Here is a 288,358-nt window from a genome sequence, read left to right as displayed (position 1 = left end):
AACATATAAATGTGAATAAATCTTTTGTGTCTCGTACCATTGCTCGTTACCGTGATACTGGTAGCGTAGCCCGACGTCAAGGAAGTGGACGGAAGCAAACAGCAACATCAGCAGAAATGGATTGAAAAGTAAATAAGCGACTTGATCAAAACCCGCGTCGCAGTTACCGAAAAATGGCTCGCGAGCTGAACATATCGCAATATTCCATTCCAGAACTCAAGCGTCGGTCATCGTGATGATGTGGAGTATTTAGGAAAGCAAGATTGGCACTAAAAATTAACAAAGTGTCGATAACCTTAAGCAAGCGTTTCACCGGGAATGGGCCAAAATACCGCAGAGCAACATTCGGGCAGCGTGTGTCGGTTTCATTGGCCGTTTTAAGGCCATAATTCGTGCCAAATGTTACCAATTCGCACAAATATAAACTTATTATAAAATTTTATGTTATTCTCGACAATTTTGTTTCATTCAATAAAATTTAAAAAAATGTAAAAATTATGGCGTTTGACTTTATTGCAGTTTTTTTTTTTTATCTCACACTGTATATGTTTTATCCGATTTCAGGTTTTTTTTGTGCACCAAATGGTTAACATCATCCCAAAGGGACCGATTTTTTTCACTTCCAACGGAATTCAACCTAAAACCAAGTGCTTTAAATTTTGGTGAATATCGGTTCTGATATAGCTATAGCTCCAATATATATGTTTCATCCGTCACGTGCGTAATATGCACTCCACAACAATGATATTTGATACCGGGCATCAGATACTGCTCGAACATACACCTGCCAAATTTTATAGAGATCGGTTCAGATTTGTATACCCTACACCACAAGGTGGTCAGGGTATTATGTCTTTGTGCATTTGTTTGTAACAGGCAAAAGGAAACGAGATAGACCCATAGTTTCTTTTGATGATCTGCATAGAATCACATTCTGAGTCGATTTATGCATGTCCGTCCGTCTGTCCGTCCGTCCGTCTGTCCGTCCGTCCGTCTGTCCATGTATTTTTGTAAACAAAGTACAGGTCGCATTTATTGCCCGATGCAATTTTCCACAGATCATTTGTTTGGCCCAAGGACGAACCCTATTGAAATTGGAGATAATCGGTCAAAATTTAGATATAGCTCCCATATATATCTTCGTCCGATTTGCCTTTTATTGTGCACCAAACGTGTAATATCAGCCCGAATTGTATAAAATTTTGCAAATACAACCAAATTAGGCCTGAAAATAAGTATGCCAAATTTGGTCGGTTCAGATATAGCTATAGCTCCCATATATATTCTTCATCCGATTTGTTATTTTTGTCCTCCGCAGCCGTAATATGCACTCTGCAACAATAATATTTGGGGAAATATATCAAATACATCTCAGAAATACACTTGCTAAATTTTATCGAAATCGGTTCAGATTTGGATAAAGCTCACACATATAACTTCGTCCGATTTACCTTTCATTGTGCACCAAAAGTCTAATATTTGCCCAAATTGGATGAAATTTGGCACTTACGACCGAATTGAGTCTAGAAGCTAGTATGTTTAATTTGGTGAATATCGGTTCAGATATAGCTATAGCTCCCATATATACTGTTCATTAGATTTGTCATATTTGTTACCCATAGCCGTAATATGCACTCCGTTATAACGATATTCAGGGAAATATATCAAATACAGCTCAGAAATATCTTTGCCAAATTTTATCGAGATCGATTCAGGTTTAGATATAGCTCTCACATATATCTTTATCGGATTTCAAATTAATTTTGCACCAAATGGGTAATACAAGTCCGAATTTAAAAGATACAAATGCTTCGGCATATTTAGTCCTATGAACTTTAAATTATAATTGTAATCATAAAATTTATGATTTAATTCTCCCATAAAAACTTTTAATTGTTATGCGCAGCTCTACTAAATTAGCAAAGTGGTGTAGGGTATCATAAAGTCGGGCCCGCCCGACTTTAAGACTTTCTTTACTGGTTATATTATATATTATTTATATATTGCCCAAAGATTTTTTCATACTCAGAGATTTTTTCATAATCAACCGAATTTTACCATTAGGTGGAACTTGGTCCGGTATATCTATTGTTCCAATAAATATTTTTTTTTAATATAATCCTTATCAAAGTCATATAATGAGCTATACAGTGTGAGATGAAAAACTGCAACCATCTTCAGGCTGCTGTCATTTCCAAGCCACTCGTCCGACAGCTGTTAAAATTATTCCAGTGACAGCTCATTATATTGTTTACAAGCGTACAAAAGCATTTTGCTGAGAATTTTCCAGAAAAAATGTTATTCGGGATGAAATTCATGCGTGATAGTGCGATTTATTTATATTTGGCTGACTTAGGAACCTTCCTCATTAAGGGTCAACAGTTTGAATTATAATAAAACAAGTCAAATTTAAATAAACGCACAGTAGTTGAGGATATACATCTGTTGAAAAACCCGACGGATTTAAGCTGCCTTAAAATTAGCTTAAACTGACAGTGAACCAAATTGAATATTACAGGATATTGTGAATGCATGTTTTGTACGCAGGACAATACGGAAAGCTCAAATTAATATCCTTACTGACAAACCGTACTTCCGATGATTTATTGGCGGCCTATATTTCAAGTCGATACAACGAAATATAACTGCATTTGTTAATATTCCGTTGGTATTTTGTAACATTTTTGTGATATATGGACGTATCAAATTACATTTCATGAAGTAATTTCAACAGCAACGTCAACAAGGAATGGAACCAACTTTACAATACGTGTAACGTTGTCTCGTGTCAAAATGTTGTCGAAATGTTTGCCAGAGCCACAACAACAACAATACCAACAAAATTAAGGGAATTAAACATATTTTATGATCGTGTTTCATATTTCAACAGCCCGCAATAAAGGAAGATGATAACCGACACTGGCGTCCAAACAGCGAAACCTTTACTGCCAACTAAATGACCCAAACTACCATCAACGCCAGGCCAAATCCGCTTCGGACAAGTGGGCGGACATTGAAGTGCAGCCAAGAATGAAGGCATCTCCCCCGGAGTTTTGTGTTGCAGCATCGACAAAACTTACAACAAAATGTGTGTTATTGAATCGCGAAACGACCTACCGCATGTTGAGCGAGTACGCAATCCGATGAGCGGCCAGCAGCACAATCTATTCCATCTGCAAGCAACCAACTGCCTGACGACGCGTCGTAGTCCAAACAGATGCAAAAGAAACGGATCATGCTTGTATAATCTCTACTGTGCCTCCTAAATGTATCGGCATCCTGAGTAGAGGCAGAGGACAACGCACATTGTACGTCAAAGATACACAAATTTTAATTGTTAACATTAATTGATTTAAAACTCACCGAATACATGGTAAAGGACCATCCATCTATGAATGTATGTCTGTTGTGTTGTGGACCCACAAGCATCAGTTGTAAGCTGTGAGCGTTGTTAACCTATGAGAACTCCAAATCGAGTGATGGACCATCGTTGGCGTACGACGGATATATTTATGTGTGTATGTCTGTAAGTTGGTACAACTGCTAAATAGATGAACATGATTAGTTGTGTTACCAAGTTATGTTTTCTTTAATTGATTGGCGTTTCTTTGCAACATGTTCGATTAGAAGTTCGTAATTCTAAACCAACTTCAAATAAATCGGACAGTTTTGGGTAAAGAATTTCTGATGTGTATATGATTTAAAGGAAATTGAGAAATTTGGTCATAGACGAGGTTTTCGGAAATTGTTATTGTAGTTTATGTAGACATTACTAATAGGGCATATAAACTACTAAAAAGAGCCCACTACTTCGTCAACGAAAACTCCACCTAAAAATTTTAAATTCGTTCCTACAGTTCGAGTTAGGCTTTTTAAACTCTCCACAATAGTATGGAGGATTCTATGTTGATTTAGCGATGTCCGTATGAGGAAATCGCTCTAGCTTTCAAAAGAAATGAAGTAGGTTGATAATTACAGATGTGTTTTAGGTCTGCAGGACTTTTGGCATTGAAAATAGGCTATATAGGTCCACATGTTGGTATAGTTCCCACATAACTATACCTCCAGATATTCGGACTTTTGATGATTTGTGTCAAACCTTTCACCGGAAATGTTTAAAATTTGGAATTTGAAGTTATTGGTGGGTACTACATTCTATGACAGGTCCCATATAACGGTATCTCCCTATATATACGATATTTTGATAAATTTAGCATCATTTTTCATCAGAATTTTTTCAAGTTTCATATTTGAATATCGTAATGCCCTATGACAAAATAGCAAATGTAGGTCCCCTATATTTGGAATCTTTATGATTATAGCAGAAATTTCAACGACAATTTTGAGAAAATTTACAAATTCATTGCAAATTCATTCATTCCTATTCAAAGTTCCACTCGGCAGAACCTACTGTTTTTTCACTTGTAATTTTTTCAGTCTGACAAAAATTTTTAATCACAACTTCAATCCCATCCAATTTTCTTTCAAAAATTATTTTAACGTTTCCATATGTAAACCCTAGAAACCAACAGTGATCTCAATGTCAAATTTCAAATCTACCCCTTTACCCAATAACAAAATTTGGAACATTTCGTACGCATATCCAAAACAATCTACATCTCTTTATCCCAGACACCAGCAGTAATACAAATTATTATAATTTGAATTTCCGAAACCGCATCAATTCCACATATCAACAGAGACCTCAACATCAAATTTGAGGATTCAAAAACTATGCTTTCATCGAATACAAAATTTAGTACCATTTAGTACTTTTCGTACAAATATAATAAGCATTTCCAAACTCCCGTCAAATTTCAAAAACAGTAATCTAAATATCAAATTTCTGCATTTATCTGTATCCCTTCACCCAATGCCAAATGTAACACACACACATTTCCGAAACCACCTCCATACCTCAGTCCTACAATGCAATTGTAATCTTATTTCCAAATTTAAGGATTCCAGCTCCATCCGGTCCTCCAAATTCAAATTATAAAAACTTAAGTACCGTTTAGTACTTTTCGTATACATGAGTACACACTTCCAAAACTACCTCCTTGCATCGACTCTTCTCCTCAAACATATTTCCCATTCTAAATTTTAAGTTTATAGCTCCGTTTGGTTCCGTTCACATGGTTCCATTGGTACCATTTTAGGACTTTTCGCATCTATCAACAACTCCATCAGTGACGTCATTTACAAATTCAAGAGTTATAGCTCTACTGATTCCTCAAATACAAAGGGTACCATATATGGTAATGTTAATATCAGACTTATGTCAGCACCGAACAGGGAAAATATTGGACTAATGCTTCTGGCATATCCTGCACAGGAGAGGCCTCCCTATAGTGCTTCCAGTCTCTACAGCAGCCTTTCAATGTACGCGTTTACGTTACTTTACTGGCTGTAATTTGCAGATTCAGACTCTCAGGGGTTATTATATTCCCCAGCAGGAAATTTATAAAATGGGACTGCACTACCCATGTACAGTGTGAGACAAAAAAACTGCAACAAAGTCAAACGCCATAATTTTTACATATTTATTTTTTTATTTATTTATTTATTTTTTTTTTTTTTTTTTGAATGAAAGCAAAAATGTCGGAAATAGCATCAAATTTTAGAATAAGTTTAGATTTGTTCCAATTGGTCACCTTTGGCACGAATTATGGCTTTCAAACGGCCAATGAAACCGTCACACGCTGCCCGAATGTTGCTCTGCTGTACTTGAGTTGATCGACCCTTTGGTATTTTTAGTGATTCCGGAGATTTTGGTGGCCATTGTGCGCTGGAAATGAAGCGAGAAATCTCATTTTGTAACCATTCTTGGGTGGCGCATGCTGAGTGCCAAATGTTTGAGTGCCCAAAGCTTTAATACACCCTCCAAAATATTTTCACGATAATATTCGGCATTTATTCTGATGCCATGGTTGATTAATACGAGCTGAGAGCGACCATTGGCCGTTATGGCGGTCAACACCGTCACCATGGCCGGCTCTTGAGTTCTGGTGGCCAAACGAAGGTGCACATTTTCAGCTGACCTCTTTGGCAAGTAAACACGATCACTTTGTTTGTTTACAAACTGCTGGACAACGAATGTCTTATCATCGGGGAAAACCAAATTCGGCAGTTCACCACATTCAGCCAAGCGAAGCAACTCTTTAGCTCTTTTGAGCCTATTTTCTTTCTGTTGCGGGTTAAGTTCTTGTACTTTTTGGAATTTCAATGGCTTTACCCCGAGCTCATTTTTCAATATTTGCCGAATGGATTATTGCTATATGTTCAGCTGACGAGCCATTTTGCGGCCACTGCGACGCGGGTTTCGATCAAGTTGCTTCTTTACTTTTCGAACCATTTCTGCTGATGTTGCTGTTTTATTCCGTCCACATTATCACGGTAACGAGCGATGGTGCGAGACACAAAAGATTTATTCACATTTAAATCCTGGAGTGCTCTAACGATCTAACGACCAAAAGAGACCTCAACATGAAATTTAAGGATTTCAGCCCTATCCTTTCACCCAATACCAATTTTAGTACAATCCAGTACTTTTCGTACAATTATAGTAGACATATGCGAAATAACCTCCATATGTATAGGCTACACATTAATACCAAATTTTAAATTTCAAGCACGATCTGTTCGCCCAATACCAAGATGTACCAAATATAGTACTATTTAGAACTTTTCGTGAGCAATACCAAATTTAATACATTCTAGTACCATTCATACAATTATAGTTCACATTTCAGATATCGCCCCAATTCCACATAACCAATAGAGACCACAATATCAAATTTGTGGATTACAGAACTATTCTGCCACCCGATACCAATTTAAGTACCATTTAGTACGTTTCGTACAAATTAGTTTAGGTAGAAACTCATGTACTGAGTTTTCCAGATACCATCCAAATAAGAAAAAAATTAAATCTGATAAGGGGAGCAAAATCCACCGAAATATATAGTATGCAGGGTATATTAAGTTTGTCATTCCGTTTGTACAACGTCGAAATATACATTTTAGACACCACAAAGTATCACTCTAGCTTCCGAACGAATTGAAGTAGATTGAAAAAATTTTACTCAAATGTATGTTATATCTGCAGGACTTTTAGTATTGAAAATTGGCTATGTAGGACCAGGTTTTGGTATAGCCCCCATATATCAGTACCTCCCGATATTCAGTATTTTGATGATTTTTGCGACAATATTCATCGGAATTCTTTCAAATTTGGTATTTGAAGTTCGAAATGGATACTACAGCCTAAAACAGAAAATTGTCTGTGCAGGTCCACGTCTTCGTCTAACCCCCATATAACGGTACCTCCGGATATTCGGTTCTTTGTTGATTTTAGCGACATTATTCAACGGAACTATTTAAAATTTGTTATTTGAAGTTCGGAATGGATACTACAGCCTATGGCAGAAAATTTTCTGTGCAGGTTCACGTCTTCATATAGCCCCCATATAACCTCCGGATATTCGGTATTTTGATGATTTTAGCTACATTGTTTACCGATTTTAAGTTTCGCATTTGAATATTGTAATAGATTATGACAAAAGCTGCCTATGGAGGTCAATGTCGCCGTACAGACCCTAATGTAACAGTTACATTCGGTAATTTTTTTTTTAGATTTTAACAGAATTTTAACGGATTTTATTGTTTTTGAGAATTACCAAATTCATTCCAAATGGTGGAGAGTATTTAAAGTTCGGCCCGACCGAAGTTACAACTTTTTTACTATTTTTATCATGGCAATCACCCAAGTAAATCGCAACCCTTTCTTGTAATACAGGATTCATAAATTCGAAGAAGCAAAACACATGTGTTCAATGAATTCATGCGTGTTCATACTTTTGACATTGTTAGGTCTATTAGATATAAATTAACCCCTCACATATCTAAACTATTGGAAGGGCGATAACTTGCTGGCGTGCTGATATTTCTTGAGATGAAACAATAGTTGGGTTTTTCCTTATTCAACTTTCTCTCAATACATTCCCCTGCAAAGACTCTTTACCATGACCAAGAACTTAAAACAAATGATTTTTACGCCTGTCAATTTAAATATCCTTTGGCCAACGGATATTGTTTGGTGCTTTCAATCTGTTTTTCATTGTTAGAAGTTTGTCCAAGAAAAGGAGAAAAAAACAAACTTGGACTTTTAAAGATTGTTTGCAAAACTTTTTGACATTTTGGTTTTAACGCTTCAGCAAATTTTCGTTTGCAAGATTTCACCCCTTATGTGGTTGTTTTTGGTTTTCTGCACCAACTGTAAGAATAAAAGGGGGAAGAAACATTGGCATCTTGTTCTTACATTGATCCTTTCGTCATTGCGTTTTTAGTATTGATAAAGGATTACCAAGTATTTGTCTCGTATTAAGTTTGTTTTTTTTTCGACATTTACAACATACCTCTAACAAAGGTATGTTCATCCATTCAGTCCTTATTTATTTATGGACATTTGAGATGGATTGCTTCCATTTTACACAAAGGTGCAAACCATTTATTACGGCCCAGCAAAATAGACAGCTAAGACCAAACCAAAAAAAAAAGGTTATTTTCTGTGTATCCTTTAAGCTCCACATCGATTTTGATGGCACTTTGATACTTAGCATAGCAACGTACTTTTTGTTTGTCCATATTCAAATGGGACATTGTTTTATCCTTTTGTTTGATAAATTGCCATCTAATCAATGTTGAAATGTTTGCCAATTCATCACTTTATGGCAGAATCAAAATGAAATATTGGCAGGACGGAATGTAGGGAAATTAGTTTTAAATAAACTGCTGGAATGTGGAAGGACATTGTAGCCATGTAAACTTTGTTCGAAATTAAGATTTTGTATGATTTCCGATAATTTTGTATGATTTCTATTTGAAGAGATATACTCTTAGAAATTCCAAAACAAAAGAAGCCTTCAAATGCCCCCAAATCGAAAACCGAATTTAATGTTTATATGCAGGGTCGATGATTTCCAATTCCGTTGGCAAACATTGTCATAATCCTAAAATTTCCTAAAGTCGGATGTTACCATTCTATGGGGATTATTACAAGATGAAACCTGATTTAAATATTGCAATTCCGAGTTAATGTTGCATGAAATCAGGTTGTACTGATAAATGGAAAAATCTCTATTATTTATACAAATTTAATGCACTTAATAAAAAATTAAAGTAATAGTGTAAGCCTTAAATTGGGTAAATATATAATTTCATTTTCTTGGGATTTCAGAGTCTTCGGATGATCCAGCCCAGGAAAAATTTGATAGTCATATGTGCCACTTTCCGCTCTACCAGTAATAACAATTACATACCCTCTGCACTACAACTGCATATCATCTTATTTACCAGGAAGCTATGAATAATGGCTTCTTCCTCAGAAAACTGCAGGGAAAATGACTTACTTTATCATAATAAGTTCAACTTCAACATAACTTCAAAATCTAAGGACGATAATTCAAATTTTCGGGTTTACAAAGGCTGTGTGCATGGTTCAGCTTCTCCATCAGGCAAAGAAAATAACAACAAGTAAAAAAGCTGTTAGTTCGTCCAGGCCGATCTTTCAATACCCTCCATCATTTGGAACGAGGTTGGCAATTTTCAAAAAAATAGAATCCGTTAAAAATTCTGTTAAAATCTTAAAAATACCAAATGTAGCCGTCAGATTAGGGTCTGAACGAAGACATGCACCTGCATAGGCAACTTTTGTCATAAGCCATTACAATATTCAAATGCGAAACTTGAAAAAAAAAATCGGTGAATAATGTAGCTAAAATCATCAATGTAGGGAGGTACTATTATATGGGGGCTATTCCAAAATGTGAACCTGCACAGACAATTTTCTGCCTCAGGCTGCGAAAACCATTATGTACATCCTGCAGACATAATATACATTTGATTAAAATTTTATCAATCACTTCAATTCATTCGGAAGCTGGAGTGATTGCCACAGACGGATGGACATCGCTAAATGGACATAGAATTCTATGCTGCTCAAAAAAATACAGGGTGATATAAAAAACTGCAACAAAGTCAAACGCCATATTTTTAATTTTTTTTTTCAATTTTTTTGAATGAAAGCAAAAAATATCGGTAATAGCATACAATTTTAAAATAAGTTTAGATTTGTTCGAATTGGTCACCTCCGGCACGAATTATGGTCTTCAAACGACCAATAAAACCGTCACACGCTGGCCGAATGTTGCTTTGCGGTATTTTGGCCCATTCCCGGTGAAGCGCTTGCTTGAGGTGATCGACACGTTTATTTTTAGTGTCAACCTTACTTTACAAAATACTCCAGGCACAATAGTCTAACGTATTGGTATCTGGAGATTTTGGTGGCCATGGTGAGTGCGGTGGAAGTGAAGCGAGGAACCTCATTTTGTAACCATTCTTGGGTGGCGCGTGCGATCGTGGTGATTCCTGTTGGAATGTCTAAGGTCTGCGGCCAAAATGTTTGCATGCCCAAGGCTTTAATACACCTTCCAGAATATTATTGCTAAAATACTCGGCATTTATTTGGATGCCAAGCAACTCGGCATTTATTTTGATTACGAGCAAAGAGCGACCATCGGCTTCCATCACCATTTTCAGCTGACCTCTTTGGCAAGTAAAAACGATCATAATATTTGTTTACACACTGCTGGAGAACGAATGTTTTCTCATCGAAGAAAACCAAATTCGGCAGTTCACCACTTTCGGCCAAGCGAAGCAACTCTTTAACTCTTTTGAGTATATTTTCTTTCTGTCTCGGTGTAAGTTCTTGCACTTTTTGGAATTTCAATGGCTTTACCCCGAGCTCATTTTCAATATTTGCCGAATGGTATATTGCGATATGTTCAGCTCACGAGCCATTTTTCGGGCACTGCGACGCGGGTTTCGATCAAGTCGCTCCTTTACTTTTCGAACCATTTCTGCTGATGTTGCTGTTTTCTTCCGCCCAATTCCTTGACGTCGGGCTACGCTACCAGTATCGCGGTAACGAGCGATGGTACGAGACACAAAAGATTTATTCACATTTAAATTTTGGAGTGCTCTAACGATAGCCACTTGTGGTTTTCCAGTCAAATATAAAGAAATCACACTATCACGCTTGAAGTCCATCACGAATAACTTTTTTTCTGGAAAATTCTCACAAAAATGCTTTTGTACGCTTGTAAGCAAAATAATGAGCTGTCATTAGAATAATTTTAATATTTGTCGGACGAGTGGTTTAGAAATGACTGCAGTCTGAAGTTGGTTTCAGTTTTTTCAACTCACCCTGTACATGGCGAGGGATTTGGAAATATGTACTAAAAAGTACAAAAAATTCTAAACTGTATTAACTTGGATAGGTGGACAAGGGCTAGAGCTGGACATAGACCAACTAACGGATTTTTTTTGTTATTTTATACCCTTCACCATACTATGGAGGGTATATTAATTTTGACATTCCGTTTGTAACTCCTCGAAATACTCATGTCAGACCCAACAAAGTATATATATCCTTGATCAGCGTAAAATTCTAAGCCGATTTAGCCATGTCCGTCTGTCTCTGTGTTTGTCTGTCTGTCTGTTGTAATCACGCTATCTTTCGAACAAATTGAGATTGAAGGCTAAATTTTTGCGGACGTGTATATTTTGCCAGTAGGCAGGTTAAGTTCGTAAATGGGCCATGTAGATCCAAGTTATCATATAGCCCCCATATAACGGTACCTCCCGATATTCGGTATTTTGATGATTTTAGCGACATTATTTAACGGAATTGTTTGAAATTTGGCACTTGAAGTTCGAAATGGATACTACCGCCTAAGACAGAAAATTATCTGCGAAGGTCCACGTCTTCGTATAGCCCCCATATAACGGTACCCCCCAATATTCGGTATTTTGATGATTTTAGCGACATTATTTACCGGAATCGTTTCAAATTTGGTATTTGAAGTTCGTAATGGATGCTACATCCTAAGTCAAACAATAAGCCATGTAGGTCCACGTCTTCATATAGCCCCCATATAACAGTACCCCCCGATATTCGGTATTTTGATAATTTTAGCGACATTATTTAACGGAACCGTTCCAAATTTGGTATTTGAAGTTTGGAATAGATACTGCAGCATAAAACAGAAAATGGTCCACGTCTTCGTATAGCCCCCATATATCGTACCTTTTGGAATTATGTGAACAGATGGAGGTAAAACTTAAAATTTGGTATGAGAACCAATTCCTGCGAATAGGGATAATATAGGTAGGTGGTTTTTAAAATGTGTATTACAATAGGGTAGGGTTAGAGAAGTCACTCTATCACGCTTGAATTCCATCACGAATAACTTTTTTTCTGGAAAATTCTCACCAAAATGCTTTCGTAAGCTTGTAAACAATATAATAAGCTGTCGTTGGAATAACTTTAACAGCTGTCGGACGAGTGGCTTAGAAATGACAGCAGTCTGAAGTTGCTGTAAAGGTAAATGTTGCAACAATCCTAATTTCCATTCCAATGTAAGCAAAACTTTTTAGAAGACAGATCGATTCGGATTTAACAAACCCCCAATGTAAAGTTACATTTTGTTATGGGAAACACCACTTCTGAATATCCACATTGCTGATATGGTTATCATATAGCCGGTAATGTTCGATTTTTTCATTTCATTAATAGGTATTCGGTCATGTAATTGTAACATCAGACATGCATTTTCAAGTAACCTTCTCCAATGGGTAATAGCATTCTCCAGACCATATAACAAGAATTTTCGTTAAAATATTATTTTTTTTTGTCCCACATTTATGTATACCAATATCTATAGGCTATAAAAAGATTTCATATTTATCATTTCAGTTGTAAATCATTTTCAATTCTGCACATTTTCCTTTTTTTTTTTTGGTATAGCTCTATAGCTAAATTGTGAATTAAGTGAATTTGTTCACACCTTTTTAAAGTACATTGTTGAGCCCCCAAATGTTCACATGCACGCACCTCAGACCGTTTGCTTTTTTTCCTTCGCTTGCAGTCGTTTATATCATCACTTAAGTCGCAGCGGTTGGTATGCATTTTGTTACATTTGTTGGGGAAAATTTATGTTTGTAAAATATTTTGTCGCATTAAATAACAAACAAAACGCCAATGACACAGAGAACGAAAAAATAATAACAACAATTCCTAAAGAAAAGATGTGTAAATAACCAAAAACACACGGGGTCCTGGTCGCATTCAAACTGCATGTTGGAAAGATAATTTCAATTTCAGCAACGCTTCGCCGAGTTGTACGACGGTGGAACCTGGTTGCGAGCTTAATTTATAATTGAGTCTCCATAAACAAATGTTGGGCATTGATCATTTGTGTACATCCTGTCGTCAGATTCATTTAAAGTGGAAGAACAGTTTGATCTTCCGTGATCGCACAACGACACAGGACGATGGACCGACCATCCTGAACACTTGCACGCGGATGATGGTCACAAGCAGCAGAAGAAGATGAAGAAAAAACTGATTACATTTCACGCAGTGCCACAAAAATAAGCACTGTCCCTTTCTGGGGAGTATGTGTTAAGTTTATCTCATGGTACTTCTTCATTTCATTTCACATTGCGGCTATGGACACAGCCTGAGGCGCCAATGTCTTCAGCGCCACAGGGGATTTTTGATTTTTTTTTTTGCAAAGTTTTCTTTCAATGTTTTTTTTTTTTTCTGGCACAATGTTAAAATAAACTGTTGACTGCAGATGTATTGTATGGCGACCATGTGCCTCTTTGAAATTGCATCTGCAATAAAAGCTGGAAAAAAAGTGGAATTTTTTGTTCGGGCAAAAATTCGGGGCTTAGTGTGTTTTAAGATCTCTTTGAGGTTTATATTTCAAAAAAGCAAATAATAATTATGTCACAAATGCTTTATAATCTGATAGATGGGAAAATTAAGATTATGTGTAAAAGGAAATATAAAAGGGCTCGATTGGATTTAACATACTATTAAGTTCGCTAAGATCTGTTTGGAACTTAATTTAAGTCCACGTCAACAAAACTAGTATTAAGAAAATAACATTACCCCAGCACCCACCTCTGTATCATCTCACATGTTCTATTGAATGTCCATACAGAATAGCGATAAATAGAATAATTTCCATCTAAGGTAACAATTATTAACGTAACTTAACGAACCGAAAACAACATAATTGTTACAGTGGCAACAACATTTTGGCCACAACAGGGAGAAGAACATCACGACTCGATTGAGATTCAAAACAAACATGCTTGAGTTCGCACGCATGTGCAGTAATTTGCATAAATTAAAAAAAAATAAATATGTACGGACCAACATGTATGTACATACATGTTACAACCACAACTACGACTGCTGCATATCACAGTTGAGGTAGACGTCCGAAGTTATACTCATGCTAAAACTGCAGATGAGTACAACAAAAAATGCAATGATTGCAATTAACTTTTTGTTTTTTGCTGCAGATTTCATTGAAATAGATAAAATGAACATGAGTAGGTATTTAGACCTTGGTCCACATGATATCAGCGTTAAAATGTGCCTAATTCAAATAACAGTTTTAAACCATATGTATCTTTGCAGGAAAACCCTTGAGTCTGACTAGGGCATCCGATGAAAATGTTTCCCATTATGTAAGAAACATCCCTGCATAGAGCTGGCAATATAGGTTTCGGTATATGGGGACTATATGGGGAGGGGGGTTTATATGGGGACTATATAACTGTGCCTCGGGATATACCGTATTTAGAATCCGGTCTAGTCAAATTTGGAAATTCGGTTCAGATATAGCAATAGCTACCATATATATGTTTTATCCGATTAGGAGTTTAAAGTCCTTCACAAGGGTAATATGCATTCCACAACAATGATCTTTTGTACCAGATATCAAATACAGCTCTGAAATAAGTGTATCAAATTTTGTCAAAATCGATTCAGATTTGGATATATTTCCCATATATATCCTCAACAGATTTCAAAGGCCAATATCAGCCCAAATGGACTGAATTTCGGCATATTCGACCGAATCAGAGTAGAAAACAAGTACATTAAATTTGATGAAAACCGGTTAAGATATAGCTAAAGCTCCGTTGCATCTGATTTGGTGTTTAAGTCCTTCACATTCACGTAATGTGCATTCGACAACAATGATATTTGGTACCAGTTATCAGATACAGTCCAGATTTACTTCTAACAAATTTTATCAAGATCGGTTCAGATTTGGATATAGGTCCCATATATATCTTCAACCGATTTCGGGTTAATTGTGCACCAAATGGTCAATATCAGTCCAAAAGGCCTGAATTTTGTTACATTCGACCAAATTCAAATTTATTGTGCAAATAATGACTAATATCAGCCCAAATGGAGTGCATTTCGGGACGTAAGTTTTCATTTTGTGCAATTCGGCTCCGATATACATTTTTTAATATAATCCTTCTCCCAGTAATATCATGCACTCTATAGCAAACTATGACAGTTCTAAAGCCTAATGTTAGTATGATCTACTTGAAATAAATTATTTTGTTAGGGAGCTCTACTAATTATGCATAGAGGCGCAGAGTATCATATAGTCGGCACTTCCCGACTTCTGACTTTTTTATACCCTGCACCATACTATGGAGGGTATATTAACTATGTCATTCCGTTTGTAACTCCTCGAAATACTCATGTCAGACCCAACAAAGTATATATATTCTTGATCAGCGTAAAATTCTAAGTCGATTTAGCGATGTCCGTCTGTCTGTCTGTCTGTCCGTCTGTTGTAATCACGCTATCTTTCGAGTGAATTGAGATAGATGGCTAAAATTTTGCACACATGTTTATTTTTCCAGTAGGCAGGTTAAGTTCGTAAATGGGCCATGTAGGTCCCCATATAACGGTACCTCCCTATATTCGGTATTTTGATGATTTTAGCGAAATTATTCACCGGAATTGTTTAAAATTTGGTATTTGAAGTTCGTAATGGATACTACACCCTAAGATAGAAAATTGTCTGTGCAAGTCCATGTCTTCGTATAGCCCCTTATAACGGTACCTCCCGATATTCGGTATTTTGATGATTTTAGCGACATTATTCACGGGAATTGTTTCAAATTTGTTACTTGAAGTTCAAAATGGATACTACATCCTAAGACAGAAAATTGTCTGTGCAGGTCCACGTCTTCGTATAGCCCCCATATAACGGTACCTCCCAAAATTCGGTATTTTGATGATTTTAGCGACATTATTCACGGGAATTGCTTCAAATTTGGTATTTGACGTTCGTTATGGGAACTACAGTCTGTGACACAAAATTGTCTGGGCATGTCCACGTCTTCGTATAGCCCCCATATAAAGATAACCCCTATATTCGGTATTTTGATGATTTTAGGTACAATACCCACCGAAATGGTTTGAGATGTGGATTTGAAGTTCGTAATGGATGCTACAGCCTTTGACAGAAAATTGTCTATGCTGGTCCAGGTCTTCGCACAGCTCCAATTCAACGGCACCTCCTTATATACGATATTTTGATGATTTTAGCTACATTATCCACGTTTATTTCAAGTTTCGAATTTGAATATGGTAATGGCTTATGACAAACAATGCCTATGTATGTCCCATCGTATAGATCCCAATAAAACGGCTATATTCGCTATTTTTAAAATTTTAAGAGCATTTTTTAAGGATTTTATTTTTTCAATATTTCCAAATTCGTTGCAAATGGTGGAGGGTATTAAAAATTCGGCCCGGCTGAACTTACTTTTTTTTTGTTTTTTATTTTTTATTTTTTTTTTTTTTGGAAATTTGCATTGTTCATACTCATATTCAAAGTTCTGCCGGTTATGCTTTTTCATTTGTTTTTGATAATACTGCTAATAGCTCAAGATTTGACTACAGGGTGTTATTGTTCTAATATTTCAAGCAAACTTAGATCATGTTTTTAAGATGTAGAGGTCAACTCCTTTCCATTCTCTAACACCCACAAGCTATATGAGGTATGTTGATAGAATTTTTCCCAAATGTGTTTTGTATCCGTTTTCAGCGGATTTTCTTAAAACCTGACATTTAAAGTTTGAAATGTATTCTCTCTTCTTTGTCCTACTGCCGTCATATAACCGTACCTCCCTATCATCGGTATTTTGACGAATTAAGCCACATTTTCAAACGGAATTGTTAAAAACTCAGTATTTAGAGCCCATATTGGATCTACTTCCTGTGCCCGAGAGCTATGTATATAGGTTTTCTGTAGCACCCATATGACGGTACATCCCAATATTCAGTATTTTAATGGTTTTCGCCACATTTATTCACTTGAAACTCGCAATTAATAACAAAATTTGTGGCAGAAATTTGTAAATGTGGGTTCACGTTTTTGTATAGCCGGTACCACCCACGTTATGATATTTTGAAGACTAACCGACCTTTTACTGATTTCGCTGGCATTTGTACTCTCGCTATTTTGAAACCTTTAGAAACAATTTCTAACAGAATCACCACTTCACAACGGATTATTCGCATGATTTGCATTTGTTCCTACTTGATTTAACACCACTTGCTCGCAGTTCTTATTTTCATATTAACTTGATTGAAATTAGTGTAAATATTAATATAACTAACCGAAATGTAAAATATTAAGATTAATATATTTACTTGCGACATGACCGTCGCATTACTGCATTGTAAATAATTCCTAAAATGTATGCTTTCGCACATATATATATTCTTGTGGCCACCCGAGAATACTCCAACAACCTGTTCCCCATATATATCATCTCCATTCATAAACGATCAAATGATTGAATACGCGTGAACATCAGTTCAGCCACAAAAATACCACAATGTAACCCGATGCAAATTGAATAATTACACTAATACTTCATAAATAATTAATATTTTATACGAGAAAAAGTGCATCGCGTAGGCCATCATTTTTTGTGTCTGTGTTGGCCGACAGACCTTCTGCATTTGCTGCCAACAGCAACAACAAACATTGTGCAAATGTGGCTCAATTACCAATTGTTGTTCTTTGTTGGCCGCAAGCAACACTTGTTTACGGCAAAAGAAATATCAGCAGTTTTTATACAACAACAACAACTACAAAGCGCACAACAAAGTATTGAAAATATGAATCAAGTGCTTGTTGCTGGTTATGGTTGGGCATCATCAGCAAAATCTCCCAAACACTGGTCACTGGTTGCATACGAACGAGTGTGGTAACATACGTTTCCCATATGACCAAAATCGAAGTAATGAAAACCCAACAATGTATGTATGCATGTGTATAAGGCTTTTGTTTGGCAGTTGCACATGCGCAGACATTTTTCGCATGGGCATACACTGTGAATTGGAAGAGAGTCCATAAGTGTTGCATATTTGCAAAGAAGGCGCTAATATCACCCTCAGGCAATGATACGCGCACTCACTTTTTTTTTTTTTTTTTGGGGGGGGGGGCTTACAATGTTCTCCACTTTCATGCTCAAATAAAAGAGTATTTACTTTAAAATCATACTCATCATCGTCACCATTTACCACGTCGCCACATATGTGTTCGAAAATATTCGCAGTTAAACTAAAAGGGTGTAGCAGCATTTGAATATTGACTTTTATACCCTCTGTCATACATAGTATGGAGGACATATTAAGTTTGTTATTCCGTTTGAGACACATCGAAAGATAAATGTTAGATCCTAGAAAGTATATATATTTTTGATCGGCATAAAATTCTGTGTCGATTTAGCGATATCCGTCCATCTGTAGAAATAACTCTAGCTTCCGAACGAAATTAAGTAGCAAGACTTTTAGCATTGAAAATGAGCTATACAGAGTGAGATGAAAAAATTGCAGCTTCAGACTGCTGTCATTTCTAAGCCACCCGTCCGAAAGCTAATAAAATTATTCCAGTGACAGCTCATTATATTGTTTAAAAGCAAAAGCATTTTGGTGAGAATTTTCCAGAAAAAAGGTTATTCGTGATGGAACTCAAGTGTGATTTCTTTATATTTGGCTGGAAAACCACAAGTGGCTATCGTTAGAGCACTCCAGTATTTAAATGAATAAATTTTTGTGTACGAGACGTACCGTGCTCGTTACCGTGATACTGGTAGCGTAGCCCGACGTCAAGAAAGGGGACGGAAGAAAACAGCAACAAATGTTTCGAAAAGTAAAGAAGCGACTTGATCGCAACCCGCGTCGCAGTGGCCGAAAAATGAACATATCGCAATATTCCATTCGGCAAATATTGAAAAATGTGCTCAGGATAAAGCCATTGAATTTCCAAAAAGTGCAAGTGCACTCAAAAGAGGTAAGGAGCTGGTTCGCTTGGCCGAAATTGGTGAACTGCCGAATTTGGTTTTCTCCGATGAGAAAATATATTTATACCCTCCACCGTAGTATGGAGGGTATATTAAGTTTCTCATTCTATTTGTAACACCTCGCAATATACATTTTAGGCCCCACAATGTATATATATTCCTGATCAGCATAAAATTCTATGTCGATTAAGCAATGTCCGTCCGTCTGTGGAAATCACTCTACCTTCCGAACGAAATGAAGTAAGTTGATAAAAATTAACTCAAATGTGTACTATGTCCGCAGGACTTCTAGTAATGAAAATGGTCCATGTAGGTCTACGTCTTTGTATAGCCCCCATATAACTGTACCTCCCGATATGCGGTATTTTGATGATTTTAGCGACATTATTTACCGGAATTGTTTCAAAATTGGTATTTGAAATTCGTAATGGATACTACAGCCTAAGACAGAAAATGGGCCATGTGAGTTCACGTCTTCGTATAGCCCCCATACAACGGTACCCCCCGATATTCAGTATTTTGGCGACATTATTTACCCATATATATCTTTCATCCGATTTGATCTTGAAGTCCCTCACATTCCTACTATGCACTCCACAACCGTGATATTTGGTACCAGGTATTAGATGGAGCACAGAAATAGCTGTTTTAAATTTTATCGAAATCGGTTCAGATTTGGATATAGCTCCCATATATATCTTCATCCGATTTCGGGTTAATTGACCACCAAATGGCCAATATCAGCCCAAATGGCCCGAATTTTGGCATATGTGACCGGTTCAGATTTGGATATAGCTCCCATATATATCTTCATCCGATTTCGGGTTAATTGTGCACCAAATGGCCGATATAAGTCCAGATGGACTGAATTTTAGTACATCGGACCAAATTCAGCCTAGAAGCAAGTATATCAAATTTAGTGAAAATCGGTTCAGATTTAGATATAGCAACCATATATATGTTTCATCTGATTTAGTGTTTTAGACCTTTACATTCGTAATATTCACTCCACAACCGTGATATTTGGTACCAGGTATTAGATGGAGCACATGAATAGCTGTTTTAAATTTTATCGAAATCGGTTCAGATTTGGACATAGCTCCCATATATATCTTCATCCGATTTCGGGTTAAATGTGCACTAAATGGTCAATATCAGCCCAAATCACCTGAATTTTCGTACATAAGACCGAATTCAGTCTAGAAGCTAATACGTCAAATTTGGAGAAACCCGGTTCACAGATAGTTATAGTTCGTAAAATGCACGATAGAATTAGACAGATTTTGATTTTGTACCAAATATCTCATAGAGCTCTGAAATGCCCTGTATAAACCTTTTTACGAGAGCTCTACTAAATATGCATAGTGGTGTAGGGTATCATATAGTCGGCCCCGCCCGACTTTTGAGCTTTCCTTACTGGTTTACCTTGTTTTAGTGCATATCTGTTTTATACCTTCCCCTGCGCAAGTGTCATTTAAAATATCTTTCACTCCCATTGTGTATAATATTACACAAAACTATCGCCTGTAAGCATATCCATTTTATTTAACAGATGCAACAACATAAGTGAATATTATTACAACAATATTCAGTCGGTATGTTTTTTTTGGTTTGTCACAACGTTTTCTTGGGTGGCTTTGAGTCATCGTTTTCTATGTTCATTGCACAGCCACTGCGAAGGCATGCAAATTTGTTGGCAGTATCTGTCGCTGATCTGCTAGTTGGAGTTTTTCTTCTCGCTCAGACTCTGGCAAACGACTTTAGTCTAGGCATCATAATCATCGCGATGCCGTCGTAGTTGTACAACGACGTATAACACATGTACATATGCAAATTAGTTGCATGCAGCCTTGTAATCCATCGTCCGCTTAATTGAGTTGTCATCCGAATACATACGCTTTTAAATATTTTTGCAGAGGTTATGTGAAAAAGAACACAGCAATACTAAGTTTTTTGGTTATTGTGGTCTGGGTGTGTGTGTAAGTAGCGATTAATTTCAATTCATTCATGCGGAAGAAACTAAATCCACAAGAATTGCGAAAAATAGAACAAAAATATGGGAAACATTTATGATTGTAAGATTGTCCATTGCCCGCGGGCTTTTTGAGAGTTTAAAAACGCGAACAAAAAACTGGAGCTAAAATATCATTGTGTTAACAAGTGTCAAGATAATCTCAAGAAATTAATTGTAGGTATGCCGAGTTAGCATTATATTTTAGTTAAAGAAACAAAGTATTATAATAGGCGGTGATTTAAAGGAATAGAGCATTGCAAGTTAGAAATATATCAGTGAAAATTGAAATTTAGAAATTGAAAAAACAAGTAAAAACCAGTAAGGAAAGCTCAAAAGTCGGGCGGGGCCGACTATATGATACCCTACACCACTATGCATATTTAGTAGAGCTCTCGTAAAAAGGTTTATACAGGACATTTCAGAGCTCTATGAGATATTTGGTACAAAATCAAAATCTATCTAATTCTATCGTGCATTTTACGAACTATAGCTATCTCTGAACCGGGTTTCTCCAAATTTGACGTATTAGCTTCTAGACTGAATTCGGTCTTATGTACGAAAATTCAGGTGATTTGGGCTGATATTGACCATTTAGTGCACAATTAACACGAAATCGGATGAAGATATATATGGGAGGCATATCCAAATTGGAACAGATTTTAATAAAATTAACTATTTTTGGGCTTTATCTGATATCTGGTACCAAATATCATTCCTGTGGAGTGCATATTACGAATGTGAGGGACTTAAAGACCAAATCGGATGAAAGATATATATGGGAGCTATAGCTATATCTGAAGCGATTGTTACTAAAATTGGTGTACTTGCTTCTAAGCTGGTTTCGGTCGGATTTGCCAAAATTGATGCTATTACGGCCATTTGGTGGTCAATCACCCGAAATCGGATGAAGATATATATGGGAGCTATATCCAAATCTGAACCGATTTCGATAAAATTTAAAACAGCTATTCCTGTGCTCCATCTAATACCTGGTACCAAATATCACAGTTGTGGAGTGAATATTACGAATGTAAGGGACTAAAACACTAAATCGGATGAAACATATATATGGTTGCTATATCTATATCGGAACCGATTTTCACTAAATTTGATATACTTGCTTCTAGGCTGAATTTGGTCCGATGTACTAAAATTCAGTCCATTTGGACTTATATCGGCCATTTGGTGCACAATTAACCCGAAATCGGATGAAGATATATATGGGAGCTATATCCAAATCTGAACCGATTTCGATAAAATTACAAACAGCTATTTCTGGACTGTATCTTATATCTGGTACCAAATATCAGTCTTGTGGAGTGCATATTACGAATGTGAGAGGCTTAAACACCAAATCGGATGAAAGATATATACAGGAGCTATAGCTATATCTGAACCGATTTTCTCCAAATTTGTTGTATTTGCTTTAAGGCTAATCTCGGTCACATGTGCCAAAATTCGGGCCATTTGGGCTGATATTGGCCATTTGGTGGTCAATTAACCCGAAATCGGATGAAGATATATATGGGAGCTATATCCAAATCTGAACCGATTTCGATAAAATTTAAAACAGCTATTTCTGTGCTCCATCAAATACCTGGTACCAAATATCACGGTTGTGGAGTGCATTTTAGGAATGTGAGGGACTTAAAGATCAAATCGGATGAAAGATATATATGGGAGCTATAGCTATATCTGAACCGATTTTCTCCAAATTTGATATACTTGCTTCTAGGCCGAACTCGGTTGGGTGTGCCAAAATTCACGTAATTTGGACTGATAGTGGACATTTGGTGCACATTTAACCCGTAATCGGATGAAGATATATATGGGAGCTATATCTAAAATTGATCCGATTCTCACCAATTTCAATAGGGTTCGTCCTTGGGCCAAACAAATGTTGTTTGCAAAATTTCATCTCAATCGGATAATAAATGCGACCTGCATTTTGTTCACAAGAATACATGGACAGACGGACGGACGGACGGACGGACGGACGGACGGACGGACGGACGGACGGACGGACAGACGGACGGACATGCATAAATCGACTCAGAAAGAGATTCTATGAAGGTTCTCAAAAGTAACTATGGGTCTATCTCGTTTCCTTCTCCATGTTACAAACAAATGCACAAAGACATAATACCCTTACCACTATGTGGTGTAGGGTATAACCAGTAAGGAAAGTTCAAAAGTCGGGCGGGGCCGACTATATGATACCCTACACCACTATGCATATTTAGTAGAGCTCTCGTAAAAAGGTTTATACAGGGCATTTCAGAGCTGTATGAGATATTTGGTACAAAATCAAAATCTATCTAATTCTTTCGTGCATTTTACGAACTATAGCTATCTCTGAACCGGGTTTCTCCAAATTTGACGTATTAGCTTCTAGACTGAATTCGGTCTTATGTACGATAATTCATGCCATTTGGGCTGATATAGGCCATTTGATGCACAATTAACACGAAATCGGATGAGGATATATATGGGAGCTATAGCTATATCTGAACCGATTTTTACTAAAATTGGTGTACTTGCTTCTAAGCAGGTTTCAGTCGGATTTGCCAAAATTGATACTATTACGGCCATTTGGTGGTCAATCACCCGAAATCGGATGAAGATATATATGGGAGCTATATCCAAATCTGAACCGATTTCGGTAAAATTTAAAACAGCTATTCCTGTGCTCCATCTAATACCTGGTACCGAATATCACGGTTGTGGAGTGAATATTACAAATGTAAGGGACTAAAACACTAAATCGGATGAAACATATATATGGTTGCTATATCTATATCTGAACCGATTTTCACTAAATTTGATATACTTGCTTCTAGGCTGAATTTGGTCCGATGTACTAAAATTCAGTCCATTTGGACTTATATCGGCCATTTGGTGCACAATTAACCCGAAATCGGATGGAAATATATATGGGAGCTATATCCAAATCTGAACCGATTTCGATAAAATTACAAACAGCTATTTCTGGGCTGTATCTTTTATCTGGTACCAAATATAATTCTTGTGGAGTGCATATTACGAATGTGAGAGGCTTAAACAGCAAATCGGATAAAACATATATATGGGAGCTAAAGCTGTTTCTGAACCGATTTTCTCCAAATTTGTTGTATTTGCTTTAAGGCTAATCTCGGTCACATGTGCCAAAATTCGGGCCATTTGGGGTGATATTGGCCATTTGGTGGCCAATTAACCCGAAATCGGATGAAGATGGAACGGATGGAAGCTATATCCAAATCTGAACCGATTTCGATAAAATTTAAAACAGCTATTTCTGTGCTCCATCTAATACCTGGTACCAAATATCACGGTTGTGGAGTGCATAGTAGGAATGTGAGGGACTTAAAGATCAAATCGGATGAAAGATATATATGGGAGCTATAGCTATATCTGAACCGATTTTCTCCAAATTTGATATACTTGCTTCTAGGCCGAACTCGGTTGGACTGATAGTGGACGTTTGGTGCACATTTAACCCGAAATCGGATGAAGATATATATGGGAGCTATATCTAAATTTGATCCGATTCTCACCAATTTCAATAGGGTTCGTCCTTGGGCCAAAAAAATATTGTTTGGAAAATTTCATCTCAATCTGATAATAAAAGCGACCTGCATTTTGTTCACAAGAATACTTGGACAGACGGTCGGACAGACGGACTGACATGCATAAATCGACTCAGAAAGTGATTCTATGAAGGTTCTCAAAAGTAACTATGGGTCTATCTCGTTTCCTTCTCCATGTTACAAACAAATGCACAAAGACATAATACCCTTACCACTATGTGGTGTAGGGTATAAATACCGAATATCGAGAGGTACCGTTATATGGGGGCTATACGAAGAGGTGAACCTGCACAGATGATTTTCTGTCTTAGGCAGTAGTATCCATTGCGAACTTTAAATACCAAATTTGAAACAATTTCGGTGAATAAATTCGCTAAAATCATCAAAATACCGAATATCGGGAGGTACCGTTATATTGGGGCTATACGAAGACGTGGACCTGCAGAGACAATTTTCTGTCTGAGCCTGTAGTATCCATCACCAACCTCAAATACCAAATTTGAAACTATTCCGGTAAATAATGTCGCTAAAATCATCAAAATACCGAATATCGGGAGGTACCGTTATATTGGGGCAATACGAAAAGGTGAACCTATATAGATATAACATACATTTCGTTCGGAAGCTAGAGTGATTTCCACAGACAGAATTTAGAATGCTAATCAATAATATATATACTTTGTGGGGTCTAAAATGTGTATTTCGAGGTGTTACAAACGGAATGACAAACTTAATATACCCTCCATACCATGGTGGAGGGTATAAAAAGTTAGCAAAGACATGTGTTACCACTACAATATGTTGGAAGTGCCCTTAGTCCAACAAGTTTTTTTCTTTTGTGTTTTGAAACAAAGCATTTGAGTTTTAAAAATACATGGAACCAAGTTGCTGGTCAATGATCGGTTTTAATGTTTATTGTATTAGCCGTAAATTTCGAAATTTCATGTAGATAATGACAATTATAATTACTTTGGAAGGAATTTAATACATATTCTACCAATTGTACTGACATGAGCAGGTCGTAATGGAACTTGATCGAATACCGTGCCTTGATATTCTTATTTTCTACAGCTTTCATTGATTCTAACTACATACCTCCCCAATAAATTCCCTTCATAGATACAGACTTAAAATTTTCTCTTTTTTCCCAAATAAATTCCAAAATTTATTGCTTGTCATTTGCTGTATAACAAAAAAATAAATAAAAACAAAAATGCTATCAATTTAGAAGTGGCAATAAATAAAAAGCATTGATTTATTACCGAAAATCAATGCCACATTTCGGTTTGTCTCAAAGGATTACCCAAAACGTCCGGCAAAAGTTTGCTGTGGCTAAGAAGAACTACAAATAAATAGTTTTCGTTTGCAAAAGGGATAAACATGCAAAGGATAATGTGTACACAGTCAACACTCACACATCCGCACACATAGTATCTGTTACGAAATATTTCCATATAAATATTTAATGAGGCCAAATTAGAAGTGGCATTGTTACCGGAGGATTACAAATATTAAAATATTCGAAATGAATAATTTACTATTTACCAGACTAATGAAGAAATACTTGTAATAAATGTATTGTAATCCAATACAATAAATTAGTCAACATACTTAGGCAAGAATGTCTGCGTGTGTGTGTGAATGTTCGTAATGTGTGCATGGAGTATGAAGTATATCTTTTCTTGGGTCTCATTTACCTACACAAGTTGGTTTTGGCATAGCAAGAGATGGACATTTGCAAAATATAGTTTTGCATCATTAACTGTAGCGCTGGTTCTATGACGCAAGGATTCCTGATATTTCAGGGTACGATATGCGTACGGATGTGTACGATAACGAATATTTCAAGAAAAATGACAATTATGTATAATATTGCAGGTATATGAGTCAATATATAAACCTGTGAAACAAAAATTACGTAAAAAGTCGGTGAATTTACAATTCCTTTTACTCGAACTTTTCGTATGATTAATATTGTCCTGAAATAGATTCATCAATAAGTCCAAAATTCCCCCCTCGCCATGACTACATAAGGTCAAGGAATTTTGGAAACATTTGCCTGTTTTGATTCCAATATTCGCATAGTGAACCCGTCCGATTTTTTAGGTTCTTCACAGTGATACATTTACTAAATAAAAAAGCCGAACTTTGTATACCCTCCACCATTTGGAAAGAATTTTGCATAAATAAATAAATAAAATAAAATCCATAAAAATTCTGTTAAAATCTTAAAAATACCGAATGTAGCCGCTATAATAGGTAAATGACGTGGACATGTATAGGCAACTTTTGTCATAAGCCATTACAAGATCCAAATGCGAAACTTGAAAAAAAGTTTGGTGAATATTGTCGCTAAAATCATCAAAATAACGAATATCGGGAGGTGCCGTTATATGGGGGCTATACGAAGCGTGGACCTTCTGTCATAGGCTGTAGTACCCAATACGAACTTCAAATACCAAATTTGAAACATTTCCGGTGAATACTGTCGCTAAAATCATCAAAATGCCGAATATCGGGAGGTACCGTTATATGGGGGCTATACGAAGACATGGACCTGCACAGATAATCTCCAGTTATAGGTTGTAGTATCCATTTCGAACTTCAGATACCAAATTTGAAACAATTCCGGTGAATAATGTCGCTAAAATCATCACAATACCGAATATCGGGAGGTGCCGTTCTATGGAGGCTATACGAAGGCGTGAACCTGCACGAACAATTTTCTGTCATATTACGAACTTCAAATACCAAATTTGAAACATTGCCGATGTATAATGTCGCTAAAATCATCAAAATACCGAATATCGGGAGGCCTACAGGGTGAGATGAAAAAAACTGCAACCAACTTCAGACTGCTGTCATTTCTAAGCCATTCGTCCGACAGCTGTTAAACTTATTCCAGCGACAATTCATTATATTGTTTAAAAGCGTACAAAAGCATTTTGGTGTGAATTTTCCAGAAAAACGTTATTCGTGATGGAATCCAAGCGTGATAGTATGATTTCTTTATATTTGGTTGGAAAACCCCAAGTGGCTATCGTTCGAGCACTCCAGCATTTAAATGTGAATAAACCTTTTGTGTCTCGTACCACCGCTCGATAACGTGATACTGGTAGCGTAGCCCGACGTCAAGGACGGATGAGAACAGCTACATCAGCAGAAATGGTTCAAAAAGTAAAGAAGCGATTCGATCGAAACCCGCGTCGCAGTGGCCGAAACATGGCTCGTGAGCTGAACATATCGCAATATTTTATTCGGTAAATATTAAAAAATGAGCTCTCGGTAAATTCCAAAAAGTGCAAGAACTTACACCGCAACAGAAAGAAAGTAGACTAAAAAGAGCTAAAGAGTTGCTTCGCTTGGCCGAAAGTGGTGAACTGCCGAATTTGGTTTTCTCCGATGAGAAAACATTCGTTGTCCAGCAGTTTGTAAACAAACAAAATAATCGTGTTTACTTGCCAGAACTCAAACGCCGGCCATAGTGAAGGTGTGGACCGCCATAACAGTCGATGGTCGCTCTCCGCTCGTATTAATCGATAATCGATTAATCGGCATCAGAATAAATGGCGAATATTATCAGTTTATTAGTTTTGGTCACGCAAACATTTTGGTCGCAGACCTTGGACATTCCAACAGGACTCAGCACATCGCACTCAGCACGTGCCACCCAAGAATGGTTATAAAATGAGGTTCCTCGCTTAATTTCCAGCGCACAATGGCCACCAAAATCTCCAGATTCCAATCCGTTGGACTATTGTGTCTGGACTATTTTGGAAAACAAGGTTGGTACTAAAAAATACCAAAGTGTCGATCACCTCAAACAAGCGCTTCGCCGAGAATAGGCTAAAATACCGCACAGCAACATTCGTGCAGCGTGTGACTGTTTTATTGTTCCGATTGAAGGCCATAATTCCTGCCAAAGGTGACCAATTCGAACAAATCTAAACCTATTCCAAAATATGATGCTATTTCCGACATTTTTTGCTTTCATTCAATAAAATTAAAAAAATGTAAAAATATGGCGTTTGAATTTGGTGCAGTTTTTTAATTCTCACCCTGTATATCTGATGAAAAAGTTGAAATATATCACCTTCATTTTGTGAAACTTATCAATTTTAAATAATAATGCATTACTAGATGATAAAACTGAAAATATTGTCTTAGTCCTTACTCATAAAGAGTAAAAGTTTTAAAATACAATTATAAACAAGTACAAAAACATTAAGTTCGGCCGGGCCGAACATTGAATACCCTCCACCTTAGGGTAATGGAAACATTAGAACCCACAAATACCAATTTTCAGACATATTGGTGGGAAAATGTGGCAAAAATCATCAAAATACCGAATATCTTGAGGTACCGCTATATAGGGCTATACAAAAACGTGGACCTATACATACTGTTAGCGGGAGAATCAAATTCTAGAACTTGTTTGTTCGTTTGTCAGTTTAATTCTAATTTTATTGAACAAAATGTATTACTTAAGTGCTAGTACACAACAGAAATCTTAGGGGGGTTTAATCTTATGCATCTACTTAAGGCTACAAACACTTGACATTTCTAATTCTATGCATAGGCCTAATGCAACACACAATTGCTGTGATCTATATTTACTCCCCAGCTGAGCGCATGTTTATGGGAGAATATTCTTTATTATCAATGCGTCTCCAGCAGCATGAAGTGTTATCATCCCTTATGCTCTTATCTTTCATGCACACACATTTACAAGTACTCTAGAATGTTGGGTTAAAAATACATAAACATTTTATAGCCTAAATCACTTAACGATCTAATTTATTGCAGCAGTCTTTCATGTTCATAGTTTTATGAACATTTTCCCGGGCGGCAAATAATTTATTTAGACATCCTGGCCTCGGGGAAATTGAATTTCGGTTATGCGTTTTAATTTTTTCTGTCTTCTTATAAATAAAATAATTAGAATTATTATTACTATAATTACTAAAATAAAAGCTACGTGTGATGAGATGTGATGGAACTTCAAGCCTCGCAATTCCACATTTTCTTTCTTTAACTTGTCCACGAATTTCTTTAGCTCGTCAATTTCTTGATGATGATTGATAAGTATATTTCCAAGGGGTTTGATTGATTCTTTTTCGTCCGGACTTACATCCTTCAAAAGAAACGAATGGAATTCTGTGCTTATCTCGTTATGAACTCTATGCACAGCTACCAACGTTACTTTACCGATCCTCGCTGTACAGTCTGCATCCAGCGTGAGAATTCCTTGCTTTGGAAGTTCCATAATCGTCTGTTGTTTGTGAGAGCATTGCAAATGAGCTGTTGCACTTGAAAAGGTTTTAAAAAGCCAATTGCCATTTCGTTTCAATGGCATCCAATAAGGCATTCGTTCCACTTCGTCATAGGCGCAGTTTAGTTTTATGTGCGGTCTCAGAGGAGATAATTCACAATTATTTGTAGTTGCATCTCTCCATGGAAAATTCTCTTCGCACATTATCTCCTTACCCAACGTCTCTTTGCACTCATTAAGCATAGGCTGTGTTAAGAAATGAAAAGAATCCAGCTCAAAATTATATACAATGTACGGGGAATTCACCCGGGCTATCAATATCGTATTTCCTTCTTCAAATGGTATCGGAATTACTTTGTAAAACTGGGATGACTGCCGATTGAACAGCGGTATTTTTATATTAATTACCAGTTGGGACCCCACAAACGATCCGTGGCACGTCATCAAATGTAAGATCTCTTTTAATTCCATTCCCGTACGCTTTCCTGGCAGTACATATTTTTCAGGCAGAGCATCTCGTATTTTTACTATCTCTGCTTGTAATTGTTTGGGTGTTATCAGGACGGGATGAAACTTACCGCTGTTTACATCAATTAATGCATCAACAACTTCTTTTTGGACTTCGTCACATTCTTCCAAAAGCTCATGAATTTGTTTTGCTATTATAAAGAATCGTATGGATTCTCTATACACGAAGTAATTCTCATTCATTGTAGCACTTATGTTCTCAATTTTGCCTTTGATATCCGAAAAGTGCGAATTCACTTCCTCTGTGGTTTTCCTTAAAAGATTTACTGTAGCGTCGACTACAGATGTCTGTTGTTTTGCTAACTTCTTCAAATCCTTTTGGTTGGCTAATAGATTTTTCATATTGCTCTCCATAGCTACTCGATCGTCATCGTCCATTACCCCAAATGCCCAGTGTTGAAACGAACCTACAAATTTCAACGGAGCTCCTCTTTTTTGACGATTGTCTTCTCTGAGGAATAATCGATTGTTGGTCTTTATCTTATTAATCTTGAGTTCCATATTGTTAATCGTGGACCAACACTGCTCCTCAAAAGTTTGAAGTCGTGGGCATAAGCTTTTTGATGTTTTCAGCAATTCGGAAGCCAGGTCTAATGTTTCTAAATATGGTTTCAGCTCAAAGTACACAACCATATTCCATGATGAGGAAACCATGTGAATTTGAGACATGGGATCCAAATATACCGCAGCCGAACTATTCAGTTCATGTACAGATGATGCCTTGGTAGATATTAGTAAAAATAAGTTCAGCATCATTGCCCACGTTATTGGTTGTTTCCTTATTTTTCGCTCACATCTTGTCATATTAGTATGTGTAATTTCCGCCTGTTTTTCCTGTCTGGGCAATTCTTCAGATTCCTCGTCCATATGCTCCAATGGACATAATTTGTTAATTGGCCTCTTTATCACGCCGTCTTGTGTTTTAACTGTCACAATCCTTACAACTCCGTCCTTCCCTGGATGGACTTCTACCACCTTGGCCAGTGGCCATCGCGCCGCGTGCGTTTCTTCGTTTTTCAATATCACCACATTGCCTATTTCCACATTATTATTTTGTTTCTTCCATTTCATTCGGTTTTGTAATGTGGTTAGATACTCCTCTTTCCATCTGCTCCAAAAATGACTTTTAATTCGTTGTAGCAGTTTCCATCTATTAAGACATCCTAAGTTACCTTCATCGATAGTCGCCGGTGATTCTAACATCGGACGCCCAATTAAGAAATGTCCAGGTGTTAAAGTGTCAATATATTCTGTACCGCTTCCAAGTTCATGTAGCGGCCTCGAATTTAATACTGCTTCAATCTGAGATAGCACCGTACTCAACTCCTCGTAAGTCAATTTCGTATCACCAATTATTCTTTTTAGGTGATATTTCATGGACTTCACTGCTGCTTCCCAAATTCCTCCAACGTGAGGAGCTGCCGGCGGAATGAAATGCCAACTTATTTTTTCATTTTCCAAAATGGGAGCTAACTTCGTGTTGTTTTTAACGGCATCCAAAAAGTCTCTGTCAAGCTGCCTTGCTGCCCCTACGAAGTTCGTTCCGTTGTCTGAATATAAGTCGGTTGATTTTCCTCTTCTCGCGAAAAATCGCCTTAGCGCCGCCAGAAATGCTTCCGTTGTAAGTCCGCTGACAGCTTCCAAATGAACCGCCTTAGTTACCATGCATACGAACACCGCTACGTAACCCTTCATAGCCTTCACTCCTCTTGTTTTGGAGCACCGTATTTGTAGCGGACCCGCATAATCAATGCCACAGTGTTGAAAGGGTTGATTTATACTGACACGGTAAGCTGGTAAATTTCCCATCAATTGATTTCGCACTTCACCTCTAAAGCGCGTACATCTTGGACAACACCTAATGCAAAGTTTTATCCTATTTTTAGCTCCAATAATCCAATATTTTCGTCTTAGTATATTTTCCATAAGTCGATTTCCTCCATGCATCGTTTGAATATGACAATTTCGAATGATATTTCCCGCTAATCTTGACTTTTGAATAATTATTGGATGCTTTTGGTTATAGTTCAGCTCTGACAAAGCAAGTCTTCCACCAACCCGCATTATGCCATTTCGATCCAACTGTGGATGTAGTGAAGCTATTTTACTTTGATGATCCACCGTTCCCAATGTCTTCAATTTCCTTAGTTCCACTGGCCATTCTCTTTCTTGATGTAGTTTTATTATCTCCATCTCTGCTTCTTCCAACTCTTTTGCCGTCAAATGCTCATTTACTGCTCGCTTCTTTTTTAGCCCTTTTATAAAACGCAGTAGATAAGCCATTACACGTATCTGTTTCTTAAATGACGAATACTTCATCATACTTTCATATAAGTGGTTTTCAGTCGAAAACTTTACTGTTGTTGCTACTGTTTGATTTATGTTGCTTTTTGGCCAATCTTGTTCATCTTTTTTCAGCCATTCGGGGCCTTCCCACCACAATGTATTGTTTGTCAAAGTCTCCGGTGGGACACCCCTTGAACCCATATCTGCTGGATTCTCCTTTGACTTGACGTAGCCCCATTTCGCTTCGGGTATTCTCTCCAAAATATCCATCACCCTTGTTTTTATGAACTTATCCTTGTTTTTGGAGTTGTGAATCCATGCCAAGGAAATCATGGAATCACTCCAAGCAAAAGTTGGTGTTGCTGACTTCAATACTCCTTTGATCTTCTGTAGTAGTTTAGCCAATAGATGTGTTGCACAAAGTTCCAGCTTTGGAAGCGTCTTCCTATTTTTTACTGGATTTACCTTACTTTTTGCAGCCACTATGGTCACCTGCGAATTTACCTTAAGGTATACGACTGCTGCATAAGCCTTCTCGGAAGCATCTGCAAACCCATGTAACTGTGCAGTTTTGTCTTCCAATATTCCAAACCATCTTGGAATCCTTAAATTTTCTAAAGCAGGCAGACTGTATGTAAACTGCCGCCAATCTCCACTCAATTTCTCCTCCAATGGCACCTCCCATTCTATTTGTTGTATCCATAACTGCTGTATAAATAGTTTTGCTGTTACCGTGACTGGCGTCAGCCAACCTAATGGATCGAATATTTGTGCCAGTCTTGACAATGCTATTCGTTTTGTCAACTTGTCTTCTTTTTTAATTTGCATACTAAATGTAAAGCAATCGATCTGTGGATTCCATTGTAATCCCAATGTTTTCAAGCATTCATCTTCTTCTATTCTCAGCACTTCATTTTCTTCATTCAATTTCACCGCACTCAATACTTCAGGAGAGTTTGATATCCATTTTCTTAAATGAAACCCATAATCCTCCAGTTGCAGCGTTATCTTCTTCTGCACCTCCCTGCATTCTTGTTTTGTATTCGCTCCTGTTAAAAGGTCGTCCATGTAGAAATCTTCTTTGATCCTCTGAGCGATTTCTTGATTCTGGCACCTATTTCCAATTTCTATGAGCGATCTTACAGCCAGAAATGGTGCTGATGCAGTGCCATATGTTACCGTAGTAAGTTTATATTGTTGGATAGGCTCCGACGGATTACTCCTCCACAACACATGTTGGTATTCCTGGTCTTCTTTTTCAACTTTAATCTGACGAAACATTTTCTCCACATCAGCTGAGATGACAAACTTCCACGATCTCCACTTTGTTACAATGTCAAATATATCTTTTTGAAGCCTTGGTCCCACGTGAAGTATGTCATTCAGCGACTTCCCATTTGAAGTTGTCGATGAAGCATCAAATACCACTCTAACTTTTGTGGTTAGACTTGTTTCACGTACCACTGCTTGGTGCGGCATATAATACAAAGCCTTCTTACTTGGATCCACCTTTACCATTTGGCCCATGGATATGAGCTCGTTCATTGTTTTCTCGTACTCTGACTTTAATTCCGCATTATTTTCTAATCTTTTTTCCAAGTTTATAAACCTCGCCATGGCTCTTTTATATGAATCTCCCAAATCTTTTTCTTCAATTAACGGTAAACGCACGACAAATCTTCCTGAATTGTCTCGGCGTGTTGTGTCTTCATATAACTTAAGGCAGTATTCGTCTTCTTCGGTCGTTTTTTCATCTTCTATTTCCTCTATTTCCCAGAACCTCTCAATTGTTGTTGTTGCTGCCGATTTCTTTATGTTCAATCCAGGATTTACTACTACTGTTCCAGATAAAATCCAACCCAACTTCGTATTTTGTCCCACAATTTGCTCATCGTGGCGAACTCCTTCTTCCAATATTTGTGAGTAAAGATCGGCTCCAATGACTAAATCGATTCTTTCCGGGCTGTTGAAATTTGGATCTGCCAAATTTACATTTCTCCATTTATCCACGTCATATTGAAACCTTCTGTCGGGATGTGCTGATGCAAGTGCTGGAAGGACTAGTGCTTCTGCCTTAATCATTATGTTGCTCAAAAATCTGGGTCGTAGTTCCAGTGCAACTTTAGATTTCGCCACGCCAACTAGGGTCTCTCCTAGACCTTGTAACCTCACTTCTGTCTTCTTCCTTGGTAGCTGCAACAGTTGAGCCGCGTCCTCTGATATGGATGTAATTTGTGATCCTTGGTCTATCAGCGCTTTGACTGTTACAAATTCTCCATGCAGTGATTTTATACGAACTTGGGCTGTTGCTAGCAGAACATTTGTTGTTGTATTGGTGGTCATTGCTTTCGTATGTCCTCTTCGCTCTAAATGCATCACTGTGATGTGATTCATTCCACACTTCTGGCATTTAATTTCATTGTAACATTTTTTATCCTTGTTGTGGCTTAAGCATCTGAGGCAGACCTGTGCTGATCTTGCCCAATTGTATCTTTCATTCGAAGATAACGCCGAAAATTTTCTGCACCATGCGATATCATGTCCGCTCATTTTACAGAACTTACATTGTTTTAATTCCGCTACCACTGCTGATTTTTCTTGGAGTTTGTACAGTCCTATGTTATTGTGTTTTCTGCCTACTGAAGCTTCCAAGGCTTGAAACTGCTGCTCCAGGAAGTCCATCACATCCTCAAGTTTTTGGATGTCCTTGGATTTCTTTACATTCTGCTCATAAAGAATAAGCCCATCCTTATCCAGTTTCCGTATAATTATTCGGGCTAAAATGGGATCCGCTTGCTCTAGGGGAATATCCATTGCTTTCAACGCCTGAATACTTTCATTTACATTGTCCAGCAAATTTCTTATGCTTATTGCTGACAGGCTGTTGATGTTTTGATGGTCCAATATTCTATCTACCAATTTAGTGAATAAAATTCTCCTGTTGCCATATCTTTTTTCCAGTAATTCCCATGCTGCTTCATAATTTGCCTCGGTCACTTGAAGATGTTGCACCAAGCGAAATGCCTCTCCTTTTAGATTTGTCTTGAGGTAGTACAGTTTTTGAACTTTTGATAATTTGGAGTTTTCATCAATCATCTTTTTAAATAAATCGTGAAATGAACTCCACTCTTCCACATGACCACTAAAGGATGGTATTTGAACTCTTTTTAGTTCTACTTCCAGTGACTCCTCTTTAAGACCATCTATCCTTCTTATCATATCCTGCATTTTGCTCTCAAACTTTTCTTCAATTTCTTCAAATTCGAGATCTACCTCTTCCATTCCATGCACCGTTGAGAGCTCGAGATGCAATTTCCTAATTTCATCCATATGCTTCTCCCACGATGACTTCATGTACTCCAAAGCATATTTTGATAGTCCAGCTAAATCGCTTTCAACGGCATCGGCGAGTTTGTTTACTTTTTTCCTGAATTGGTAGATGATTGCGCTTACTTTTATATTCGCCTGATTGCCCATTGGTGATGATTCTATATGGGTTTGTCTTTCTTCCTCATTTTCTCTTTTATTCTTCTCGAACATCAACATAAATTGTTGCATTTGTTGTTGCATCTGTTGTTGCATTTCCTCTTGGAAGGCCTTTAACTGTTGATCGAGCATTAGCCCATGCACTTCGGGCTCTGCTTCTTTTATTACCCTTTGCGGTTCTCGCTCGACCTCTTCTTCCAAACTCGCTAGGAGTTCCTTTGCTTTTCCATAGTTCAAGTTGATGAGATCCCAAACATTTTCTTTGAAATAGGGATCAGTGTTTTCGCCATGCACTCTCAGCATTTCGTGGTTCGTAGTGGCTTCCTTCATTTTGCTTTCCAGGGATCGTAGTGTGTCACCCATGGCTGCTTTCCGAACCATGCCTGCTTGCAGTTTTTCCTTAATCCCAATTACTTCTTTAAGGAGTAGGCTTTGGAGCTTATACAAGTTATGTCTCGACGCCATTTTTCCTTGTTTTGTGAAGCAAGTAAAATTTGTAGTTTTAGCTTCTTTTCTTTTAATGCCCCTGTGGCTTTTTTCAAAATTATTCTGTTTTTATTTCTTTGCTTTTGTTGCCCCTATGGCTTTTTTTGATTTTTTCTTTGCCCCTATGGCTTTTTTTGTTTTTTCTTTGCCCCTATGGCTTTTTTTTTGTTTTTTATTTGCCCCTATGGCTTTTTTTTGTTTTGCCCCTATGGCTTTTTTTTTGTTTTTTATTTGCCCCTATGGCTTTTTTTTTCTGTTTTTTTTTTTACAAAAATATAATTCTCTTTTTTTTTTTGAAATATATTTTTGTGGCCGCTGGTTTTTTTTTTTTTTTTTTTTTTTTTTTTTTTTTTTTTTTTTTTTTTTTTTTTTTTTTGTCGAAGGACCAATGTTAGCGGGAGAATCAAATTCTAGAACTTGTTTGTTCGTTTGTCAGTTTAATTCTAATTTTATTGAACAAAATGTATTACTTAAGTGCTAGTACACAACAGAAATCTTAGGGGGGTTTAATCTTATGCATCTACTTAAGGCTACAAACACTTGACATTTCTAATTCTATGCATAGGCCTAATGCAACACACAATTGCTGTGATCTATATTTACTCCCCAGCTGAGCGCATGTTTATGGGAGAATATTCTTTATTATCAATGCGTCTCCAGCAGCATGAAGTGTTATCATCCCTTATGCTCTTATCTTTCATGCACACACATTTACAAGTACTCTAGAATGTTGGGTTAAAAATACATAAACATTTTATAGCCTAAATCACTTAACGATCTAATTTATTGCAGCAGTCTTTCATGTTCATAGTTTTATGAACACATACAATGTTTTGTTTTTATGCTGATAATGAATATATATGCTTTATGGAGTCTACGACGAATATTTAGGGATGTTACAATGTGGAGGGTATAAAAATATATGAAATACGTCGGTGATTTTTCAAAATTGGCAAATATGGATATTTCGATCAAAATAAGATGAAATGTATCAGTCCACTCTTTCTGGTTACCGATGTTTCTACCTTTACACACAACGGAATATTTTTATATCAAACTAAACCGGTTTCCTTTAAAGTTTGTACTCTTTTCACCTATGGTCAACCTTTACAATATCCCGGTATCTCCAAGACTTACACCCTATCATTTTGTATCGTAAATTTCAGCTCTATCATTGCAGTAGTCCCAACCATGCAAACTATTTTCTGAACCTTTGTACATATTTACTTAATCATTTACATCTCACATTTTAGTTTCTCTCCTCAAAAAGGACATGGAAAACGTTGATGCGACAAGATTTTCCATTCAAATTTCGCTTAAAAACCGATTTTTATTATAAACTTTACCACATGGGCTGATGATATCATATTTCAAACCTCCCTGCCCTCACTAACATTACTATCCCAATGATTGGTAATTGGTTGGACGAAAGAAGGTGGTTGCTTGTGTCTAGCCCTTTTGTCTTAGCTTAGTTTCAATATTTCATAGCATTAATATTTTAAAACTAAATGCCCTCCACCTATATGTCGTTGTAACGATGTGACAGACCTATTTCATAAAAATTGACATCACCACATAATTCTTTACCAATGGTAGACAACCACACGAATACACAAATCCTTTGGCATTGCCCATAAAATTGCCCTTAAAATGACAGGGTTGACAGGTAACTGAAAGTGGGTGTCCTTTCGTGTGGCCCATTAAAAAATATGGTTGCATGGTTATGGAGATGGGACAGTATTGATGATATTCGTACGTACATACATAAAAAAGGGTGACGCAGTTAAATGTGATGAAAAATTAAAAATTAATAAAAAGCAGCATTTGAAATGTAATTATTTCAGGGGATGTACAAATATGGATCAATGAGCATTTCTGATTGAAGAGTATTCGAAACAAAAAAAAACTATTCTTGATAAAAACTCATGTATCATCACTAAGCTTCATAAAGTAACCTCATGACATTTTTGTGTTGGTCTTTCTTCTTTTCTTTGTTGTTCCTTCGTTGAACCTATAGTCCGTTAATATTGAAGTAAAATATTGAAGTTTATGCTTGGCATGGGTGACAATCCTTAACATAAGCAAAACACGCAATCCCATCCCATTTAAAATATGTACGTATGCCATCATATCCCGCACACCATACATCGGATGACAACCAGTCAGCAGAGCAGAAGAATGGACAGTTTGTCGGTCTGCATTGGCAGGGGAAACACAGGGATACCAATGTAGTCCACAGCTATCTGGTGGTCATTACGACAAAATATTCCTCGGCTCATTCTTTTCAATATCGATATTGAAGTTATTAATTATTGTTTACATTATTGAATTGGGTCGTTGGATCTGCGGCTTGAGTTTGTCCTCAACGACAGCGCGTGTGTGTGTGCGGATATTTAATAACTTACAATTTGACATTTTGTTGAAGTTTTCATAATTTATCACATTTTAAATACACTGAACGAATTTAGGGAGTGATTCTGTAATAATTTACTTTACCTAAGAATTTGATGATGGTGGAGACTGGTTTTAAAGAAAACAAGTAAGCAAAGGCTATAGCCGTGCGGGGCCGACCATGTGATACCCAAATCCGTTTTGGATGATTTCGCTTTTGAAATTATGTCACGGATATTAGCCTTAGCATTTTCACCAGGGACATTTGCCCAACATTTACGCACTCCGTCGTGCTTTTAATTGTTATGGTCCATTTTAAAGCTAAATATAGTCCAATGGTCATCCAAAATGCTAGAATTCTTCCCTGTCCTTAACTCTCTTCTCAGGTGTGTCGATTGACTTCAATTGTGTGATCAGGAATTTTTTTCTGTTTTTGGTTAATTTGAACCTCTAAATATTTTGTCAGAATTTACCTTTTCGTCTATTAGTGATTTTGCGGGATTAAAAATATTTGAGGTTAAATGGAAAATTTGACTTTTATTTAACATAAATGTTATGGTCTATTTCACTCACGAAATATTACCCGATGACCATCAAAATTGGAAGGCTTCTGCCCAGCCCAAAGCTCTAGCCCCATGCTAACTTCTGCTTCGATTGGTATATAATTGCGACCTGTACAGCAACTGCAAAATCAGGATTTTTTTCAGATTTTGGTCCATTTCAACCCCTTAATATTATGCGATCATCTCCAAAAGCAATTCTAAATTTCCTGAATATGGGACATTATTTTGAGACCCATAGAGTGATTACAAATTAAAAACGGACGGACATACATAGCTAGATCGACTCATCTCGGCGAGATAGGAAGATCCATATATATACTTTCCTATGTGGGAATCCAATATTTCGAGGTGTTACTTAATTTGTGGCCCAATTAAACTTATAATACCCCCAACACATAGTGTTGTAGGGTATAAATATCCTGGAGAAGGAAAAATGTACTAAAAATTGAATATTTAATTAAGGTAGATATGTGAAATTTGGAAAGAGAGTCACTGACGGGGTGCAGGATAGAAGTACCAAAAGGTTATTGGAAGATCGAACATTAAGCTTCCGAAAAGTTCTAATAGATCCAAAATTAGTATGGCAACCAAGATTGGAAAGTAAGATCGATATACGAAGGTCGTTTTGGAAATGTGAACTAAGTGTTCGAACTGTACTAAAAAAAATTAATTCCGAACAGTTTTGTTTAGGGTGAATAAATGAAGCTGGAATTTTGAAAATTCGTATTGGGGTCACTGTTGATATGTGATAAATAGGTAATTTTGGTAGCACAATTGTAGGAAAGTACTAAATTGTACTATATTTGGTACAATTTAGTATTGGGTGAAGAGATAATTATAGAAATCTGAAATTTGATGTAAGAGTTGCTGTTCATTTGTATCCTGGGCATATGAAGGTGGTCTCGAAAACGTGTACTATACTTGTGTTCTCTAAATTTAGTAAATGCTACTTAACGTGGTAATGAGTGAAGGGATTGTTCCAGCCGCAATTTTATATTCAGGTCTCTGTTGTTAACGGTGTTTGAGATTTGACGGTGGTTTGGAAATGTGCTACGTCTTTAGAATAAGTTTAGATTTGTTCGAATTGGTCACCTTTGGCACGAATTATGGCCTTCAAACGGCCAATGAAGCCGTCACACGCTGCCCGAATGTTGCTCTGCGGTATTTTGGCCCAATCCCGGCATAGCGCTTGCTTGAGGTGATCGACACTTTGGTATTTTTTTTTAGTACCAACCTTGCTTTCCAAAATACTCCAGACACAATAGTCCAACGGATTAGTATCCGGAGATTTTGATGGCCATTGTGCGCTGGAAATGGAGCAAATAACCTCATTTTGTAAACATTCTTGGGTGGCGCGTGCTGAGTGAGATGGTGCTGAGTCCTGTTGGAATGTCCAAGGTCTGCGGACAAAATGTTTGCGTGTCCAAGGCTTTAATAACCCTCCAGAATATTTTCGCGATAATATTTGGCATTTATTATTATGACACGATTAATATGAGCAGAGAGCGACCATCGGATGTTATGGCGGCCCACACCATCACCATGGCCGGCGCTTGAATTCCGGTGCCCAACCAAAGGTGCACATTTTCAGCTGACCTCTTTGGCAAGTAAACACGATCATTTTGTTTGTTTACAAACTGCAGGACAACAAATGTGTTCTCATCGGAGAAAACCAAATTCGGCGTTTCACCACTTTCGGCCAAGGGAAGCAACTCTTTAGCTCTTTTGAGTCTATTTTCTTCCTGTTGCGGTGCAAGTTCTTGCACTTTTTGGAATTTCAATGGCTTTACCCCGAGCTCATTTTTATTTTTTTCCAAATGGACTATTGCAATATATTCAGCTCACGAGCCATTTTTCGGCCACTGCGACGCGGGATCCGATCGAATCGAATTTACTTTTCGAACCATTTCTGCTGATGTTGCTGTTTTCTTCCGTCCACTTCCTTGATGTCGGGCTACGATACCAGTACACGGTAACGAGCGATGGTACGAGACACAAAAAATCTATTCCCATTTAAATGCTGGGGTGCTCTAACGATAGCCACTTGTGGTTTTCCAGCCAAATATAAAGAAATCACACTATCACCTTGAATTACATCACGAATAACTTTTTTCCGGAAAATTCTTAAATTGGAAAATGCTTTTGTACGCTTGTAAACAATATAATGAGTTGTTACCGGAATAATTTTAACAGCTGTCGGACGAGAGGCTTAGAAATGACAGCTGTCTGATGTTGGTTGCAGTTTTTTCATGTCACCTTATAATTGTAAATAGTATGTACTAAATTTTTTATTGGGTGAAGGAATGGAGCTAAAATTCGGAAATTTGATATTGATGTAATTGTTGGTATCTGTGTTCGTGATTTAGAGTTTGATTTGGAAAAGCGTCCTATATTTGTACGAAAAGTACTAAATAGTATCAAATTTGGTATTGGGTGAAGGGATAGAGCTGGAGTCCCGAAAATTGATATGCAGGTCTCTGTTGGTATTTTGGATTGGGATATGGAGGTGGTTCCGATGTGTGTAATGTAGTACTAAATTTGGCACTGTGTGAAGAAATAGAGGCTAAATAGTGAATGTTAATATCTGTATATGAGATTTGACTGTGGTTTGAAAATGCGTTCTATATTTGTACGAAAAGTACCAAATGGTACTAAATTCGGTATTGGCTAAAAGGATAGGGCAGCAATCTTCAAATTTGATATTGAGGTCTGTGTTGGTTTATGGAATTAAGATTTGGAGGTGTTTTCTAATGTGTGCTATAATTGTTCGGAATGTACTAAATAGTACTAAATTTGGCATTGGGTGAAGAAATAGAGCTGAAATACTGAAATTTGATATGGATGTTCTTGTCGATGTCTGTATTTGAGGTTTGGCGGTGGTTCAGAAATGTGTTCTATATTTGTACGAAAAGTACTAAATAGTATCAAATTTGGTATTGGGTTAAGGAATAGATCTGGAATCCCCAAAATTTACTATTAAAGTCTCTGTTGGTATCTTGGATTGGAATATGGAGGTGGTTCCGAAGTGTGTACTGTAGTACTAACTTTGGCATTGTGTGAAGAAATAGAGATTAAATCCTGAAAGTTGATATCAGTGTTTGAGATTTGGCTGTGGTTTGAAAATGCGTCCTATAATTGTACAAAAAGTACTAAATGGTACTAAATTCGGTATTGGCAAAAAGGTTAGGGCAGAAATCTTCAAATTTTATATTAAGGTCTGTGTTGGTATCTGGAATTAAGGTTTGGAGGTGTTTTCAAATGTGTACCATAATTGTTCAAAATGTACTAAATATTACTAAATTTGGCATTGGGTGAAGAAATAGAGCTGAAATCCTGTAATTTGATATGGATGTCATTGTCGGTGTCTGTTTGGCGGTGTTTTAGAAATGTGCCCGATATTTCTACGAAAAATACTAAATGGTACCAAATTTAGTATTTGGTGAAAGAATAGAGCTGATATGCTGAAATTTAATATCGAAGTCTCTGCTGATATCTGGAAATGAGATTTTGAGACGGTTTTGGAAATGCGTCCTATATTTGTACAGAAAGTACTAAGTGGTTGGGTATTTGGTGAAGGGATAGGGCTGGAATACCGAAATTTGATATTGAGCCCTCTGGTGTTGTGATCTTGTGGTGCGTACCAAATGTTACTTAATTTGGTATTGGGTGTAGGGATAATTCTGAAATTTGATATCTGTTAGTTTTTACGTTACATATGGAGACGTTAAAATAGTTTTGAACAGAAAAAAATTATGTTGCTCCATTGCGCAATGATTTTACTAATATTCTCCTCGGATGTCGTCATAGAAAATCAGCAGCATCCAATAAAGTGCAGTTGTTGGTCAGCCTACAGCATAGATTGTTCTCACAATGAGATTTCCGAAGAATTTTAAAATGGTATTACAATATTTCCCACCTCTTAATATATTTTAAAACTTCCCCGAGACAAATTAATTTCCATGGAGAATAAATCTGATTCCCTCAAGAATGAATGGTTGCTTTGTACAGTTTAGCGGCATCCATAATAAGAGGAATCTCTCGGTACAAAACAACATCACATCAATCACAAACAACTTGTGAATCAATTCTTTATTTCACAACATTTTATATAAAAATTCCCACACTTTGAATCCGAAAAACGTATAAAAACGACTTCTAACCCGCAATTGAAACACAATTTCGCATACAGCAAACAACAACAACAACAAATGAACAAAAAAAATTATTTCTCATAACTGACAATAATGAGGCCCCAAGAAGTAATAATTTATCAATGAATCCTTGAGATTAGCCAGCAGCAAAGTCATTGAAGCATGCAAATGGCCACATTCACAGCGGCTATGGCCAGTATGAGCTCAAACATTTATTGCAAAATAACGCATCGGACATTATCAGACAAATTAAAATATCCTCAAAAGCGTACCCCATAATAAAAGAGGGATTGATTGGTATTGGCCGTGTTCGTTACTTGGCATGGCCGATGTTAACAGAGAATACCCCCACAAACTGCGACAGCGAACGTACATTCATCCAATTTCAATTGGCAGTCAGGCAGTTTAGTCAGTTATTGAACCAACCCTGCCATATGGCCATCAGAGAACAGCCAATATATGAATATTTGCTGCAAAACTCACATAAGCCGGCTAAGCGTTCTTAGAAATTCGTGACGGTGATCACCGCTCAAAAGAAAGTCAAAAAGTCAATGCCTAATATTTGAGCGATACTCCGCTTTACGCTGGTGTAACGAAATCGGTTATGCCCCAAAAAAAAGTGTCTATAATTTTAGGATTCTGTATTCACTGACGCTGTCAGATTGTGGCAATGTCAAATGAAGTTGCTATCGAATACTCAGCAGCTGGCTTTGTTCATCAAATCCACACGCTGATCCCTGAGTAGAAATAAAAAACGAGAAGTTACCAACAAAAAAACCAATTGAAGCGTTAAAGCCGTAGATCAATCCTTGGTTAAGTGAGCAACTCCCTTTTATTAATTGTAATTACTTAAATGAATGGCTTCTGGTCTTTTGAGCATTTGCGTACGATGAGAATTTTTACTTGATTTATACAAAGTCGTGTGTGTGTGCTTTTTTTCTGCACTCCACCATACCTAGTATGGAGGGTATATTGAGTATGTCGTTCCGTTGGTAACTGATCGAAATAATATTTTAAGGTCACATAAAGTATATAGAAATTCTTTATCAGGGTAAGATTCTACGATGATGGCGTGTTTTAAGGCTGGGTTTTTGGAAATTCGTAGTTAAAGGATACGAAAAGTTCTAACATGAGCTAAAAATTAAAAACTTAGTATTTTACAGACAGAATGAGCTAGAATTCTGAAATTTGAAATAAGAGTCACTGATGGAGTGCAGGATAGATGTACTAAAGGGTCTTTGAAATCTCGAACTGAAAGCTTACAAAAAGTTCTAAGATTGTATATGTGAACGGATAGAGCTGAAAGAATCAAGGTTGGAAAGCAAGTTTGATAGAGGATTTTGGAAATGCGTAATAAGTGTGCCAACTGTACTAAATGGTAAGTTTGGTTTAGGGGGAACGAATGAAGATGGTATTTTGAAATTTTCTATTGGGTCCCTACAGGGTGAGATAAAAAACTGCAACAAAGTCAAACATCATAATTTTTATATATATTTTTTAAATTTATTAAATGAAAGCAAAAAATTCGGAAATATCATCAAATTTTAGAATAAGTTTAGATTTGTTAGAATTGGTCACCTTTGGCACGAATTACGGCCTTCAAACGGCCAATGAAACCGTCACAAGCTACCCGAATGTTGTTCTACGGTATTTAGGCCCATTCCTGGCGAAGCGCTTGCTTGAGGTGATTGACACTTTGGTATTTCTTAATGCCAAACATGCTTTCGAAAATACTACAGACACAATAGTCCAACGGATTGGTATCCGGAGATGTTGGTTTGTTTACAAACTACTGGACAACTAATGTTTTCTCACCGGAGAAAACCAAATTCGGCAGTTCACCACTTTCGGCTAAGCGAAGCAACTCTTTAGCTCTTTTGAGTCTATTTATACCCTACAACTCTATGTGTTGGGGGTATTATAAGTTTTATTGGCCCAAAAGTTATGTAACACATCAAAATATTGGTTTTCCACATAGGAAAGTATGTATGGATCTTCCTATCTCGCCGAGCTGAGTCGATCTAGCTATACATAGCTGTCCATGTTAATTTGTAATCACTCTACAGGTCGCAATTATGGACCGATCTTCACGAAATTAAGAATGGAGGTGGGGCTAGGGCCAATCAAAGCGGAAATTTGCATGGGGCTAGAGCTTAGGGCTGGGCAGAAGTCTTCCAATTTTGATGGTCATCGGGTAATATTTAGTGGGTCAAATAGACCACTACATTTGTGTTCAATAAAAGTCAAACTTCCATTAAACCGCGAATATTTTTAATCCCGGCGAAATCACAAATAGACGAACAGGTCAATTCTGACCGTTACGTATATCGGATATATATGTGTATATAGCGAAATATATACAATGTATATATAGAAAGGATCTTAGCTAGAATGCTTATCCCTAAAGAATGGCTTTACACATAAATTTTGTCAACTCGGAATGCCTCTTGGCATAAAATAATAGAATCTAAAAAAATTGCATAAAAAGATGTCAATAATGATGTTAACATAGATTTTGTATTACTTTGTGATATTTTTCATATTTTTTATCGCATGCGATTTTTTCAATTTAACTTATAATATTGAAGTGTATATTTTGTAATATTTTTTCAGTTTACAACACAGGTTGGGGTTACTATATACAGATTGCAATTATCGTCCGAACCTTACGAAAATTGTCACAAGGGTAGGATTAAGCTCAGAAGGGCTAGGCCTATTGTTTTAAAAGATGTCCGCAATATATTCAGGGGTTAAAATGGACCAACAAGCTGTTATATAAATGAGCTGTCACAAGAATAATTTTAACAGCTGTCAGACGAGTGGCTTAGAAATGACAGCAATCTGAAGTAGCAGTTTTTTCATCTCACTGTATTGGTCCTATGTTTGTGATAAATATCGTCCTTATGGGTAGTGTAATATGTGACCGAAAATTTACTAATTTAATGGTAACTCCGTATATTCAATAGTTTTAAGATTTTAACAGAATTTTTAACGGATTTTTGTATTTACTTTTTTTATACTTCCAAATTCGCTACAAATGTTTTTTTTTTTTTTGTAATATATTTTGCACTTGAATAAAAGGGATTATTCCTTTCTCGTTTTCGGGTGAGAGTAAAGTCCGGAGCGTAGAATCTACTCTTGTCGAGTACTTTTTAGTACACGATCCAGATCTCCGAAAAGCTCGCTCGAATTCGAATTCGAGCACATTGTGAAACTCGTTAAAATCTAGGACTCTTAAAGGTTTAGTTTCTGGTTCCCAGGTATTGGTGTAGCTTGTAGGGTACTTACCGTTTTCCTATTAATATATATCACCGTTTGTATAAAAATAAAAGGGATGCATTCAGGCATATTTTCTTATTAAATCACTTCCTCTAGTGAAGGGTATCAGAAATTCAGCTAAAACTGAACTTTACACATTTTACTTGTTTTACCTTGGACACTTGTTCTTTGGTGTTATTATTCGGGAGTATTAGGATGGCCAGGCAATAATTTTACGCCGTAGATTAAATTTTTATATTGATAGCAAAATCGCATTTTATGAGCAATTTTCGTTCTTCGAACTTTAACAATTATAATAAATGTGGATGATAGTTACCATAATTAAACACCATGTCTATAGTCCAATATATAACCCTTTACAGTGTTTGTATTATATTCTGAGTGTTTAAGACCACCCTATACAAATTGAATTTGTTCAAGGAATATGAAAAACCAAACGGTTTCTTGGTCAGTTCTTCTTGGACAATAAAATAGGAAGAAATAAAACATAACCCATACAACACGCAAGCCCCAGCTAATATGAGCTCAGTACACAAATTGGTCATCAATGATGTCCCACCACCAACACCACCACTAACATCATCCGTGCAATAGCCGACAAGATGTACCAGAAGTTTAACATTAAATCACTTCCACATCCATATGTTAGTTATGTCAGTTCCTGGGATAGCGCTAACGTCAGCCATCCACGGAACTCAAAGCCAAAGAGCCGAGTTGGAGTAGCAGTAGCAGAAGTTGGAGAAATGAAAAATTTTCTCAGGCTTTGAATCGGAGGCCGAATGGGATGTTATGACCAGACTATTGGGATTTGTGAGGAAGACAAAAAAAAAAAAACGCTGAAAACATAACAACAACAATAACAACATTTGTAAGCTATATCATTAAGTGGCAGTTACAAACGTTGTCGACGTCTTCAATACAAGTTCTACGCCATATCTTCGCTTTTGTTTTTGCATACGATTGGGCGGCCTAATGAAGGTGGATGGATATGCAGCCAGTGTGTGACCGACCGATCGACCACATGAAAGTTAAGATTATTATGACGTCTTATGGATTTTGTGCTGCCGCTTAGTTTTCTTTTTTTTTCCTCTTTTATGTTAAAGATGGCCAAAAAGGAAACAAGAAGTCATTGAAGTAGTCAAATTTGAGTTACCACAAAATCTTATGAAATAACATGCAGACAAAAATAATAAAAACACTAACCAATTGTCTAATGAATATTCTTCGTTTTCACTTTAAACATCGATCACACACTAGGATTGGGGAAAGATAAATTACTTTAAATTGTTTTTGTTGCTTGCAGAAAAACGGGTATTCTGAAAAGTTTGGTTAGAGAACTCGAAAATTGATTTGAAGAGAGCCCTAGTAGTCCACCTAAAGGAAGCCTCAAAAATGTATTTTATAGATTACTCAAAAAGCGTAGTTTTAGACGAGCTAAAAGACGTCTTCTTATAGAGGAGAGGGCTTCTGAGAAGTTTGCTTTCTTCTCAAAATTCGTGCTCTACAGACGAGCTGAAGGTCGTCCTTTTCAATGTTCTGAGGGACGTAATTTCCGACGAATACCAAAGTTCTTTTTGACGAACTGAAAAATAAAACAAGTAAGCAAAGGCTATAGTCGTGCAGGGCCGACCATGTGATACCCTACAACACTACAATATGTTCGAAGTTTCCTTATATCCAAATCCATTTTTGAAGGTTTCGTTTTGAAATGATGTCAATGACATATAATACCCTCAAAGCGTAGTGTTGAGGAGTGTAAAAATTTAGAAAATTTTCAATTCAAAATTGTAAGTCAAATTGAAAAAATCGCATGCAATAAAAAATATGACATAAATTAAAAAAAATGAAACAAAAGATATTCTCTCATTTATTGGTATGTTTTTCTGTAATTTTCTTAGATTTTATCCTTTTCTGGCCAGAGACCATTCAGAATTAAGGGGAATTGTGAAAATCGACCCAGCGGTTCTTAACTTATGAGCAGAATAAATAAGATCTCTTTCTTTTACATATATTGTTCCTATTTTGTTATATATCCGATTTCTTGGCTAACAGCATCGTTTTAATGGTCAGGAGTGACCTTTTAATGTAGTTGTGATTTGGCAGGGGTTAAAAATATTCGCGGTTTAATGGAAATTTCCTATTTACTTACATAAAAGTTAGGGTCTATTTTACCCGCTAAATATTGTCAGATGGCCGCGATTGGTAGGCTTCTTCCCAGGTCTAACCTCTAACTCCATGTAAATTCCCGCGTCGTTTGGTTCATAATTGTGGCTTATAGAGCAACTGCAAAATCAGGAAATTTTTCAGTTTTTGGTCCATTTCTATTCTGACCTTAACCCCACCTCCATTTTCAATTTCGTGAGGATCGGTTCATAATTGCGACCTGCAGCTTGATTACAAATTAACATGGGCAGACGGACGGACGGACATACATAGCTAGATCGACTCATCTCGGCGGGATAGGAAGATCCATATATACTTTCCTATGTGGGAAATCAATATTTCGAGGTGTTATATAATTTTTGGCCCAATCAAACTTATAATACCCCCAACACATAGTGTTGTAGGGTATAAAAATCGTTCTGTTCGACAATCCTATGGACGTCCTTTTCGACAGTTTAAAGGACGACATGTAATCCTTTTCAACGAGTGTAAGGGCACCCTGTTAGATAAGCTAAACGTCGTCCTTTTCGACAAGTTCAAGGGCTAAAGGATTTAAAGTACATCTTTATAGATGATCCCAGGGGGCCCTTTTGGATTAACTGCCATACTTTTTCGAGGACCAGAGGGGCTTAAGTTCTTACTTTTATAGCTGAAGACCTTCCTATTCGATGAACTAGGGTACTTTTTTATACCCTCCACCATACATGGAATGGAGGGTATATTAAGTTCGCCAACACCAACAAAGTATATATATTCTTGATCGGGGTAAAATTCTGAGACTATTTAGCCCTTCCCGTCCGTCCGTCTGATGTAATCACGCTACAGTCAAAATGAATTAAGATAGGAAGCTAACATTTTGCACAAATCTGTCTTTTGTCTGCAGGCAGGTCAAGTTCGAAGATGGGCTGTATCGGTCCACGATATCGTATAGCCCCCATATAACGGTACCCCCGATATTTGGTATTTTGATTATTTTGGACACATTTTTCAATTAAATTGTCTGAAATTCTACACAAGGAGTTCTTTGTGAGCACTTTACCCCCTGAAAGAGAATTGTCTATAGGTCCAAGATATCGATAGCGGTCATTTGAAAATTTTCAAGTTTTTTCCAAACGGTTGAGGGTATAAAAAGTTCGACCCGTCCGAACTCAGCTGATAATTACCTTTAATCCCTTTCGAAGGGCTCCCTTTTAAACGAAAGCAGTCTCTAAAGTCGACGTAAAGAGTATTCGATCTTATTCGATTAAAATGCATAGGACAAGCTGAAGGAAGAATTTTTAGGCGAGCTGAGGTGCATGCTTTTAGGAGAGCTAAAGGACCTTCATGTAGTCAAGTTCAAAAGCGTCATTTATAAGAGTTAATGGAGGAAAAGAGCGCTCTTTCTTGCGAGTTAAAGGTGTTGGTTCTAGGTGAAATAAAGCGCGTCCTTTTATATGACCTAAAGTCAGTCATTCTTTAGACGAGGTGAATCAAACATCTCTCTATAGTGGAGTTTACGACAGTGTATCCCTATTTCTCATGTATAGACAAGCTGAAGGTAGTCTCCCTCCTCATAGACGAGTTGAAGGCAATCTCTCTCCCTCTCTCTCTCTCTCTCTCTCTCTCTCTCTCTCTCTGTAAACACGCTGATGGCGATTTATATTAATAGTCAAGGTGAAGGCATCTTTCATATTATTCATATAAACCATTTAAGGGGAGTCTCTGTAGCTAGGACACACTTTTAATTTCCCCAATTTTCTTACTCTCTGATGTCACTTTTATGTAATTTTATTAAATATTGTTATTTAATACCCATCCAAATGTATGCTATTTTGTCAATAGGAAAAAATGAAAATATGGCTAATAGATTTAGATGAATCGTATTGCTATTACATTGTGAAATAAAGTACATATTAGAATGAAAGAAGAAAACAAAATATAATAAAATGTGTCCATCGCACTTGCATCTGAATCGGATGTCGATAGATTTCGAAAACATCCTGCTTTAGCTTACAATGTCGGTATATTTCGGACCCATCCAACATTCGCTTACATTGTCGGTAGATTTCGGACTCGTCTGACGGCCTAAGCCATCGCTGTGTAAATGTAAGTAGAAATTGTATACAGGCTTTGGATGAGTCACACTTACATTGTCAGTGGTCTCAGTTGGAAGATGTATGTGCAAAAATCGGCTGGGTTGTCTAGAGTGGATATGAAGTCAGTCTTTCTAACTCTCTCATTATAGACTAGCTGAAGGCAGATGAGTTAACGGCAGTCTTTTTCTCCCCATAGAAGAACTGAAACCAGCTTCTCTTTCTGAAGGCAGTTACTCTCTAGAGTGTGAAGGTATATTTTATAGGAGGAGTTGAAGGGGGTCTATATAGCACGGCCGAACAGGGAGTTGCAATTTAATCTTAATGGACGAGCTGAGACTAATTTTGTAGGGAGCAAAAAATGGCTCAAAATTATGAGAATACTATAAAATCTAGGACAAAATGTTTTTATAGACAACCAGAGATGTGGCTCCTGTTCAACAATTTGATGAAAATTTTTGTAGAAAGCAAAAATAGTTAATTTTCCAAATTATTATATCCCCATCGTTACCTTTAACGAATATTAAGTACATATTCGTATATTTCGGAATAACCACACTAAAATTGTTCAAAGCCTTGGTTGTAGCTACTGTAAGGATGCTACTGTTTTGGTCTTCTTTACAAAAACATGATGTTTTTTTCTCAGTTTCATGGTTTTCTTGTCTTCATCTTATTTGAATTGAAAAGTTTTTTTTTTCCTTTCTGTTTAATTTGATGACCGTAATTTACGCTTTTGGTTTTGTCTTCAGCTTTTTTTTTCTTACCACTTTGCATTAGGCAAAGCCTCAACACAGCAACTTCATTTTGGGAATATTGAAAATTTGATGAGGCACACTAGCGGCTCTGTGCCGTCTTGGCTGTTAGTAAGATTATGGGAGGGAATTTGATTCGAGTTTTGCATGCAACCAACTGAGTAAGTAGCCAAGAAAAAAAGGAGAAGACGCCAAAAGTCAATCAATTCTAACCACATTAGCCCAAAAGCATATCCCGTGATTGAGAACCGATGTTGGTGGTGGTGTTATATTCAATATGTAGATTTTGTAAATTATATTGTTTGTCATACACCAACCGAACTAAATAAGGCCCTGCGGCTAGCCAAGAAGGGATACAAAATGATGGCAAATTTACGCAGTAAGTATTAACAATTTACATATGAATTAAATTTGCTATAAATTTGTTAATCTTGTGTGAGCGGTATTGATTAAATTGTGAGGAAGGAAATTTGAGGTTACCGAGAGACATCCTTCAATTAGTGGTATAAAATTGACTTAATGAGTATGAAAATAAATTTTTGCATAAATACAATTTTTTTTTTATTTTCTGGAGTTTAGCTAAGCTGTGGCATCACCTAAATCAAAGGAATCCAAGAATTGTTGAATTTAATATATTAGTTAAAAAACAATAAACTTTTCTAGATTTGCTAGAGTATATTTAAACTGTGGATTATTTTGTAGGTCTAGTTTTTGAAATGGGGGAAAGAACTCTAACTATTTCTAGAAAAATATATATTTTTACCTCAAATTTGTTTTATCATCCCGAATGATTTATCTCAGATCATCTGTATAGTTTTTCTGTTTGGACTCTCTTCAACTCTTCTAGAAAAAACCTCTTTAACTCGTCTCTAAGGTCTCTTCGGCTACTCTATCTAAGACATCTTCAGATCGTCTGTAGACTACTTCTAGCTCCTACACGGCCTTTAGTCCGTTTTTTAAGACAGCCTTCAGCACGTCTATTAAGACAGAAGATCTCTTGAAAATCTTCTGCCCATAAAAGACCTCTTGAAGATCTTGCATCCATAAAAAAACCCTTTGAAGGTCTTATATCCATAAAAGACCTCTGGAAGGTCTTCTATCCATAAAAAACCGCTCTAAGGTCTTCTATCCATAAAAAAACCTCTGGAAGGTCTTCTATCCATAAAAGACCCTTTAAAGACTTTCTAAACATAGAAGACCTTTTAAAGATCTTCTTTTTACAGAAGACCTCTTAAAAATCTCCTATACATAGAATAACTCATTGAAGGCCTCCTACACAAAACAGACCTATAAAGGTCTCCTATCAATAAAATACCTCTTAAAGGCCTTCTATCCATTAAAGACCTCTTGGAGGTTCCATATCCATAGGAGGCCTTTTAAAGGTCTTATACCCATAGAAGACTTTTTGAAGTTCTTATATCCATAAAAAACCTCATGGAACTCTGCTATCCATAGAAAACCTTTTAACTTCTTCATAAACGTAATTTTCTATAGAAGCCCCTCGATCTCTATCCATAAAAGAGCTCTCGAAGATCTTCTATTCAAAAAGACCAATTGAAGGTCCTTTAATCCTTGAAGACCTCTTGAAGAAGACGGCTTGATGATTTCTAACCATAGAAGGCCTCTTGACAGATGTTCTCTCAATAGAAGACCTCCTAAAGGTCTTCTAATTATACAAGACCTCTTGAAGATTTTGTTTCCACAAAAGTCCTCTTAATGGTCTTCTATCCATAAAATACCTCTTAAAGGCCTCCTGTCCATAGTAGATCTCTGGGAGGCATCCCACCCATTAATGACCTCTTTGAGGTGTAATATCCATCGGAGGCTTCTTGAAGGTCTTGTAGGAGACTTTTTGAAGGTTTTAGATCCATAAAAGATCTCCTGGAGCTCTGTTATCCATAGAAGACCCGTTAAAAGTCCATGCCTAGACTGCATCTTAAACGTAATTTTCTATAGAAGCCCCTTAATGTGGTCTATCCATAAAAGAGCTCTAGAAAGTCTTCTATAAAGACCTATTGAAGGTTCTCTAATCCTTCAAGACATCTTGAAGGTCTCACATCGATAAGAGACCTCTTGATGTTTTTCCAACCATAGGAGGCCTCTTGACAGATGTTTTCTCCATTGAAGGCTTCCTGAAGGTCTTCTAATAATTGACGGCCAATTGATAGAAGACCGTATGACGGTCCGTTTTTGGAAGACTTCTTGAACATATTCCGTCTATAGAAGAATCTTTCAAAGTATTCTATCTATCGATGTATAGAACTTTGAAATAGAGGTCTTCTATGGATTGAGGGACTATCCCGCCCGCCTGTAAAGACAATCTTCAGATAGTCGGTAAGGTGGCCTTTTCTCTATAGGAAAGATTTCTTTCAGTTCGTTTATTCAGCTCGTCTATTGAGACCATCTCTTGCTTGTCCCTAAACTTTACCTACAGCTCATTTTTAGAGCGCCTTTCTATCCCACTCCATTATTTCCAAATTTGTCCTTGAAAACAACATCTTTCATTGAACACATTCAAAGTGTTTTGAGTACCAAACCAAAAAATAAAACAAAATACCGTTAACATCCGTTCAGACAAAATCTAAATCCCTACAATTTGCATAAATTTAGGACAAAACATTAGCAAAAAAAATGTTTATTCATTAAATTTTTTCTGGCTTATTTTTAGGCCAGACTTTTATTGACCATCATTAAAATCATTAAATCTTTAAGGAAGGTAAGCCACACATTTAGAAATGTTTCTTTTGAACAGCCTCGGCAGTCAATCAGTCAGTCATGAACATCCAGAGGCACACAATTGGCATTAGACACTAAACACACTCTCTGGCGTTTGGCTCGGCCACTTTATAAGGTCAAGGCTTCTGATGTCCAAAAAACAGCAAAAAAAAAAAAAAACGAAAAAATCCGAATACCAGTAGAAGATCTAACGCTTCATGGCGGCAGCAGCAGAAGAAATTGCATATCAAATTAGCTCCCAAAAAACAACACGAAGGGATCGTGCATAATTTGGCACAAATTTAGGCAAATTATTATCAACACATTGAGACAAGATACCAATTTGAAATAAAAAAGTTTGGACTAAAGTTAAGTTAAACGACAATGTCTAGACTTAAATTAGTGACATTGTGGTTAATTTTATACAACAGTTGTTTTTATCTGATAAAAATTATTGAATTTAAACCCCAGCAATAATCGAACACAAGAAATAAAAAAATTTTGTTTTAGTTTTTTTTTAGAATTAAATTTTTTTAAAAAGTATAAAATGCCTAAAGATCAGCCTTATAATATCGAATTTAAACAAATCAGTCTGAAGATTTGGCTAAAATCACCAAAGGTCGAATATCGGAAAGTACCGTTATATGGGGAATGTAGTAAAGCAGGTAAAGTTCAATCAGTTTGAAGTTTTAACACCCTCTGTCCTGTATTTTCAAGATAAGGCATTTTAAATTCCAAATTTGAAAAATATAATCCAAATTGATCCATTATTGCAAGATGATTATTGCTTATTAATACTACCGTAAAGTGTGTCAAGATATAACAATATTCTGGCAATTATTAGGAACAAACCCATTGAGTAGGTATTACATGATGATGATATATTACATACAAAGTGAGATAAAAACAAGTAAAAAAGCCTCCACCATTTGGAACGAATTTGGCAATTCTCAAAAACAATGGAATCCGTCAAAATTCTGTTAAAATCTTAAAAATACCGAATGTAGCTGTTATAATAGGGTCTATATGACGACATGGACATGCATAGGTAACTTTTATCATAAGACATTAAAATATTCAAATGCGAAACTTAAAAAAATCGGTGAATAATGTAGCTAAAATCATCAAAATACCGAATATAGGGAGTTACAGCTTTATGGAGGCTACACGAAGACGTAGACTTGCACAGAAAATTTTCCGTTTTAGACTGTAGTATCCATTACGAACTTCAAATACCGCATTTGAAACAATTCCGATCAATAATGTCGCTAAAATCAGCAAAATACCGAATATCGACAGGAACCGTTATATGGGGGCTATACGCAGAGGTAGACCTGCACAGGCAATACCAATTTTGAAACAATTCCGATCAATAATGTCACTAAAATCAGGAAAATACCGAATATCGGGAGTTACCGTTATTTGGAAACAATTTGCTGTCTTAGGCTATAGTATTTATTTCGAACTTCAAATACCAAATTTGAAATAATTCCGGTGAATAACATCGCTAATATCATCAAAATACCTAATATCGGGGGGTACAGTTATGTAGGGGCTATACGAAGACGTGGACCTGCATACACAATTTGCTGTCTTAAGCTGTAGTATCCATTTCGAACTTCAAATACCACTTTTAAAACAATTCCGATGAATATTGTCGCTAAAATCATCAAAATACCGAATATCGGGAGGTGCCGTTATATGGGGGCTATACCAAAACGTGGACCTTCATGACCCATTTTTAAAAGTCCTACAGACAAAATATACATTTGAGTAAAGCTGTATCAATCCACTTCAATTCATTCGAAAGCTAGCGTGATTTCAACAGACGGACAGACGAACAGACGGACGGAAATCGAATTTTATGCTGATCAAGATTATATATACAGGGTTGCCCATATTCGACGGACCCATGACTCTTTGGGCCCAGACCGAACCAAGCCCAACTGCTGAGAACGGCGTTTTTGGGATGTTCTTGGGGACCTCTCAACACTGGCTCGTACGGCAGCGATATTCTCGGCCGATCGCCTTGGTCGACTTTTATATGACCTCTTCGGATTAGAAAGAGCCTTACCAGTCGAAAATTTTTCGTATAAACGCTTAGAAGGCGCACTTCTCACATTTTTTAATGTTTTAAAAGCACGTTGAGTTTTCACAATTGACTTCTTCTGTTGAATGTAAATTTCAACTATTTCGCGTGGCGTGTATTGGTTCATGGTAAAAATCTGCTTGGACTGACGCTTCAAACGCGGTATGTCATTAAGCGATGTGACATCTCTGTCAAAAGTTATGGCGTTGCCAGATGGGTCCATCGAATATGGACAACCCTGTACTTTGTGGGGTCTAAAATGTAAATTTCGAAGTGTTACAAATGGAATGACAAACTTAATATACCCTCCATGCTATGGTCGAGGGTATAACAAGTCAAATGTCATAATGAAGCGAGGAACCTCATTTTGTAACCATTCTTGGGTGGCGCGTGTTGAGTGCGATGGTGCTGAGTCCTGTTGAAATGTCCGAGGTCTGCGGGCAAAATGTTTGAGTGCACAAGGCTTTAATACACCCTCCAGAATATTTTCGCGATAATATTCGGAATTTATTCTGACGCCACGGTCGATAAATAGAGCGGAGAGCGACCATCGGCTGTTATGGCGACCCGCACTATCACCATGGCCGGGGTTGGAGTTCTGGTGGCCAACCGAAGATACACATTTTCAGATGACCTCTTTGGCAAGTAAACACGATCATTTTGTTTGTTTACAAACTGGTGGACAACGAATGTTTTCTCATCGGAGAAAACCAAATTCTGCAGTTCATCACTTTCGGCCAAGCGAAGCAACTCTTTAGCTCTTTTAAGTCTATTTTCTTTCTGTTGCAGTGTAAAATCTTGCACTTTCTTGAATTTCAATGGCTTTACCCCGAGTTCATTTTTCAATATTTGCCGGATAGAATATTGCGATACATTCAGCTCACGAGCCATTTTTCGGCCACTGCGACGCGGGTTTCGATCAAGTCGCTTCCTTACTTTTCGAGCCATTTCTGCTGATGTTGCTGTTTTCTTCCGTCCACTTCCTTGACGTCGGGCTACGCTACCAGTATCACGGTAACGAGCGATGATACAAGACACAAAAGATTTATACACATTTAAATGCTGGAGTGCTCTAACGATAGCCACTTGTGGTTTTCCAGCCAAATATATAGAAATCACACTATCACGCTTGAATGAAATCATGAATAACTTTTTTCTGGAAAATTCTCACCAAAATGCTTCGTAACAATATCGGACGAGTGGCTGAGAAAGGACAGCAGTCTGAAGTTGGTTGCAGTTTTTTCATCTCACCCTGTAGATTTATTTTTCAGTGAAACTCAATAAAGAGGATTTTTGTCTTTGAAGTTTTCCTTTTATTGGAGATTGTTGTTTAAACTCGCCTAAAGTGCGGCTTCAACCCTAAAATGTGATTTTTATATATGTTCATTCCTGGCTATTATGTAAGATGTAGACTTGTTTGTTGTATTTTGAAATCAATTGTGGAATTTCATAGCAAATAATTTTTCAGAACATTTTTATTCATATTTTGGAAAATGACCAAAAAGAATCATTTGGTTATTTGCTTCGTAGTTAAAAAATAATGAACCAAAAAATCCTCTTAATTTTATCTGCAATGTGGCCGAATACACTATATACCTAGGATTCACGTATCCCAAGGAATCTTAATCCGAAATTCTCAAAACAAAATGTGGCATACAATTAATTTGCCCCCTCTATTAGGTTAAATCGCAATGGAAATTTTAAAAACGCCGTTACAAATGCCTTTAATTTTTAGCTTTACTTAAACATTTATTTTTAGCTGTACTTTCATAATCCACAGGGTGTTTTCTGTAATTTTACGAAAAATTGAGTTTTGTCGCACAGTGTAATAAAACAATCTATTTCATGCTTTATAAATATTTTTGATAGAATACAACTCTTTTATAGCGTTCCTTTTTTAGTCGAAGTTAAAATACTATGATAGAAATAAGATCCGTTTGCATAAATGGTCATATCAAATTATGCCTTCTATCTCATATTTGTTTCATTGCAATGCCTAGCCCACTAAAATTCTTCAAGCGTATATCTTTTGTTGTTGTACTTTGCATCCAAACGACACCTGTACAATTGAAAGCACTGACATCTAGCGCCGGGTTATGGGAACTGTATTAAAAATACAGATAAATTTGTTACGGTTTATGCCTTCGTATAAATAACAATTTGCTGAATAGTCTATCCACAGACCACTGCAGTATCTTTTCAGATAAATCAGCAGATTTTAGATTTGTGAACTTATATTTACGTACACTATTGGCCGCTGGGCGGCGAATGTAGCAGACACGACACAAACCTTGTTAAATTAACAGCCAGTTCCACGATATCGAAAGAACACGTTCGCACAACTTTTACACGACAAACAGCTGATTTCCGTTCCACTAAAATCCATCAGAACGAAAATTTGCACGAAAATCAAAGCGAACGAAAACGTAAGCATTTCAGTGTAATTTTGCGTTCCACTATCTTTTTTCTTTCGTACGCATGCGAACACAAATGTCAAAATCAGTCACTTGTGTGTTTGCTATCGTATAATAACAATTAAGGAAAATTGTTTTAACATAAACATTGCTTGTTTGAAAATGGAAACAAAAATGTAAGTAAAAATAATAAATGCAATTTAATATGTGAACAACAAATATATATTTTTTTATTTTCTCAATTCCAGCACAAAAAAATCATCAACTACACAGCTGCGGGCACTAGTATATGGAGGAGAATCCTGTGTTCGCCAGAGGAGTGCCAATTTTTGGAAGCAGCAGAAGAAGTTTTAAATCGGGGCGGATTTGGGTAGTTCTGCAACCGGGCACCCACTTCACTTCCATCATATCCAAAAGAGCCCGAAAACTTCCTTCGACACACGAAAATTGGCCACAAACCTTGAAAAAATTATTATTATTATTTTTTGTTATTTCAAAAATGTAAAAATACAATCATACTTACTGGTTGTTAGGTACTTCAAATAAATTCGAAGCATCTCTTAAATGCCTCCGTGGCACATTTTGAACCTCCTCCACATCATCCATAAAAAATAGGGCTACGGAAATATTCTTTTTTTATTTTCTAAGAGCACAAATAGTTTGAACACAATCACTAGAATTTTTATTTTGTTTGTTTATTTACAATTTGTTTGTTTACAACTGAAATGTCAGTTGAGACAGAGCCACTGCTGCTTTTTCGCGTTTAAATTAGACATTTGGCGCTTTTTTGCCTTATTTCGCGATTAATTTTTCCAAACAAATATTTAGCAGCACTGAATCACGTAAGGCTATGCGAAAGAAAGAACGAAAGTTAGTGGAACGCATTCTTATACGAAAGTGAGTGAGTAGCCTTCGTTCGCACAAATTTTCTTTCGAGATCGTGGAACAGGCTGTAAATTCTGTTTTCAAACATATCGTCCAAAAATTTACGTGCGAGCGGAAATTTCAATTGTCGTTTTGCGGTGGATTGGTTTATAAAATATATAAATACAATTGTTTAGCACACATACGAACCGATATTGATATCGATAACTGCGTGGTGTTGAATGAATGAATTGAATGATGTGAATGTAATGTGAAAATATTCAAACACCATTTTCAAATATAAATCAGAAAATAACAATCGAAATTCAGAAAGTGCTCGTGAAATTCAAATTATTTAATTTTATTTAAAAAAATGTAAATTGAGACTCAGAAATTTCATTTGAAAATAAAATTTCAAATTCAGATAATGTCAATTGAAATTCAGAGTTTCTATTAAGAATTCAGAACACATTAATTGAAACCTAAAATTTTTATTTGAAATTTACAAATTGCATTTGAAATTCAGGATATTGTGATTGAAATTCAGAATTTCCATTTGATATTCTAAAGTAATATCAAAATTTCAATTTTTTTTTAATTTAGTATCTTAATTTTAAACTTAATTATCCCATTCAATATGGTCGGACAATAAGGTTATTTTGACAACAATTTGACAATAAACATAGTATTTTTTAAACCCTTGTATTTGACTTTTTTCAATTTTTTAATCACAATCATGTATTTTGCAGCAAACGGTATTTCAGCATGACCGTCCGTCTGTGGAAATCACACTAGTGAAGTTGGTTAATAAAAAAAAATTACTTAGACGTGTGTTTGTTCTGCAGGACTTTTGGTCATGAAAATGGGCTTTATAGGTCCAAATTTTGGTATAGCTCCCGTATAATGGTGCCTCCCTATATTTAATATTTTGATGATTGTAGCTACTTTATTTACCGGAATTGTATCAAATTTCGTATTTGAGGTTCATTATTGGTACTACACTCTGTGACAATTTGTTATACGGACCCACGTCTTCGTATAGCCCCCATATGAAAGTACCCAATAAATTTTGAGATATTATTCACTGGAATTGTTTCAAATTTAAAATTTCCACGTCGTAATAGCTACCAAAGCCGGTGCCATAAAAAAAAAATCAGATAGTAGGTCCCTCCCTATATTCAGTATTTGATAATTTTAGTGACATTATTTACCGCAAATTTTTATGTTTCGTATTTGAATATTGTAATGGCCTATGACAGAACTTGCCTTTGCAATTTCAACGTATTTTTTTTAATTTCCAAATTCTTTCAAAATGGTGGAGGATATTCATATTTCGTCTAAGCCGAACTTACTTCTTTTACTTTTTCCTAATATTTTGACCAATTTTTCTCGGTCGTTTTTCAAATTAATGTGTGAAACCAATATAAATTAAGTCAGCCTTGGTGCGTAGGCGTGTAGTAATGCTGGGTTTTTGGAAATTCATCCTTAAATGTACGAAAAGTACTAAGAATTGAAATGTATTGGGCAAACGGAATGATCTAGAATTCTGAAATTTGGAATGAGAGTCACTGAGGCAGTACAGGATAAATGAACCAAAGGGTTTTTGGACATTTGAACTTTAAGGCTACGAAAAATTCTTAAATGATATTTAACTTCAAAAATGGTACCCATTGGTATTATGTGAACGGATAGAGTTAACAACTTGAATTTTGCTATGAGAATCAAAGTTGTCAAGAAAGTTTAATGCATGAAATTGGTTTTGGAAATGTGTACTATTAGTGCACGAAAAGTACTATATTTGGGTAAGTAAATAGTGCTTGAAATCTGAAATTTTGTATTAGGGTCGCTGTTAATGTATAGCCTGGACATATGGAGGTGGTTTCGGAAAAAGTACTGAAAGGTACTATATTTGGTATTAGGATTGAGATAACATTCTGAAATTGGGTATTTGGGTTTGAGATTTGGCGGTGGTTTGGAAATGTATCCTATATTTGCTCGAAGAGTACTAAATTTGGTATTGCGTGAAGGGTTAGAACTGAAATCCTGAAATTTAATATTTAGGTCTCTGTTAGTATCTAGTATTGAGATATGAATGTTGTTTTGGAAATGTTTGCTTTAATTTCACGTAAAGTACTAAAATGTACCATATTTGGTACAATTTGGTATTGGGTGAGTAAATAGTGCTTGAAATCTGAAATTTGGTATTAGGGTCGCTGTTCGTGTATAGCCTGGACACATGGAGGTGGTTTCGGAAATGTGTGCTATAACTGTACGAAAAGTATTGAAAGGTACTTAATTTGGTATTGGGATAGAGATAAAATTCTGAAATTTGGTGATGGTTTGATAATTGCTCGAAGAGTAATAAATGGTACTTAATTTCGCATGGGGTTGAAGGGTTAAAACTAAAATCCTGAAATTTAATATTTAGGTCTCTATTAGAATCTGGGATTGAGATATGTTGTTTTGGAAATGTGTACTTTAATTGCACGAAAATTAGTAAATAGTACTATATTTGGTACAATTCGGTATTGGATGATGGTGTTTCAAATCTGAAATATTGTATTAGGGTCGCTGTTTATGTGTAGTCCGACATAAGGTGGTGGTTAGGAAAATGTATGCTATAATTGTGCGAAAAGTACTGAATAGTACTATACATATTTGATATTGGATGAAGGGATAGATATACAATTCTGAAATTTTATATTAAGATTAGTGATGGTATCTTGTGTTTGAAATTTGGCGATGCTTTCGAAATGCGTCTACTTGGAAATGTGTACTATTAAGTGGTACTGGAACTAAATATCCTCAAATTTGATATTTAGTTCTCTCTTGATATTTGGGATTGAGATATGGAAGTGGCTTTGGACATGTGTAAGATAATATGACGAATAGAACTTAAAATTTATTTAAATTTAGTATTGGGGGAAGGGATAAAGCTTTAATCCTGAAATTTGATGTAGATGTCATTGTTAGTGTCTGTCTTTGAGAGCGGTTTTATAATTGTACTAAATGTTACTAAATATGGTATTGGGTGAAGAATAGAGCTGAAATAAGTGTCCATAGTGCAATGGTTATACTGATATCCTCCTTTGACATTTTACTGATATCCTCCTTTGAAGACTTTTTTGGTGTAAAAGGAAAACATTTTCTTATTTGAACAATGTAAAAAACATTGGGAGTCGGAACATTTTTTAATTAGTTTACTAATGTTTCCACCTTCCCAACATATTTAATAACTTCCCTGAGGACAGATTACCATTACCACAAAGAAAAAGTCTTATTCCCTAAACAATGAATGTTGATTTGTAAAGTTTTTAGGGCATCCATAATAAAAAGGATAGCAATGTACAAAAAATCACAAATCAATTTTTTATATCAAAATGTTTTACATAAAAGTTCTCTCACTTTGAAAAGACATATAAAAACGACTTCTAACCGGCACTTGAAACCTAATTATGCATAAAATAACAAAAACAGTAGTATTTCGATAATAAAATGCAAAGATTTGCAATCATTATATCTTTGTAAAACACTTCACGGCTAATCTTTAGACCAAACAAAAAATTTAAACCAAAATGATAATAGCTAAAAAATCACCCTTTATGAGATCTCAAATTATTATATTATTGTATTTTTCCTAAACTTCTTCAGAATATTTTTTTTCTTAAATTTCTCACCATTTTCCCCATATTTCTTCCAATGTGCGCTTCATTACAATATTCCACCAACCCTTTGTGACGAAACACTCACCGTTTAGTCATACCAAATGAACAGCGACGGCAACACTATTCCCACAACAACAACAAATCAACAAACTCAGATAAAAATTCCCTGTTCCCGATCAAAGCTCTCTAAGTCAATAAAAGAAGAAACAGCAGCAGCAGCAACACCGCCAACAACAACACAACAAACCAGTCTTATTTGCCACAACAGACTTTATTCGTAGCCGCTCCAAACAAAAAGAGCAGCAACAGCATTTGTGGTTTAGATCAAAGCTCAATTTAGTCTGCTCCAAGCATTCTGTGAGATTGCATTCGAAATGTGGCGGAGTTTAAAGCGAAGTGCATTTTTTGAGTGAGGCAGCAACAAACAACGTTACAACGGCCATAAACAAAAGTGGGAAGTGAAAAACGAAATGCAGATACATTTTATTTGAATAAATAAAAAACCAATACATTTTTCTCTTATGAAACAAACAAAATACAAAACGTGGAATTAAAGTGCTCGGTCTTAACAAAAACAACAATTCAGTTAAATCGCCTGTTAAAAGCGTCATTAATTTTGTAAAAATAAAACAAAAGAATTTTCAAACACAATTTTGCGATAACAATCTTTGCAAACAACAACGTTTTTGTTTGTTTGTGTATACGGAAGCGCAAAAATCTATTCACCGTTCAGACCTGGAGTTTGTGGTATCCGAAAAACGTCCAACCACACAAAAAACGCATCGTTCGCTTCGTGGTACTGCGGGCCAACAAAAACAGAAAACCAAAAAATCTATAGAAAAAAATAACAAAATTTAAACCTAAACCTCAGCTCTCAATTTGAAACCGGTTTCAATTTTGTTGTCATCGTGATCTTTGTGTTGAGTAAGCGATATTTTGCTGCTGGGTCGGTGTGGGAATTTTCTGTTGAAGTTCTCCCCACTCTGTGGAGAGTGAAGTGGTGGCGGAGAAAGAGAGGTGGAAGTGCAGTGCAGTGATTCTTTTTGCTTTTTTGTTTATGTTTTCTCATACCTACTCTCAAATCACGCCAGCAAACTCGAAGTGTAACAATAAAGTTGGAAATCAAAACAAAGTAAACAAATGAGACAAAAAAGCGCAGGCAGAGAGAGTGTGAACCCATGAGGATCAGTGTAACAAAAGCATCCAAGATAACATCATCATCATCATCGTCATGAACAATAGTCGGAGCAGCAACAATAGTTAAAATGAAGCGGTTAAATGCACACGATTGCAATATGGCAACATCTATTGAGAAAGGTAAGTGTGTTGAAATGCAACTCTGGTATGAAATTGAAACAATTCAAAAAAAAGTGGTAAAATGTACAGTTGTACACGTTTGTGATGCATTCATTCGTTGGTGTTTCAAGTTGTACTCGAACTTATACATTACCAAAAATAATGTTGCGAATTGATGTAGTGTTCTGTTTGATAAATCAATGTATTTTATACCATTAACCATACATAGTAGGGGGCATTCCTAAAGATGTATTCATTCAAACAAAAATTTAAATGCCGACAACATGTTTTAATTGTTACATGAATTTATACCAATATGGAATGTTTTAGAAATACACGCTTCTACCCGTCAATAACCTCAAACACCAAACTATGATAATTTTCCAGAAAATGGGGTTTATTCTAAAACAAAAATGTACATTACGCACAGCCTGTAAAATACATTGCGATAAACTTTACTAGTAATGAAAGGTGGATTTCACAGGGTGAGATGAAAAAACTGCAACCAATATAAGACTGCTGTCATTTGTAAGTCACTCGTCCGACAGCTGTTAAAATTATTCCAGTGACAGCTTACTATATTGTTTACAAGCGTACAAAAGCATTTTGGCGAGAACTTTCCAGAAAAAAAGTTATTCGGGATGGAATTCAAGCGTGATAGTGTGATTTATTTATATTTGGCTGGAAAATCACAAGTGGCTATCGTTAGAGCACTCCAGCATTTAAATGTGAATAAATCTTTTGTGTATCGTACCATCCGAAAAATGGCTCGTGAGCTGAACATATCGCAATATTCCATTCGGCAAATATTAAAAAATGAGCTCGGGGTAAATGTCAAAAAGTGCAATTACCTACACCACAACAGAAAGAGCTAAAGAGTTGCTTCGCTTGGCCGAATGTGGTGACCTGCCGAATTTTGTGTTCTCCGATGAGAAAACAGTCGTTGTAAACAACTGCAGTTTGTAAACAAACAAAATGATCGTGTTTACTTGCTAAAGAAGTCAGCTGAAAATGTGCACCTTCGGTTGGCCACCAGAACTCAAGCGCCGACCATGGTGATGGGGCCGCCATAACAGCCGTATTAATCGATGGTAGCATCAGAATAAATGCCGAATATTATCGCGAAAATATTCTGGAGGGTGTATTAAAGCCTTGGGCGCGCAAACATTTTGGCTACAGATCTTGGAAATTCCAGCAAGTCTCATCACCATCGCACTCAGCACGCGCCACCCAAGAATGGTTACAAAATGAGGTTCCTCGTTTCATTACCAGCGCACAATGGCCACCAAAATCTCCGGATACCAATCCGGACTATTCTGTCTGGAGTATTTTGAAAAGCAAGGTTGGTAAGCGCTTTGCCGGGAATGGGCCAAAATACTGCAGAGGAACATTCGGATAGCGTGTGACGATTTCATTGGCCGGTTGAAGGCCATAATTTGTGCCAAAGGTGACCAATTCGAACAAATCTAAACTTATTCAAAGATTTGATTATATTTCAGACATTTTTTCTTTCATTCAATAAAATTTAAAAAAAATATTAAAATGAATTTGTTGCAGTTTTTATACCCTCCACCATACTATGGAGGGTATATTAACTTTGTCATTCCGTTTGTAACTCCTCGAAATACTCATGTCAGACCCAACAAAGTATATATATTCTTCATCAGCATAAAATTCTATGTCCGTCTATGTCCGTCCGTTTGTCTGCCTGTCTGTCTGTCCGCCTGTCTGTTCTAATCACGCTATCTTTCGAACGAATTGAGATAGAAGGCTAACATTTTGCACACATGTTCATTTTTCCAGTAGTCAGGTTAAGTTCGTAAATGGGCCATGTAGATCCACGTTTTCATATAGCCCCCATATAACGGTACCTCCCCATATTCGGTATTTTGATGATATTAGCGACATTATTCAGCGACATTATTATTTCAAATTTGGTATTTGAGATTCGTAATGGATGCTACAGCATATGACAGAAAATTGTCTGTCCAGATCCACGTCTTCGTATAGCCCCCAATAACGGTACCTCCCAAAATTCGGTATTTTGATGATTTTAGCGCCATTATTCACCGGAATTGCTTCAAATTACGTATTTAGAGTTCGTGCAGATCCAGGTCTTCGTATAGGCCCCATATATCAGTACCTCCCTATATTCGGTATTTTGGCGTATTTTTTAGGTAAAATACCCAACGAAATTGTTTGAGAGATCGTATTTGACGTTAGTAATGGATGCTATAGCCTGTGACAGAAAATTGTCTATGCTGCTCCAGGTCTTCGCACAGCTCCGACATAATGGTACCTCCCTATATACGATATTTTACATTATTCACCGCTTATTTCAAGTTTCGAATTTGTATGTAGGTCCACGTCATAAAGACCCCAATATAACGCCAATATTCGGTATTTTTAAAATTTAACAGAATTTTTTAAGGATTTCATTTTTTTTTAATTTCCAAATTCGTTTCAAATGGTAAAGGGTATTCAAAGTTTGTCCCGGCCGAACTTACTGCTTTTTAACTTGTTTTTATCTCATTCTGTACATTCTTGATCAGTTTATAATTCTATAGGAATGCCCGTCCGTCTGCGGAAATCACTCAATCTTCCAAAGTTGGTTAATAATAAAAGTACGCAGATGTAATTTAGGTCCGTAGAATTTTTGGCATTGGGCTGTAGGTCCAGGTGTTGGTATAGGCCGCATGTACTGTACCGCCAGATTTAGAATGTTTTTGTTGTTTTAGGCTCAATTATAACCAGAATCTGCTGTAAACTGGCAGTTTGTCTTCCAGTATGTAGGAAACATTCTCACACAAAACTGTCTTTCTAGGTTCCCATATAACTGTACCTCTAGGTATTCGAAATTTTATTGATTTGTCTCACAGTTTTTGCTGGACTTGAAGTTCGAAATTGTTACTACTTCCGGTGACAGAAAATGTCCTTGTACAGATCCACGTCTTCGTATAGCCCCCATACAAAGGGGGCTAATTTTAGAACTATTTCAAACTTGACTTCAACTCCCGAAAAGAAAAAAAGTTATTAAAATAGGGAGTATAAGCCGATGGATCTACACTTTTAGGTGTTTTGCAAAAATGTTTCCTAACCTCTAAAAATTAGAAATAACAAATAAAAAACATTCAGCCCGTAAAGCGCGGTTAATACTTAAAAAAATATCGAATATCTGACACTATCGATATTTGGGAGCAAAAACGAAATTTTCTTCTTGTGCCCATTAAGTGTTCTATTTGAGGAAAAATAAATGTTAGCTGTAGTGTTTAATGCTTTGCCTTTCCAGAAAGAAATGTGTTGAAGGTTCATTTAGATTTGTTGCTTGTCGCCACAACTTCGTTTTAAATAACTAAAAATATTAACCATGACTTTTGCATTGCAACTGTGCAATGGAAAAATGTGGGAAAATAATTCTATTTCCGGAAAATCCACAATGTCATTTTCACTTTCATGCCAGGTAGATTGTTTGTTTGTCTGTCCTTAACAAATAAAGATAACTACATTGCAAGCCCACAAAAATAGAAATCGATTAACTTTGTTTGTCATCATCGTCTTACCTGGTTTTCAACATTTGCTTATTTCATTTCCTTTTTTGTATTGGAAATTTCATGAATTGTCCTGCCAAGAAAAACATAATTCCAATAAGAGAAATAATTTAGGAAATGTTTGAATCCGTGGGGTATTGATGTTTTTACTCTCTGATATTCGGACAGAAAATCTGACTATCCCAAATAAAATATCTACTTCTATTGTAAAAGAAAATAATTCAATCCAAGGGCGTACAAAGAAATGCATTTTGGTACTTTTTCGGACAAAAATTATCTTTTCTATTTAAAATATACAAAAAATAGGAGAAAAATCAATAAATGGTATTGGTAATCTGGTAAACACCTAAAACCGCTATGAAAAACTATATCAAATAAATAAAATAAGTAAGATCTATTTTATATTTTTAAGAAGAGTTTATCTGGCTATAAAGAACCTGATCGGATACTTCAAAATATTGAAAATTAGTAGTTACCCTTGTCTGGATGCAAGATCAAAAAGTGGACATACATTGATTTTTTTCGAGAAATTAAAATACTCCATGAGAAATCGAAATGCGAAATTACACCTGACTTGTATGGAACTTGGAACCATTATCCTCAAAATACCCACAATCATGCGGTTTTGTTGTATGGGGGATATACCAAAGAGTAATATTTGTTGAGAAACGGAAATATCGAATTACCCAGCAAGTGCCCCCTACTTCGTCAGTGAAAAGTCCACCTTAAAATTTTTGATTACTTCCAACAGTTTTAGCACAAATTGTTCATTTAAAAAAAATAATAATAATCCAAACTTTATATATCGGACTAATTTTTTTAAACTTTCTAGGTTTTATTTGTTACAATACTTTTTGCACCAAAAAGTCTTCTTAAATTTTGAAGTTTATCGAAGAGTGTATTACCCTTGCGCAATGGTTTCACATCCAACAACAGTGACCTCAAATTTCAGGATTCAAACTCTATCCATTCAGTCAACGGCGAATTTTGTACCATTTAGTACTGTTCGAAAAAAACATAGTATACACTCCACCTCCTTCTACAAAACCACCAGTGACCTCGATACCGAATTTCGACACATGTTGTGTCATTTTGCAGTTTTTGTAGGTTCGTAGTACACCTTTTCAAAACCAACTCCTCTTAACCACAGACACCAACAGTGACATACATATCAAATTTCAGGATTCCAGTTCTATTCTTCACCCAGCACCTAATATAGTAGCATTTAGTTATTTTCGTACAGTTAATTTACGCATTTCCAAAATCATATCCATATCTCAATCCTAAATACCAACAAAGACCTCAAAATCAAATTTTGAGATTCTAGCTCTATCCATTCACCCAATACCAAATTTAGGACCACATAGTACTTTACGTACAATTGTAGTTCGCATATCCAAAACCACCTTCCTATCTTAACCCTAGTCACCAACAAAGTGACACCTACATCAAATTTCAAGATTTCAGCGACATTCCTTCACCCAATACCAAATTTAGTACTTTTCGTACAATTATAGAACTAATTTCCAAAAAACAACTCCATATCTCAATTCCAGATACCAAGAGAACCTCAGTATCAAATTTGATAATTCGAGTCTTATACTTTCCCCCAATACCAAATTTAGCAGAATTTAGTTGTTTTCGTACAGTTAAAGTTCGCATTTACAAAATAATCTTCATGTATCAACCTCAGAAGCCAACATTAACCTTAAAAAACTTTAATTTCTCCATTACCAAATCTAGGACCACCTAGTACTTTTCGAACATTTATAGTATACATTTCCAAAACCACCTCCATATCTTAACCACATGCACCAATAAAGTGACACCTATATCAAATTTCGGGATTTCAGTTTTATTCCTTCACCCAATACCAAATTTAGAACTATTTAGTACTTTTCGTACAATTAAAACCACCTCCATATCGCAATCTCAGATACCAGCAGAACCTCAGCATCAAATTTGAGAATTCAAGCCCTATGCTTTCACCCAATACCAAATTTAGTAGAATTTTGTTCTTTTCGCACAGTTAAAGAACGCATTTTCAAAATCTTCATATCACAAACTTAGATTCCAACATTGACCTCAATATCAAATTTCAGGATTTTTACTCTATTCCTTCTCCCAATACCCAATTCAGTACTACTTAGTACTTTCATTGCAATTATTGTACACATTTCCGAAACCACCTTCATATCTCAATTCCAGATACCAACAGAGATCTCAATATCAAATCTCGGGACTCCAGCTTTATCCCTTCGAAACTATATCTACACCAGATTTAATAGGGTTCGTCTTTGGGACAATCAAATAAACTGTGCAAAAATCCTCTTAATTAAATCTGAGTCCACGTCCTTTCCGGACATACACAAATTGACTTGATTCTATGGTATAAAACGAAAGGAATGTTTCCTCCAATTAATGATGTACTGCAATAAATAGCTCCTATTTTGATTTCACTCGTTAAAGTTGTTCAATTTGCGATCTTATTAAATTGATCCCATATTGAATAGTTATTTGGAGAAAAAACTATTTTTTGTCACGGCTTGAGGGTTAGATGTCAATTTTAACATTTCTCGACATTAGAGATTTCCATAAATAAATTGAAGTGCTTCATTGATGGGTTGTTGACTTTTAATTTGAAAAAATTACTTCTTAACAACTTTCGAACCCTCCATGTCTTTTAAATTTTTATTTGCTTTTGGTGGTTCATTGTAACAATATCCTCATCACCAAACATTTTTTTAACTTCGGTTTTTTTTATACCCTCCACCATAGTTGGAGGGTATATTAAGTTTGTCATTCCGTATGTAGCACCTCGAAATATACATTTTAGACTCCACAAAGTATATTATATTCTTGATCAGCATAAAATTCTATGACATAAAATTCTATGTCGATTTAGCAATGTCCGTCCGTCTGTGGAAATCACTCTAGCTTCCGAACGAATTGAAGTAGATTTATAACATTTTACTCAAATGAATATTATGTTTGCAGGACGTTTGGTAATGGAAATTAGCCACGTAGGTCCATGTTTTGGTATGGCCCTCATATAACGGTACCTCCCAATATTCGATATTTTGATAATTTTAGCGAAAATATTCACCGCAATTGTTTCAAATTTGGTATTTGAAGTTCGTATTGGATACTACAGCATAAGACAGAAAATGGACCATATAGGTCAACGTTTTCGTATAGCCGCCATATAACGGTACACCCCACCCCCCATATTCCGTATTTTGATGATTTTAGCGACATTATTTACAGGAAATGTTTCAAATTTTGCATTTGAAGTTCGTAATAAATACTATAGCCTATGGCAGAAAGTTGTCTGTGCAGGTCCACGTTTTATAACCCCCATGTTACCTCCCTATATTCGGTATTTTGAAGATTTTAGCTACATTTAAAACAGATTTTTTTTCAAGTTTCGCATTTAAATATTGTAATAGCTTATGAAAAAAGTTGCCTATACCTAATATACGGCTACTTTCGGTATTTTTAAGATTTTAACAGAATTTTTAACGGATTTTTTTTTTTTGAAAATTGAACAGTGTTGGCTTGTTTGTTCGGGATACCGTAGTATTTTGTTGTTGCAAAATGGTCAGGCTTTATCCCTTTATTGTTGTTTTTATAAAACAACGTTTTTTTATTAGTGGAGAACGATGGTAATGTTTACCAGAGGGTAAGGCAGGGAATACCTAGGTTTCGGAAAGAGCCACAATCCTCAACAGTTCCCTTGTTTTTTGTCTGGGATATTCTCCCCAGAAGTTATTTTAAAAATAACTTCTATGAAAAAAACATTTTTTTACCCAAGTGACGAGATCGTAATCTCAATAGAATTAAATAAAACTAAAATACTTTTGGAAAGTCTTCTAAATCTTACAACCGCACTTATAAACATTTACATCTTTCTCCACTTGTTATGCTTTCGTTCAACCCGAACGAAGTAGCATAACCATGTAAGTTGGTTTTGTCTGTTACAACAAAAACCCCTTCGTCGACCGTGCCTTTTCTATTAATAGAACAGTGTTGGCTTGTTTGTTCGGGATACCGTAGTATTTTGTTGTTGCAAAATGGTCAGGCTTTATCCCTTTATTGTTGTCTTTATAAAAATTGTCAAATTTGTACCAAATAGTGGACGGTGTTCAAGTTCGACCCGGCCGAACTTACAAATTTTTTACTTGTTTTTTTTTTTTTTTTTTGTAAGTTTAGTTTTTGCTTTCTCTTTTATGACAACAGTTACCTATGCAGGTCCATGTCGTCGTATAGACCCTAATATAACAGCTACATTCGGTATCTATAAGATTTTAATGTTTTTTATTGTATTTGAGAATTGCCAAATTCGTTCCAAATGGTGGAGGGTATTCAAAGTTCGGCACGGCCGAACTTACAGCTTTTTTACTTGTTTTTAATTAACGAAGTATTGAAAGCTATTTTTACAAGTGGATAATTAATAAAAATTGTAACCCTCAAATCACTGTAAACAAAATCAACGTTTTTTATGGAAATCACGACACACATACTCACATGTTTGAAGCTGTTGAGTTCAGATGTGATGTTATGTTGTAATGATTGCTTCCGGGAGTTAGATCGTGAAATTTCAAGTCAAATATTGTCTAAGGGTTAACTGGCAGTTGATGTTCAAGATTGTGCCACTGGCTGCGTACATGTACTTCATTAAACAATTGAACGTTATCAAAGCAAAAATACCATCAAACATAAAACCAAACATAAAAACAATTACAATAAACCGTTTTCATCAAATTTTACTGGCAAAAACTATGTTAAAGCAATAAAACTGTTGACCACCTTGTAGCATTCTGTAGCATTCATTCATGGTAAGTGTTTGCCAGTTTTATTCCTCTCATTCACCAATGGCCATAAAAAATCTAGAACTTGGTTTACTGCTACCGCTTCTGCCGGTGGCTACCATTTCTTTTTCTTCTTCGTCGTCAATGAAACAATCATCCGAAGCGTCAAATCCATATTTACTTGTTGCACGCAAGCGCATTGCAAACGACAATAACTTCCTTTCTATCTTCGTTCGTTCTCCAAATTGTTTACCATTTGAACATCCGCTTAGCGCTGGAAATTTTCTTTGGAGCAGAAAAGAGAAAGAAAAATCAAATAAAATTCAATGTAATCTAATAAACGTAACCACATTTCCCCTTTTGCAACGCGCAACAACATTCATTTTATTTCGGAGGACATTGTTGCATGCTTTAACCTGTTTCATGGTAAGGTCCGAAGAGAATGCGATAAAAAATGTACACACTGAAACGGAATCAAAAAAGGAAACATTGATTTATGATTTTTTATATGACAACTGTCAAATAAGTGTCAGAATACTCATTTCCGCAGGGGGTGTGTGAGAAAATGAATCATTTTTTATTACAAGTCTATATATAGAGGTATAGAAATAATAAAAATCCACCATATCTGAAACATAAAAATTCATATGGAATGGGTATAACATGTACCATGGGAATAAATAGAGGACTACTGAAAAAAGTGTTAAATTCGGCCGACCCGAATTTTGATACCCTACAAGTCTTTTTGGCGGCCATAAGTTTGAATTGGCCATAAAGTTTTAAAAATCGTAAAAGGGGTGAGATGAAAAAACTGCAACCAACTTCAGACTGCTGTCATTTTTAAGCCACTCGTCCGACAGCTGTTAAAATTATTCCAGTGACAGCTCTTTATATTGTTTACAAGCGTACGAAAGCATTTTGGTGAACATTTTCCAGAAAAAAAGTTATTTGTGACAGAATTCAAGCGTGATATTGTGATTTCTTAATTTTTGGCTGGGAAACCACAAGTGGCTATCGTTCGAGCACTCCAGCATTTAAATGTGAATAAATCTTTCGTGTCTCGTACCATCGCTCGTTACCGTGATACTGGTAGCGAAGTGGACGGAAGAAAACAGCAACATCAGCAGAAATGGTTCGAAAAGTAAATAAGCGACTTTATCTAAACCCGCGTTGCAGTGGCCGAAAAATGGCTCATGAGCTGAACATATCGCAATATTCCATTCACAATATTGAAAAATTAGCTCGGGGTAAGGCCATTGAAATTGGAAAACGTGCAAGAACTTACAGCGCAACAGAAAGAAAATAGACTCAAAAGAGCTAAAGAGTTGCTTCGCTTGGCCGAAAGTGGTGAACTGCCGAATTTGATTTTCTCCGATGAGAAAACGTTCGTTGTCCAGCAGTTTATAAACAAACAAAATGATCGTGTTTACATGTCAAAGAGGTCAGATGAAAGTGTGCACCTTCGGTTGGCCACCAGAACTTAAGCGCCGGCTATGGTGATGGTGTGGGCCGCCATAACAGCCGATGGTCGCTCTCCGCTCGTATTAATCGACCGTGGCATCAGAAAGAATGCCAAATATTATCGCGAAAATATTCTGGAGGGTGTATTAAAGCCTTGGGCACGCAAACTTTTTGGCCGCAGACCTTGGACATTCCAATAGAATTCAGCACCATCGCACTCAGCACGCGCCACACAAGAATGGTTACAAAATTAGGTTCTTTGCTCCATTTCCAGCGCACAATGGCCACCAAAATCTTCGGATACCAATCCGTTGGACTACTGTGTCTGAAGTATTTTGGAAATCAAGGTTGGCACTGAAAATATACCAAAGTGTCGAGCACCTCAAGCAAGCGTTTCGTCGGGGATGGGCTAAAATACCACAGAGCAACATTCGGGCAGCGTGTGACGGTTTCATTGGCCGTTAGAAGACCATAATTCGCTCCAAAGGTGACAAATTCTCACAAATCTAAACTTATTCTAAGATTAGATGCTATTTCCGACATTTTTGCTTTCATTCAATAAAAGTTAGAAAAAGTAAAAATTATGGCGTTTGACTTTGTTGCAATTTTATACCCTCCACCTTAGTATGGACGGTATATTAAGTTTGTCATTCCGTTTGTAACACCTCGAAACATACATTTTAGACCCCACAAAGTATATGTATTCTTGATCAGCATAAAATTATATGTCGATTTATCAATGTCCGTCCGTCTGTGGAAATCACTCTAGCTTCCGAACGAAATAAAGTAGGTTGATAAAATTTTACACAAATTTGTATTATGTCTGCAGGACTTTTGGTATTGAAAATGGGCTATGTAGATCCTCGTCTTCGTATAGCCCCCATAACGATTTTAGCGACATTATTTACCCCGATATTCGGTATTTTGAAGATTTTAGCGACATTATTTACCGGAATTGTTTCAATTTTAGTATTTGAAGTTCGTGATGGATACTACAACCTAGGACAGAAAATGAGCCATGTAGGTCCACGTCTTCGTATAGCCGCCATATAGTAGTACCCCCCGATAGTCGGTATTTTGATGATTTCAGCGACATTATTTACCGGAATTGTTTCAAATTTCGCATTTGAAGTTCGTAATAGATACTACAGCCTATGACAGAAAATTGTCTGTACAGGTCCACGTCTTCGCATAGCACCCATATAAAGGAACCCACAATATTCGGTATTTTGATGATTTTAGCGACATTATTTACCGGAATTGTTTCAAATTTTATATTTGAAGTTCGTAATGGATACTACAGCCTATGACAGAAAATTGTCTGCGCAGGTCCACGTTTTATAACTCCCATAGTACCTCCTTATATTCGGTATTTTTATGATTTTAGCTACATTATAAACAGATTTTTTTCAAGTTTCGCATTTGAATATTGTAATCCACGTCGTCGTATAGACCTTAATATACGGCTGCATTCGGTATTTTTAAGATTTTAACAGAATTTTTAACGGATTTTATTTCTTTGAAAATTGTTAAATTTGTACCAAATGGTGGAGGGCATTCAAAGTTCGGCCCGGCAGAACTTACAGCTTTTTCATTTGTTTTTACAGTTGAAATATAGGTTTTTCCTCTTTGGTGACATATAGTAAAATTTTATGAATATTATTTTTGTCTTCGAATTCATCCTTCTAAAATCATGCCGTTGGATATTTTTACACAAACTCCCACAAAGTACGGCTTTAACACTAAAATGTATTTTTAATGAATATGAAGATTTCGACCCTTGAAGTCTTCCAGGATCTTTTTTTGTAGGATATTTAGACTTGGTAAGATCCCGTTTGAATGGAGTTCAAATCATATTTATATAAAAGGAAAGGACAAAAAATATACCTTTTTTTATCTGTAATACAGCCTAAAATCAACGGATTGCAAGGAATCTTAATCCGAAAAGGACAACAAATGTGGAAGAGGGAGGAATTTACGCCCTCTATTTATATAAACTTTCGAAACGCCGATATACGTGTCTTTTTTTGTGTAAGCTTTACATTCGTACTAGATTTATCTGTAATTATTATACACCGTATTATCCTAGACACAATGCTTAATATTTATCCACATTTTCAAAGCTCTTCAAGAAATATCTACTCTATGGGGTCTCCGAATATGTCCAGGTTTTGCGAACAGAATTACATATATAATACAGTCTCCTTGTAATGGTTATTTACGGGTTGTGTTCTTTATTATAGACATAATGGAGATTACCACATATGTTATTAATATTATTATTAATATTGTTTCTAATTATACCCTACAACACTATGTGTTGGGGGTATTATAAGTTTGATTGGGCCAAGAATTATGTAACACCTCGAAATATTGATTTCCCACATAGGAGAGTATATATGGGGCTTCCTAGCTCGCCGAGCTGAGTCGATCTAGCTATGTATGTCCGTCCGTCCGTCTGTCCTTGTTAATTTGTAATCACTCTACAGGTCGCAATTATTGACCAATCAAAGCGGAAGTTAGCATGAGGCTAGAGCTTAGGGCTGGGCAGAAGCCTTCCAATTTTGATGGTCATCGGGTAATATTTAGTGGTTGAAATAGAACACAGAATTTGTGATAAATAAAAGTCAAATTTTCCATTTAACCGCGAATATTTTTAATCCCGGCGAAATCACAAATAGACGAACAGGTCGATTCTGACAGTTACGTAGATGCCGATAGTAAATATATCGGTTATATATAGCGAAATATGTACAATGTGTATATACAAAGGAAGGGGATGTTAGTTAGAATGCTTATATCTCAAGAAATTCTGGACCAATTTTGACAAATTTTGTCAATTCAGAATGCCCTCTTAACATAAAAGTATAAAATCTAAAAAATCGCCGAAAAATATGCCAATAATGATGTTAATATAGATTTTGCAGTATTTTGTGACATATTTTTTATCGCATGCGATTTTTTCATTTTGACTTATAATATTCACCTTACAATATAGGTTGGGGATATTATATAAGTATTGCAAATATCGTCCGATCATCACGAAAATTTTAACAAGAGTAGGGTTGGGCTCAGAAGTGCTAGGCCTATTATTTTCTAAGATGTCCGCAATATATAAGGGGGTTGAAATGGACCAACAACTAAAATTTTTCTTGATTTTGCAGCCGTTATAAAGGTCACAAATAGAAACCAAAGGAAGCGAAATCTCGCATAAAGTTAGAGTTAAGGACAGCGGGTACAATGGACCGCTAATTTTGTGTGAAAAAAATACCAGCATTACTTACAGGCGATATCCGAAATACACAAAAGGCGAACTTCTGGCTTTTTTATGTTGATTTCGTTGACGAATATTGCCAAATATCGTAGACAAGCAAATCATATAGATGAGTCTAAATTTGGAGATACAGAGGGGCTTCTTGCTTTTGGAGGTGATTGCAAAATATTTAGGGGTTCAAATTAACCAAAAACAGAAATGTTTTTCCGATCACACAATTGAAGCCAATCAACACGCCTGTGAAGAGAGTTAAGGCCAGGGAAGAATTCTAGCATTTTGGATGACCATTGGATAATATTTAGATGTAAAATGTACTACAACAACTAACAGCCCGACGGAGTGCGTAAGTATTGGGCAAATGTCCCTAGTCAAAATCCTAATTTCAAAAGCGAAATCTTCCAATATGGATTTGGACATAAGGGCGCTTCTAACATATTGTCGTGTTGTAGAGTATAACATAGTCGGCCCTGCAAGACTATAGCCTTTGCTTACTTGTTAATATTGTTTCTGATTTATTTTTATTTTAACTTTTATTTAATTTTATTTAATTAGTCCATAGCAACATTTCTTTGAGCACTGTCGGCTTTCATATGTCTTTATCATTGCAAAACTATTTTTGTTTATTTAACTTAAAAATTATCACACCATGGTACTTCTAAGTAAAGAAGAAAAAAAATACGTCGAACTATTTCAACGTATGGGTTATTGAACAAATAGGAAAAGGTGTGAGTTCAATAAAATAGATGACTTTAAACCGTAAACACAATAAAAGGACAATAGATAGTAGATCTGTAAAATTCAGCACATAGCGGTCGTTGTTGACTTTTACTTCAAAAAGCCGGGGTTTAACATTTATGACTTTATAACACCAACAGCCAACCATCCAGCCAGGCAAACAAACAAACCAAGAAATTCCCTCAGATTAAGATAGTGAGTGGTGGCATGGGTTCACTTTAGGCTTGGTGAATCAAAAGAGAGAGAATGAACCCATTTTTGTTTCGCTAAAGAAGGGAGAGTATGAGAGAGAGTGTGCTGAACAACAATGTGACCAAACAATTTCAAAGGGAAACAAAATTCCCAATTAGAGTTAAAATGCGGCATAACAGTTAAAAGAGGGTTCATCATACAATGAACCCCCAACATACTAGAGTGCGCGCACACACACTCACTCACACAGATAAAGAAAAACGTAAACAAACCACACACGCACACACACTCATACAAAGAGACTGACAACTGGCCGGTAGACAACAATGGAAAAGTATCTGAAAGATACTTCACTGACGATGAACACGAACCGCACCACTATACGACCATCATCGGTGTATTGTTTAGTTTGAACTGTTTAGTTATTGACGAGAACTTGAGCCGGTTGGTTGTCAAGCCATTTAACGAATGAAGTAGAAGCCGTTGCTACACAACCCAAAATAAAAATAAAAGAATTATTTTCTTTTGAGTTGAAAAATTATTTACATATTTTGTTGTTATTGTGAGTGCGCTGTTGTGTTTTGTTTTTTTTTGTTTTGTAAACAAAGAAAAGATAAATTAAATGTCGAATTGTGCAAAATTGCAATTTTGTTGCGTAAAGAGGCAAATATTCTGCGGAATAATCCAGGTGTAACAATAATAAGTGAAAAACGTGTTGCGAAGTAACCGCGTTAATGGTGAAATAAAAAAAAAAAGTGGTGGTTAAATTGAATTCTGGAACCACTGAAAACCCAAGATTGAAATTAATGTTTGTCTCGCTATTGGGGTTGATGGTTAGATCAAGGTGATAAAGCAAAAACAAAAACCAACGTGGTCTAACTGTTCCGAGACAAAAATTAAGGTAAATTTCAAAATACTGCCCTAATTGTCATTTGTTGGAAATTTGGATATTATTCGGCCAACCATGTGACTGACACTTTGGATAATTCAACAATTGAAATGCGTGTTGTTTTCGAAACCCCACAACAACAGCTAAATGAAGTAAACAAATAAAACCACATTAATTGAAGTAGAGTTTGTGGTCGAAATTAAAACCCCATTTAATTACTTCTTTAGAATTCTGATGTGCGAGCGATGTGAACCAAAATCTGTGTAAAAAATGTTAAGAATAATTAAGAGAAATTTAACAACGATGTAAAGTGAGGCTTTTTAAAAGTGTAATAAAAGTGAGATTTAATTACAAACAAAACAAAAAAAAGAAGATGAATATAAATTAAAATGTACCAAATGTTATGACAAACCTTTACAGTTGGAAACAAAATTTTGAAAAATAAATTAACAAAAAATAAATACTTATGTAAAATATGAGTATTTTTTAAACGAAATATAAATTTCGAGGAAAAAAAATAAAAAAAAACAAATCCAACTAAAAATTTAAAAAATAAAACTACTTCAAAAATTACATGGATTTTAAATATGATTAATTCTTAAAACACTAAAATCGAAAATATTATTAAAAATGAATAATAAAAAGAATAAAATGCAAAAGTCGATTCAGCACTGTTGGAATTAAAAATTAATTAAAAAAATTATATACCACTCAATATCTGTTAGGCATGGATTGCTAGACCATATCATACTCTCTAGTAGGATTCGCCGTAAATCTATTTGGGTTTGGGATTCGCCGTAAATCTATTTTACCACAGTCGATGCCTGTGAAACTTCCGTTGCTCCGAATGACCATAAATTACATCATATCTATTTTCCGAAACGAGCTTGAGACACAGACCACGATATCGACTACAGATGTAAATTTTGTCACATATTTCTAGGAAAAATCGGTAAAGAAAGGTCTAAAGTCGGACGGACCGACTATATGACAACCTACACCACAATGCTTATTTAGTAGGGCTACTCGTTACAAATAAACGTTTTTATTAGGAATTTACGAGAAGTTGATCATACCAACTATGAACCTTAGCTGAATACGTCATGGTTTTAGAGTAATGACAATTTGGGAACTATATCAAACTCCGAATCGATTTTCAACAAATTTGACGGAGGCTTTTGTAGATCTAGTATCAAATAACATTGATGTATAGTGCATGATATGTATTCGATAAGAATTATATTAAACAAGTAAAAAAGCAGTGAGTTCAGCCGGGCAGACATTTGAATACCCTCCACAATTTGAAACGAATTAGGACATTTAAAAAAAAATTAAATAAATAAAATCCGTTAAAAATTGGGGACCATACGAAGACGTGAACCTGCATAGGCAACCTTCATCGTAAGCCATTACAATATTTAAATACGAAAATTGAAAAAAAATCCGGTTAATAATGTAGCTAAAATCATCATAATACCAAAGTACCGTTATATCGGGACTATACGAAGACCTGGATCTGCATAGACAATTTTCTATCCCAAACTCTGGTACCTGTTGGGAACTTCGAATACGAAATTTCAAACAATTTCGTTGAATATTGTACCTAAAATCGCCAAAATACCGAATATAGGGAGATACTGATGTATGGGGGATATACGATATCGTGGACCTATATAGGGAATTCTCTTACAGGGGATAAGGTACTCACAAAGAACTCTTTGTGTAGAATTTCAGGCAATTCCATTGAAAATACCGAATATCGGGCGTATTTGGCATTTTAATGATTGGATTTGATGATCTGGTGTATTTCGCATGTGAGGGACTTAAAACGCCAAATCAGATGAAACATATGTATTGGAGCTATAGCTATATCTGAACCGATTATCACCAAATTTGTAGGACTTATTTCTAGAATGAATTCAGTCAGAATTGCCAAGATTCAGTTAATTTGGGCCGATATTAGACATTTGGGCTGATATTAGACATATGATATTGGACTGATATTAGACATTTGATATATGGGACCTATATCCAAATCTGAACCAATATTGACAAAATTTTAGGCCCTTATTGCTGAGCAATATCTGATATCTTGTACCAAAGATCATTGTTGTGGAGCGCATACTACGTACGTAAGGGACTTAAGACCCCAAATCGGATGAAAAATATATATGGAAGTTATAGCTATATCTGACAAAATTTGAAGTACTTTTTTCTAGGATGAATTCAGTCGGAATTGCCACAATTCACTCCGTTTGGGCTGATATTAAACATTTGGTGTACTAAAACCCTGATATTGGATAAAGATATATATGGGAGCTATTTCCACCAAATTTCATGTACTTGCTTCTAGACTAAATTTGATCGAATGTACCAAAATTCAGGACTTTCGGACTGATATTGGCTATTTGGTGCACAATTAACCCGAAATCGGTTGAAGATATATATGGGAGCTATATCTAAATTTGAATCGATTATCACCAATTTCAATAGGGTTTGTTCTTGGGCCAAGCAAAAATTGTTTGGAAAATCGGATAAACAATGCGACCTGCATTTTGTTCACAGGTACAGACGGATGGACTGACGGACTGACATGCATAAATTGAAAGTGATTATATGAAGATCCTCAAAAGTAACTATGGGTCTATCTCGATTACTTCTCCATGTTCCAAACAAATGCACAAATATATCATATCATTACCACTATGTGGTGTAGGATATAAAAATCGATTATACATTTATATTTTTATAACCTCACCAAACTATTGTACTATAGTAAACTCATAGTTCGAATTTCTAAAAACATGACCTTATCTTACTCCTTCACACCATCATTGACTGATATGCAAAATATCAAAATTCTAGTTTCACCTGTAAGCTAATTCGGTAGGCCAGCCACTCGATCACTCAAAGATTTTTTTTAAATGCATATTGTTGTTGCAAAATAGTCAGGTTTAGTCCCATTATTGTTGTTTTAATAAAAAACAACATTTGTTTATTAATGGAGAACGATGGTAATGTTTACCAGGGGGTAAGGCATGGAATACCTTGGTTTCGGAAAGAGCCACCAATCCTCATCAGTTTCCTTGTTTTTGTTTGGGATATTCTCCCCAGGAGTTTTTTTTTAAATAACTCATACGACAAACAACTTTTTTACACAAGGGACATAAAACATTACATAAAACTAAAATTCTTATGGAAAATTTTCTAAACCTTACAACCGCACTTATAAACATTTTCATCTCCCTCCACTTCGAAATTAATGCACTTTTCACTTAAATGACTGTAAATCATGAATCTGCGAAAACATACAAAATTTTTGTTTGGAATTTTCCAAGTTTTTCACTACGATTTTTCAATTTTTACGTTACGTTCGAAAAGCCATTACGGAACAATTACTTCCCAGCAAAAAAAACACAACTTTTGACGTTTTAATTTTCCGACTATTCTGCAGACTTTCTTCGAGATTTTCGTTCGGTGAACCCTTCCCATTGCAATTACAAACAACTGAAAAAAAATTGATTCAAATCAGTCCTGCCGTTCTCAAAAAATGAGTTACTGTACCATTTTTATAAATACAGGGTGGGATGAAAAAACTGCAACCAACTTCAGACTGCTGTCATTTCTAAGTCACTCGGACGACAGCTGTTAAATTTATTCCAGTGACGGCTCAGTATATTGCTAAAGAGTTGTTCGCCAAAATACCGCAGAGCAACATTCGGGCAGCGTGTGACGGTTTCATTGGCACTAAAAAATACCAAAGTGTCGATCACCTCAAGCAAGCGCTTCGCCGGGAATTGGCCAAAATACCGCAGAGCAACATTCGGGCAGCGTGTGACGGTTTCATTGGCCGATTGAAGGCCATAATTCGTGCCAAAGGTGACCAATTCGAACAAATCTAAAATTATTCTAAAATTTGATGCTATTTCCGACATTTTTTGCTTTCATTCAAAAAAATGTAAAAGTTAGGGGTTTGACTTTGTTGCAGTTTTTTTTATCTCACCCTGTAGAGGTTTGAAAAGCTAGTCGTGGTCAGTTCCTCCGCACCCAAATAAACATTTAAGGTTGAAGAGATAGCCAAAAATATCTCATATACTATTTTTCAAAGCGATATACTCATTATTTTGGCTAAAGTGGGCGTAAAAGTGGACATGGTCAATTTTTTCCTCCGTAAGCTGGGGTAAAATTTAATTAAATGAAAAATTATTTGAATTTGTCGACATTTTATTTTTATATATGTAGATTTATGGTAGAAGACCTTTGGTAGTCTTCTATTGACATAAAGGTTGCGTCAGCTAAATCTAATTAAAATATCTTCAAAATGTCTTTTGAGGATGGATATTAGGTCCTGCCATATGTTGTTTTCCGACACGCAGAGTCGACTGCTATAAATATACAATTTCTATTAATGCTTACCTTGTAAAAATGATTTACAATTTTCACTTCCCTTTATCGATTTTAGTGGTTTAAGGGTTAATTTATAATTTCATTCCAGGAATGTAATATACACCACATGCAATAAAGCAAAAATTGTCATACACTTTTTTTGCCATTAATATGTATTTATCAATTTGTTATCATTTTGAATTGTGACAAAGATATTTCGCAAATTTTAATTTAAACGAAAGCAGAAACCCAACAAAAAATTAAAAAAAAACACACGGGTTTTTACCAATTCTGTGTCATTTTCGAAAGAAAGCCAACTCTGCAACAACGTCAACGGAACCAGCACCGAACAACAGCCCGAACCGTTATCAGTTCAAATAGTACTTGTGTAGCACAGAGAAGAGACAAATATACACAAACGTACATGAACATTTAAACAGCAATCATCAAGGTAAATATACTTAAACTTAAAGATATGACCAGCAAAGTTATGGGCAAACCTAACGACAGACAGACAGACCGACGGACGGATGGACGGAGGTACACACAGACAGTTATGTCCACAATAATCACAAATGAAATGGAGTCAAACTATAAATATAGAATGTTACCCAGCAAACATTTATTAAATGAAATATGATATCTAGCCAAAGAGAGCGTTTAGGTCTGAAGACTTCATCTTCATTGAATATTTTACTTCCTTTCTATTTTCAATTTATTGTACTCACATAATTAATGGAAAGCATTGAAAACTTCAAATAATTCTAATAAACCATTGGTCCATCTTTTTATTAAACAATCAATTTGGAATTCGGGCATTTATTGAAACGAAGTTAATCAATTTTTATAAAAAATAAAACTAAAACAATTTTTTATATTTTATACATAGTGCACAATCTATGATAATTTATGTTGCTCAATATTCATTAATTCTTTTAATTGCATGGTATTATTTCCGATGTATACCGTCAATTCTTTAATAATTTTCTAAATATTATCTTTACCTCATCGTCTGCCTTTGATGGCAAACGAAAAACGTTTTGAAACGTTTTATGAAAACTACATTCATATCATAGTGCACAATCTATGATAATTTATGTTGCTCAATATTCATTAATTCTTTTAATTGCATGGTATTATTTCCGATGTATACCGTCAATTCTTTAATAATTTTCTAAATATTATCTTTACCTCATCGTCTGCCTTTGATGGCAAACGAAAAACGTTTTGAAACGTTTTATGAAAACTACATTCATACCTCATTGATGCATTATGACTGTGGCTGATTGTTGTTGTTGCTGCTGCCGCTGCTGCCGTTAAATATTGAAATCACATTACCAACAACAATATTCTGAAACAACACAAAAACAGCCCAACAAATGAAAAATAAATATTATAAATAACGCTTAGCTAGGTACATCAGCAAGCGTCATGAACTCGCTCTCCAAAGATCGTGAAACACTTGTCTATTGTCTAAACAATTTCATTTGATGATTGCACGACCGACCCTGAGGAGGAGTTTTTCCTGTCTGGTTATTTGAGCAAACAAAAAATACACTACACTACGAGAGAATACTTTCTATCGAACAGCGATGAACAATTATAATGGGTTCTGGAATGGAACAGTGGTACATAGGTGGGAGAATTATAGTTTTTATAGATACAAGACTTTTCTATATGGAAAACCATCTAATGTATACGAATAATGTTCCGCATATAAATAAGTAAAAATGGATTTAAGTTCGGCTGGGGCGAAGTTTTGATATCCCTCACCCCGAGAAAATATGAAAAATATGTTCAAGGCATTTTTCGAACGCTCGCAAACCTTAATAATTACATGTCTTGAAAACCCTCAAAATTCCGAATATCTGGTGATACCGTATTATAGCGAAACATAGACCTGTGTCAAACAAACACTTTGTAAAACGATTGTAAATTTTGCATTGAGAAGTCGAAATAGCTAATTGTGAACATTTTGCATTAATGAGAACTCCAATTGTAGCCAGTCCAGTGGGAAAATGTGGTCGTGGACAAGTTTCGACATTTTTTGTTCAAATAATTAGTTTTTAACGGGAATTGTTAGTGAAAATCAAATAACTAAATCATACCTGAAGTAGGGCGTAGCTGTTATATTGAGATATAGGACAACGGACAATGGCCATACGCATCATATAACGGTACCTCGCGATATTCGGTATTTTCAGGATTTTAACGACCTTATTCACGGGAATCGTTTCAAATTTCGCATTGGAAGATCTTAATGGGTACTGCAACCTATGGCAAAACATTTCGTATGCAGGTCCACGTCTTCGAATAGCCCCCATATAACGGTACCTCCCGATGTTCGGTATTTTTATGATTTTAGCCAAGTTATTTATCGGAATTATGTCAAATTTCGTATTTGAAGTTCGTAATGGGTACTACAGCCCATGACAAAATTTTTGTATACAGGTCCACGTCTTCGTATAGCCCCCATATAATGGTACCTCCCGATAGTCGGTATTTTCATGAATTCAGCAACATTATCCAGCGTAGTCGCTTCAAATTTCGTATTGGAAGATCTTAGTGGGAACTACAACCTATGGCAAAAAAATGTGTATGCATGTCCACGTCATCGTATAGCCCCCATATTACGGTACCTCTTGATATTCGGTATTTTCATGATTTTAGCGACATTATTTACCGGAATCGTTTCAAATTTCGTTTTGGAAGATCTTAATGGGTACTACAATCTATGGCGAAAAATTTCGTACGGTTTCAACGGTTTCAAATTGAGTGGTTGTTTTCGTTTTTTTTGACATTTTTCAATTTCGGCCCTGCCGATCTTAGCTTCCTTTTTACTTGTTATATTTTAACAGGTCTTCCAATGCATCGACGTACACAGAAATGCATTTCGAAATTAGTAAATAATTAGATTTTTTTATGTTAAGTAAGCAAAGCATATAGGGGACCACCCTCTCTCTCTGTACGTCCCTATCCCCTACACTGAATGTCTGTTTAAATTAGTAAGAGCTACCAACCGTTACCAATACGTATCCTCACACAGGAAGTAACTTCGAGGCTCTTCCAATTAAATCCAACATCGTGTCTCCTTTATTGGGCGGTTTATTGCTCAGAGTCGAACTCTAGAGAGTATGAGAAATCTTGGGCTACACTCTCCAACTCGTGGCCTCTCTGATGTGAAATTGAGGGTTCTAACAGATCTTCTACTGCAAGAATGCGTTTTACAAGTACGGGTTGCCCATATTCGACGGACCTTTGGGCCTATTCCAATCGACGAGGCTTGTCCGCAGGCAACATTCTTTGCGTCAATTGAATTTTTTACGGGAACAAATGCAAATCAATGCGAATAATCCGTTGTAAAGTGGACCGAGCCATGCCCAACTGCTGAGAACGGCGTTTCTCAACACTGGCTCGTACGGCAGCGATATTCTCGACCGATCGCCTTGGTCGACTTTTATATGGCCTCTTCGGATTAGAAGGAGCCCTACCAGTCGAAATTTTTTCGTATAAACGCTTAATGGTGTTCTTAGAAGGCGCACTTCTCACATTTTTTAATGTTTTAAAATCACGTTGAGTTTTCACAATTGACTTCTTGTAAATTTCAACTATTTCAGAGCGCTGGCGTGTATTGGTTCATGGTAAAAATCTGCTTGGACTGACGCTTCAAACGCGGTATGTCATTAAGCGATGTGACATCTCTGTCAAAAGTTATGGCGTTGCCAGATGGGTCCGTTGAATATGGGCAACCCGGTATTATAGTTTCGACTTTTATATGGCCACCTTACATAGCCTTCAAAAATGGTGTAAGGATTTGAAAAGAAACCCCCGAGCTTCCATTCTTCAAAATAAAAGGTTTGTTTGCAGCGAGTTTTCATTACCTTCCCTCTTCACCATAAAATGCAGTGTATATTAAATTTGTCATTATGTAGAAATATTCGGCGGAGAGCGCATATGGTATTTTTACTGATAAGTATAAAATTCCATTTAAAATTTAGAACAGGCAGGTTTGGACATTTTGGCCGATAGCCGATTTGCTAATAGCTAAAGTTTTCGCATAGTGTTGGCTATTAAGTCCGGCCTTCTATCTTGCATAGAAGCTTAGCACTAATATCTGGTATACTCTTTGCAAATAATTGTCTATGTAGATGTATTACGTTTTCTGTAAAAATATTTTTCATTCGGAAAATCAAATTTCAATCCATAACAAAAAACTGAATTTTCTCTTTGAATAAATGGGAAATATGTTTATTCCCTTTTAATTTTATAACAGCCCTTAATTGTTTCAACGAAAATTTTCTTATCTTTATTTTTTCATACAGATCTTCTCTTCAACTCCAAACACTGTGCCAATGAATATTATTTGTTCTTTTGCTTAGCAGTCTGCACTGTTTGCATTGCACCAAAAACAAAATTCCGAGAGCGAACACCAAACCAAGTCAGAGGTTCTCTAAAACAAACAAACAAAAATAACAGCAAGAACGACAACAACAAAAAGTGGAAATTCTTTCATTTACAATTTTGTTTTCTATCATTCACTACAGCTTCGAAAGCATTGTTATTTACCGGCTATGGACAGGGAGGAAGAAAAATCTCTCTATTTGGGTTAACCAAATTAATTAAAACGAAATCTATTTTGTTTAATCTTGCATTCAAATAAAAATTAGGTCAAATTACATTTTAAACACCAAACGGGGTCAATTTGCTTTGCCGCGCCATTCTCAAAACGTTTACGCATTCAAAGCGCAATTATTAGCAGTACCCCCCGAGTTTGTGTGGAATCGAGGAAAATATCCAACATATTTTTCGCACTTTCCATTCCACCACGAGTTACGACCGGCCGATTGTAAAACACATCTGTTAGCATTTGGTTTGAAGTTCTAAAAATATATTTTGCTTGTTTAGAATGAAGGAAGGCATCTATTTGTTAATTCATGTCGCATGCGATGTATGACTCCATTCACAATGGCTGACTGGATTTCGAGGGCTATTGAAAGGGAAAAATCTTCGTAATCCATTGTTACACATTCAGCTCTTGTTGCGAGGCTGCAGCACACACATTTCCGGAATAAAATGAAAGGAATCTATTCGGTGTCGCTGATTGGTGTGTTTAGCCGAAAAGTGACAGCTGACATCTAACATCAACATCTTTTAGCGCATGTTGGGGTATTAGGGAAACAATTTACAACTCGATTGATGAGACATGTTTTAAGGAGGCAAAATTAAATGTGTTAAAGAAAATAATCATTTGGAAATCTATGGATCTTCAGAAATGCCATTAGGGGCTAAGATGGTGGGATATAGTGGATAAAATTACAAATAAATAAAATAAGAAAATTTAGAGTGGAAGTCCAAGGCATTGGGGAAGCTGCAAACGTCAGTTTTAACATTTGGTAGGCTTCAGATAACTAGACATTAGGGTAAAGTAAGTAAAAAAATAGTATTCCTAGAAAAGTAGTTTTCGCTAGTCTAATTCGAATTAGACCAGCGAAAAACTGTTTTCTGGAAATAATACACAAAGTCAGAATTTCCACAAAGTAGAAGTATTATTTATTTTAAAAAATTCTTGAAATAACTGACTGGCCGATTCAGAATTAACGGCCAGATGAAACAGCTGAAACTAGAAACTGAAATTTGCAAGAGTGTGTGTCTTAGTGTGTAATGAGGCTGGGTCTTTGGAAATTCTTACTAAAGGGTACAAAAAGTACTAAAATGTCCTAAAAATTGAATACTTTGTATTAGACAAATGGAATAACTATTTTGGAATGCGAGTTATTGATGGAGAGCAGAGAAGATATACCAAAGGGTTTGTGGAGATTCGAACTTTATAGGTATGAAAAGTTTTAAAACGGTACCATTTGGAGTTATGTGAACGGATAGAGCTAAAAATTTGAAATTGGTACTAAAAGTTCTAAATAGTACTATATTTATTTGGCATTGGACACTATGATTGTTCGAAAAGTACTTAGTGGTACAAAACATGGCTTTGGGTAAATGAATAATGCTGAAATCCCGAAATATGATATTGAGGTTATGTAGGTATCTGGGATTGATATATTAAGTGGTACTAAATTGGGTATTGGGTGAGGCGATAGAGCTAAAATCCCGAAATTTTGTCTCATGGTATCTAATATAAAGATATAGATGTTGTTTTGAAAATGTACGAAAAGTACGGAATGGTAATAAATGTTGTATTGGTTGAAGGGATAAAGCTGAAATTCTAAAATTTTATATTGAGTTCTCTGTTGGTTTCTTGGCTTTACATATTAAGACCTTAAAATATTTTTGCACCGGAAAAATTGATGTGTCTTTATTGTGTCCTCCCCGATAAAATTCAAAATGAAAGCCCTTAAAGGCTTTATGGTTTAAAAGGTAAATATTTTGCGATTATTTTTTTCCGAAACGGGATAATTTGAATAATAAAGGGTGAGATAAGAAAAAAACTGCAACAAAGTCAAACTCCTTATTTTTAACATTTTTTGTAAATTTTATTGAATGAAAGCAAAAATTGTCGGAAAGAGCGCCAAATTTTAGAATAAATTTAGATTTGTTCGAATTGGTCACCTTTGGTACGAATTACGGCCTTCAAACGACCAATGAAACGGTCACACGCTGCCTCTGCAGTATTTTGGCCCATTCTCTGTGAAGCGCTAGCTTGAGGTGATCGACACTTTGGCATTTTTTAGTGCCAACCTTACTTTCCAAAATACTCCAGACACAATTGTCCAACGGATAGTATACGGAGATTTTAGTGGTCATTGTGCGCTGGAAATGAAGCGAGGAACCTCATTTTATAACCATTCTTGGGTGGCGCGGGCTGAGTGCGATGGTGCTGAGTCCTGTTGCAATGTCCAAGGTCTGCGGCCAAAATATTTGCGTACCCAAGGCTTTAATACACCCTCTAGAATATTTTCGCGATAATATTCGGCATTTATTCGGAGAGCGACCATCGGTTGTAATGGCGGCCCACACCATCATCATGGCCGGCGCTTGAGTTCTGGTGGCCAACCGAAGGTGCACATTTTCAGCTGATCTCTTTGGAAGTAAACACTGCCAGTTTGTTTCTTTACAAACTGCTGGACAACGAATGCTTTCTCATGGGAGAAAACCAAATTCGACAGTTCACCACTTTCGGCCAAGCGAAGCAACTTTTTAGATCTTTTAAGTCTATTTTCTTTCTGTAGCGGTGTAATTTCCTGCACTTTTTGGAATTTCCATGGCTTTACCCGAGCTCATTTTTCAATATTTGCCGACTGAAATATTGCGATATGTTCAGCTCACGAGCCATTTTTCGGCCACAGCGACGCGGGCTTCGATCAAGGCGCTTCTTTACTTTTCGAACCATTTCTGCTTATGTTGCTGTTTTCTTCTGTCCATTTCGTTGACATCGGACTACGCTACCAGTATCACTGTAACGAGCGATGGTACGAGACACAAAAGATTTATTCCCATTTGAGTGCTGGAGTGCTCTAACGATAGCCACTTGTGGTTTTCCAGCCAAATATAAATAAATCACACTATCATGCTTGAATTCCATCACGGATAACATTTTTTCTCACCAAAATGCTTTTGTACGCTTGTAAACAATATAATGAGCTGCCACTGGAATAATTTTAACAGCTGTCGGACGAGTGGTTTGGAAATGACAGCAATCTTATTTTGGTTGCAGTTTTTTCATCTAAAACCTGGAAAATCTGAATATTTTGTACGATCTACTATATTTTGATTTAAGTTTTTTTGTCAAACTAAGTAATTTGTTTATTTTGTGTACTGAGAAGGCCTAACATAAACTGTTGGAACGAATCTGATACTTTAAGGTGGACTTTTCACTGTCGAAATAGAGGCTACTTGCTAGTCTATTTCAAAAAATTCGTAGCAGAAATTGTATTGAGGTCCTAAAGAAAGAAGGAATTGTGGGAAATATTTTTCTTTCGGTCAAATGAAGACTTTATATGGACGGTTTCGGGATAGAATATCATTCCTGACGACATTTGTTACACATTACCTGGTAATAAGAAAAGTAAGTTCGATTGCTTTGCAATTTTTAAATAATAACCTACGAGTTGTGCTGAAATTAATTTGTTTACATTACATTTTAATGGGTAATTTAACTCATATTATTATTTTGCCAAATTTTTCGTAGATACGACTGCATTACTTTAATTTTTATTCATTAAACTGCCATGCACTTAACACACATTAATCATTATTGTTGTGACATTTATCATTGAATTATTACGCTAAAAATAAAAATATTGCTGACATTGCATACGCACAGGTTAAACTCAACGCACTCAACATTTTTTTATTCTCCATGAAAAATTCCATTCACATAATCAATTATTTATTATTATTTAATAAACTATTATTATATGATAAGATTACATGGAATATTTACAATGGATTAAGTTTAAGGTTAAGGTAGGCCAACTGTTTGGTGTGTAGACGCAGCGCATTACAAAATCCAATAGCTGATAAACTGACCAGCTAGCCCCCAATGTTTTAGATTTGTTTAGCTGGCAAATTGAACTTAAAGAGATGTTTTGATAATCATGAATGAAATTAAGCTTATCAAGCTTATTGTGAATACCACAATCAGAACTCGAATTGATTACAAATATTTTTTTTTTCTGAAATTATGTATTACCGAAAGCATTAACAAACATTTCATAATTCCATTACAAATTCATAATTGTAATAAATGACTGAGAGCGTAGCGCATGTAATTCGGCAGATAATTGGTTGGATTTTTTTCCAACAGAGTTCAATAACGTTTTTTTTTTTTTTTGTTAATTATGTGGTGGTAACCAGCGTTTGATTGATGACTTTGGTCGGTAGATTGTGGCGGTGCTGGCGGTTAACGTTAGCTGTTGTTAGATATAATGCCTTGTATCGACGTTTTCTTTTAACAAGACTGTTCTACATACCAGCTGATGAAATGAGTATTTGGAAATTTCAAAAATAATGTTAACCGCAAAGTAAGAATTGGAGTTTATTTGGGTGAAGGCATAAATAGTTGCAAAATAATATTTATAATATTATGATAATAATATTAATAACGATAAAATATAATAAACTCTCTATTTCGTCAGCGAAAAGTCCACCTTAAAATTCCCTACACCATACATAGTATCTCCGTCCGTGCGTCTGTTGTAAGCTAAAATTGTGCAGAGATCTATCTTTTGTCTGCAGACAGGTCAAGTTCGAAGATGGACTATATCGGTCCACGATATAATTTACACAAGTAGTGTCTTGTGAGTACTTTATCCCCTAATAGAGAATTGGCTATATAGGTCCACGATATCTTATAGCCCCCTTATAACAGTACCCCCGATATTCGGTATTCTGATGATTTTAGCCGCGATATCTTATAGCCCCCATATAACAATACCCCCCGATATTCAGTATTTTGTTGATTTTAGCCACATTTTTCAACGGAATTGTCTGAAAATTCACACACGAAGTTTCTTGTGAGTACTTTATCTCTTAGAAGAGAATGGTCTATATATAAGTCCACGATATCATATAGCCCCCATATAACGGTACCCCCCGATATTCGGTATTTTGATGATTTTAGCCACATTTTTTAATGGAATTGTCTAAAATTCTACACAATTGTCATGCATATCAACTCTACCCATTCACTCATTTAGCATTTAGTACTTTTCAAACAATTTAGTACACATTTCAATTTTCAGGTATTCCAGCTCTATCCCTTTACCCAATACCCACTTTAGAACCACTAAGTACTTTCGAATAATTATAGTACATGTTTCCAAAACTACCTCCATTTCTTAACCACAGACACCAATAGTGACATCGATATCAATTTTCAGGATTTCAGGTCTATACCTTCACCTAATGACAAATTAAGTACTATTTTATACAATTGTAGTACACATTTCTGAAACCATTATCATATGTCTAGGCAACATTAGAACAGCGATCCCAATTTCAAAATTTGGGATTTGAAGCACCTTCTGTTCATGCATCACTAAATTGTACCAAATAGCACAATTTTATACATTTCGTGCATTATCAGACCCACCACCAAAAGAGACCTCCTAAACTAAATTTCAAATTCCAAATTGTTCCAAAATTTATACCATTTAGTATAGCTCGCACATTTAGTACACATTTTCGAAACCACCTTCATATACCAAACTTACTTTCCAACCTTGATTCTCATACCGAATTTCAAGTTTCACATAATACCAAATGGTACCATTTTAGAAGTTTAGTACCATATTAGAACTTTTCGAAACCTTAAAGCTGCATACCATCTGTGACGCTCACCACAAATTTCAGAATTCTAGCCCAATCTATAAAAAATATTCAATTTTGTAGTCATTTTAGTACTTATCGTACGAATTTCCAAATACATAGCCTTATCACATGCCTACACACCATGACTCGCCCTTTTACCAATTTTTAACATTCCGTCTTTTCCATCACCCAAAGAAAATTATGTACCATTTAGCGCATTTCTTATACTTTATAGACATTTTCCGAACCACCTCCTTATATCAACACTGCCTCCTAAACTTGGTTTTCATACCAAGATTTTAACCTTACCTTATGTCATATTTTGTACATTTTAGTATTATATTTTTGTAGTGTTTTACACTTATTGTTCGAATGAAAATAAAATCTTTAGTTCACCAATCGTACACAACCTCAAATACCCTTATTTTAAATCTTAGATTTCCAGTTCTATCCCTACCCTGAATATCAAATATAATATTCACTTATTTCTTTTCGAACTTCTTGGTACGTTTTTTCATATAAATCAACCCCACCTCAAAAAAGTGACCTTAATACCAAATTTCTGAATTCTAGCTTTATCCCTTCGTCATATACCAAATTAAGTAATATTTAGTACTTTTCAGTACATATTTCCAAACCCGCCTTCAAATTTTAACCGTATAGACTAACAATGACCCCAATATCAATATATCCAATTTTCAACTCCACCCCTTTACCCAAATCCAAACTAATTATTATACCAAATACCTATAGTGTATTTATATATGTTAACAAAATAACATATAATAATATGGGGCCTTTTAGTACTTTTAGTTCGAATCAAAAAAAAAAAAAGAAAACCTTTAAGTGCATCTATTGTACATCCCAGATACCTTCATCCCAAATTTTAAAATTATTCCTCTATCCCTTTGACCAGTATAATAGATTAAATTTTTTACCTACCTCTTGTATACTTCCGGAATAAATAGTATTCTATGTCTATCTCCTGACTCAACAATTTTATTTTCAAGCCATTCTTGATTTAAAAATAGAGTAACTAACACGCCATTTTTTCATATATATAAATTTTCTTTGAAGTATCCCCCATCTTTATCAAGTTCAAACGTTTGTCTTTCTCTTCTTGTCTTCTTTGGCATTTAGTGGCAATTTACAAATATTTATCATTGACATATTTCCGCAGTTATCAATTCGTTTTGTGCTAATTATAGTTGCTATGTTGTTTTTTGTTTGTATGTCTTTTGCTTGGTCTAATGAAGTCTAATGCGTTTGTTGCAGCAAAGAAAAAACAAAGTTTTTATTACATACTGCAATGTTGTGTCATACATATTGTTGTATATTCCCCCCTTACAAATGTTATCTGCTTGACATGAATGCTACTAATGAGAGTTGTAATAATGTTTGAGTCCAACCACAAGAGTTCGATAGAGCAGAGACATTTTTCAAACTTCAATGAAGGTAATTGGTACGCTATAGGATCAGTGTTAATGGTGGGTGGAGATGTAATAATGTATTGATATTTTTGTAGAATACACTACTTCTACTTAGGTAGGGGAAAGTTGCTTTACTCAAAAATCAAGGATCGATTGTTTTTATGTTTTTAATTATTTAAGAAATTAGGGAAGATTTGATATTATTGTCTAGCTAAGATGATGTAAAATTTGAGACCATAAGTAAAACTCATAATAATAATTATTGTAGTCTTTTTAGCAGAAAAATGTGGCTAGGACCTTTAAAATACCCTTGAAATATCGAGAGTCATGAGGTACCCTCTTAGAATCTTTTATAAAAAATTATAATATTTTTTTTAATATTTTAGTACCCGAATTAACAAAAATTGTTGGCTTTATACACATATATGATATTTAGCAGAAATATTGCCAAAACCACTATTCTTTTCAATATTCTCCCGCTGTGAACTAAAAAAAACCTCCTTAAATAATGCCATCCCACAACTTTCTCTGGCCAGGCCAAAATACTTGAAATACCACCAACAAATAACTAAAAGCCAACATAAAAAAATTATAACAATAACAAAATTTGGGCCAAGTTTTGTGTCAACGTCAAAGGCTAATTGAATGATACATATGACCCAAAAGCGAAGAGTATTTCAAACATCCGCTAGCTATGATAACAACATTCACAACTACATTAAATGTTAATAATGCTATATATGTGCCGGGTCAAATATGTATATAAACGGACACACATATGTTGACATTTTTAATGATATATTTTTATTTATTCGAAATTTCAAGTGAGCCATTAACTTGGTCAACACTCTTTTTTTGAGGGCAATAAAAATAAAATAATTAAATAAATATAATATGGCATAATTTGACATGTGTGTTAATTATATTAATAAAACCGACCTTTATGTGTGGCATGTAGGTGGAGATAGAGAGAGAGAGAGAGAAATTGAAAATTACTAAAAGTAAGAGTTATAAGTGTACAGGCTGAGATGAAAAAACTGCAAAAAAGTTCAGACTGCTGTCATTTCCAAGCCACTCGTCCGATAGCTATTAGAATTATTCCAGTGGCAGCTCATTATATTGTTTACAAGCGTTCAAAAACATTTTGGTGAGAATTTTCGAGAAAAAAAGTTATTCGTGATGGAATTCAAGCGTGATAGTGTGATTTCTTTATGTTTGGCTGGAAATCCACAAGTGGCTATCGTTAATTGGTGTCTCATACTATCGCTCGTCACCGTGATACTGGTAGCGTAGCCCGACGTCAGGAAAGTGAAATGGTTCGAAAAGTAAAGAAGCGACTTGATCGAAACCCGTGTCGCAGTGGCCGAAAAATGGTTCGTGAGCTGAACATATTGCAATATTCCATTCGGCAAATATTGAAAGATGAGATCGGGGTAAAGCCATTGAAATTCAAAAAAGTGCAAGAACTTACACCCCAACAGAAAGAAAATAGACTCATAAGAGCTAAAAAGTGGCTTCGCTTCCGAATGTTGTGAACTGCCGAATTTGGTTTTCTCCGATGAGAAAACATTCTTTGTTCAGCAGTTTGTAAACAAACGAAATGATCGTGTTTACTTGCCAAAGAGGTCATCTGAAAATGTGCACCTTCAGTTGGCCACCAGAACTCAAGCGTAGGCCATGGTGATGGTGGTGGCCGCCATAACAGCCGATGATTGCTCTCCGCTCGTATTAATTGACCGTGATATCACAATAAATGCCGAATATTTTCGCGAAAATATTCTGGAAGGTGTCTTAAAGCCTTGGGCACGCAAACATTTTAGCCGCAGACCTTGGACATTCCAGCAGAACTCAGCACCATGGCTCTCAGTACGCGCCACCCAAGAATGTTTAAAAAATGAGGCTCCTTGATTCATTTCCAGCGTACAATGGACACCAAAATCTCGGGATACCAATCCGTTGGACTATTGTGTCTGGAGTATTTTGGAAATCAAGGTTGGCACTTAAAAATACCAAAATGTCGGCCACCTCAAGCTAGCCCTTCGTCTGGAATGGGCCAAAATACCGCAGAGCAACATTTGGGCAGCTTGTGACGGTTTCATTGGCTGTTTGATGGTCATAAGTCATGCCAAAGGTGACCAATTCGAACAAATTTACACTTATTCTAAAATTTGATGCTATTTCCGACATTTTTTAATTTTCAGAGTAATTCTTGAAAAAATGTGTCAAAAATCATCAAAATACCGAATATTGAGAGGTACCGTTATATGGGGACTATATCAAAACGTGGACCTATACATCCAATGTTCCGCCACACGAACTAGAACCCATTATGACCCACAAATACCAATTTTTAGACAAATCCGTGAAAAAATGTGGCAAAAAAAAATTAAAATACCGAATATTGGGAGGTACCGTTATATGGGGACTATACCAGAACGTGGACCGATATATCTCATTTTCAATACCAACCATCCTAGACACAATACAAATAGCTCTGCTAAATGTTGGCGCTCTACTTCAAATAATGTGGGCTGTATCGTGATTTCAACAGACAGACAGACGGACATCGTACAATCGACTTAGAATTTTATGCTGATTTTGAATATATATACTTTATGGGGTCTACGACGGTTATTTAAGGATGTTACAAACGGAATGACAAAGTTAATATACCCTCTTTTCCAAGGTGGAGGGTATAAAAATTTGAATAATGAATAATCTGGAAATATTATATGAAATAGTCCATAAACACTTGTGCCACCAGGTCATACTAATTAATATGACATCAATACTCCCACTTCAAACAAAGTTGGCCGACTCAAAAATACTCCCTCAATCTAAAAACAATTTTCTCCTCCATTTCCATGGTCATTTGACAGTTTTATGTGAAAAACTGCATTTAAGTGTAAATTACTAGATTCATATTTCAAACAGGAATATAGAGAAAGAGCAATAACATGAACATTAATATTCTACTTAGTTTGAATAACAATACAAAAATCTTTGAAATCCTCTCCCCTTCCATATTGCCCTCATTAGTATCACCTGAACATAGAGGAGAACCAGAAACATCAAAAGAGTTCACATTAATTTGATACATTCAGTTTCTTCAAAAAGGGGAACACATTGAGTTGGCCATTTCTTTTCCATTGTTTCCATCACCCACATTGGACCCAATGAAGATTACGCACGTAACTTGAATTCATTCATTGATGCCTTACAGGCCAATGTCTTTTATGTTTTCTGTCTTCTTTGGCATGCTCTTCCTGGTTTTGACAAAACAAAAATATTATTCCATTCAAGTTTACCAAAGAGATATATTTCCGGATTATTTTAGTTCTTTTTACTGTAAAGACACAAAAGTGAATGACACCTTTGACGCACGAGCCACTCATCCATCCATCCATTGGCAGGCGGGCGGGTCAACATTGTTCATTTCAATTTTTTGTTAATTTTATTTTTTAAACATATTTTTTTATTGCCATAATTCTTTAGTTAGAATTTCCAACCCGCATTTGTTTTATGATAATGATTGCTCATGCAACAACAATAACAACAACGCCAACAACAATAAAATCAACTGCTATTTTTGTTTTGTTTTTGTAGACAGGGCCAATGCCATAGGAAAAACTGTCTATCTCTCTGTTTTTCATAACAGGTGTTCTAGTCACTACAACTTTTTTGTTTTCCAAAACTAATGATGGTGTGTGTGTGTGCCCGCTTGCGCCTCTCCGGCCATTCATTGTTCATTGCCCAGCCATTTATGGAACGGAACATGCAGTCAACATGCCGTCGTTGTTATAGTGTTTGTATGATTTATTACTCATAAACTAATCATCGGCAAATTCAATATCCATACGCTGTATAGTGTATTGCAAGTATTGAGTAATGCAACGATAGCGAGCGGCGATGATAGGAAATACAGGTGGTCCTCGTAAATTTTGAATTTTTGTTTATAAATAGTCGAGGAAAATTATTCCTATGTGAAAATTGGGAAATTTATGAACGGCACATTATTATAATTACTAGCAAGTGCCAGCTACTTCGTCAGCGAAAAATCCACCATAAAATTTTAGATTCATTCCAACAGTTCGTGTTAGGCCTTTTTGCTACTCAAAATGCACAATTTTTTCACTTAGACAAAAAATGTTCATCAAATCTTAATATATCGTACTAAATTTTCAGACTTTCTGGGTATTATATATTATTCAAATCTTTACTTTTTCAAAAAAAAAAAAAAATTATAGGAAAATATTTCCATTTTTTACTAAAAAGTCTTCAAAATCTTTATTTTGAAATTTACCGAGGAGGATATTAGTAAAACCATGGCACAATGGACACACATCCAATTTTTATTCAGTACTACTTCAATGTCTCTATATGTAAACACTAGAAACCAAAAGTGACCTTAATATCAAACACCAGAATTTCAGCTCTATCCCTTCACCCAATACCAAATTTAGTAATATTTAGTACATCTATCCAAAACCAACTACTTCTCCCTATCCTAGACACTAACAGTGATAAAAAAAAAATTCGTAATATTTAGTAGTTTTCGTACAAATATAATGCATAATCACCACCAGATCTCAACATCAGATACCAAGATAGACCCCAATATCAAATTTCACCATTCAAACTCTATCCATTCACTTAGCGCTAAACTTTGTGCCACTACCTTTTCTTCATCGCAGACATCAACAGTGACTACGGTACAAAATTTCAGAAATCCATCTCTATTCCAACAGCAAAGGACACATTTTGGGGCATTTTGCACTTTTCGTACCTTCATTGTACGCATTTCCAAACCACCTCCTTCTCTCAACTTCAGACACCATCAGTGACATCCATATCGAATCACCTCTATCCCTTTACCTAACAAGAAGTTTAGTAGCATTTAGTTATTTTCGTACAATTATAGTACGCATATCCAAAAGCAATTCCTCTCTCAACCAGAGCCAACAGTAACATCGATATCAATATTCAGGATTTCAGCTTCATTCCTTCGTCCAATAGCAAATTTAATACTATTTCGTACTTTTCGTCCAAATATACGACACAGACCCAAACCCAACTTTGTACCAACATGTAGCTCAATGTCTTATTTGGGGATTCCAGCTCTATTCCTTCACCTAATACCAAATTTAGTACTATTTAGCACTTTTCGAACAATTATGGTACTCATTTTTAAAACCACCTTTCCTCAATTGCAGATATCACCTGAGACCTTAATATCAAATTTGCGGATTCCAAAACTATCCCTTCACCCAATACCAAATTTATTGCTCTTTAGTACTTTTTGTATAAATATTGTACACATTTGCAAAACCACCTCCATATCTCAAATCCAAATACAAACAGAGACCTCAATATTAAATTATAGGATTCCAATCCTATCCCTTCAACCAATACCAAATTTGGAACCATTCAGTACTCATCGTACAATTATAGGACGCATTTCCAAACCAACCTTCATATCTCAATTCCACATACCACCGTAGACCTCAACGTCAAATTTGAGGATTCAAGTCCTAAATTTTACCCAATACCAATTTTAGTACCACCTGCTACTTTCCGAGCTATTATAGTACATATTTTTAGAAAAACCTCCATATCTCAACCACAGACACTAAAGTGATATCTATGTCAAATTTTAGGCTTTTAGTTATATTCGTTCATCCAATACCAAATATAAGTACTATTTAGTGATTTTCGTACACATTTCCAAATAGTACACATTTCCAAGACCACCTCCATGTCTCAATTCCAAATACAAACGGAGACCTCAATATCAAATTTGAGGATTCTAGTCCAAATTTGAAACCATTCAGAAACCATTCATCGTACAACTATAGGACGCATTTCCAAACCAACCTTCATATCTCAATTCCACATACCACCGTAGACCTCAACGTCAAATTTGAGGATTCAAGTCCTAAATTTTACCCAATACCAATTTTAGTACCACCTGCTACTTTCCGAGCTATTATAGTACATATTTTTAGAAAAACCTCCATATCTCAACCACAGACACTAAAGTGATATCTATGTCAAATTTTAGGCTTTTAGTTATATTCGTTCATCCAATACCAAATATAAGTACTATTTAGTGATTTTCGTACACATTTCCAAATAGTACACATTTCCAAGACCACCTCCATGTCTCAATTCCAAATACAAACGGAGACCTCAATATCAAATTTGAGGATTCTAGTCCAAATTTGAAACCATTCAGAAACCATTCATCGTACAACTATAGGACGCATTTCCAAACCAACCTTCATATTTCAATTCCAAATACCACCGGATACCTCAACGTCAAATTTTGATCATTCCAGTTCTATATTTTACCCAATACCAAATTTAGTACCACCTACTACTTTCCGAGCAATTATATTACGCATTTTTAGAAACACCTCCATATCTCAACCACAGACACTAAAGTAGCATCTATGTCAAATTTCAGGCTTTCAGTTCGATACGTTCATCCAATACCAAATTTAAGTACTATTTAGTATTTTTCGTACAAAAATAGTACACATTTCCACACCAACTCCATATTTCAATTCCAGACACCATCAGTAATTTAAATATAAAATTTCAGAATTGTATCTCTATTCCTTTACCCATTCCAAATATAGTGCCATTCAGTACTTTTTGTACAATTATATACATATATTTCCGAAACCACTTCCGTATGTCAGGGTTACACATGAACAGCGAACCCAATTCCAAATTTCAAACTGCAAGAACTATCTCTTCACCCATTACCAAATTCTACCAAATATAGTACTATTTAGTACTTATTTTGCACTAGTAGTACACATTTCCACAAGCACCTCTTTATCACAAATCAACCACCAACACGGACCCCAATACAAAATTTCAAAAGTCCAGCTTATCCGTTCACCCTAACCAAACGGTTCCAAATTTAGTACCATTTAGTGTAGTTCGCACACTTAGTACGTATTTCCAAAACTACCTTCATATATAAAGCTTACTTTCCAATCTCAATTCTCATCCAAAATTTCAAGTTTTGTACCATTTTAGAAGTTTAGTAACATTTAAGCACTTTTTGGAGCCTTTAAGTTCGAATTTCCAAAAAAAACCTTTGGTAATTTATTCTACATCCGTTCAGTGACTCATATTCCAAATTCTGGTACTTTTCGTACCTTTTTATTACGAATTTCCAAAAAAGAAAACCATCTTAATCACTTGCCTACGCAACAATATAATATCTTTTGTAAAATTTCAAGATTCTAGCTTCAGCCGTCTGGGCGTTGATTCTAGATCGGCCAGCCAGTTAGTTGTTTCACCACTCACTTTCATATACACTTCACTACCAACATTTTTGAAAGCAGAAATGCAAATTTTCAAAAAATTCTAAAAGCCACCTCCAATATTAGGAGTTATCGGCTTATAAAGGTAATATCAAATATTGGACCTATATAGAAATGTTTCAGCAAGAAGCAATTCTACCTATTGTCAAATCACATCTAAATTAAGTATAATGTTGTTGCTGAAAATTTGTATCTATAGTTGTATGGGGTCTGTACATAAACGTCGACCGAAAAGGTCATCCTAGACAAAATACCAACTACAGTGCCACTGATTTATGCCACTCTATGATCAAATGAGCGATACATACGGTGTGAAAAAAAATAAATTTTCAATTCAATTCAATTTTATGGTGAACAGAATAAAAATTCCCCATATATAGGAATATGGATTTCGCCACATATCCTCCTCGGAATTGTCTGAAATATGGTTTCTTTTAAGAATGGCGCCCAACGATAGCCAACAGTTCTTCATTTATTCACAACAAATAAACACGATTATCGATTGCAATCACTTGTTGTTTGAGAATTGTAAAAATACTCGTTCTCGTAATTGTTCGTATGTATGAGTTATTTGTGTTTCAATTCTCCGACAAATTACATCACCAACAATAACAAAAAACACAGCCAATAAACCTTGTTAAGCTTGTATGCAAAAAGTAGATACTACAGAGAAATCGGGAACAAAAAAATAGCTTTTTAAGCTCTCCGTTTATTTGAAAATAGAAATTGCGCAAAATGTTAATTTGTGGCAAATGTAAGTATAGAAAATGGAGAACCGGGAGGGGGTTTCCAGATTTGACTTACATGCATGCAGGCAGATAAAAAACACGAAAAATTCACGTAATTGTTGATTTCACTTTCAATGCTGCCAGTGTTGCTGCTGAGTTCTAGGAGCAAGAAATGCAGCACAGCGTAATTTTGTTTTTGTGATTTTGATTCGGAAAAATGTCTAAAGGCAAACCAGTAAAATAATAAGTGTTTTACTTTTTTTTGGGGGGGGTTTAAACAATTATTTAATTATTTTATGTAACTATGAAGTTTACTTGATATCAAGTAGATTTTTATTGAAAATTATTACAGTGGGTTAGTCGGTCACATTTAAAGGATTTGCAAAACATTTCAATATTTAATGCTTAAGGGATAGGGTGATAAATTACACTGTGCAAGACAGAAAAAATACGGAAAAAATTTCAGCAGATTATGAAATTACAGCTGAAACAGAATATACGTGAAAAGTTTACATCGCAAAGTAACCTAACTAAGGGGGAAAAGATTTCCCCTCTTCCATACTTTTGTAAATTTTCGGATTAAGATTCCTCGAAATTCGCACATTTTTGGTATACAGGGTGAGATAAAAAGACTGCAAAAAATTCAAACGTCATAACTTTTACATTTTTTTTTTAATTTTATTGAATGAAAGCAAAAAATTTCGGAAATAGCATCAAATTTTAGAAGTGGTCACCTTTGGCACGAATTATGGCCTTTAAACAGCCAATGAAACCGTCACACGCTGCCCTAATGTTGCTCTACGGTATTTTGGCCCATTCCCGGTGAAGCGCTTACTTTAGGTGATCGACACTTTGGTCTTTTTTAGTGCCAACCTTGCTTTCCAAAACACTCCAGACACAAAAGTCCAACAGATTGATATCCGGAGACTTTGGTGGCCCTTGTGCGCTGGAAAAAAGCGAGGAACCTCACTTTGTAACCATTTTTGGCTGGCGCGTGTCCAAGGTCTGCGGTAAAAATGTTTGCGTGTCCAAGGCTTTAATACACCCTCCAGAATATTTTGCGATAATATTCGGCATTTATTCTGATGCCACGGTCGATTAATACGAGCAGAGAGCGACCATCGGCTGTTATGGCGGCCCACACCATCACCATGGCCGGCGCTTGAGTTCTGGTGGCCAACCAAAGTTGCACATTTCACCTGACCTCATTGGCAAGTAAACACGGTCATTTTGTTTGTTTACAAAGTGCTGGACACCGAATGTTTTCTCATCGGAGTTCATTCGGCAGTTCACCACTTTCGGCCAAGCGAAGCAACTTTTTAGCTCTTTTGAGTCTATTTCTTTCTGTTGCGGTGTAAGTTCTTGCACTTTTTGGAATTTCAGTGGCTTTACCCTGACATCATTTTTCAATATTTGCGAATGAATTATTGCGATATGTTCAGCTCACGAGCCATTTTTCGACCACTGCGACGCAGGTTTTCATTTCTGCTTTTCATTTCTGCGAACTAGCTTCCGAACGAATTGAAGTAGGTTGATAAAATTTTACTCAAATATATGTTATGTCTGCAGGACTTTTGGTATTGAAAATGGGCCATGTAGGTCCAACTTTTGGTATAGCCCCCATATAACGGTACCTCCCGATATTCGGTATTTTAATGATTTTAGTGACATTATTCACCGGAATTGTTTTAAATTTGGTATTTGAAGTTCGTAACGGATTTACAGTCTATTACAGAAAATTGTCTGTGCAAGTCAACGTACTATATAACGGTACCTTCCCATATTCGGTACTTTAATGATTTTAGCGACATTATTCACCGGAATTATTTCAAATTTGATATTTGAAGTTCGTAACGGATGGTACAGCCTATGACAAAAATTTTTATGTGCAGGTTCACGTCTTCGTATAGCCCCCTATCCATATGACGAATTCAGCAACATTATTCGGCGGAATCGTTTCTAATTTCGTACTGGAAAATCCTAATGGTTACTACGGCCTATGACAAATATTGTTGTATGCTGGTCAAAGTCTTTGTATAGCCTCCATATAACGTTACCTCACGATATTCGGTATTTTGATGATTTCAGCAACATTATTCACCGGAATTGTTTCAAATTTCACACTGGGAGATCCTAATGGGTACTACAGCCTAATACAGAAAATTGTCTGTGCAGGTCCACGTCTTCGTGTAGCCTCCATATGACGGTACTTCCGATACTTCGTATTTTCGTTTCCCGATACTTTCGTAATGGGCACAGGCTATGACAAAAAAAATCGTATACAGATCCACGTCTTCGTATAGTCCCCATATAACGGTTTTCATTTAAGTGGTAGTTTTTGGATTTTTTTTGTTATTTTTTCAATTTCCTTCGAAATGGTGGAGGGTGCTAAAAGTTCGGCTCGGCAGAACTTAGCTCCTTTTTGACTTATTTTCTGCTGGATTTCTAATTGTTGAAGAAATTGAAATTTGTCGCATTTGTCGTGTTATTTAACATTTAACTTTGGTCGTTTTTAGGTGTGATTCCCAGTTGCATGAAAAATACCCATTCGGTCACACTGTCCACCCGTTTTTCTTGTTGCTTATCTTTTAATTGATTGCAATTAATTTGTGTGCATATGTGTATGCGGTTGTTGTGTATATCTTAAATTTTCTTTCAAAAGTAGCTTATGTTGCCACTTACACTAAGCCACTTACAGCTTAAGCATCTAAGCCATGACGCCTGGGCAGTCGTCTGGGCAGAAATTAGACGTCATGGTCAAATGCATTCAACTATCACCAGAGAGAGACGGCGACAACGATTATTACACAAAAGTGATATAATACAATTTTCCAAACGACAACAACGACTGTGCACAAAAATTTGCAATTTTAATAGAAATTAGCAACAAATATAACAAAAATAATAATACTGGTCGCATGTCGATTGTGGGCGAAAATATTTGTGCCAGCGAAACAAAAAAAACATGAATTGAACGAGAACGAAAGTCGTCATAATTGTTTTAATGGCAATTAATAGGTAGTTCTATTCAGAAGTTGTTTATTTTAATTTTTTTCAATGCATATATTGAACTTGATGTTAACAATTAAAAAAATTAGAATGATTAATTGGTGCTTGACAATGGCTTATCTTATTTGAATAATGGCCTAAATAATTCTACAATGAAAGTTCGAATAAAGGCTAATTTTATTTTAATATTGGCTTAATTATTTCTGCAACCAAAGGTCATAGATACTGAATATTAAATTAATTTTTTTAATTACATTTTTGTTGCAAATTTGCAAAATTCCACGTATCTTTAACAACACATCAATATGACCTAATTTTTATTTATACAACTAAGGTTAACCAAAACCAAAACCCAAACATACATTTATATTTTTTTGTGCCAAATCCTTCCCATTTCCAAAACCCACTTTCTATCCCTAAATAATACTTTTTATATGTTAATACTAATTGCCTATTAACCATTGCTTGATTGATTGATTGAATACCTCAAAAAAAGAAATTCAAACATTTTAAAAGTTCCCAATAGTTTTCAACCAGTAATTAGTTAATAAAAATTAACAATTTTAAATAACGACATGGAAGCTTTGGCATTTTTATTGCCCCTATAGCTTGTTGTTGGCAAGGCACGAAACGAGTTGGGGTTTTGTGATTTTAAATTTTGTAGGAAAACATCTAATGAATTGTATAATAAATATATGGTTTGTGCTTGTTCGAAAAGAAAGTCACGTAAAGTTGTGTGTGCTATTTTTACTTGGAAATTGCATAACACCATGCAAAATTATAAAATGTTTCTGCACTTTCTCTGGAACTATAAAAATAAGCTTAAGTTATTTGAATAAACTATTTTATTTTTTTTATTTTTTTTTATTTATTTATTTTTTTTTTTTTTTTTTTTTTTTTTTTTTTTGAAAAAATGCCTTCTATCTATGAAGACCTATAAACACATATGAAAGATAATCCATCCATAGAACCGCAGTAGATGGTATATTATGAATAAAAGGCATGTAGAAGAGCTTTCATCCATAGAAGTACTATAGCAAATATTCTAACTATAGAACTATAATAGATCTTTTATCCATAAATTATCTGTAAAGAGTCTTCCATGTATTGAAAATCCATAAAAGGAGATCCCTTTTAAAAGTGTTCTCTCCATTGCAGTACCCTATAATGTTCCATCCATTGAAGACCTCTATTGGGTATTTTATCCACGGAAAACCTGCAACGAGTTATTTGTAAAAGGTCTTTGATCCTCAGAAGATCTATGAATGTTATTCCTGTTAAAGAAACTCTATAATAGATTAACTATCCCTAAAACCTGTAAAAAATCTTCAATCCATAATCTGTAATCATAATCCTTTTTCCTATCCATGGAACCCCTTTAAAAATGTCTATGCAACACAAAAAATAATTGAGGGGAACATCAAGCACAAGCGTTTGGAAAATTTACATTGAACGAGTTAAAAAGTATCAGTCGCTTTTGCCAACAGATGTATTCCCTCAGCCAATATTGGATCATTTAAATATAAATTGTGAATTGTGACCCTTTGTGTGAGAGGTACCAGAAGGGGTTCGCAGATATATATCATCTTCACAACAGATCTTGTGTTAATAGAAATAATGGGATGTGTGAAATATAAAGGGAACCTGAAGCTTATTTCGCGTTTTATGGCATTCATGGATATTCAATATTTTGACCCTTTGTGGGGAAGGGGAAGGAATGTTTCGATCTATACCGTTTTTAAAACAGATCCTGTGTTGATGGAAATATTCAGATGTGCCAAGTCTTAATAGAATCGGATGTTAATTTCGCTTTTTATGAGCTTAATGGATATTGAAAATTTCGACCTTTTGTGGGGGAGGTACAGAAGGAGTGGACCGATGTATTCCATTTTAAAACCAGACCTTGGGTTAATAAAATTATTGGGATGTGTGAAATTTGAAGATAATCGAGCTCTTACATCACATTTTATAAGAGATGTAATTATTCAAAATTTTGAACCTTTGTTGGGGAGATACTTGATGGAGTGGACCGATATTGTCCATTTTCGCCATTGACTCAGTACTGACGCAAATATTAAGATTTGCAAAATTGGAGCAAAATCGGATTATCGTTTCTCTTTCTGTGCAGAAAATACTTTTTTTTTGGAAAAATTCCACAAAATTATTTGTCATAAAATTCTGCTATAGGCCCTAGAAGACGTCAAAAGTATATATCCTACCTAAAATGCCAGGAATTCATAAATACTCAAGAGCCATTTTAGGGTTAAAGCCGTACTTTTTGTGAGTTTGTGCAAAAATCTCCAACAACGCTTCATTTCAGAAAAATGGTGTCAAATATTGAAATATTCTTCATCAAATCTGATTATAAGTCATTAAAGAAAATAAATCTCTATTTCCATCGTGTATTAAATAAATAACTGCAATTTTCCCAAACCAAAAAACGAAAGTATTTCCTAATTTTTTGATCAATTTTCCCTCGAACTTTTTTCGAGTTGTCGCCTGAAAGTAGTATACAGTTTCATTTTAGACGGAAGGCATTCAAATAAGATATATTTTAATCAAAATTTCACAATAAATCTTATAATACCTAAAACCTTTTTGAACCAAAATTAGTGCCAGTTCTTACACTTCATAGACATTTTCAAAACAAACGATACCAAATTTAGTGCATTCTGGTACTTTTGGTACACTTACAGGGTGAGATGAAAAAAAAAACAGACTGCTGTCATTTCTAAGCCCCTCGTCCGACAGCCGTTAAAATTATTCCAGCGAAAGCTCTTTTTAAAAATTTTCCATTGTTTACAAGCGTATAAAAGCATTTTGGTGAGAATTTTCCGGAAAAAAGTTATTCTTGATGGAATTCAGGCGTGGTAGTGTGATTTCCTAATATTTGGCTGGAAACCCACAAGTGGTTATCGTTAGAGCACTCCAGCACATCAAGGAAGTGGACGGAAGAAAACAGCAACATCAGCAGAAATGGTTCGAAAAGTAAAGAAGCGACTTGATCGAAACCCGCATCGCAGTGGCCGAAAAATGGCTCGTGAGCTGAACATATCGCAATATTCCATTCGGCAAATATTGAAAAACGAGCTCGGAGTAAAGCCATTGAAATTCCGAAATGTGCAAGAACTTACACCACAACAGAAAGAAAATAGACTCAAAAGAGTCGGCCAAGTTGCTTCTCTAGGCCGAAAGTGGCGAACTGTCGAATTTGGTTTTCTCCGAAGAGAAAACATTCGTTGTCCAGTAGTTTGTAAACAAACAAAATAATCGTGTTTACTTGCCAAAGAGGTCAGCGGAAAATGTGCATCATGGTGATGGTGTGGGCCGCCATAACAGCATATGGAATTAGTCGACCGTGGCATCAGAATAAATGCCGAATATTATCGCGAAAATACTTTGGAGGGTGTTTTAAAGGCATGGCCACACAAACATTTTGGCCACAGACCGTGGACATTCCAAGAGGACCCAGCACCATCGCACTCATCATGAGGTTCCTCGTTTCATTTCCAGCGCACAAGGGCCACCAAAATCTCCGGATACCAATCCGTTGGACTATTGTGTCTGGAGTATTTTGGAAAGCAAGGGTGGCACTAAAAAATACCAAAGTGTCGCTCTCGCCGCTTCACCGGAAAAATACCGCAAAGCAACATTCGGGCAGCGTATGACGGTTTCATTGGCCGTTTGAAGGCCATAATTCGTGCCAAAGTTGACCAATTCGAACGAATCTAAACTTATTCTAAAATTTAATGCTATTTCCGCTATTTTTGGTTTCATTCTATAAAATTTAAAAAAAAAATGTAAAAATTGTGGCGTTTGACTTTGTTGCAGTTTTTTTATATTATATTTTGTCAATATAATTTTCGAACTGAATTTACATAGTTCGAAACTGTATTCCTTATCTAAATTATTCTATTCACTTTAAGCTATTTGAAAATCAATGTCTTCATTAATGTCTATAATTATGCAATTTTTTTAACCAGTTTTTTCTTTTCTTTCCAGGTAAGAATCACTCCTAATGTTACTTAAATGTCTTTCTAAATGTAAGTTAACAAATGAAATGTAATTTGTCTGAAATATGAGAAATAGAAAATTCGAAAATACCAGACAATAACAAACTAAAGAAAATATTCCATAAAAATTTTAAAAGTCACATACCTCGTATATCGCTGGAGATTTGGTTAAATTTTTCAGCATCTTAACTTTTCATAGTTTGGCCTGGTGCCTAGTTTGGCCTGGTGAACTATATTGATTCGCTGCCTTGCGTACCTCCCCCAAACCCGAAACTTTAACAATTCACAATAGCCCGATAGCCACTTCAGTGGATCGATTAAACTGACCATAGAATTCAGTGATAATAGAATTCAGTGATTTACAAGCGTGAGACCAAACTGAAGATGTTTGACAGTGAAACAAAACACGAATCGTACGTGAGCTGTTTAAACCTGCGTTGCCAAAAATGATAACAGCTAAAAAAATACCCTTTGTAATTGTTTCACACACTCCTCATCGTTAGGTTTCTCTGATACTTGAATTAGGTTCGATGATAGACCATATTTGTCTTCAAATCATCAAAAATATGCATTTTTAGAAATCATTATTATCGAATTATAATACCATATAAAATTATAGAGACTTTCAATATAAACACGTATTCTTAATATTTCCTTTTTGAGTATGACATTTAAAATAAAATTTATTTATTAAAATGTAAAATATTTAAATAAAAACACTTGTCCCCTCCATTACAATTTGCATATTTTCATCATACCTTCACACACTTTTATTTCGTGTGTGTGTGTGTGTGGAAATGCCACACACCGAACAGCTGCCAAGAATATCAATGTCAGCCACTTAAAAACTGTTTAACCCACTCTGTGACCACCGGTTAAACAAAACATCTGACTAATCGTTTGCCACACGGCGTCGTCCGCAGTCACAGTAGTGCCATGCAACAATACGAATTTCCATACACGACATTTATGCATAAATTTCGGAAAATACAAATTTACTTTACAACAGGCCCGTAGTTCTTCAAGTGCATACATGTTGGCAGCAGCAAAAGACAGCCAGACTGGCGAACATAGTCTACGAGCCATGGCGGGGAGACAGCCAGGCCAGTCAGTAGTAGCAGTAGCGCGTCCACGACACCATAACCACGACTTGATGACCAAATAAAGTCACAACAAAAAAAAAAAAAACTTCGAATGTGATCAATAATCGCAAAACGGTTACTTAGTTAGCAGTTAACAAGCTAGCAGTTAACAAGCTAGCAGTTAGTGAGTAGTGTATGAATGAATGAGTGAGTGAGCGAGCCGATGCCTTGATGAGCCATGTATGCCTTAAGGGAAGTTTATGAAGAGGGGGGGCCATGGATCTCTATTTAAAAATGCATTAAATGTTTGTTGTAATATTAATGTCGTCATTTGGCTCCGATCAGCCCTCTACGAATAGCCGTCCAAAGCACCGGTACCGGTTTGGTGTTTCGTTCACATAGTTCACTGACACACTTTAAGCGAATAACTAACTACTGACTGACTAACTAACTTCACGCTGATAAAAATTAAAACAAGAGTTGAAAAACTACAGTTTCATTCATAACTGGAGGTGTTTTTTTGTACTGTTGTTATTTTATCTTCCTTTTCCAGTTTCGGTTTGTCCGATGCAAGCATCTATAATTTATAGGAAACTATCGATATTTTTTGCTACCGAGACATCATTATGAAATCTGGCGCCATGCTGCACACAGCTGTGTGAAGCTTACCAAAAATATAAAAATATTTTTAGAAGCTGGTAGCTATCGTTTGAGACAGTGGGCAAGTAAAAAAGCACAAATATGATTTTTTGAGAATTTTTTTTCAAAGGACTCTGGGATGATGAATCTTCAGAAGTCAAAATATACTTAAATAATCGAACATTGGCAGATGGTATCCATTTGTTGGAAAAACGACTGATACTTTTTAACTTGTTTCGCTTTCTTTGAGCATTTCGTTTTTCAGAATCTTGAACCCTATTTGGGGAAGGTATCATAAGAAATGGTCCGATCTCTCCCATATTCATTACAGTTCTTGTGCTGATGTAAATATTGAGATGTACCGAGTCTGAATGGAATCGGATGTTAATTTCGCGTTTTATGAGATTCATGGATATTCCAAATTTTGACTTTTTGTGGATGAGGTACCAGAAGGAGTGGACAGATTCGGATACTCCTTTCGAGAGTTATCGTTCGCACCATACAGCTGGACAAACAGACGAACGGGCGGACATCACTAGAGCAACTCCAAATGTCCTGAAACGGATTTGATCCAAATAGACCTAGAGTCTAAAGCCGTTATTTCGATGAGGTACCTTTTTAGCCATATCTAATGATATACAGGATTAGATAAAAAAAATGCAACCAACTTCAGACTTCTGTCATTTCTAAGCCACTCGTCCGACAGCTGTTAAAATTATTGACAGTTCATTATATTGTTTACAAACGCACAAAAGCATTTTGGTGAGAATTTTCCAGCAAAAAAAGTTATTAGTGATGGAATTCAAGCGTGATAGTGTGATTTCTTTATATTTGGCTGGAAAACCACAAGTGGCTATCATTAGAGCACTCCAGCATTTAAATGTGAATAAATCTTTTGTGTCTCGTACCATCGCTTGTTACGTGATGCTGGTAGCGTAGCCCGACGTCAAGGAAGTGGACGGAAGAAAACAACAACATCAGCAAAAATGGTTCGAAAAGTAAAGAAGCGACTTGATCGAAGCCCGCGTCGCAGTGGCCGGAAAATGGCTCGTGAGCTGAACATATCGCAATATTCCATTCAGCAAATATTGAAAAAATGATCTCGGGGTAAAAACATTGAAATTCCAAAAAGTGCAAGAACTTACACCGCAACAGAAAGAAAATAGACTCAAAAGAGCTAAAGAGTTGCTTCGCTTGGCCGAAAGGTGTGAACTGTCGAATTTGGTTTTATCCAATGATAGAACATTCGTTGTCCAGCAGTTTAAAAACAAACAAAATGATGGTGTTTACTTGCCAAAGAGGTCGACTGAAAATGTGCACCTTCGGTTGGCCACCAGAACTCAAGCGCCGCCCATAGTGATGGTTTGGGCCGCCATAACAGCAAATAGTCGCTCTCCGCTCCTATTAATCGACCTTGGCATCAGAATAAATGCCGAATATTATCGCAGAAATATTCTGGAGGGTGTATTAAAGCCTTGGGCAAGCACACGTTTTGGTCGCAGTCCTTGGACATTCCAACAGGACTCAGCACGCGCCACCCAAGAATGGTTACATAATGAGGTTCCTTGCTTCATTTCCAGCGCACAATGGCCACCAAAAACTCTGGACACCAATCCGTTGGACTATTGTGTCTGGAGTATTTTGGAAAGCAAGGTTGGCACTAAAAAATACCAAAGTGTCGACATCAAGCACCTGAAGCTAGTACTTCGCCGGGTATGGGCCAGAATACCTCAGAGCAACATTCGGGCAGCGTGCGACGGTTTCATTGGCCATTTGAAAGTCATAATTTATGCCAATGGTGACCAATTCGAACAAATCTAAACATATTCTAAAATTTGATGCTATTTCCGACATTTTTTGCTTTCATTCGATAAAATTTAAAAACATGTAAAATTTATGGCGTTTGACTTTGTTGCAGTTTTTTTTATCTCACCCTGTATGTCATAGGAATGAAGTAACCAATAAAGTCCAAACCTGGCACATCGTAGCTATTTAGGTCCGATACGAATTGGATAATATTGGTCCATTCCTTCGGAACCTACTTCATAGATGCTCAACAATTTGATAATAATCATAACATAACAATATATTTAAATAATCGAACTTTGGCTGAGGGTATACATCTTTCAAAACCGTGGTATTGTCGAGAATATGTACGAAAATTGCAAACGGATTTTGGAAGAGGGAAGCACCGTCATAAAAATTGAAGACGTATACATTTGTCCAACGAATTTTGGTCCAGAGGCATAATTGGCCCAATTTTCTTCGAAAATAAGCATAAAGTGGCCGTTACGGTTTCGGGCCATAACTTATTTTTCTCACATAAATTGAAGAATGTGAAAAAAAGGATTTTCAGAAAAAAAAATTTAAAAAAATGTTAGGGTCCTTTCCTTTTCACTGTACCCTTATCTATTTCTCATTACTTGCAATTTTCCTTGGGGAACTAGCAAAGCTCTATCGCTTTAAGATTACTTCACACCAGAGACAATTGCAAAGTTAATTACAATCGTTAACAAGCATTAGTTCAACGACATACATAAGTACATACATATGTTTCGATGTGATTTTTATGATTCTAATACTTTTTATGTTGTGACTCGCCAATAAATGTCATGCAGTCGCATGACATTTGATGCCAGCCGCTCATTGAGCCCGTTTTCAACGATGTTATGTTGCTGTTTTTTGTTTCGCTTGTCCATCAGATCTTAGATGAGATCATAAATTTTGTAGTTACGCGTTGCTGTTTTTATGGACTTCAAAACGAAGTTGGAAATAAATACGCCAGTACAAAAAACGGCTTAATTGACAATTGAGTTGACAGCTCAGCTGGCTACTTGCATTACGTCGCATTGCTGGACAAAGAAACAATCACTTTCGAGCTTAAATAAATGACGTAGCATTCACATTTTGAAATGCTTTTCTGTTGCGATTTGCAGAGGTTCGGTGTTAATATTTTGAAAGGAGGTAAATGTCAATTTATGTAATTGAAGGGAGGAAATATTAAAGATTTATTTTTAATCATCGGCGTTGTCATTGTGGGTGGCGTAGGTTATTGTGTCGCAACTTGTTAGTGAATGTAGACGTAAAGGGAATGATTTGTTGGCTATTGAAAAACTCAGCTCTATTTACAGTATTGAGACTTATTATCTCCTCTGCCATATCGAGGTAACCAGAAATGCATAAAGAAACTATTAACATCCAAGTAACAATAAATGAATTTTGGCTAAATAAAATTTCGGGGTAGGTGTGACGTTAATGCTCCAGTAACAAAACCTCAATGTACTCATCTGAAACTGTATAAAATGGATATTTCCTCGATCAGAGTCATATTCTAAGTTGTTCCAAATGCGGCCATCTGTCATTTGATTTTTAAAATCGACAATATTGCTTCACCTTAGGTATATCCCACTTAGAAAGTGACGTGCTGATTTTTAGCATTTTGAAGGCAGTGGATTATCAGTTGGTACGTGTTCTCTTCAAAAATGTATTTTGCAATATTCAGTACAGTGTGAGGTAAAAAAAAAACTGCAACAAAGTCAAACGCCATAATTTTTACTTTTTTTTTAATTTTTATGAATGAAACCAAAAAATGTTGGAAATCAAATTTTTGAATAAGTTTAGAAGTGTTCGGATTGGTCACCATTTGGCACGAATTATGGACTTCGCACTAATATTCGGCATTTATTCTGATGCTACGGTCAATTAATACGAGCGGAGAGCGACCTTCGGTTGTTATGGCGGCCCACACCATCACCATGGCCGGCGTTTGAGTTATGGTGGCCAACCGAAGCTGCCCATTTTCAGCTGACCTCTTTGGCAAGTAAACACGACCATTTTGTTTGTTTACAAACTGCTGGACAACGAATGATTTATCATTGGAGAAAACGAAATTCGGCAGTTCACCACTTTCGGCCAAGCGAATCAACTCTTTAGCTCTTTTGAGTCTATTTTCCTTCTGTTGCGGTGTAAGTTCTTGCACTTTTTGGAATTTCAATGTCTTTACCTCGAGCTCATTCAATATTTGCCGAATGGAATATTGCGATATGTTCAGCTCACGAGCCATTTTTCGGCCACTGCGACGCGGGTTTCGATCAAGTCGATTCTTTATATTTCGAACCATTTCTGCTGATGTTGCGGTTTCCTTGTGTCCACACAAAAGATTTATTCACATTTAAATGCTGGAGTGCTCTAACGATAGCCACTTGTGGTTTTCCAGCCAAATACAAAGAAATCACCCTATCACGCTTGAATTCCATCACGAATGATTTTTTTCTGGAAAATTCTCAATAAAATGCTTTTGCACGCTTGAAAACAATATAATGAGCTGTCACTGGAATAATTTTAACAGATGTCGGACGAGTGGCTTAGAAATGATAGCAGTCTAAAGTTGGTTGCAGTTTTTTCATCTCACCCTGTATATACCATATAAAGTGATCACAATTTTTAAATCAGACTTCGGGCACATATGAAATGGACTATATTAAATCACTCTTTTGGTACCTCCCTTATATAGCGTCAACATTTTAAATATTCACAAGGTATTTCAAAATATATCTTAATAAACTGTCATAGGCTGAGGGTAAACATCTGCCAGAGAAACCGACAGCTGCCAGTTAAACCGACTGATACTTTTAAATTTGTTTTTTTAATATAGGTTCAATATTAGATGTAGCCCTACATTAACTTTTCATATTCTCTGCTGACACAAATGTGTTCACCATTCGCTATTGCCAATTTCGAAGACCTTGCATTTATTTTCTAACTAAATTAGCTGAATTTTTTTATTGAAGTTCTCAATATATTTCCCCAAAGGTCCACAAATATGAGAGTCGTTCGGCCCCGTAAAGTTTAAACCACTTAGAAGTTTTTGAAACTCCGTCAGGTTTTAATACTTTTTGCAAAATTAAATACTGAACCTGGTCACCTCATCCCATCACTCCCCTCAATGTCAAAAAATAATGTCTTAAGATCATCGATTGATTTATCAAAAGTGGGCATCAAGAACAAACACTCACTTTGTAATGTACAATACATATGCATGCATATACGTTCGAATGGGGCATGTGCTTCTTGCTGTATGATGCTGAGAGTATGACATAGTAACGGGCTGAGAGATTTTATCCCAACAAACAAAACTACCAGAGTTTGGGAAGAATTCTATCCGAAAGTCGTTAAATTCTTTAAATTGGCCGATTTTGGACGAAACGTCGCATAAAAATCTTTTGAGGTATGTTACAGGTTTAGAGCTGGTGGCCACCTCCGAATTGCTACTGCGCGAAAGAAATGGATTTTTGCCAGTAGGACAAATAAATTTGATTCAAATTGAAACAAGTAAAAAAGCAGCTAAGTTCGGCCGGGCCGATCTGTCAATGCCCTCCACCATTTCGAAGGAACTTGAAGAATTAAAAACAAAATGCAAAAACTACCACAAAAATGAAAACCGCCAAAAGGGAACTATATGAAGACGTGGTCCTGGATATAAAAATGTGTGTCATAGGCTGTAGTACCCATTACGAACTTCAAAATAATTCCGGTAAATAATGTCGCTAAAATCATGAAAATACCGAATATCGGAAGGTACCGTTATATGGGGGCTATACGAAGATCTGGACCTGTATACAAAATGTTTTGCCATAGGTTGTAGTACCCATTAGGATCTTACAGTACGAAATTTGTAACAATTCCGGTGAATAATGTTGCTTAAATCATCAAAATACCGAATATAGGGAGGTACCGTTATATGGGGGCTATACGAAGACTTGGACCTGCGTACAAAAATTGTTGTCATAGGCTGTAGTACCTATTACGAACTTCAAATAAGAAATTCGAAGTAATTCCGGTAAATAATGTCGCTAAAATCATGAAAATACCGAATTTTTGGAGGTACCGTTATATGGTATACGAAAACGTGGACCGACATTGCCCATTTACGAACCTAACCTGCCTACTGGTAAACTATGTACGTATGCCAAATGTTAGCCTTCTATCGGAATTCGTTCGAAAGATAGGATGATCGATGATACGGACATCGTGAGATCCATAGTACGTTGAAGGGTATAAAAATACAAAATATTTAGAGTCGGGGAAAAAGACAAATCGATTTCTGTCCTGTTTCTGTACATAGTACACGTTTTCAATAACAACCTAAAATACCATGCTGTGGCCAATATGGAGTAAAAACACTCAAAGTACTTGAAATCGGGCGGTACCGTTACCAAAACGAAGCCAATGTTGTGCAAAGTTGACGTATTCAAAAAAAAAAAAAAAAACTCTAATTCCAATTTTTTCGGTCAAAACTGTAAAATTAACAGAAATCGTGTGATAAAAATGCGAGTTATACCAGAACAGGGAACATTACGGTACGTTATATACCAACCCAAGTGTCTCTAAATTCCAAAGGCCAATACTTTCAAAATTTCTAACATAGGGTGGAACTGTTATAAGGTAGCTATAACAAAACGTAAACCGAAATATCTTATTTTCAATCCCATAAAACTCGAAGGCAAGCTATATGGGATTCGTAAACCCACGAAACAACAAATACACCATAAAAGATCTCAATAAATTTTGCTCAAAAAATTACAAATATCTTTTAAAATGAGTAAAAAATACTTTCAAAGAGTGTGTGAGAGAGAGAGAAGATTATTTCTATAATCGACCAGAATTCGAACAAAAATCCATCAGATAAATCGGAAAACATTTCCTATTTGATACAGCCATTACAAACATCCGCCACTTGGTTTGCTGGGTTCCTACTGTTACTCTTCATCATACACATGCAAGTCACTCACAAGCCACTGCTGGTGTGAGTTGTGTGTCACTCACTTGGCACTTACCAAGTACCAAGACGTGCATAAACGCTTTTATTTTTTGTTTTGTTCTCTTCTGCTGACTTAAATTATTTGCAAAATATGCAAATTTTGTTGGATTGCAACTAAACAAAACACAACAAAATAAAAAACGAAAACCAAACCACAATAAGCAATATTGAGAATATCATAAAGACAGATGGATGGATGGATGGCTGGCTGCACGGGTGGATGGACGGACAGACATACAACTATTTGCCACTCATATGCTAACTTACATTAGCTGTAGAGATTGGGTTTTATTATTTTCGCGTTAATGTTATCGCTGGAAAGAAGCATATGCGCCACGCTACAATATGACTCGATTGACTGGCTGACTGACTGACGGACGACTGCCCTGACAATTCATTGAATTTTTGTGAACGTCAAATAAAAAGCTCAGAATGCAAGAGCCCAGGAAAAATAAACCAAAAAATCGTATTGTCTTACAACCCCAATTTTTGTGTGTATTTTGTTTTGTTGTTTCGCTATAGTATTTTTGCATCAGATTGCAATGAAGGGGCAACAAAACAGAGAGGTACAAAACAAAGACAACAACAAATTATTGTGTTCAATTGATATCACAATTCAACAGCCAGCTAGCTACTGCTGTTCACTGTCATACTTCAAGAATTGACATTAATTTGCATTACAATACTCTACGAACACACAGACACACACACACAAATACACAACATAGTTCGCACATATCAAAAACCATGGAAATAAAATCTCAACGAAAAAAACCGGTAATAATTGCCACAAAATCAACGTAAAAACATTATTTTTTGATTTGAATGCAAATTTTTTTTTTTGAAAATTTTCAATGATAATAACAATTAGCTTGACATGCTTTTCAAAACGGAGTATTGCAAATGCAACAATATCAGTTGTCTGAGTAGAACAATGTTGTAACTGTATAAAAGGTTGACTGCTTTGGTTGGTACCTAAAAAAATGTTGAAAGATTCGATGTGCCTTTCATATTTGAACAATGATTCTAAAAATTAGACAAAATGAGACTAGGTTCTACCGGCGATTTCGGACCTTTGGACCCCATCAAAAATCTGTTAGACGTTTGTGCCATTTTAGCATTACTAGTAATGACAAGCACATATGTATGTGCCACTTTTAGCATTACTAGTAATGTCAACCACATTCCCTCTTCATTACCAGTATCCCTCTAGTAGGTACAACTACGAACCCTCTGTAAAATTTAGGAGCTGTATGAGCCGAATAACCCATACATTTCATGAAAAGCGGCCAGTTCAAATAAGTAGTACGTTTTTTATACCCTCCACCATACTATGGAGGGTATATTACTTTTGTCATTCCGTTTCCATTCCACGACGTCGTATGGACATTCCGTATTTTTAAGATTTAAACAGAATTTTTAACGGATTTTATTATTATTTTTTTTTTTTTTTGCAGATTGCCAAATTTTTACCAAATTGTGGAGGGTAATAAAAGTTCGGCTCGGCCGAACTTACAGCTTTTTTACTTTTATTTATTGTTATTGGAAATTCGATTTAAAAGCGTACTATGTTGGAATGAAGCTGCAAATTTGAAATGTTGGTAGTGGAGCGATTTTGATGGATAGGGTTGACATAAAGAGGTAGTTTTCGAAATTCGTCTGAAGATTTTGAAAAGTACCAAATGACACTAAAAATTTAGTATTTGGCGAAGTAATATTACCTCAAAACCTTCAGGCGAATTTCAAAAACTACCTCTTTATGTCATCCCTATCCATCAGCATCGCTCCAATACCAACATTTCAAATTTGCAGCTTCATTCGTTCTCCCAAAACCATTTGTACCAAATTTAGTACACCTCCTCACTCAATACTTGGACTTACGATCGCTTTGTGTGCGGTGTAGTTAATATATGAAAGTGTGATAAATGTACCAAAGTCTCTAGAATTTGGTGCCATTTGGTACCATTTGAACGTATAGATCTAAAATCTTGATATTTGTTATAAGAATTAGGTTTGGGAAGAAGAAAGTGGTTTTGGAAATATGTACTATGTGTAAGAATAGATTTGGTACTAGATTTGGTACAATTCAAATTTAGTATTAGGATCACTTTTTGTGCGATGAAGTTGGTATATGATTTGGAAATATGTACAAAAAGTTATAAATGATATTAAATTCGAGAATTGGAAAGGGTACAGAGCTGGAAGTATGAAATAAGATCTTTGATATTATGTAGGATAAACGAAGCAAAGGGTTTTCGTTAATTCGAACAATAAGTGTACCAAAAGTACTAAAATGCACTACATTTGTACTTAGTGCATTATGTGAATGGACATAGGGTAAAATTTTTAAATTTGGTATGAAAATCATAGTTAGACATTTTGGTTTTTTTTGTGGTTTTAAAATGTGTACTAAGTCTAAGATCGGTACTAAATAGTACTAAATTTTGTAATATATGGTTTTTGGTCAATGAATTAAGGTAGAATGTAAAAATTTGGTGTAGAAAGTGACCGTTTTGAAAATCTGAAAATCAATAAGTGTACGAAAGTACTAAATGATACGAAAATTGGAATATAGTGTAGGAATCCGAATTATATAGTGTACGAAAAGCACTAAATGTTACTAAATTTGATAAAAGTTGGTGAATAGAACTGAACATATGAATTGTGAAATACAGTAACTACGAAGAGTACTATATTCGGTAGGGATTATAGGAATTGAGTTGCACGCTATAAGGCCAGATTTCTAAGCAGGGTGGAGAATGATCGTTATGAGTTTTTCTAGGTCAATAACATTACCGATCTCGAAATTACAGTGATGGAACCCATATGAGAACCTTTTAGAGAAATGGATAATAGGACAGCTTTAAAACATAATAATTAGTTATCTGAAGAGATACGCTGCTTTGTTTGACACAAAAAGACAACTCAAGTGATCCGATATTCGATCTGTTGATGATTGCTGCCAAATGACTTGTTGGAAATGTGGATTTGAAGTTCTTAATATACTTTCAAATTTCCCATATCGCAATGTTAGTATAAGACTAAGGTTCGATGTGTAGCACTCCTTCCGGTACATCGCACACAAATGCCGAACATTGTACAAAATCTCTATTTTATTAACATTTTTACATCTTAATATATCTTTTACCATTAAATCTCCCCAGAAGGTTCCAAAAAACGTCCCATATTATGGGTTATACAGTCCGTCTCCATATCGATTTTCATCGGATTCAATTATTACGTTCATTAATTTTATTATTACCGCTGTTTTTTGTTGTTGTTGTCATTGTTTCATATGTGTGTAACATGAATAATGATTGGCAAATGGTTATTTGTTGTTCTCCAGGCGATTGTTGCTAGCAGTGAAATGCAAAAGGAGAAAAAAATCAAAATGGCATAACTGACATACAATACCGCAATCGACGGACTTTGACTAACCAAACCTAATCAAGGGGACAAACATACTTAGCTAGCTTGCTAGCGTTCGGCCACATAAAATAGCGGTAACTAATCTATCACAAACGTATGTACACACTTCGGTACACGTGCATGAGTGCCGTATGTTTTGCGGCATGGTTGGATAGTAGTAACACTCGACACAACCGAACAGTAACAACTTTCAGTCATAGTCGTCAAGTATTAATACGAATCCGTTCATACATTTGCGAACCACTCGCCAAACAATCTATCCATCCATCCATCCATCCAACCACTAAGAAAACATCAAACGGGCGTACGAGCCAAATGCTAACCATTCCATCCATTCATCCGTATAATAAATTCAATACGAGTAGTCCATTTTCTTTGCAACCAAACAAAAAGAAAACAAAAACAATATTATTGTTGTTGCTGTATAACAATTTATATGCTGTACTACTAGTTGATTTGCAACAACATTTGCTGATTTATAACAGCAACAACAATAGGTAATAGACAATAATGATTGGAAACCGAAAAAAAACAAAAGCGTATAACATAAAATACAGAACCCCCCTCCCTGCATGGTGTTCCATATTGCATGCGATACAATTACAATTCCCGATTACCGGACCGCTAAGCGTTTCCCTAGCACTGGTGTAGAATAGGAGGGGATTGGGGGGTGGAAAATATTTAGCAAAGTCTAACCAAACAAAAATCATTGAGGGACTGCAGTCAAAGGGACTTTCTTATATCAATCTATAGAAAAGAGGCTTGATATAACTGACTGACTGACCTAGAAGCATAGCCCAGGCAAAACGGCTTAAACTAGAATCTTGAAATTTTGCACAAGGGTCTGTCTTGGTCCGTGAGCGTGTGAAAAGCCTGGTTTTTTTTGGAAATTCGTACCGAAAGGTTGTGAAAAATACTAAAATGTACTAAAGTTCAGTATTGGTGCGTAGGCCTGTAAAAAGGATGGGTTTTGGAAAATCGTACTAAAAGGGTACAAAAAGTATAAAAATATACCAAAAAAAAAAAAAAGAATTCTTAAATTTGGAGGAAGGGTCACTGATAGAGTGCAGGATAACTAAACCAAATGGTTTTAGAGAATTCACACTTTAAGGCCACAAAAAGTTATAAAATGGTACCAAACCTCTAAAATGTTACCATTTAGTATTATGTGAACGGATAGACCTAAAAACTTGAAAGTGGGTATGAGAAGCAAGATTGGAAAGATAATTTGATATATGAAGGTGGTTCGGGAATTGTGTACAAAGTGTACGGACTGTACTAAATTTGGTACAGTTTGATTTAGGGTGAACGAATGAAGCTGGAATTTTGAAATTTTGTATTGGGATCCCTGTTGGTGGTTGGTTTGTAATAAAGAGCTCGTTTTGGAAATGTGTACCAAAAGTACACCAATAGTACTATATGATACAATCTGGCTTTGGGTGGACTAATAGTGATTGCAGTTTGAAATTTGGTAATAGGGTCGCCGCTCGTGGACATATGGAGATGATTTCGGATGTGTACAACAATTGTACGAAAGGTACTAAATGGTACTAAATTTTTTCTTGGTCGCAGGGATAGAGATACAATTCTGAAATTCGGTATTTAGATTGATGATGGTATTGAGATTGTTTTTAAAAGCGTACTATAGTTGTTTGAAAAGCACTAAATGGTACTAAATTTGGTATTGGGTGAAGGGATGGCGCTAGAATCCTCAATTTATATTAAGATCTCTGTTGGTATTTGGAATACAAGTACTGAAAAGTAATGAATTGTACTAAACTTGGTCACCTAAACCCATCCCTGTAAAGGTTTACAATTCTGAAATTTGATATTTAGGTAACTGTTGGTATCTGAGGTTGAGATTTAGAGGTGCTTTCGGAAATGTTTACTAAAATTGAACTAAATGGTACCACATTTGGCAATGGGAGAAATAAAATTGCTGAAATCCTGATATTTGATATTAAAACCACTGTTGGTATTTAAGGTTGAGATTTTGAGTTGGGTTTGGAAATGTGTATTATAATTGTTCGAAAAGTTCTAAATAAAACTAAATTTAGTAGGATAGAGCTGAAATCGTAAAATTTTATATTGCAATTTGTAGGTTGGTGTCTAGGATTTAAATATGGAATGGGTACTAAAATTGTACGAAAAGTGTCAAATGTTACTAAGTTTGCTATAGAGTAAATGTATAGAGCTAGAATTGCGAAATTTGATATTAAGGTCTCTGTTGATATCTGGAATTGAGATATGGTGATGGATTTGGAAATATGTACAATAATTGTAAGAAAAGTACGAAATGGTACTAATTTTAATTCATGTTGGTGCCTAGGATATAGAGATGTAGATTATTTTAGATATCAGCACTAAATGTTACTTAATTTGGTATTGGGGAAGGAAAAGGCCTAAAATTCTTAAATTTGATATTGAAGTCACTGTTGATTGTTACCTTGAAATAGTTTTGAACAGAAAAATTGGATGTGAGTTCCCAATAAAATTTTCTACCTACGCCGCTGTCGAATACTCCATTCATGTCACTGCAATTCATTTCAATGCAGTTTAGTTGGCCGCTTTGTCTCAAATTATCATAAATTTCTGCTAACCGGTTGAAATTGTTGTATTCACTTTATTTATAATTTCCCCCCTCTGCCATTCGGATTTGATTTTATTTGTTTTCTTTAGTTTTTGTTTTCTTCTTCTTCATCATTTTGAGTGTTGGTTTAGTTTTCTTTTGTCTTGCCCTTTTCAGTTGTTGTTACCCATATTGCAATTCAGTGGATTGTCTGTTGGCTTTCCTTCTGTCTGCTTATAAAGAAATTATGCTACAGGGTTTTGAATTACATCGGCAATTTTATACTCTTTTAACTGTTTACTTATTCGTACTTAGTCAATTATGATGGCTCAAAGCTTTGTGATAGATATATTGAAAGTAGAATTTGTTTGGGTTTGGGGTTTGTTGTTTTCTTTTTATTTTTTTGGGAATGGGATACCAGCGACTCATCAATGTACTTACTCGGCGAGACCATATTAGCTTACATGTCATTGGAGATTCATTGCAAAACAATCCAAAAGAAACTAGTTTTCTGGGGCACATTACTTACAGAGAGTCATGTCAATCGTGTGAGTGAAACACTTTAAAGGGAAAGTTTAAACTCATATAACATGGTACTTTTGGCATTAAAGGGTTACCAACCCTTGTTTGTTGAAGATCTGGTGGTTTGAGGATGTTGTTTGGGTTCGAGAGGTTTGAGATTGGATATTCTTCTGGATACTAAAGTGGCAAATTTTTTATCTGAGGACAAATAATTGGCAATTTTATCTGGAGTAATGGAAAGTTGTCCAATATTTTCGAGTATATACCATGAGGGACACTGATGAAGTGCAGGATGGATATATCAAAGGGTTTTTCGAGTTTCTAATATTAAGGTTACGAAAAACTCTAAAGTTATACTAAACTTCTAAAATGGTACCACCTGGAATTGCTTGAAATCCCAAATTTTGTATTAGAGTCGCTGTTCATATGTAACCTGGACATATGGAGATGGTTTTGGAAATGTGTACTATAATTGTACGAAAAGTACCAAATGGTACTTAATTTGGTATTGGGTGAAAGGATAGAGATACAATTTGGAAATTTGATATTTCGATTACTGATGGTACCTTCGTTTGAGATTTGACAGTGATTTAGAAATGCTTTCAATATTTGTACGAAAAGTACGAAATGGTACTAAATTTGGTATTGTGTGAAGGGCTGGTGCTGTAATCCTCAAATTTGATATGGATGTCACTGTTGGTATCTGGAATTAAGGTTTGGAGTTGGTTTTGGAAATTAGTACTATTATTGTAGTAGTCGCACTTAATTGGTTATTGGATGAAGGAATAGAGCTGGAAATTTAACATTGAGTTCCTTGTTGGTATATGGGACTGATATTTTAAAATGTGTACTATATTTGTACGAAAAGTACAAAGTAGCACGAAATTTGCCTTTGATTAAATGGACGCAGCCTTTATCCTCAATATTGAGGTTTCTGTCGGTATCTGGAATTAAAAAAAGGAGTCGGTTTTGGAAATGTGTATTATAATTGTAAGAAAAGTGCTAAATTGTACTAAATTTGGTATTGGGTGAAGGGATAGGGCTAGAATATTTAAATTTGATATTGAGGTCTCTATTGGTATTTTTAATTGATATATCGAGGGGGGTTTCCGAAATGTGTATTATAATTGTACGAAAAGTACTTAATGGTACTAAATTTGGTATTGTGTAAAGGGATAGGGATAAAATTCTGATATTTGATATTTAGATTACTGTTGGTATCTGTGTTTGAGATTTGGCGGTGGTATAGAAATGCATGCAATATTTGTACGAAAATTACTGAATGGTACTAAATTTCATATTAGGTGAAGAGATAGGGCTGAAGTACTCAAATTTGATAATGATTTCCCTGTTGGTATTTTTTGTTGAGATATGAGGTGGTTTTTGAAATGTGTACTACAATTGCTCGAAAATTACAAAATAGCACTAAATTTAGTATTGAGTGAAAGAAAAAAGGTAAAATCCTGAAATTTGCTGCTGTCTGTGGTTATGATGTGGAGGTAGTTATGGAAATGTGTCCTATATTTGTACGAAAAATACCAAATGGTACTAAATTTGGAATTGGGTGAAAGGATTGGGTTGGAATCCTCAAATTTGATGTTGATGTCTCTTTAGGTACTTTTGTTGAGATGTAGAGGTGGTTTTGGAAATATGTACTGTACGAAAAGTACTAAAGAGTACTAAAATTGGTATTGGGTGATGGAATAGAAGTGAAATTTGACAATGATGGCACTATTGGTGTCTGTGTTTATGATCTGGAGATGATTTTGGAAATGTGTCCCATATTTGTATGAAAAGTACTTAATGGTACTATATTTAGTGCTGGGTGAAGGTATGGAGCTAAAACTGTGAAATTTTATATTGCGATAACTGTTGCGATTGAGATAAAAAACGGCCTAGCAAACGAGTACTTAAATTATACGAAAAGTCAATTTGGTATTGAGTGAATGCACGGAAATCTCGAAATTTGAAATTGGGTCTCTTCTGGTATCTGGTGGTGGTTTGGAAATATGTATACCATAATTGTTTGAATAGTACTAAATGGTACTAATTTTGAATCACTGTAGGCATTTAGGATAGAGAGATGTAGATTGTTTTGGATATGCGTACTAAAAGTTAATAATTTTGTTATTGGGTTCAAGGATAAAACTGAAGTTCTGAAATTTCATATTAAGGTCCCAGTTGGTTTTTAAGGTTTACATATGGAGACATTGAAACAGTTTTGGATTGAAAAATTGGATGTGACTTCATTGTGCAATGGTTTTACTAAATACTTCCTAGATACATTTCAAAATGAAAGATTTTGAAGGGATTTTCTTTCCGAAAAGTGAAAAACTGAAATAATATATAAAACTTTGAATGTCTCAAAATTTGGTACGATGTATGAAGTTTTGACTGACAATTTTTGTCAAATTGTGCATTTTGACACCGAAAGAGGCCAAACACAAACTATTGGAATGAATCTAAAATTTTAAGGTGTACTTTTCGCTGACGTGGCCGCGGGCACATCCTCGTCTTTTATAAACGTCAATTTTTTGAAAGGGTACAACAGGCTTCGAGAAAATCATTTTTATGTTCTCCAAGTTTTTATCAAAGGGTTTATGACTTCTTCCTTAAAGACCCGCCATTCTCATCCCTTTTCATTCTATATTTTCTGTTTCAATTTTGTCTCCAAGTAAAAAGTATCTCCAAAGTAATGCTGTCCATTATATTATACTGAGTTCATATCAATTTGAACAACACATCGCTTATTTAGACCCAAACAAACACGATTGACTTTGTCCCAAAAATGTCAAATGAAATTACTTCATTTCACGGAATGACCTCATTGTGAAGTAGGTAAAATGTAATTTGAAACTTGACTTTTGTTCAAAAAAAATAAACCAAAATTGATTTTTAGCTTTTTAGCTTGTAAAATGACCTCATGTTGCAATCTCCATTTTTTTTAACAAAATTCAAAATAATTACAAAAAAGAAACTAAGTCAAGAACTAGTTAAGGAAATGACTTTGAATGATGAGAAAAAAAAATCGTTTGCTAATTTGGTTCACTTCAGCAGCAAAAAAAAAAGAAACGAAATAAAACAAAAATAAAACAAACCAGCATTCTTTTCGCCGTTCGAGATGACCAATTATTTTTGTTTTTATTTTTGGCGAGCAATTTTCCAATGAAAGCAGTAAACAGAGCTTACACACACAGGCACACTCACTCACACAAAACCATGGGAATTTTTAAAATGAATTCAGGGTAAAAAGGCCAAAATGCAAAATGATTTCATTCTCATGTTTCACCATTGACCTGGGTGAACAGAGCAGCGAAACAAAATCATTGAATTTGAGTGCAAATTCAGCATAGGTATGCAACGAAAAACAAAAAAATACAACAGAATTCCATACCTTTGCTGAAATTTCAACCAAGATGTGCATTATGCAAATTCAAATAAACGGTTCTTTATCATTGCTCACTGGCCCTGGTTGGATCAGCTATCACCGGTAATGGAATCCTTCTCAGCAAAGCAAAAAAAAAAAAATTGTCGGCATTTTAATAGCAATCCATCAACCATCATCAATCAATCATGCAAATACCTTGATCACCAGACTAGCCTTCCCTCACCCCCATCAGCTGTAGAACGAACATGTTTATTACAATTTGCCCGGTTGTTAAGTCAGTTCAGTGCCAGTTGTAGTGGAATGCCTTTGATTTCATTTGTGAAAAACAACAACAATTACTCCAAGTAATTTAATATTGAAAAATTCATTTATTGTTTCTCACATAAATTTTCACCAGTTTGCTGATGCTGATTGGTGTTGGGATGTGGCATTTTTCGTTGCTGTTTTTTTTGTTACAATATTTCAATTGATTGAAGTGACGTCTTGTTACATGATTATTTTTTTTAATTTCTTACGAAGGTGGTTATTTCTGTTTTGGGTCCTAGCGATAATAATTTTGGATTGCAAATAAAAATTTTGATTGAAATTATGAAAAAATATTAAAAAAAAAGTTTGAAATGGAAAGATTCAAGATTCAAGAGATATGAACAAAATATCGTAAAATGCTCAAGGTGAGCAGAGATATGAAGCATTGGCAATTTGAACATTTCTGGAAACCCGCTTGTTCATTCAGATACTACATTAGTTATTATACTTTTGAACTCTCTTGATCAGCGAGAAAATAATCCTATTACCAACCCAGCAAAATTGTGATGCTATGACTTCTATGAACACTAAATTCGCACATTGTTATAGGAAATATAGGAATCTTGATCAACTGATTCTGGCACAGATCCGATATTCCTTATTTGGACCATTTAAATCACATTTTCAAATGTATTTGTTTAAAATTCGCTACTTAGAGTTGCTAATGGGTTCTTCCTCCTGTGGCAGACCATTGTCTATATAGGTCCTGGTTTTCCTATGGCCCTCATGTAGCGGCACCTCCTGATATTAGGTATTCTTATGATTTTAGCCACAGTTTTTAAAATATATATTTTTTCTTAATATCGTTTTTGAAACCAAAAAGACAGACTGCTGTCATTTCTAAGCAACTCGTCCGACAGCTGTTAAAATTATTCCAGTGTCAGTTCATTATATTGTGCACCAGAGTACAAAAGCATTTTTGTGAGAATTTTCCAGAAAAAAAGTTATTCTTGATGGAATTCAAGTGTGATTTCCACTTGTGGCTTTCTTTGTGCCTCGTACCATCGCTCGTTACCGTAATACTGGTAGCGTAGCCCGACGTCAAGGAAGGGGACGGAAGAAAACAGCAACGTCATCAGAAATGGTTCGAAAAGTGAAGAAGCGACTTGATCGAAACCCGCGTCGTTGTGGCCGAAAAATGGCTCGTGAGCTGAACATATCGCATTATTCCATTCAGCAAATATTAAAAAATGAGTTCAGGGTAAAGCCATTGAAATTCCAAAAAGTGCAAGAACTTACACCGCAACAGAAAGAAATAGACGCAAAAGAGCTAAAGAGTTGCTTCGCTTGGCCGAAAGTGGTGAACTGCCGAATTTGGTTTTCTCCGATGAGAAAACATTCGTTGCCCAGCAGTTTGTAAACAAACAAAATGATCGTGTTTGCTTGCCAAAGAGGTCAGCTGAAAATGTGCACCTTCGGTAGGCCATCAGAACTCAAGTGCCGGCCATCGTGAAGGAGTGGGCCGCCATAACAGCTGATGGTCGCTCTCCGCTCGTATTAATCGACCGTGGAATCAAAATAAATGCCGAATATTATCGCGAAAATATTCTGGAGGGTATATTAACATTTTGGCCGCAGACCTTGGACATCCCAACAGGACTCAGCACCATTTTTATCTCACCCTGTACACATTTCCCTAACCACCTTCATGTATCAGACTTATTTTCCAACATTGATTCTCATACCAAAATTTTTAGCTATATTCATTCACATAATACCAAATGGTTCCATTTTAGAAGTTTAGTACCAGTTTAGAACTTTTCGTAACCTAAAAATCCGAGTTTCAAAAAACCAAAGGGTTCATTTATTCTAATTTCAACAGTATTTTCTCAAAGACTGCATTTGAATTTGGCAATAGATCTCATCTTCTCTAGTACATGAATATCTCTGAAAGTCCAAGTCCCAAACACATTCACGTTATCCTCCGATGTTCGGTATTTTTTTGTCCTCAAAACAATAGCTATAACTTTGTCTCAGAGAGAAAATAAAAATTATTCCTTTGGGCATTAGGAGCCCAAAGTTTGGGGCTATAACAGCAAAAATTTATGAGATAGGGAAAACGATGAAACACTTGCCTTTTCTTTTTTTGTATTTTGGTAAAAAAAAAATTCTTTCTAATAAAATATTGAATGTTATCATTATTTCGTTCATCTGTTATAACAATCCCCATAGTCCTGCAACAAATATTTTTCAGAAAACTACTTTCGCCAGAAGAACATTTTATTCATTTTTTCAGGCATATATAAGTTTTTGGTCCAACGGATTCTTGAAATGTCATAGTCATGAAAATGGGTTACCTGGGTAAACTGGTCTATCTATTGGAAAATTTTTGAGGTACATTTCTGTATTTTCACCCACTAAATATTATCCGTTAGGCTTCCCCTTGTACTAAACCCAAACACATTCACAATTTACACGTCATCATTCCATTTATTTCCGAATCCAATATATAACTATAAACCCTCATACCACTAAAAAATATCACTCAAGCGTGAACTATTTAGTGTCTTTGCTCTCAGACCACTTACCAAATGATCTTCCGACTAGAGCTATTCCATTATCTTCGAGGGTTTTTTTTTAATAATTTTGTTGATAAATTTGTTTCTCTGGAACAAGGAGCCCCACTAACCACTTCTTGAAGTATTTCAATTCACCTTTAAATTTATTTCCGAATGAAATATATAACTATAAACCCTCGTACCACAACAAAAATATCGCCAAACAACAACAGCTTGAGCGTGAACTATTTAGTACAACCGCCACCAGTCAATAAAAAAAAGATTGTAGATTGATTACCTATCAATGACTGGGCATTGCAAACCGCAAAACCCCTACCTCTAATTAAGTTGTGTAATTGTTCTACAATTGCAATGCAAATATTCTGGTCGGCAAAATAGTCTATTTTTTTTAAATTACTTTTAATTGTTGTTATTTTTATGGATATTTACATAACAGGTTTTCGCTTAACAAGTGAGATGTAAATACATTTTATGAATATTTTTAATTGAAATAAGTAGAATGAATGTTTTTAGCAGTAAAGGTTGTTTGGAAAACTAATATATATTTTATTTTTCTATTTACAGGTAAGGGTGCACATTTCCAATTATGAATTGTAAGTAAAAAATTGTTGTGTGTTTCATTTAGACAACAAATTTTAAACTCCAACTTTTAGCGTAGCGAACGTTGAAATACCCTTTGTTATTTTGTGGTCTCTGTATTTTGTTGATTGTACAACTTGTGTTGACTTTTTGTTGATTCTTTCCGAACCATAACTATTGACCCAAACTAACGAACCGAAATTCGAAATGTTGACTAAACTACTAAAACAAAGAAAAAAAAAAAACAAAAGAGGGAGAGAGAAAACTATGTCATCATGTCCTTGGACATTTTCTGTTCGGTGCGCTAAAAACAATGTTGTCACAATAAATTCAATTTTAATTCGAGGTCAAAATTGCTAGCAAATTTAAAGTTCGTATTTTTGTTTTCCTTTGACGGGAGGGGACCCCACCGATTACATCATCGTAGTCATCACAAAAACTCACACAGAGTTTGGATTGACCGCAATTCGATAAGAAATTATTTAACAAAGAGATTAGAGGGATTAAACAATTTGATACAATTAATTGGGTATAATATTTGTTTAAGAGATTTTGAAGAGATGGTAGTGTTTCGAACGGCTGCGCTTGAAGCCTTCATCATCTGAAAGCAAAGAATGGATGAAAATAACTCAAAATTCTTCAATCCTAGTTGATATTCGTCTGCATGACCATTCTTAGATGTCCCTAATTCATTGACGTGGATTTATAAAGGGTGATTTAAAGAGTTACAAATCAGTCTTTAAAAAAAAAAAAAATGTTAACGAAATTTTCATTTGAATTTGATTTTCGATTTTGAAGATTATTTAAGCAAATGTTGACAGCGAATCAAATGGTCCATCTGCTTATCTTCAATGTTGTATTCCATCATCATTCGTCACTCCTAGTAGATATTCGTCTGCATGACCCTTCTAAGATGTCTCTAATTCTTTGACGTGGATTTATAAAGGGTTATTTTAAGAGTTACAAATTAGTCTTTTCAAAAAAAAAAAAAAAAAAATATATGGAAAGGAAATTTTCATTTGAATTCGATTCGATTTTGAAGATTATTTAAGCAAATGCTGACAGCGAATCAAATGGTCCATCTGCTTAGCTTCAATGTTGTATTCCAATGCGTCAATTGAAGCAGGCTCTTGTGAATAGACATGAACTTTAACATAGCCCCAAAAATAATAATGTTAAGGCATTAAATCCCATACTCTAGGCCTCCAATTCACGGGTCGCAAGTGTCAAAAAAACATTCACCGAACTCGCCTCTCAATAAATTAAGTTATTCAAAATTCTGAAAATATGTTCAAAAACTTAGATTAAATAAACGCTGAAATATGAATCTTAGTTTTTTAGATTGGCTGTTTCTATCTTTCGTGGTAAGAGCAATCCTCTGATTATACTATTCGACAAAATTCAAATTTTCAATAATTATAGGGAAAGTCAAGATGATTATGAAAGTAGAGCCAACAAATAAAAAAGCAGCTAAGTTCGACCGGGCCCTTCTTTTACCACCCTCCACAATTTGGTCCTTGACAAATTCTGAAAAATACCTCTTGATTACAACAGACTGATGGATGGACTAAAAACGCCATAGTTTTTATTTATTTATTTTTTTTTTTAATTTTATTGAATGAGCGCAAAAATTGTCGGGAATAGCATCAAATTTTAGAATAAGCTTAGATTTGGCCTTAGACGGCCAATGAAACTGCCACACCCTGGCCGAATGTTGCTCTGCGGTATTTTGGACCATTTCCGGCAAAGCTGTTGCTTGAGGTGATCGACACTGTGGTATTTTTTAGAGCCAACCTTGCTGTCCAAAATACTCCAGACCAATAGTCCAACGGATTGGAATCTGGAGGTTTTGGTGGCCATTGTGAAGCGAGGAACCTCATTTTCTTACCATTCTGGGGTGGCGCGTGTTGAGTGCGATGATTCTGAGTCCTGTTCGAATTTACAAGGCGTGCCCAAGGGTTTAATACATGCTCCAGAATATTTTCGCGATAATATTCGGCATATATTCTGACGCCACGGTCGATTAATACGAGCGGAGAGTGACCATCGGCTATTATGGCGGCCCACACCATTACCATGGCCGGCGCTTGACTTCTGGTGGCCAACTGAAGTTTCAAATTTTCAACTGACCTCTTTAGCCAGTAAACACGTCATTTTGTTTGTTTAAAAATTTCTGGACAACGAATGTTTTCTCAGCAGAGAAACCCAAATTCTGCAGTTCACCACTTTCGGCCAAGCGAAGCAACTCTTTAGCTCTTTTGAGTCTATTTTATTTCTGTTGCGGTGTAAGTTCTTGAACTTTTTGCAATATTAATGGCTTTACACCGATTTCATTTTTATTCATATTTGCCGAATGGAATATTGCAATATGTTCAGCTCATGAGCCATTTTTCGGTAACTGCGAGTAGAGTTTCGATCAAGTCGCTTCTTTACTTGTCGAACCATTTCTGCTGATGTTGCTGGTTTCTTCCGTTCACTTCCTTGACGTCGGGCTACGCTGCCAGTATCACAGAAACGAGCGAAGGCACGAGACAAAAAAGATTTATTCATATTTAAATGAGTACTCTAACAATAGCCACATGTGGTTTTCCTCCCATCACGCTTAAATTCCATCACAAATAACTTTTTTTCAGGAAAATTTTCACAAAAATTCTTTTGTACGCTTGTAAACAATATAATGTGCTGTCACTGGAAGAATTATAACAGCCGTCGGACGAGTGGCTTAGAATTAACAGCAGTCTGAAGTTGGTTGCAGTTTTTTCATCTCACCCTGTATATGTAATATCAGCCCAAATTTTGATATAATCCATATCGAAGTCATATCATGCATTATACAGCGATGTTATTTGGCTTCCAGTTGGTATGGTCTACTTCACATAAATTCCCAATATAAACTTTTTTGTTACGTATGCTCTACTGTGTAGTCATAGTGGTAAAGAAAGGTCAAAAGTCGGGCGAGCTGACTATATGATACTTTTCTTACTAGTTTTTTTTTTGTTTTTATTTAATTTTTTTTTTTTTTTTTGACCTAGTTAAAAAAATGAATAACATATTTAGATTGGGAGTTTCGTTCGCATTCGTCATAAAACAGCCTCTATGTATTTTAGCGACTTTTTATTAAAAATCGTATATCAAATATACATTGCCCATATAATGTATTAAAGCTTATTAATATTTTTCACCAGCAACTCTTAACAATGTGTTTTTAATGTATCACGACAACAGGTGGAATTTCTTTTGATACGATGACTTTTTTGGCGGTTTCAATCGTTTTTTTGAACACTTTTCGTCTGTGGCGCCTGTCATATTAGGCACGAACGACAGATCGATATGCGATAGATGGAACGTGACATATTCGAATGACACTCCTCGAAATGTGATCAACAACAACAACAGCTGACAAAAAATAAAGACACACTTTCCATGCCATGCCTCGTTAGAAAAAAGCGACGACTTAGACATACTATAATGTACGACGTCCTGGCATTTGAATTTGGCAACTGACAGACTGGCGGTTTTTTTCCTATTGTGTGAAAAAGAGAGAATGTGTGTGGAAAGGTCATCACAAATGTTTGTGTGTTGTTGTTGTCGTTGTCATTTGCCTGTTGGCCACAAACCTGAAACGTTTTTATAGAAATAGTTTTAAGTGTTTTTGTGTTCAAACTAAATTTCAATTGCTACAATTTATGGTTTACTTTTCGAATTGCTTTTATTATTTTTCCAACCACTTGAACGTGGCAAAATTTATTATAATTGTTATTTTAATGTATTTATCGAACACTTGAAATGGGAATTAATTAAAAATTATTTATTTAGTAATGAAACAAAAGAAAAAAACTAAATGAAATTATTGAAATTTGCTCTTCAATCAAGTAATGTGGTTAATTACACTGTGCAACACAAAAAAATTATTTACAGGGAAAATTTAGCAAATTAGGAAAGCAGAGAAAAAAAATTAATAAGTATCAGTCGGTTTTGCCAACAGATGTATACCCTTAGCCAATATTCCATTATTTAAATATATTTGGACTTATTTTATGATTATTCAAATGCTTGAACATGAGGTAGAATTCCGAAGGAATGGGCCTATATTGTCCATTATATATTGTTCCATATAAATAAAGTGACGTACCATGTTTGGGCTATATTCGTTACTTCCTTCACTTTATATGGGATATGTGATAATTTTTAGAAAATTTTAAAATGTGCGTGAGTTACCGTGTATATTCGACCGAAGTATTCAATTTTCATACTTTATTGCGAAGCAACATAAATAGAGGAGGAAAAGCCCCCCCCCCCCCCCCCCCCCCTCGACCAATTTTTTTAAACTTTCGGGTTAACATTCCTTGGAATCCGTTCAATTTGGAATTGCAGACCAGGATACGAGGATTATTTTGGTTGAAAATATTAACCCCCAAGCGAGTCAACAAAGGACTTAGTAGCATTTAGTAATTTTCGAATAATTATTATTTGGCACACCTCCACTCCACATCCAATACCAAACTATTTTGCAAACCACCTCTAAAAGTCCAGCCTACACATGAACCGCGTCCTCAATACCAAATTTAATATTTCAAACACTATGTGTTAACCCAATACCAAGTTCTACAAATATATAGTACTTTTTATACCCTACAACACTATGTGTTGGGGGTATTATAAGTTTGATTGGCCCAAAAATTATGTAACACCTCGAAATATTGGTTTCCCACATAGGAAAGTATATATGGATCTTCCTAGCTCGCCGAGCTGAGTCGATCTAGCTATGTATGTCCGTCCGTCCGTCTGTCCGTCTGTCCATGTTAATTTGTAATCACTCTACAGGTCGCAATTATGGCCCGATCTTCACGAAATTTAGAATGGAGGTGGGGATAGGGTCAGAATAGAACCCTATTTCTTTTAGAGATGATCGCCAAATGTTTAGGGGTTGAAATGGACCAAATACTGAAAAAATGTCGGATTTTGCAGTAGCTATACAGGTCGCAATTATAGATCAATCGACGCGGAATTTCGCATGTAGCTAGAGTTTAGGGCGGGGAAGAAGCCTACCAATTTGGGTGGTCATCGGATAATATTTAGCGGGTAAAATAGACCATATCTTTTGTGTTGAAAAAATTCAAAATTTTTCATTAAACCGCGAATATTTTAAATCCTGGCGAAATCACAAAGCAAAATATGTGCGATATATATGTCTATCAAAGAAGATATGCTTGAAAGATCTCTTATATGTCGAGAACGGCTGAACTGATTTCAACAGTTCTCATTAATTCAGAATGGCCCCTTGGCAGGAAAGAAAAAACGTCTAAAAAACCGCATAAAAATATCTATCTAAAGATGAAAATATTGATTTTCTAAAATTTTCTCATATTTTTTCAATTTTGTCATATTTTTGGCATATTTTCATTTTGAATTAAACATTTGGTAATATTTCTACAGCTAACAAAACTAAGTAGTTAGGATATCATATACAGATCGCATTTATGGCCCGATCCTTATGAAATTTTGCCTGGGGATAAGATGAGGGTCAGAATAGAAGCCTACTCTTTTTGGAGATGATCGGCATATATTTAGCGGTTGAAATGGACCAACAAAACTGCAAAATTGTCAGCAGGTCGTAATTATCGCCCGATCCTCAGGCACATTTGAATGGGGGTTACCGGACATTGCAAAAGCCAAGCAGTTTTGGGTGGCCATCCAAAAATATTCAATGTGTGAAATAGTTTGCCAACTTTTGTAGACAAAATACGAAAATGTCCATTACAGTGACTTCTTGGAGAATTCACAAATACAGGAAAGACGCACTTCTGACTATTTCGTTAACACTGATTTAGTTGAAGAATATAGTCAAATGGCTGTATCTCATATAGATGCGTTTCAGTCAAAAACCAATAATAAATGTTAATCTTTTGCCACTTCTGAGAGATTATGGGTCTTTGGGAAATATTGATTCCAGATCTAGGAAGACCATTTACGTGCAACATCTTCCAATAATTTGGAAATGAGCAAATTAGTTTAAGTTGCTATTATTCGAAAATTAGAGAACGAAACCTGATGGTTTTCTTTTATTATTTGTCACAATATCTTGTGGAATTCAAACGAGTGTTTCGCCTATATAAACTGTATCATTTATTATAGTGTTGTAGGGTATTTAACGGTCGGCCCCGCTCGACTGTAGCCTTTGCTTACTTGTTAGTACTTATCGTGCACTTGTAGTACACATTTCCAAAACTACCTCTTTATCACAAAACTACCACCCACAGGGACCCCAATACAAAATTTCAACTTCATCCGTTCACGCTTAAACAAACTGTTCCAAATTAAGTACCATTTAGTATAGTTCGCACACCTTTCTGAAATCACCTACATATATCTAACTTACTTTCCAACCTTGATTCTTATACCAAATTTCACGTTTCAACCCCTAAACATTTGCTTTCATCTCCAAAAACAATAGGCTTCTATTCTGACCCTACGACCAACTCCAAATAAAATTTTGCGAAGATCAAGCCATAAAAGCGATCTGTAGCGTGGTTACAAATTAAAATGGACAGACGGACAGTTGTTAAAATACAGCCGTTCAGCGTAGTAACAACATCCCTATATTTTACAAATAAACACTTTATTTTCATAAGGGCAGAGTTGAGATCCAGTGACCGGATTCGTTGTGTATGAAAATTTGAAAGAAATGTCAAATGAAAAAAATTATGAAGAAAATGTTTTTATTTGACATTTCATTCCATTATAAAAGCTTTAATTTCACATTTTCATATATTGAAACTTGAACCTCGAGTCTCATTCCTGCCCATCCTCTTGGACCTCTTTTTTTTCTAAAATCATATTTAAAGAAGCAATGATGTACTCTCTCTGACATAAATTTCAATCTTCTTGCCATAGAGTGTCTTCAGACCAGTTCATACTTTCTCACATTCCTGCGTCCCTTGAGCTTCCATAAAAATTATGACAGTTCGCATTCCGCACTTCTTTAAAGGAATCTTGAAAAAAAACCTCATTTATCTACATTAAAAATAAAAACAAAAACAAATTTTCGTATCACATTCAAGAGTACATCAACTTGACGGTGATCAACGCACTAAGGTAAATAAAACATTAATGTATTTTATGTTTATTTTTTTCTGTCAGAGGAGCAAAAGAAGCTTTTTATAAAAAACAACAATAAAAGATTTCTTTGGAATTTTAGTGGTCAAAAAACTAACTAAAGTAAAAAAGAAAGACAACAAAAGCAGCACAACATGAACCTTAGCATATAAGTGGTATTCATTCTCCCAAGAGAAGACCCGCTGCTGCTCACTGTGGGTTTATGACAAAAACAAAACTAAACTCCAAAGACAATGACTGTCCACCGCGCACACACACATGCACGCAGAACTATAATACCGTCTCATGTTAATGAACCCTTACTTCTGTGCTCTCAAGACTTAAGTGCTGTGGTTTTGCGGTTCAAGCAAATATGCTGAGATGCTATGTCTTCAACTTTCAGAGTTCTAGATTTTTTGGCGTTTGTTTGGTTTCCTTCTGATTGAGTACCAAGTGAAGTGAGCACACATACTTTTTTTGGCAAGACTTACCTGAATAGCCTCCCCGGAATGGTACTGCCACCAATTTCGCTTTCTGGCTGGCTGGCTGTTGTCGTGATTTATACCCCAGCCGAGAATCATATCTTTTCGTTATCATTTATTGTTTTGTTTCTTCTTTTTTTCGCCAGTTTTCTTTTCATCTCGTTTTGTGGAGTGTTTGCTGTTGTTGCTGTTGTTCAAATATTTGCTTCGATTATGGCCGTTTTGAATTGAATTGAATTACGTACAAATGTTTGCATCGTTTAAAGATTACGCATGATTGAATACAGCACGCAGCCAGCCATCTAGTCGAGCAGCCTGTCAGCCAGCCAACCAGCCTGCTTGCCGGCCATCCATTCAGCATTCGGCCGGCACAAGACAAACATCAAACCTTTTGAATAATAACCACATTTTTCATTTCGATTCAATGATTTTCACGGTGAGCAGCTTAAGAAAACAAGAACAGGAATTGGAAAAGCGGCAGAATGGAATAAATTCTCAGTTATGCATGAAACATTTCTCATAAATTTTGTATAAATTTTTGGTATTGGCTTAGAGGGAATGACTTTAGGACATTGCAAGTCAGAAAAAAACGAAATAAAAAGGAGATAAAAAACTTCGCAAATTGAAGCCCACCATACTTCGCAGGGATATTATCCAATGAAGAGAAACTTAAATCCAATTAAAGAATTATCAAATGTAAGTGTGGGAACTTTTTTATTTCCTCCTCCTAATGTGGATAGATCATCTGATTTCTTTCAACATCGGTAGGTGTAAAAGTTAAATCTGGAAACAGGTTAGGTTACCATGGAATTCTATGCCAGGTTGTCTGATGCCAGTTCCTAATAGCAATGAGTAAAATTCCGCTACATTTGACCGAGCCGAACTTTTAACTACTCTCTACTATTACGGACATACGCTTTGCACTACCAGTGGGCCAAAAATATTGACAACAGATATACGCCGATTGTTCAGGAGAAATCAGCAAACCCAGATTATAATAAATACTAGCAAACTTGGTCAGCGGAAAGTCCACCCTTAAATTTTAGATTCATTCCAACAGTTCGTACTCAAAATGCTCAATTTGTACAGTTCTGAAAAATTTGTTAATCAAAACTTCATAAATCGTACTAAACCTTCAGACTTCCAAGGTTTTGCCTATTATTCAGGTTTTTCTTTTTTCTGTAAGAATAATACTCAAAAAAGTTTTCAAAATCGTTAATTTTGAAGTAAAGAGAGGAGAATTTTGGTAAAACCATTACTCAATGGATCGAATTTCTCTTTCCGAAGCTATTTTAACGTTACCATATGTAAACCGACACAAACAGTGACCTCAATATCAAACTTCAGTATTCAGCTCCACTCCACCAACTACTAAATTTAGTTAAATTTTACACTCATATCGACATTTTTCTATCCTAGACACCAACAGTCTTAGTACACATTTGCCAAAGCACCACCCGCTCTCAAAATCATATACAAAGAGAGACTTTAATACAAAATTTCAGGATTCAAGCTCTGTCCATTTACTCAAAGGCAAATTTTGATTCCATTTAGCACTTTTCGTACAATTATAGTGCACATTTCCACACCCGCCTCCATATCTCAATTTCAGAGACCTCAATATCAAATTTGATAATTGCAGTCATATCCCATCACTCAATACTAAATTTAGTACCTTCTGGGACTTTTCGAACAATTATAGTATACATTTCCAAAATCACCTTCATATCTTAACCACAGTCACCAGCAGAGACTTCAATATAAAGTTTGAGGATTCAACCCCTATCACGTCACCCAACACCAAATTTATTACTATATAGTTCTTTTCGTACAATTATAATTCACATTTCCAAAACAGCCTCCATATCTCAACACCAGATACCAACAGTGACATCTATATCAAATTCCAGGAATTCAGCTATATACAATAGCCCAATACCAAATTTAGCACCACTTAGTATTTTTCGTACAATTTAGTACACAAATCCAAAGCCTAGTCCATATCTCAATTCCAAATACCAACAGAGACCTCTATATCGAATTTGAGAATTCCAGCCCTATCCCTTCACCCAATACCAACTTTAGTACCATTTAGTACTTTTCGAACAATTGTAGTACATTTTTCCAAAACCACTCCAAATCATAACCACAGACACTAACAGCGACATGTATTTCAAGTTTTAGGACTTCAACCTTATTCCTTCACTCAATACCAAATTAAGTACTTTTCGTACAATTATAGTACACATTTCGAAAACCACTCCTATATCTCATTTCGAAATATCAAATTTAGTACCAATATCAAATATCAAATTTAGTACCATTGAGTACTTTTCGTACACATTTCCATATTTTAACCACAGACAGCAATGGTGGCATCTATTTCAAATTTCAGCTATATTCCTTCACATAATACCAAATTTAGTACTTTCTTTACAATTATAGTACACGTTTCCAAAACTGATTCCATATCTCAATTCCAGATACCAACAGAGACCTCAATATCAAATTTCAGGATTTCAGTTCCATTCCATCACCCAATACCAAATTTAGTACTTAATAGTACTTTTCATACAATTATAGTACACGTTTCCGAACTATTTATTTCCGTACTATTAAGTACTTTTTGTACAATTATTACACACGTTTCCAAAACTCATTCCATATCTCAATTTCAGATACCAAGAGAGACCTCAATATCAAATTTCAGGACTTCAGTTCCATTCCTTCACCCAATACCAAATTAGCACTTAATAGTACTTTTCATACAACTATAGAACACATTTCTAAAACCATTTTCATATATCCAGGCTACACACGAACTGCGACGCTTATACCAAATTTCGGATTTCAAGCACTATCTGTTCACCCAATACGAAATTGTACCAATATAGTACTATTTAGTACCTTTCGTGTACATGAAGTACACATTTGCAAAAAACCTTCCACCAAACAGGACCCTAATACATAATTTCAAAATTTAAACCTCGTCCATTTAGGGTAAACCAAACTGTTCCAAATTTAGTACAATTTAGTACAGCTCGTAGTCTTAGTGCATATTTTCAAAGAAAAAAAAAGAACACCTTCATATATGAAACTTACTTTCCAACCTTGCATTTCATAGCAATATCCAAATTTTTGACTCTATCCATTTGCATACTTCCAAGTGGTACCTTTTTAAAAGCTTGGTATAATTTTAGAACTTTTCGTAACCTTAGTGTTCACATTTCCCAAAACCCTTTGGTACACCTGTTATTCACTTCATCAGTGATTATCATTCCAAAATTCAGAAACCTAGCTCATTCTGATTTTTTCTACATTTTAGTGCTTTTCGTTTTAGTACGAATTTCCAAAACCACAGCCTTATCACACGCCTACCCACTAAGACTGGTCATCGTGAAAAATTTCATGATTGATACTTGATTCTAGATTAGTCAGTCAGTCAGTTATTTCACTACTCTTTCAGCTACGTTTTTTCAAATTTTGATTTGAATTTAAATAAAGCACATGCCAAATTATGAAATGGCAAAAAATATATATTTGGTATATAATTTCTTGTCATTCAACATTTAAATATAATTTCTAGCATATAGGCACCATGACTATTTTGTACAGAAGACATACTGGAGGTCAAATTTTCGACCACCTTTTCAAGCATTTCAGGGCGTATTTCAACAATGAGACGTTGAATATCTGTGTCCAAAGCGTCAAACGTTGCTGGTTTATCCACTTTAATGAATGACATCAGGAATCCTCACAAAAAAAAAAAAAAAAAAATAACCGAGTGGCATCAAATCACTCGAACGTGGATGCCAATTCACCGGTCCATTTCTCAAAATAATGTCGTAGACATAATGTTAGACCAACATTTGGTAATTACTTTCTAAAATTTACGAAGTTCTCTATAAACATTTATAATTGAACACTGTTTCTGACAAGGAATTACCACTGTCTTGAAGCGTTGTTCTGGTCTTAACCTATTCACTTTAAACTGTCAAAACAGCTGTCAGACAACAGAGTGATTAAGAGTGGTCCATATTGAAAAAAATCATAAAAAAACTTTTTATATACAAAAAGTAACAATACTTAATTTGAGCACTAAATACATTTACCCCAAATTATCACCTTTTGTTTCTATATTCTCATCTTGCGATTATTCACTTGTCCTCTTGAAGATACCTATATTTCATGCTCCACCTTTATTTAAATCCCCCATCTAATCCAGTTTTTGTTTTGAAGATTAAACACTTCCGCAATTTCGAATGCTAAGAACAATTGTAATACAAATTACAAACAATGAGAACTGAAAATAGTGGTTCCATCAAAAGTGGACAGGTTGTAGAATACCTCTTTTTTGTTGTCTGTCAAACAAGTGACAACCATATAAAGACAATATGTCTGGCTGTCATTGTGTGATCAATGGACGACAACATAGCGTGGACTTAAATGGTGATGGTGGTGGCGGTGTTGCTGGCGTTGTAAGAAAACGCGTTAACATTTGTATTTAACCATAATTGTTGTATGTATTCTCAATAATTTGTTTAATTCAGTTTTGTCTGAGGCGCGTATTTTGGTATGGTGCGTATATATGTGTGTGGCATTATTCAATTAATGTTGTTTTGTTTTAATTTTTTTGGCCATATCATTTGTATCTGAGAATATACATTTCGTTGATTATTTAGTTTTGTTTTACAATTTTTATTTGCGTAGAATTTCAAGTGTGTGTCGAGTAAACTTAACCTTGGCGGTCGTCACAAAACGCGTCAATGAAGTCATGCAATGTTGTTGATGTCTGAATGGTGGTTATGGGTGATGATGATTGTCATGATGATCATTGCCATTGGTAATGAAGACACTGGGCTTGAATAAAACTTACAAAAAAATGGTTTTTATAATTTTTTTCATTGTAACTTTTATTAAAAACGAATAAAATGAAATAATCGAAAAAATGCGCTGTGATCTTCAGAGTGTGAAGAGGAGCTGCAAAATACAAAAGTTCATGACATTTAATACAAAAAAACTTTTCGGTATTTATTTTGAATACTAAAATAAAATTTTGCAGATATTACATATACATACATATTTATGTATATAATTGACAGAGGAAATAATGATGACCTCAAAAAATGTGTAATTTTTGACACCCTCTAATGACCCAGCATGTTAAACAATTAGCTTATCATTTAGCAGCAAAAAATGTGTTTGATGTAACAACCATAATTGTTTGTTTGTTTGGATGAAGGTTAGAGATCACCCAACATTTTATACTTTCATTAAAATAATAATAGTGTATAATTTAACGGAAGAGGTGGTACTAATATTAATTGTAGAGTCTGCAAGGTTAAAGCTTAGAAATTAAAATACATTATTTATACGTACCACATTTTTGCATGGAAGATCATTAAAAAGAGGTCTGAGAAAGGTAGAAGAGTTTTAAAATGACTTCTGTACTAAAGTTCCCAGTGAACATCATTGCAAAGAAGTACCTGCATACTCCAGTTGTGGTATAGATCGCCGTTAAATGTAACTCCCTATACATATTCCGTATTTGGTTTTAGCCATATTTTCAATGGAATTTTCGCACACTTTGTATTTGGAGTCGCTGGCAGATAACACAGGGCAACACCGGAAACGATTACAGGAAAACCATAATATATAATAAAAGTAGAGCTGGAAATAAAAAAATGCATCGGCGTTTTAAAAGTTAACAAAGCAAAGTAACCTAAATAGAGAGGCCAAGATCCTCTTCCAGATTATTTGTAATTTTCTGTTTAAGATTTCGGAGAATCCTTTTATTTTGGGTGTGTAGTGTCTTCAGCAAATTTAATGATAACAATACGAGCATTATTTTTGTAGCGGAGTTACTTAAAGGGTATTTTTAATTCGTTTTCAATTTTTTTAACTCCCAACCTTACGAAAACGCCTGGATATTTTTATTATTAGAGTTTAACCCTACATGAGTTTATTCAAAATTCTCCTACAATACATCAGTTTGAAGGGATGACGTCAAGACAAAAATATGTGTAAGAACCATAGTGTTGGCATGCCGAAAATGATACGAATGCGAACGACTCATGACCATATTAAATAGCATAGTATCCTGTCGACATCCAACCATGTCAAATTTCTCCTGTTTTACTACTAATCCATTATATTCATTATAGTTGCACGCAAGGTGAAGGACCGAGGACCGTCCTCTCGGAAAATTTAAATTTTCAGACTTTTTTTGTACATGTTGGGCCCACCGAAATAATTTCGAAATCCATTTCTGTGTACGTTCCTACTGGTATAGGTTGGTTGGTTGCTATTTAGAATTTTTTCCTGCTTCCCTTCCATCACAGCAAAAGACAAAAAAAAAAGTAAAAAAGCAGCTAAGTTTGGCCGAGCCGAACTTTTAATACCCTTCACCATTTGTAAGAAACTTGAAAATTTTCAAAAAAAAAAAAAAGAACAAAAAAAATCCGAAAGCTACCACTTCAATGAAAACTGTTATATGGTGACAATACGAAGACATGGACCTGCATACAAACATTTTTGTCATAGGCTGTATGATCCATTACGAACTTCAAATTCGAAATAGTTCCTATAAATAATGTCGCCAAAATCATGAAAATACCGAATATCGGGAGGTACCGTTATATGGGGACTATACGAAGACATGGGCCTACAGGTTGTAGTACCCATTAAGATCTTCCAATACAAAATTTTAAACGATTCCAGTGAATAATGTTGTTGAAATCATCAAAATACCGAATATCGGGAGGTACCATTTTATGGGGGTTATACGAAGAAAAATTTGTCATAGGCTGTAGTACCAATTAATAACTTTAAATATGAAATTTGAAATAATTTCGGTAAATAATATCGCTAAAATCATGAAAATATCGAATATCGGGAGGTTCCGTTATATGGGGGCTATACGAAAACGTGGACCGACATGCTCAACGCTAATCTAGAATATATATAATTTGTTGGGTCTATTATGAATATTTCGAGGGTATAACAACAAGTAAAAATTAATTAAATGCATACCCTGCAATATTTGGAATCAATTTGAAAATTAAAAAAAATACCTCTAAAGTTATCAAAATACCGAACATTGGGTGTTAGAGTTTAATGAGAGTTTAATGGAGACTAAACGAATGCATGGATCTGCCACAGAAGACCTATTGCAAACTCCAAATCTCAATTTTAAGATAATGCCGTTGAAAATGTTGCGAAATTTGGAAAAATAAAGATATTCGATGGTACAATTATGTAAAGAATATAGTACCTATTGCCAACACCAATTACCAATTTTAGAATAATGTAAAAGAGTACTGAAATAACTGACTGACTAAAAAACAATAATCGTGAAAAGTATTAAAAAAAACAATACTTTGTTCTATACAAATGGAAAGTGCTAGAATTCTGGAATGAATATCACTGATGGAGTGCGGGATATATGTGCCAAAAAGCCTTTGGGAAATTCGAAATTTAAGGTTACGAAAAGTTCTGAAATTGTGTCCTAAAATGGATGGAAAGTAAGCTAGATATATATAGAAGGTTTCCGAAATGTGCGAACTGTACTAAATGGTACAACATTTGGAACAGATAAAAAATGAAGCTGAAATTTTGAAATTTAGTATTTTGATACCTGCTGGTGGTAGATTTGGGATAAAGAGGTGATTTTTGGAATGCGTTCTATATTTGTACGAAAAGTACTACTAAATTTGATATTGGGTGAAACATTTGATATTGAGAGAATCCTCAAATTTGATGTTGAGGTATCTTTGGTATCCGGTGGTTCCGGAAATGTGTACTGTAATTGTACGAAAAGTACTAAATTGTACTAAGTTTGAATCATTGTTAGACTATATTTTGTGTTACAGTTTATTTGTATAATGAACCCGCTTTAATTAACCCATTGTTGGGCGAAATGTTGAATAGGGTATGCCAATATTGCACTAATCGGGTGGACCAAACCTTTTTCAACTTCTCGTATTACTTTTTATTCTTTTTTTTTAAAGGTTTTCAATACATAGGAAAATTGTTAAATTGTCTTAAACTACTTTTTTCAAAAATATGCTGCCTTGAAAAATATTCCTCTGTTTAAAGAAGTCTATTGCAAAAGATGATTCTTGATTTATTAACTATGATATTTCTTCCATTATTCCAATTTTATTGCCATAATATATTTAATTATGGGTTTCTCGCCAAATTGTTATACTAACAATTGGTTTTCTGTATTTTTTTTTTTTTTTTGCCGAAAATTAATAAAAACACATCTGAAAAATATAAGAAAAAAACTTGAAAACAATAATTAACACGCACGTTATAGTTGTTAATAATTATTAACGCCGTTGTTTTCGTTACAACATGAAACGGCGGCGATTTCATTGATGTAACAAAAAGATTTTGTGCCGCATGTTTATTTTTGTTGTTGTTTTTTAGGCCGCCAATTGGCAACGAGTCGGTTCAGTAATAAGCACTTTTTCGATACAGTTTCAACTTACAAAAAAACGAAACAAAACATATCGAGCAAAAGGAAATACTTGGTCACGCCTCTGGTGTGGTAATGAAACATAATACGTTGGGCTTCTTTCTTTCCTTTTTAAAAAAGAGTTTCATTTTTTTTTCGAAATAAAGAAAAAGGTATAAAAGCAAATTGGCCCAAAAAAGCTGAGCTAATAATAGCTGATTATAATAAGCTATAATTGGAAGTAAACATTAAATATGAAAATAAAGGAAATTAAGAACAAAAGAACAATAAATCATTTTTATGTATGCAAATGTGTATTTTCATTTTGTTGCTAAAGAGAAGAACATTAAAAATGTATTGCGTTTTATTTAATACAAAAAAAAAAAAATATGGTACGATATTAGAAAATTACAAACAATCCGATTTACAATATCCTTATTATATCCTTAAAATTATTTGCGTTTTTTTAACTTTGCGAATCGCATAAATGTTAATCATCAAAACACAGTCAGGAACCACAGTTCATTAGTTGGGCCCCACATACAATACAGCGTGAGATGAAAAAACTGCAACCAACTTCAGACTGCTGTCTTTTCTAAGCCACTCGTCCGACAGCTGTTAACATTATTCCAGTGGCAGCTTATTATATTGTTTACAAGGGTACAAAAGCATTTTGGTCAGAATTTTCCAGAAAAAAAGTTATTCGTGATGGAATTCAAGCGTGATAGGTGTGATTTCTTTATATTTGGCTGGAAAGCCACAAGTGGCTATCGTTAAAGCACTCCAGCATTTAAATGTGAATAAATCTTTTGTGTCTCGTATCATCGCTCGTTACCGTGATACTGATACTGGTAGCGTAGCCCGACATCAAGGAAGTAAGAAAACAGCAACATCAGCAGAAATGGTTCGAAAAGTAAAGAAGCGACTTGATCGAAGCCCGCGTCGCAGTGGACGAAAAATGGCCCATGAGCTGAACATATCCCAATATTCCATTCAGCAAATATTAAAAAATGAGCTCCGGATAAAGCCATTGAAATTCCAAAAAGTGCAAGAACTTACACCGCAACAGAAAGAAAATAGACTCAAAAGAGCTAAAGAGTTGCTTCGCTTGGCCGAATGTTGTGAACTGCCGAATTTGGTTTTCTCCGATGAGAAAGCATTCGTTGTCAAGCAGTTTGTAAACAAACAAAATTATCGCGTTACTGAAAATGTGCACCTTCAGTTGACCACCAGAACTCAAGCGCCGGTCATGGTGATGGTGTGGGCCGCCATAACAGCCGATGGTCGCTCTCTGCTCGTATTAATCGACCGTGGCATAAGAATAAATGCCAAATATTATCGCGAAAATATTCTGGAGGGTGTATTAAAGCCTTGGGCACGCAAACATTTTGGCCGCAGACCCTGGACATTCCAACAGAACTCAGCACCATCGCACTCAGCACGCGCCACCGAAGAATGGTTATAAAATGATTTTCCTCGCTTTATTCCCAGCGCACAATTGCCACCAAAATCTCCGGATACCAATCCGTTGGACTACTGTGTCTGTGTATTTTGGAAGGCAAGGTTGGCACTAAAAAATACCAAAATGTCGATCACCTAAAGCAAGCGCTTCGCCGGAAATGGGTCAAAATTATCGAAAACTTTAAAATGGCCATAACTCCTTAAATATTGAGTTTTCTGCGTTTTTAGCTTTTATTTGCCATCAATTTTTAAAATGGTCATAACTCCTTAAATATTGAGTTTTCCGCTTTTTTTAATAATTATTTGCGATCAATTTTTTAAGCATGAATTATCGAAAACTTTAAAATGGTCATAACTCCTTAAATATTGAGTGAAGGTGAATAAATCCAAACTTATTCTAAAGTTTGATGCTACTTCCGAAATTTTTTTATTCAATAAAATTAAAAATTAAAAGTAAAAAGTTATGGCTTTTTACTTTGTTGGGTTTTTTTTGTGTATCTCACCCTGTATCTGCGTATGTTTTAAACTTTGCAAATTGCATAAATATTAACCATCAAAACTCAGTCAGGAACCACAGTCCATTAGTTGGGCGCCACATAAAATACATTGTAGAAAATTATAGTCCTTTGTAATCGATAGGTTCTTTTAAGCCATATAACAAATATTATTACAAATTTACATAAAATATACAAAGATTCCGCATATATTTTGCCTTGAGCAAACTTTTCATTTCCATTTCAATTGTGGACATGTTTCAATTAACAAAGTACAAGACTAAAAAAATGAAAAACAGCAAAACTCAAACAAACATCATATCCATTAGAAATGTATTCAAACCATGTTCATATTTCCATATTTTACAAATAACACACGATTCTAATGGATACATTAAAGAAAATCGCCACACAGTTCTATACATTTATGGAAAAAAGCCTAAACCGAATATATGACGATTTGAAAGCGAAAGTCCCACCACATTGCCCAGAGAGAGGGAGAGAGAGAGGGGCGTAGACAGAGAAAAAACTGTTTACGTAAATATAGAACACAAAGTAAAAATCCCAGAATAATACACGGACTAAGACTGTTTTGTAAAAAAAGAAAAAAAAAAACAAACAGCTGAAATAAATACATATGTAAATTACACCATATGTGAGTATTTATGCAAATCAATGAAGAATGACAAATAAACAAAACAGGAACAACAGAAAAAAAACACAAAAAGTGAAATGAAAACCTCCCAAACGAGGCAACAAAAGAAATTCCTCTGAAATAAATGGGGGTTTATTTTCTATGGCCTTCCACAGAAAAAACCCATACAATAGACCTAATAAATGGATGAAAAATGTTTACGCGCTTAAATAGGAGGCAGTATTCAGAGTGTGTGTACAACTGTCAGTAGACCGCGCACGGGACAATAACTAATTAGCAGGGTTACGAATTACAAAAACGAAATAAGTATTTTTCTCTCTTTTATTGTGGATATTTTGCATATTTTATTTGATGTTATGTTTTATGTGAGTGTCTGTGGCGTAACCAAACCAAATAAAACACATTTCGTTATGCCACACAACCAACCCCCAGAATACCGCCAGAAAAAAAAAACCTTGCCATGAACTTGAAATACACCTGAGAAATGAAATTAATGTATTTGAAGATATTAATTGGCATACGCTTAAACAAATTATAGAAACGCAACAAACAACACGAAACGCAAATAAAAAAACAATGACATAGGGAGGGGGGGGGGGGGGGGACAATGTGAGGGGAAGAAAACATACAGTAAACATTTTATTAGCCCATTAAGCCACTGGCCAATGTGGGTTTTGTCGCCAATAAGATATCTAATAAAGATTATGAAGTTTACAAAATACTAAGTTTAACTGCCGGCGGGGCTGACTACATGGTACCCTATACCTCCATGCGTATGTATTTGGCAAAGCTATCCATAACAATAATATATTAGGATTTTGTGTTTCATATCAACTAACTTTTAGTGCGGTTGAATTTGGTAATCGGATGGAACTAAGATGTGGCAGCTTCATTTTAATCTAAATGGATTTCCACTAAATTAGACGGATACATTTTTTCAGCTGTATGTGACAAATATCAATGCTATGATTTTGAGAAAATTAAAAAAAGTAAACATTTTCCTATTATTCTCTTCGAAAAAGGAAAAATTATACACCTTGAAATTTTGAAAATTTGGTACGATGTATGAAGGTTGTATTAAAAAATATGTCAAAATCAACAAATTGTACATTTAAGTACTTTAAAGGTCCAACACGAACTGTTGAAACAAATCTAAAATTTTAAACTGAGCCTTTCGCTGACGAAGTTGCGGGCACTTGGTAGTAAATATATAAAAGAATAAAAAAACTGTCAATAAAGTCTAAAAGTATTATAGAGATCGAATTTATAATACCCTACACCCTTTGCATAATTAGTAGAGCTTCATATAACAAATTGGATGAACAATCTATATTGGAGCTATAGCTATACCTCAACCGATGTTTACCAAATTTGACATACTTTGGATCTTAAGTGCCAATTTTGGTCGTAAGTGCAAAATTCCATCCCATTACACGTATGGTGCATAATAAAAGGCAAATCGGACGAAGATATATATGGGAGCTATATTCAAATCTGAACCGATCTCCATAAAATTTAGGAAAGTTATTTCTGTGCTGTATTTGATACATTTCCTCCAAATATCGTTGTTACAGAGTGCAGTGGACAAAAATATCAAATCGGATGTACAATATATATGGAATCTATAGCTATATCTAAACCGATTTTATTGAAATTTCCAGGCTTAATTTGGTCGTATATGCAAAAATCCATACTATTTGGGCGGATATTACTCGTTAGGTGCACAATTAAAGGCAAATCTGACGAAGATATATTTGTAAGCTATATCTAAATGTTGACTCATTACCTCCAATTTCAATAAGGTTCGTTCTTGGGGCAAACAAATGACTTGTGCAAAATTTCATCTGCTTCGGGTAATAAATGCGACCTGTATATTATTTACAAAAATACATGAACAGGCGGACGGACGGACATGCATAAATCGACTCAGAATGTAATTCTATGCAGATCATCAAAAGGAAATAAGGGTCAACCTCGTTTCCTTTTGCCTGTTTTTAAACAAATGCACAATGACATAATACCCTGAGCACCTTGTGATGTAGGGTAAGAAATTCCGTATTGAGATCTCTTTTGTTGGTATTTTTTATCAAAAGAGGTGGTTTCGAATATTTGTACTTAATAGTAAAGTAAAGTACGAAATAGTACTATAATTGGTACAATTTGCTTTTGGCTAAACAGATATTGCTTGAAATCTGAAATTTGGTATTAGGGTCGTTGATCATATGTAGCCTGGACGAAAAGTACTGAATGATACTAAATTTTGTATTGAGCGAAGGAATAAAGCAGAAATCCTCAAATTTGATATTAAAGTCTCTCTTGGTATGTTTGATTAAGCAATGGGGGTGGTTTTGTAAATGTGCACTATAATTGTACGAGAAGTGCAAAATGCAACAAAATGTGCCGTTAAGTGTTGGAATCGAGATGGAATTCTGAAATTTTGTACCGAGGTCACTGGTGTTTATGTAAAAATTGATCAACTTCAAAATGAAAGAATTTGAAGAGTTTTCGGTGAAGTTTAAAAATATATAACAGCTTGAAAGTCTGACAATTTAGTACGATTTATGGAGTTTTTTTAATTTTTTTTAACTGAACAAATTGTGCATTTTGGGTACTAACAAGAAAAAAGAGTTAAAATTTCGCAAAGCGGAACCTTTCATACCCTTCCCGTATTGAAGGACTTTGCTGAATTTAAAAAAAACGCTTTGAAAAATGCCGCTAAAGTTTTTAAAATTCCAAATATCATGTGTTACAGCTAAATGGGGGCTATACTAATATGTGGTTCTGCACAGCCAATTATCTGCCAGCAAGGATGATACTTCTGATGAAAAATGTAGTTAAAATCATCAAAATAGCGAATATAGGAGGTGCTGTTACATGGCATTTATACTAGGACAAGCACAGGCAATTTTCTGTCATAGGAAGTAGTAACCTTTGCGAACTCCAAAATTAAAATAATTCTGGTAAAAAGTGTGACTAAAAATGTCAAAATATCGAATATCAGGAAGGTGTGTTTAGGCAATTTTTTGTAATAGATGGTTGCACCCATTAAGAACTCCAAGTACTCGGAGCACACAAATTGATCCTAATATCTAGGATCACATAGAATCACCCTTCAATAACAGATTTGATTCAACTTTTTCTTCCACCAAATTGCCCTGAAATTTCAACTTAACACACTAACAGTGACCCCAATATCAATATTTTAAACTGCCAGCTTCATTCGCTCACCAAGGCTTTAATTGTACCAAATTAAACTCAGTTCTTATACCAAATGTCAAGATTTTATATTTATAGTATCAAATATAGTACCTTTCGTACAATTATAGTTCATTAATACATCTAACCTGCAACCCAACAATGACAACGTTCTACCTCTATCCGTTTGACCAATACCAATTTTTTTTTTTTTTTTTTTTTAAGTTTCGTCCTAAATATTGGATCTAATTTTAAGTATAATTTAGCACATTTACGGTTCGAATCTTTAAAAAAAAAATCCCATATCAAAAAACTCATCTCACCTCTACATACCAACATTGACCTACATGCAAAATTTAAAAATTCTAGCTTCAGCCGTTTTGCCTGGACATTGATGAATTTTTCAGTCAGTCACTCATCACTTTACGTCTTCGGAAGTTCGGGAAAGAGTAAATTTTTGAAGTCAAAATTCTAACGATACATATTGACACTATTTGAGTAAATCATCAACGACAAGACCATCCAAAAAAAATCAGTTAATTTTCTCAATTTAGTAAATGTTCTACATATGTAACTCTCCATATAAAAATATTGAGTCTCCTAACGAATTCGTCTCATTAAAAAAGCATAAGCCCCCTTTTTTGAGTTGACTCGTTTCTTTAGATACAAAACAGATCCATTCGTCAAGTAAATTGTGCTTTAATGTTGTAAAGCGTGTGGGTTTTGTCATTCATCACGTTTTCTGCTTCACCAAAGAGAGAGAGGGAAAATAAAAAAAATTGTACTGATTTAATGTTTAATGGTAACACTACATCTTCTTTGTGTTGTGTTCCTCGAACTCGAACAGTGGTTCAAACGTATAAATAATTGGAAAACCTCTTAATGTACACAACACATAGAAGATTTGCAAGCTTCTACGAAAAATTACCTTCAGTACCACAGTGAGAGTAGAATTTTAAGGATATTGTTGACATTGTCACTTCGAATTTTAATTTTTTCTTTTTTAATACCCTACAACACTATGTGTTGGGGGTATTATAAGTTTGATTGGGCCAAAAATTATGTAACACCACGAAATATTGATTTCCCACATAGGAAAGTATATATGGATCTTCCTATCTCGCCGAGCTGAGTCGATCTAGCTATGTATGTCCGTCCGTCCGTCTGTCCGTCTGTCCGGATGTCCATGTTAATTTGTAATCACTCTACAGGTCGCAATTATGGTCCGATCTTCACGAAATTTAAAATGGAGGTGGGGCTAGGGTCAGAATAGATGGTGATGATCGCATAATATTTAGGGGTTGAAATGGACCAAAAACTGAAAAAATTCCTGATTTTGCACTTGCTCTACAGGTCACAATTATAGACCAATCGACGCGGAATTTCGCATGTAGCTAGAGTTTAGGGCTGGCAAGAAGCCTACCCATTTGGGTGGTCATCGGATAATATTTAGCGGGTAAAATAGACCATATCTTTTTTGTTGAAAATATTCAAAATTTTTCATTAAACCGCGAATATTTTAAATCCCGGCGAAATCACGAAGCCATGACAAGGTTACTTCTGACCTTTACATTGATGTTAACATCCAACAAATCGGATATATTGCAAAATATGTGCGATATATATGTTTACCAAAGAAGATATGTTTGAAAAATCTCTTATATGTCGAGAACGGCTGAACTGATTTCGACAGTTCTCATTAATTCAGAATGGCCTCTTGGCAGGAAACATAAAACGTCTAAAAAAATCACATAAAAATATCTCTCTAAAGATGAAAATATTGATTTTGTAAAATTTTCTCATATTTTTTTTAATTTTGTCATATTTTTGGCATATTTTCATTTTGAATTAAACATTTGGTAATATTTCTACAGCTTACAAAACTAAGTAGTTAGGATATCAGGATATCATATACAGATCGCATTTATGCCCCGATCCTTACGAAATTTTGCATGGGGATAAGATGAGGGTCAGAATAGAAGCCTACTCTTTTTGGAGATGATCGCCATATATTTAGGGGTTGAAATGGACCAAAAAACTGCAAAATTGTCAGCAGGTCGTAATTATCGCCCGATCCTCACGCACATTTGAATGGGGGTTACCGCACATTGCAAAAGCCAAGCAGTTTTGGATGGCCATCCAAAAATATTCAATGTGTGAAATAGTTTGCCAACTTTTGTAGACAAAATACGAAAATGTCCATTCCAGTGACTTTTTGGAGAATTCACAAATACAGAAAAGACGCACTTCTGACTATTTCGTTGAAGAATATAATCAAATGTCTGTATCTCATATAGATGCGTTTCAGTCAAAAACCAATAATAAATGTTAATCTTTTGCCACTTCTAAGAAATTATAGGTCTTTTGGAAATATTGGTTCCAGATCTAGGAAGGCCATTTACGTGCAACATCTGCCAATAAATTGGAAATAAGCAAATTAGTTTAAGCTGCTATTATTCGAAAATTAGAGAACGAAACCTGATGGTTTTCTTTTATAATTTGTCACAATATCTTGTGGAATTCTTTCGAGTATCTCGCCTATATAAACTGTATCGTTGATTATAGTGTTGTAGGGTATTCAACGGTCGGCCCCGCTCGACTGTAGCCTTTGCTTACTTGTTTTTTTTTTTTAAGTTTTTCCTTTTTTCTGTTTTCTATTTAAAATCTATTTGATTTCGATGCACCGTGCAGAAATAGTTTCTTCGTTTTTTAATTGTAAATGCTCCATTTGTTGTTACAACAACAGCAACAACAAAACTAGAAAAACACATAGGAAAATAAATGAAACCAAATTAATTGGTAAGAAGAAACATGCACACACACACATACACAAACTAACACACACTGATAAACTCAAAAGAGTTTTGTAACAGCAACAAAACCAAATAAAACCACCAACATGAATTAAATGTACACCACCAGCAGCAAGCAGGCACTATCTATCAGCTGGCAACGCAACAATGCCATTAGTAACTTCCAAGGTGTTTATGAGCTTTTTCTGGTCCCCTCTGATATGTAAACAACAGACCACCACCAGCAAAACAAAAAAAAAAAATTAAAACACCATTTCAATTTAAAGGTAAAAAAGAAATTGTTTAAATAATTATTTTGTGGGTGGAATTGTAACGAATGCATGCATATACATGGAAACATACTTATTTTTGGGAACGTTGCTTTTTTTCGTTTAAAAGGTGTTGCATTAATCTTCCGATCTTATCTTGTTGATGTTGTTTTTTTTTTTTTTTGTTTATGCCGGGAAATAGGTCGGTGGGTGGTGTTATTTAAGCCCTGCCATATTTTCACATGGGTGGGGATTTTCTTGTTTTGCGGGTTGGAAATAATTGTTTACAATCTAAACTGCACACTTTTTTCACACTTGCATTTTTTTTGGGTTTGAAGAAGCGTTTCGTTTAACACTCTTGAGTACCCCCACTGTTGTTATTGCTGGAAGGCTTCCTTCTTTTCATTTTGCTTACGCTACAATGCAGCTTTCTTTGTTTTCTGCCAGCGAGAAAGAAACTTTACAACCAAAAGCATTAAGAAGGTGAAAAAAGTGATCGTATAATCGCTTAATACACGTAAACTAGCAACTCATCATTATTGGCAAAGCTACAGAAATGTAAACGTGGGTAGATTCAAGATATTTTCGAGGAAAGGAGTAACGAATGCAATCCTCTTGTAAATGTGAAAATATTTGTAAATGTCTCCGCGAATATATATCAACAGAGGTTGCAAAAGGCAGAAGAAGAAGATCTCAGGAAATCTCTCATTCTATAAAAGAAGACGCCCGGTAGGGTTTTTATTCCATACAAAAAGGCCGCCAAAATACGCAGAAGTGTCTCCCCGATACAAGTCTTCATTTCTTGAGAAGATCCTTTATTATAGAAGGTTTTCTATTCTAGTGTATGGTCGTCTATCCTAATATAGAAAAAATCTCCAAGTATGCAGTTCTAGACAAGTTCTCCAGACAGAAAAACGCTAAAATGACTCCTATTTTACAATAGACCTTCAGAAGTCCTTATATTTTACAAAAGTCCCCCTGGACTTATATTCTTATTTTATATAAACGTTCTTTTCTAAAATATTTCCCCACAAAAGTCTATAGAAGACCTCTAGAAAATCTTCGTTTCTGTAGCAAATCTGCAGAAGGTATTTTATTTTGTAGAAGGCCTTCTCAAAGATTTCTGTTTTCTGAAAATTAAAAGAACATCTTTATTACACAAACCCCTTGGAAGATATGCTATGACGAATTCCCGAAGGGTTTCTATTTATAGAAGACGAAACCCTCTTAAAAGTCGTCTATTCTGTGAAAGAAGAAAACTCCCACTGGTTTTCCATTTTGTGGAAGAATAAGACCTACGAAGGAATTCTATTCTGTAAAAAATAGAAGGTATTTCCTTTTTGACTACATTAGAGAGTGAATGAGATAAAAGAAGGTCTCCCTTCTCTTCTTCTCGAATAGAGAGAGATAAGAAGGTCTCCTTTCTCTTCTTCTCGATTAGAGAGAAGAGAAGATCTTCTTCTTCTTCTCGACTAGAGAGAAGAAAAGATCTTCTTCTGGACTAGAGAGAAGAGAAGATCTTCTCCTTCTTCTCGTCTACAGAGAAGAGAAGATCTTCTCCTTCTTCTCGACTACAGAGAAGAGAAGATCATCTCCTTCTTCTCGACTACAGAGAAGAGAAGATCTTCTCCTTCTTCTCGACTACAGAGAATAGAAGATCTTCTCCTTCTTCTCAACTACAGAGAAGATCTTCTCCTTCTTCTCGACTAGAGAGAAGAAAAGATCTTCTTCTCCTTCTTCTCGACTAGAGAGAAGAGAAGACCTTCTCCTTCTTCTGGACTAGAGAGAAGAGAAGAGAAGATCTGCTCCGCAACTGTAGATGCTCCTTCTTCTCGACTAGAGACAAGAGAAGTTCTTCTCCTTCTTCTCGACTTGAGAGAAGAGAAAATCTTCTCCTTATTCTCGACTGGAGAGAAGAGAAGATCTTCTCCTTCTTCTCGACTAGAGAGAAGAGAATATCTTCTTCTTCTTCTTCTCGACTAGAGAGAAGAGAAGATCTACTTCTCCTTCTTTTCGACTAGAGAGAAGAGAAGATCTTCTTCTTCTCGACAAGAAGACAAAAATACATCATTTTTCTTCTGCTCGGCGAAAGAGGGAAGAAGGCTTCCTCCTCGACTAGAGAAGATGGACTACCTTTCTCCTCAACTAGAGAAGAAGGTCTTCTTCTCTTCTCTTTTTTCCTCTTTTCTTTTCTTTTCTTTTCTTTTCTTTTCTTTTCTTCTCTTCACTTTTCTTCTCATCTCGTTTCTTCCTTATCTCTTAATTATTTCCGATTTTTTTCGTTTTCTCTTCGCTTTTAGAAAAGGTCTAGTTCTCTTCCTGAGAGTTGCAGCCTCTTCGAAAAGACCTGGACAAGTTCTTCAGAAAAAATGAATCTTAACAATTTTCAATGTTGGAGAAGATATCTAAAATTTTTGGAAGAGTAGACTTCTTCAATTCCTTTTATTCTGAGGAAGACAATCACATTTCAATTCGTATTATACTGGGGAAGGCCCATAGAAGTTCGTCCTCTTTGGAGAAAACTTCGATGACATTCTCTATTTTGCTGAGACCTCTTAAAGGTATTATATCCCATCATTATATATACTATTTCGACTTTAGACTTCTTCAGGTTCATTCTTACAATTTTAAAATTTTTAGATGCTCTTATTTATATAAATTTGCTTAGATACTTTCCCAAAATTTCTTTTGAACCTAAATTTTCTAAAAATCTCTTCTTCAATATCCGTTTTAGAATCGGTGTTAAAATAATTTCATTATCTATGTTATTTTTTCATAATTCTCTTATAGTTTTTGGCACTTTTGCAAAACTTTTTCAACCACCCTCCAAAATAAACATGGGTGCCAGACATTACAACACCTCTGCCATATGCAAACTACAACAAAGCACCCGATGAAATATTAAACGAATAAAATAAAACACTTTGTGTTGAATGCACGAAACTTTTGTTATATCTTTTAGAAAAAAGAAGAAGAAGAAGAAGCAAACAAAAAAGAAGTGCGTGTGCATGATGGTGTAGCACGTTGCACGTTTCGTGCGGTTGAATGGGTATTTGTGTGAATGTGTACTGTTGCATGGGGTTTAGTGTTTTCCTCTTTGCTTACGTTTTTTGGGGATTTATTTATTTGAATGGTGCAACACAATAAAGCACATGCTTCCTTTAATACTCCCCATCGTCGTTACCCGCACCCGCACCACCGCCACCACCTTTGCCAATAACAAACAACTCCACACCGACAACGGCATAATAATAAAATCCAAAATTTTATGCTTTATAATGACTGATACACAACAGACGGGCCGTCTGGCTGGCTGTCTGTGGCACCACACAAAACCCGGCCATTGTTAGGAAGCAACTCAACAGACCAAAAAGACTTCCTTCCCCAGTTTATTTCTTTTCAGTTTCGGTTTGGTGGCCCAAGTTAACTGAAAATCATGAATTCACATTTCTGTCTGTCTGTCTGCCCGTCTTACTATCTCTCGATTTGTGTTTATTTTTCTTTTCGGTCTTTATTTCTTTTGTATGACAATCTACCCTGCGCGTCTACCTACCCGTCCACCCCCCTACTTGCCAGCAGATTGTTTAAGTGCAATTTTTCGTGGAAAATGTTTTTATTGTTGAGTAAACTTTCAAGCTGTTGTTACAAGAATTGCTCTTTGTTGCTGTTGCCGTTATTGTTGTCGTTGTTTAAACACAAATATTTATTTTTATGTCAGTTTACCTTTAAGTGTCTTCCCAACCTTTATAAGGGTCATGGCCACTATACGAGGTGACAATTGCTAAAGTTTTCCCCTTGTGTGGCATGGAAAAATGATTTTTCGTTTACACAAAACCCATCAAATGAAGTTCAACAAAACGTTGTGTGTGAATGTGGACATGAAGAGAGTGAAAATCGAAAATGGGGACACTGGCAACATGAAAATTACACAAAAGCTATTTTGTCATGTTATTAATGGAAAAAACGCACGCATGTATAGCAATCATATTTAGCAGAGGTTGTATTATATGTGGAGAAAATCTAGTTGTAAAAATAATCATCCAATCGAAGAATTCAATACAGGGCGAGATGAAAAAACTGCAACCAACTCCAGACTGCTGTCGTTTCTAAGCCATTCGTCCGACAGCTGTTAAATTTATTCCAGTGACAGCTCATTATATTTTTTACAAGCGTACAAAAGCATTTTGGTGAGAAAGTTCTTCGTGGTGGAATTCAATCGTAATAGTGTGATTTCTTTATATTTGGCTGAAAACCAAAAGTGGCTATCGTTAGAGCACTCCAGCATTAAAATGCGAATAAATATTTTGTGTCTCGTTCCATCGCTCGTTACCGTGATGATGGTAGCGTAAGCCCGACTTCGAGGAAGTGGGCGGGAGGAAACACCAACATCAGCAGAAATGGTTCGAAAAGTAAAGAAGCAACTTGATCGAAAGCCGCGTCGCAGTGGCCGAAATATGGCTCGTGAGCTGAACATATCGCAAAATTCCATTCGACAAATATTGAAAACTAAGCTCGAGAACTTACACCCCAACAGAAAAAAAAAATAAACGCAAAAGTGGTGAACTGCCGAATTTGGTATTCTTTGATGGGAAAACATTCGTTGTCAAGCAGTTTGTAAACAAAGAAAAGGATCGTGTTTACTTGCCAAAGAGGTCAGCTGAAAATGTGCACCTTCGGTTGGCCACCAGAACTCAAGCGCTGGCCATGGTGATGGTGTGGGCCGCCATAACAGCTGATGGTCGCTCTCCAGTCGTATTTATCGACCGTGGCATCAGAATAAATGTCGAATACTATCGCGAAAATATTCTAGAAGGTGTATTATTGCCTTGGGCACACAAACCTTTTTGGCCGCAGACCTTGGACATTCCAACAGGACTCAGCACCATCGCACTCAGCACGCGCCACCCAAAAATGTTTACAAATTTTTTGATTTCATTCAATTAAATTAAAAAGAAAAATTTAAAATTATTACGCCTGACTTTGTTGCAGTTTTTTATCTCACCCGTATAGGGGCTGCACCAAATGAGGAACCAAATGACTACCAAATCAAACCAAGGAACCAAATTATTACCCGAATTATCAAACAAACAACAGCTGAGCCGGTCAGAAATTGTGAAATGAAATATAATATAGCAATGGAAATGCTTAAAAGTTTGTGTCGATACTCTAACAATAACGAAAAAACGATGTTCCTTGGCGAACACTTTAAATATCGATTAAGGACCTGAATTATCCGATTGCAGTAAATTTAGAAAAAAAATTGGTACAAAATCCTTCGAAATACAATAGAACGATATAACCCCTTTGCAGTACCAAATATATTATGATTATAATAGTCATCTATGTCGAATTTCACTAATTTATATTTCAATTAAAGGCTCTATCTTGAAAAGACGAAAGGCCATTCTTTAGTGGACTTAGATTTTTTGCTTTTTATATATTTATGTGTGCTATTACGGCGAAATCTTAAAGTTCTGATTTTCTACACTGTTTGGAGAAACAGAAAACCGAAGACTGAGAATACGTCCGAATTGAATGGATCCCTTGATCGTCATTATAAACGATAAGTATGTGGTATAATTTTACAAACATTTTTCCCAACAGCTAGTAATGATCCGGCAAACTCTTCGGATTTTCTTATTTATTAGTTGTTTACTGACACTCCGATACTCATTACTTAGTAAGGCTTATTGGTTGCATAGAGGACAGGTGGCAATGGGTTTGTCATTATTTTGGGCTTGTAGTGCTGGAAGTTACTGTAATGCTGAAAGTGTACCAGCCAATTTTTTCGGTAGGATAATGTTAGCTGTTACTGTCAATATTTTTAGTCTATTTTTAATGGATCTTTACCGAACACTGATTTTTACGTATTTTTGCCAAAAATTATTTGAAACTATTTTAAATTCATTTATTAAACCTATGTAAATTTTCTCTCTTTTCATTACAGGTAAGCAGCAGCGAATTCTATAATTGTTTGTAAAAGGTTTGATAGAGCTCTAGAGTAAGGTATGTATGGAAAAGCAGGCATTCGCTTTCAAAGCGCCATAAAATAGATATAATTTTAACTTAACCATTCCGTTTTTACAACCTCTTAGTCCTTGACTGCATTACAGACCCCGACAGCGACAGCATTATAGACCCCGACTCTATTAATCCCAACATTTTAGAATCTCTACCTCCCCAACTTCCATGTTTCTAAGTACATCGGGTAATCTCGAAATATTAAAAAAAAACGATTTAAAGCTAGAATATTTGGGGATAGATATAGGTTCAGGATTAAGTAAAGACTCCATACAACTTTTCCCCATAATTTTCAATATTGAGTCAAAATTGAGTGAGCTGTAATTTGACTCTTACGTTTTTATACACTCCACCTTAGAAAGGAGGGTATATTAACTTTGTCATTCCGTTTGTAACATCCTTAAATATTCGTCTTAGACCCCATAAATATATTCATAATCAGCATAAAATTCTAAGTCGATTTAGCGATGTCCGTCTGTCTGTCTGTCCGTCTGTCTCTCTGTCTGTTGAAATCACGATACAGCCCACATTATTTGACGTAGAGCGCCAAAATTTAGCAGAGCTATTTACATTGTGTCTAGGATGGTTGGTATTGAAAATGAGATATATCGGTCCACGTTCTGGTATAGTCCCCATATAACGGTACCTCCCAATATTCGGTATTTTGATGATTTATGCCACATTTTTTCACGGATTTGTCTGGAAATTGGTATTTGTAGGTCATAACGGGTCACTGAGCGTGTGGCAAAAGATTGCATGTATAGGTCCACGTTGTGGTATAGCCCCCATATAAAGGTACCTCTCAATATTTGGTATTTTGATTATTTTTGCCACATTTTTTCACTGATTTGTCTAAAAATTGGTATTTGTGGTTCATAATGGGTCCTAGTTCGTGTGGCGAAACATTGTAATTATAGGTCCACGTTTTGGTATAGCCCCCATATAACGGTACCTCCCGATATTCGGTAATTTGATGATTTTTGCCGCATTTTTTCACGGATTTGTTTGAAAATTGGTTTTTGTTGGTCATAAAGGGTTCCAGCTTCGGTGGCGAAACATTGCATGCATGGGTCCATGATTTGATATAGCCCCCATATAACGGTACCTCCCGATATTCGGTATTTTGATGGTTTTTGCCACATTTTTTCACTGATTTGTCAAAAAATTGGTATGGATCCTAGTTCGTGTGGCGAAACATTGTAATTATAGGTCCACGTTTTGGTGTAGCCCCCATATAACGGTACCTCCCAATATTCGGCATTTTAATGGTTTTTGCCACATTTCTTCTAATGTTTCTTTTACGCTAAGGTGGAGGGTATTAAAAGTTTGGCCCGGCCGAACTTAATGTTTTTTTACTTGTTCCGTGAAAATAATGTTTTCGTGAAAAATTTCTAGAAGAAGCATTTTCCTGGCCCTAAGCTTTCCCTGCAGAAAATATCAATGGTTTTCTTTGGATGGAATTTTGTCTCACGAAAAAATTATTATCGTTCATCTTTATGTCATAAATGCAGTAGAAATTTTAAAAATTACTATTTGAAGTGCCCGGATTCTCTTAATTATATTCTAATTTTAAGAGAGACATAGCTGAGGTTAAAATAGTGAAAAGGAATGAAATTTGAAATAGTTTCCACTAAGTTTGAAACTAGGAGATTTGTCATTTCTGGATTATTTGAACATTGTATTTTGTCGCTTTTCAGTTTTCGCACGTAGGGCAGGATATTAAAATCCAACAAGGACCTCTCTTACTCTCATAAACACATTTAATTCAAACAGTTAGGGATAATAAAACTATCCTCCCTTGGTGTATCAAAACATTCATCTTATTTAACATGGTAAGGAAATTTCACATCAACCCTCACCACCAAACATTCCGAAAAATTTCCCACAGAGATCCTGCTTGGTTTTCTTTCTTCTTCCAATTTTTTTTTTTTTTTTTGCAAAATTATGTTTTCCATAATTAAACATTTGGCATTTAACATCAAAACGTTAATGGTGGTGCGGAAATATTGCACACGTGCAGCGGGTGTGTGTGTGCGCCTGTGTGTTGCCGGGCTTTTAGTTGGGTCAAACAAGTGTGTGACTCTTGGTTGCCTGTCTGTCTGTCTCACAGCTTGGTTGGTTAGTTGCTCGGAATTTATGAATAAATATTGTCCCCAAGGAATATTTAAACAAGGCATGACATTTCCTTTAAATATTTATTTGGGACAGATGGTTTTCATTACCATCAACCACAGGCATCAACGGCAGAACAATGAAACACCAACTACACACAATGTGGTGGTACTGTGTTAAGGAAATAATGTTGAAAGCTAAATATGACAGCCATATAAATGGCATTCATCAGCTAAGTCAACATAAGCGGAAATAGTTGTATGTACCCGTTTAGACGAGGAACTAATTAAGATGTGGATATTTACAGGTTCTACATCAAATGTTAATATTGGGCATTTAGGAAAGGACTCAATTTAATTCCAACATAAATAAATTCGATTTTATCGGATAAGGACTCCAGTTTTACCAGTCTAGTTCTTTTAGACAATCTTTAAATATCTCACCCTTTCACACCAAGAATGACCTCGCACAGATCTGTGCATAATTTGAAAATTGAAAAAATCTAGTTCTATTGTATGTTTCCCAGAAATCACACAGCGTCTAACTATTTCCCTACAAAATTGAATTGTCTAAGATACTCGATATCTTACTATCAATATCAAACCTAACGGTTCTCCAATAAATCCACATTCGAATTTCCGAAAAGCCTGTCACATTTTCGGCAGTAGTAAACAAATTTTGGCAGTAGAAACAATTCCGGTCTATTATGTCGCTAAAATCATCAAAATGCCGAATATTGAGAGGTACTGTTATATGGGAGGTATACGAAAACGTGGACGGATGTGACCCATTCACGAAACTACCCTGCCAAAATACACATGTGTGTAAATTTTTTGCCCTTCATCTCAATTTTTTTTGCAAAAATAGCGTCATTACCCCAGGACATCCCCAAATCGACTTAGAATTTTACGCTGATCAAAATAAAGGGTGAGATAACAAAAACTGCAACAAAGTCAAACGCCATAATTTTTACTTTTTTTTTCAATTTTATTGAATGAAAGCAAAAAGTGTCGGAAATTGCATCAAATTTTAGAATACGTTTAGATTTGTTCGAATTGGTCACCTTTGACACGAATTATGGCCTTCAAACGTTGCGATATTGTGACCCATTCTCGGCGAAGCACTTGCTTAAGGTGATCGAAACTTTTGAATTTTTACTACCAACCTTGCTTTCCAAAATACTCCAGACAAAATAGTCCAACGGATTAGTATCCGGAGATTTTGAGGTCAATGTGCGCTGGAATTGAAGCGAGGAACATAATTTTGTAAACATTCTTGGGGGGCGCGTGCTGAGTGCGATGATGCTGAGCCCTGTTGGAATGTTCAAGGTCTGCGGCCTAAATGTTTGCGTGCCCAAGGCTTTAATACACCCTCCTGAATATTTTCGCGATAATATTCGGCATTTATTCTGATGCCACGGTCGATTAATACGAGCGGAGAGCGACAATCGGCTGTTATGGCGGCCAATACCATTACCATTGCCGGCGCTTGAGTTCTGACCTCTTTGGCAAGTAAACACGATCATTTTGTTTGTTTACAAACTGCGGGACAACGATTGTTTTCTCATCGGAGAAAACCAAATTCGGCGGTTCACCACTTTCGGCCAAGCGAAGCAACTCTTTAGCTTATTTGAGTCTACTTTTGCGGTGTAAGTTCTTGCACTTTTTGGAATTTCAATGGCTTTTCGGCGAGCTCATTTTTCAATATTTGCCGAATGGAATATTGCGATATGTTTGGCTCACGAGCAATTTTCGGCCTCTACGAGGCGGGTTTCGATCAAGTTGCTTCTTTATTTTTCGAACCATTTTCTCTGATGTTGCTGTTTTCTTCCGTCCACTTCCTTGACTTCGGGCTACGCTACCTATATCGCGGTAACGAGGGATGATACGATACCCAGAAGATTTATTTACATTTAAATGCTGAAGTGCTCTAACGATTTGGGGGTTTCCAGCCAAATATAAAGAAAGCACACTATCACGCTTGAATTCCATTTTTTTCCATTTTTGTTTCTTTTTTTTTTTTGTTTTTTTTTTTTTTTTTTTGAAAATTCTCTCTCAATACTTTTGTACGCTTGTAAACAATATAGTGATCTATCACTGGAATAATTTTAACAGCTGTTGGACGAGTGGCATAGAAATGACAGCAATCTGAAGTTGGTTGCAATTTTTCATCTCACCCTGTATATATAGTTTTTGGGTCTGACATTAGTATTTGGAGAAGTTACGAACGGAATTACAAAGTTAATATATCCTCCACAGTATGGTATGGGGAATACAAATCAACTGGAATTCTGTTCTCAGCAATTTGCCTTATTGCCAACTTGGCCCTAAGTAACTCATAGGCCTACACACATTTTTAATATTTTATCTGTCATGAAAATTAAATACCCTTATAATTTTTATAGCAAGCTGTCATATTGCACAATATATTTTTACAGAAGATTTAAATTAGTTGTCTTACTAGTAACATGGCGCAATTGACCACTTTACGTCATATTTTTTTCCACAAAAGGCATTTGTTTATGCGTAAACACAACAATGTGTCTGTACGCCACGTTTTCTTGGTTTTAATGTCAAGTTGAAATTGAACGGAAAATAAGTGTTAATGATCATGATATTGGCAACTGCCACAAAATATACAACCACGAGCGCAAAGGATTTGGGTAGGTAGAAGAGGTTAGGCCAGTCAGATAGTGATCTCCATACAGATCAACAATGTGCGACGCCCACTGGGTTTTACAAAATTTCAAAAAAAAGCAAACACACAACCCAAAAAAAAAACTTATCAGCGTTCTTGATAATTAATCATGTTTGCCTAAGCTCCAACGAACAGCAACCAGCCAACTATCATTCGTTATCCCCTCACCGATGCTTCATTGGCAACATAACGGCTTCAATTTTGTTTCGACAGCTTTCAGTGTGTGAGAAGTTGGATAATTTTGCCGGGTATCTGTTTGGTTTTGTTTTAGTTTTTTTTTTTTATCGTTTTTTTTTAGTATTGAACATTTTAATCTGTTTTGGACTCCATAATGAAGCCGGTTTTCATTCGAGTTTTGCTGTGTAATTTAAAAACTCATTTTTGACATCGTAATAATGTAGTTATTTGGTAAGAAAATGATTTATTCTTTCAATGTTATCTCATAAATTATGGAGTTTGGTATGTTTCTATTTTTACACGTTCCATGTTCGTTCTGCTATTCTATCATTGGAATATGGGAAGTATTCATAACTGATGCCATGATTGATTTCATAGAAGCTGCCGATATGGATTATATTGTTTTTTTTTTTTTTCTTTTTTTGTTGAGGAGGTTTATTTGGAGTCTGTTAGCCCAAGGCCTAGTCTGTGACGTATACTAACACACATGTGTGCTCTCTTTTACACATACATTCTTTTTGGTTAGAATAGAACATTTTGGGGAGGAATTCTTAATAAAATTGTTACAAATTCCGAGATGATGCGTTAAATTATTTTTAGTATCCTCCAAAGCCCTCAGAAAATAACCATTAAACTTTTAGGAAATTGCTTAATATTTAGGCTAAATCCGCGGTTGACGTCATAATGTTGTCTGGGAGAAATTTGTTAAAGTTAATTATAAATTTTCATGATGGATTATTTTTCAGTAGGCTTTCATTAATCATTTGTATAGTCTGGTGTAAAATGGATTTAAAAAATTATACAACATTGCATCCTGACACATACTCTGTAAAATAAACCATAACCAGTAAGGAAAGACAAAAGTTGCGAGATGCCGACTTTATGATACCCAACACCACCATGACTATTTAGTGAAGTCACGTGTAGCAAATAAACGTTCATATTGGAAACTTGAAATAGGTTAAAACTAGCCTATAAAAGCTATATCCTAATCGATTTCCATTAAACTTGACTGAAATAAATATACAGTATGAGATAAAAAACTGCAACGAAGTCAAATGCCATAATTTTTACATCTTTTTTTTTAATTTAATTGAATGAAAGCAAAAAATATCGGAAATAGCATCAAATTTTAGAATAAGTTTATATTTGTTCGAATTGGTCACCTTTGGCACGAATTATGGTCTTCAAACAGCCAATTAAACCGTCACACGCTGCCCGAATGTTGCTCTGCGGTATTCTGGCCCGTTCCTGGCGAAGCGCTTGCTTGTGGTGATCGACACTTTGGTATTTATTAGTGCTAACCTTGCTTTCCAATAGTCCAACGGATTGGTATCCGGAGATTTTGGTGGCCACTGTGCGCTGGTGGCGCGTGCTAAGTGCGATGGTGCTGAATCCTGTTGAAATGTCGAAGGTCTGCGGCTAAAATGCTTGCGTGCCCAAGGATTTAATACACCCTCTAGAATATCTTCGCGATAATATTCGGCATTTATTTTGATGCCACGGTCGATTAATACGAGCGGAGATCGACCATCTGCTGTTTTGGTGGCCCACACCATCGCCATGGCCGGCGCTTGAGTTCTGGTGGCCAACCGAAGGTACACATTTTCAGCTGGCCTCTTTGGCAAGTAAACACGATCATTTTGTTTGTTTACAAACTGCCGGACAACGAATGTTTTCTCATCGTAGAAAACCAAATTCGGCAGTTCACCACTTTGGGCCAACCGAAGCAACTCTTTAGCTCTTTTGATTCTATTTTCTTCCTGTTGCGGTGTAAGTTCTTGCACTTTTTGAAATTTCAATGACTTTACCCAGTACTCATTTTTTAATATTTGCCGAATGGAATAATGCGATATGTTCAGCTCACGAGCCATTTTTCGGTCACTATGACGCGGGTTTCGATCAAGTCGCTTTTTACTTTTCAAACCATTTCTGCTGATGTTGCTGTTTTATTTCGTCCACTTACTTGACGTCGATTGTACGAGACCCAAAAGATTTATTCACATTCAAATGCTGGATTGCTCTTACGATAGCCATTTGTTGTTTTCCAGCCAAATATAAAAAAATCACACTATCACTCTTGAATTACATCACGAATAACTTTTTTTCTGGAAAATTCACACCAAAATGCTTTTGTACGCTTGTACCTGTGCACCTTCGGTTGGCCACCAGAACTCAAGCACCAGCCATGGTGATGATGTGGGCCACCATAACAGCCGATTTCGCTCTCCGCTCGTATTAATCGACCGTGGCATCAGAATAAATGCCAAATATGATCGCGAAAATATTCTAGAGGGTAAATTAAAGCCTTGGGCACGCAAACATTTTGGCTGCAGACCATGGACATTCCAACATGACTCAGCACTCAGCAAGCGCCACCCAAGAATTGTTACAAAATGAGTCTCCTCACTTCATTTCCAGCGCACAGTGGCCACCAAAATATCCGGATACCAATCCGTTGGACTTTTGTGTCTGGAGTATTTTGGAAAGCAAGGTTGGCACTAAAAAATACCAAAGTGTCGATCACCTCAAGCAAGCGCTTCGCCAGGAATGGGCCAAAATACTGTAGAGCAACATTAGGGCAGCGTATGATGGTTGCATTGGCCGTTTGAAGGCCATAATTCGTGCCAAAGGTGACCAATTCGAACAAATCTAAACTTATTCTAAAATCAATAAAATTAAAAAAAATGTAAAAATTATGGCGTTTGACTTTGTTGCAGTTTTTTTTATCTCAACCTTAGGGCGATTGAAAAAAATCATAAAATCCTTTAAAATGCATGAATTATTTATTTGATTTAATATTTGAGGATTATTTTAGCAAATTTTGACCGCGTCAGCGCCTCAAACTGTTCATCGGCTTAATCCAATTTTGGCTTACCTGTTCCATTATTTTGACCGGTACCTCACGAATAAAAGCTTTAATATTGTCTTCTTCAAACATAAGCGCATAACTTTAACAAATACCCACAAAAAATAGTCTTAATTCGTTAAATAGTATGATCTACCCCGGTCCGGGCTAAAACGTAAATATTAAATTAATGTGACTATGGGACATATTGGTCCATGGGAATACCTTTCACAAACGTTGGGAAATGATAATAAACATGTAATGCGAAATAAGTCCACGATTAGGTCCAAACATCGCACATTTTCCAAAATGGAAAAAATGGGAAACGTTTACATTGCTGACTGTTTAACGCTGTATTTCTCCCACTGAAATAAAATGTGCTTCGGTTGGGCGAGAAACAGCTTTCTTCGAACATATATATTATTATCTATATGAACTTCACAAGAAGTCGAACTGTTTTCAAATTTAGATCTATTTTGTATATGAACTTCCAAAGGCCACACATAATAATAAGATATCTGTAATTGGAAATTTCAGTTTATAGTTGCATTGATACTTCCCTTCCACTCTTTCAGTTATTTCTTAAAGAACAACTTTAACATAATTTCCAAACTAATCATAAAGAAGTCGAGCTATATCGAAGTCAGTATCGAAGTCGCACTCTGTATCTCAAGCCGTAGTTGGAAAATTGGTATGGCGCTTGCTTTAGCCATTAAGGGTCATTGTAGAGGTGGAGGAAATTCATTACGTTTTCAAAGTCTTTCTTTAAATTTTATATTTTTTTATTATTCACACAAATAAAATAATACGTATGTTTTATTCTCCATATATGACAAATTATTTTTTTGATATTATTGCATAACATGCTATAGCCGCATTGAACCAAAATCCTTCAATTACTCTCACTACTTATTGGTTCTTTATTAAATTTTTGCCGACAAACTGGATCTCCTGGTTTTTGTTACTTTATCAACAACAATTCATATTAATCCTTCTTGAAGTAGATCACTCTTCGCATTACCGGCAAATGGAAATGATGAAGGGAAAAGTTCATATCCGACATGCATACAAACATTTATAAAAGTAACAAAAGAACAGCAGCCCACGTGCCGTTCTAGACATGAGAAATCTGTTGAGTTCGTATGTTTGATTGAATTCAAGTGGATGGCTGACTGCCTGGCTGGCTGCTTGAGTTACAAAGTGAATGGATGCCTGTTTACGAAATACCTCCATGTTCTGGTTCTTACTCGTGTGTCTTTGTTTTCTTATTCCATTTCCATTTTTCCAATGACTTGATTCTGAGTTTTTTCTTTCCGTTTGTCATAAAAAATTGTATGTTGGGTAATTTAATCAACACAATCGTCTTTATGTCTTCTTCTTCTTCTCCTTTCAATGTTTATATTCTGACGTTTTAATGCCCGATTTAAACCCAAGCACAACAACCACAACACGAGAAACGTTTCCGATTTGTCTCGTTTTCTTGTTGAAAATTAACAAAAAAAGAAAATAACATAACCAACCTACCACTTGAAGTCATTGTCGAAAATGTTCTTGACTCCAACAACCAGAGTAATATGTGGTGGTGTTGTGGGAGTATTTTCCAATAAAGAAATCACGAAAACACCGAACTCAGATTTCAGTCACCAATTTAATTGTTTGTGGTTTGTTAAAATCAACTTGACATCATTAATGTATTCCTGTGATTCTAAATTAATGTTTATGTCACAAGGCGACATACTGTGAGCGTTTTGCTGAAAAAGTGATGGTTTTCAAAACACCTTCGTATTTCAAATGACACGTTGCTAAGGTTTGGACTCCCCGTGGAGTTTGTATTGAATAAATGAATGAAGACGAATGGCCATATAGGCCCTTTGGACTGTTATTAATTTTATTCTAGTTAGTAGTTGGATGATATATTTCAATGTAAGCTAATGCCATTATTAATTGTTTTATATTTGACAGTTATATAATTTTAATATAATTCTTAGAAGATTTCTCAGGTATCCAAAAAACGAATTGTTTAACAACAAATATGTCTATGTGATGTTTCTAAAGTTTAACTTAAATGAGAATTATGATTCGAATGATTGAACTTCCATTTTTATACCCCCCTTCTATGGAGAGGAGGGCATATTGTATTTGTCATTTCATTTGTAACAAATATTCGTCGCAGACAACATATATACCTGATGAACTTATAATGGATTCTACCGGTGGCAGAACATTGTCTATATAGGACCACATTTTATAATAGGTGGGGAAAATGTAATCCTCCAATCAGAAAATACCATAAATTTTATGATTTGCCCCTAATGTCTTAATTGCAGCCAAAAACATCGAAAATTTAGTGTTTCGCGTAATTCGGAAATTTAGTGTTTCGTGTAATTTTCTTTGGCTTTATATTGCCTTATATTTCGCTGGAAAACCACAAGTGGCCATCGTTAGAGCACTCCAGCATTTAAATGTGAATAAATCTTTTGCGTCTCGTACCATCGCTCGTTACCGTGATACTGGTAGCGTAGCCCGACGTCAAGGAAGTGGACGGAAGAAAACAGCAACATCAGCAGAAATGGTTCGAAAAGTAAAGAAGCAACTTGATCGAAACCCACGTGGCAGTGGCCGAAAAATGGCTCGTGAGCTGAACATATCGCAATATTCCATTCGGTAAATATTGAAAAATGAGCTCGGAAATTCTAAAAAGTGCAACAGAAAAAAAAAATAGACTCAAAAGAGCTTCGCTTGGCCGAATGTGGTAAACAACCGAATTTAGTTTTCTCCGATGATAAAACATTCGTTGTCCGGCAGTTTGTAAACAAACAAAATGATCGTGTTTTCTTGCGAAAGAGGTCAGCTGACCACCAGAACGCAAGCCCCGGCCATGGCGATGGTGTGGGCCGCCATAACAGCCGATGGTCGCTCTCCGCTCGTATTAATCGACCGTGGCATCACAATAAATGGCGAATATTATCGCGAAAATATTCTGGAGGGTGTATTAAAGCCTTAGGCACGCAAACATTTTGGCCGCAGACCTTGGACATTCCAACAGGACTCAGCACCATCGCTCTCAGCAGGCGCCACCCAAGAATGGTTACAAATGAGGTTCCTCGCTTCATTTCCAGCGCACGTTGGCCACCAAAATCTCCGGATACCAATCCGCTGGACTATTGTGTCTGGAGTATTTTGGAAAGCAAGGTTGGCTCTAAAAAATACCAAGGTGTCAATCACCTCAAGCAAGCGATTCGCCGGGAATGGGCCAAAATACCAATTCGAACAAATCTAAACTTATTCTAAAATTTGATGATATTTCCGACATTTTTTGCTTTCATTCAAAAAATTTAAAAAAAAAATGTAAAAGAAATGGGTTTTGACTTTGTTGCAGTTTTTTTTTTATCTCAGCATATGGTGAGCAATAACCGTAAAATCGGATGAAGATGTATATCGAAGCTATGTAAAAATCTGAACCGATCTCGATAAAATTTGAGCAGAGGTATTTTCGAGGAGTATCTAATGTCCGATATCAAATATTATTTTTGTGAAGTGCATATTACTCATGTAAGGGACTTTATCACCAAACCGGATGAAACATGTATATGGGAGCTATAGCTATATTTGGGCCGATTTTCTCCAAATTTGATGTACTTACTTCTAGACTGAATTCGTTCGGATGTGCCACAATTCACTCCATTTGGGTTGATATCAGCCATTTGGTAGACGAATAACCTGAAACCAGATAAAGATATATATGGGAGCTGCATTTAAGATATTGGGCCACTCCTTCGGTACCATCCCAATAAAGTATAAACATTTTGAATAATCAAGTCAAAATATATTTGATTATCAGATAAAGCTAAGGGTATATATTTGTCGACAACACCGTCTTGTACTTTCTAAGTTGTTTTTTTTTTTCGTTCTTCATTTTTACAAACTGTTTCGGAAATGCCAAATTTGACTCTAATTGAGTGCGAATAATCGGTTCCATGTGTTATTTTTACAATATTTGTGGTAAAACATTATAAATTTCGTAATATACCAGGATGGGTGAAAACAGAAAGCAACTATACAAAATTTATTTTCAATTTCAAGTTCATCGATTTAGGACCGAATTTTATTACATTTTAGCTGATTTCGCAAAATCGAAATATGATCATTTGACTTATTTGATTAATGCGAAAATCAAAAATTCTAAAAGATTGAGGGTACTCTATCTTGATTTTAGGTAATCACAAAGCTTTTCAAAAAGTATACTATTTAATATACTAAAGTTTTCCATATTAACAAAGCCCTTAACAGATTTTCTATAAAAGGCTAATATTCTGATGGCCCGTTTATATTTATTTTTTTCTAAATCAAATCTTGGTTGTTAGCTTACAAAATTGCCTCTTATGTCCCATCCATTTTAATTTACATCGCCATTTGTCATTTTTATCAACGATTTTTTTCCGTTCGATGAACCACTGTTGGGGCACTTGAATGCTTTCCATACCCCGAATATAATTCAAATTGAAGAGACAAGAACCCCAAACAAATAAACAAACCAAACGAAAAAGAGCCGCTCTACTAGTTGAAAATCCCATATAAATCTTGTGATTATTATGATGAGGAGTGTGCCCTGTGGCATAGAAATGGTGCTGGCAGTGAGATATGTGTGCGCTGGTCATACAAAGCAGAGTAATGGTAGCATTCAATTAAGTGAAGATATCTTTGGGGATACTTAAGAGTCATTTAAGAAAATTAAAGAACATACAAACAAATAAATAAATAAATATTCCTAGCATTGTACGTTGCGAGCCCCCCCCCCCCCCCCCCTCTCATTTGCTTCTATGCATAAATCACTATTTGTTGGTTTTTCTTCTGTAAGACTTTTTTGTCTGTAGTTAATTTCATTTGGCCAAAGATCTCTGTTTGTTTATTTATAATGGGCATAAAGTAACCATATAAAATGCTAGTCGAGAGACAAATGAATTACTGAGGTTTTTTAATTAGGTTGGGACTTTTTCGGGTCCCCACCCCCCAAAAATAAAATAAGCTGCAGTTGTTTATGTGATCTTTTTTGAATGTATTTGTTTTCAAACTCAGATGTCATAAAGATACTTCACACATCAATCGTGCGACACCGTTTTTATTGCCCGTCCAGGTATCACGAATTTCAATCAAAGCCACTCGCCGGTTCCCAATTTAAATTTCTTAAATGACGTGAGAATGTTGTGGATTTTTATTCGTTAGGAATTTGCAATGCTAATCTGTCAGGTTCAATGAATGTTTTTTTCTGGAAGATTTAAAAGCCTGTCAAGGTTATAAAATTAATTTAATTTTGTTTTCTCGTCACCAAAAAAAAAGACACTTTTCAGATCATGTACATGTGTTTGTCAAATCTCTACATAATTCAAATTAAATGATGTTTGTTAAGTGTACGAAATGTTCACACCTCATTTTGGGAGATAAATGTTGGCTTTTAAGGTGACATGCAATTAATTATTGTCAAGAGGTAACATCATGGAGCTATTAAGACACTCAAGACATAGATTTTTTGGACATTTGCTTTCTCTTGTAAAGGTTTTTAAAATTTAGGTCACAAATAATCAAAGGGCTCTACAAAGTTCGTACATCTATACAGACGATTTCCTGCAGGAAGGTTAATACCTACTGCGAATTCCAAATACTAAATTTGAAGCAATGCTATTTTCACAATGGTCCACAAATATAGTTAGATAAGGCTGAATTTTTGGAAATTTGTGTCAAAACGGTACGAAAATATTAAAAGGTACTAAATAGTCATCCTTTGTATTTGGAAAGCAGGGTCACCGATGGAGTGAAGGTTTTTTTCGAAATTCGCACTATAAGTGTACTAAAATGTACTACATTTGGTACCATTTGAACGGTTAGAGTTAAAAACTAAAAATTTGGAACGGGAATCAAGGTTGAGGAGTTGAGTCGATGTAAGGAGGTCATTTTGGAAATGTGTACTCATGTATACGAAAAGTACTGAACTTAAAAAAAATTGAATTGAAAATAGGAATGGATGGAGCTGGAATCCTAAAATTGGAAATTAACATTACTAGAGGAGTGTAGGATTGGGATATGGAGGAAGTTTTTGAAAATTCTACATATGTGCAATAAATGGTACTAAATTTGGTACAATTTCCAAAATAAAATGTGTACTTAAATGGTTCAAAATTTTGTCCAATTTGGATGTGGGTCAACCCATACAGCTAGTATCCCGACAATCGGAAAAAAGATTACTGTCGGAGTGTAGTAGTGGGCATAAAAATTTGTACCTAGATGTACTAAAATGTACTAAATAAAGTACAATTTGCATTTGGGCAAACCAACAGGAATGGAATCCTAAAATTGGAATTACTGTGGGAGTGTAAAATTGGGGTATACAGGAAGCATTGGAACTTCGTACTTATGTGTACTAAATAGTTATATATTTGGTACAAGTTGGATTTGAGATGAACCGATGGAGCTGGAATTCTAAAATTTAGGATGAGAGTCACTGATGGAGTGCAGGAAAGATGCACCAAAGGGTAATTGAAAATTTGGAGTTTAAGTTTAGGAAATCTTCTAAAATGGTACTAAATTTCTAAAATGGTACCATTTGGTATTATCTGAATTGATAGAACTAAAATCCTGAAATTTAATATATAATGTGGATAATGTTCAAAACGTTTGCAGACATAAACCCCATTATGTGGTAGGTGTTTTTATCCTGATTACGGCAAAATAAATTTCTCGATCGAAAGTTCGGATAAAACAACAGGGCTTTTTATGGTTCTATAAAACTTATATGTATATGTATCATTTGAAAGTTGAAAGGAAATACCTATCCAACAAGTGGTCATATGATGGGGCATAAGTATTTTTGTACCGGAACCCCTAAAAATTCGAAAAATGCGCCTTTCCAAAATGGTGTTAAATGTGCTGATCTCTCTTGTAGTTACAAAGATTTTAGTGATTTTCTGCACTAATGTGTGTCTAACCTCTATAGTTTTTTTTAAGTACCCAGGATTCGGCCGGAGTTTGAGATGTTCTCCTCTGGGATATGTCTAACAACGGCTATGCGATCCACCTCCCGATAAACTCCCTTGTTTTCTTTCTGAGAATTATGTGTGAAAATTTTTCGGGCATAATCGCCATAGCAAACGGTCATACTCCGCTTCCAAAACGGACATAGTCCCCACTTCTTCCCCACAATTGCAATGTGGATTATGTCCGTGGGGATTATGTTCACGCAGCCTAAAAATTTAGTACGTTTTATAAAGTTTTGATTAAAAATGTTGTCTAGCTGAAGAAATTGTGCATTTGAAGTACTAGAGAGGCATAACATGAATTGTCGGAAGGAATCTATCATTTTATGGTGGACTTTTCGCTGACGAAGTAGCGGGCACTTGCTTGTCGACTCATACGTTATACTTTTTTTCGTACCCAGCAAAATCTTCCACTACTAAATAATGTTTTTATACCCTACACCACAAGGTGGTCAGGGTATTATGTCTTTGTGCATTTGTTTGTAACAGGCAGAAGGAAACGAGATAGACCCATAGTTCCTTTTGATGATCTGTATAGAATCACATTCTGAGTCGATTTATGCATGTCCGTCCGTCCGTCTGTCCGTCCGTCCGTCCGTCCAAATGGGATGAAATTTGGCACTTACGACTGAATTGAGTCTAGAAGCTAGTATGTCAAATTTGGTGAAGATCGGTTCAGATATAGCTTCCATATATATTATTCATCCGATTTGTTATATTTGTTATCCACAACCGTAATATGCACTCCGTAACAACGATATTCAGGGAAATATATCAAATACAGCTCAGAAATATCTTTGCCAAATTTTATCGAGATCGGTTCAGATTTGGATATAGCTCCCAAATACATATCTTTATCCGATTTCAAATTAATTGTGCCCCAAATGGGCAATACAATTCCGAATTTAAAAGATACAAAGGCTTCGGCATATTTAGTCCTTTGAACTTTAAATTATAATTATAATCATAGCGTGTATGATTGAATTCTCCCATAAAAACTTTTAATTGTTATGTGGAGCTCTACTTAATTAGCAAAGTGGTGTAGGGTATCATAAAGTCGGCCCCGCCCGACTTTAAATCTTTCTTTACTGGTTTTTTTTTTTTTGTTCTTGGAAAATTAATCTATCAGAATTCGACATTTCCTATCGGATTTTACCAACAACATTTATGATTTTTTTTTACTTTATTACACGCAGAGAAAAAAATATGGTTCAGCCAACAATATTCGAAGAGCAAAATATATATGGTAAATATATGGTTGGATTCTATTATAAACTGTATACATATAAATGTTTGCCCCAACCAGTTTCATGGTTGTCCCAATCATTTGATTGGTAAGATTTTATAAAACGTTCTTTTAGCCTGAAAATATATATTTTAAAAAGGTACAATATATATGTTTTCTGTAACGATTTACATGTTTGTCCCAATCATTTGATTGGTAAGATTTTATCAAATGTTTTCTTGGCCTGAAAAAAATATATTTTTAAAAAGTTACAATATATATGTTTTCGGCAACCATTTACATGTTTGTCCCCATCATTTGATTGATAAGATTTTACTAAACTTTTTTTTGGTCTGAAAATATATATTTTAAGAAGTTACAATATATATTTTTTTATTTTTTCAATATGCGTATTCTTGGTTATTATTGTTTATAAAAAGAAGTAGAAGTAGTATTATATTCATAAAAAGAAATAGAGAAGTCAATAATTTTCAAAATGCCTGTAAAACATTTTAGTTATTTTGTTTTTTAAATCAAATAATAATTATTATTTTTTTTTTTTCCAATTTACATATTTCCCCTTTTGCCTGCTATAGGGCATTGCTTTAAAATTATGAGAGATGTCACAGCCTAAAATCTCATTATACATAATTATGGTTTATGATGACAATTAAAAATAAAAATTGTGAAAATGACTATAATTCTTGTCAAAACACACTACCAGCCGCTTTGGCTACCAAATCAACAAGTGGTTGGTTGGCTGCAGGGGAAACGGATGGGCAGCGAATACAAACAATAAACAAATACTAAAAAGAAATTGTAATAATTGTCAGTGAAATAAACAAAATGACAGCAACATCACGATATAACAGCAACAACAACAATGATAATAATTGTCAATTATAATTTTTTTTTAAGTTGAATTTTCACAGAAAGAGCGGGATTGTGTCATTGGACATGGGGTGGACATTTGTGATGTTCAATGACGAGGGTAGTATAAAGAATTGGAAATAAAATTCAGAATTTTGTGTGTTGAAAATTCGTCAAATGAAAATATAAAAAATGTTCAATTATTTAAATATATTTTGTGTTATGATTACTCAAACTGTTGACACTCTATGAAGTAGGTTCCAAAGGAATATTGTCCATTTGGACTATACTGACTACTTCATTTTATGTGAGATATGTGATAATTTTTAGAAAATGTTAAAATATGGATGAGCCTCCAGATATATTCGACTAAAGTATTCTATTTTTATACTTTATCTAACATAGAAAAAATTGGCATGGGCAAAATTACAAGAAATTCGAACATTTATATTGAATTTTATTCCAAATCATAAATTCCATATTCATCTCGGGTTTCTGATTGGAAGAAATATTTAGACCCTTTATGGGTGAGATACCAGAAGGGGTTCACAGATATATATCATCTTCACAACTGATCTTTTAAAAATTAAAAGCGATAGAGAGAAAATTCTGAAATTTGATATATATATATTACTATTGGTATCTGTATTTGAGATTTGGCGCCGATTGGAAATATGTCCCTTCTTTGTAAGAAAAATTCTAAAGGGTACTGAATCTGGCATTGGGTGAAGGGGTATGGCTGGAATCCTCAAATTTGATGTTGAGCTATCTGAATTAATATATGGAAGTAGTATTAAATTTGGTATTGGGTGAAGGAATAGAGCTTAAATTCTGAAATTGAGTTTGAATGTGTGAAATTTCAAGAGAGTTGGATGCTTATTTCGGTTTTTTGAGCGTTTTGTTTTTCAAAAGGTAATGGAGCGATCTCTAACATACTTATAACAGACATTGTGTTAATAGAAGTTTTGGGACGTACCAAGTCTGAATGGAATCGCGTTTTATGGATATTCAAAATGTTGACCCTTTGTGTGGGAGGTACCAGAAGGAATGCGCCTGTATATCCAATTTCATAGATTGGTAAAAATAATGGGATGTGTGAAATTTGAAGAGAACCAGATACTTATAACCGGATTTTATGATTGTTTTGGTTATTCACAACTTTAAGCCTTTGTGGGGGAGGTACCAGAAAGAAAAGTCCGATCTCCACCATTTTTATTACAGACATGGTGTTGATAGAAATATTGGGATTTGCCAAGTTTGACTAGAAGAAAATGGTAATTTCGTATTTTATGAGCCCCAGGGATATTAAAAATTTTGACCCTCTGTGAGGGAGGTACCAGAAGGAGTGGTCTGATATATCCCATCTTCACACCAGATCTTGTGTTAATAAAAATATTGTAATGTGTGAAATTTGAAGACAATCGAACTCTTATTCCACATTTTGTAAAAGTTATAATTATTCAAAATTTTAACCCTTTGTGGAGGAGGTCCTTGATGGAGTGGACCAAAATTGTCCCTTTTCCCACCTGACACTGGCACTGGCAGAAATATTGGGATTTGCAATTTTTGCACAAAATCGGGTGATTCTTTTTTTTCTGTGAGGTAAACTATTTTCTTTGAAAATATTGTTATTTTGTGGGGAAGGTACCAGAAGGGGTGGACCGATGTTGCCCATTTCTGAATTCGATCTAAGTTTGATAATAATATTACGTTATACCAAGTTTGGACCAAATCGGATACTCGCTTCAAAAGTTATCGTGTGTACTAGCCAGAGAGACGGACGAACGGACACGCCTAGATCGACTTCAAATATCCTCAAACAGATTTGGTCCAAACAGATCTAGTGTCAAAACCGTTATTTCGATGAGGCACGTTTTGTTCGTATCAAATGATATATAACCTCTGTGGCTATATACAAATGTATTAAGTTGCCTCCTAGATAAACCAACCATATGGCTTGACCCTCTCTCCAACATCAAACGGGTGACGATGGAATTGACATTGAAATTTATTTGTTTAAAAAATTTTAATTTCATTTTGTTCCGTGTGTCTTTTTTGTTTATTATTTTGTGGTTTATTGACAATTATATGTTTACATTTCTATTGAAACGGTGGTCGGTGGTGGTGGTGCTGGTGCTGGTGAGTGACTTAATGGCTAAAACATTGTTAGTTTATGATATCGATAATGATGATCATTGTTGTGCGGTTGTGGGGGACCCCAACCCCACAAGTCAATGAAATGAAATGGAAAATACAAACATAGATGCCCTTTGATGGCATTTTTGTGCCAGCAAACAATGTTTCAAATCTTTTGTCGGTACATACTATCTTTTCGCCCAACAATGGTTTCTGTGTCGTTTCAACAATGTTTTCCATTTGAATAACGCCAAATCATTCACAGTCCATAGAAGAAAACATTTAAACATTTCATTAGGACCATTGTACGCGTCGTGTAATTTACAGAAGTGATAATGTCTGTGCGATACCGCATCATACTCGTATGCATCGAGCAGCAGCAGCAAGTATTTGGTCTTTAGTTACAGTTGGTTGTACTTTCCCCAAATGTTGCAATCATTACAATAACTCCAGTTCGTTGCGGTTTGATGTTTTCCCAATGGTGCTATTTAACAAAATTTATAGTATGTTTTTTCTATTTTCGTTTTTTTTTTTTTTTTTTCTTTTTTAATTTCTATTGTTTTGTTTATTTTTCATCTTCATCTTGTTTAAAATTTTTTTGTTTAGGCTTTTTTTAATGATGCCGTTTCGTAAGTGAACTTTCATATTTCGCTTTGGTCAGACGCTAATTTTTTTTCTCATTATTCCACTCCAGCTATTCCCGCCAGAGGCCTAATTTTGTTTCCAATAATATTTGAAATGTTAGAAAGCGCCATGGATGAGCAGGCAAACGCATTGAACCGCCAATTGAAATTGTTGGTGGTTTTCAAGAATCGATCGATGCACAAGCTATTGTTGTGACCTATATTCCAAAGGGGGGGGGGATGGGTAGCATGATGGTATTATGCTCCCCAAAGTCGCTGTGTGCGTATGTTCATGTAAATTATACCCACTTCCATGTTAATATGGTTTTTGACTTTGCCACGACATGTACACACACATACCGACATGTAATGTTATTACACTTCTATGTACAGTACGATACGGTACCTAAGTGCCATACGAATGACCGACATTCATACAAATGCATGCCTACGGTTATGAACATCGGATGCTCGGTTTTTGTTCGTTTTTGTTTGGTTGATGTAGAATTGTTAGGGAACTAATGTTTATGCAGCGATTTTATGTAGAGTCTCAAACTCAATGGCGATGATATATGTCGAGGTGGCCAGGTATTTTCTTTTTGTATGATGATATGCAAAGTGGCTTGAGAATCACAGGCACTTCAAGTCGAGTGTTGGAATATCATTACAAATATTGGTTAATTATTTGCTTCGTGTGTAACTGATCGAAGAAATACATCTTGAGAGCGATCGAGCCGTGCTTTTTCTACCATCCTCTTAAAGGAAGGCTTAACTTTTACTTGAGCACTATCCCAGCTAGATAAGAGATATTGGTCTTTTAAGAGCTATAGGAAATTTTTTCACATACAAAAAAAAAAAACACATACAATTCTGAAAAATTCATGAACTCTTTATTTGAACTGAAAAGTACTGAAATAACTGACTGACAGAGAATCAATGCCCAGACGAAATGGCTGAAGTTAGAATATTGAAATTTTTTACGATGGTTCTTTTGTGAATTCGAACTAAAAGAATACGAAAAGTACTAAAATGTACTAACCAATTGAATACATTGTATGGGACAAACGGAATGAGCCGAAATTTGGAATGAGAGTCACTGATATAGTGTAGGATATATGTGCCAAAGGGTTTTCGGCAATTCGAACTTTAAGGTAACGAAAAGTTCTAAAAAGTTACTAAACAACAAAAATAGTACCATTTGGAATTATAAGAATCGAGGTTCGAAAGTTTTATATATGAAGGTAGTTTTGGAAATATGTACTAATTGTGCCAACTGTACTGAATGGTAATAAATTTGAAGTTTGAATTAGGGTAGGGATGAAGCTGAAATTTTGTATTGGTGTAGGTTTGATAAAGAGAGAATTTCGATAAATAGGTGGTTTTGGAAATGTGTTCTAAAAGTGCACGAAAAGTACTAAATAGTACTATAGTTGGTACAATTTAGTATTGGGTGAACAGATAGTGTTTAAATTTGGTATTAGGGTCGCTGTTTTGTGAAGCCCAGATATATAGAGGTGGTTTCGTAATTGTGTACTATAATTATATGAAAAGTACAGAATGGTACTATATTTGGTTTTAGAAGAAGGGATAGAGATAAAATTCTCAAACTTCTTATACAGACTACTATTGGTATCTGTGTTTGAGATTTGGCGGTGATTTGGAAATGTGTCCTTTATTTGTAAGAAAAGTACTAAATGGTACTAAATTTGACATTGGGTGAACAGATAGTGCTTGAAATCTGAACGTGGTTTGGTAGTGTGTATTATAATTGTACGAAAAGTGCTAAATGGTCCTGAATTTGGTACAGGGTGAAGGAATTCTCGAACTTGATATTGGTATCTGGAATTGCAATATGAGGGTGGTTTTGCAAATGTGTACTTAGTTTACGAAAATGACAAAATGGTTTGGTTTAGCTGGAAATTGGAAATTCTTGTTTGAGACAACTTTGTGATAAGGAGGTGGTTTATTGAAATGTGTACCACAAGAGCAAGAGAAGTACTAAATTGTACTGTATTTGGTATAATCTGGTATTCGATAAACAAATAGTGCTCGAAATCTGAAATATTGTATTAGGGTCGCTGTTTTGTGTAGCCTGGAAATATTGAGATAGTTTCGTAATTGTAATATATTTGTACGAAAAGTACAGAATGGTACTATATTTGGTATCAGATGACGATTAAGATAAAATTCTTAAATTTGATATATAGATTACTAATGGTACCTCCATTTGAGATTTGGCATTGATTTGGAAATGCATCCTATATTTGTACAAAGAGTACTAAATGGTACTAAATCTGGGTTTGGGTGAAGGGATAGGGCTAGAATCCTCAGTTTTGATATTGAGCTCTCTGTTGGTATTTGGTATTGAGATACGGTGATGGTTTTGGAAATGTGTACTATAATTTTACGTAAAGAACTAAATAGTATTTGGTGAAGGAATGGAGCTGAAAACCTGAAATTTGATAAAGATGTCACTGTTGGTGTCTATGGTTAAGATACGGATATGGTTTCGGAAACATGTACTAAAATTGTACGAAAAGTGCTAAATGGTACTATAATTGGTATTGGATGAAGAAAAATTGATGAAATCCTGAAATTTAATATAGTTTCTGAGATTTGGCGGTGAGTCTAAGAATGTGTCCTATATTTGTACAAAGAGTACTAAATGGTACTAAATTTTGGTATTGTGTAAAGGATTAAACTGGAATCATCAAATTTGATATTGAGGTCTCTGTTGGTATCTGGGATTACCATATGTAGGCGATTTTGGAAGTGTGAACTATAATTGTACTAAAAACAGTGAATGGTACTAAACTTGGTCTTGATTGAAAGGATAGAGATGTTATTCTGAAATTTGATATTAATGTCACTGTTGGTGTCTTTGATTGAGGGAAGGAGCTTATCTTAGATATGCGTGCTATAATTGCACTAAATGGTACTAAATTTACTAATACTGTCTGTGATTGAGAGAAGGAGCTGGTTTTGGTATGCGTGCTATAATTGTACTAAATTTGTTAATGGGGCTGAAACCCTAAAATTCGACATCTATATCGAATTTTTTAGTGTCTGTGGTTAAGAGATGGAAATGGTTTTGGAAATCTGTATTAAATTGTATGAAAAGTACAAAATGATACTAAATTCGGCCTTTCATGAAGGAAAAGAGATCAAATTTTGAAATATGATAAATATATAACTACTGGTATCTGAGGTTGAGAGTTAGAGGTGGGTTTGGAAATACGTACTATAGTGGTATATTAGATAGAGCTGAAATTCTGAAATTTGATATTGAGATCTCTGTTGGGTTTTTAATTTACATATGGAGACGTTGAAATATTTTTGGAGAAAAAATTGGATGTGATTTTGTTGTGTGTAGTTCTTTCCGAAAAAGGGAAAACATGAATAATATTCATAGAACCTTGAAGGTGGGAAAAATATACATGAAGTTTTGACTGAAGAATGTTGTAAAATTGAAAAAATGCATTTTGAGTACTGGAAACGCCTAACATAAACTTTTTTAACGAATCTAAAATTTAATGGTGCAATTTTCGCTGACGAAGTATCGGGCCCATTGCTAGTAAATTTATATTTAAAGACTATTTAATGCAAATGTTGACCACGGCTTGACCTGCACCTGTACTTCTGAAAATTCTCAAGAGGGCTTATACACATGGAACACCAGCTATAGATCTTCCTTACAGAAGAATCATTGTGTAGATTGAAAAACTATAAGAAGTCTACTGTACGTAGACTAAGATCTCTTATAAGCGGGGGAGCGTTTCAAGAAATGGATCCCTTGTCTTTTCCACATGTAGAACGTAAAGAAGACCGTCAAGAAGTGTTTAATACGTAGAAGACCTGGAAGAGATTTTTTATACATAGACAACCTTTTATACTTCTTCAAAGATCTTTCATACGAAGAAGGTCTTCAAGAAACCTTCAATGCCTTGACAATGTTCATCGAGGTATCTTAATACATTGTAGACCTTACTTACGTTTTTCTTCTAAAGTTCCAAATGGTTCTCAATTCTTCCTCGATTTGAAGAGCCATCTCTCGCCACACAAATTCGATTTTTGTATTACGAAGTTTTTATTTTTCCATATGTACATTTCCCATTCCATTTTCTTCCCAGATACTGTTGGTCACTCTATTTCCCTTGGCCACAATCTAATCTAAATGAAGATTCAACTAATGGCTGCTTTTCTAGGTTACAAAATGACTAATACTTTATGGACTACCTCTATAACAACAACAACAACAACAACAACAACGAATACTAGTAGTACAACTGTTACGACCTGGAAAGTTTAGGCGTTGTTCCAACGTTTTACACCATTTGATGACTCCATTCATATTGAGGACGGAGATATGTATAAATGTGCGAGTACCAACCTCAAGCCACCACTGCTACATAAGAGTTCCTTATATTGTATCTTTATAATCTCTATGTGCGGTTGATGATGGTGTCTTGTAATACAAAATCGAATGGAGTGTGTGGCATAAATGTGTCGCCTCTTTTAGTTTACTAATGTTGTTCGTGTTGCATTTGGAAAAAGTGCAGCAGTCTGCCATCATCAATGACCCATGATATATGAGAGAAGAGAGAGTGGCTTCCAAACACAAAAACCAAATCCCTTTTACCCTTCGCTTACTACTCCATTGCTATTTTGGTTTTAGATGGAGGGTCGTCGACGGATGGATGGTAGTTATCTTTATTACAGGCAGCCAGTGTCTGCCCAGTGTGCCCATCATTGTGTTTGTGCATTTGTTAAATGCAGATGCTGAGATTGATTTTGTGTGTTGTCTCGCTCGGTCGCTCAGTGTCACACATGGCTCTTTTATATAAATTAATAAATAATCAAGATCGCAGTCATTTGATATATGACTCTGTTTTAACAGTGACCGCAGTTCCATAAGTCATTTCAACAAACAAGACGAGACTTTCAGTATTGCAACGATTGGTAGAATGGGAGCCATAAAGATTAGGGATGTCGTTTTTAGTAGTTTTTTTTTTAAGATTTTATAATATGTTCTTGGGGTATTGTAAGTTTAGTTGGACAATTATTTGTAACATCTCGAAATATTGGTCCTCGACATACCATATAGCATATCGATCTTCCTATTTCGCCCAGTTGATTCGATATAGATATATGTCACATTTATGGCCCGATCGAAATTATTAGATGCATACTTTTTGCAGATGATCGCACCATTTTGTATGGACAATAACTTTTTGTACAAAAACAAAAAACTCTATTCAAAAATATGCTATACGTAACACCCTGATGGAATCGCAAATACATTAAAGGTGCAATTCTAACCTGGCGCTGATTGCATTGTATATGTAGTGGAATTAAAATTTTGAAATATTGTTTTGTATTCGCTTTGGAACATTAGAGGGTATGGTATCGTGGGACCAAGAAATCCTATGACACATGCATATAATCTTCTTCTACCTACTAAAATTCCTAGCAATGTGTTGCTTGCAGATCAATGAGGACTGATCGACCTTTAAAATTGGAAATTAATACATTCTTTATATTCCTTTCGATTGAAAATTAGAGAACGAGTATTGATATTTGGAAAGATTTTTTCAAATGGGAAAATTTGCATGAAAATATTTAAATGTAAATGCTCCTTATAACAATACCATCTTCAAACTCTAGGTCCGATTTCAGAAAAATGGGTCCCTTAATTATACCATCAAAATTAGGGATACAGAGCGTGTAAAACTGCAACCAACTTCAGACTGCTGTCATTTCTAAGCCACTCGTCCGACAGGTGTTAAAATGATTCCAGTGACAGGTCATTATATTATTTACAAGCGTACAGAAGCATTTTGGTGAGCAGAAAAAAAGTTCTTCGTGATGGAACTCAAGCGTGATGGTGTGATTTTTTTATATCTGGCTGGAAAACCACAAGTGGCTATCGTTAGAGCACTCCAGCATTTAAATGTGAATAAATTTTTTGTATCTCGTACCATCGCTCGTTACCGTAATACTGGTAGCGTAGCCTGACGTCAAGGCCGAAAATGTCTCGTGAGCTGAACATATCGCAATATTTCATTCGGCAAATATTGAAAAATGAGCCATTGAAATTGTAAAAAGTGCAAGAAAATAGGCTCAAAAGAGCTAAAGAGTTGCTTCGCTTGTCCGAAAGTGGTGAACTGCCGAATTTGGTTTTCTCCGATGAGAAAACATTTGTTGTCCAGCAGTTTGTAAACAAACAAACTGATCATATTTATTTGCCAGAGAAGTCAGCTGAAAATCTGCACCTTCGGTTGGCCACCAGAACTCAAGCACCGGCCATGGTGATGGTGTGGGCCGCCATAACAGCCGATGGTCGTCCTCCGCTCGTATTAATCGACCGTGGCATCAGAATAAATGCCAAATATTATCGCGAAGGGTGTATTAAAGCCTTGGGCACGCAAACAGTTTGGTCGTAGACTTTAGACATTCCAACAGGACTCAGCACCATCGCACCCAGCACGCGCCACCCAAGAATGACTACAAAATGAGGTTCCTCGTTTCATTTCCAGCGCACAATGACTACCAAAATCTCCGGATACCAACCCGTTGGACCATCACGATCACCTGAAGCAAGCGGCCATAGCTCGTGCCAAAGGTGACCAATTCGAACAAATCTAAACTTATTCTAAAATGTTATGCTATTTCCGACTTGTTTTGCTTCCATTCAATAAAATTAACAAAAAATGTAAAAATTATGGCGTTTGACTTTGTTGCAGTTTTTATATCTCACCCTTTATTTTTTATTTAATTCGTAACATTTCGGTTGTAATTCGAGAATTCCATTTGTAATTCGAATTATATCGATTGTAATTCGACTTGTTAGCCTCCCATTAAGCATAATTAGAAGGTCCTAATGTTTTGGCAGTATGTTTACAGGTTATGACATATAGCCAAGCCACAAATTTCATAGATTTTACGGTTACTATTAAGCCTCACGAAAACAGGTTACCATATGCCGTACCACTAAACGATAAATTACTGTAGAAGATTTGATAGTTAATTTTAAGACCTTCTTTTAAAAAATCTCCATAATTTTCCCAATATCAATATTTTTGCAAATCTCTGATGGCATCCCCAAAAAAGAGTGTCTAATACAGAGTTACAAATTTTTGGTCGCCATTTCCAACTTTGTCATTGTTCCCAATGTATAATGGCCACATTTGCCTTTAACTTCTATTCTATCAAGATTTGTGTTTCCATAAAATTTATTTGTTTTTTGAAAACGTTTTCTGTTGTTTTTTTGTTATTCTCTCCAAAGATGACGTTGTTTAAATTTGGGTTTATGATCATTCTTTGATGGCCAATGGCGCAAATTGTATCTTCTTATCGTAAATATTTCATCAACATTTTGTTGGAGTTTACAACCCTTTTTTTTGAGTTTCAAATTAGAAATATAATTTAAGGCTTTTTCTGGTGACTCAGCGGCAGCAGCAGTTTGTGGTCGATAACCATCAACCAATCGATGACCATCTGTCGTTCATTTACCCCAAAAATTAGCAATTGTGCCATTGTGGATGGTAATATTTTGTTGTTTTTTTTTTTTTTACAAACTCGAAATGACTTTCTTCCGTTTGAGAAAATTTATGACCCGCTGCCAGCCAACCACTTTTAGGTTTCCGCATAATGTTTATTATTTTTATCTCTTTTTTTTTGCAAATTTCTAACAAACCTTTTTCATTTTTTTTTATTTAATTTATTATGACTAATATTATTAACTTTCATTGATTTTGTTCGTGTTTTTCTTTCCAGGTAATTGTCACTTTGTTTTTGTGGTAACGACAGTTTGAAGAAACTCAATATTGTTAAAGGTAAATTGCGTTTACACATCACCGAAATAAGTTAAATTTTTTTTTTCATTTTCTTTTCAATGGGTAATTCAATATTGCAAAAGAGAAACTGCGATTTTAATTCAATTATAAATCTTAAATGAAAGTGCTGATGGCTTTTGAATATTGTAGATAGTATGATTTTTTGTGAAAATGAAAGTAAAAGTTTTAATTGTTTTTGGGAGTGAAGATTTTGAGGGAATGCCGGAACACAATATAAATCGATTCTATAGTAAAGGCCTTAAACTTGTGTCATAAAAAATAACAATTAAAAACAAGTAAAAAAACATTAATTTCGGCCGGGCCAAACTTTTAATACCCTCCACCTTAGGGTAAAAGAAACATTAGAAGAAATGTGGCAAAAACCATTAAAATTCCGAATATCGGGAGGTACCGTTATATGGGGGCTACACCAAAAGGTGGACCTATAATTACAATGTTTTGCCACACGAACTAGAGCCCATTATGACCCACAAATACCAATTTTTAGACAAATCAGTGAAAAAATGTGGCAAAAACCATCAAAATACCGAATATCGGGAGGTACCGTTATATGGGCGCTATATCACTTAGAACTTAGAATTTTATGCTGATTATGAATATATATACTTTATGGGGTCTAAGACGAATATTTAAGGATGTTACAAACGGAATGACAAAGTTAATATACCCTCCTTTCCAAGGTGGAGGGTATAAAAACATAAACTTTGGTCGTCCCAAATTTTAATACCCTCCACCTTTGGGTAAAAAAAACTTATTTTATATGCAATAAGTAAGCAAAGGCTATAGTCGTGCGGGGCCGACCATGTGTTATCCTACAACACTACAATATTTTAGGAGCCTCTTAATATCCAAATCCATTTTGGAAGATTTCGCTTTTAAAATTATGTCACGGAACACTGCCCAGATATTAACCTTAGAATTTCGACCAGGGACATTTGCCCAATATTTACGCACTCCGTCATGCTGTTAGTTGTGGCGGTCCATTTTACAGCTAAACAATATCCAATGGTCATCATCCAAAATGCTAGAATTCTTCCCTGTCCTCGTGTCGATTGGCTTCAATTGTGTAATCAATAGGGGCCATACCAAAACGAAAACCTATATAGACAATTTTATACTACAAGGATTGTTATCTACTGCGAGTCTTAAATAGCAAATTTGAAACAATTTCATGAGTAAATTTGACTAGAATTATCAAAATACCGAATATCGGTGGGTATAGTTATTTGTGCACTATAGAAAAACGTGGACCTAAATCCGTGGGGAAAATGTGGCATAAATCACAAAAATACCGAATATCGGGTGGTACCGTTATATGGGGTACGTCAAACGCCATAATTTTTAATTTTTTTTTTTTTTTTTTTTTTTTTTTGAATTTTATGAATGAAAACAAAAAATGTCGGAAATAACATCAAATTTCAGAATAAGTTTAGATTGGTTAGAATTGGTCGCTTTTGGCACGAATTATAGCCTACAAACGGCCAATGAAACCGTCACACGCTGCCCGAATGTTACTCTTCGGTATTTTGGCCCATTCCCGGCGAAGCGCTTGCTTGAGGTGATCGACACTTTGGTATTTTTAAGTTCCCACCTTGCTTTCCAAAATACTCCAGACACAATAGTCCAAAGCATTGGTATTCGGACATTTTAGTGGCCATTGTGCGCTAGAAATGAAGCGAGGAACGTCATTTTGTGACCATTCTTGGGTGGCGAGTGCTGAGTCCTGTTAGAATATCCAAGGTTTGCCGCCAAAATGTTTGCGTGCTCAAGGCTTTAATACACCCTCCAGAGTATTTTCGCGATAATGTTCGGCATTTATTCCGATGCCACGGACGATTAATATGTGCGGAGAGTGACCATCAGCTGTTATGGCGGCCCATGGCCGGCGTTTGACTTCTGGTGGTCAACCGAAAGTGCACATTTTCAAATAACCTCTTCGGCAAGTAAACACGATCAGTTTGTTTCTTTACAAACTGCTGGACAACGAATGTTTTCTCATCGGAGAAAACCAAATTCGGCAGTTCACCCCTTTCGGCCAAGTGAAGCAACTCTTTAGCTCTTTTGAGTCTATTTTCTTTCTGTTGCGGTGTAAGTTCCTGCACTTGCACTGGAATTTTAACGGCTCTACCCCGAGCCTATTTTTCAAAATTTGCTTAGCTTTTTTGAGTCTGTTTTCTTTCTGTTGCGGCATAAGTTCTTGCACTTGCACTGGCATTTTAATGGCTCTACCCCGAGCTTATTTTTCAAAATTTTCTGGAATTTTAATGGCTGGAATTTTAATGGCTCTACCCCGAGCTTATTTTTCAAAATTTGCCGAATGGAATATTGCGATATGTTCAGCTCATGAGCCATTTTTCGGCCACAGCTGTCGGACGAGTGGCTTAGAAATGACAAATCCGTGAATGAATGTAGCAAAATTCATCAAAATACCGAATATCGGCGGCTATGCCAAAATGTGGATCGATAAATCTCATTTTTAATACCAACCCTCCTAGACACAATGCAAACTGTTCTGCAAAATTTTGAAGCTCTACGTGAAATAACGACAAATTTTATGCTGATCATGAGTATAAATACTTTATGGGGTCTACAAGGAATAATACTACCTCTTCCAAACAGAATGACAAGGTTAACAGACCCTCCTTTTCAATGTAGAAGGTATAAAAATTGTAGATCAATCTTTGAAAATATTGCTCGAAATATTCAAATCAAATGGTTGCATTAAATAAACATTTCAAAATCTATCGACCTGAACAAATTACATTAAAATATGTATGATATGAATTCATAAATTCAGCTCAAAAAATTATAACCGGCCTGTATGCTTAATATGCATTTTATTGCCATAAAATATTTAAAATGTTTGTGGAATTTTCAAAATAGTGGCAAGATATTTCATTAAATTTATATTGAAATATTTTTCCACAAGAAACTCCCCTATTGAACGTGTTTCGTTTTTGGATATTACACCAATATGACTACCTAAATCCAATTAAAGATGCTTTCTTCTTCAAGGCGAATTTAGTGATTTTTCAAGGTCCATAAATTGTTGTGGGAGAACAACTTCCATGGCAGGGTTATTACATACAAATTTACTAAAAGCAACACTCACCCCCGTTTGTAGAGCTTCAAATGTGCACCTTGTGGGCGTTATTATGAAGCCACATGAAATGAGTAATAAAATATATTGCATTTTGCCCATAGCTTTAAGATTTGGAGTTAAACCCTCAAAAACTGTATTTTCCCCATGTTGGATGACCCTAAATGGTTTTTGTTACATTTCAAGTTGTGTGTGTGTGTGTGTTTGCGTCTATTTCAGTTGCATTGCTTTTATATTGGACCGGATCTTTTTGTTGTTATTTTGTCTATTGATGTCGTCTGCCGTCGTATGTTTGCATCACGGCTTGTATGAGGTAGCAAATGAACATCAGAATCAATTGAATTTAACTGTTATTTAGCTTTGTACGCGTATGCCCATTTTCCTGTCCTACGTCTATGCATGTACATTGTATTTATTCTCTCTCAGACACTAGATTTTCTTTTTTCTATTTCGCCAGCCATGCGAATGAATGAACACCGAATCTACTCACGTTTTAATTTTATGTTCCGCAACGTGTGCCGTCTGTCTATACGGTGTGTTATTTTTGCATGAATGAACAAGGACAGTATCGGGATTAGAAATTATAACAAAGGGATGGAATTTATTATGCGGTGTTAGAGCATGTTTTTTATAAGGAATTTCCATGTTTTCCATATATTTGAAATTTTATTTGTAATTCGTCAAAATCTATTTGAGTAACACAATTTGAAACTCGATTGGTTCCATTTATGATTCGAAAAAGTAATTCTTATCCCGGTCGCGACCTAAAAGTAGTCCTCCCCCAAAATTGTCCCCGTCGTTAGTAATAGTGGCCCAATTGCTGCGAACGGCGATGAATCGTTAAAACTAGCCGATATAGCTTTATAGGGAATTAATTTCAGCAGCGTCGAACTTTTTACACTCTCCGCCACATGTTTATCAAAGAAAAATTAAATAATGAAAAGAATAGAATATGCTAACTTCGAATAACCATCAGCTTTAATTAAAATAAAAAATAACCCAAATAAATTATCATCTAATTTGGCAGACTTCAAAAACCTACAAAATACCGAAAATCTGGTAGTATCGTTATATAGTGAACCTGAATCGAACATCTTTCGCAAGGAGGGAGCGGACCTCTCAAAAACTCCACATGACAAATATCAGCTGATTTGGTTCGAAATTTTACAGAAACCTTCAAAATACCGAAAATGTGTTGTACTAATTAGTGGACCTGAATCCAACATTGTTCGGAAAGGGGGAATAGGCCTACATAGAACACCAATTATTACGTTTCTGCTGATTTGGTTACAAATTGTGGAAGAAACCTTTAAAATACCGAAAACCTGGAGGTACTGTTATAGGGTGACTATACCCAAGCGTTGTCCAATATAGCCCATTTTCCATTGTGCCAAATTTCAAAGCTTTAAATTATAACAGATAGACGGCCATCGTTAAATCGCCATATAATTTTATTCTGATGAGGAATATTTTTTTGCTGCAAAATGATCAGGCTTAATCCCTTTATTGTTGTTTTTATAAAAACAACGTTTGTTTATTAGTGCATATGTATATTTATACCCTACACCACAAGGTGGTCAGGGTATTATGTCTTTGTGCATTTGTTTATAACATGCAAAAGGAAACGAGATAGACCCATAGTTCCGTTTGATGATCTGCATAGAATCACATTCTGAGTCGATTTATGCATGTCCGTCCGTCCGTCTGTCCATGTCTTTTTGTAAAAAAAGTACAGTTCGCATTTATTGTCCGATCCAGATAAAAATTTGCACAAATCATTAGTTTGGCCCAAGGACGAACCCTATTGAAATTGGAGATAATCGGTCAAAATTTAGATATAGCTCCCATATATATCTTCGTCCGATTTGCCTTTGATTGGGCAACGAACGTGTAATATCAGTCCGAATAGTATGGAATTTGGCACATACGATCGATTTTATGGAAATCGGTTCAGATATAGCTATAGCTCCCATATATATTGTTCATCCGATTTGATATTTTTGTCCTCCGCAGCCGTAATATGCACTCTGTAACAACAATATTTGGGGAAATATAACAAATGCAGCTCAGAAATACCTTTGCTAAATTTTATCGAGATGGAATTTGGTGCATACGACCGAATTGAGTCTAGAAGGTAGTATGCCAATTTTGGTGAAGATCGGTTCCGATATAGCTAAAGCTCCCATGTATACTGTTCATCTGATTTGTTGTATTTGTTACCCACAGCCGTAATATGCACTCCGTAACAATGATATTCAGGGAAATACATCAAATACAGCTCAGAAATACCTTTGCCAAATTTTATCGAGATCGGTTTAGATTTGGATATAGCTCCCATAAATATCTTTATCTGATTTCAAATTAATTTTGCACCAAATGGACAATACAAGTCCGAATTTAAAAGATACAAATGCTTCGGCATATCTAGTCCTTTGAACTTTAAATTATAATTATAATCATAGCGTGTATGAATGAATTCTCCCATAAAAACTTTTAATTGTTATGTGGAGCTCAACTAAATTAGCAAAGTGCTGTAGGGTATCATAAAATCGGCCCCGCCCGACTTTAGGACTTTCTTCACTGGTTTTCTTTAAAAAATGTGCCTAAAATTATAAAATAACGAATTTTGGTTTCGATATATGGATGCTATACACAAACATTAGCCTGTTTACACAAATCTTTGATATTTGGATTTGTATGAACTGTTATTGAATATTACGACAAAATATAGCCAGATACCGAATATTGGAAGGTGACTTGGAAAAAATACGCTTGGGTATTTTTTTTTCATTCCGTTTGAAATCTAATCTTAGCCAAGAATATATATACTTTTGGAATCCATTTTGGAAAATTTCTCTTTTTTTAATTATGTCACGGAGCACTGCCCAGATATTACCCTTAGCATTTTGACCTGGGACATTTGCCCAATATTTACGCACTCCGTCGTGCTGTTAGTTATTGTGGTCCATTTTACAGCTAAATATGGTCATCCAAAATGCTAGAATTCTTCCCTCTCCTTAACTCTCTTCTCAGGCGTGTCGATTGGCTTCAATTATGTGATCAGGAAATTTTTTGGTTTTTGGTTCATGTGAACCCCAAATATCATCTCCAAAAGCAAGAGGCCCCTCTGTATCTCTAAATTCAGTCTCATCTATATGATTTGCTTGTTTACGATATTTGGCTATATTCGTCAACGAAATTAGCATAAAAAAGCCAGAAGTTCGCCTTTTGTGTATTTCGGATATCGCCTGTAAGTAATGCTGGTATTTTTTACACAAAAGTAGTGGTCCATACTACCCGCTGTCCTAAACTCTAACTTCATGCGAGATTTCGTGTCCATTGGTTTCTATTTGTGACCTTTATGATGGCAGCAAAATCAGGAACATTTTTAGTTGTTGGTCCATTTCAACCCCTAAATATATTGCGGTCATCTTTGAAAACAATAGGCCTAACCCTACCCTTGTGAAAATTTTGGTGAGGATCGGACGACAAAATTTGTCAACATCCGGTCAAGCCATTCTTGAGATATAAGCATTCTAGTTAACATCCTTTCGTTTGTAAACTAGACTTAAAATGATTTTCACTTTTCTACTCTCATTCTCCATAACCATTCTAATTTAATGACTCCACACTGTATTACACTGCAGTGTCAATGGTTAAATTTCCCCATTAGAACAATTTCGGTTCAAATGAAAAATCACATTATAGAGCGCGTGTGTGTGTGTGCGCAGCACCCTGCTCAGTGCGTGGGTGGACGTGAAGTCATGTTTTTGCCCTCTTTTTGATTTAGCTGCAATGCTTGTGCAGTCACAGCCAGCACCACCGGCTCTTTTTGGAAATAAATGCCAAAATCACCCTTAAATATTTGAGTTTTTGGCAAAAGTCAGTAAATGGAAAAATCAGTCTGACGGCAAGTGGCCTTAGGCTGACACATGTTCAGGGTTTGAGGGGGTGGTGATGGTGGTGTTGGTGTGTAGACTGTGCAGACATCCCTTTATACAGGCCGATCGGCCGGCCGGCATTAGCAGCAATACAAGCCGGTATATTTCTTTTTTTTCAGTTCCTTTGTTTTGTGTTTTCATTCGCTGTTATTTTATTGCTATAATTTATGTCAGTCACTTTGTCGACAATGAGTACGCGTCTAAAAAGAGTACAATGACTGCGACTTGTTCAATGTATTGGGGCGGCTTGGCATGGTGCTGCTAATTCTCGGTGCCAATATTTTTGCGTAAAAGTTCCAGGCGAGAAAGCCATTTGGATATTAGGGTGGTCGAATGTTAATTGAAATTTGTGTGGATATTAAAAATAAGATCTAGTGAAGCTAATTTCTGAAAAAAATGTGAACATTTTCGATTTCTATGAAACTGATGAGGGTTGATGGAAATTTCCGAAACAATGGTATTCCCTGCCCTAACCCCTGGTAAACATTACCATTTTTCTTCACTAATAAATAAACATTTTTTTCATAAAAACAACAACATGTTCGAATTTACTTAAATTCTCCCGAAAATTCGAAACTCAAAATTCAATTGTCGATTTTTTTTGTGAATAAGCCTTATTTTTAATTCTTTTCTTAAAGATCAAGATTTAGTTGATTTTGGGAAGTAATAGTCTTCAATTTTTTTTTTTTTTTGCGAAAAATCCGTTCCTCTTTCGGTAATCAAATTATAAAGTTAAACCCTAGTCATTTATTGTTTTTTTTTTTCAATCCGTTTCCCAACCCATCAAATTGTTAAATATTTCGCACTGAATTTTAAAAATTCCCAAATTGAAAATCTAAAATTAAAACGATACACCCTAATAAAAAATATATATCTAATTTTTTGTGTTGAATTGATTGTATCTTCGTAATTCGTTCATGGCCACATTTGTAGTATTGCTCCAGTGTAGCAGCAAAAGAAGAAGCCAGTCAGTATACCACCCATTGACATACCCTTAGCCAGAAAAGTTTCAGGCGACGACAGCACACTAATAACAACAAAGCAACAAATCAAGGGTTAAACTTTTTCAACCCCCAAAATAATACCGGAGTAGTAGTAGTCGTCGTAGATGAAATGCAGTCGCCCTTTAGTACTTCTTTGTCTCTTCTCTCGCTCTTTGGCCAGACGCCATGAAGTTGGCATACAAAACAAAGCAATTTGGACGTTTTGTCTACACAAATTCAATTCCTTTGAGTATTGAAAAAATTTGCACATATTTTTTTCACCGAACATGATGTTGCTGTTATTGTTCTGAGGGGCTATGTCAGTGTGTTTATTGGTATTTTCCAGTTGTTTTTCCGGTTCTAAATACTAAAATCCCAGTGAAAATTTGAAAAACATGACCAAATTCTTGGATTCTCCAATGTTAAACGGGAGACAATTTGTTGGCAGCATTATGGGAAACATCAAAATATTTGTAAAATGTTAGCATATTTCCCTTTTGTACATAAAGTGGCAATGGGCAATTGCTACTAAGAATGGCACTATGCTTTTTCTTTAATATAATATTCATATTTTGAACAAAATTGTTGAGGGCTATCACCCGAAGTAAAAAAAATATTTTTGGAAATATCAAGGGCTATTTTCAAAGAAAAATTTCAAGGGCAATGATCGTGTATTTTAAAAAAATTTAAGGGTTATGGTCGTGGGTTTTTAAAAGAAATTTTTTAACGACTATTTAGACCATGATTGCAGATCTTTATTATAACATTTTGAAAGCCTACGATCATGGATTTTTAAGGGAAATTCTTGAAAATTTCTTAATTCTTAAAAATTTTTAAATTGTGGGCTTTTAAAATTATATTTTAAAAAGGTATCTAATCTGAAATTGGATTTTTATGGGGAAGATATTTTTGATATATAATACTAGGATTTCAAAATCGCTGAAGTAATAACTGATTTATGGACCTGGATTTTTATAAACATTTTGGGGAGATCTGCTTGAGCTATAGTCGTGGGTTTTTAAAATCCATTTTTGGACTTTTGGGAGATTTATTTAAGAAATAACCATGGATTTTTAAATTCACTTTTTGAAGGGAAGTCTGAGTTATGGACCTGGATTCTTAAAAACATTTTAAAAGATCCATTTGAGTTTTTTTTTGTGGAGATATCTGGATTAAAAAAAAATATTTTTGAAATATCTATTTGAGCTGTAGTCGTGGTTTTCAAAACTTTAATTATGCGGCTTTAAAATCCAGTTTTGAAAAGGTATCTGACTTGAACCCGGATTTTTAAAAACATGTTGGGAAGATCTTTATGGGCTATAATAATGGGATTTTATTTCAAAATCGATTTTCGAAACTGGATTTTTATAAACAGTTTAGGAAGATCTACATGAGCTTTAACCGTACGTTTTTTTAATCCATTTTCGGAGGGGTATCTAATTTATAAATCCGACATTTTTGGAAGATTTATTTAAAAAAATAATCATGGATTTTTAATTCAATTTTTAAAGGATATTCTGAGTTATGGAAACATTTTGAAAGATCTGTTTGAACTGAGTCACGGACTTGTATTAAAAAACAACATTTTTTCTAGATCTTTCTAGGCTATAACCATGGGGTTTTTAATAAATTTTTGATTGGCTATCTGAGCTTTGGTCTTGAATTTAAAACCACAAAACTGTCCGAGCTATGGATACAGATTTTTCAAAACCATTGAAAAGATTGTTTAGTTTCATACCTAAATTATTTTCTTCAATCTTTGATAAAGCTAAAGCTAAAATAGAAGACAGTGAGCAAAGTTTACATCGAAAAGTAGACAAAATAGAGGGGCTCTTCCACATTTTTTGAAATTGTCGGATTACATTTTTTTGAAATTTTAAGATTTATAGTGAAATTTTTTAAAAAATATTTTTTTCACCTAAAACGAATATTTGTGTTACTTTTACAAATAAGAAAATATTTTCGTTTTTTTTTTTTTTTTGTATACCCTACACCACAAGGAGGTCAGGTTATTATGTCTTTGTGCATTTATTTGTAACAGGCTATCGCTCCCATATATATCTTTATCCGATTTCAAGTTAACTGTGCACCAAAGGAGTAATACAAGCCCGATTTAAAAAGGCACAAATGCTTCGTAGAAATCGATTCAGAGGAAGATATTCACCTCAGATTCGAACCAGATTTTTAACAAATAATTTAAAGAGCGCTATTTTGCAGTTGATTTTTAATAATAGCCAATATCGAAGAATTGTAATAATTTTGTTCTTTTTTTTTAATTTTTAAAGACAAGCTGCTCTTTTTACATAAAACTCCATTTTCACTTTTTATATTTCTCTTTGGCAATTTAAATGACAGGTTGCTTGCCAACTCTCAAATTTCCAGCCCCAACTAGTTTCGTTTACCAACCGAATTTGTTCGCATGTTATGTTGTTGTTTAAGGGCCAAAGATTACAATACCCTTATGGGACATATTTTATTAGTCGAGGACAAACACTCGTTGCAAATGTGTTGTATGAATGAATGTATGTACATTGTTTTGTTGTTGTTTTCCTGGTTTTGTTTTTTTTTTTTTTTTCACTTCGATATGGAACTAATGCAATTTTAGCAAAATGAAAATCTCCATAGAGTGGTTATTTACATTTGGAATTTTCCATGTGATTTTGCCCTCTAGCCCATCTGTGGATGGAACATATGTTTGTAATGTTGTGTATCTATTTGTTATTTTTATTACTGTTATCCGAATTAAATGTTTGCCCAGTCACTGGATCTAATGAATTGTTTCACATTAAATCTTGGAGAATGAAAATTTTTTTCAACCCTCCAAGATAAACAGATTTTATGACAAGTCATAAGATTCACAAAAAAAAACAATTTTGCTCAACGACTTAATTCTTATCAGATTTTTTTTTTTTACTGAATGCTTTATCAATTTGCCAGAGATTATCTTAATATGGGTTAAGAGGGGATTTTGTAAATATTTCGCATAGCAAACTCAGGGCTTAACTGCTTCAAAGAAAAAGAAGAGAGCAAATGAATTTCTTAATCACTTCTCTTCCCCGTAATCCCAATAATAAACTTTTTTCAGAATTCTGCCTAACTTCAAAGGCAAAGTAATTAGACAAAGTACAAATACCACTTATGAAGTCATGGTGTTTTTTTTTTCCTTCTTCTGGTAGCCGAATTGAAATTTGCATATCAACCCTAAAATTTGCATTCAATATGTGTGTATTGGGTAAACAAATTTAAGGGATATAGGCATGGATGTGTATGGGTATTTGTTTGAAAAGGTATTTTAATTAAAACGTATTTAGTTTCATTGTGTAAGGGAACATTCCGGTGAATGTTATTTGGAGTAGTATAGACTAATCGAAGCCGTTATAAAAGACATCTTTTTAACATTTAGGGAAAAAGGCAACGCAAAATTGAAAACTAAATAAAAACGGTTACTAAAGATAAAATTTGCTATTGAATATCATTAAAATTCTGTATTATTGAACATTTCTCATAGATATAAAAAGGAAAACTTTGTAAAACTGAAAATTAATAAAAAAAAATAGTTTCTTAAAAATTTATGGAACTACACTGTGCGACAAAATTCAAAATTTTCAATAATTACGGGGAAAATCCGACAAATTATGAAAGTAAAGCTAAAAGAAGAAGACGTGTATCGGTGTTTTGAATGTTTACATCGAAAAGTAACCGAAATAGAGGGTGCAAATTCCACTTTTGGAAAATTTCGGATTAATATTCCTCGGAATCCGTGAATTTTAGGTATAATGTGTCTTCGGCATAATTGCAGATCAAACTACAGGGTGAGATAAATAACTGCAACAAAGTCAAACGCCAGAATTTTTACATATTTTTTTTAATTTTTTTTTGAATGAAAACAAAAACTGTCGGAAATAGCATCAAATTTTAGAATAAGTTTAGATATGTTCGAATTACTAACCTTTGGCAAGTATTATGGCCTTCAAACGGCCAATGAAACCGTCACACGCTGCCCAAATGTTGCTCTGCGGTATTTTGGTTCATTCCCGGAGAAGCGCTTGCTTGAGGTGATTGACACTTTGGTATTTTTTAGTGCCAACCTTGCTTTCCACAATACTTCAGACACAATAGTCCAACGGATTGGTATCTAGAGATTTTGTGCCCGGAAATGAAGCGAGGAACCTCATTTGTGCTGAGTGCGATGGTGCAGAGTCCAGTTGGAATGTCCAAGGTCTGCGGTCAAAATGTTTCGTGCCCAAGGTTTTAATACACCCTCCAGAATATTTTCGCGATAATATTCGGCATTTATTCTAATATCACGGTCGATAAATACGAGCGGAGAGCGACCATCGGTTGTTATAGCGGCCCACACCATCACCATGGTCGGCGCTTGAGTTCTGGTGGCCAACCGAAGGTGCACATATTTATCTGACCTCCTTGGCAAGTAAACACGATTATTTTGTTTGTTTACCAACTGCTGGACAACGAATGTTTTCACATTGAAGAAAACCAAATTCGACAGTTCACCACTTTCGGCCAAGCGAAGCAACTCTTTTTGGAATTTAAATGGCTCTACCCCGAGCTCATTTTTTAATATTAGCCGAATAGAATATTAGGATTTGTTCACTCACGAGCAATTTTTCTGTTACTGCGACGCGGGCTTCGATAAAGTTGCTGCTTTATTTTTCGAACCATTTTTGCTGATGTTGCTGTCTTCTTCCGTCCACTTCTTTGATGTCAGACTATGCTACCAGTATCACGGTAACGATACACGATACACAAAAGATTTGCTCTAACGATAGCCACTTGTAGTTTTCCAGCCAAATATAAATATATCACACTATCACGTTTGAATTCCATTTCGAATAACTTTTTTTCTTGAAAATTCTCACCAAAATGCTTTTGTACGCTTGTAAACAATATAATGAGCTGTCACTGGAATTTAACAGCATAGAAATGACAGCAGTCTCACCTGCATTGCCCAAAATACTATATGTCTACAATCAACGATTTCAAATAGTGGAGAACTTTCTCCCTCTATTTGCTTTTTTGCCCAAAATACAAGATCTTAACTTGCATTAGTGTGCCGAAAAGCGTAAAACTGCAGATAGTCCGAAGGTAGTATTATTTCGTCGGTATCATGCTTATGAACATTAAATAGTCCTTATGAACTGCATGTACCGAGTTTCAGATAATTTCGTTTAAAATATCTGGTAAAGCGATAAAAACCCAAAAATCGGAAGATAATATTTTATGGGGGCCATACCCTCAACGTGGACCTATATTGCTCATTTTCTTTAATACAATGATTGAATGTAAAAAAATGTCAATTTAAAAATCAATGTTTATCTCAATCCCACCCATCTTATTAAAAATTCTACAACACGCTTTTACCATAAAGCTCTAACGATTTTTTTTTTTTTTTTGCTTTTTTTTTAAACAACCATTTTCTTTACAATTGAAGCATTTAATCACATTTCAACTTCATTTTCATACACGCTTTTCAATGGGAAACACTTCATTTGTTCGAATGCAATCGAACGGCACTGCGAAGATGATTACCATTAAATTAATGACTTTTTTCAAACACGGAGTCATCATACAACAATATCAACAACAAAAACAACCCGTCCATATGATTCTAATTTATATTTGATCAATGCAACAGCAAAAACAAATGAAGAAGAGAAAAAAAATTGGAAAAATAATACTTATCATATCGTTATTGAAGACATCTACTACCAATGTCGGCTCTTGAAGAACAGCAACAATACGAGACCGCCTGACTGTCTGCACGACTAAGAGATGTCGGCAAGACCGACAGACAGACAGACATACTTACAGACAGTCATATACAAACCATCACTTCTTCGACTAGATTCCTTTTCATCTATAGTTCGATGGTGATGATGTTGTTTTTATTTTTCCGTAGCTGGCAATGCACCCATAAACTTGCCACTCACTCTCAAAGTCTGGATGCCACAATCAAAAGCACAGCACAGCATAGTCATATTCTTAGTTAGGTCTCCCTCCACATTCAATAGCCATAGTAAACGAAAACAGTTTATTTTTGTTGGTGTTGTTGTTGCGTCGATAGATAGTATGCTCTGTTGCATATAATTGTATCAACATTTTAATTAAACCAATCAAAAAAGACAATGAAATGCAAGAATAGTTGGTGTAAACGTTCCACAAAAGTAAATTGCAATAACAAATCGAAAAAAATAAAGAAATACAAGTACTCAATTTTCATCACAATTCACATTGCGTATATTGTATATTGTTTTTTCTCAGATAATTATACATTCAACACAAAAACAAAGCTCCAGAATATTAACGGTATTTATAATTTCTGATAGAATATAATTTCTTGTGGAATTTGTAAAATACCAGACTTAATACGCTCCGAACCAATTTGATTGATTTTTTGTTATTGATTAATTATTGAAGTTAATATATATTTTTAAAGACTGTTCCATTGTCTTTAAAATATGAGGATCAAAAGGGAAATTTTCAAGGCCTGGAAGGAAGATACTCCTAGATGCATGGTCCATGAACGGGTCACCAGGGAGGCAAATTAATGGCAAAGAATGATATGAAAAGACAAAAATCGGTTAATAAATTTATTTATTTCATCAGGTTAGGTTAATAACGGAGCGAACCTTAGTTCCCACAAGTCTTTTTGGTCACATAATTGTGAAAATCGGCCTATTGTTATAAAGTTGATGAGAAAGGATATGTTGATTCATACTTAAAAAAGAGTGAAGTATTTATCTTATAATAGCAACTGCCTTACAATTTTAGATTCGTTCCACCAGTTCGGGTTAGGCCTTTTTAGTATTCAAAACAACTTAATCCGAACTTCATGCATCGATAATTTTTTTCGGACTTTCAAGATTTTAAATATAATTTAAGTTTTTCCTTTTTCGGTATGAATAATAGGAAAATGTCTACCGTTAACCCAAAAATTCCTCAAAATCATTTATTTTAAAATTTAAAAATCCATTGCAAAATAAATACACAACTAATTTTTCTGTCCAAAACTATTTCAACCTTTCTATATGTAAACCCTAGAAACCAACCAAAATCAAAGCTAAAATCAAAATCAGCTCTATTCCTTCACCCAATACCAAATTTAGTAACATTTCGTGCGCATATCAAAAACAATATAAAAATCTCCGTTCTAACAATATACATATATCCGTCCAAAATAAGTACAATTTATTACAATATCTTAAAATATGGTCCACATTTTGCAAACCACCTCCATGACACAATCTCAGATACCAACAGATCCCTCAATATGAAATTACAGAAGTTCAGCTCTTTCCCTATACCCAATACGCAATTTAGTACCACATAGTACTTTTCGAATAATTATTTTTAAACACATCTCCATATCTTAACCACACATACTAACAGTGATTTTCAAGATTTCGGCCCCATACCTTCACCCGACACTAAATTTAGTACTATTTAATATTTTTGGTACAAATATTGGACGCACTTCAAAACCACCGCCAAATCTCAATTCCAGATACCAATATTAAATTTGAGGATTCCCTTACTAAATTTAGTACACTCCGTACAAATATAGGACCCATTCCAAAATCACCTGCAAATCTCAACCAACAGAACACCCCAATATAAAATTTCGAAATTCCACCTCTTTATCACAAACCTACCACAAACAGGAAACCCAATACAAAATTTTAAAATTTCAGCTTCATCCGTTTACCCTAAATCAATTTTTTCAAATTTAGTAACATATTGTACAGTTCGCACACTTAGTACCCATTTCCAACACCACTTTCATATATCAAACTTACTTTCTAACCTTAATTCTCATACCAAATTTAAAAGTTCTAGCTCAAACCGTTTACATAATTCGAATAATTCGAATTTCCTAAAAAACCTTTGATGCAGCTATGCTGCACCACATCAGCGACTCTCATTCTGCATTTTAGCTCATTCCGTTTGCCAATGTATTCAATTTTTCGAACATTTTAGTACTTATAGTATCCTTTGAGTACGAATTTCCAAAAACGCAGCCTTTTCACATGTCTGGGAGTAAGTCTGTCAGCTATTTCACGACTCCTTTCTATGTATAGATTAGGAAGTCAGTTTTTTCCCTACCTTCTCATTACCAATCACACTTACCAATTTCTTTAGAAACACACTCCGTTCCGACCTTACTAATTACTTGGCAATGAGGAAAATAAGTTCTTTGGTTTTGTATTTTATTTTTAAGGAATAACCCATTATTTTCAACCTATTGGCAATGCTGGAGGTATTGTACTTTCATTATCCGTTAATAGATTATTTGGCTCAAACAGCTCCGAAGTCTGTTCAAGGAACCATTTTATATGTGCCTAATCAAATAACTGTTTCAGATCCCATGTCTTTGACAAAATCTATTTTATAATAATTGCGGTCTGTCAATCTGGTCGCATTGCTGGCGAACACAATAACCCTCGAAGGGAGTATCCGATTAGATCCGAACTTGGTACATCATAATATTTTTACAAAACTTAGAGCGAAATCTTCATTTAAATAGATAGTATGCTTTCTATACTTAAATTTCGAAAATGTTGACATGTAAATGTTGATCGCGACTGCGCCTCGAATGGTCCTTCACTTAGTCCAATTTTGCCACACTCTTTCCAACATTTCGGCTGGTTAGTGCACAAATGTTTTCTTCAGTGATGTCTTCCAATGCGTCAATTGAAGCGGGCTCGTCTGTATAGAAATTAGCATTAACATAGCCCCACAAAAAAATAGTCTAAAGTCGTTGAATCGCCCAATATAGGCGGCCAATTGACCTGTCTCGAACGTGAAATAATAAATTCACAGATCACGCCTCCCAAAAGTCCAAAGTTACGCGTTCTGTGGTACCGTCTTGTTGAAACTACATGTCATACAAGTCAAACTCTTGCATTTTGAGCAAAAAAGTTGGATATCATCTCACGGTAGCGCTCACCATTTACAGTTACGTTACAACTCGCAGCATCTATGGAGAAGTACGGTCCAATGTTGGCACCAGCTACAAACCGTACCAAACTGTGACTTTTTCTGGATTTTATGATGCTTCTGACTGATATTCACTCCAAAATAGACAATTCTGCTTATTTCAGCACCCATTTAGACAAATGTGAGCTTCGTCACTGAACACAATGAGCACGTGATGAACTCTTAACAGAGCACGCTAGCATCGTTCGTTTATAAGACGATTTATGATTAATTTATAGACCCAACTGAGGATGCTGGACAGTGAAACAAAATACGAAACGTGCGTGAGCTATTTAATTTTTCCAATGTTGCCAAAAAGATAATAGCTATAAAATCACTCTTTACCTTTTTATTTATTTGTTTTTTTTTTCTTTTTTTTACTTATTAATTTATTATTTTTTTTTTTTAATAAAAGAATGCAAATGATTTCTTAATACTTTTTCCATGAGCCTCAAAAAATATGTTTTTTTAGCTTGGATTTTCCACATTAATCTAACAACTTAAATTTGCATATACCTGCATACATAATTGGTAACTACTTTTATTTCACTCCACTTCCATATGACTTTCTCGCAAAGCAATTTACCTTTCCAAATAAAACAATAATTCAAAATTCACCTCCTTATACCCAACACTAACATTTTGGCAAGCACCATTGAAATGTTTGCCAAATATTACGATTAAAAACCCAACCTAAGGCCATCAAATAGCGTTCAGTTCACATAACAACAATTTCATCTAGATTGACACTTGACAATCTTATTGTCCACCCTCAACAATTGAACCAAATGCTTTGTCATCGTGGGATCAATTTATGCTCGAGAAAAAGAGCAGAACAAACAAACTGACAATGTTTTGCATTGGAACTAAAGCAGTAACTCCTTCACAGGCAAAGTTGTCATATGTAACAACATTAAGACACTGCATTCCCAGTTTGTGAGCCAAGAAACCTTGGGTGTGATAAATTTCCAAGAAAAAGACCATGAAAAGCAAAACGAAAACTTTCACACACATTTGTACGTTTCGCAATGATCATAAAAAAATCATGTCACCTCACAAACACACGCTCAGAAGGAGTACTTTTTTTCTTGGTTGCAGTGGAATATTGGGAAATAAACGCTTTTTTCCTTTCCGGCAGTATGACAATGAGCTGATGATGATAGTGGCATTGTACTACCTAAACCAAACAGAAGTGGAAGAAGAAGCAGCATACTAAACTTTTGCACAGGAAAAACAACATTTTATGACTTCTTCCTCCTTCCTCCAAAGAGAATTCTAAAAAAGCCAACACTTTTTTACGATTGGTCTTCAAAATAAAATTTTACTATCACTACTACAACCATTACGGTCGTCATATGCATATGAAGTTGTAAATATAACAACTTTAGTTGTGGGTCTGCCTCCTCGTGGTCTATACATGTTGTCTGTCTGCCGTTCTGTCGGTCTCCAATTCTTTCGGATAGTTGAATGTGTACTGTTGTTGTGTTTTTTGGCATAAAAATTAGATTTCAACACAAATGTGTTGGCTTGTTCTGCTGTTCTGTCCGTATGTCTCTAATGCCTTCCACACAGGCCAATTGATTTACAATGCAGTCATATTTTAATGGCGCCATACAAATTTTATAAAAATTATGTCTTATAATCACATCAACAGTAATAATAATAATTTGTTTGTATTGCAACTTCTTTTTTTTGGAGTTGTACAAATAATTGTAGTTATAATTAATGAATACCAGAGAAACGTATCTGCATATAAACGAATGGTTTACCACCAAGTAGCCTCGACTGAAATATTTGAATACCAAGACAATGTAGAAATATAAGAAGATCGGTTAAAGCTGAAGAAAATCAATTATTTAAAAAAAGAGTAAGGAAAAGGTAAAAATCTGGCGGGCCGACTATATGATACACTACACCGCTATGCATATTTAGTAAAGCTCTGGTAAAAACAGAATTTATTTCAAGAAGATCATACCACCTATCAACATTTGGCTTTAGAGCAGTTACAGTTCGGTTTCAGAGGGAACTAATTAATATATGGGAGGCATATCCAATTCTGAATCGATTTTCACTAAATTTGACGGAGACATTTTATTAATTTTTATACCCTCTACCACCCCTATATAACGGTACTTCACTTTATTCTTATTTTAGATGATATTAGAGACATTATTCACCGGATTTGCGTAAAATTTCGTATTTAAAGTTCGTAATCGTTACTTCAGCCCATGACAAAAAATTTCTTATCCAGCACCACGTCTTCGTATAGAGGTTTTATTTTTAGCTGTATTTTTCGACGATTTTTTTTAGAATGTACAAGATTCTTCCAAATCGCGGAGAGTATTAAAAGTTCGGACCGGCCAAACATAGCTGCTTTTTTACTTGTTAACAAATATCATTGCTATAGAGTGCATGATATCACTTCTAGAAGGATTATAATAAAATATATATATATATATATATATATATATATATATATATATATATATATATATATATATATATATATATATATATATATATATATATATATATATATATATATATATATATATCAGAGTCGAGTTCCACAACATGGAAACGTACTTCCAGAAATGCACTCCATTTGTGCTTATATTGTTACTCATTATTTGCAGAATAAACCTGAAACCGGATTAAAGTTAAACCGAAATCGGTAAAAATCGGGGTAAGATCGAAAAACTGTAACTAACTTCAGACTGCTGTCCGGCAGCTGTAAAAATTATTCCAGTGATGGCTCATTATTATTGTTTACAAGCGTACAAAAGCATTTTGGTGAGATATTTCCAGAAAAAAAAATTTGTGATGGAATTCAAGCGTGATATTGTAATTTCTTTACATTTGACTGGAAAACCACAAGTGGCTATCGTTAGAGCACTCCAGCATTTAAATGTGAATAAATCTTTTGTGTCTTGTACCATCGCTCGTTACCGTGATACTGGTACGGTAGCCCGACGTCAAGGAAGTGGACGGAAGAAAACAGCAACATCAGGAGAAATGGTTCGAAAAGTAAAGAAGCGACTTCATCGAAACCGCGTCGCAGTGGCAGAAAAATGGCTCGAGAGCTGAAAATATCGCAATATTCCATTCGGCAATTATTGAAAAATGAACTCGGGGCAAAGCCATTGAAATTCCAGTGCAAAAACTTGCACCGCAACAGAAAGAAAATAGACTCAAAAGAGCTAAAGAGTTGCTTTGCTTGGCCGAAAGTGGTGAACTGCCGAATTTGATTTTCTCCGATAAGAAAACATTCGTTATCCAGCAGATTGTAAACAAACAAAATGATGGTGTTTACTTGCCAAAGAGGTCAGGTGAAAATGTGCACCTTCGTTTGGCCACCAGAACTCAAACGCCGGCCAAGGTGATGATGTGGGCCGCCATAACAGCCGATGGTCGCTCTCCGTGGCATTAGAATAAATGCCGAATATTATCGCGAAACACGCAAACATTTTGGCCGCAGACCATGGACATTCCAACAGGACTCAGCAACATCGCACTCAGCACGTGCCACCTAAGAATGGTTACAAAATAAAGTTCCTCGCTTCATTTCCAGCGCACAACTGCCACCAAAATCTCCGAATATCGATCCATTGGACTATTGTGTCTGGAGTATTTTGGAAAGCAAGGTTGGCACTAAAATAAACCAAATTGTTGATCACCTCAAGCAAGCGCTTTGCCAGGAATGGATCAAAATACCTCAGAGCAACATTCGGGCAGCGTGCGACTGATTCATTGGCCGTTTGAAGGCCATAATTCGTGCCAAAGGTGACCAATTCGTACAAATCTAAACTTATTCTAAAATTTGATACTATTTCCTACATTTGTTGGTTCCATTCAATAAAATTCAAAAAAAAAAATGTAAAAATTATACGTTTTGACTTTGTTGCAGTTTTTTTATCTCACCCTGTATATATAAAAAGGTGAAATAACTGACTCACTGACAGACTGAGAATCAACGCCCAAACGAAACGGCTTGAAATTCTTGAAATTTAGCACGTGATGTAGGCGTGAGATCCGGCTGAGTTTCTGTAAATTCGTACTAAAAATAAAAGTACTGAAATGTCCTGAAAAAAAGAAAACTTTGTATTGAACAAGCAGAATGTGTTAGAGTTCTGATATTCCACAGGGAAATTTGAACTTTAAGCTTAAGAAAAGTTCTATAGTGGTGCTAAACTTCTACGGTCTCACGGTGTACAAAATTTGGAACTGTTTGTTTTAGCGTGAACGGATGATACTGGCATTTTTATACCCTACAACACTATGTGTTGGGGGTATTATAAGTTTGATTGGCCAACAATTATGTAACACCTCGAAATATTGGTTTCCCACATAGGAAAGTATATATGGATCTTCCTAGCTCGCCGAGCTGAGTCGATCTAGCTATGTATGTCCGTCCGTCCGTCTGTCCGTCTGTCCATGTTAATTTGTAATCACGCTACAGGTCGCAATTATGGCCCGATCTTCACGAAATTTAGAATGGAGGTGGGGTTAAGGTCAGAATAGAACCCTATTTCTTTTGGAGATGATCGCCAAATGTTTAGGGGTTGAAATGGACCAAATACTGAAAAAATTTCGGATTTTGCAGTAGCTATACAGGTCGCAATTACAGACCAATCAACGCGGAATTTCGCAAGTAGCTAGAGTTTAGGGCGGGGAAGAAGCCTACCAATTTGGGTGGTCATCGGATAATATTTAGCGGGTAAAATAGACCATATCTTTTGTGTTGAAAAAATTCAAAATTTTTCATTAAACCGCGAATATTTTAAATCCCGGCGAAATCACAAAGCCATGACAACGTTACTTCTGATCTTTTCATTGATGTTAACATCCAACAAAACGGATATGTAGCAAAATATGTGCGATATATATGTTTATCAAAGAAGATATGCTTGAAAAATCTCTTATATGTCGAGAACGGCTGAACTGATTTCGACAGTTCTCATTAATTCAGAATGGCCTCTTGGCAGGAAAGAAAAAACGTCTAAAAAAATCTCATAAAAATATCTCTCTAAGGATGAAAATATTGATTTTCTAAAATTTTCTCATATTTTTTCAATTTTGTCATATTTTTGGCATATTTTCATTTTGAATTAAACATTTGGTAATATTTCTACAGCTAACAAAACTAAGTAGTTAGGATATCAGGATATCATATACAGATCGCATTTATGGCCCGATCCTTACGAAATTTTGCATGGAGATAAGGTGAGGGTCAGAATAGAAGCCTACTCTTTTTGGAGATGATCGCCATATATTTAGGGGTTGAAATGGACCAAAAAACTGCAAAATTGTCTGCAGGCCGTAATTATCGCCCGATTCTCACGCACATTTGAATGTGGGTTACCGGACATTACAAAAGCAAAGCAGTTTTGGATGGCCATCCAAAAATATTCAATGTGTGAAATAGTTTGTCAACTTTTGTAGACAAAATACGAAAATGTCCATTCCAGTGACTTTTTGGAGAATTCACAAATACAGGAAAGACGCACTTCTGACTATTTCGTTAACGCTGATTTCGTTGAAGAATATAGTCAAATGTCTGTATCTCATATAGATGCGTTTCAGTCAAAAACCAATAATAAATGTTAATATTTTGCCACTTCTGAGAGATTATAGGTCTTTGGGAAATATTGGTTCCAGATCTAGGAAGACCATTTACAACATCTACCAATAAATTGGAAATGAGCAAATTAGTTTACGTTGCTATTATTCGAAAATTAGAGAACGGAACCTGATGGTTTTCTTTTATTATTTGTCACAATGTCTTGTGGAATTCTTTCGAGTATCTCGCCTATATAAACTGTATGGTTTATTATAGTGTTGTAGGGTATTCAACGGTCGGCCCCGCTCGGCTGTAGCCTTTGCTTACTTGTTAAATTTTGTATTGGGGTTCCTGTTGGTGGTTGGTTTTTGATAAAGAAGTGGTTGGGAAAATTAGTACTACAAGTGCCCGAAAATAGCTAAATAGTATTAAATTTGGTACTATTTGGTATTGGGTGACAGATAGTGCTTAAACTCTCATATTTGAGGTTGATGTTCATGTGTAGCCTGAACATATGGATGGGGTTTTTGAAGTTTGTACTATAATTCTACGAAAAGTACTGAATGGTACTATATTTGATAATCTGTGAAGGAATAGAGGTCATTGCCGTTGGTTTGGAAACGCTTCCTATATTTGTAGAATATATTCTGGTATTTTTTTTTTCCTCAAATAAAGTGATTCATTGATTCCAATATTTAACAAAGGGCTTCGGGAAGCTATGTACTCATAATTTGTTTACAAATTTTTCCATTCTTGCCAACAAAGAAATTTTTTGCGCAAACGGAAAAAACACTCATTGCCAGATATTATAATGGCTTTCCCCGCTTGTGTTTGCATAATTACATGAAATGGTCAGCGACAAAGTAATTCATGGTCGCCACACTCTATTTTTTCGCATTGACATGTTTGATATCCGATAGCCATTCGGTGTTGGTTGGTTGAATGGAGCGCGACTGTGATTGTGTGTGTGTGTGTGAGATACCAATAAAGATTATTGTCAATTTCATAATATGACAACAGAAGATAACTAATAAATTAGCTGTATTATTATGTAAATAAAATTGCAAAGCAATTTCAATTGCAGAAAAAAGCGGAGATAATTAAAACATAGCAATGCTCACAACAAAACGCCCACGACGAGTCTGGTAAATTGATCCTGTCTGACTAACAACAACACACCACACACACAATGAAAAAGAAAGAAATAATTTTCATTGACTTTTTTGGCTTTGTTGTTATGAAAACGCCAATATGTGTGGAGCCAGCCATATATAGATATCTAAGTGTCATAATAAAATTATATCTGAAATACGATATATGTGACGAAGTGATTTCTATATTTGATTACATTATTCGGTGTGTAGGTGCTAACATTGTGTTCAATTAAAATAGTTTTGTTATTAGATTCGTTGAATTGCTTTTTTTTTGTAAGAGAAAATTTTTGCAATATGTTACGATTTATGGTTGTCTGCGGAAGGTATGAATAGCCATTTATACCAGAAAATTACCTATTATAACTAATTTTATTTTATTTATTTATTTATTTTTTTTTTTTTTTTTTTTTTTTTTTGGTATTGTCTATAATTCTAATATAACCTTATTTAATATATTGAAACCCGTTTTGAAAACCATATGTCTTTAATAACCATTCTTGGGGCTCAGTATCGGCATTTGTTTGTAAAATCCATTGGGAAACTAGAAATACATATAGTTCCAAGGACCAACCCAATTGATATTGGTTTGTAATCGGTCCAGTTTTTGATAAAGCTCCCATATATATTTTCATCCGACTTCACTTCACTGCGTTATATCTGAGATCAGAATTTTGTACACATGGCCGAATTATGTCGCATGTTCATGAAATTTGGTGAAAATGGGTTCAGATTTTTTAAATTAACAGGTTAAAAAGTATCGGTCGATTTTGCCGACAGATGTTTACCATCAGCCAATGTTCGATTAATGTAATATATCCTGACTTCTGTTATTATTCAAATTGTTGACCCTCTGTGAAATAGGATCCGATGGTATGGGCAACTATTGTATATTTCGTAGCTTCGTGGAAAATCAACATGTTGGCCCTTTGTGGGAGAGGTACAAGAAGAATTGGACCGATATACCGCTTTTTAACAGCAGACCTTGTGTTAGTAGAAATAATGGGATGTGTGAAATATGAAAAGAACCGGATGTTTATTCCGGAGTTTATAATCGTTTTAGGTATGCAAAACTTTGACCCTTTGTGGGGGAGGTACCAGAAGAAATATTCCGATCTCTATTATATTTATAAAAGATCTTATGTTGATAGAAATATTGAGTTGTGCCAAGTCTGTATGGAGTCGGATGGTAATTTCGCGTTTTATAAGATTCATGGTTATTCAAAATTTTGACCCTTAATGGGGGAGGTACCAGAAGAAATGGTCTAATCTTTTCCATCGTTATAACAGATTTTGTGCTGGTAGAAATATTGAGATATGTCAAGTCCGAATGGAATCGGATGTCAATTTCCACCAAAAAGGGTCAACTATTGAATAGCAATGAAGCTCATCATTGTTATTCAATATGTTGACCCTTTGTGGGGGAGGTACCAGAAAGAGTGGACTATTCCATCTTAACAGCAGATCTTGTATTAGTAGAAATAATGGGATGTGTGAAATATTAAGAGAATCGGATGCTTATTTCGGATTTTATAATCGGTTTGGTTATTCAAAACTTTTATAAGCTACGTGGATATTCAAAATTTTGACCCTTTGTGGGGGAGGCACCAGAAGGAGTGGAGCGATATATCCCATCTTCACACCAAAGCCTGGGTTAATAAAAATATTGTGATGTGCGTAATTTAAAGACAATCAGACTCTTACATCACATTTTAAAAGAGTTATAATTATTCAACATTTTGAGATTTTGTGGGGGATACATTTGATGGAGTGGACCAATATTGTCCATTTTGGCACCTGATGGAAATATTAGGACTTGCAAAATTCAAGCAAAATCTCTTTCTGTTCAGTAAAATATTTTTTTGGAAATTTTCAACCTTTTTTAGGGAGGTACCAGAAGGAGTGGACCGATATTGCCCATCGCCGAACTCGATCTAAGTTTGATAATAAAATTACGATGTAACAAGTTTGGACCAAATCGGATATTCCTTTCGAGAGTTATAGTGCGCACCAGCCAGACAGACAGGCGGACATTGCTAGATCGACTCCAAATGTCCTGAAACGGACAAGAGACCGTTATTTCGATTAGGCACGTTTTTGCCGTATCAAATGATATATACCCTCTCTAGACATATCGCTGAGGGTATAAAAAGGAAAATAAATTTAAATAAATATCACATCCAAATTAATTTCTTTTTCATTTTTAAATCCTCTACCTTCTGGCTACAGAGGATATTATGCATTTAAAAAAATAATGATAATATTGCCTCTTACTTTATCGCTACGAGCCAATAGAAGCTTAATTTGTAGCTTTAGATTTTCAAACGACCCAACACATTTCCTCCTTCCCAATCTCAAATTAAATGTTTTGCTGATTAAAAACGGAAATTCCTTAGGATTATTATTTTCGATTTTCACGCTTTGCCCCCACTTCGTTTCGGGGCGATAATTGACTGAATTGATTGATTTTTGTTTATCAATAAACTTAATTAAATTATTTTCACATTATTCTGTTATTGATGACTTCAATTTATGGTTGTAATACACGCGACTGATTGAGTGACTCTCGATAGAGTTTGACTTTTTAAAAATAAATAACGTTCGTTCACATCATTTGAAGCGATTAACTGTTTCTGCTTTGTTGTTAGTCACGGCGAAATTGTGGTAATAGTTTTTGCGTGTCATGTCATAAATTGGCTTTCAATAATAAATTGCGGTATAAAGAAGGGCTGTAGGTGTAAATAACCTAAAGGTGATATGGGGTGGTATGTGGTGAAATGATATGAATGAATTTAATTGGCTTTTTCGAAATTTAAGAATGATGTTGGATCCTGGTAAGGCTGAATCGTCAAGGGTCAGGCGAAACGGATGGAACTAGAATCTTGAAGTCTTGCAGGACGAGCAATTTTGTTGAGGATTGGGAGCTATTTGAGCCGAATAACTCATTATAAAGTGAACAAATCATGTTCAGGATTACCAGAAGGATGGAAATAATTGAAAGAATATAATGGAGAAGATCTATTTTTTTTTTCTCATTACCAAAAATAAGTAACATCGGCCCTGATGTTTGGTGTCTGACTGCAACACTGAAGATTGTAAATTCGAAGCTCGGCGCCGGCGATTGAAAAAGTTATAAAATACATGAGCAAATGATTTACATGAACGACTTTAAACAACAGTGGTAGCTGAACGTGGAAAAATGGGATCTCTATGGCAATTTTTCAAAATCGTTATGGTAAAAAATGGCGCCCAATGTATGTCATTTTGGAAATGAAGCGAGGAACCTCATTTTGTAACAATTCATGGGAGGCGCGTGTTGAGTGCGATGGTGCTGAGTCCTATTGGAATGTCCCACGTCTGCGATCAAAATGTTTGCGTGCCCAATGCTTTAATACACCCGAATGAAATATTTGGATATGTTCAGCTCCCGAGCCATTTTTACTTTTCTAACCATTTCGAACCATATCGCCCTTCTCCTTCTGGTACCTACCTCACAAAAAGTAGAAACGAAAGGATAATCCGATTTTGCTCAATCTTTACAAATCACGAGATATCGGTATGTAAGACTCCGATTGTCTTCAAATTACACACATCGCACTATTTTTATTAACCCAACGTCTGGTGTGAAGATGGAATATATCGGTCCACTCCTTCAGGTACCTCATTCCCCAGCATCAGCATTTTTAATATCCGTGAAGCTCAAAAACGTGAAATTAATATCCGATTCCATTCAGATTTGGAACATTTCAATATTTCTATCAACAAAGATGGTGTCTATAACGGTAGAGATCGGACCATTCCTTCTGGAACTACCCCCACAAAGGGTCAAAATTTTGAATAATCAAAACGATTATAAAATACGAAATAAACATCCGGTTCTTTTCATATTTCACACATCCCATTATTTCTACTAACACAAGATCTACTGTGAAGATGGGAAATATCGGTCCATTCATTATGGTATCTGGTATGAAGTACTTCGGTCCGGAAATTTTCAAAAAATTATCACATAACTCATATAAAGTGAAGGAAGTAACAAATAAAATCCAAACCTGGCACGTCGTAGTACTAATATCATATTTATTTACGTCCGATACGAAATGGACAATACTGTCCCATTCCTTCGGAACCTATTCCATGAAAAGTCAACAATTTGAATAATTATAACAGTAGTAAAACAAGTAAGCAAAGGCTACAGTCGAGCGAGATACTCGAAAGAATTCCACAAGATATTGTGACAAATAATAAAAGAAAACCATCAGGTTTCGTTCTCTAATTTTCGAATAATAGCAACTTAAACTAATTTGCTCGTTTCCAATTTATTGGTAGATGTTGCACTTAAATGGTCTTCCTAGATCTGGAACCTATATTTCCCAAAAAAAACCCATAATTTCTCAGAAGTGGCAAAAGATTAACATTTATTATTGGTTTTTGACTGAAACGCATCTATATGAGATACAGCCATTTGACTATACTCTTCAACGAAATCAGCGTTAACGAAATAGTCAGAAGTGCGTCTTTCCTGTATTTGTAAATTCTCCAAAAAGTCACTACTTTACACATTGAATATTTTTGGATGGCCATTCAAAACTGCTTGGCTTTTGCAATATCCGGTAACCCCCATTCAAATGTGCCTGAGGATCGGGCGATAATTACGACCTGCTGACAATATTGCAGTTTTTTAGTCCATTTCAACCCCTAAATATATGGCGATCATCTCCAAAAAGAGTAGGCTTCTATTCTGACCCTCATCTTATCCCCATGCAAAATTTCGTAAGGATCGGGCCATAAATGCGATCTGTATATGATATCCTGATATCCTAACTACTTAGTTTTGTTAGCTGTAGAAATATTACCAAATGTTTAATTCAAAATGAAAATATGCCAAAAATATGACAAAATTGAAAAAAATATGAGAAAATTTACAAAATCAATATTTTCATCTTTAGAGAGATATTTTTATGCGACTTTTTAGGCCTTTTTTTCTTTTCTGCCAAGAGGCCATTCAGAATTAATGAGAACTGTCAAAATCAGTTCAGCCGTTCTCGACATAAAATAGATCTTTCAAGCATATCTTCTTTGAAAGACATATATATCGCACATATTTTGCTATATATTCGATTTGTTGGATCTTAACATCAATGTAAAGATCAGAAGTAACCATGTCATGGCTTTGTGATTTCGCCGGGATTTAAAATATTCGCGGTTTAATGAAAAATTTTTAATTTTTTCAACAAAAAAGATATGGTCTATTTTAGCCGCTAAATATTATCCGATGACCACCCAAATTGGTAGGCTTCTTCCCCGCCCTAAACTCTAGCTACATGCGAAATTCCGCGTCGATTGATCTATAATTGCGACCTGTATAGTATTGGTCCATTTCAACCCCTAAACATTTGGCGATCATCTCCAAAAGAAATAGGGTTCTATTCTGACATTAACCCCACCTACATTTCGAATTTCGTGAAGATTGGGCCATAATTGCGACCTGTAGAGTGATTACAAATTAACATGGACAGACGGACAGACGGACGGACAGACATACATGGCTAGATCGTCTCAGTTCGGTGAGCTAGGAAGATCCATATATACTTTCCTATATGGTAAACCAATATTTCGAGGTGTTACATAAATTCTGGCCCAATCAAACTTATAATACCCCCAACACATAGTGTTTTAGGGTATAAATATAGTTAAATAATCGAACATTGACTGAAGGTATAAATCTGTCCGCAAAACCGACTGATACTTTTTAACTCGTGTTTTTGAGACATCGATAAAATTTTTTAAACTGGAAATTTTTCATGTAGGACACTCTCGGTCAAGATGAATATTTTTTAAGATATTTTTCCATAGGACGTATTTTAAACCATTTCTGCTGTTTACTTAAGATTTGAATCGCTACAACAAAAAATACTTTCCAAAGTTTCTCTCATAAAACCGCAATGCATTCCCCCTCATAAATGCACGTGGATTATTGGTTAAAATTAAAAAAAAAAAAAAAAAAACTTTTTTTAAAACAAAGAAAAGGAACCGTTGCCAACAAATGAAATTAAACTGTACACTTCCATATGCATGGCTGGCAATTACCACAAATGCAAATGAAATGGTACATTAACCAATATTTTATTATTTGAAAATTTCACTGCTTTGTTGAATTTTGTTTTTTTGTTTTTGCGGTTAAAAATGGTAAGAAAAGGCATGAAATTTGGAACAGCAACTCCATATGAAATGGCTTCCTAACGCTTAGCAAATGATGGCGGATGATGGTGGTCATGGTGGTGGCAATGGAGCATTACTGCAATGATATTGTACCATCATCAACACCAGTACCGCCGTCACCATCATCATCATCACCACATTTTGGGGTCATATTAACAAAAAAAAATTTACTTGGCTGCGGACATTGAGCCTCTTTGTTTGGCGGTTGACCTGTCTGCCGTCTATACAATTTTGTACACATACATACATAGATAAGTATATTTGTAACTATTTGCCGGCCATATATTTTCCACTAGAAATGGTAATAGAGATCTTTCTCTGTGAAGAACAAAGAAATTTCAATAGCAACAACAACCAACTAGATATTGAATATACATATAAAAAAAGCAAAAATACAAGCTACAATTTGACGACCTTTCACTTATTTGGTTTGGTAGTAATGATTAGGGTTGCCTTCTTCCAGTTGAGGTGTAGGGACCTAAAATACAGTAAAATTTTATTTCCATTTTACATTCCGTTCGGCAGTTATTTTCAAAGACAGACGGACGGCCAAGGTTGGATCGATATAGAATTTTATGCTGATGAAGAATATATACTATGTGGGGTCTCAAACGATGATTTCAACGAGTTGGTGCAGGGAGGGAGAAAATAACACAAAAAACTTAGATTACACTGTGCGACAAAATTCTATTTTTTTTTTCAAAAACTACAGGAAAAACGACCGGATATCATATATATTAAAACACATTTTAGGGTTAAAGCCACACTTTTTGTGAGTTTGTGCAAAAACTTCCAACAGATGATCAATTTATCGGAATGACGTCAAAGACAAAAATATCCTTCAAAAAATTTACTAAAAGTCACAAATAAGAAATCTCTATTTCCACTGTATATAAAAAATTACATTAATGTTCCAAAAAAAAGTTAAAAAGTATCAGTCGGTTTTGCCGACAGATGTATACCCTCAGCCAACGTTCCATTATTTAAATACATTTTGACTTCTGTTATGATTATTCAAATTACTGACCCTCCATAGAGTAGGTTTCGAAGAAATGGGCCAATAATAAGATCTAATAAATGTGATATAAAAATTGTGACGTGCCAGGTTTGGCACTTGATAAAAGACATGTGATGATTTTTAGAAATTATTAAAATTTGTAATGCAGGTAAAAATATTAATATGGGCTAAATTACAACAAAATCGAATATTTATATCCAATTTTATGCGAAATCATAAATTCCATATTCATCTCAGGTTTCGGGTTTAGAAAAATATTTAGATATTGCAAGTTGTAAAGAATCGCTGACTTATTTCGCAAATTACGGCAGATAAAAATATTGAAAATGTTGACCCTTTGTGGGTGATGTACTAGAAAGGTTTCGCAGATATATTTCATCTTCACAACAGATCTTGTGTTAGCAAAAATGTTGGTATGGGTGGATTTAAAAGAGAGCTGGAAGCGTATTTCGCTTTCTTTGAGTGTTTTATTTTTTAAAATCTTGAACCCTATGTGTGGGAGGTACCAGAAGAAATGACCCGATCTCTACCATCTTTATTACAGACTATGTGTTGATAGAAATATTGAGATGTACCAAGCCTGAATGGAAATATGAACTTCATGGATATTCAAAATTTTGGCTATTTGTGGCGGAGGTACCAAAGGAAATGGTCCGATATCTGCCATCTTTTTAACAGACCTTGTGTTGATGGAAATATTGAGATGTGCCAAATCTGAATGGAAATATGAACTTCATGGATATTTAAAATTTTGGCCCTTCGTGGGGGAGGTACCAGAAGTATTGAACCGATATATCCCATCTTCCCAGCAGATTTTGTGTTAGTAGAAATAATGGGATGTGTAAAATATGAAAAGAAACGGATGCTTATTCCGGATTTTATGATCGTTTTGGTTATTCAAAACTTTGAACCTTTGTAGGGGAGGTGCCAAATTCGATCTCAGCTAGGAATGGTTCGATCTGAACAGATCTACATCATATTTTATAAAAGTTTTTATTGATCAAATTTTTGACCCTTTGTGGGGGAAGTACTTGATGTTGTAGACCGATATTGACCATTTTCCCACCTCAAATAGCACTGATGGAAATATTATGATTAGCAAAGTTGGAGCAAAATCGGATTATTCTTCCTCTTTCTGTGCAGTAAAATATATATATTTTTTTTCAAAATGTCCACCTTTTGTGGGGGTTGTACAGGAAGGAGTGGACCGATATTGCCCATCTTCGAACTCGATCTACGTTTGATAATAATATTACGATGTGCCAAATTCGGACCAAAACGGATACCACTTCGAGAGTTATCATGCGCAAAATGTCAAATGGATTTAATGGTACTCGTATTTAGATCAAAACGCCAAAAGGTGGTCTGGGCCTTGGATCAAATGTTCTTAAGGCCCTTTTTATAGTTTTGACCATATACAAAGGGATCCCTATAGTTTGGGATATATTTCGCAATATTTAGATAAGAGCTGTGTAATTTGATACAAATTTCTGGATTACATCCAGAATCATTTGTAGAGAACATTGGTCATATCGGTCCACTGGAACAGTCCCCTTGTGAGGATAACTCAGATGTCAAGTATTTTTTATGTTTTGGCCTTTTTGCCTTATTTTGGCAATTTGAGTTCTTCGCTATTTACAAAAAAATGTTAATAAAGGTATACCTTTTCGTACAGCAGTTATATTATAATATTTTCCACATATCGTATTTCCATAATCCAATCCCCATATCGTAATAATTCCAATCCCCACGAAATAAATGGTATACATTTTATAGAAAAGCCAAATCCACAACGGCAACCCTCTCATTGATGATAGCTTGTAACTAAACCCCCTTTCGCCGTCGTGCCCCCTTTCTCTGCAACACCAACTAATGATTTGGTTCATTTTTTGTTCTTGTTCCTTGTAATTCTTTGTTCTAAGCATTGACTTTTCGCTTTGTTTTGTATGACCATATTCTGGGATACGATACAGATGTGTGGTATAAAATATAACGGTATTTATTGTGGTTATAAGATTAACTTTATATAGAGGTTTTTATCTATAATCCACTAACATTCTAACATTTTGTCTCCATGCTTTGTGTGTTGTTCGGAATAGTGTCTGTCTGTCTGTCGTTTTAAAAATGTAACATTTATTCCTAGTTATCATGGCGTTTATACTCTGTATGGATTCTGTGCTAAGTCAAAGATAGATCGGCAGGAAGGCAGGCACTCAGTCAGGTAGATAGGTTATAGGAAGGAGAAAAAGAACATCTTTCATTAGGTCGTATGCTGGTCGGTTGGTCGGTTGGTCGTTTATATTAAACCGGTTACCAAAGTTCAACTCTTGTACTGAGTACAATGTTTTTATTTCTTTTGAACAATGAAATTATCATTGCAGCCAACATGAATAATGATGATAATGATTATGACGATGATGATCATCCTCATCATTACAAAATTTTAGTTCTGCAATGCGCTGAACTTTATTACAGTTGTGGCCAATGGTGGTTACACACATAGCCTAAAAAAGTTAAAGCCATAGTGTAATTGTTGTATGGGCCATACACTCAATATTTTAACTTTATTATAAGAATTGGGAAAAGTAGTAAATTCCAAAACAAAAAAAAAAAAAATTAGAAACAATAACTACTAAAAGCTCGACGTTTAGTAAAATATTGTTTATAATTTTGGCGAGAGCAGAACCCTTGCCACAAAAGCGTTGCATTTTTCTAATTTCTGACTTTCTTGTTAAGAATATTTTAAATTTAATTGAAATTAATAATAATAATTAAATAATTGATTTTTTCTTCCTTATTCCAGGTATGTTATTAAAATCACACGAAGGATTTTTTCCCAAAGAAAGAGGCAAGTAGCTACGAAAAATTTATACTTCATATAAGTAAGCAAGCCAACCAATTAATACCCTACAACACCAGTAAAGTTAAAGTTTTTGCACATCTTGAACCCTTTTGACTTGAATGAAGATTTTCAATATCTACTATATAATAAAAGTTTTTTTCTTGGCTTTTGACATAAGCCGCAAATTCATAAAAACTTTGTAGCATTTGACCTGTATTTACGCCCAATATCGTGTTAATGGGAATTCAAAACAATATTTGAAAATTTAGATTTCTCTATATAATTTCTTGTATCTCCGATATTTGGCTATATTAGTCAATGAAATCAACATCAATGTAAATGTCATAGATGCGTACTAGGTTAGATGCGAAAATGAGCAATATCTGTCACCTCCATCAAGTACCTCCCTCACAAAGGGTCAAAATTTTGAATAATTATAACTCTTATAAAATGTTAAGTAAGAGTCCGACTGTCTTTAAATTTCACACATCCCAATATTTTTATTAACCCAAGGTATGGTATTAAGAATGAATATAGCGCTTCACTCCTTCTGGTACATCCCACACAAAAGGTAGAATCTTTCAAAAAAAAATCTGATTTTGCTCCAACTTTGCAAACCCTAATATTTGCGTCAGTTCTAGGCCAGGCGTAAAAATAGAAAATATCGGTCCACTCAATCAAGTACCTCCCCCACAAAAGGTCGAAATTTTGAACATCCGAGAAGCTCATAAAACACGAAATTAACTTCCGATTCCATTTAGACTTGACACATGCCAATATTTCTATCAACACAGGATCTGTTATAGAGACGGAAGAGATCGGACCATTCCTTCTGGTACCTCTCCCACAAAGGGTCAAAGTTTTGAATAACCAAAATGTTTATAAAATCCGAAATGAGCATTAGGTTCTCTTTATATTTCACACATCCTATTATTTCTACTAAGACAAGATATGTTGTTTTTCAATGAAATTGTCTGAAAATCCACACAAGAAGTTCCTTGTGTTTCATATAACGGTTCATCCTGATCAAGGAGTCCTTGTGAGTACTTTATTTAATAGAAGAGATTTGTCTGTACAGGTCAACGATATTGTATACCCCCATATAACGATACTCCCGATATTTGATATTTTGATGATTTCAGCCAATTTTTTAATGAGATTGTGTTAAAATCCACACAAGGGGTTCCTTCTGAGTACTGTACCCCTAGAAGAGAATTATCTAAATAGATCCAAGTTTAAGTATAGTGCCTACATAACGGTACCCCCAGATATTCGGTATTTTCGTGATTTTTGTGACATCATTCACCGGAGTTGTTTCAAATTTCGTATATAAAGTTCGGAACCTTTACTACAGCATAAGACTTATGCAGGACCATGTCTTCGTATAGCCCCCATATAACGGGTTTCATTTGATCGGTATTTTTTGACGGATTTTTTTTAATTTTTATGGTTTCTTCCAAATGGTGGAGGGTATAAAAAGTTCGGCCCGGTCGAACTTAGCTGCTTTTTCATTTGTTTTATACTAATTTCGGCTAATTTTTGTAATTTCAGTTCTTAGTAAAGAAAAACCATCCTTACAAAAATATGAAATGGACCCACGTTTTGGTATAAACCTCATGTGAAGGTATCCCCTTTCTCACCTATTCCCAGGGTAGAAAGCGTCCCCGCGGAAATATTCAATGTAGGTCAACGTTTCGAAGTAGCGTCCATATAAAGGTACCTCCTGATTTTACCCATTTCGATTGTTTTGACCACATTTTCCAATCGATTTGGCTTTAAATTGATATCTTTGTTTCTAAAGAGTATTTTCCGATGCCAACTTTTGAAAGTACTTTACTAGTACTTTTTAGGTCTAGTTTCATGATTTTTTTCATTAATGAGTTTTTGCTTTAATTATTTTCAATTTTGAAAAAGGCGAATTTTTTTTGTACTATGTAATTCAAAACGATTTCTCTCTCAAGTACGAAAATAGAATGGAACCACTACAAATATATTGTATCATATACCAAGAGTTTCATCAAGAATAAGTCATCTGTTCTGTGCAGTACGTGCAGTGCAGTAGTACGCCTCGTATAAACCGAACTTTCCCATGAACTCTTACATCCTTTCTAACCAAAAATGTCTTTCTACTCCTGTTCTCTATCTCATGTTTTGGCAAATTAAGCCAAACAAATTTTTAACAATTTCCTTTCTAAATTCTCTCTCTAGATTTCTGCACACATACCTCTTTTATTTAAATTCATTGATTTAAATCTAAACTGAAATTAAATGCAATTACAAATTTTCTTTCGTTTGGAATTTGTGTAAAATGTTTTGTTTTCGGTTCAATCCGTTTTTTTGTTTGAGTGTACAAATTGTATCGGTTAAAAATGCCTATTCAAGCCATTCGCCAAACATTTTCCAAGAGTTATTAGAGTAACAAAACAATAAGACAGAGGTTGTGTACAACAAGAACAACAACAAAAACATTGGTATGTTCAAGAGAGCGGAAGACAAGCCAAGCAGCCCGAAAACTTTTACGCAGACAACGAAGCCATGCAGAAAAGTGGATGATGAAGAAGAAGACCAAGACGAAACTACAGCTAGGCAAAATATCAGCAAACCAAAGTTGCAACAACATAAACCATATGTACGGGGTTATTGTTGTTATTGCATTAAAACAAATGCTGTAGTCAGACTGAACTTTACTTTCTTAAAACCGCAAAACTTACAACGACAAAACAGACAAAGTTTAGTGTCTTATTGTTTAAATAATTTATATAGACTACCACAAAACTACTGACGCTGGCGCTGGGTTAGCACCTAAAAAAACCAGAGGTGGAGCTGTTTTGGGGACATGTCTGTACGAGAATAGAGGCTAAATATGAATATTTAGAACGAAGAGTTATTGTAAGGAAATTTTAAAGACAATTAAAAAAGGATTTGCGATTTTTGGAATTATGTGGAGGACATATAATCCGAAACAACTCTAGTTTTGTAAAAACTGTCGGATCTTTTTGAATTTTTTTCCAAGACCGTAGACTAACCCGAGTCTTGGACGCGGAATTTCGGTTTAAAAATCCGGGTATCCGGAACCGTCCCAGCAAGAAAAAAAAATATTTTCACGGAATTAGGGTGCAAAAAAAATTCAAAAAAGTCCTGGAGTTTTTAATAAACTAGAGCCAAGCCTATAATTAGAAGGGATGCAGTTCACATGCCTTGCAATGTTACACTGAAGGGCTGGTACTGAACGCCAACTCTTCTGCTGTATAGTCAAATGTACTACAGGTTGTACTAAAGTTAGGAACATTAAGAATCGTATTATATTAAGCTTTCTGGGTTTGCTGATTGCGGGTTTGTATTCGGACATGCACATGCATTTTACACGTTGCTTTTTTAAGGCATAATCCGTTATTATACCGTCCACCATTCTATGGACGTTATATTAACTTTGTCATTCCGTGTGTAACTCCTCGAAATATTTATAATATACCTTATATACTATATATATTCTGGATCAGCATAAAGTTCTAAGTCGATCTAGCGATGTCAGTCCGTCTCTCTATCTGTTGTAATCACTCTATCTTTCGAACGCATTGAGATAGAATTTATAATTAATATGCATAATTTTTATTTAATATGCATGCGAAGTTTACCAGTAGGCAGGTAAAGTTCGTTAATTGGCCATGTCGGTCCACGTTTTTGTATAGCCCCCATATAGCGGTACCTCCCGATATTTGGTATTTTCTTGGTTTTAGCGACAGTATTTACCGGAATTATTTCAAATTTCATATTTAAAGTTCGTAATGAGTACTACAGCCTATGGCAAAAATTTTTATATGTAGGTCTACGTCTTCGTATAGCCCCCATATAACAGTACCTCCTGATATTGGACATTTTCATGATTTCAGCAACGTTATTCACCAGAATCGTTTCAAATTTCGTATTGGGAGATCTTAATGGTTACTACAACCTATGGAAAAAAATTTCGTATGCAGGTCTACGTCTTCGTATAACCCCTAAAAATGGTACCTTCGGATATTCGGTATTTTCATGATTTTAGCGACATTATTTACCCGATTTTTTTCAAATGTCGTATTTGAAGTTCGTGTGGGTGATACAGCCTATGACAAAAATTTTTGTATGCAGGTTCACGTCTTCGTATAGTACCTCCCGATACTGGGAATTTTTATGATTTGTGCGACATTATACACCGGAATTTTAACAAATTTCCTATATAAAGTTCTAATAGGTACTACAGATTATGACAAAAAAATTCGTATGTAGGTTCACCTTGTCGTATATACCCCATATAACGGTACATCGCTATACTCGGTATTTGGATTATTTTAGCAACATTATTCATCAGCCTAAGAAACAAAATTGTAAGCAGTTCCCTGTCTTCGTATAGTCTCCATATAACAGTTTTCATTTAAGTGGTAGTTTCAGGAAGTTTTTTGAAATTTCTCAAGTTCCTCCCAAATGGTGGAGGTTATTAAAAGTTCCAAACGGCCGAACTTAACTGCTTTTTACTTACTTTTATCTCTGGTATTGCAAATAACATTATCTTGTAATGTGTTTTTCGGCTCAGACAATATCAACATTTTTGGTGGGATATTGCATTTGTTTGTAACATGGAAATGGAAGCAAGATATAGTTACTCATAGTTACTCTTGAGGATCTTCAAAAAATCACTTTCTGAGTCGATTTGTTTGGCCCAAGAACGAACCCTATTGAAATTGTTGAGAATTCGTTCAAATTATATAACTCACATACATATCTTTAACCGATTTCGTGTTAATTGTGCACCAAATGGCAAACATAACTCCAAATGACCTGAATTTTGGCACATTCGACCAAATTCAGTCTACAAGCAAGTACATCAAATTTGGTGAAAATCAGTTCAGATATAACTATAGCTCCCATATATATGTTTCATCCGATTTAGTGTTTAAGTCCCCCACATTCGTAATACGCACACCATAAGAATGATGTTTGATACCGGGCATCAGAATAAAATCGACAAGTGGCTACAAACAAACCCAATATCCCAAAAAAATTCTCCTTGCCCGTCTCTGCTTGCATGGCATTGCAGTTAACATGAACATTCTTCAAAAACTTAAACACAATGTTATCTTATGCTTTGGATTTGCTTTGCTTTACGAATTGTCTTCCCCCAAAGAAATTTCCCAACCACATCCTCTGCATATAACATACATTTAAATCTTATGCCAACATTAATCTAAACATTTTGTATTTTATTTTATTTCTTCTGCATTTCTTTCTTTTTTTTTTTGGTTTGATGCAATTGCTATTTTATATATATGCTTATTCACTCACATACACATACATAAATATGTATGTGACTGTCCAAAATATCATAAAATGTTCAACAATAGTCATCGCATCATCATCTTCTTTTAAATTTTCAAACTTTTACCTCAACTAAAAGAATATGTTTTTTTTTTTTGGAAACTTTTAAGAGATTTCTTTTGACAATGACAGTGATGATGGCGATGATGATATTTTACCATTTTTGGGAAAGAAAAATGCAATTCCTTTTGGCATCATAAAATTTGAGATAAAACAGTTTTGAGAATGTGAAAATTCGGTGATAACGAATAATATGTACTCTTCAGCACCCAAGAACAGTGCTTAGTAGTTATCAAGTTATCGATTTTTACGTCAAAAATTTTGATCGTTTCCTCATTTTTATTCGAGTCAAATGATATACAGCGATATATTACTTACTCTCCGCCACGTAAAGAAGGAAATATTATTTTTGTCATTCCGTTTATAACGAAAATACGCACGGGGTCCGTGAGTCTGTTTTTTAAAATCAAGATGCATGTCATTTGAAGTCAAGGAAGATTGGTATTGAAAATGAGTTATCTCATAGCCTACTTCCGAGTATTCGATACTTTCAATTTGAATACATCGAGTTTGTTAAGAGCAGAACATTGTCTATATAAGTCCACGTTTTCGTACAGTCCCCATATAACGAAAACTCTCGATATTCAATACTTTGATGATTTTACCTCATTTTTCACGGAGTTGTTCCAGATTTTATAATTAGAGTTTGTAATGGGTTTGACCTCCTGTGTCTGAACATTTTCAAAATCGGTCCAAGTTTACTTATAGACCTTGATTTTATCCAAGTTGTTAAACCCTACAACGCTATGTGTTGGGGTTATTAGAAGTTTGATTGGACCAACAATTGTGCACCACCACGAAATATTGACCCTGAATATCTCACAGAGCTCATTCTATCTAGCTATGTGTGCCCGTCCGTTCGTCCTTTCCTCTGTCCATATTAGATTGTAATCAGGCTACAGGGAGCAATTGTGGCCGGATCTTCAGGAAATTTTGCATGGAGGTGGGGTTATGGTCAGAATAGAAAACTTGTTGCTTTACGAGATAATCGCAAAATATTTTGGGGTTGGAATGAACCAAAAGCAGAAACATCTTCTTCTTTTGTAGTTGCTCTTTACGTCGCAATTATAGACCAATCGACACGGAATTTTGCATGGGGCTAGGGTTTAGGGGCACACAAATTTTCACTAAACCGCAAATATTTCTAATTCCTGTGAAATGACAAATACAGTCACTTCTGATTGTTACATTGACGCTGATAGTCAAGATATCGGATATACAATATATACAGACCCCAAAATGGTCCGATCCTCACGAAATTTGTCATGGAGGCAGTCAGGCCGAAGTAGGGCTTTATGGATGAACATTGGACTATATTTAGCGGGTAAAATAGACAAAAACAATTTTTGCGGAGCAGTTTAACATTATTTAACGAAAACGGCCAAAATGAGTTTGGACCTAAGGAGGCTTCCAACATAAGCGGTTGACTCTAAAATTTTCGTGTACCCTAGTTTTTCCACTCCGAAGTGGCCGAATGCTGTGGAGTTAACTAGACGTGTGGATCGCTCGCTGTCTCTGCTTAAAAAACATCAAACTACCAGCGCTTAGCGCAGTCCTTTCTTATAGTATGTTTCCTGCGCTTAGCACACTCGAAACCCCTAGGGGTGAAACGGTATCAATTTTTTTGCTTGAAACGCTGACTAAAAATTTCGCATGCAAGTCGTATAATATATATATATATATATATATATATATATATATATATATATATATATATATATATATATATATATATATATATATATATATATATATATATATATATATATATATATATATATATCTTCTTCATCTTAGCTTGATCCTGGCAGTGGTTTGTCTTAGCTCTAAGTAAGTGGCGCCCAAGCTGAAACTTGAGTAAGAGTTTGTAGCAGCCGACTTTATACATCCTAATATCGACCCGCTTTACGGAGCTTATGTTAAAACGTGCTATGACCATGGACTCAATAATGACGGAGGGAAATTTAATTAAACCCCTCATAAAATAACATGAATCTTCTATTACCTAATCCTGATATTTTAGAACCTTTGTGGTAATTTTTGCATTTTCTGTCTGTTCATGTCTTTTTTGACTAAACAATTCAGATTTCAGTATTTTGAGCATTTGACCGGTCCCTAAGGTGAAATTTGGTGCGAAATTTAGTCACAATTGCTTAAATAGTCGCTTCAGTGGGACTGACCATAAAACGGAAGAATCACTGACCATAACATGGAAGAATCAAATCAAATTCTTTACAGGAAGTTGTAAAATTGACCGGACCGAGCTTTGAATACCCTCCACCATTTGGAACGAATTTGGCAATTTTCAAAAAAAAACAAAAATTCGTTAAAAAGTCTATTAAATTAAAATAACCGAATGTAGCCGTTACATTATGGTCTATATAACGTTGTGGAACTGCATAGGCAACTTTTGTCATAAGCCATGACAATATTCAAATGCGAAACTTGAAAAAAATCTAGAAACTTGAAAAAAAAAACATAAAAATACCGAATATAGGAATATTATATGGGGGATATGCCAAAACGTGATCATGCACACGCAATTTTCTGTCATAGGCTGTAGTATTCATTACGAACTTCAAAATATCAAATTTGAAACAAGACTTTATTTCTGTCCATGTACTAAGACATTCTTCACAAAACTCACAAACCAACTGTCTTTAGATCGTCTAAAGAATACTTCATTATTCAGCTCGTTAAAAAGCCACTCTCTGCCTTCAGATCTTTCAGGTTACTTTCAGATAGCCTCTAAAGACTCACTTTAAACTGTCTTCAGGTCGTCTAAGAAAGACTTCCTGGACTTCCTGCGAGCTGGACGTAGGAAAAATTACAGGTCGTCGAGAAAATTCGCTCTGCCTTAATGTCGTCTATAAAGACTCTTTTTTCGCTCGTCTATATGTTTTCTCGGTACATGTTGAATAACAAACCAAGTATACTCTCCATCTCATTGTGAAACCTACGAAGCAAAAAGGATTTTCCACTTAAAAAGTGTAACTAAATTTTAAGTTCTCCTCACATTTCACAGTTTTACGGTTGATTGCAGACACCAAACAACAAACCTCAAATGTTTGCCGTTGTGTCATTTCATAAAGTTTACGATGCCATCGTTGTTGTTTTTGTATACTGCACGCTTGAGAGATGGGAGATTTCATGTTTAAAGTTTAAATTTTGAAGTTCATGTTCCATGCGGTGAATGGGTGTTGAGAAGTTGATGCTTGTTCAAAAAGTGGTGGTGTTGACTACCCATGGTTTTGGGACAAACATCAATGCTAACATGTATGCATGCATACATATGTATTATTGTTGTATGTATGGCTACGTGTGTGTGTGGTCCATTGCTCGTAATTTTCTTTTCTGTTTGTTAATTAAAGTTTATAAATTTGTCACATACATGTATGTGTGCATGGTTGTTGTTGTTGTCGAAAAATCTTTTTCTCATGCACACATTTTGTGTAGATAGATCATTGGGGAGCTACTAAGATTTTCCTCGTAATGTTGTAAACGAAACGGAAGACAAGAATAACCAAGCGTGGGAGATAAGATCTCATAAATCTGTTACTATTTTCGAAAAAAAATAAGAAAAGATGCTGGTACAACAACGTCATTTGACCATTACCATGGTCGTTTTCTTTGCTTGGACCTCTATGGCATTTTATAATTAACAATTTGATTTATTATCGAAAATTAATTTAAACAAATAGCGGAAAACGATTTTGTGTGAATATTTTTAGGAAAGCCTAGCATTGAGGGGATTTGGATTTTGTAAAGATTTTCGGAAAATAGAACTGACTTTAGTCAAAGAGTGTCACATCTCAAAAAAATGTAAATTCGAGATAACAATCATTTAAACATCGACTTTCCGATAAAAAGTAATATAACTATAATTATACCTATAACTACCTATAACTAATATATAATTATACCTACAACTATAATTATACCTATTTTAAACTAGTATAAAGTAACTAAATTAAATGTGCGAGGTCAAGCATGTTTGAAAGTATTTAAATGCTTCATAAACTCAATATACCCTTTTGCTGATTTACGTCAAACAAGTTAAAAAGTATCAGTCGGGTTTGCCGACAAATGTGTACCCTCAGCCAATATTCGATTATTTAAATATATTTCGACTTCTGTTATGATCACTCAAATTGTTGACCCTCTATGGAGTAGGTTCCGAAGGAATCGGTCAATATTGTACAATTCGTATCGGACGTAAATAAATATGATATAATTATTTCGACGTGCTAGATTTGGACTATATTGACTCCTTCCCTCATTCTATATGATTTATGTTATCATTTTAAAAAAATGTTAAAATGTGCGTGAGGTATAGTCGATCGAAATATTCCATTTTCATACTTCATCTAATACAGATGAAAATATTGGTATGGGCAAAATTACAAGAAAATCGAACATTTATATCCAATTTTATGCGAAATCATAAATCCCATATTCATCTCAGGTTTCTGGTTGAGAGCAATTTGTAAAGAATCGCTTACTTGTTTCGCAAGTTATGCCAGATAAAAGTATTAAAAATTGTGACCCTCTGTGGGTGCGTTACCAGAAGGGGTTCGCAGATATATATCATCTTCACAACAGATCTTGTGTTAGCAAAAATGTTTGTATTTGCGAAATTTGAAGAGAGTTGGATGCTTATTCACTTTCTTTGAGCGCTTCTTTCATCTTGAACCCTATGTGGGGGAGATACCAGAAGAAATTGTCCGATATCTACCATCTTTTTAGCAGATCTTGTGTTGATGGAAATATTGAGATGTGCCAAGTCTAAATGGCATTGGATGTTAATTTTCCGTTTTATGAGCTTCGTGGATATTGCAAATGTTTACGCTTTTGTGGGAGAGGTACCAGAAGGAGTGGACCGATATTTTCCATCTTCACAGCAGATCTTGTGTTAGTAGAAATAATGGAATAAGTGAATATGAGGAGAACCCGATGCTTATTTCGGATTGTATAATCGTTTTGGTTATTTAAAACTTTGACCCTTTGGGGAAGGTACTATCTTTATAACAGATCTTGTGCTGATGGAAATATTGAGATGTGCCAAGTCTGAAAAGAATTGGTTGTTAATTTCGCGTTTTATGAGATTCATGCATATTTTAGACCCTCTGTGGGGGAAGTACTAGAAGGAGTGGACCGTTATTTACCATCTTCATACCAGAAATAATGGGATGCTTATTTATTCAAAATATTGACCTTTGTGGTGGACGTACCAGAAGAAATTGTCCGATATCTACCCTATTAATAACAGATCTTGTGTTGATGGAAATATTGAGATGTGCTAAGTCTAAATGGCATTGGATGTTAATTTTGCCTTTTATGAGTTTCGTGGATATTGAAAATTTTTACCCTTTGGTGGGGGAGATACCAGAAGGAGTGGACCGATATATCCCATCTTCACAGCAGATTTTGTGTTAGTATAAAAAATGGGATGTGGGAAATATGAAGAGAACAGGATGCTTATTTCGGATTATATAAACCAGAAGAAATGGTTCGATCTTTACCATATTTTTAACATATTTTGTGCTGATGGAAATATAAGAAATCGGACGTTAATTTCGCGTTTTATGGGCTTCATGAATATTCAAAATTTTGGTCCCTTTGTGAAAGGAGTGGACCGATATATTCCATCTTTCATACCAGACCTTAAGTTAATAAAAATATTGTGACTTGTGTAATTTGAAGACAATCGGAAGCTTACATTACATATTATAAGAGTTATAATTATACAAAATATTGACCCTTTCTGGGGGAGGTACTTAATGTAGTGGACCGATATTGTCTATTTTCTCATCTGACCTAGCACTGATGGAAATATTTGGATTTGCAAAGTTGAAGCAAATTCGGATTATCTTTTATCTTTTTTTTTTTGTACAGTAAAATATATATTTTTGAAATTTCGACCTTTTGTGGGAGTTGTACCAGAAGGAGAGGACCGATATTTCCCATCTCCCAACTCGATCTAAGTTTGATAATAATATTACTATGTACCAAGTTTGGATCAAATCGGATACGCACTCCGAGAGTTATCGTTCGCACCAGTCAGCCAGACAGAACCTCCTTAAAACTCGTTTGAATCTGAATTTTTAAATCTTCTCAAAAACTATCTACCTTATGCCCTTAAATGATTCCATTTGTCTTTAATGAATTCCTTTATGTCGCCCATAAAAACTTCCTTTTGAGGTGCCTTCATTCTCTCTCTCTCTCTCTCTCTCTCTCTCTCTCTGTCTTTCCTTCTTCAAGTAGCTCTAAAGGAATTACTTTTAATTTCAACCTTTAATCAACGGAACCTCCTTAAAATAATTCTCTTGCTGCAAACTCACCCACAAATTGAGTCATCTTAACTTCCTCGTGTCATTTTTCCTTTCGCAGATAGCGTTTACCTTATCGTCCATTAAACTGTAAAACTTTCCCTGGCCATTGACCTCATGGTCGCTTTTAACAAATTAAAAAAAAGAGTTCCTTTAAAAAACGTACATTTTATGCCTGGAAACAACATAAACAATTTTTGTAAATACCAACTAAGAGAGTCGCACAACCCAATCTTAATAATGACAATGCGAACAGAACATATTGGCAAGCATTTGGCCCAACAAGCAAAAAAAAAACATCCAATGCTTCACTGAGTCACACCCAAAAGTTTTACGGATTTTTTTGGATTATGGTTTCTTTTCCTTCTTCATTTTTTATTTCTTTTGTCTTTAAAACATTTGCAAAAAAAAGAAGACCTTTTTGCGTTATCCACAAAAAGTCGACATGAACTACAGCAGTGGTCATGAGAATGCAGCGGTAAAAAATCAACAAATTGTGAATGTAATAATGACATGGCAAACCAAACAAAAATTAAAAAAAAACATGCACAACGAAATACCATGACGAAACCAGCTTTGTACATTTGTTGACCTCAAGATATATAAGTTTTTAAATTTTTGAAATTTTTTATCTTCAAAACTGGATATTAGTTCAAAAAAATAAAAAAAAAATATTTACAGTAATTTAAATGACAACAAATTTTATCAAGATTCGAAAATTCAATAACGAATAAATATAGAGTAAAGGTCCTCTCTGACAAATTAGTGATTTTTTCGTTACCCGACTAGGGGTAAATTCGTCCTTCTGATTAGTTTGGGAGTAAAATTTTCATTGTTAAATTTGCAAAGTAACATATCAAAAGCTAAAAAGCGTAAAAATTGAATGCTTTGGAATAATTTTATTTATTTTTATAAATTTATTTGCTATATTTTGTTAGTTTTAAATTTACTTTTTGGAAGTTTTTACAATTTTTATTAATTTATATTTTTTTTAATTTCAGGTAAGTTATTGCTAAATTTTGCGGACATTAGAGGTAATCCTATTTAATAGCTGAATTTAATAAGGTGTTGATTAATCAACATTAATTTGGCCAGGCGGAATGTTACAACCGTTCCAACGTAAAAGTTTAGGATGAAATCTTAAAAATACGTCAAATCATAAAGTGTAACTACAGGGTGAGATAAAAAACTGCAACAAATTCAAACACCATACTTTTTACATTTTATACCCTCCACCATAGTATGGAGGGTATATTAAGTTTGTCATTGTAACGCCTCAAAATATACATTTTACATCCCACAAAATATATATATTCTTGATCAGCATAAATTTCTATTTCGATTTAACAATGTCCGTCCGTCTGTGGAAATCACTCTAGCTTCCGAACGAAATGAAGTAAGTAAAAAAATTTACTCAAATGTGTATTATGTCTGCAGGACTTTTGGTATTGAAAATGGGCCATGTAGGTCCACATCTTCGTATAGCCCCCATATAACGGTACCTCCCGATATGCGGTATTTTGATGATTTTAGCGACATTATTTACCGGAATTGTTTCAAATTTGGTATTCGAAGTTCGTAATGGATACTACAGCATAAGACAGAAAATGGGCCATGTAGGTCCACGTCTTCGTATAGCCCCCATATAACGGTTCCCCCCTATATTCCGCAATTTGATAATTTTAGCGGCATTATTTATCGGAACTATTTAAAATTTAGTTTTGGAGTTCGTAATGAATACTACTGCCTACGACAGAAAATTGTTTGAGCAGGTCCACGTCTTCGTATAGCCCCCATATAACGTTACCCCCGATTTTCGATATTTTGATTATTTTAGCGGCATTATTTACCGGAACTATTTCAAATTTAGTATCTGAAGTTCGTAATGAATACTACAGCCTTTGACAAAAAATTGTCTGTGCAGGCTTCTGACAAAAGTTGCGTACGTATGTCCACGTCGTCGTATAGGCCCTAATATTCGGCTACATTCGGTTTTTTTAGGATTTTGACAGATTTTGAATAAATTTTAATTTTTTTTTTTTTTTTTTTAATTGCCAAGTTTTTACAAAATGGTATTCAAAGTTCAGTCCGGTCGAGCTTACAACTTTTTTACTTGTTGAATGAAAGCAAAAAATTTCGGAAATAGCATCAAATTTTAGAATAAACTTAGATTTGTTCGAATTGGTCACCTTTGGCACGAATTATGGCCTTCAAACGGCCAATGAAACCGTACAACGCTGCCCGAATGTTGCTCTGCGGTATCTTGGCTTATTTCGGCGAAGCGCTTGCTTAAGGTGATCGACACTTTGGTATTTTTTAATGCCAACCTTGCTTTCCAAAATACTCCAGACACAATAGTCCAAAGAATTGGTGTCCGAAGATTTTGGTGCCCATTGTGCGCTGGAAATGATGTGAGGAACCTCATTTTGTAACCATTCTTTTGTGGCGCATGCTGAGTGCGATGGTGCTGAGTCCTGTTGGAATGACCAAGGTCTGCGGCCAAAATGTTTGCGTGCCCAAGGCTTTAATACACCCTCCAGAGTATTTTCGCGATAATATTCGACATTTATTCTGATGCCACGAGCGATTAATACGAGCGAGGAACGACCATCAGCTGTTATGGCGGCCCACATAATCACCATGGCCGGCGCTTGAGTTCAGGTGGCCAACCGAAGGTGCACATTTTCAGCTGATCTCTTTGCCAAGAAAACACGATCATTTTTTTTTTTTTTTTGATTACAAACTGCTGGACAACGATTGTTCTCTTATCGGAGAAAACCAAATTCGACAGTTCACCACCTTCGGCCAATCAAAACAACTCTTTGGCTCTTTTGAGTCTATTTTTTTCTGTTGCGGCGTAAGTTCTTACACTTTTTGGAATTTCAATGGCTTTATCGCAAGCTCATTTTTCAATATTTGCCGAATGGAATGTTGCGGTATGTTCAGCTCACTAGCCATTTTTCGGCAACTGTGACGCGGGTTTCGATCAAGTTGCTTCTATACTATTCGAACCTTTTCTGCCGATGTTGCTGTTTTCTTCCGTCCACTTCCTTGACGTCGGGCTACGATACCAGTACGACGGTAACGAAGGAATAGATTTATTCACATTTAAATGCTGGAGTGCTCTAACGATAGCCAAATATAGCGAAATCACACTATCACGCTTGAATTCCATCACGAATAACTTTTTTTCTCGAAAATTCTCACGAGTGTAAACAATATAATGAGCTATCACTGTAATAATTTTAACAGCTGTCGGGCGAGTGGCTTAGAAATGACAGCAGTCTGAAATTGTTGGAGTTTTTTCCTCTCACTCTGTATATCTATATTCGCGATTTAGTGGAAATTTCCATATTTTTTATATATAAAAGTTATTGTTTATTCTGCCGCTAAATATTGCCCGATGACCGTCCAAATTGGTAGGTTTATTTCCTGCCCAGGCCTAAACTCTAACTCCAGTCAAAATTCCGTCGATTATAGCCGGTATAATCGGCTACAATCACGATTTTTTTGATGTCCTAAATATTTTACGATCATCTCTAACAACTATAGGGTTCTGTTCTGACCCTAACCCCACATCCGTTTTCAAATTTGTGAGGATCGGTGCATTACTGCAACAAGTAGCGTGATTAAAATTTAACATGGTCAGAAGGACGGACGGACGGACGGACATACATAGCTAGATCGACTCAGTTCGGCGAGATAGGAAGGTCCATATATAGTTTCCTATATCGGGGACCAATATTTCGAGGTGGTACATAATTGTTGGCCTAAACGAATTTATAATACCCCCAACACATAGTATTGTAGGGTATAATTAATTCGTATTTCAGAATTCTATATTTTCCTTGAGGTATATTTTTTGGACAATAGTGACCAACCCCGATGTCAAATTTAAAGTTTCTACATTTAACAGTTTCCCCTGGACATTATATTTTATTTTATAGATATATAAATGTTAATTTATAAATTCATCACTTAGTTCTTCTTTTATAAAGAACCACAAAATCGGAATAATTTCATTTTCAACCGCCAAGACCAAAGATTTATATTCATTGCCACTAAAATAGATTACCCAACTTATATGTTGACCCCATTTTCTCCTATAAAACAAAATGTTTTTGCTTCACTCTGGCTCAAAAGTAATTCATCATAATATTTGAAGCATTCATGTCTTGTAGCCACAACACTTCTGTTGTTAACCTATTCTGGCCTCCTGGCAATAATCAGCCTAGACATTTGAACGAATTATGACGAGTTCATCCATCCAAACCACTCAGTCAGTAAGTCAGTCATCCGTCCATCCGACCATCCATTCCATTCCATTTAGGCAGAATGTTCACAGCACACACACACATAAGTCATAATCCTAATGAGGCATTTAATTTTGTTTTTGTTTTTAGTTGTTTTTTTTTTTCGGAATTAAGCCATAACTAACGAGAACTGATCGTATGTGTGAGATAAGATGGATTTATTTGGCTTCTGAGCGTTGAGAGATTCATGTACGAAATAGTGTGGTGGACTTTGCTACAACTACTGTCTGTTGAAACTTTGATTAAATCCAAAGATTGTTGAAGTTTTTGGAGTAGAATACACAACAAAACGCCAAAACAAATCAGCTGCAGACTTTAAGCCCTTCTTCCTGCCTACATACATGTGGGTATGCCCGGCTTTGAGCTTCTACTTCATTAACTCTCAAGACAAATGATGAAATATGACGATGATTTATTATCAACGCCTTAATAATAACAAGAATAACAATAATGAGACGGCTGGTTCTTTAAAACAGTTTCTTGAATGTAAAGTTTACACTCGAGTTCAAAAATCTGCAATAAAACCCACCAGGTTTGAAGGTCTCTTTAATATCTTTACCCCAGGTTCATAAATGCAACGCAAAACATTTATAAAAATCGCAATCATATACCTCTGACATTGTCATCGAAAAGTATTGCCAAAGATAATGAATTGATTTCACATTGAGTGTTTGTACATGAGCCGATATCAAAGTGCGATAAGATTCCTGGGAAAAATTGATTGAGTTTCTCGTTCAATTTATAAATTAGAACGTCTCGTGTAATGGGTGTTTGGTTTTTTGAATGATCGTTTTTTAAGAATACAGGGTGAGATAAAGAAAAGCAACAAAGCCAAACGCCATAACTTTTAGATTTTTTTTTCAAATTTTGTGGAATGAAAGCCAAAAATGTCGGAAATAGCATCAAATTTTAGAATAAGTTTAGATTTGTTCTAATTGGTCACCTTTGGTACGAATTATGGTTTCCAAACGGTCCGTCAAACGCTGCCCGAATTTTGCACTGCGGTATTTTGGCCCATTCCAGACGAAGCGCTTGCTTGAGGTGATCGACACTTTGGTATTTTTTAGTCCAACAATAATCCAACGGACTGGTATCCGGAGATTTTGGTGGCCATTGTGGGCTGGTCATGAAGCGAGGGTGGCGCTTACTGAGTGCAATGGTGCTGCATCCTGTTGGAATGGCCAAAGTCTGCGCCCAAATTGTTTGCGTACCAAAGGCTTTAATACACCCTCTAGAATATTTCCGCGATAATATTCGGCATTTATTCTGATGCCACGAGCGTTTAATACGGGCGGAGAGTGACCATCGGCTGTTATGGCAGCCCACAGCATCACCATGGCCGGCGCTTGAGTTCTGGTGGCCAACGGAAGGTGCACATTTTAAGCTGACCTCTTTGTTGTTTGTTTACAAACAGCTGGACAACGAATGTTTTGTCATCGGAGAAAACCAAATTCGGCAGTTCACCACTTTCGGCCAAGCGAAGCAACACTTTAGCTCTTTTGAGTGTATTTTCTTTCTGTTTCGGTGTATGTTATTGCACTTTTTGCAATTTCAATGGTTTCACCCCGAGCTTATTTTTCAATATTTGCCGAATGGAATATTGCGATATGTTCAGCCCACGAGCCATTTTTCGGCCACTGCAGCTCGGGTTTCGATCAAGTCGCCTCTGTAATTTTCGAACCATTTCTGCTGATGTTGCTGTTTTCTTCCGTCCACTTCCTTGAAGTCGGGCTACCAAAAGAGATGTATTCACATTGAAATGCTGGAGTGCTCTAACGATAGCCTCTTGTGGTTTTCCAGCCAAATATAAAGAAGTAACACTATCACGCTTGAATTCCATCACGAATAACTTTTTTTTTCGAAAATTCTCACCAAAATGCTTTTGTGCGCTTGTAAACAATATAATGAGCTGTCACTGGAATAATTTTAACAGCTGTCGGACGAGTGGCTTAGAAATGACAGTAGTCTGAATTTGGTTGCAGTTTTTTCATATCACTCTGTATAGAAACGTTATATACACCTAATTATTAAAATAGATTCTTTTGAGGCCTTTTGGTACTGCAGTTATATAAAGATAACCCAGAATTTAGTTATTGCAAGGATCTTGGTCATATTTTCACAAACCAGGCCGGTGAAATTATAATTTGTAGCGAATCGGAGAAATCAAAAGTTGAGGTATGAGAGATTCATAATTCACAAATGAAGATAGACATTCAAATTTGTCTGAAGTATCTTTCCGCTGTTTGAACGCTTTTCCTGTGGTGCGAGAGAAAAAACAAACGGAAACTTATCGATATATTTTTTTTTTCAATCACGCCAATGTTTTGTCGGCACCCTTTTCATCATTAACTTCAACACCTTTTGTTGTATAAATAAATATTGATATCACTCAACGTCAATATTGGGTACACATATTGTGTTTTTATTTTTAATCGAAACGACAACAATGTTACGGAAAATTCATACACGTATGTAGGTCTCAATGTACGTATGTATGTATGTATGTATGTACCAAGATACGTGGTAGGTACTTTTATCTCATCGCACACAATATGTTGACTTAACCTTTTATTGATATTTACGATATTTTTGCGTTAATGTTGTCAGTTTATATTTTTTTTGCGATTTCCCCTAATGGCAACTCCTCCAGCAGACTGGCGATCACGTCATGTCTCGTGCTTTTTTTGATTCCAGTGTATGCCAGCAGATAGACACTCTGGAGGCCAATGGAAATCATAACCGGACAGGCAACAAAATGGTTGAACGAAAAACGTTTAATCAAAATGTAGTTTAAAATGTGGCAGCTCGTAGCATATCACGGGCCAAGTGGAAGAGGCGTAAAAATTATGTGGTAATTAATAAGGAATTAATTCGCTTTAATGGGACACACTTATTAAGAATTATAAAAAAAGCTCATAAATGTATGTCGAAAAAATTTAAAAGGTTGTATTAACGTAGAAAAAATTGATATTAGCCCCTGTCTGAGCTCGATAGGAAAAAATTTTAGCTTGCCTATATAATTACAAATATTGTCTGAAGAGTTTCCCAAATTCTAGATATTCAATAAATTTAAATTTTTAATTTTTTTTTATTTTATTTTATTTAATGAAATCAAAAAAATTTAGAATAAATTTAGATTTTTTCGAATTGGTCACCTTTGGCACGAATTATGGCCTTCGAACGGCCAATGATACCGTCACACGCTGACCGAATGTTGCTCTGCGGTATTTTGGCCCATTCCCGGCGAAGCACTTGCTTGAGGCGATCGACACTCTGGTATTTTTTAGAGCCAATCTTGCTTTCCAAAATACTCCAGACACATAAGTCCAGCGGATCGGTATCCGGAGATTTTGGTGGCCATTGTGCGCTAGAAATGAAGCGAGGAACCTCATTTTGTAACCAATTTTTGGGTGCCGCGTGCTGAGTGCGATGGTGCTGAGCCTTTTGGAATGTCCAAGGTCTGCAACCAAAATATTTGCGTGGCCAAAGCTTTAATACACCCTCCAGAATATTTTCGCGATAATATTCGGCATTTATTCTGATGCCACGGTCGATTATTACGATCGGACAGCGACCATCGGCTGTTATGGCGGCCCACACCATCACTCTCTTTGGCTAGTAAACACGATCATTTTGTTTGTTTACAAACTGTTGGACAACGAGTGTTTTCTTATCGGAGAAAACCAAATTCGGCAGTTCACCACATTCGGCCAAGCGAAGCAACTCTTTAGCTCTTTTGAGTCTATTTTCTTTCTGTTGCGGTGTAAGTTCATGCACTTTTTGGAATTTCAATGGCTTTACCCCGAGCTCATTTTTCAATATTTGCCGAATAGAATATTTTAGCTCACGAGCCATTTTTCGGCTACTGCGACGCGGGTTTCGATCAAGACGCTTCTTTACTTTTCAAACCATTTATGCTGATGTTGCTGTTTTCTTCCGTCCACTTCCTTGACGTCCGGCTACGCTACTAGTATCACGGTAACGAGCAATGGTACGAGACACAAAAGATTTATTCACATTTAAATCCTGGATGGTTCTAACGATAGCCACTTGTGGTTTCCAGCCAAATATTAAGAAATCACTCTATCACGCTTGAACTCCATGGCGAATAACTTTTTTTCTGGAAAATTCTCGCCGAAATGCTTTTATACGCTTTTTAATAATATAATGAGGTATCACTGGAATAATTTTAACAGCTGTCGGACGAGTGGCTTAAAAATGAAAGCAGTTCGAAGTTGGTTGTGGTTTTTTCATCTCACCCTGTATATGACTTATGACATCCGTATTTGCCCCTTGAAATAAATAACATTTCTTTTTACTCACTTCAAATGTTTCTATACGCTCTTAAAACGGAGGTGAACATCGCATAGTGACCCTATTCCCCCTTTTTCATTCTCCAGTAATAATAAAATTACTCTAACATCCAGATCACATTAATAACTAACATCCAAAAAGCTCCCAGCATAAAACGCGATATGGCAATTTCAAATAGATCAAAACATTTGAAAGAATCATATCATCATCAACGGCTATTTTAATTACCTCCATCCGACGTCATTATCTATTAAATTGAAAAGTATTTCCGTCTCAGCGGTAAAATTACAAACAGCCACTCATCTTCAACATCAGCATTTGAAAATCGACTTAAATTAACTTAAGAATTTTTCGAAAACGTATACAAATGAAACACTTGTGTTATATTCGAACATGATATCTGACTCCGTTAGATTTTCTACCAACAAATTAAAAAAAAAACTCAGCTTACACCCGCTTGTATCGATGACATCACATAACTTTTCAGCTACGAAAGAAAATCCATTGTTTTTCACAGATTCTATTCTGAACTTTAGAACAATTAACACTTTCCTGTCATGGTGATAATTAGAAAACTCACCAAACTCCAATCCACTCATTTACCACAATGATGCTGATGAATTCTTTACATATTTACCTTTGTTGTTTGGACCACAAGAGAACCCAAAACACCAGATGATGACAAAAAGAAGTAAAGAGTAGCGAACGTAGCAATCGCCCAGCTGTACATATTTCCCATAGACGAATGAGCAATTGGAGGTAAATTTTTGTGGTTTGACGAGGGTAGGGTGAGGAGTAAAATAATGTGTCATAAAATTTTAAACCTAAAAGAATAAGTTTAGAATTTTTTCTGAAGAGAGAGATCTGTAGATCTTCTCATAGAATATCTGTAGATCTGCTTATAGAAGATCTGTATGTCTTCTCATAGAAGACCCTTAGATCTTCTCCAAAAAGATCAGCTTATTTCCTGTAAGAAGGTTGGTAGATCTTCTCATAGATGCTGTGTAGATCTTCTCATAGAAGATCTGTAGATCTTCTCATAGAAGATCTGTAGGTCTTCTCATAGAAGATCTGTAGGTCTTCTCATAGAAGATCTGTAGGTCTTCTCGTACAAGATCTGCAGGTCTTCTCATAGAAGATCTGTAGGTCTTCTCATAGAAGATCTGTAGATCTTCTCATAGAAGATCTGTAGATCTTCTCATAGAAGATCTGTAGATCTTCTCATAGAAGATCTGTAGATCTTCTCATAGAAGATCTGTAGATCTTCTCATAGAAGATCTGTATATCTTCTCATAGAAGATCTGTAGATCTTCTCATAGAAGATCTGTAGATCTTCTCATAGAAGATCTGTATATCTTCTCAGAGAAGATCTGTAGGTCTTCTCGTAGAAGATCTGTAGGTCTTCTCAGAGAAGATCTATAGATCTTCACAGAGAAGATCTGTTGGTCTTCTCGTATAAGATCTGTAGGTCTTCTCGTATAAGATCTGTAGGTCTTCTCGTATAAGATCTGTAGGTCTTCTTGTAGAAGATCTGTAGGTCTTCTCGAAGAAGATCTGTAGGTCTTCTCATATAAGATCTGTAGGTCTTCTAGTAGAAGATCTGTAGGTCTTCTAATAGAAGATCTACAGGTCTTTTCTTCTCTCTCGCATAGAAGACCTCTAGGTCTTCTCTCTCGCTTAGAAGACCTCTAGGTCTTCTCTCTCACATAGAAGACCTTTAGGTCTTCTCTCTAGGTCTTCTATAGAAGACCTCTAGGTCTTCTCTGTCGCATGGAAGACCTCTAGGTCTTCTCTGTCGCATAGAAGACCTCTAGGTCTTCTCTGTCGCATGGAAGACCTCTAGGACTTCTCTGTCGCATAGAAGACCTCTAGGTCTTCTCTATCTCCTATATCGCATAGAATACCTCTGGGTCTCCTATATCGCATAGAATACCTCTACTACTTCTTCTCTGTCGCATAGAAGACCTCTACTAGGTCTCCTCTGTCGCATAGAAGATCTCTAGGTCTCTTCTGTCGCATAGAAGACTTCTACTAGGGCTCCTCTGTCGCATAGAAGACCTCTAGGTCTTCTCTCTCGCATAGAGACCTCTAGGTCTTCTCTGTCCCATAGAAGACATCTAGGTCATCTCTATCACATAGATGACCTCTAGATCTTCTATATCGCATAGAGGACCTCTAGGTCCTCTCTATCGCATAAAAGACCTTTTCTATCGCATAGAACACATTTAGGTCTTCTGTATCGCATTAGAGACCTCCACATCTTCTATATCTTCTCGTATAATATCTGAACATTTTATCTTAGACGATCCAAAGATCTTCACATGGAGATCTATTGATCTTCTCATAGAATTTATGTATATCTTCTCATAGAAGATCTGTTCATATTCTCATAGAAGATCTGTAGATCTCTTCATAGATGATCTGTGGATCTTCTCATAGAAGATCTCTTGATCTTCCCATAGAATTTAATATTTATTAACTATAATTAATTATTGCCAGTTCCACAAGTTTAATATCTTCGTATTTAACCACCTGTCAAAATTATACCAGCCAGTCATTTAATTGTCACATTAACCTCGCGAAGCTGTCGTTGTTGGACATTCAGGTGTTAATCCGTTTCATCCAGTTAATTCCAAGCTCAATCACCATTCATATGATTTGACTTGATTCGAATCGATTTCAATCCATACCAGCACACATACCGTCATCACAACCATGTCATGAAACCTCAGTCATTTCAAAATATCTAAATGACATTTGTGCCTCCTCTCAGTTAAGTTGTCGTTTTACTTCTCCCATCGGAGACATTCACAGCACATTTACACTGGCCAAGTCATAGTCTTCTGCCATTTTTCCATTTCCATGGTTGATTTTGTTAAGGTTTTTACAGTTGCTGCTGACACAAGAGTCATAGCCATTACAAGTGCTCCGGTAAAGTTAGCCAGAAATCTTTGCCATTTGCTACCCCAACTGATGTTGCCAATGAAGCAAATGATTTTCTTGATGGTGGCGATGATGATGATGATGACGACGACGATGCTGGTAATGGTTATAGCCACTACCATCGCCTTTTGTTTTGTGCAAAGAGATGAAAACAACCGCCGCTAATAATTGTAATGATTGGTAATGGAATAACGGCACATTAAAAGAAAAATTAAGAGGAAACAATATTAAAAAAAAAAAACTAAGTTGTTTCCAGGCTTTATGGACTACGTTTTGCATTTGTCGATTGTTTCTTTGGTTTGGCACAAATGTTGTGTGTTTTTTGTTTTCATTGTCTGCAACTAATTTCGTTGCAAATAAAATGTTGTAATACATTACATTCCAGCGGTATGTTCATGTCAAATGCGATTACCTTAAACAAGTCGAGATGAGAGAAATATTTAAAAAAAAATGTTGTAGTAAAAATTTCTGTAAATTTAAAAACTTTCCAACAATTATCGCATGTTACTTCGTGTCTATGGTTAAATCTTTAAAAAAAAAAAAACATTTGGTTGAATGACAGTTTGACATTGGGCGCCAAAATGCTAATTCTAGTTACCAGCTTTCTTTGCATTTGAATTCACATGAAGACTTTACTTAAACTAAAGTAAAAAAATTCTACCATCCCCGCAAGAGGATTTTTAATATATTTCGTTTTTATACCCTACACAACATAGTGGTAAGGGAATTATATTTTTGTGCATTTCTTTGTAAAATGGAGAAGGAAGGGAGATAGACGTATAGTTACTTTTGAGGATCTTCATAGAATCACTTTCCGAGTCCATTTATTCATGTCAGTCCGCCCACGTTTGTCCATGTATTTTTGTTAACGAAATGCAGGTTGCATTTATTATCCGATTGAGATGAAATTTTCCAAACAAAATATATTTGGCATCAGGGTTCGGTTGAAATTGGAATCGATTCAAATTTAGATATAGCTCCCATATATATCTTCAACCGATTTCGGGTTAATTGTGCACCAAATGGCCAATATCAGTCCAAATGACCTGAATTTTGGCACATTCGACCGAATTTAGTCTAGAAGCTCCCATATATACAGAGTGAGACAAAAAAACTGAAAAAAGTCAAACGCCATAATTTTTACAGTTTTTTTAGATTTTATTGAATGAAAGCAAAAAATGTTGGAAATAGCATCAAATTTTAGATTAAGTGTAGATTTGTTCGAATTGGTCACCTTTGGCACGAATTATGGCCTTCAAACGGCCAATGAAACCCACACACGCTGCCCGAAGCGCTTGCTGGAGGTGATCGCCACTTTGGTATTTTTTAGTGCCAGCCATGCTTTCCAAAATACTCCAGGCACAATAATCCCACGGATTGGTATCCGGAGATTTTGGTGCGTTGTCATTGTGCGCTGGATATGAAGCGAGGAACCTCATTTTGTAACAATTCTTGGGTGGCACGTGGTGAGTGCGATGGTGCTGAGTCTTGTTGGAATGTCCAAGGTCTGCAGCAAAAATGTTGGCGTACCCAAGGTTTAAATACACGCTCCAGAATATTTTCGCCATAATATTCGGCATTTATTCTGATGCCAAGGCCGATTAATACGAGCGGAGAGCGACCATCGGCTGTTATGGCCGCCCACACCATCATAATGGCCGGCGCTTGTGTTCTGGCTGTTATGGCCGCCCACACCATCATAATGGCCGGCGCTTGTGTTCTGGTGGCCAACCAAAGGTGCCATGTTAAGTTGACCTCTTTGGCAAGTAAACACGATCATTTTGTTTGTTTATAAACTGCTGGACAACAAATGTTTTCTCATCGGAGAAAACCAAATTCGGCAGTTCACCACTTACGGCCAAGTGAAGCAACTTAGCTCTTTAGCTCTTTTTAGTCTATTTTCTTTCTGTTGCGGTGTAAGTTCTTGCACTTTTTGGAATTGTAATGGCTTTACCCCGAGCTCATTTTTCAATATTTGCCGAATAGAATATTGCGATATGTTCAGCTCACGAGGCATTTTTCGGCCACTTCGACGCGGGTTTCGATCAAGTCGCTTCTTTACTTTTCGAACCATTTCTGTTGATGTTGCTATTTTATTCCGTCCACTTCCTTGACATCGGGCTACGCTACCAGTATCACGGTAACGATTTATTCACATTTAAATGCTGGAGTGCTCTAACGATAGCCACTTGTGGTTTTCCAGCCAAATATAAAGAAATCACATTATCAGGCTCGAATTCCATGACGAAAAACTTTTTTTCTGGAAAATTTTGACCAAAATGCTTTCGTACGCTTGTAAACAATATAATGAGCTGTCACTTGAATAATTTTAACAGCTTTCGGACGAGTGACTTAGAAATGACAGCAGTCTGAAGTTGGTTGCAGTTTTTTTCATCTTATCCTGTATCCTTAATCCGATTTCAGGTTTATTGTGCAAAGAATGGGTAATATCAGCCCAAATGGAATTAATTTCGAACACGGCTCCGATATATATTTTTTTAATATAATCCCTTTCGAAGTGATAACATGCACTCTATAGCAATGTTATTTGTGAATTAGTGAAAATCCATTCAGAATTGGATATGCCTCCCCTATATTAGTTCCCTCTGAAACCACACTATAACCTAAAGCCAAATGTTGATAGGTGGTATGATTTACTTCAAATAAATTCTTTTGTTACGGGAGCTCTACTAAATATGCATAGTGGTGTAGTCGACCCCGCCCAACTTTTGACTTTTCCTTACTGGTTTTACTTAATATTTAATTCTAAAAAATATCCATCTAAAACATCATTTTTTTCTCTTCCCTACAGTTTCCTCGTCATTATATGCCACCGCTGGCCAACCTGGAACCCCATCCGAACATTCAATGCAACTGCACGTAAAAACCAACTACAAAACTTCTTCATTAGCTCTATCCCACCCTTCAACAACTATACTATCTCCCAAAATAAACTTCACATCTCTCGAAAAATGTCAGAACCACTTAGTAATGATGTCAGCACCGAATCCTTGTGTACAGTAATAGAAACGAGCAGCAACGAATATTTATCCAACAAATTCAACAAAGATCCCATTAAATGTGTCTCACTGGAATCGCTCGATACCAATCGGATATCACCAACAAGTAATAATCTCAAAACGAATGGTTGTCTACGCAATTCCTTAGACGAAAGCTGTGATACGGACACTACCGAAAAGTCCATAAATAACGCCACTACCGAAGAAGAGGGTGACGGTGGGTTGGAGAAGAAACCCAAGACGAAATTGAAAAAATCCGTATCATTCGATCCAAATGATGAGAAAATAAAGAAATTCATTGCCGGCGAACCGATAGTTGATCAACAGAATCCTTTCAAGTCCAATGGCTATTTGAGCACTACGAATGGTGGCAGTTCAAAGAGAAAAGATAAGAAAACTCCACCACCAGTACCGGCAAAACGCTCCACACTAAGTGTTCGCAAAACCGTAACTCAACAACTAAGGGAACGGGAACGTGAAAAAGAAAAGGAGAGAGAACGTCAAAAGAACGAGACCAACAATCGCAAAAGTAATGGCATTATAAAATCTCCCTCGGATGAGTTTGTCACCACAGAAGAGGTCCTGAAACAATCGAAATACGTTAAGACCTACATAAAGAATCCGGATCCATATTTTGTCTACGATCCCACGGTATTAGCTCGTTTGAAATTTGAAGAGCTGCGAGATTTAGCTTTGAAGAAGCCACCAAAGAGAATTGTCACCCAAAATACGCCACAGCCCCAGCCAAGGGAACGTCTCAAGGAATTGAAAAATCGCCAAAACGAGAGCAAGCCCTCGAAACCACCAATAACATTTAAGAAGTGCTCGAAACCCAACTACCCCGAGTTATCCGATTTGAAAATTAAAACTGGTACTGTCCTAGAAGATAGCCTGTATAATCCCCTCGAGGTAACCAAGAATGCCAAGAAGTTTGATGAGAGGGTAAAAAAACTGCACATATCTTCAGATGACGATTTGGATGAAATTGAAGAACCTCTAACGAAAAGTGAATCCAGTGATGATAATAATATGAGTGGAACACAACAAGAAGAAACCGGAAAAATGCCACAAAGTGGAAATAACAATGGTGCGGCAGATCCTTGCGTTAGTAGTCGGGAACCATCACCATCACCACCGCCCACCGGTACCTTTACCAATACCATCAAATCGAAAGAATTTCAAGAATATCTCGAAAAGAAAGGTTTAACTTTAATACCCAAAAAGATACCCAATGGCGCCCAACCAATGTATGGCAAAAAATCTCCAACCAGTGGGGGTACCATCAAACAGATAAGCTTTAAGGCAGAACCTGAACGTATCCAGTTCAGCAGCAGCGGCGGCGGCTCAGATAGTGTGGATGCTGCCGGCCGCAATAAACCTTCAGTATTTCAGAGGCTTTTGGCCAACAGTATTTTTGCTTCGCGACGCAAGACAACGCCCAAAGAACCGGTTCCTATAATCAAACCTTCATATGATGGCAACCAGGAAAATGGCTCACTGAAACCCATCAAAAGGGTTGTACTCGAACGTCAAAGTTTCCATGGCCGACCAAAGGCTGGCAATCTGCTGAGTCCAGCTGAGGCCCTAGAATTGAAACAACAATTGGAGAGATCTCGTAAAAGCTATGCCAGTGGTGATGATATCTCTCTATCGATCTCAAGTGCTCTGGCAAATGCCGAACATCAAAATGGTAATGAGAATCTCACAAATTCCATCAAATCCAATACCATAGGTACTCCGGGGCTGAGAAGAAAGGAGCTGCAAGGTAAATCAATAACCAAACCACCAAGGAGAACATTGTCGCGCGAAAGAATTACAAAATATGAGCCACCAAAAATGATGCTGAGCGAGAGACCCACAAATGTTAACAATAATCTCTACACCTTGGCACGTGAACCAGCTTCTGCTGCAACGGCTCGGGAAAAGAACGACACAAGTTTCCGCAGAACCATTGATCGTCAGAGTATGATTCCGAAACGTACAACTCAGCCGCAGGATAGGCAACAGATATTTGGTAGATCTTCATCAATGGATCGTAATGAAATATTGAAGAGAAATGCTAATCATGGCGCCCAATCACAACAGCCGGCGAATCAACAACAAAGGTCTAATAGTGTTACAGGAGAAACTTTACTGGCACCTATTACCACACGTTCGGGAGATAATGTACAGGAGACAACATTCCCCGTCAATGATGGTCCACCCATTACCTCTACACCCAAACGTGGAGGAGAGAGCGGAGGTGGCAACCCTTCCACCAGCATTAATACGAAAAATATTTCACCAATATCTTCAATACCCAAAAAGGCATCCCAGCTGGGTGTCTATGTCGATCAACAGGAATGGGAACGTCTACGAGCTATCAAGGAGCAAACTGATCGGGAGCTATACTATCGTGTCATGCAGCAACAACAGAAATTGCAACAGCAGCAACAACAAGATCAGCAGCAAGATAATGCGAAATTCAAGGATCAACAGAATATTGTAATGAGCTCGCCTTCTCACAATCCGACCAAGTCATCTCAAAATTTGGAAAATATCTATGAACACTTGCCCGGTGGCAGTCAAGTTCGTTTGGCTGCCGGACAAGATGGACAATTTACCCGGGGATCTCCGCAACGCAACACATTTTCAGGGGTAATACGTTCCAATGCCAATCGCCAGGTGAAAATTATTGATGGCAAACCCGTTGTGGCGCCCGAGGCCAGGTTAAATAATAAGTCCGGTCAGAATTCCATGCCACGCTGTCAAAGTGTTTTGGGTAATGTCACTGCCAGGGGTTATGAAAGTGAAACTCCTGAGACTCCAGTGGTGCTTCGACGTAAAGCCGAGGGCAATCAACAAACCACCACAACCAGACGCATTGGTGGCCTTTTGACGAGAGAAGAGATCTTGCAGAAAATCAAGGAATTTTGTCGCAAGTCCTTGAATAAAACGCCAACTAATCAGCAGCCAGCACAGCTACAGGCCATCTACGAGAAACAACCAACAGCCACTGATCTCTCTCCGGTATCCTATGTCTCCGTGGAGACACATCAACGACCTGGGTCTCGTATGTACGCCGCTCCCCAGGTGCCACAACGCATGCACAGCTTACCAGCCCCAGCTCCGGGACATTTTGTTCCCATTGCCCAAGAAATTGTAACCGATCCCAACACCAATTCACCCATTTATGCCCATGTCGTGAAGAGAGGTAGCCTACAGTCCAACCAATCGGAATTGTATGAAATACCTCATCGCACAGCTATGGTGGCCACAACGGCCCAACCAACACAATACATAATTCGACGGGAACCGGAGCTGAAACCTGTCTACATACGTCCAGCTGGAACTTTGCAAAGACCTGAAAGTGCCTTTTCTCCAGCTCCCACACAATACATATTGGTCGATGGTGAAAAATTACAGCCAGCACAAATAATTACAGCTTATCAACCGGCCACTGAGCTGTATGCCCAACCTCAATATGTTCGACCTCATCAGCTACAGAGCATGCCCGGTGCAGCAAGTTATGGCTACATAACTGTACGCGAACCCATTTCCATACAACCGCAAATAATACGACCCCGTTTGCACGACGGACGTAGTACTCCATTGATACTTGATCGCTCAAGTCAACAAGTGAGTCAAATCTACTGGACACCGCAACATCAGAGGCTGCAGCAGCAGGCGGGACTATTAACTGATCAAATTAGTCCACGTTACGCTCTCAAGCAGTCATCGGCAGTGATGATGACGTCGGCGGCAGGTCCATTGCAACAACAACAACAATTTCAAAATCGTGCTACAACTCCTATAATAATGCAACAGCATCAACCATCTCAACTTTCACCCCATCTGCAAAACATTCCATCGCAGCAGCAACAACAACGGCATTATTCTGCATCTCCTCTGATTAGGGAATCAACTCCCCACAAGCCGCAACAGCCACAAATTCAAGAACTAACCAACAATTCCATCTCAAATGCCCGACAAAGTCCAGCATTCGATTGGGAGAGTGGTTCGGAGGCCGGTGAGGTGCAGCGCATCATGGAAAAGCAACAACAACACGACCAACACAAAAACGGTGAGTTAAAACGTGCAACACTCTTAAGGAATTTCAGGCTGAGAATGGCAAACTTACTTACGGGCAAAACTAGAAAATAGTAATCTCTACTCCATCTTTCCTTCTCCCAATTAATTAGCAAAACTAATCATGTTTTTGTGTGTTTTTGGGAATTAAAACTATAACAACAAGTGCTATGCTTAGTTTATTTAAGTCAAACTTAACCTAAAAAAAACAGAAAAAAACTGGGAAACACTAACACGAATATCTATTTAAGGCATGTTGTATTTTAAAAATTTAGCTTTTTTAAGTTTATATTTAGATTTTGGTAATACATTATGTGAAATTAACAAAACAAAAACGACATGTAGATGTTTGTTACTTTAACACAAGAAAAAAAAATACAAACAGTTATAAACATGGTTGTAATTGGAAAATAAAGTTGGCAAAATAATAAAGAACAAGGTGTCATTGTGTTTATTCTTCTCTTTTTTGTTAAATTTTAAATAATTTTTAAATTTAACGGTCGTTTGGGTTTAGTTTTCTTTGTTGGGTACTAAAAATACAACACTGCATGTGGACATATACCAAAGATGAGCACTTGTATTAGAAAGTCTACATTAGACGATAGTTGGCCAGTATTGCCAGATTGAAAAATTATCTATTTAATTTGTCAGCATTGAAGAATGGTATTGCCAACTTTAAAAAGTAACTTCAGCAATACAGTGATTGCTGTAGAAACATGTGGCAAAATAAAGTGACATTGAATTGAAGATTTAAATCAAGCAATCACATTCAATTGGAGATTTTGAAAATTGTTCTATTATCTAAGAAAATTATGAAAACGGTAAAATAAGCTGTGGCCCAAATATATGACAGTGATAGATTCATTCTTGATATATGTTTAAAGAGTAATAGTCAAAAACATATTTGGCACTAATATCCAGTTTTCCTAAGCCAATCGATAATACGTTCGTTTATTTTCTCAGAAACATTTACTTAGCAAGAATTTACTGAGAAACCAGTAAGGAAGGTCTAAAGTCGGGCGGAGCCGACTATATGACTGTACTTAGCAAGAATTTACTGAGAAATCAGTAAAGAAGGTCTATAGTCCGGCGGAGCCGAATATATTATACCCTACACCACTATGCGTAGAGTTCCCGTAACAAAAAAGTTTGTATTGGGAATTTATTCGATGATACCAACTATGAACGTTATTTGAATGGGTATCATTGTTTTAAACAAGTCACAATTTAATATTATATTAAAAACTATTTATTGTAGCAATATATGCACCGTACCGAGTTTCACCACATGGTTTTTTTCGGTTGAATATGAAATAATTTATGAAATTAGACTTTTGGTGTACAACGAACCTGATATCGGATAAAGATATATATATGGGAGCTATATCCAAATCTGAACCAATCTTGACAAAATTTTAAAAACTTATTTCTGAGCTCTATCTGATATCTGGTACAAACGATTATTATTGTGGAGTGCATATTACACATGTGAGACGCTTAAAGCCCCAAATCGGATGAAACATATAGCTATATCTGAACCGATTTTTACCAAATTTGAAATACTCGTTTCTAGGCTGAATTCGGTCGAATGTGCCGAAACACATTCTATTTGGGCGAATATTAAATATTTGACGTACAATAAAATGGAAAACGGACGAAAATATTTATGGGAGCTATATCCAAATCTGATATAAATATCAAATCGAATGAAACATATATATGGGAGCTATAGTTATGTCTAAACTGATTTTCATCAAATTTGATGTACTTGTTTCTAGGCTGAATTCCGTCGGAAGTGCCAAAATTCACTCCAAAAAATTTCATCTCAATTAGATAATATATTTGACCTGCAATGTTCACAAAAATACATGGACAGAGGGACGGGTGGAGAGATTCTATGAAAATCCTCAAAAGTAACTAACTCCCTTCTCCTTGTTTCAAACAAATGCACAAAGACATAATACCCTTACCAATGAGAGGGGTTATAAAAATATGATTTTTCGCTCTATCGAGAGAAAAAATTGCAAAAGTAACAAAAATGATAGTTAATAATTTTTTCCACCAAAAATTCTCTTCCAAATGGTTATATAATTACTGATTACTGTCCAGCTGGGGAAATTTTCCCACTAAGAATTTGCAAACATTTGTGAACAGTTTTTTTTACAAATTATCTAGAAAAGGAACACTCCAAATGCTTTCTCCATTCTACAATAGCAAGTTATTTTAAGTTATCACGTTTTTTTTTTTTTTTTTTTTTTGTGGTTGTGTTTGACTTCTCTGCCTCTCCTGTGTTTGCATTTATTGTATTGCTAAAAATAATAATGAACAAAGACCTAAAATGGTAAAGACTGGACAAAATGCATAATGGAAAAATAGTTAATGTGAAAAATATATAGAGGCGCTGCTCACAACAGTGACATGTTAGCATAAAAATTATATTTACAGAGCAATTTTAAGAATAAAATTTTCTGTAAACCAAAAATTTGAACTAAAAATTGAATTTCACTGACGTTTGAATATTGCATTTGCTGTTAAAACAACTTAACATTGATGATTAGGTTGATATGATATCGTAACAACAGAGGTATTCACACCTGGTGACAATATTTTGACTCTGTCTTGTCCCATCTTTATACTTCTATGTCTTTGTAATGAAACATTTTGTGACAACTCAAAAGCAAGTGACTGGATTTGACGTTGGATTTTAGGTAATTTTTTATTCAAACATATTTGTATGAAAAATGTTTGTGTTTTCTTTCCAGTTGTTGATTTTGTTTATCTATCAAATAAATTGTTTCGTTTTGAGTAATAAATATTCTATTCATATTTTGTGATTTTTCTCCAAAATACAAATTGTGTAAAAACAAATTCGAATATACACAAAACCAATTGTTAGATGCTTTAAAGTCTATTTTACACACTAAGACTCTAGTATATAGTTGCATTTTTCTTTCATTCTTTGATATTAAATTACCTTTCTGTTTGGGCTGAAGCATATTTTTCCTTTTGGAACTTTCAAGGGAATCCCGTTAAAAAATATGCCGAAAGTTGTGAAAATACTTAAACTGAGGGGGTTATCTTTATAAGCGAGCAATAGCATAATGTGGATTTATATATACTGGTTTTTGCAAGGGAGTTAGGAACCCGTAACTACCTTCATATACCAAATTCCAGACAAATCCGCTGAAGAATGTGCCGAAATTCGCCGAAATGCTAAATTCAGACACAAAACCCATGTGTGCCAAATTCTCAATTCGTTGGGAAGATAGCGTGATTACAACAAACGGACGGACATGGCTTAATCGCATTAGAATTTTACGCCGATTATTAGGCTACATTTTTTGGATAAAATAGCCGAAGTCGTACTACGTTTTGAACAAAGTTCAATGTAGTTTTAGGGACCTGTGTTGAAAACACCGTAGGGCCCATACAAAAGTGATTGCAAACCAAAAACCCTATTTCAAATGAGTTCTTAAAAATTTCGCCTTTTTATACCCTACAACACTGTGTGTTGGGGGTATTATAAGTTTGATTGGGCTAGAATTTATTTAACACCTCGAAATATTGGTTTCCCATATAGGAAAGTATATATGGAACTTCCTAGCTCGCCGAGCTGAGTCGATCTAGCTATGTATGTCCGTCCGTCCGTCTGTCCATGTTAATTTGTAATCACTCTACAGGTCGCAATTATGGCCCGATCTTCACGAAATTTCGCACGAAGGTGGGGATAGGGTCAGAATAGAAGCCTATTTCTTTTGGAGAGGATCGCCAAATGTTTAGGGGTTGAAAAGGACCAAATACTGAAAAAATTTCGGATTTTGCAGTGGCTATACAGGTCGCAATTATAGACCAATCGACGCGGAATTTCGCATGTAGCTAGAGTTTAGGGCGGAGAAGAAGCCTACCAATTTGGGTGGTCATCGGATAATATTAAGCGGGTAAAATATACCATTTATTTTGTGTTGAAAAAATTCAAAATTTTTCATTAAACCGCGAATATTTTAAATTCCGGCGAAATCACAAAGCCATGGCAAGGTTACTTATGATCTTTACATCGATGTTAACATCCAAAAAATCGGATATATAGTAAAATATGTGCGATATATATGTCTATCAAAGAAGATATGCTTGAAAGATTTCTTATATGTCGAGAACGGCTGAACTGATTTCGACAGTTCTTTAATTCAGAATGGCCTCTTGACAGGAAAGAAAAAAGGTCTAAAAAACCGCATAAAAATATCTCTCTAAAGATGAAAATATTGATTTTCTAAAATTTTCTCATATTTTTTCAATTTTGTCATATTTTTGGCATATTTTCGTTTTGATTTAAACATTTGGTAATATTTCTACAGCTAACAAAACTAAGTAGTTAGTATATCAGGATATCATATACAGATCGCATTTATGGCCCGATCCTTACGAAATGCATGGGGATAAGATGAGGGTCAGAATAGAAGCCTACTCTTTTTGGAGATGATCGCCATATATTTAGGGGTTGAAATGGACCAAAAAACCGCCAAATTGTCAGCAGGTCGTAAATATCGCCCGATCCTCACGCACATTTGAATTGGGGTTACCGGACATTGCAAAAGCCAAGCAGTTTTGGATGGCCATCCAAAAATATTCAATGTGCGAAATAGTTTGCCAACTTTTGTAGACAAAAAAAGAAAATGACCATTCCTGTGACTTTTTGGAGAATTCACAAATACAGGAAAGACGCATTTCTGACTATTTCGTTAACGCTGATTTCGTTGAAGGATATAGTCAAATGTCTGTATCTCATATAGATGCGTTTCAGTCAAAAACCAATAATAAATGTTAATCTCCTGCCACTTTTGAGAGATTATAGGTCTTTGGGAAAATATTGGTTCCAGATCTAGGAAGACCATTTACGTGCAACATCTACCAATAAATTGGAAATGAGCAAATAAGTTTAAGTTGCTATTATTCGAAAATTAGAGAACGAAACCTGATGGTTTTCTTTTATTATTTGTCACAATATTTTGTGGAATTCTTTCGAGTATCTCGCCTATATAAACTGTATGGTTTATTACAGTGTTGTAGGGTATTCAATGGTCGGCCCCGCTCGACTGTAACCTTGCTTACTTGTTTTTAAATAAATTAAAAAAAAAAATGAAAACACATTCGATATGGTGTTTTTTTCTCTGCTTCACATAACTATCAACAAACTGAAAAAGGCTTTGCGCCTTAGTGTACCTAACAATTTTCTCTTCACTGTAGTTGAGATAAAAGAAACATCTCTCATCTTTTTATCTCGCACACAAAGTTGCTTATCTCACATCTATATTTTAATGCTGGCAACACTGCAGAAGCAAGAAAAGAGAAGAAAAACAAAACAGCAGAATAATACAAAATAAAACGAATGACAAGCAAAGACACATAACATAAATAAATTTTCAGTTCTCTGTTCCCGATTGTTTGCACACAAAATTAGTTTTGACGTAGTTTTCAAACAAAAATCAACCGTTGAATTGGTCGAATTAAATGACGGCAAATTGCAACAAATTCGCATGACAAAATAAAGCCATCAACAAACAAAAGTGAAAAATAAAAAAGAATAAGTAAGAAATACTAAGTGGATATAGTATAGACAAGTTTGTTTTTTTCTTTTTGCGCAACAAAATATAAGCCGTGAATGGTGGAGGTTGTGGTGGTGTGATGTTTAAAACAAGCAACAAATGAAATAATGGAAATACTTCTTTCGATTTATTGCTGAAATTTTAACGAAGAAAACAATTAATTTACAGTAAATAAATAAAAGGAAACAAGTGACAAACTGTGTCAAGCTTTTTTTCACAATACACCTGTCAATTGTTCCAGACAGTTTTGGAATAAAAATAACAAGTGCACCTGTGATACAGCCCATTAATTTACAGCTCAGCTTCTATTTTCTTGATCAACAATTTGCGTAAGTTTGATGCATTGCCATTGTGTTAACTTTGTTATTGTTGTTTGTGTTAATGTTGTAAACTATTTCTAGACTCTGTCAGGCATTTCTATTTTCGTATTGGCATTATGACAATTTATTAATGGCATAGCCATCAACGCCTTTAGAATGCTTTTCTGAACAAGAGTATAGACTACCCTACCATGATTTTAACTATTCATGGCCTTAGCCACTCACATCCATTGCATTATGGTGGTCATCAATCGATATTGGGTTCATGGTTAACTTACATATAATTTAACTGGTGCTGGCCGGGGCTTGCTTACCTTGAGAACGTCACACAGAAAAGTTGAAGGATTTTTTTGTATTTGAGTTATTTGTGACGACAATTGTATATTGCTCAAATGGATGTTTGTGCCACTGCAGACATTGTAAACTGAAATCAAAAGGCATTAATTGTTGTTATAGTTATAAGGCCTAGAAAAGTTTAATAGGTTCCGATGGTGTATATCTCAACTGTAGGATTTCTTACGTTTCCAATTCCAAATATATCCATTTTAGGTTTTCTCGAACCGACTACTGCAAACAAAACGTAAGGATCTTTTATGCAAATAAGTTTCTATAAGTAAATCTACTCGAAATCGAATGTCAAATTTATTTCATTGCTTTTAAGTTGTCGAGTGCTACAAGAACTGCTACATTATGACAATTTCAGAATTATTAGCAAAATCGCAGTCTGCAAAAATTATGTTTTTCAAAAATTTTGTTTACAATTCATACGATACTGCTCTTTTCCTACACATTGGCCAACGACAAGGTAAGGACTTTATTAAAATATTCCCCCTCAACGTCACCATAAAGTTATTGTAAGCGCTTTGCATGATTGCGCGATTCTAGTGACACTTCCTCCAACTCAAATTGTTGTTGTTAAAGCCTTACATGAATTTTTAATTCGGCTACATTCGCGGACTGTAACCAAATATCTTCTGAAGAAAGTGGGTATGCTTAGCAGGGCAATTAAATAAATACAGTGTATTGTCCGGGCCTGTATCAAACGCCAGGCAGATGTTTCGCATATCTCTATCAATTTGTACTTAATACAAATTGGGACGGCTGGACAATTCTAGCGCCCAAGCAGGTACTGCAACGAAATCATATTTATGCTGAAAGACGTTCTGCCTCAAATGCAGATGGCCAGCTGGTGTCATGAGGAGGTACTCTGCCGCAGTTCTCAGCATTCTGGCAGGTCCGGATATTTTACGGCGTAGCACTTGTTTTCGCAGACCTAACGGGTGTCGCATAGCTTACCACAGACCGATCCATCTTTGTAGAAGGTCAACAAGGTCTCCTTATCCGCACCCCAAGTGCTGTCGACTAGCGCCCAGAGATCTTGTTCCTACTTTTTAATTTGTCGCAGATTGCTGTGGTTTTCCCCGTACAACTTGGTTTTCCCCGTGGTTGGAATTAGATCTCCTCATTCAACTGTGTTCACATCGACGCAGACGAGTTGGTACAGAGAGGGCGAGAAAATCCAGAATGATATAGGTTAAACAGCCCCGAAAATATCACTCCACCTTGAGGAACTCTCTGTCTCACTCCACGGGGCTTGGACTACTTGTTCCGAAAGTCCACTTATATAGTTGATTATCCAACGTTCCAAAACTGGTCAGGAGGTAGTTCTCTCTACATCCTCAAACAGTGTGGCGTTGTTGGCTGTCTCAAACGCCAAGGACTCCCAACACTGTTCTATAACACTTCTTGTTCTTGATTAATCCTTGACTGATATGTGCGGATATGGCGTGCAATGATGTTGTGAAAGCAATCCGTTTTGATGGCTAACAACTGGATAGCTTCCTCTGATGCTGGGGAGGAGCAAAGCCTCAAGAGTCTTTACTTCTCCCGTTTGTATATGTAACTTGTAGTGGTACCTCCTCGGATGTGTAAACGATGTTGTAATGTACTATTTGCTCTGTCAACCTGGTGTTTGAGATTTTAGAGCTCCTTAACTGCTTCAAAGAATTTACTTCATCAGGTAGATGTGGTGTCACAACCCAGCTGTTTTAAACATTCCTCTGCTTTGCGATTAACCTATTCATTTCTATGGTGGGTTCTTTGAGTTCAGGTCTTTTGAGTTCGTATGACGAAGTTTATCACACTCATATGCTAGTCCCTTGGCTGTGTGAAAATTCCCGTCTTATTTCGGCCATATGAACATTAGGTACCTATTATTGTATGCGGTTAAGAAAAGCACGATGTACAGAGTAGATAAAGGAAAAGTTCTTTATTTTACATATATCGAACAAATCATTACTTAATATTTTCCATCAAATAATGTTTCATAATGTAATGCGATTTTTTAATTTTCTGGAATAATTTAAATATTTTTTACTTTCACAAAGTCAAGTCATTAACATTCTACCAGGTATACCATGTTCACTTTGATACTGCCCTCTTATTAACCTCATAACAATAAAATCGATTAAATTCAAAATTATTTTCAATATGGAAGTGTTGATTCCAATAAATTTTTGTTTTTTATATATTTATTAAAAGATTTGATAAGTTGTCTTTATGAATTATAACCAATTTCCAAAATGAATATGGTATATATTAAATTATTGACTTGAAGTTTAATTCGTTTTCCCGGATTTTCTGCTATCCTATGATTTAATTGTGAAATTCGCTACATAGATGCAGAGGTACAAAACAAAAACAATATGTCTAGCCACAATTCTTTTTTGATAATTCAAAATATATGACGTGTTATGTTTTAAATGCGCCATACTCATGTATGTAGGTAGCTGCACGTATGTGTGTGAAATATATTTTATGTGTTTCGTAGTCAAAATTGCATCTTTGATATATTATTTAGAAAAAAGGCCCAATAGCAAAAGTACACGACGACAAACGTCAACAACAAAAACATTCATTCGCACAAACACTTCGATTGGTGGAAAGTGCAGACAGGCAGGGGATAAGAAAGGTGATCATCTAATAAAAGAGGTCGTTATTTGTACCCTGTGATTTTAAAGGCAAAGAATATCAGAAATAAATTTGTATTTGTTTTGATTTCAGACTTTAATTAATTTCTATTGTTGCTATGGGACAAATTAAAATTCATCGAGATATATAGATTTCAATAGGGACCTTGCTAGAAAACTACTTCAGACTTCTGTCATTTCCAAGCCACTCGTCCGACAACTGTTAAGATTTAGTGACAGCTCATTATATTGTTTACAACCGTACAAAAGCATTTTGGTGAGAATTTTCCAGATAAAAAATAATTCGTGATGGAATTCACGCGTGATAATGTGATTTCTTTATATTTGGCTGGAAAACCACAAGTGGCTATCGTTAAAGCACTTCAGCATTTAAATGTGAATAAATCGTTTGTGTCTTGTACCATCGCTCATTACCGTGATACTGGTAGCGTAGCCCGACGTTAAGGAAGTGGACGGACGAAAACAGCAACATCAGCAGAAATGGTTCGAAAAGTCAAGAAGCCACTTGATCGAAACCCGCGTCGCGGTACCCAAAAATGGCTCGTGAGCTGAACATATAGCAATATTCTATTCGGCAAGTATTGAAAAATGACCTCGGGGTAAAGCCATTGAAATTCCAAAAAGTGGAAGAACTTACACCGCATCAGAAAGAAAATAGACTCAAAGAGCTCAAGAGTTGCTTCGCTTAGCCGAATTTTATTTTCTCCGATGAGAGAACATTCGTTGTCCAGCAGTTTGTAAACAAAAAAAATGATCGTGTTTACTTGCCAAAGAAGTCAGCTGGAAATGTGCACCTTCGGTTGGCTACCAGAACTCAAGCGCCGGCCATGGTAATGGTGTGGGCCGCCATAACAACCGATGGTCGCTCTCCGCTTGTATTAATCGACCGTGGCATCATAATAAAAACCGAATATTATCGCGAAAATATTTTGAAGGGTGTATTAAAGCCTTGGGCACGCAAACAGTTTGGCCGAAGTCCTTGAACATGCCACAGTACCATCGCACTCAGCACGCGCCACCCAAGAATGGTTACAAAATGTGGTTCCTTACTTCATTTCCAGCCACCAAAATCTCCGCATATTCGTTGGACTATTTTTTTGGAGTATTTTGGAATGCAAGGTTGGCACCAAAGTGTCGATCACCTCAAGCAAGCAAGCGCTTCGGGAATGGGTCAAAATACCACAGAGCAACATTCGGGCAGCGTGTGTCGGTTTCATTGCCGTTTGAAGGCCATAATTCGTGCCAAAAGTGACCAATTCGAACAAATCTAAACTTATTCTAAAATTTGATGCTATTTTCGACATTTTTTTGGCTTTCATTCAATCAAATTAAAAAAAAATATGGCGTCTGACTTCGTTGCAATCTTTTTATCTCACCCTGAAAAGATTTGGTTTTTATATGCTTTATTTCCTTACTTTGCCTTGAATGACTTGTACGGACTAGGAAATGACAGATAAGGAATCCTTGTGAAAATCGTTTCAGATAATTTAAAATATTTTCAGGAAATATCATTCTCCCTTTCGGGATTTCTGGGGAAAATTATTCATTCAATATAGAAGCATACTAAAAAAATTTGGCAACCCTACCAATACAATATGCCTCCCACCAACAAAATCAATACAAAACATTAAATTATTTTTAAAAACAATCCACACGATCTGTTTTACGAGATCGTAGACAAGGCAAGCGATCGACCACAACGCTCACCATTTGCCGGTCCAACACCGATAGTGGCTAGGTAATAGTGTGAGCAACGTGCAGACAAAGAAAACAAGAGCCTCCACTCTTTTTTCAAAATTAATAATTGTGTGTTGTTTTGACAGGTAAGAGGAAGAGTAGGGATAATGAAGACAAAGAAATAGTTTTACAACTCAATAAGATGATCAGGTCTTCCCTTGGGCCAGTCAGTCACACACAGTTTGTCTTTAGGAAAACAAAAGCAGATCGTCAACGTTTTGTGAAATACGCAAATATTTAGATTTGTTTTGTATGGTATAGTTGCAATTGATAAGATAAACACCGGGTACAGATAAATTATTAAAGTATACAAAATAGTATTGTTTGTTTTGCTCCATATTCATTGTGTTGTTTCTTCTTCTCATTTTCGTTGCAGACCTAAATTACATACATTTGGATTTGCATAAATCCCATCAACTACAACAAATCCAACAAAATGGATAAATCTGAAAAACGGGAGCAGGAGACGGCTAAGAAAATTCAAAATAAAGATTTAACATCATCCACCACAATCAGCAGTAGTAGCACATCACAATCATTAGATAGTAATTCCCCCCACGATGATGATTCAATTACCACCAGCACAGAATCTTCGGACACATTTGAAACATGGACCTTGGTAATGGATAAAAAGAAAAAGAATGGTGATGAAACAGAACGTGTAGAAATTTTAAGCAAGACCGACGATGAGGACAACATTGAGGAAGCTGCTGAGAAACAGCCCGAGGAAGATGATCATCAAGCCACTGCAATGGATAACAAGAAAATGCACGAGTAAGTTGGAAATAGGGTTCTGAATTCGAAAATCATAACATTACAAATCTGCTTCTTCCAGATCCATGCAAGAAGCTGATGACTTTTCCGATGGCATATCAATTATCAGTGAAACAGAAAGCAATGGCCGGATATCACCTCATCCTTATTTGAGAGATCATTTGCATGATTTGAATGTAAAATTTGCCACCCTTCCAACACAAGATGAAGAAGATATAATAAGATCAGTCCAGCAACCTATAATTATACCAAGAGCAGCAGAACAGCAATTGAGACAACGCACTGGAAGATCTGCTGAAGTACCCGCAAACGAAAACAATGACGAAGATGATAAAAGCAATGACAAAGCAGTCCAAATGGCAAGCAGCCAGACAGTAGCGGAACTTGGCACCATTACACCATTGGTAAAACGTGGTCTACAAGGAATTTTCTATGTAGGCGTCGCATTGGCTCTGCTCTCTTTAATCGGACGTTTGCGCAATCCAACATGGAGTTCCACAAATCCGTCCTCAACAGAATTAGAACAAAAAATCAATGATATGGAACTGCAAAATAATTTAATGAGAGCTGAAATAGATTTACTTAATAAACAAGTAAAATATTTAAGCAATTTAAATGAACAACAAAGAAAGCCCGACAAATACAAAGGACATTATGAATCACAACCATATGAGGGCAAAAAGTTCAAGGCTTGGTCGGGTAATGGTGACTCCCTACGGCCTGTTGAAATAACAAAAGAAGATTTGCGCAAACCCTATAAATGCCCCGATGGCTCCTTTAAGGAATTTGCCGGTATGTGTGTTGAAACTAAGGGCAATCAACCCAATATTGTTGAACAATTTGGACAAGTTGTGGAAGATTACAAACAACAATCGGAAACGCTTCAGGCATTCGAAAAAGTGGCTGAAGACTTACATAGTCTAACGGAAAATCCTTTTGATCAAATTCAACAAATTCTTACCGAACAACAGGAGCCGGATATGAAAACGCGCCAACATTTCGATAAACAAGCGAATCAGTTTTTAAAAAATAAACCCGTTTATCAAAGCAACGAAGAACCAATGTCACAGCTGCCAAAAGACAGTCAGACTGGCGAATCCTTAGATATGGGCAAAGAAGCAAACAATGGAGAAAAGGTGCCGGAATTCGACATGTCAAAAAGTTATTGGAAATCGAGAGGAAAGCGTGATAACAAATATCGTGGTGGCGGCAGTTTTGAGGCTAAATCTCTGGATAAAGATTTTAAGAAAAATCCTTCCCCAGAAAATGGTAAAAACTTTGATAATCAATCAAAGGAAAACCTTGAAAAATTCAAAAGTGAAGCCAGAGCCAAATATTATAGCAGGCATAAGGATGATGATGATGACGATTCAAAGGAACGCTTTAATAGACGCGAAGGCAAAGATTCAAAAGAACATGATTATAACAGAAAACGTGGTGGTGAATACAATAGAAACAACAATAACTCCAAGGAACGTTATCAAAAACGTGGCAATGACAACAGCAACAATTCCAAAGAACGTTGGAATCACAAACACAGTGCTGAAGATAATTCCAAAGAACGTTACAATAAACGTTCCAAACAACCACCCAACTCCAAGGAACGCTTCAATCAAGACAATATGCCTCATGGTGGCAGCGGAGAATGGCAAGAGCATTATATGAAACATCGTGAAGAATTGCGCAAGCAAAACGAACAGAAATACAGTGGAGAGAATAAAAATTGGTTTATGAAACGTGGTGATGGACGAGAGTTTAAACGTAATGCTGATATACGTTACAGATGAACCTGAAGAATAACAAGAAGAAGATGTGTTGTCCTAAGACAGAAGTTGAATTTTATTGAGAAAAATTTGTGTGAAGATACTATTTTATAGAATATATATGATATTGTAGTAAATCTAAGGATTGCACATTTTTACTAGTTACGTAAGTTCTTACATCCAAAGACATATTTCAGAAATAAATGAAATTCAAAGAAATTGCACATTTTCCCCTAAGAATAAATATTTTTTCATCCAATGATTTTTAATATGTTTGTACTTTTTTAGAGTGGGTGAAGGTCATGACAACAATTTATAGAGACACGAAAAGGAATAATCTCCCTTTACCATTTGATCGTGTAATGAAATCATTTTAAAACAGATTCAAAATTATATTTGACACACACACCCAGAAAAACTGCATATAATATTCTGTCCTGATATCTTATTGCATACATTTTTCTCAATTCTATTTAACTTCTACTAAAAATACAAGATCTTTTCACATTTAGCTCCCGTTTTATACTAGACTAAGCCTAAAAAATAAAACAATATTTTGTAATTCAAATGAAATATCCAAACTATGTTATATTTTACAAATTATTTTTGTGTTGTGATAGTTGAAAACTCCCCATAAAAATGAATGCTGAAACACCAGCAAACATGCATATTTATCCATTCATACTTAAAAACGAACTCCCATTTGTATAAAATTACTTTTTTATTTAAATATCTTTTAACATATCTTGTAAAACATTATTTCTACATTGTGTATTTTATTTTAATTATTTTTATCTATATGTACGCGCATCATATGCTTTTTATTTTAACTTTTATTGCACATTTATTTTTAATTTGAAAATATTTACATATATATTGTGTATTTACTTTGTGAATTTATTTGTTGTGTATTATTTGCCCATATAATTGTATAAATTAAGACCTCTGCAAAATAATTGTTATTCATCCCATTAAGAAATAATAGACCTTAACATAAATATATGAAATTAAAATACATATATTATATCAAATATCCTATATTTGTATCTATGTAATTATAGAAATAATAAACGAAAATGTAATACTAAAAATACAATAAAACAAAACCAATGGAGATATCATTTTTATTTCAAATTGTGACTTTAGAAGAATAAATAGACTCTTTCCAACATTTCGGTCGGTATCTCTCGAATAGATGATTGAATGTTGTCTTCCAATGCGTCAATTCAAGCGGGATCTACAATAATGGCATGAGATTTACCATAGCTCTATAAAAATAGTTCAAAGCCAATAATCGCACAATCTATGCCGCCGCTTTGATTAATCCATTATTACGCGTGCTGCGTGGTACCCTTTTTAGAAATAATATGTCATGCCATTCAAGCTCTTGCATTTTGGTCAGAAAAGTTGGATCATTCGCATCTTTGAAGAAGTATTGTACAAAGTACACTCAGCGAAATCACAAATACCCCAAATAGGGGATATTATTTTTTTGTCATACTTTTGTTGTTAAATTGTAGATTTTATAATATTTTTTTCGCCTTACAACACTATGTGTTGGGGGCATCATCTTCGTATATTTTTGGAAAGTATTGGTTCCAGATCTATGAGGATTATTCGAAGAGAGGAGCAGAGGAGCAAAGAGCAATACATCTTTGAAGAAGTATTGTACAAAGTACACTCAGCGAAATCACAAATATCCCAAAAAGGGGATATTATTTTTTTGTCATACTTTTGTTGTTAAATTGTAGATTTTATAATATTTTTTTCACCTTACAACACTATGTGTTGGGGGCATCATCTTCGTATATTTTTGGAAAGTATTGGTTCCAGATCTATGAGGATTATTCGAAGAGAGGAGCAATTAGGTTCAACATTTTATTTTGTTATGTAGTAGATATGGGAGAATCTTCGTTCTAATCAAAGAGGTTTCTGATAAACTTTACCGCAAATTTTAGTGTTGCGAGATATCAAATGGTCGGGTCGCCTTATCGTAGCCTTTGCAGAAATACCACAGAAATCGGTTCTGATTTAGGTATAACTCCCATATTATGACCCGTCCGATATTCATACTGCCCTTTCTTTTTGTACCCTCCACCATACATAGTATAGAGGGTATATTAAGTTCGTCATTCCGTTTGTAAATAATCATTTTAGACGTAACAAAGTATATACAGGGTGAGATGAAAAAACTGCAACCAACTACATACTGCTGTCATTTCTAAGCCACTCGTCCGACAGCTGTTAAAATTATTCCAGTAACAGCCCATTATATTGTTTACAAGCGTACAAAAGCATTTTGGTGAGAATTTTCAAGAAAAAAAGTTATTTGTGACGGAATTAAGCGTGATAGTGTGATTTCCTTATATTTGGCTGGAAACCTCAAGTGGCTATCGTTAGAGCACTCCAGCATTTAAATGTGAATAAATCTTTTGTGTCTCGTACTATCGCTCGTTATCGTGATACTGGTAGCGTAGCCCGACGTCAAGGAATTGGACGGAAGAAAACAGCAACATCAGCAGAAATGGTTCGAAAAGTAAAGAAGCGACTTGATCGAGACCCGAGTCGCAGTGACAGAAAAATAGCTCGTGAGCTGAACATATCGCAATATTCCATTCGGCAAATATTGAAAAATGAGCTCCGGGTTAAAGCCATTGGAATTCCAAAAAGTGCAAGAACTTTCACAGCAACTGAAAGAAAATAGACTCAAAAGAGCTAAAGAGTTGCTTCCCTGGCGGAAAGAGGTGAACTGCCGAATTTGGTTTCTCCGATCAGAAAACATTCGTTGTCCTGCACTTTGTAAAAAATAAAAACCAAATGATAGTGTTTACTTGCCAAAGAGGTCAGCTGAAAATGTGCACCTTCGGTTGGCCACCAGAACTCAAGCGCCGGCCATGGTCATGGTGTGGGCCGCCATAACAGCCGATGGTCACTCTCCGCTCGAATTAATCGACTGTGGCATCAGAATAAATTGCGAATATTATCGCGAAAATACTCTGGAGGGTGTATTAAAGCCTTGGGTACGCAAACATTTAGGCCGTTGACCTTGGACATTCCTACAGCACCATCGCACTCAGCATGCGCCACCCAAGAATGGTTACAAAATTAGGTTCCACGCTTCATTTCCAGCCCGCAATGGCCACTAAAATCTCCGTATACCAATTCGTTGGACTTTTGTGACTGGAGTATTTTGGAAAGCAAGGTTGGCACTAAAAACTACCTCAAGCAAGCGCTTCGCCGGGAATGGGTCAAAATACCGCAGAGTAACATTCGGGCAGCGTGTTTCATTGGCCGTTAGAAGGCCATAGTTCGTGCCAAAGGTGAAAATTTGAACAAATCTAAACTTATTCTAAAATCTGATGCTATTTCCGACATTTTTTGCTTTCATTTAATAAAACTTAAAACAAATATAACAAGTAAGAAAAGGCTATACTCTTGCGGGGCCGACTGTATTATACCCTACAACACTACAATATGTTAGAAGCCCCCTTATGTTCAAATCCATATTGGAAGATTTCGCTTTTGAAATTAGGATTTTGACTTGAGACATTTGCCCAACATTTATGCACTCCGTCGAGCTGTTAGTTGTTGTAGTCCATTTTACAGATAAGTATAATCCAATGGTCATCCAAAGTGCTGTCCTAAACTCTCTTCACAGGCGTGTCGATTGGCTTTATTTGTGTGATCGGAAAAACATTTCTGTATTTTGCAATCATCTCCAAAAGCTAGAAGCCCCTCTGTATCTCCAAATTTAGACTCATCTATATGATTTGCTTGTCTACGATATTTGGCTACATTCGTCAACGAAATCAGCATAAAAAACCAGAAATTCGCCTTTCGTGTATTTCGGATATCGCCTGTAAGTAATGCTGGTATTTTTTCATTAAAAATAGTGGTCCATTGTACCCGCAGTCCTAACTCTATCTTTATGCGAGATTTCGTGTCCTTTGGTTTCTATTTGTGACCTTTATAACGGCTGCAAAATCAGGGAAATGTTTAGTTGTTGTTGTTTTAGATTTTATACTTTTATGTCAAGAGGGAATTCTGAATTGACAAAATTTGTCAAAATCGGTCCAGCCGTTCTTGAGTTATAAGCATTCTAACTAACATCCCCTTCCTTTGTATATTCCCATTGTATATATTTCGCTATATATAACCGATATATTTACTATCGGCATCTACGTAACGGTCAGCATTGACCTGTTCGTCTATTTGTGATTTCGCCGGAATTAAAAATATTCGCGGTTGAATGGAAAATTTGACTTTTATTTAACTCAAATATTGTGGCCTATTTCACCCACTAAATATTACCCGATGACCATCAAAATTGGAAGGCTTCTACCCAGCCCTAAGATCTAGTCCCATGCCAACTTCCGACCTGTAGAGCAACTGCAAAATCAGGAAATTTTTCAGTTTTTGGCCCATTTCAACCCCTAAATATTATGCGATCATCTGACCTTAACCCCACCAACATTCTAAATTTCGTGAAGATTGGGCCATAATTGCGACCTGTAGAGTGATTACAAATTAACATGGACAGACGGACATACATAGCTAGATCGACTCAGCTCGACGAGATAGGATGATCCATATATAGTTTCCTATGTGGGAAACCAATATTTCGTGGTGTTACATAATTTTTGGCCCAATCAAACTTATAATACCCCCAACACATAGTGTTGTAGGGTATAAAAATTACGGAATTTGACTTGGTTGCAGTTTTTTATCTCACCCTGTACGTAATCAAATTTTAATATAAGTCACTAAAGAAAAGAAATCTTTGTTCCGATTAGTAGTATTTGTAAATATTTGGAATGGTCCTCATATACATTCGGTGCACTCCTAGTTCATGTCCCCAAAAGAATAAATACAATTTTTAATTTTCCTTCATTTTGAAGTTTACCAACGAGAATATTAGTAAAATTATTGCACATCCAATTTTTCTGTCCAAAACTATTTCAGCGTATCCATATGTCAACTCTAGAAACTAACAGTGACCTTTACATTAAATTTCAGGATTTCTGCTTTATCCCTTCACCCAATACCAAATTTAGTAACATTTTGTACGCATATCCAAAAAATCTACATATCTCCATCCTATACACCAACGGTGTTTCAAAATTGGTACTCAAGTTAGTACTTTTCGAACAATTATAGTATGCATTTGCGAAACCACCACTAGATACCTACAGTGGTCTTAATATCAAATTTTAGGATTTCAGCTGAATGCATTCACTCAATACCAAATTTCGTAACATTTAGTACTCTTCTTAGAATTTTAGTAATCATTTGCAAATTCGTTCCATATCTAAATCAGAAACACCGACCGTTAGCGCAATATAAAATCTCCATCCTAGATACCAACAGAGGCATCAATATAAAATGTCGGGCTTCTAGCTCTATCTCCTCACCCAATATCCAATTTATTAGCATTCAGTACTTTTCTTACCATATGTCCAGGCTGCACATAAACATCCCCCTAATACCAAATTTCAGATTTCAAACGCTATGTGTTCATCCAATATAAAATTGTGCCAAATTTCCCCAAAAAGAAATTATTTAGACAGCTTTTCACTAAGTCTTGATAAATAGGAAACGTAAAAACGTAATATTTTTAGTATAATTTTCTTCACAAAACTCGCAATATAAAAGTGGATTTGCAACGGGTAACTCTTCTACATATCCCTAGTGGTTTAGAGCATGTTAGAAAAATACAGGTAGATGCATCAACGCTTAGGAGCATTGATATGTCAAAAAAAATTAAATTTCTTTTCAAATAAAAGATTTTGATATGTTTTCTTATACGACGTCATTCGGAGTATATTATAATATGCCTTTTCAAAAATTTTTACAACTTTAAATAATTTTTCATTTAACATTTTCAATTCCAAAATTGGTTTGACAGTTCATTGTCTCAGCAGCTGCGTCGATGCGTCTACCTTTATTCTTCTACCATGGGTGTAGAGCATCTTTGCCCGCCCGATATTCGTTCTTTCCCTTTTTCTGATTGTTTTCCTTTTGACAGTCTTTGGTGCAGCGAGCGCCATCTATAATTAAATAAAGGATTTTATTTAGCTTAAAGGAATAGCAATGACGTAAACCAAACATATTCTTTTTTGCGAGGCAACAGATGTCATTTATTATATTATAATTAACAAATTATAAAATATTAACAATTAATTCGTTTGGTATTTGTTTAAATATAGGGTGTATTTATTGCTTCTAGTTTTTACATTAATAATGAAATTAAATATTACAAGAAAAAAAAATTCTCCACCATTTGTAAGAAACTTGAAAAATTTAAAAAAATAGCCCTCAAATGAAAACCTTTATATGGGGGCTATACGAAAGCGTGGTGCTGGAAAAGTAATTTCTTGTGATAGGATGTAGAACGGTTAAGCATTTTATATACCAAATTTGAAACAATTCCTGCGAATAATGTCGCAAATATCATGAAAATACGGAATATCTGGGGCGCTATACTAAAACTCTTCTCTATTTAGGGGATAAAGTACTTAAAAGGAACTCTTCCTGTGAATTTTTAGACAATTTCGTTGAAAAATGGGTCTAAAATCATCAAAATAACCGGTACCCCCCGTTATATGGGGGCTATACGATATCGTAGACCTATATGGCTAATTCTCTTCTAAGGGATAAAATACTAAGAAGGAACTCCTTAGGTGGATTTGAAGACAATTCTATTGAACAGTATGGATAAAATAATCAAAATGCGAATATCGGGGGGTATCGTTATATGGGGGCTATACGATATCGGGGACCTATAAAGATAACTTCCAGGGCATAAAGTACTCCTTGTGTGGATTTGCAGACAATTCTATAAAAAAGTATGGATAAAATCATCAAAATGCCGAATATAGGGGGTACCGTTATATGGGAGCTATACGATATCATAGATCTATATAAACAATTCTCTTCTAGGGGATAAAGTAGTCACAAGGAATTTCTTGCGTGGATTTTCAAACAATTCTATTGAAAAATCATAAAAATACCGAATATTGGAAGGTGTCGTTATATGTGGGATAAACGATATCGTGGACCTATATAGGGGATAAAGAACTCTCAAAGAACTCCTTGTGTAGAATTTTAGACAATTCCATTGTGGCTCAAATCATCAAAATACAGAATATCGGGGTTGCCGTTATATGGGGGCTATACGATATCGTGGACAGACCTGCCTGTGGAAAAAAGACAGATCTTTGCAAAATTTTAGTTTCCTATCTTAATTCCTTTTGACTGTAGCGTGATTACAACAGACGGACGGACGAGAAGGGCTAAATCGTCTTAAAATTTTACTTTGATCAAGAATATATATACTTTGTTTGGTCTAAAATTATTTTATGGATGATTTAAAACGGGATGACAAACTTTATATACCCTCCACACTATATATGGATCGCGACTAAGTTCAGCCGGAAATCAAAAAAAAAAAAAATGTAGAAAAGTACCGTTTAAACGAAAACCGTTATTTGGAGGCTGTACGAAGACAAGGACCTGCATGGGTATTTTTTTTTTGTCATAGGTACATATGTGTAGTACCGATTCCGAAATTCAAATACGAAATTTTAAGGTATATCGGTGAATAGTGTCAATAATATCATCAAAATACCGAATATTAGGAGTTATTGTCATATGGGGACTTTATGACATTGCCTATTGGCAAAATAAACATGTGTGAAATAATTTTAGTCTTCTATCTCAATACTTTCGAAAGATAGCGTGTTTACAACAGATAGACGGACATTGCTAAATCGACATATCATTTTACGCTGATCAAGAATATACGTACATTTGTTGGGTCTGGCATGGGTATTTCGAGGAGTAACAAACGGGGCAGTCAAACAAATTAAAAAGTATCAGTCGATTTTCCCACAGATGAATACCCTCTTGACCTTCTTCGACTATATCGACAACTTCCTTCACTTAATATGAGATATATGACAATGTTATAAGAGATATACTTATTTAAAATTGTGACCTTTGTTTGGGAAGCACCAAAAAATGGACCGATATCTGCTGAAGAATCTTAATGGATTAACATTTACTATTTTAAGTTCGAAGTCGGTAGAAAACACAGGAACATACAGGAACAGGTCACGAAAATAAATTAGAATTTTAATATCAAAATGGGGAAATTAATTTATTTTAACTTCGAAGATGTTGTCGGATATCTTCGTACATTTATAACTGATTACATTTCTTTTAATAGCTTTGAATGTTTCATTCAACTTTCAACGACAATCTTCAAAATTGTCTTAGATCAGTTATTTTGACGTTACCACTTAATTGATTTTATGCGATTCTATTTATTGAACGGAACGTATAACCTGTATACATACATGTATGTATACATATGTGTTTCAAATGGAAGTCGTGACAAGCGCTTGCTAGGCTGATTACTTATATTTATTTTTAATTTCAATTAACAGGTGAAATGTTTTTTTAATAATAAATTTCAAATTCTATTCTTTGACTACAAACTACAAATGAGATATATTCGTATAATTACTTTAAAAGTGAATATTTATTGATAATCAGCATATTTCACGTGAACTGATGTTACACGAACTGTGGTCATTTTGAAGCAAGAAATAAGCAGAAAAAAGTAAGCAGGAAATGGGCTTCCGTTAAAAGTTCATAACATGTGCAAATTGATGATACACTTTTAAAGATTTGATAAAACATATATTTAAAAAACTCTTAAGTAGAGCATAAAGAAAACCAAATTGTAGAAAAATGTCATAAATATATTAAAATGCCATAAATATATTAAGAAATCAATGGCCCACTGTAACGTATAATGACACAACTCTATTGCTGGAAATATTGGTATATAACCACTTAAAAACTTAACAAATCAAATTTAAGCGTCAGATTTTTTTACCAAATTGTAAAGGTAATTTAAAAATTTTTCTAAATTTGGTTTCAGTTGTTAAGTGATCTTTGATAAAATACCGAACTAAATTTATATTAGCAGACCTTGTCACGATTTTCTTTTAATATCCAACTTTTCAAAGAAAAAAAAAAACATGTGTAAATAATTGCAAAGTGCTGAGTATAACAGTCTGTTTTTGTATGTCAAAACGAATGTGAGTTCGAAAGAAAAATATCATTCCAAATGAGTTTTTATACCCTACAACACTATGTGACACCTCGAAATATTGGTTTCCCACATAGGAAAGTATATATGGATCCTCCTATCTCGCCGAGCTGAGTCGATCTAGCTATGTATGTCCATCCGTCCCTCTATCCATGTTAATTTGTAAACACTCTACAGGTCCGATCTTCACGGTATTTAAAATGGAGATGGGGCTAGGACCAGAATAGAGTTTTTGCAGATGATTGCTTAATATTTAGGGGTTGAAATGGACCTCAAACTGAACAATTTCCTGATTTTGCAGTTGCTCTATATGTCGCAATGTATATGTCGAAGCGGAAGCTAACATGGGGCTAGAGCTTAGGGCTGGGCAGAAGCATTCCAATTTGGATGGTTATCGGGTAATATTTAGTGGGTGAAAAAGACCACAAAATTTGTATTAAATAAAAGTCAAATGTTCCATTAAACCACGAATATTTTTAATCCCGACGAAATCAAAAATATACGAAGAGGACAAACCTGACCGCTACGTAGATACCGATAGTAAATATATCGGATATATAGAATGTGTATATATAAAGGAAGTAAGTTAGTTAGAATGCTTATATCTTAAAAATGGCTGGACCGATTTTGACAAATTTTGTCATTTCAGAACGCCCTCTTGTCATAAAAGAATAAAATCTAAAAAATTGCAAAAAAAGCCAATAATGATGTTAATAAAGATTTTGTAGTATTTTGTGACATTTTTTTATATTTTTTATCGCATGCGATTTTTTCAATCAGGCTTATAATATTGAAGTGTATATTTTGTAATATTTTATTTTTACCTTACAACACAGGTTGGAGTTATTATATGCAAATTCAAATATCGTCCGATCCTCACGAAAATTTTTATAAGGTTAGGGTAGGCTCAATGATGTCCGCAATATATTTAGGGGTTGAAATGGACTAAAAATGTTGCTGATTTTGCAGCCGTTATAAAGATCACAAATAGAAACCAAACACGAAATCTCACATGAAGTTAGAGTTTAGGACAACGAGTAGAATGGACCACTACTTTTGTGTAAAAAATTACCAGCATTACTTATAGGCGATATCCGAAGTACAAAAAAGGCGAACTTCTGTCTTTTTTAGGCTGATTTCGTTGACGAATATAGCCAAATATCGTAGACAAGCAAATCATATAAATGAGTCTAAATTTGGAGATACAGAGGGGTCTCTTGCGTTTGGAGATGATCGCAAGATATTTAGGGATTTAAATCAACCAAAAACAGAAAAAAATCCTGATTACACAATTGAAGCCAATCGACTCGCCTGAGAAGAGAGTTAAGAACAGGGAAGAATTCTAGCAGTTTGGATGACCATTGGATTATATTGAGCTGTAAAATGGACCACAACAACTAACAGCACGACGGAGTGCGTCTCTGGTCAAAATATCAAATATAATCAAAAGCGAAATCTTCCAAAATGGATTTGGACATAAGTGGGCTTCTAACATATTGTAGTGTTGTAGGATATCACTAGGTCGGCCCCGCACGACTATAGCCATGGCTTACTTGTTTTTTTTTTAATAAAATTCTTCTCTATGTGATATCTATAGCAATATATAACTGCTCTAAAGCTAAATGTTGATAGGCGGTATGATCTACTTCAAATAAATAAAAATTATTTTGTTACGGAAAAAAAAGTATTTTGTTACGGAAACTCTACTAAATATACATAGTGGTGTAGGTTATCATATAGTCGGCCCCGCTCGACTTTTGACTTTTCCTTACTGGTATAAGTTAGTGTTGCAAATAAGATAATAGCTAAAAATTCACCCTTTAGAAGGGTTTTTACTTCTTAAAGACCTTATAAAGTTTTCTCTGTTTAAAAAGTCTTTTTCAGGTAGAAAGTATCTCCCCTCTAAGATCTCCAAAATGTCTTGCTTATCCTTAAGGCCAATAGAAAACAAAATGGTTTCGCATTCTTGATATTAAAAAAATATTAAACACTAAAACAGACCTCCTGTGTCAAGAAGATCATAATGTGATATTCTCTCTAGAAAACCCACCACTCGCCATATAGTAAAAAGATCTTTCTAGCACGCAGAGCTGAGCTGATCATGCTAATTTGTAATCGGTCGCAGTTCCGATCTGAATTTCATGGAAATAAAAAGGAAAAATTCTTGATTTTGCATAACTTATCGACCAATTGAAGGTGAGATGGACGATAAATTTTGTCTAAAAATATAAACGGGAAGTCCAGCAGCGTATTATTGTAATGCTTTAAGTCATCTTTTATTGTTGTCGATTTCGTTGACGTATATAGTCAAAAAAATAAGTTGTAGTAAAATATATACAAATTCACTTGTACACTTGTTTATACGCTATTCTCGGTCTTCAACTCCTGTCTTGAAGTCCTTTATATATCATAAAGATAGTCAATAGCTACATATGAGTCTTTCGTAGAACAAACAAGAAATCCACATCAAACTCTGCAAAATCATAAAAAATCGTAAAAAGATTGATATAAAATTATTCAAACGTTCTGGAATCAATATAGCGTCTCCAATCAGCCATAATCGACTGAAACTTTAAAAGCTTTGTAACTAGCCACTGCCGTCGTTACACAACTGCAGTGACCAACCGACAATCCTTGCGAAATAAATAGTGAAATTACACAATTGAACTTTATCTAAACGATTATAGCATTTGCTACGATAATATACTCTTCTTATATAATACATATTTTTCTCCAAATGTAAATAACAAATATTATTACTAACAACAACAACAAGAACACCAACACAACATTTTATCACATCTCATTGCAATTTGTTGGCACTGGAGTCTCTATATAAAGATGCTTTGAAGATGTTCGAACATCCAGTGTTACTGCGAATAGCAAGATGAAGCTTCAATCGGCAGCAGCAGCAGCACACTTTATTGGCACAACACTTGTTGTACTCGCCCTAGTCACAAATGGAAAGGCCCAACTTTACAATCCAACTAATATACGAGAATCCCTTGGGGATATTATTCAAGGACTGGGTTCAGAGATAATAAGGGAAATACCAACGCCAGAGGAGCTGCTTTATACCTCAATACAAGTGTTAGTTGGTTTGCCTGAGCAAACCGTCTCTTCAATTATCAATCGGGCATGTAAGTTGAGAGAAGTTTGAAATAGATATAAAATTGGAATTAGAAATTGTTAAATTGAAATTTTTGTTTAAGGTTCGCTTTATTTGGCTTCGGGGGCGATAAATCTCCGTATCACTCCGAGTGCTGAGGAGATGTATTTTCAGTTGAGAGCTCCTTGTAAGAATGTTAGTGTGCCTTTGTTGCATCCCGAGGAACTGATCAATGTTCCGGAGTTTGATGTTAACAAAAAGGTTGTTATTTTTGTCAGTGGCTGGGGTAGTGATGGCAATTCATCGACATATATTCAAGATTTTGCCAATGCCTATAATTGTCGTGGTGGCTATAATTTTCTGGTAAGTAGATTTCTGTTGGTAACACATCTATACGAAAATGATATATATCTGTAGGAAAAGTGTGATAAACTTTGTAACTTGTTTGCAATTCCAAGTGGAGGTTAAAGTACTCGGTGAGTAACAAAAAACCCCAAATGGCTCTTGAGCTCTCAGTTCAAACTTTTAAGGGCATTTATATGTTTATAGCCTAGTCGTGCGGGCCCTACCATGTGATACCCTATAACACTAAAATATGGTAGAAGTCCCCTTATATCCAAATCCATTTAGGAAGATTTCGCTTTTGAAATTATGTCATAGAGCACTGCCCAGATATTACCCTTAGCTTTCTGGTCAGGGATATTTGTCCAATATTTACGCACTCTGTTGTGCTGTTAGTTACAACTAAATATAGAATTCTTCCCTGTCCTTAACTCTCTTCTCATGCCAAATTCCATGTCCATCGGTTTCAATTGTGTGATCAAGAAAATGTTTCTGTTTTTGATTCAATTGAACCCCTAAATATTTTTCGATCATCTCCAAAAGTAAGAGGCCCCTCTGTATCTCCAAATGTAGACTCATCTATATGATTTGCTTGTCTACGTTATTTGGCATAAAAAACCAGAAGTTTCCTTTTTGTGTATTTTGGATTTCGACTATATGCTATTATCAGCGTTTCAGTAGAATAAAAATGTTGGTATTTTTCATGCTCTAACTTCATGCGAGATTTCGTGTCCTTTTGGTTCTATTTGTGACCTTTATAATGGTTGCAAAATCAGAAAATTTTTAGTTAGTCCATTTCAACCCCTTTATATCATGCGGATATCTTTAAAAACAATAGGCCTAGCCCTTCTTAGCCTAACCCTACACTTATGAAAATTTTGGTGGGGGTCGGACGATAATTGCAATCTGCATATAATGCCGCAACCTGTGTTGTAAGGTGAAAAAATATTATTAAATGTACACTTCAATATTGTAAGTCAAATTGAAAAAATCGTATGCGATAAAAAATATGAAATCATAAAAAATTACAAAATACTACAAAATCTATATTAACATCATTATTGGCATATTTTTATGCGATTTTTTAGATTTTACACTTTTATGCCAAGAGAGCATTCTGAATTGACAAAATTTGTCAAAATCCGTCCAGCCATTCTTGAGATATAAGCATTCTAGCTAACATCCCCTTCCTTTGTATATACACATTGTATATATTTCGCTACATATATCCGATATATTTACCATCGGCATCTAGGTGACGGTCAGAATTGACCTTTTCGTCTATTTGTGATTTCGCCGGGATTAAAAATATTCGTGGTTTATGGAAAATTTGTCTTTTATTGAAGTCAAATGGTATGGTCTATTTCACCCACTAAATATTACCCAATGTCCATCAAAATTGGAAGGCCTCCGCCAAGCCCTAAGCCCCAGCCCCATGCTAACTCTCGCGTCGATTGGTCTAGAATTGCGATCTGTAGAGCACCTGCAAAATCAAAAAAATTTTCAGTTTTTGATCCATTTCAACCCCTAAATATTATGCGATAATCTCCAAGCTATAGCCTTCTATTCTGACCATAACCCGACCTCCATTTTCAAATTCGAGAGAATCGGGCCATAATTGCGACCTGTAGCTTAATTATAAATTAACATGAACAGATGGACGGACATACATAGCTAGATCAACTCAGCTCGGCGAGATAAGAAGATCCGTAAATACTTTCCTATATGGGAAACTAATATTTCGAGGTGTTACATAATTGTTGGTTCAATCAAATTTATAATACCCCCAACATATAGTGTTTTAGGGTAAAAAAAATAGCGAAAATACTCCTTTTTGACATGCTGGAGGGTTAAAATTTTCTACCAAAATATTTCTCGTAGTTTTATCAACAATATTGCCGAAGACACTATATACCTATATACCGAGGAATCTTAATCTGAAAACTTTAAAAAGTGTTGAAGAAGGGTGGGGGCTTAAATATTCGCCATTAAATTAATTCGCTTACTTTCCTTTCAGTATTTAAATACATTCGATTTCATTCAAACCATCTACACTTGGTCGGCCTTCAATACTGAAGAGATTGGCAACATTGTCGCTGAAAGTCTTGTTAAACTGACTGAATTCATACCCGTGGAGAATATTCAATTGATAGGTCACAGTTTGGGTGGAGAAATTGTTGGTCAAGTTGGGCGCCATTTTAAACAATTAACCGGACAATTGTTGCCACGCATTACCGGCTTGGATCCGGCCAAGCCTTGCTATAACAAAGGAGAACGTCTGTCGGTTATTTCACGGGGAGATGCTTTATTCGTTGACATCATTCACTCAAATCCTGGCGTTTTGGGTAAGGCACAATCTTTGGGAGATGCTGATTTCTATCCCGGTGGAAAGGATCCTATTAAACCAGGATGTGTGCAATTCGGGTGCTCTCATGAACGTTCGATTCGTTATTACATTGAAACGGTTTATCCTGGAAATGAGCGGAATTTCTTGGCAAAACGTTGTAATTCTTTGGCCAGTTTGAATGGTGGTCGTTGTCGAGGACCTGAATATCCGCTGGGATTTGCTGTGCCCCATGATTTGGTTGGTGATTATTATTTGAATGTGAATGCTGATCAGCCGTATGGCAAAAAAGCTTCAGCTGATGCAACTGTCCAACCAAATCAATGTGGGCTTTGTGAGAGCCAATAAAATGTGGAAAGTTGTGACATATTTTATCAGTCTAACAAAATATTAAATATATGCACACAAACATTATATACATAGCACCTGCACCGAATGATTTAGAGCACTTGTTAACTACATGTTTAAAATTATTGTTATAATATATTCTAATAACGAAACGTTTTATCTTAATTTTTTATAAATTTAATTCTTTATTTAGTTGGATTTTTAAGAATTTTTAAGGATAATTAACATGGATTTTTTAAAGAATTTTTAAGGATGATAAACTTGGATTTTGTAAAGGATTTTTTAAGAACAATAGTCTTGGATTTTTTTAAGAATTGTTCAAGGATAACAAATGTCGATTTTTGAAAGAGTTTTTTCGAGGATTATATACCTTGATTTTATGAAGATTTTGTCAGGATAACTTTGGTATTTAAGCATTTTCAAGGATAATAAACGTGGATTTAAAGAATTTTTAGGTATAATAAAAGTGGATTTTTAAAGATTTTTTAAGGATAATAATAAACTTGGATTTTAAAAAGAATTTTTCAAGGACAATAAACTTGGATTTTTTGAGGAATTTTTCAAGGACAATAAACTTGGATTTTTTGAAGAATTTTTCCAGGACAATAAACTTGTATTTTTTGAAGAATTTTTCAAGGACAATAAATTTTGTAAATAATATTTCAAGAATAACAAACCTTTGAAGGATAATGAATGTGGATTTTTTAATTCTTTTCAAGGGTAATATTTCTTCAAATATAAAACATTTTCAAGGTTTGGTTTTTTTAAGTATTTCCAAGGATAATAAACGTGGATTTTTAAATCATTTTTCAAAATATTTTTCAAGGATTATAAACGTGGATTTTTAAATCATTTTTCAAAATATTTTTCAAGGATTATAAACGTGGATTTTTAAATCATTTTTCAAAATATTTTTCAAGAATTTTTTAATAATTTTTAAAAGTATTGTTCAAGGATTTCAAACGTGGATTTTTAAATAATTTTTAAAAATATTTTTCAAGAATTTTTAATAATTTTTAAAAGTATTGTTCAAGGATTTCAAACGTGGATTTTTAAATAATTTTTAAAAATATTTTTCAAGAATTTTTAATAATTTTTAAAAGTATTGTTCAAGGATTTCAAACGTGGATTTTTAAATAATTTTTAAAAATATTTTTCAAGGATTACAAACGTGGATTTTTAAATAATTTTTAAAAATATTTTTCAAGAATTTTTTAATAATTTTTAAAAGTATTGTTAAGGATTTCAAACGTGGATTTTTAAATAATTTTAAAAAATATTTTTCAAAGATTACAAACGTGGATTTTTAAATAATTTTAAAAAATATTTTTCAAAGATTACAAACGTGGATTTTTAAATAATTTTAAAAAATATTTTTCAAAGATTACAAACGTGGATTTTTAAATAATTTTAAAAAATATTTTTCAAAGATTACAAACGTGGATTTTTAAATAATTTTAAAAATATTTTTGAAAGATTACAAACGTGGATTTTTAAATAATTTTAAAAAATATTTTTCAAAGATTACAAACGTGGATTTTTAAATAATTTTAAAAAATATTTTTCAAAGATTACAAACGTGGATTTTTAAATAATTTTAAAAAATATTTTTCAAAGATTACAAACGTGGATTTTTAAATAATTTTAAAAAAATATTTTTCAAAGATTACAAACGTGGATTTTTAAATAATTTTAAAAAAATATTTTTCAAAAATTACAAATGTGGATTTTTAAATAATTTTAAAAAAATATTTTTCAAAAATTACAAACGTGGATTTTTAAATAATTTTAAAAAAATATTTTTCAAAAATTACAAATGTGGATTTTTAAATAATTTTAAAAAAATATTTTTCAAAGATTACAAACGTGGATTTTTAAACAATTTTTAACAAAGTAACAAATGAGAAATTTTGAATGTTTTTCCAAGGATAATTTACGAAATTTTTGGTTCATGAATTTCTAAGAATTATAAATGTGGATTTTCAAAACAATAAAAAAGGCTTAAGCATAATATGTATATAATTTTTTTCATGAAAAATAAATATGGGTTTTGATACCCTACAATGGGATGTGAATTTGGAACCTGCAAACAAATTGAGCTTGGAAGGAAGTATGCCAATATAGCTATAGATCCCATATATAATGTTCATCCTATTTGTTATAATATGAACTCCATAATAACTTTATTCGGGAAAAGATAACAAATATAGCTCAGAAAGACCCTGTTAAATTTTATCAAAATCAGTTCAGATTTTAATATAGCTCCCATACATATTTTTATTTGATTTCAGGTTTATTGTGCACTAAATGATTATTATCAGCCTAGAATTTGTCGTTTCTTTACTGGTTTAAAAGTTTTTCTATGACAACGAAAAAAAAGTGAAAAAGCAGTAAGTTCGGCCGGGCCGAACTTGGAATACTCTCCATCATTTGGAACGAATTTGGACATTTTCAAAAAATGAAATCCGTTAAAAATTCTGTTAAAATCCTAAAAATACCGAATACAGCCGTTATATTGGGGTCTATACGACGAGGATCTACATAGGCTTTGTTGTCATAAGCCATTACCATATTCATATTCGAAATATGAAATAAACGGTTAATAATGTAGCTAAAATCATCAAAATATCGTGTATAGGGAGGTACCTTTATATCGGAGCTACGCGAAGACGTGGACCTGCATAGACAATTTTCTATTACAGGCTGTACCTTCCATTACGAACTTCAAATACGACATCTTAAACAATTTGAGTGTGAGTATTGTACCTAACATCGTCAAAATATCGAATATAGAGAGGTACTGAAATATGGGGCTTATATGAAGACCTGGCCCTGCATAGACAATTTTCTGTCACAGACTGCAGTTCCCATTACGAACTCTAAATACGTAATTTGAAACTACTCCGGTGAGTAATGTCGCTAAAATCATCAAAATACCGAATATAGGGAGGTACAATTGTATGGGGACTATATGAAGACGTGGACCTGTCTTAGGCTTTAGTATCCATTACGAACTTCAAATACCAAATTTGAAACAATACCGCTGAATAATGTCGCTAAAAACATCAAAATACCGAATATCGGGAGGTACCATTATATATGAAGACGTGGACCTGCACAGACAATTTTCTGTCGTAGTCTATAGTATCTGTTTCGAATTTTAAATACCACTTTTGAAACAATTCCAGTGAATAATGTCCCTAAAATGATCAAAATACCGAATATAGGGAGGTACCGTTATATAGGGGCTATATGAAAACGTGGACTTATATGGCCCATTTACGAACTTAACCTGGCAAAATAAACAGGTGTGCAAAATGTAAGCCTTCTATCACAATTCGTTCGAAAGATAGCGTGATTACAAGAGACGGACAGACAGCCAGACGGATCAAGAATATATATACTTTGTTGGGTCTGACGTGAGTATTTCGAGGAGTTACAAACGGAATGACAAAGTTAATATACCCTCCATAGTATGGTGACGGGTATAATGTTTAAGTATTATTTCAGGACAAGAAATATCCTGGAGCTGGAGCCAAAATGTACTTAATAAACCAATTATATGGTAATGACATTTTTTGCTGGGTGAAAATATTGAAATTTTCCTGGTGTGTACAAATATAAATACATACATCAATGTACCATTGTCATAAGCTGCGTAGTGGAATAGATAGCGTGAGTTCTTAAAATCGAAATTTATCTTAGTGTTTATTCAATTTCATCATTCGTTTCGAACAATGAGCCTTTTCTATAAATAATTGTTGCTTTCAGAAGAAGGTAACAATTATAAATTTTGTATAATATCTGACTCAAATCTGGTAACTTAATTTCCTATATAAATATGCTTTAAAATTATTCAAAAAATCCAGTTGTAACGGGAATATCGAAATGAAGCTACGTTTAAAATTAAACACATGTATTCGAGT

The 288,358-nt window shown here is 35.4% G+C and overlaps 4 protein-coding genes across 11 annotated transcripts in view; 3 read left to right on the top strand and 1 right to left on the bottom strand.

Moving 5' to 3' along the window:
* Positions 1-29,301: 29,301 nt before the first annotated feature.
* LOC131804450 (uncharacterized) lies at positions 29,302-33,628 on the bottom strand. Of its 2 annotated transcripts, none has more exons than XM_059127336.1 (2): positions 30,074-33,628; positions 29,302-30,004 (listed from the first exon to the last, which is right to left on the bottom strand). In XM_059127336.1, exons 1-2 carry the CDS (start codon positions 33,287-33,289, stop codon positions 29,732-29,734), a joined length of 3,489 nt encoding a protein of 1,162 aa, XP_058983319.1. In that variant the 5' UTR covers positions 33,290-33,628; the 3' UTR covers positions 29,302-29,731. The 2 variants fall into 2 exon arrangements, with proteins under 2 accessions (XP_058983319.1, XP_058983320.1); XM_059127337.1 differs by having other exon boundaries at positions 29,913-30,004; positions 30,079-33,628.
* Positions 33,629-64,391: 30,763 nt separating this feature from the next.
* On the top strand, positions 64,392-267,212 carry LOC101899381 (uncharacterized). 7 transcript variants are annotated; one of them, XM_059127340.1, is made up of 4 exons: positions 79,432-80,264; positions 84,748-85,089; positions 191,695-191,753; positions 251,712-256,423. In XM_059127340.1, the coding sequence occupies exon 4, from the start codon at positions 251,872-251,874 to the stop codon at positions 256,060-256,062; it is 4,191 nt and encodes a 1,396-aa protein (XP_058983323.1). In that variant the 5' UTR covers positions 79,432-80,264; positions 84,748-85,089; positions 191,695-191,753; positions 251,712-251,871; the 3' UTR covers positions 256,063-256,423. The 7 variants fall into 7 exon arrangements, with proteins under 7 accessions (XP_058983326.1, XP_058983323.1, XP_058983324.1 ...); XM_059127341.1 differs by lacking the exon at positions 191,695-191,753 and adding an exon at positions 164,129-164,187; XM_059127344.1 differs by lacking the exon at positions 191,695-191,753 and adding an exon at positions 267,011-267,212 and having other exon boundaries at positions 79,433-80,264; positions 251,712-255,982.
* A 13,933-nt stretch (positions 267,213-281,145) lies between these two features.
* LOC101891077 (vitellogenin-1) lies at positions 281,146-284,597 on the top strand. The gene is made up of 3 exons (XM_059127349.1): positions 281,146-281,429; positions 281,502-281,761; positions 283,758-284,597. Exons 1-3 carry the CDS (start codon positions 281,177-281,179, stop codon positions 284,430-284,432), a joined length of 1,188 nt encoding a protein of 395 aa, XP_058983332.1. The 5' UTR covers positions 281,146-281,176; the 3' UTR covers positions 284,433-284,597.
* Positions 284,598-288,222: 3,625 nt separating this feature from the next.
* Positions 288,223-288,358, top strand: part of LOC109611874 (vitellogenin-1) — a 3,096-nt gene continuing 2,960 nt past the window's right edge. Inside the window, exon 1 of the mRNA XM_059127325.1 lies at positions 288,223-288,358. This exon is cut by the window's right edge and continues 212 nt beyond it. Within this exon, the coding sequence (XP_058983308.1) occupies positions 288,321-288,358 (38 nt within the window). The 5' untranslated portion in view covers positions 288,223-288,320.

The sequence above is a fragment of the Musca domestica genome, unplaced genomic scaffold (genome assembly GCF_030504385.1).
Source record: "Musca domestica strain aabys unplaced genomic scaffold, Musca_domestica.polishedcontigs.V.1.1 44, whole genome shotgun sequence".
Classification (NCBI taxonomy): Eukaryota; Metazoa; Arthropoda; class Insecta; order Diptera; family Muscidae; genus Musca; species Musca domestica.
Note: the sequence above shows the minus strand (reverse complement) of the source record. Positions and strands in the feature narration are given on the sequence as shown.

Excerpts from the sequence above, each read along its gene's own strand:
- LOC131804450 (XM_059127336.1), bottom strand. The coding sequence starts at position 33,289 with ATGATTTCCTTGGCATGGATTCACAACTCCAAAAACAAGGATAAGTTC. Across the intron at positions 30,005-30,073 it reads GTACAGCGAGGATCGGTAAA|GATGTAAGTCCGGACGAAAA; the intron begins GTAACGTTGGTA and ends TTTCTTTTGAAG.
- LOC101899381 (XM_059127343.1), top strand. The coding sequence starts at position 251,872 with ATGTCAGAACCACTTAGTAATGATGTCAGCACCGAATCCTTGTGTACA.
- LOC101891077 (XM_059127349.1), top strand. The coding sequence starts at position 281,177 with ATGAAGCTTCAATCGGCAGCAGCAGCAGCACACTTTATTGGCACAACA. Across the intron at positions 281,430-281,501 it reads TTCAATTATCAATCGGGCAT|GTTCGCTTTATTTGGCTTCG; the intron begins GTAAGTTGAGAG and ends TTTTTGTTTAAG. Across the intron at positions 281,762-283,757 it reads GTGGTGGCTATAATTTTCTG|TATTTAAATACATTCGATTT; the intron begins GTAAGTAGATTT and ends CTTTCCTTTCAG.